Source organism: Hypanus sabinus, chromosome 10 (genome assembly GCF_030144855.1).
Source record: "Hypanus sabinus isolate sHypSab1 chromosome 10, sHypSab1.hap1, whole genome shotgun sequence".
NCBI lineage: Eukaryota > Metazoa > Chordata > Chondrichthyes > Myliobatiformes > Dasyatidae > Hypanus > Hypanus sabinus.
Window position 1 is genome coordinate 135,795,763 of NC_082715.1, and position 258,485 is coordinate 136,054,247.

At 44.2% G+C, this 258,485-nt stretch overlaps 2 protein-coding genes and 1 long non-coding RNA gene across 5 annotated transcripts; all 3 read left to right on the forward strand.

The window, feature by feature from the left end:
* The first annotated feature begins 51,779 nt into the window (after window positions 1–51,779).
* Window positions 51,780–53,243, forward strand: LOC132400356 (uncharacterized). The gene is made up of 3 exons (XR_009514235.1): window positions 51,780–51,978; window positions 52,357–52,614; window positions 53,014–53,243. It is a non-coding gene; the product is annotated as an uncharacterized LOC132400356 (long non-coding RNA).
* A 13,282-nt stretch (window positions 53,244–66,525) lies between these two features.
* LOC132401361 (probable G-protein coupled receptor 139) lies at window positions 66,526–68,410 on the forward strand. Its single transcript, XM_059983491.1, has 2 exons — window positions 66,526–66,967; window positions 68,028–68,410. Exons 1-2 carry the CDS (start codon window positions 66,898–66,900, stop codon window positions 68,408–68,410), a joined length of 453 nt encoding a protein of 150 aa, XP_059839474.1. The 5' UTR covers window positions 66,526–66,897.
* Window positions 68,411–113,823: 45,413 nt separating this feature from the next.
* On the forward strand, window positions 113,824–242,891 carry btbd9 (BTB (POZ) domain containing 9). 3 transcript variants are annotated; one of them, XM_059983070.1, is made up of 11 exons: window positions 113,824–113,933; window positions 119,152–119,363; window positions 136,986–137,349; window positions 145,646–145,910; window positions 148,929–149,148; window positions 165,643–165,762; window positions 212,107–212,216; window positions 223,755–223,944; window positions 227,279–227,386; window positions 234,599–234,677; window positions 235,572–242,891. In XM_059983070.1, exons 2-11 carry the CDS (start codon window positions 119,179–119,181, stop codon window positions 235,659–235,661), a joined length of 1,731 nt encoding a protein of 576 aa, XP_059839053.1. In that variant the 5' UTR covers window positions 113,824–113,933; window positions 119,152–119,178; the 3' UTR covers window positions 235,662–242,891. The 3 variants fall into 3 exon arrangements, with proteins under 3 accessions (XP_059839053.1, XP_059839054.1, XP_059839055.1); XM_059983071.1 differs by lacking the exon at window positions 113,824–113,933 and adding an exon at window positions 113,973–114,074; XM_059983072.1 differs by lacking the exon at window positions 113,824–113,933 and adding an exon at window positions 123,484–123,583 and having other exon boundaries at window positions 119,254–119,363.
* The last annotated feature ends 15,594 nt before the right edge of the window (window positions 242,892–258,485 follow it).

Below are 258,485 nucleotides of genomic sequence, written 5' to 3' on the forward strand. Positions count from 1 at the left end.
AGATTTAGATTTTCTGCTCGTTTACCTAGATGACATACTTGTCGCCAGTGCATCCAAATCCGAACACTGTCTCATCTCCGCACACTCTTCCAGTGCTCCAGCGATTACTAACACTACAAAATGTCCGTTTGGTTTGTCAGCCATTGACTTTCTCGTACATCGCATCTCCATAGAAGGTGCGAAACCTCTCCCAACAAAAGTAGCTGCTATTGTGGATTTCCCACCGCTCCGCACCATTAAGAAGTACAGGAATGAAACTCAATATCTTTGGGCCTCTCTGAAAATGCGGCTCATTTGTCCCTCGCCAACAGCCACCGCACTCAGCGCTGCGAAAACCCCTTTTACAGGCTCCGTATGTCCAGGGTACAATCGACTTTGATCCTGCCAAATCCGTGCGGTTGAGGTGTGCTGGTTTGCGTGGATGCTGTGTGATTTCTTGCCCCCAGTAATCGACCGTCGCATTTAAGCTCACTACCAGTCTCAGTTGTTTTTTCTTTCATATTATCTGAGAACTGCCATTCATCCAATAACTGAGACGTCTGCTCATTCTAAGCCGCATATTCTTCTTCACCATCACAATCTTCGCGCATTCTTCTTCTTGACTCCAGAGAACACTCTCAGCCTGCAATAACTTTGGCTCTCCACAGGTACACCTTTGCATTTATCAACCAGTGACGTAATACCGAAAACGAGCTCAAAATGTAATTCAACCGCCGAAGGACTCAGTAGACCTATCAGATCAGACAACTCCTTCCCCTCACTCCGCAGAAATAAGACCAGCTTTTCTTTAAAGTCTCCGCCTTTAGCTACGGGAAACTTGATTTTTAATTCCGAACCCTCGGCGACACTCCCCTCTTCTCTGAAAGTATGGATGACCCATGGCCCCGCCCTCCCAGAACCCCAATGGCAACAGGCAGATCCACTGCCGTGACTTAATCCCTGGACGGAACTAAAACCACCTCTTTGCCTGCCGCTTAGTCAAACTGCCGTTCCTCGACCGTAGCTTTCCTTAAAACTTTAACACTGCTTAAAACCCTAATCAACAATTCATCTGGGTTGTAGATATCCAGGCCGCACAGAATGTAATCTCTTTCGATCACACCAACGCTCATTCTATGCGGCGTCCATTACCATGTATCTTAATCACTTTCCCGGACAGTAGTTTAACCGAGGCTTAAACACAACCCCACTTAATCAATTCTCAGGGCAATCACAAAACGTTCATCGATCTCAATCGGGGACGATGCCCCCATGATGAAGCCCCTTTTGACTGGGGGGTCTCTGAAAATGCGACTCATTAGCCCCGCGCTAACAGCCTCCGTAATCAGCGGTGAGAAAATCACCTTTCACAGCCTCCTTACGGGTGAAAAGGAGTTTGGACTCGCCCAAACCGTGAGCTGGGATGTCTCGCCCACCCAAATACCAGTTTGTGCGGATATCAATTCTCAGTCTTCCTTGTCCACAAACCCATCTAGAACGCGATGGCCAAAATATGAGAAGCTTGGTCTGCATGGCAGCAACGCCGCCTGGCCTACATAACCGAGTTCTCAACGGATATGCAACATATCAAGGGAAAAAGTAATGCCGTGGCCGATTGCCTCTTACGGCCAGCTGTTTTCGCCGCACACACAGGGCTAACGATGCTGGCGTGCAAGCGAACCAGGTTTATTCAACAGTAATCACGAGCCTGCGGTTGGCTGACTTTTAGTTCAGGGAAGCTGCGGATTCTCTCCTGAGCGACGTCTCAACCGGTCGCCCTCACGCCATCGTGCCCGAAAACTGGAGGTGGGTTGATTTCGAGTCTATCCGCGGCTTCCGGCATCCGGGCCGGACGGCCTTACAGAAATGGTTTGCACTAAACTTTGTTTGGCGAGGCCTCAGAAATGAGTGTGTTCTTGGACAGCAGCTTGTGTGGAGGACCAGCGGGGATAAAAAAAAATACCGTTATATACAGGCGCCATTGGCACCTTTTAAGGTCTATAATTGACGGTTTGTTCACGTGATCATGTCAATTTAGACCTTTTTGGGGGGTTTTTCATGCCACCCCCCCCCCACTCCCGTGGTGTCACGCAGCAGGAGTAGTTCGGGCCCCAATTTAGTTCAGACCTCTGGGATACGATGGCTTAGAACCGCGGCATTAGGCTGCATCACAGAATGTCATGTCACCAGCAGTCCAATGGCCTATGCGAGTGCTTTGACCATTCGTTAAAGGCTGCACTGAAGGCTTCTCTGGCTGATGAGTGTTGACATGGCGATCTTCCATGGTCCTGCTGGGGCAACGAACTGCTCCAAAAGCGGACCTGCAGTCATCAGCGACCGGGTTGGTATACGGGCAGCCACTATGAGTGCCAGCCGATATCATGCCTGACGCCTGACCGCTCTATCGGCCTCTCACCATGTTCCGCCCTCCTCAGTAAATTCAATTCCTTGTCATCTGTTCTTACCTCCCATCATAGCGTAGTGGCGGCAGCGCCGGACAGAGCCAGTGCGAAGCGAAGGCTCCAGAGTTCGAATCCAGCCGACTGCCTTTCCATCTATGCTAGGTTGAGGATTGAACAAGAAAGCCTGCTAAAAAAAAAAAAGCGCCGTCAGTGACGGCTTCCCGATGACTCCACTCGGATTTAAAGGCTTTCTTCTTCTTCCTCTTGTGGCGTGGGTGCGGGGTGCGGGGTGCGGGGTGCGGGGTGCGGGGTGCGGGGGGCGGGGGGGGGGCGGCTCAACATAAGCTCAACATAATTGGGAGAAATCTACATAATTCGCAGCATTGAGTTCAGGTCTCATTGAAATGCTGGTCTGGTTACTTAAGAATTTTTAACACTTAAGCACTTTTTTACTTAGGGTTTGGAGTTCATTATAATGTGTTACAGGTTACATTAAGCATAAAACACCTCACTTTGTTTTATTTACGAAACCCTACAAGGTTTCTTTGTCTATTCCTATTAGCCTGAATTGCTCCTGCATGTATACGATTGTTCTGCCGCGTGGGTAACTTCACATGTATAGGATATTTCCTGAGATACCCTGTTTACACAAATGATCAAGAAGCCTCTTCGAGATGCAGATCCCAGCTACACACCTTTAATGCTGTGAAACTAATTTCCTGGAGTATATCAAACTCCCAGTTTGTTAAGACATCAGTTCTCGATACGCTCACTTAACTTCCTCCATCTGGTCTGTAAGCTTCATTGAGCTAGACAACCGGACATCCACCTCTGTTTTGAAAGAAGCCGAATTAAATAACCTATTGTCTTAGACTGAACCTCTTTAGCAGCAACAGATCCGCTGCTGTGATCAACATTTTACTTTCTATAGACGTTGTGCCTGTTTGCAAAGCTTTCCAGCGAAATGCTGATTTTTGTTTTCCATTTACATTTAGAACTGAACACTGGCTCCCGTCTATGTCAGAAGCTCAACAAAGAATATTCTTCGGAAGTTTAACTCACAACTGTTTCATCGTTACAAGAGGCAGCTGCTCTGCTCAGAAAGACAGGATTGGGGTAAAGAAGAGCCCTCCCTTCCGGGATCCGGAGGAAACAATTCATAACACAAATGTAGGCAGGAGGGATATTAGTGTAGAGGGATGAGTGGACATGGGATCTCAGCATAAAGCAAAGAGTGGAGGGAGAGGCAGATAAATATATATTTCGTGGTAGGATCCCGTTGAAGATTGCAGAGGTTGTGGAAAATTATGTGTTAGATGCAGAATCACATTGGGTGTTATGTAAGGACAAAATGAACTCTATCCCTGTTAATGCGCCGATGGCAGATCTCTAGGAAATGGAGGAGATGGGAGTGAAGGCAGCATTAGTAGTGGATTATGGAAAACACCGTTCTTTGAAGAAGGAGGACATCTCTGATATTCTGGAATAAAAGACCTCATTCTCAGAACAAATGCCGTGAGGAGGAGGGAACTGAGAAAAGGGAATGACATTTTTACAGGGACGGGGTGGGAAGAAATACAGCGAAAATTGAAACAGGAATCGATAGGTTTATAAACGATATCAGAGATAGAAAACATACAAAACATAGAAAACCTACAGCACAATACAGGCCTTTCGGACAACAAAGTTGGGCCGAGCATGTCCCTACCTTAGAAATTATTAGGCTTACCCATAAAGCTCTAGTTTTCTAAGCTCCATGTACCTGTCCAAAAGTCTCTTAATAGACCCTATCGTATCCGCCTCCGCCACTATTGCCGGCAGCTCATTCCACTCACTCACCACTCTCTGAGTAAAAAACTTAACCCTGACATCTCCTCTGTACGTACTCCCCAGCACCTTAAACCTGTGTCTTCTTGTGGCAGCCCTTACAGCCCTGGGAAAAAGCCTCTAACTATCCACACGTTCAATGCCTCTCGTCATCTTATACACCTCTATCAGGTCACCTCTCATCCAAGAAAAGGCCGAGTTCACTCAAACCATTTTCATAAGGCATGCTCCCCAATCCAGGCAACATCCTTGTAAATATCTTCTCCACCCTTTCTATGGCTTCCATATCCTTCCTGTAGTGAGGCGACCAGAACTGAGCACAGTACTCCAAGTGTGGTCTGAGCAAGGTCCTATATAGCTGCAACATTACCTCTCGGCTCTTAAATTCAATCCCACGATTGATGAAGGCCAATAAACTGTGTGCCTTCGCAATCACAGAGTCAACCTGCGCAGCTGCTTTGAGTGTCCTATGGACTCAGACCCCAAGAGCCCTCTGATCCTCTTCACTGCCAAGAGTCTTACCATTAATACTATATTCTGCCATTGCATTTGATCTACCAAAATGAACCACCTCACACTTATCTAGGTTCAACTCCATCCGCCATTTCTCAGCCCAGTTCTGCAACCTATCAATGTCCCCCTGTAACCTCTGACGACAAATGGAACGACAAAGGGAAGGGAGTTGTCAGAAATGAACTGAGTGAATTTAAAGACATGGTGGAGGGTTGGGACAAAGTTAATGAAAATGCCGAAGTCAGCATGGGTGCATGACACAGCACTAATACTGCACTTCTCCTAGTTTAATAAATTATTTCCTATAACAAAGAGATCAAGACTGTACATATTACACCGTGCGAGACTGTGCTCATGTCTTGTATTACTGCAACCTGAATTCCCAATTCCTGAACTCAGTGCTCTCACTGATAACCTCCTTCTTCATGAAAATGAGATACTCACCATTGGTGAATGAAACAGCAGTAATACTGCACTTCTTGTTTAAAAACTTACTTCTATAGCAAGCTGATCAACACTGTACGCATTATACCATGCGTGGTTCTGCTTAATTCTTGTATTACTGCAACCTGAATTCCCAATTCCTGAACTCAGAGCTCTCACTGACAACCTCCTTCTTGGACTCTGGAAAGGCTGGGTCACCCAATCCACTGGCAGTGCAGACAGATCCCCGATTGCCCCAGCACCCTTTTTGCGAGGGGTTCCAACCTGGCCATGGAAGGTGCAAGGTTACACATGTCTGTATAAAACTGTATAACACCCAGTTCGGTCACAGTGTTTGGGGTGGAGCAGGAATGGAGGATACTAATTGATCCCTCGACAGATCTGCACACACTGCAGACAATGAGTGAAGTCAAATACTTCATTTGATATCGACAAGGAGATAACGTTGCGGCAGCATCTCCCTAAATGCTGATAATTTCTTTCATGAAAAATCCTTAAAATAGATCGCATTGCATCATAAACCTTGGAATAAAATGACTGCTCAGATAACTGTAACTAATGCTCTTTATTACATTACAAGTTAATAGTCTCCCCCGTGGGCACTTTCTAACATAAACGGTGTCTTCTCTGAACACGGATTGATATTTGTCTAGTCAGAGGCAGCGGGTCTACCACCAGGTATTTCTCAGAGAGAAGGGATACCCTGTAATCTTCCAGATCGAGCGCATTTACTACCCAATTCTTGCGGCCATTGGGGTTACTGGTAAGGCGCTGCACGGGATCGATCGTGAAATCAGAGCTTTGTCTTGATGCTCCGCTCGTTTAATGATTCTTGTTCAGTGTTACCGCGACAGTCAGCGAGATCATTGCCCAATAACGTTCACCTCAAACATTCTAACCTTGTTTGCAATGTAAGTAAATTTGCTAAATTTCTTTCAATTTCACTTGCCACTGTGTCATCGCAGCTCCGCGGGAATTTTGAGATTCAATGAGCCGTTTATTTGTGTAAGAGGGCACAGTACAGAAACAGGTCATTCACAAGGTGTGTGCAAACAGTATGCCTCCACTATACCACTGCTAACCATTAGGTTGGTTCTGTTGGCGCGTGGCCTAGTGGATAAGGCATCGGTCTAGTGATCTGAAGGTCATAGGTTCGAGCCTGAGCTGAGGCTGCATGTTGTGTCCTTGAGCAAGGCACATAACAACACATTGCTGTGCGACGACACCTTGGATCCTAGTGCCCTTCCCTTGGACAACATCGGTGGCGTGGAGAGGGGAAGGCTTGCAGCTTGGGGAACTACCAGCCTCCCATACAACCCAGCATGAATTGTGCACAGTTCAGTGGGGCAACTGTTCTTGGAAAAATCAGATGTGACATGTGGAATGTGCACAATACCTGACTGGGAAAGCAGAGAATAATAGACCATTCGGCACATTTAGCCCAAGATGATCAGCGAATAAACACGTGATTAGAATCACTGAAAGATAACACTGGACTTTATTCTGAGAAATCGTCATTTGATTTCTGTCACTGCGAGTCCAACAGTCGTCTGGAAAGATACTACCGCACTTATGCTTAAGTTTTGTTTGACCCGTTGACATGAAATCTCAGACTCTGCAGTCAACGCTGAGCAACCTCTCGGTCATTTGCCCGCAGGCTGCACGTTCCGCGGTCTGACCATCGATTGAACATTGTACTGCGATGCTTGGCTTTGGAGGTTGCCATGTCCAGTACTGCTCGGCTGTTGCTTCTCAGATCCGCAGCTCATACGTCCAATGTCCACACGGAATTGTCGCAACTTCAGTCCGGAAGTGCATATGAACTGATTTCTTTTTGTACGATTGTAGTTTTCATATCTGGTATGTAATCGGGTTTCTAATCATTTTGTCAGTTGAGAAACTAACTGCTTCTGTCCAATTCCTCCTCTTGCAGTGAATTTCTTGGCGATTGTGATCCTGAATCGGGGGAAGTGTAGTCTCTCCAAATGCATCACTCGTTACCTGATTGGAATGTCTGCGGCGGATCTAATACTGGTCATTATCAATGTAATATTGAATCGAATTAATAACATACATTTCCCAGTTACTTTCCTGTTAATCACTCCTGTGTGTTCAGTTAAAGTTGTTTTGTCTCTGGCAGCTTTGGACTGTTCTGTCTGGTTTACAGTCGCTTTCACCTTTGACCGATATGTGGCAATTTGTTGTCAGAAGCTGAAAACAAGGTATTGTTCCGAGAAAACAGCGGCTGTGGTTTTAGTATCAGTGAGCGCCGTCGCCTGTTTACGATCCATCACCTGGTACTTTGCGGTTGTACCTGGGGTGATTATTGACAATGTCCCGTGGTTTTGTGTTCAAATCCCGTATTGTTACAGTTCACTCTTCTGGGTTGTGTACAAGTGGATTGACAGTTTATTAACACCACTGATTCCAATTGGATTGGTCTTGGTGTTTAATGTTCTGACTGTCAGGAACATTGTTACAGCCAATCGTCTCCGCAAGGGACTCCGCACCAACAGTAAGGGGGAGAACCGCGCTGACCCAGAGACGGAGAACAGGAGGAAATCCATCGTTTTACTCTTTGCTTTGTCTGCCAAGTTTATACTGATGTGGATTACGTATGTTGTACATTCATTAAACTGGCCGGTTGTGAACTTTAATTATACGGACTAAACCCTTAGTAATCCGGATTTCATTTTCCAGGAATTCGGATTCATGCTGAGGCTTCTCGGTTCCTGTACCAACACGTGTATTTATGCTGTAACGCAGAGTAAATTCAGAGAGGAGTTGAAAAATGGGATTCAATATCCATTCATTCAACTTGGTAAATTATTGAAACAATAACGTAAAACAAGCCTTGAACCAGAAGCTGAGATTATCATTTTTATTTTCTATTACTGGCAGCTCCATCTGCACCACTGCTGTCTGGTTTTTTGGTGACTCTCCATTTACCCAGTTACTAGCTACCTGAAGCATGTCTTCTCAAGTACCCCTTCTTTTTCACCCCTTGATTCTTTATAATCCTTAAGAATACTGTTTGATTTTAGCTTCCTAAAGTTTACATACTCTGCAGTTTCTTCCGGATTTTACTTCCAAGATTCCCTTACCTTGCTATCTTTGTCCTCCCTTCTCACAAGACCATATCTGTCTATCACACTGTGCGGATGGTATTTAAACACATTCCACATGTCACATCTGATTTATCCAAGAACAGCTGCCCCAATGAACTGTACATAATTCCTGTTTTATCCTCCCGTAATTTACACTGCTCTGATTTAATGGTCCCCAACAATGTATGTACTTATCCTTATCTATAGCTGTCTTAAAACTTAAAGAGCTTTGGTCGCCATTCCTTAAATGTTCTCACCAAAAGCTAAGTTATCCAGCCTGGTTCAGTACCCACAAAAGGACAATATGGCCTCCTCCTCTTTTTACACCCTCAACATGCATACAGTTTTGATAAACTCTCCTGAGTGCACCCAAGAACCTTTGTACAATCTGAACGCCCTGCGCTAAGGAGATCACACTCTATATTGGGGAAGATGAAGTCCCCATTGCATTAACCATGTCACTTTTGTGCGTTTTCCTGAAACTGCCTAGATATCTATTCTCGAATGAATCAGGAGTTCCCAGGAAGGCGAGTCCTTTGGTATAATTTTCTCAAAGTGATTATTCTTATTTTTCTTATTTCTAACTTCCACCCAGATAGACTCGGTGATGAGTCTTCAATTTTGACCCCTTGATGAAGCTGTGTTATTGTATCTGATTAATTGTGCTACTCACCCCTCCTTTACCTCCCACTCTATCTTTTCCTTCAAATTTAAACATCCAATCCTGTTTGTCTCACAACCAAGTATCTGCAATAGCCACAACATCTTATTTCCATGTCCTGATGCATGCCCTAAGTTCATCGCCCAAACCTTCATGCTACTACACACAAAAAGCACACAGGATAGACAAACAATCGTTGTGCAGAAGGCTATCAACGATGCAAATACAAAAAGAAAAAAAGAAAGAAAGAAATAAGCAATAAACATTCAGATTAAGAGATGAAGAGATGTGTTTAATCTTAATCAAATGTTTGTTTGATGATGAACTTCAATAAAAAAATAAATTACAAAAAAAAGTGTGTCCATGGGTTGTGGAAATGGACATTCATTTGGAATGTTCCAGTGGCTTTGGCTCATCAGGCTTACGCGAGATCTGAATTCGTTGAGGTCGACTGTCTTGTAAGTTACTCCTTCACTTTCTTCAACCTCATCTGTTAGGGTATAGTAGACTGGTGAGAATGGCTCCAGGGGCAGTGTATTGTACTCTGTGTGGGATGCGAGAAGTCTGGGAGACCTCCAGTCTCCCAGATGAACATATCTATGCCAGATGCACCAAGCTGCAGCTCCTGAGAAAACGCATTAACAAACTGGAGCTGCAACTCGATAACCTTCTACTCACATGGGAGAATGAGGAAGTGATTATCAGGAGCTACAAGGAGGTAATCATCCCTGTGCTGCAGGACGAAGATAACTGTGACTGTCGGGAGATAGAGGGAAAATGCACAGCCAGGGCAGAGTACATCTGCGACGGTTCCCCTCAGTAATAAGTATACAACTTTATATACTATTGAAGAGGACGAGCTACCACGGGGGAACCACAGTGTCAGGTTCTCTGACACTGAGTCTGGTGCTGTTGCTCAGAAGAGCAGATAGGTGAAAATTACTACAGTGTTGATAGGAGATTCCTTACTCCGAAGAGGTGTGACGAGGTTCTGTGAGCGCGATGGAGACATCGGATGGTATGTTGATTTCCTGGTGCCAGGATCATCAATGTCTCAGTTCATGCATATGGCGTCCTCAAGGGCGAGGGTGAGCAGCCAAACCTCTTACTGTATATTAGCACCAATGGCATAGGTAGACAAGGGCAGAAGGTCCCGAGGAGAGATGTTAGGGAACAAGTTCGAAAGCTGAAAAACGTGTCCTGCAGGATAATAATCTCTGGATTGCTGCCTTTTCCACCTGCCAGTAAGGGTTGGAATTATTTTGCAGGTCAATTCGTTGCGGTGAGTCAAGAGTTCAGAATTATGGATTAATGGGATCTCTTCTGGGGTAGATATGACCTGTACAATAGGAACGGGTTATACCTGAACCCGAGTGGGTCTAATATCCTCGTGGGCAGGTTGTCTAGAGTTGTTCCGGTAGGTTTAAACTAATTTGGCAGGGAGGTGGGAATCGGGGTGATAGTGCTGAACATGAGGGATTTGGTTTACTACCAGAGAAGATGTGTAGTGATACTTCTCGCAAGAAGAGGTTGATGATAGGGCAAACTTCCCGTCAACACGATGAGTTACAGTTTAAAACCTGGACAAAATCGAAAACGGTAAACAAACGACTGAAGGAGTTGTAATCCAACATGCACAATATACGGAATGAGGTAGATGAACTTGTAGCACAGTTACGGATTGGCATGTATGATGTAAGCATCACTGAAATGAGGCTGAAAGAAGATTATAGCTGGGAGCTTATTATCCAGCGATACACATTGTATCAAAAGGACAGGCTAGAAGAAAGAGAGGCTGACGTTGTTAGATGGTTAAAAATTATGTCAAATGAGGTGACATAGGGTCGTAAGGTGTTGAGACATTCTGGATAAAGCTAAGGAACTGCAAGAGTAAAATGACACTTTTGGGTGCTACATACAGATCCTCAAACACTAGTAAGGATGGGGTCTACAAATTATAACGGGAGATGGAAAATCCAGGTCAAAAGTGCAATGTTACAATATCCCTGTTGGATTTCAATATACAGGTAGATTGGAGGAAATGAGTTTGCTATTTGTCCCCAAGCGGGGGAATTTCTAGAAAGCCTATGAGATGGCTTTATAGAACAGCTCGTTGTTGAGCCTCGTTGGGCATCAGCACAGTGGATTGGGGGTTGTGCAATGCGCCAGAATTGATTAGACAGCTTAAGGTAAAGGAACCCTTTGAGGGCAAGTATAATAAAATGATTGAATTCATCCTGAATTCTGAGGGGGGGGGGGAAGCTAAAGTCGATTGTATCAATATTACAATGGAATTAAGGGAATTACAGAGGCATGGGAGAGGAGTTGACCGGAATTAATTCGAAAAGAACACTGGTAGGGATGACAGCAAGGCAACAATGCCTGGAATTTCTAGAAACAATAAGGCACAGGATATAAACGGTAAACAGAGCTGTGGCAATGATGCGCCCCTGTTTGACCCCAGTCTCAACCTTAAAAGGTGCTGTTTCAGAGCCAATGTTGCTGATGACTATTGCACTCGTTTCATTTTGTAAGAGCTGCGCGACCTTGAGATATTTCTCGGAGTACCCGATTTTAGACAGTAGCTGCCGAAGGGCGGGATGACTTCCAAAGTAAAATCATTTTTTAAGGTGCATGAAGGCAATATTAAATGGAGATTTTGTACCCGGGCCTTCTCTTGGAAATGACATGCTTTCAGATTTCCTCTGGCTGGACGGAAGCCACATTGGGACTCAGGCAGAAGATCCTCTACCACAGGAGACAGCTGGTCTCATAAACTTCAGTTGAGTACCTTTCCTGTTGTAGAGAGCAGGGAGATGCCACTATAATTTCAGCAGTCACCTTTGTCAACCTTTTTGATATTGAGATAAGCATGGCGCCCCTGAGAACAGCTGGAATCCTCCTAATCCCAGATCTTTGCAAGCTGGTCATGATTTAAAACTTCGCTGCCACCGCCCCTGATAATTTCTGCAGGAATTCCATCAGGCCCGGTGATCTTGTTTTTCCTTAATTCTTGCAAGCCATCTTCAGTTCTGCTTATTCATGTTATTCATGGGTCTTTGTGGGAACTGATTGTTGACTTCAATGGTGTTATGATTAAATAGCTCCTGAAAGTGTTCCTTCCGTCGAGAATTGATGACATCATTATACTTTAGCAGCCTTTCTCCATCTTTGGAGAGGAGGGCGTTTGGGTCACGATGGGTTGGGCCATACAGTGCCTTAGTGGCAATAAATAACCCCCTGAATCTACCAGAGTCAGCAAGCTGCTGTATTTCTACGACCCTCTCAGTCCACCACGGATTCTTTATTTACCTTACTCTACGTTGGACTAAGGCCTTAGATACCCATCGCGGGCTTTGTGTTTGCTGGTTTAAATCCAATGATATTCTTACAAATATCAGTGGTGGGGTCTTCAGAGTGGTCCTGTGTGCTTCAAAATCCTCCGGATCTTTCAGAAAGGACAGTCTGGAGATATTGCACCTTTGCTATGTCTCTCGATGTTCAACCTGGGATACCTCAGCTTCTTTTGCACTTTAGTCTTTAGCATGATTTTGATGGTCGATTTTGAGCGAATAAGCCGATGGTCTGTCCAGCCATCATCAGCTCTGATCATGGTTCTTGTATTCTTTACGGCTGTATAATGATCTATACATAATCTATAAGATGACAAGTCTTTGAACGGGGATGCATCCACGAAGTTATCACCTTATTTCATTGGCGGAACAGAGCGTCGGTGAAGGTCATGCAGAGTAAGAGCACTCAGTTGGAGTTTATATTGCCAATACCTTCCTCCCCAATTGTACCTTTCCAGTCGCCGCTGTCCCTGCTAACTCTACCATTGAAGTGTCCAAGAAGAATGACCTTATCTTCCTTGGGAATATCTGATAGTATGTCGTCTAGGTCGGCGTAGAAGGTCCCCTTAGCATTGTCTGGTGAGTCTAGGTTTGGAGCGTAGGTACTCACAGTTATAACCATTTGGTTATTACTGAGCTTAAGGCGCTTAGTCATGAGGCTTTATTTGACGCCAACTGGCAATCCGAAGCGGTGACTGCTGACGCTCTTCTTTCATGCGAATTCCCGTCTGTGGATTCTGGATTCATCTGCTGATTTCCCCTTCCAGAAAAAAGGTGTGCCCACCTTTCTGCCACTTCAGTTGTTCTTCTTCGGCCAGTCGTGTTTCAGAGAGGGCGGCACGGTCAATTTGTTATCTTCTCAGCTCTCTTCGGATGATGTCAGTGCGACTTACAGGATGATCGCTGGTTTGGCTGTCCATTAGTGGCTGCAGATTCCAAGCTCGCAAATTCACATGCTTTTGTTTCAGACCTCAGTGTAGTGATCTTACTGGACGCGGTATTCCAGGCGAGTGCTTTGTTTCTGACTACAACAATAGTCCTCGCTGTGTCCAACTTTTTGACGGCCCGCCGTTGAGTACGCACAAGGGCTGATTAGGACGGCATGGCAAACGACTAGTTACTGCCCCAGGCTTGTCGAACAGTAGTCACGGGACTGCAGTTGGCTTACATTAAGTTCGGGGAAGCTCGGGTTTCTCTGCTGTGCGATGTGTAACCGGTCGACCTCGCTCCATCGTGCCCGCAAACTGGGGACGAACTGTTTTGGACTCTATTCATGGCATCTCGCAGAAACTGGCTGCACTAATCTTTGTTTGGCGTGGCGTTAGAAATCGCACATGGGATTGGACAGCAGCTTGTGTGGAATGCCAGCAGGAAAACAATTGGCCGTCATGTTCGGGCGCAATTGGCGCCTTTTAGGGACATTATTGCTCTTCTTCGCCCCAAACCACGACCATCAGAATGTCAGCACACCTCTGAACTAGTGAGAAGCACACCTATGATTCGTCGCCCCATGGATGGCAGACCCTAAGCTGCTCGAGCTCCAGATAAGCACTCAAAGGCAGCGTTACTGAATTCTGAAGGGCGGGGAGGGCTTTGCAGTGTAACCTAATTTGGAGAAATGTACATAATTCACAAGCATCAATACTGAGTTGAGGTTTCGCTTTAAGAGACAGGCCTGACGTAATGTGGGGATTACAGAAACAATAGAGTGCTCTTTTTTATTTAGGTTCTAGAGTTCAATAAAATGTATTATGGGCAGCATTAAACATAAAACTTCTCACTTCCTTTTAATTGTGAAAACCTATAATTTCTCATCCATGTTAATTGTCCTCAGCTTGCTTGGCTGTCATTGCCCTCTAACTGAGCCGTTAGTTCCTCTCCCCAACAAGGTACTTCCATCTAACAATAATATTTAACCACAGTTCATTTGCTGTCAGTGACGTCCGGTTAAATCCAAACAACATTCTTTAAATATTTATAAAACTCACAGATAATTTCTATCCTATAAAAGATCCCTAAAGCGCAAAGTATTTCCAAAACGCAGGTACAATTCCTAAGCTAAAACAAAGCTTAATAAAGATGTAGACAAACAAAATGTCTACTGCGGCAATCGAAGCCAGAGCAATCGATTCTAGCCGCCACATCTTTTTATCAGTCTTCTTCGTGCTCTTTTTCCATTCCTAATAGCCTGAATTGCTCTTATATATATATATATATATACAATTGTACTGCCGCTTGAGTAACTACACACGTGCGGGATATTTCCTTAGATACCCTTTTTACGCAAAAGGTCTAAGCGCTTCTTCGTGACACAAATGACAGCTATTCAGCGTAATGTTCTGAAACTAACTTCCTGGAGTACATAAAACTCGCAGTTTATTAATGCATCGATTCTTAATTTGCTCACTAGCTTGTAAGCTTCCTTAAACTGAACACGTTAGCTAGTGTTGTCTGTTTTAAAACAAGCCAAATTAAATAACTCTTTGTATTAAAATGCACCTCTTGGAGCAGGACTAAGCCAGGTATAGTGATTAGCATCTTGCTTCCTACAGACGATGCGTCCGTTGGCAAAGCTTCCCGACTTTTTGCTGTTTATTGCTTTCTATTGACATTGAGAAGTGAAGGCTTGTTTCCGTTTGTGACAAAAGCTCAACAAAGAGCATTGGCTGGAAGTTTGCCTTAAAATTGTTTGGTCTTTACAATTGGAAGCTGCTCTGCTTAGAAAGTCAAAACTGGCAAAAAGGAGACCCCTCCCCTAGTCCAGGAAGGGGCTATTCATTACACAGATGTGGGCTGGGAGGCAATTAATGTGGAGAGATGAATAGACATGAGATTCACGGACAGAATGACTCCAGCAGAAAGCAAGAGTGAGAGGGTGGGTTAAGGATATTTTTCGTCGTAGATTCCCGTTGATGATAGTAGAGGTTGTGGATAATCATGCACTGGATGCGAAGGATCCTGAGGTGTTACGTAAGGTCAAAAGGAACTCTATCCCTGTTAATGTGCTGATGGCATATCTCCAGGAAATGGAGGAGATGCGGATGAAGGCAACATCAGTGGTGCACAACGGTTCTTTGAATAAAGGTGATATCACTCATATTTTGGAAAGAAAGACTTCATCCTGAGAACAGATGCATTGGAGAGGAAGGAGGTGAGAAAAGGGAATAGCATTTCTCGAAGAACGTGGCAGGAAGTATAGTGAAGATAGCCATAAGAACCGGTAGGTTTAAAGAAGATATGTGGACAGTTTGTGCTCAGAGATGACGAAAAAGAGAACGAGAAAGGGAAGAGAGATGTCAGAAATGGACAAACTGATCTTAAGGACAGGGTGGTGGCTGGGGGCAAAGCTAATGAAAATGACGAAATCAGCATACGTGCATGAAGCAGCATCAATTGATGCTTCTCCAAGTGTAATAACCTATTTCCTATAACAAGATGATTAAAACTGTGCACATTACGCCTTGCGTGACAGTGATAATATCAAATATAACTGCCAATTAAGTTTTTAATTCCTGAACTCAGCACTCTCATTTAGCACCTCCTTCCTGGACTCTGGAAAGGCTGGGATACCCAATCCACTGAGCAATGCAGGCAGATCCCCTGTTGAACAATCAACTACAGTAAGCTAACATCAGAGGTAGCAGCATTGGCCCAATCCCCTGTTTGCGACGGGTTCCAACTTGGCAATGGAAGGGTGCCAGGTGCACAGATCGGTATAAAACTGTATGAGAACACAAGCAGTGCGGTAAGAGTGGTAGATGATATTTATGTTGTTTTGGAGTGGAAGCGGAGCAGAGGATAAAGCGTTAATTTTGAAAACGAATTGTTGCCCCCAGAGTTGCACACACTGCGGGCAATGAGTGAGGTCAAATATCTTCATTTGATAACGTGAAGGGATAATGGTCCCCTGAATGCTGAGATTTCAAAATTATAAGTGATAACGTCTTTCATGATTAATCCTTAAAATAGATCCCATTGCATCATAAAAACTGGAATAAAATAATTGGTTGCCTTTCTGTTGAGTTAACCGTGACTAATTCACTTCATTACAGTCCAAGGTAATAGTATCCCCAGCGACAGTTTCCAATATAACTGTGGCCTCTCTGAACACGGGTTGATATTTCGCCAGTCTGAAACAGCGAGTCCAGCACACCAGGCGTTCCTCAAAGAGAATGGGATACCCAGTAATCTTCCAGATCGTGCGCATTTACTATCCCGTTCTTGCGGCCATTGGAGTTGTTGGTAAGGGGACGATGCTTTGTGTTGATGCTCGGCTCGTTTTGTAAAGGTATAGGTTCAGTCTAACCACTTCAGAGGACGATAATTGACAAACCAGCTCCTAACTTTCTAAAGATTTTGTTTGCAATGTAAGTAAATTTTGGGAACTTCTTTCTCTTTCGTCTTTGCTGACCTCTGGATCTCGCAGCGACCTGCATGCCTCCACTGAACCGCTGAGTCATTAGCTATGTGACCAGAATGCAATGAAAGGAGAAATGGGGGAGATTGTATTGTGTCCCACTGCACGACACCGAAAACGGGCGCTGTTATCAGAACGCAGGTTATCTGATTGGGAAAGACGATCGTTGTTCGAATACATAAAATATCCCAACGAATAATACAGCACAGAAACAGACAATTCGGCCCATTCAGGCTAATGGCTCCCACCGAACAAAGCCATGACTGGAATTAATGGAAGATGACCATAGACATTGCTCTGAGAATTCGCCGTTTGATTTCTGTTGCTCCGAGTCCAACAAAGTTCTGCTACCTTCACTGCTTCTTTCAAATGTCCTTCAGCATCGAGCTGAATCCATTCATCGGCTGGAGGGGGAAGGTTGGTGGGAATCAGGAGAAGTCTTTCCTCATCTGTTTGACCTGTTGACATCAGCTGTCAGACTCTGCAGTCAACACTGAGCAATCTCAGGTCCAGTCCTTCCCAACTGTATTTGCCCGCACGCTGCCATATTCCGAGATCTGTCCATCGGTGGAACATAGTACTATGATGCTTGGCTTTGGGAGTTCCCATGTCCAGTACTGCTCGGCTGTTGCTTGCCAGCTCTGCGCTCACACTTCCAATGTTCGCGCGGAATTGTCGCAACTTCAGTCTGGGAAACAACGATGAACTGATTTCTGCCTGTACAATTTTAGTTTTCATATCTGGTATGTGATCGTGTACCTCATGTTTCTGTCAGTTCAGAAACTAACTGGTTCTGTCTAATTCCTCTTCTTGCAGTAAATTTCGTGGCGATTGTGATCCTGAATCGGGGGAAGTGTGGTCTCTCCAAATGCATCACCCGTTACCTGATTGGAATGTCTACAGCAGATCTAATACTGGTCATTATCAATGTAATATTGAATCGAATTAATAATCTACATTTCCCAATTACTTTCCTATTCATTACTCCTGTGTGTTCAGTTAAAGTTGTTTTGTGTCTGGCAGCTTTGGACTGTTCTGTCTGGTTTACTGTCGCTTTCACCTTTGACCGATATGTGGCAATTTGTTGTCAGAAGCTCAAAACAAGGTATTGTTCCGAGAAAACAGCCACTGTGGTTTTAGTAACAGTGAGCGCCGTCGCATGTTTACGGTCCATCACCTGGTACTTTATTTATGTACCCGGGGTGATTATTGACAATGTCCCGTGGTTTTGTGTTGAAACCCCGTATTATTACAGCTCGCTTTTCTGGGCTGTGTACGAGTGGATTGACAGTTTATTAACACCACTGATTCCAGTTGCATTAATCTTGGTGTTTAATGTTCTGACTGTCAGGAACATTATTACAGCCAATCGTCTCCGTAAGGGACTCCGGACTAACAGTAAAGGAGAGAACCGTGCTGACCCAGAGACGGAGAACAGGAGGAAATCCATCGTTTTACTCTTTGCTTTGTCTGCCAATTTTATACTGATGTGGATAACATATGTTGTGCATTCCTTAAACTGGTCGGTTGTAAACTTTAATTATATGGACAGAAACCTTAGTACTCCGGATTTCATTTTCCAGGAATTTGGATTCATGCTGAGGCTTCTCGGTTCCTGCACCAACACGTGTATTTATGCTGTAACGCAGAGTAAATTCAGAGAGGAGTTGAAAAATGGGGTTAAATATCCATTCATTCAAATTGTTAAGTTATTGAAACATTAATATAAAACTGACCTTGTACCAAATGCTGAGATGACCATTTCATTCTTTTTTACTGACATACTCATCTTCACCACCGACGTTTGTTCTTTTGATAAATCTCCACCTGCCCAGTTACACTGGACAGCAATTAGTTTTCTAAGTGTAGCTTCCTCAGAACATTTTATGGCTATGATAGACTGCTTGAAGCTGAACAGAAATATAATCTCAGACTTCTTGAATCACGTAAGAATTTGGAGAAACAAGTATTTGTATTTTTATTTAATATAATCCATTTAATTGCTTAACGGTGTTTACACATTGCAATAGTTCAATTATGCTAAAATGTTGTATTGATGATTTTCATTTGTACTCAGTGCCTGAGGCTTCTCGCTTCAGTGTCCAACAATAGGACAGCCATCATTGATGCATTCCAATTGCTTGATACAACTGCGCCATGGCTGCAGTGTCCTGGTGAAACCCTTCACCATGCGGCATCACTGACAGCGCCTAGATTTGAGGGAAGAAGTCCAAATGGAAATGCAGAAAATGAATCTTTAGTAACATGTTTCACTTTATTGTTTTGTATTTGCGCCATGTTGTTAACCAGTTTGGTGCTCTGCAGTGGTCAAGGTATTTTCCACTGCATTCTTCATTGTTTCCGATTCCACTGAAAGTTTCTCGAATTGCTTGACATTGATGACCTGTTTGAGTTGTGGGGCACAAAAATGCCTTCCTTGGTCATGGCATAAGCTGCTGTGGGAAACATCGGTTTCAAATATTGAAATCCTTCACGGAAATTTTTGTGGTTGACGAAGTAAATTCCATCGCTGTGGTCTTGAACCCAGTAATTATCATATTGCCTTTGACAAACCCAAGTCTCTGACCAGCTCATTTAACTCAGGTTGAATTATCGGATGAGTTACATTCGACATAAAGGATTTTAAATCTGTATCAGAATAAGTGTCGTTTTCCATTCCTGGATCGTACATCATGGTATCTTCGCCTGCCTCCTCTAGACCCTGCCTCTGGCGTTTTGCTATTGGAAGACTATTGTCATACAGCACAGGTCTCATGGCTGAAGGGAGATTGAGGTATTTAATTAATTTTTGTTTTTAGCAGAGAAACCAGACACACTGGTTGGACAGAAGTAATAGTCTACCACATGACCCTTCTGTTCTCGCCAATCCTTGGGAGAGCGAGACATATTGACCTCTGTGCCGTGCGTATGTTATGCAACAATTGTGAAGAACTCGGGTTTGGCTTTGTTGCCAATATGCACCAAATCTTAATAACAGGAGATCTGATCTGTCTTTCAGAATTAAGTGTATACTCAACACAGATATGACTAAAAGTATCGCGCTGCAGAAACATTGGCATGACATTTTGTTATCATAAGTACTCCTGAAATACAATTGCCTCCTTAAACAACTTTAAACATCCAGACCTATTTGTCTCACAACCAGTTCTCTATAAGAGCCACAACATCATATTTCCATGTGCTGATCAATGCTATAGGATCATCGTTCAAATCCTCATGCTCTTTCATAAAAATAAGCACATGCAATCCATCAATCTTTCACTAGGTATTAACTTGTTCCTGCCTGTCCTTCTTTACACATGTATTCAAAATGGCATTAATTTATGCTATACCCTTCAAAGATCAAAGTTCAAAGTACAAACGTTTGTATTTTTAACAAAGTTCGAAAATGTCACCACATACAACCCTGAGACTCATCTTCTTCTGAGCATTCACAGTAAATACAAAGAAACACAACAGAATCAATGCAAACCTGCACACAAGAGGGACAATTATTCTGCTAATGACAACAAAATTTACAGGCGCAAAAATAAACAATAAATTTATTAATACATAAATAAACAAATATATAAATAAGCAAGCAAGTAGGCAATGCCTATTGAGAGAATGAGATGAAGAATCCCTTGAAAGAGTGTCCATTGGTTGTGAGAATAATTCAGTGATGGAGTGAATGAATTTGTGAAAATTATCCCCTCTGCTTCAAGAGTCTGATGGCTGCGGGGTAATGCCTGGTGATACACCTGGTGGTGTGAGTGCCGAGCCGCCTGTACCTCCTTGCTGATGGCAGCATCGAAATGGAACATGTTTGATGATGAATGCTTTTTTCCTGCAACAGCACTCTGTTCAGACGTGCTGAATGGTGGGGAGGCCTGGGCTGTACCCAACAATATGGACAAGTGAGCAATATCCAGATATAAAAAGAAAACATAACAAAATAAAATGTTAATATTAATAAATAAATCAGCCAAAGATCTCGACAATATGAGAAAAGAGCCTTGAAAGCAAGTCCAAAGCTTTTTGGAACAATTATGTAATTAGTTGAATGAAGTTGCGTGACGTTATCCACTCTGGTTCAAGAGACTGATGGCTGAGAGGAAATAGTTGTTCCTGAACCTGGTGTTGTAGCTTCCGAGGCTCCTGTACCTTTCTCCACTTTCTATCCTGGTGCTTTGGTTCCCAGTCAATTTTGTATCAATTTCCTGTCAACGATGTTGAGGCTGAGAGAGCTGAGAGCTACCGTTGCTATACCAATTGTTTGTCCTGGCCAATTCACGTAGACATGATGACTAAGAAATATCACAAATACCATTTTTTCAGGAGGCTAAATAAATCTGTTATGTTCCAATCGACACCTGCCAACTTTAATCATTGCACCATAGAAAGCATCTTATCTGAATGCATAACGGTTTGGTATGCCAACTGCTCTGCCTGTGTGTGGAAGAAACAGCAGAATATTATGGACACACCTTAGCATATCACAGAATCTAGCCTCCCCTTTATGCACTCTGTTCAAACTTCTCATAGCCTCAGTAAATTAGCCAAGATGTTCAAAACCCCCGACTACCCTCGATGTTCTCTCTTCTCCACTCTCCCATTGTGCAGAAGATACAAAAATTTAATGCCTGTACCACTAGACACAAAGACAGCTTCATCCCACTGCAATAAGAATATTAACTAGTGTCCTGGAACACTGAGATGGACTCCTGAAGTTACATTCTACCTCATTGTGACCTTGCACTTTATCATTTACAGCACTGTACTTTTATTAGCTGTTCGGATTTATTTATTTATTTAGGAATACCGGGAGGAACAGTCCCTTCTGCCCAATGAGTCATGTCGCCTAGAAACCTACCTATTTAACCCCAGCCTAATAACAATACAATTTACAATGACCAATTAACCTACAATGTGGTATGTCTTTGGATTCTGTTGGAACCCGGAGCACTCCAGACTAAACCCACGAACTGATGTGAAGAATATACAGGCTTTCTTACAGAGGACTGTGGAATTAAACTCGGAAACCCGGAACGTTCCAAACTTCATCTGCATCACACCAACTGCTATGTTACTGTGGCGCCTCTATTATTTTACCTTGTACTACCTCAAGGCACCGAGTAATGGTCTGATCTGTATCAACAGTATGCAAGACAAGCCTGTCACCGTATCTCAGTACCTGTGACGATCATTATCCCACATCCACGTTGGATTATACCGTTTACCCTCGTGCCACTATAGATCCCGCCCCGAACCTATTTCATTTAAATCTGTTCTAGTAACACGCACAAATCTACCCATTAGAATCCTGGTCCGATTCCAGTTCAGGAGCAATCCTGTCCCTCTTGTACACATCACCCGTCAGCCAGTAGCAATCCCAATGGTCCAAAAGTCTGAATCCTGCCTCCTGTACTAACTCTTCAGAAGCACATTTATCTGCCGTAATCCTCTTATTCTTACAGTCACTAGCACTTGAAACTGATATCACTACGCGTGAGGACTTCGCTTTTTAACCTATTCCCTATTACCCCACATTAGCTCTGCAGGACCTCATCCCTTTCTCTACCTATGTTATTTGTGTGAAGGTGCACAAGGGTTTACGGTCGCTCACCCTCACCCTTCAGAATGTTCCACATCTGGACTGAAACAGGTTCAACCCCGGCACCATGAAGGCAGCATGTTGTCTGGAATTAATTGCGTAACCTCAGAGTCACAAAGCACAACAGCACCTAAAAAAAGATCTGTGTCCTTTCTAGTTCATGGCAACATTGTTTTCAGCATAGTTCCATCATCTGTACCTGCACCCCGACCATAGCTCTCCTTAGACTTCGCATTCATAACTATCTTTCACCTTTAACTTATGGTGTCTAGTTCTGATCTCACCTAAAATTGGGGGGTGTGGAATCTCGTTATTTACATTATTTACTTCAGGGCAGACGCCACCAAATGTTAAGATTACTGTATTGGCTGTAAATATATTTTAATTATTAAAAATCTATATAATTAGACGTAGAGTCCTAGAGCAGTGCATCACAGAAATAGCCCTATCAGCCTATCTAGTCTGTGCGGAAATGTTATTCTGCCTAGTCTCATTGCCTGCTTCTGGGTTCAACCATCCACACCACAGCCAGCTATGAACTTATCCAGTTTTTTTCTTAGATGTTCAAATCAAACCCACATCCACCACATTTACAGACAGCCCTCACCCTTCGAAGTGGAGAGGTTCCCTTTTAATTTTTCACCTTTCACCCTTAACCATGACCCTTAGTTCTTCTCTTACCCATCCTGGATGAAAAAGACCTGCTCACATTTACCCTGTCTGTAGCTCATATACCCTTTGCCATCACAGAATCTCCTAGTTTCCCAGCTAACTGTTGGATGTCTATAAAGCTATAAATATAGACGAATTAGGTATCACAGCTGAATAACTTTACTTCTCAACCTCATTCTCCTGCCTTCTCCCTGCTACCTTTGATACACTTACTAAGCAGGAACGTATCAATCTCCGCTTTAATACAGCCAATGACTTGACCTCCACAGCTACCTGTGGCAATGAATTCCACACATTCAGCACTTATGGTTCGGCAACTTGCTCATCTCTGTTCTATAGTGACATCCTCGTGTTCTGAGGCTCTACCCTCACACGCTAGCGTTCTACTGACAGAAACATCCTCGTCATATCCATTCTCTCTAGGCCAATCAATATCCAGTAGTTATCAGTGAGATCCCCCTTCATTACTCTAAACTCCATTCAGCACAAGCCCATAGCCATCCGTTACATACCTCGTGGGTATTTTGTGACTGTCTTATGAGCATGAAGTAATTGAATATCTTGTGAGCATGATGCAATTGTCTTGTGATGGTGGGGTGATGTAATTTTCCCGCCGGTGCGAGGTCATGTGATGGCCTGTTCCAACAGGTATAAAACGGGAAAGCCCTACTGTGATGCAGGAGCTGTGTGTTGGTTGGTTCGTCAGTTACTTCGTTAGTTTTTAGCTTTGCTGCGTATTCGTCTCATGACACAGTTTCAGTTTAAAGTGGAGTTTTACTTTTTATTGTAAGGTAAAATCGGTGTACCGGCAGTTTCGACAACCGCTGTCAGTTTTGTTTGGCGTTACCTTGATTTATCTTTACACTCCAGTACTGGAGACTGAAGAAATAAGTGGGGAAAGTTGGTGTCGTTCGGCGGTTTTATAAAGGATCAATCTTATTGAATCTTCTTTCAAGAATAGTGGCCTGCATCTGAGGTAACCTCTGCAAAGGCAGGAAGGTTTGGTGCAGTGTCTATCCTCCAGAATAAAAAGGTCATTTCCTTTAAACTGTTTTATTTCTTACATCATGAATCCTTCGAACAAGTCATATTTCCTCTGGGATCAACAGTAACGTCACGTCGTCGAGGAATTCTTTACTTCAGGAAAGTCTCTCCTAATTGACTGCATAAATCACTTGGACTTTCGAATGTACCCCTTTAAGACTGTGTTTGCATTTGCCACTTTAAGACTGTGTTCAAATTTACCACTTTAAGAACTGTTCCAGAGTTTCCGTATGGCAGTTAACTTCCGGTTAAGTTAGTTGTTTGAATGCTTTTCGCTATCGTTGAGTAGAGTTTAATAAATGTTTATGGTTGTTTATATAACTTGAATCAATTATATATTCATTGCTGCTGGACTCCTGACACGTCATACTCTCCTCATGCATTAACCCATTTATTCCAGGCATCAATTTTGCAAACCTACTCTGGGTCCACTCCAGTACCAGCACATCCTTACTTCGATAAATGGTCCGAGTTCCTCACAATATTCCAAATGTGTGTGAACTAATTACTTACGATGTTTCAGTAACACATCGTGTTTATATATTCTACTCTTCTCAAAATTGTATTCGACTTCAACACCAATGACTCAAACTGTAATTTATCCATGCTAGTGCTTGTTTCTGACACCAATAGTCCTGTCTGCATCCACCCTTTTGAAGTGTTTGCGGAGATTTAGCATGAGAGGAAATGCTCCAGCAATTTTCCACAGATGTTCCACACAGAGCATTCTGACTCGTTGCATCACCATCTGCCATTGAGACATCAATGCTCAGGATTGAAAAAGACTGCAGAGCATTGTAAACGCAGCCATCTCCATCGGTGAAACAACCCTTTGAGCTATTGAAGATATCCTCAACAGCTGGTGGCTCAAGAAATTGGCAAGTAACATTAAGGACCACCACCATCTGAGACATGACCGCTTCTCATTTCCACCATCAAGGAGGAGGTATAGGAACGTGAAGGTCGACACTCAATAAATTATAAACAGCGTCTGCCCCTCTACTATAGTATTCTGAATGATCCATGACCCATGAACACAGCTTCATGTTTCTGAGCGATCATACCACCAAGCCCCCACCCCCCCCCCCCCCCACACACACACACACAGCGGCATGCAGAATCGTCTATTTGTTTTTTAGGGGAATAGCCACAGAGAGTGATTAATATCTGAAACATGTTACCAAACAAGATGGTAGAATTCTGTCCGTGGTTAAAATGTCAATGGTCTTTCATCTTGCTATATCGGTCATGAGCTTATACATCCCTCAGCCTTGTATTCTGTAAGGAATAAAGACACGACTTCATCAAGCTCTTCCTGTTACTCAGTCCCTCAAGACCTGACAACATCTTCGTCAACCTTCTCTGCTGATAAAGAATGTTTTCCCTGTAACACAGGGACCTAATCTGTACGGAATAATCCAAATGTAGCTTCAGAAAAAGGTAACTTGTATTTCTGAGTAGCCTAAATATCAGCCATCCCAACTTCAATTCTCACTGCCCTGACTGATAAAAGCCAGCGTGCAAAAATCCTTCTTCGCCTCCATGTCTGCCTGGGATGCCACTTTCGGGAGCAATGCCCTCTGCTCCTCAGCATTCCCCACTGCAAAATTCCTACTACAATCATCCATCTTCTCAAAATGAAGCACCTCAAACTTATCTGGGTTGAAGGGTATTTGTCAATCCTCTAAGCCACTGGCGCAGCTAATCAAGATCCTCCTTGAGGTCCTTATTTACTATCTACGAAACCAACTATTTTAACATCATCCACAAACGTACTAAGCACGTCTTGCACATTTACATTAAATTGATTACATGAAGAATGGGCAACAATATTCCCAGCACTGATTCGACGTTGTCACAGAGACAACAGGCAAATGACATGCCGACAGCATCCGAGGTCAGGATTGAACTGAACCGCTCGAGCTGTGTCACAGTGCTTCCATTAGAATTACCGCTATGCTGTTCAGTATTAAACAATGGGGTTATATTGTCTACCTACCATTCTGTTATTTTGTTTATACAATTCAGGAATATAACCCAGTTACTCTGGGAAAACTGATTGAGGATTACTGATTGTCACCACCACAGATTCGGCAACGCAGCAGTTTCGGTAACTGCGCTCCTGAATATGCACGTGTCTGCTAATTATTATTTCATTATGGCTGTATTTAACTCCTTTCTTTTCATTATAGTGCTTGTCCAGACTTGAGCAAGGTACAGCAACGTTACGCTACCTAATTGCATTAGGCCTTGCTTAAGAAAGTGGACGATCAAGCCGACTGACGCTAAAGACTAGAGATACTCGTTTTATATTTAAGTATTCCTTTCAGCTGTGGTACTGGTATCTAGTTTTCCAATCGTCAGTTTTAGCTGGAGAACCTGTTTGGCTCTCGTTTGTCGTTTTCCTTTCCCTAAATTCCTGTTCACATTCAAGTCTGTGAACTATCTACACGCTTCGATGAGTCTCTCTCCGCACTTGGGCCATATCCGAACGAACTGACAGGAAGTCTCGACCACACAGCGATGGAAATGCAGAAAGAGCAGCTGACCTTGTCCCAGAGATTCATTGGTCAGGTGGGGGGGAGGGACAAGCTGCCGACAACTGACCTTTCCTAGTTGAAGTTACTGAAGTAATGAGGCAGATAATCTCGTACAGACAAGCCCAGCCTCATCTGGAGGAACAGGTATCATCCCTTGTCGCAACTGTTCAACAGATCGCAAACAATCGGAGTCCACTCTTATGGCCGCCGTCCATGAACTCACTGTGGACGTCAGCCGTCGGCCATTAGTGTTCTCGCCAAAGCGATTCAGCAGCTCTGGCTGCGTCCATCTCACTCCCGGCATCCCGCAGGACCTTCTTTCTTGCTGCCCCGACGGTTCAGCCACGAATGCTTCCACTCCCAAGTCTTCCGTAGGACCAGCACAGACTTCCAAGTCCGTACAAGAACCGAATATTCCACCATAAGGCAGATACTCTGGTAATCCCAATGGCTGCAAGAACTTTATTGCCCAATGTGAGATGCAGCTTCATGCCCAGCCCAGTTGCTTTAGTGATGATGCGCGGAAACTGGCTGGAATGGTCAATCTCCTAAATGGATCTACACTCCAAATACACTGCAGATGTTGTGGTCAAATCAATACGTACAAACAAGCTGGATGAACTCAGCAGGTCGGGGAGTCCTGACTAAGGATCTCGACCCGAAACGTTGACTGCACGTTTCAACGGATGCTTCCCGACCAACCCACTCCCTCACTTCCTCACCAATCCACGGAGGAGTCAATTGGATTCAGCAGGAACAAGAGCGGCGGAGGAGAAGAGGTTCCTCCCCCTATTATGTTGATCCAGGACATTTCTGGGCGGCAAGTCTCAAGTGTCTAGTAAAAGAGGATACCCACTGCGGAAAATCCTAACTGGTCAGTACTCTCAGCAGTCAACTTCAGCTAATTGTGCAATGCTTACAACTTCCTCGTCGTAGGTGTCACTGGCCCATGCACCTGAGGCGTTTATCGACTCCGATGCAGCCAGGAATCTCTTCGGCATCTCTAGTTCAAAGATGGCGAGTTACGACTCAGGAATTAAGAGAAAATCAACGTCAAAGACCAGGACGGTCGACCTTTGGGCAACGGCCAGATCTACCTTTCCATCCAAACCTTCCAACTTGTGCACGAAGGCTACCATAGAGAACAACTCTCCTTTTATCTGGATGATTCGCCTGAAATGCCACTGGTGCTTGGTCTCCACTTGTTATCCCGACATAAACCACGAATCGATTGTTCTCTTAAAAAACTCCAAGACGAGAGCCTCTCTACTTGTCTGGGTCCAGCTCAAGCTCTGTTACATGAATTCCCTCCTGTCAGTTCAGGATGTGGACCTATCAGGAATTCCAGTTGAATATGTGGGTCTTCTTGAGGTCTTTAGCAGAAGGAAGGCTCCTCCCTGCCTCCACATCGGCATACGACTGTGCCATAGATCTCCTACCTGGCACTGGTCATTTATGGGTCCGCCTCTTTTCTCTTTCTCGTCCTAAAATGGTGGTCATGGAAGAATAGATCAAGAAGACACTGGCCATAGGGCTTTTAGAAACATGGAAACTTAGAAAATCTACAGCACAACACAGGCACTTTGGTCAAAAATGTGTGCCAATCCTGTCCCTACCTTAGAAATTACTATGGTTACCCATAGCCCTCCATTTTTCTAGCTCCATGTATCTATCCAAAAGTCTCTTAAAGGACTATCGTATCAGCCTCCACCACCGTTGCTAGCAGCCCATTCCACGCACTCACCACTCCCTGCGTAAAAAAAAACTTACCCCTGAAATCTCCCTGAAACGTCCGAGCACTTTAATACTGTGTCCTCTTATGGCAGCCGTTTCAGCCCTGGGAAAAGGCCGCTGATTATCCATATGATCTTTGCCTCCCATCATCTTGTCACCTCTATCAGGTTACCTCTCATCCTGGGTCACTTCAATGAGAAAAGGCCGAGTTCACTCAGCCTGTCCTCATAAGGCATGCTCCCCAATCCAGGCAACATCCTTGTAAATCTCATCACAGAGTTAAGGAAGGATATTGACCTTCAGTACAGGGACAGGATGATGCCCACCGACTCTTGAACCTGCGCCAAGGCAGGGCCAACGCAGACAGGTTCTGCACGCTTGCAGAAGAGATGGGATGGAATGAGAGATCTCTCGTCACTGCGTTCTAGCGTGGACTGAACGCAAGATGTGGCGCGAAATCGCTGTCCATAGCCAGCAGGATAGTCTGCATTACGTGATTACTCTGAATATTCGGGTTCACGACTGGATAACTGAGTGGTTCAGGGAAAGAATGCCTCGAGCTTCCTTAGCCCTGTCTCTGACAACCCAGCACCCAATTCACGGAGGAGCCAATGCAACTCAGCAGGAACGAGAGCGGCGCAGGAGAACAAGTTCCTGCCTCTGTTATGTTGATCCAGGACATTTCTGAGCGGCAAGTCTGAACGGTCTAGTAAAAGAGGATACCCGCCAACGGAGAGGGGTGTCCTAACTAGTCAGTTCTCTCTGCAATCAACTTCACCTAACTGTGCATTGCCTGCTGCTTCCTTGCTGTGGGTGTCACTCGCCCATGAACCCGAGGCGTTTATCAACTCCGGTGCAGCGGTAATCTAAAGGGCATCTTTAGTTCAAAGTTTGCAAGTTACCATTCAGAAATTAAGAGAAAATCAACGTGAAGGCCCAGGATGGTCGACCTCTGGGCACCAGGCCAGATCTACCGTTCTATCCAACCCCTCCAACTTGTGCTGGAAGGCAACCGTAGTGAACACCTCACCTTTTATATGGATGACTCACCTGAACTGCTACTGGTGCTTGGTCTGCGCTTGTTATCCCGACATAAACCACGGGTCGATTGTTGTCTTAAAGAACTCCAAGACTAGAGCCTCTCTACTTGTCTGGGTCCAGCTCAAGCTCCGTTCCATGAATTCCCTCCCGTCGGATAAGGATGTGGACCTATCTGGCATTCCAGCTAAATATGCGGGTCTTCTTAAGGTCTTTAGCAGAAGGAAGGCCAGCTCCCTGCCTCCACACCGGCATACGACTGTGCCATAGATCTCCTACCTGGCACTAGTCATCCATGGGTCCTCCTCTTTTCTCTCTCTCATCCTAAAATGGTGGTCATGGAAGAATAGATCAAGACGGCACTGCCCATGGCGCTTTTAGAAACATAGAAACTTACAGCATAACACAGGCTCTTTGGCCAAAAATGTGTGCCGAACATGTACCTACCTTAGAAATTAATAGGGTTACCCATAGCCCTCTATTTTTCTAAGCTCCATGTATCTATCCAAATGTCTCTTAAAAGACTATCGTATCAGCCTCCACCACCGTTCCCGGCAGCCCATTCCACGCACTCACCCCTCTCTGTGTAAAAAAAAACCTTACCCCTGAAATCTCCTCTGTACCTGCCCCCAAGCACCTTAAAACGTTACCCTCTTGTGGCAGCCGTTTCAGCCCTGGGAAAAGGCCTCTGACTATCCACATGATCAATGCCTCCCATCACCTTGTCACCTCTATCAGGTCACCTCTCATCCTCCATCGCTCCAAGGAGAAAAGGACGCGTTCACTCAACCTGTTTTCATAAGGCATGCTCCATAATCCAGGCAACATCCTTATACATCTTCACTGCACTCTTGCTATGGTTTCCACACCCTTCCTGTAGTGAGGCGACCAGATGTGAGCACAGTACTCCAAGTGGGGTCTGACCAGCGTCCTATATAGCTGCAACATTACCTCTCGGCTCCTAAATTCAATTCCACTAGTGATGAAGGCCAATACACCGTAGGCCTTCTTAACCACAGAGTCAACCTGCGCAGCTGCTTTGAGCGTCCTATGAATTTGGACCTTAAGATCCCTCTGATCCTCCACACTGCCAAGAGTCTAACCATTAATGGGTACGAATGCAAACAGCAAAGAGTTGAATTGTATCACAGAGGCAAAAATCAGAAGAGCGAAGAATGCAGGAATGAAGGTCCTGTATTTAAATGCACATAGCATACAAAATAAGGTGGACAAACTCGTGGCACAATTAGGGAATGCTGGGTATGATGTTGCTGGCAACACTGAGATTTTGATGATAGAAGGCCACAGTTGGGAGCTTAACATGAAAGGATATATCTTTTATCAAAAGGACAGGCAGGAAGCTATAGGCAGTGCTGTTGTTAAGAGATGCAATTATATCTTTAGAAATTGGTGGCATGGTTCAGAGAATGTTCAATCTTAGTGGGTGAAGAAATTGTAAAGGTAAAAAGGATATACATTATGGGAATCAAATATAGGCATCCAATTAGCAGCCTGTATGTGGAGTTGAGATTGCAAAGGCAGCTGGAAATGGCATGTAATAAGGGTAATTACACATTTGTAATAAGGACTTCAATATGCAAGGGGATTAGGAAAATTAGATTGGTGCAGGATCGCAAAAGAGGGAATTTGTTCAATGTCTCCGAGAGGGTCTTTTAGAGCAGCTTGTGCTTCAACCTGCTTGGAGAAAGATTAGGTAGGGTGTTGTGTAATAACCCAGATCGAACGCAAAGAATCCTTAGGAAGCAGAAATCATAATGTGATTAAATACATACTGCAATTTTGGAGAGAGAGAATCATGAGTCACATATATCAGTATCTCAATGGAATAAAGGGAATTACAGAGGCATGAGAGAGGAGCTTACCTAGGTGAATTAGAGGAGGGTACTGACGGGGATAACGGCAGAGCAGAGGTGGCTGAAGTTTCTGGGAATAGTTCACAAGGCGCAGGAAAGATATGTCCCACAGAGGAAGAAGTACTCGGATGGCATGGGATAAGAACTGAGACTGATAAGGGAAGTTAAGGACTTCAGAAAAGCCAAGGAAAGGACATACAAGGTGGCAATGGTGAGTGGAAAGTTGGATGACTGGGAAGCTTGGCGAGGTAGTACTGGGGGACAAAGAAATAGCATATGAAATAAATGCGTACTTTGCATCTGGCTTCGCTATGAAAGACACTAGCAGTGCGCCAGAGGTCTGTAAGTGTCAGGGAGCAGGAGTATTGCTAATACAAACGAAAAAGTGCTAGGCATACTCAAAGTGCTTAAGGTCAAAGGTCTGAGCCAGATGGACTACATCCCAGAGTCTTGAGAGAGATTGCTGAAGAGATAACGAATGCATTGGTCATGATCTTTCAAGAATCACTTGATTCTGGCATGGTCCTGAAGAACTGGAAGATTGAAAATTTCACTCTTCTCTGGAAGAAGGGGGACAAGGCAAAAGTAAGGAAATTATAGGCCAGTTAGCCTAAATTCAGTAGTGCGAAAGTGCTGGAATCGATGATTAAGGATGAGGTTTCGAGGTACTTGGAGACTAATGATAAAATAAGGAAAAGTCAGCATGGTTTCAGTAAAGGGAAACCTTCCCTGACAAATCTGTTAGAATTCTTCGAGGAAGTAACAAGCAGTATGGACAAAGGAGAGCAACGCATGGAATTTTAGAATTTTAGGAGACATTTGAAAAGGTGCCACACATAAGGGTGCTTAACAAGATAAAGTACTATGGCGTTACAGGAAAAATATTGGAAAGCGAAATGGCTAACGGCAAGAGACAGTGAGTGGGAATAAATAGGACGTTTTCTGGGAAGCTGTCAGTGTCTAGTGGTGTTCCTCAGGGGTCAGAAGAGGTTCTGCTCCTTTTCACATCGTTTTTCAATTATTGAGAATAAAGGAATTGATGACTTTGTGGTACAATTTGAGGATAATACGATATGGGTGGAGAGGTATGTAGTGCAGAGGAAGCAATGCGATCGCAGCAGGACTTGGATAAATTGGAAGAATGGGCAAAAAAAGTGACAGATGGAATAGTGCTGGGAAAAGTATAATCATGCATTTTGGTAAAAGAAACAATAGTCTGGACTATTATCTGACTGGAGAGAATATTCAAATATCAAAGTTGCAGAGGGACTTGGAAGTCCTCGTACATGACCCCCAGGGGGCTAATTGACAGGTTGAGTCTGTCGTGAAGAAGGCAAATGCAATGTTGGCATTTATTCCAAGGTGAATAGAATATAAAATCGAAGAGATAATTCTGTGCCTTCATAATACACTAGGCAGGCCGCACTTATTGTCAACAGTTTTGGGCAGATTAGTCAGGACATCAAAGGATACGGCGAAAAAGCAGGTGTATGGAGGCTGGAGTGGGATCTGTGATCAGCCATGGTGGAATGGCAGGAGCAGACTCGATGGGCTGAATGGCCTAATTCTGCTCCTGGGCCTATGGTCCCGTGGTCCAATGTATATAACCTGGCTCGTATGAGAGAAGGCGATGAGTGGAAGACAACTTTCAATACTTCTAATGACTGCTTTGATTACCTTGTAATGCCCTTAGGTCCAGCCAAAGCCCTCCACTATTTTCCAGGCCTTAGTTAACTATGTGTTTAGGAGCATGTTCATACAGTTTGTTTTGCGTATTTAGACGATATTCTTTGCAACTGGAATACATTCAGCATGTCCGGAGGGTTCTCAGATGGCTTCTTGAAATTAACCAGTACGCCAAGCCCGAGAAATGTGAGTTCCATAGAGACCTTGTGTCATTTTGGGGCTGTGTACTTACTCCGTCCAGTAAAATAGACCCTCCTAAAGTTCAGGCAGTTAGTAGCCCAAATCATCTGCAGTCAAACAGGTGCGGCACTTTATGTGGCTTGCGAACTTTTATCGCCAGTTCATCCAGAATGTCGGCTCTATCCCGGCTCCCATAAATGAACTCACCAAGAAAACATCCGCTAGATTCCATTGAACAGACGATGCCGACCAAGCATTTTCGGAGTTAAAGCGAGGTTTCACCACTGCTCCACTGCAGCAACATCCAGATCCACCGCAGCCATTCATAGTCGAGGTCGATGTAGGCCTTGGATCTCTCCCCTCTCAGCGCTCGTTTGCGGGCAGCCGGCTGCACCTTTGCGCCTTTCTTTCTCATCGCTTGACTCCGACCGGGAGTAACTACGATGTGGAAGAGAATCCACCGGGCTTGACGAGAGTTGGGAGAGTTCCTCTCCATTGCATCGGTTCCCAGGAGGAGGCCGTTCTTTCCAAAATATCAGGGATAACCCCTTCCTCAAAGAACAGTGTTTCCCGTCCTGCACCATTGATGTTGCCTTCACTCGCATCTCCTCCATTTTATGGAGATCTGCCATTAGCGGATTAATAGGGATAGAGTTCCCTTTGTCCTGACATAACACCATTGAGACTCTGCATCCAACGCATCATTCTCTAGAACCTCTGCCATCTTCAACGGGATCCTACCACGAAATATGTATTTATCTGCCTCTCCCTCCACTCTTTGCTTTCTGCGGAAGTAAGATGTTGATCACTGCACCTGACCTGTTGCTGTATAAAACAATGGGTTTATATCCATTATTTCAATTTGATTTGCTTCAAATCAGATAACGCTGACTAAGTTGTTCAGTTTACGGAAGCTTACAGCTTACAGAAGCTTTCAGTGAGTGAATGGACCAGTGAAGGAGTGGAGCTTTGAGGCTTTGGCTCGAAGTTGGATTGTTCAATCAAGTCAATGAAGATTTGAATAGCTCATACTCAGCAGAAAGCAGCTGAGTTGGCAATCGAGGTCAGGTGACCAAGAAGTTTGATTGGGCAATCTGAAAATTGAAAAACTCAAACAAATAAAAAAGGGGTAGCTCATGCAGAACGGCCAGGGAAGGAGGGGAGCTTTGACTCGAGAGCTTTTGGCAAGAAGAGGCGGAGGACGTGCCTGCTCCCAGAGAGGTAAGGCCGGGTGCATTTCTTTAATTAATTTCATTAACTCAGGAGTCTGTAATGGAGACAGTAGATAGGGCACTCCAGTGTTCCGATTGTAGGATGTGGGAAGTCAGCGACAGCACAATTGTCTATGATGACTACACCTGCAAAAGGTGCATCCAGCTGCAGCTCCTGTCAAACCGAGTTAAGGAACTGGAGCTGGATCTGGATGAACTTCGGATCATTAGGGAGGCAGAGGCAGTAATAGATTGGAGTTTCAGGGAGACTGTCACCCCTAAAAGTCAGGCGACAGTTAACTGGGAACTGTCAGGAGAGAGAAGGGGAATAGACAGAAAGAGCAGAGCACCCCTGTGGCCATTCCCATCAACAATTTATTCTGTTTTGGATACTGTTGGTGGGGATGACCTACCTGGGGCAAGTTGCATTGGTCGAGTCTCTGGCGCCGAGACAGGACCCTCGGCTCAGAAAGGAAGGAGGGAAAAGAGGAGAGCAGCAGTGATATTTAGATAAGAGCTTCTGTGGGAGAGATCAAGAATCCTGGATGGTCTGTTGCCTCCCTGGTTCCAGGGTCCGAGATATTTGCGATATCTCAGATCGAGTTCTCGGTATACTCGGGATAGAGTGAGCAGCCAGATGTCGTGGGCCACGTGGGGACCAATGACATAGATAGGAGTACAGGTGAGATTCGGAAGATGGAATATAGGGAGCTAGGAAAGAAATTAAAAAACAGCACCTCAAGGGTGGTAATCTTGGGATTGCTGCGTGTGCCACGAGACAGAGAGGTTAGGAACAGAAAGTTATGGCAGATGATTGCGTGGCTGAAAGTTGGTGCAGGGGGCAGGGGTTCAGATTTCTGGATCATTGGGATCTCTTCCGGGGAAGGTCTGATCTGTACAAAAAGGACGGGCTGCACCTGAACTAGGAAGGGACCAATATCCCGGCGGGCAGGTTTGTTAGAGCTGCTGGGGAGGGTTTAAACTAGTTTGGAAGGGGGTGGGAAACAGACTGTGAGCGCAGAGATTAGGGTAGAAGGACAAGGGCACGGTGCTATGTGTTCTGAGTTGGTGAGGAAGAACAGGCAGGGGACAAAACACACATGTAGCCAGTTAGAGAGTTTGAAATGTGTCTATTTCAACGCTAGGAGTATTGGGTATAAAGGGGATGAACTTAGAGCATGGATCAGTACGTGGAACTACTATGTTGTGGCCGTTACTGAAACTTGGCTGGAGGAAGGGCAGGATTGGCTGAAGCAGATACAGGGGTTTAGATGTTTTAAAAGTAATAGGATGGGAGATAGAAAAGGGAGGTGGGGAATCGCCTTACTGGTAAGGGATAGTATCACCGCTATAGAAAGGGAGGACGCTGCAGAGGGAGTGTCCACTGAGTCGGTGTGGGTGGAAGTCAGAAATAGGAAGGGATCACTCACTGTGCTGGGAGTGGTCTATAGGCCCCCAAATAGCCCTAGGGACACCGAGGAGTTGATAAGCAGGCAGATTTTAGAATGGTGCAGGAAATACAGGGTTGTAGTTACGGGTGATTTCAACTTCCCTCATGTTGACTGGCACCTCCTGACTGCAAGGGGCATAGATGGGGCTGAATTTGTCAGCTGTCTTCAAGCAGGGTTCCTGACACAGTATGTGGATCGACAGACGAGAGCAGAGGCCATACTGCATCTAGTTCTGGGTAATGAACCTGGTGGCAGACCTCGGTGAGGGAGCATTTTGGTGAGAGTAACCACAACTCCCTTAGCTTCAGCATAGCTATGGAAAAGGGTAAAACATACAAAATGGGAAAGTGCTTAACTGCGGAATGGCTAACTATGAAGGGAAGAGGCAGGAACTAAAAGTTCCAGATCCAATAGTTAGATAGATACTCCAAATATGTTAGATACAAGAAGCAGGAAGCAGAAGGGGGTCATAACAAATACACAGTAGCCAGGAAGAAGCTTAAGAAAGGACTTAGGAGAGCTCGAAGGAGGCATGAGAAGGATTTGGCACGTAGGATTAAGGAGAGCCCAAGGCGTTCTATGTGTATAGAACAGGATGACAAGAATGAAGATGGGGCCGCTAAGGGACAAAGAAGGAGACATGTGCCTGAAGGCGGACGAGGTTGGGGAGGTCCTAAATGAGTCCTTTGCTTCAGTATTCACAAGTGAAAAAGATCTTGATCAAGGTAAGGTCGAAGTAGAACAGGCCTGTGTGCTGGATAATGTGAAGATTAAGGAAGAAGAAGTGTTGGATCTTCTTAAAAACATCAAGATTGATAAGTCGCCAGGGCTGGATGCGATATACCCCAGTTTACAGTGGGAAGTGAGAGATTTGATCGCTGGAGCAGTAGCTATGATCTTTGAATCATCTTTGGCTGCAGGGGAGGTGCCAGAGGATTGGAGAATGACAGATGTAGTTCCCTTGTTTAAAAAAGGTAATAGGGAGAATATTGGGAACTATAGACTAACTGCGTTGTCTAACGTTGATGGCCTGCAAACTATTGGAAATGAGCTTAAGGGTAAGATCAACGAGCATTTGGAGAAGTACAGTCTACTCAAGGATTGTCAACATTTCTTTGTGAAGGGAAGGTCATGCCTCACAAGCCTAATTGAGTTTTTAAAGAGGTAACAAAACAAATTGATGAGGGTAGGGCGGTAGATGAGGTCTACATGGATTTCAGCAAGGCATTTGACAAGATCCCCCCGAGAGACTCATCCAGAAAATCAAGAAGCTTGGGATCAGTGGAACCTTGGCTGTTTGGATAAAAAATTGCCTGACAGGAAGAAAGCAGAAGATAATAGTGGAAGGAAAGTATTCTGCCTGGAGGTCGGTGAACAGTTGAGTACCGTAAGGATCTGTCCTGGGACCCCTGCTCTTGGTGATTTTTATAAATGACCTGGATGAAGAGACGGGATCCAAAGTGGCACTAGGACAAATGGTATAATCCAAAGTGGATCTGGAATAATGATTGTCACAGGTACTGAGATACAGTGAAAATCATAAGGGGAGAGATGGGAGTGGACCCAAATGCAACACACAGACACTGAAGTAACAGGAACAGGTATAGTCGTGAGAAGGAAGCAAGGAAAGTGGGGAAGAAAGGACACTGGACATGACACAGGCCCTGGACAAGACAAGGATTCCGGGCCTGGGCTAGGACGTGACTAGGATAGGGGACCAGGACATGGAACTGGGAACTGAGAGCCTGGGCTTGGATTGCAAGCCAGAGACTGGATAAGGAACCGGAATCTGGGTCTTGACTTGGGCTCGGAGTCCAGAACCAGGCGAGGACATGACGAGGTTACGGGCCGAGGACGAGAGACTCCTGGATGGATACCCCAGCACAGGACGAGGGAATTCCAGCACCGGGCTGGGCGAGGCACATGGACATGACGAGGACACAGAGTCTAAAAAGAGACAGGGACATGAAACACCGAGCCAGAACCCCTGCTTGGATACAGGACGTAGGGCCGGGACTCATTACACAGAAAACCAAACACGACGGGACCGTTCCCAACACTAGGTAGCGGCAAAACGGCCGGACCTACCTCGTGAAGCTGTGGACATGGAGAGGCAGTTCCCAACACTAGGTAGCCGCAAAACTGCCTCAACAGAAGCTGGGGAAGCCCAGAAAACCTGGAATAAGGTACATGGACTGGTCCGCGAACCGGAATGAGGATTTTATGGACCGGACCATGACAGTGAAAGGCTTGTCTTGCATTCTGTTGATTCAGATCAGATCATTAATAGGTGCATTGTGGTAGTACAATGCAAAATAATAGGGGCACCACAGTAACTTAGCAGTTAGTATGACCCAAATACAGTTTGGAACGTTCCAGGGTTCTGAATTTAATTCCACCGTCCCCTATAAGAACGCCTGTATATTCTTCGCATCAGTGCATGAGTTTCATTTGGTGTGTTCCGGTTCCACCCGCAATCCTAAGCATACCGCATAGTAGGTTAATTGGTCATTGTAAATTGTCTTGTGATTAGGCTAGGGTTAAATAGGTAGATTTCTGGGCGACATGACTCATTGGGTAGAAGGGACTGTACCTCCCCGTATCTATCCATAAATAAATAAATCCAAACAGCTACTAAAAGGTACAGTGCTGTAAATGATAAAGTGCAAGGTCATAATGAGGTAGAATGTGAAGTCGAGTCCATCGCAGTGTACCAGGACACTATTTCATAGTCGTATTGCAGTGGGCTGAAGCTGTCTTTGAGTCTAGTGGTACAAGCTTTAAATTTTTGTGTCTTCTGCACAATGGAAGAATGGCGAAGAGAGAACATCGAGGATAGTCGGGGGTTTTGAACTTGTTGGCTACCTTACTGAGGCAATGAGAAGTTTGGACTGAGCGCACAGTGGGGAGGCCAGATTCTGTGATGTGCTGAGGAATGTCCGAAGCACTGCAGTTTCTTCCACGCACAGGCAGAGCAGTTGGCAAACCATTATGATTTGAGATGCTTTCTATGGTGCAGTGATTAAAATTGGCACGTGTTGATGGAAACATGGCAGGTTTATTTAGCCTCTGGCAGAAATGGTAATGATGATCGTTCTTGGACAAGATATCTGCGTGGATTGGCCAGGACAATCAATTGGTATAGCAATCTCAGCTCTCACAGCCTCAAAACGGTTGACAGGAAGTTGATACAAAATTGACTGGATATCAAAGCACCAGGATAGAAAGTGGAGAAAGGTACAGGAACCTCAGAAACTGCAACACCAGGTTTAGGAACAATTATTACCCCAAGCTATCAGGCTCTTGAACCACAGTGGATATCGTCATGCAACTTCATTCACCAAATTACAGAACTGTTCCAAAAACCAATGGTCTCACTTTCAAGGGCTCTTCTCTCATATTTTCCATATGTATGGCTTATTTATTTATTAATATTATCATTTTATTTTGTTGTTTGTTTCTTTTTATATTTGGACATTGATCACTTGTCCGTCTTGTTGTGTACAGCCCCCCCCCCCCCACCTCTGAGCACGTCTATACAGAGAGCTATAGCAGAAAAGCAGCATCTATTATCAAACACCGCCACCCAATCAGCTCATGTTCCCCTTTCGCTCTTGCCACCTGGAAGAATGTTCAGCCACCTCCGGACACACACGCACACCACCAAGTTCATGGACAGTCCTTACCCCTCAGCCATCAGGCTCTTGCCCAGAGGGGATAACTATCTCGAATTCATCCGCTCCATCACTGAATTATTCCCAACGGACAAGGTTTCAATGACTCTTCATCTCATATTTTCAATAGGGATTGCTTACTTGCTTCTTTATTTATTTTTTTATTTATCTATTAATATATTTATTTGTTTATTTTTGTGCTTGAACGGTTTGTTGTCTTTAGCAGAACGATTTTCCAACTCATGTGCAGGTTTGCATTCATTCTATAATGTTTCTTTCTATTTACTGTGAAAGCTCACAGGAAGATGAATCTCAGGGTTGTATGTGGTGACATAGACGTACTTTGTTATAAAGTTACGTTGAATTTTGGACTTTGAAGGGTATAGCATAAGTTAATGCCATGCAGAACACATGTAAAGAAGTTACTAGCTAGTGAAAGAATGATGGATTGCATGTATTCGCTTTAATGGAGAATCAGGATTTGAGAGCTAACCCTATAGCATGGATCAGCACATGGAAATATGATGTTGTGGCTATTACAGAGAATTAATTGTGAGACAAATAGGTCTGGATGTTTAAATTTGTATAAGGAAATCATTGTATTTCGGGGGAAATTGTGATAACAAATTGTCGTGACAATGTTGCTGCAGCGCGATACTTTCAGTTATATCTGTGGTGAGTATACACTTAATTCTGAAAGACAGAGCAAGACTCCTCTTATTAAGAATGTCTATGAGCTCAAATCTGGCGTATATTGGCAACAAAGACAAAGCCTAGCTCCTCTCAATTGATGCTTAACATATGCTTGGCACAGAGGTCAATATGTCTCGCTCTGCTAATGATTGGCGAGAGCAGAAGGATCATGTGGTAGACTATTACATCTGTCTGACCAGTGTGTCTGGTTTCGCTGTTAAAAAAAGAAATTAATTGAATAACAACAAACACAAAATGCTGGTGGAACACAGCAGACCAGGCAGCATCTATAGGGAGAAGCGCTGTCGACGTTTCGGGCCGAGACCCTATGTCAGGATTCAACTAATTAAATACTCCAATTTCTCTTCAGCCATGAGACCTGTGCTGTCCGACAATAGGCTTCCAATACCAAAGATGCCAGAGACAGGGTCTAGAGGATGCAGGCGAAGATCCCATAATGTATAGGCCAGGAATGGGAAACGACGCTGATAATGATATAGATTATGAATCCTTTATGTCGAATGAACTTCATCCGAAAACTCAACCTGAAATCAGTGAGCTGGTCAGAGACTAGGGTTTGTCAAAGGCAAAATGGAAATTACTGCGTTCAAGACCACAAGGATGGAAACTGCTTCGTCAACCACAAGCATTTCCATGAAGGATTTCAATATTTGAGACGGAGGTTTCCCAGAGTAACCGATGCCATGACTAGAGAAAACATTTTTGTGGGTCCACAACTGAAACAGGTCATCAATGACAGGCAATTCTAGAAAGTTCTAGGTTGACCAGAGACAAACAAGAATGCAGTGTAAAAAATTCTTGGCCGCGACAGGGCTCCAACCTAGTTGACAATATGCCACAAGCATACAAAACAATGAAGTGCAACATGTTACTGAAGAATCATTTTCTGCATTTCCATTTGTACTTCTTCCCTCAAATCTTGGCGCTGACAGTGATGCTGCATGGTGAAAGGTTTCACCAGGACATTGCAGCCATGGAGAAGTGGTATCAGCCAACTGGAATCCATCAATGCTGGCTGACTATTGCTGGACATTTAAGTGAAAGCCTAAGACACTGAATACAAATAAAAATCATCAACAAAGCATTTTAACGTAATTAAATTATGGCTGCCAACACTGCTATGCAATTGAATGCGCTATTTTCAATAAAAATTAAAATTCCTTGTTTCTCCACATTTTTACATGACACAAGAAGTCTGAAATTATATTTGTGTTCAGCTTCAAGCTGTCTATCATGGCCAAAAAATATTCTGAGGAAGTTCCACTTAGAAAATTCATTACTGTCCAGTGTAACTGGGCAAGTGGAGATTTCGCAAACACCAGATGTCAGCGGTGAGGATGAATATGTCAGTGATAGTGAATGAAATGGTCATCTCAACTTTTTGTTCAAGGTCGGTTTTATTTTATTGTTTCAATAACTTAACAATTTGAATGAATGGATATGTAACCCCATTTTTCAACTCCTCTCTGAATTTACTCTGCGTTACAGCATAAATACACGTGTTGGTACAGGAACCGAGAAGCCTCAGCATGAATCCGAATTCCTGGAAAATGAAATCCGGAGTACTAAGGTTTCTGTCCATATAATTAAAGTTTACAACCGACCAGTTTAATGAATGTACAACATACGTAAGCCACATCAGTATAAAATTGGCAGACAAAGCGAAGAGTAAAACAATGGATTTCTTCCTGTTCTCCATCTCTGGGTCAACGCGGTTACTGTTGGTGCGGAGTCCCTTGCGGAGACGATTGGCTGTAACAATGTTTCTGACCGTCAGGGCATTAAACACCAAGATTAATGCAAATGGAAGCAGTGGCGTTAATATACTGTCAATCCACTCGTACACAGCCCAGAAAAGCGAGCTGTAATAATACGGGGTTTCAACACAAAACCACGGGACATTGTTAATAATCACCCCAGGTACATAAATAAAGTACCAGGTGATGGATCGTAAACAGGCGACGGTGCTCACTGTTACTAAAACCACAGCCGCTGTTTTCTCGGAGCAGTACCTTGTTTTCAGCCTTCGACAACAAATTGCCACATATCGGTCAAAGGTGAAAGCGACTGTAAACCAGACCGAACAGTCCAAAGCTGCCATTGACAAAACAACTTTAACGGAACACACAGGAGTAATGAACAGGAAAGTAACTGGGAAATGTATGTTATTAATTCGATTCAATATTACATTGATAATGACCAGTATTAGATCCGCCGCTGACATTCCAATCAGGTAACGAGTGATACATTTGGAGAGACCACATTTCCCCCGATTCAGGATCACAATCGCCACAAAATTCACTGCAAGAAGAGGAATTAGACAGAAGCAGTTAGTTTCTCGATGACAGAAGTGTCAGATACCCGATCACATACCAGATATGAAAACTACAATCGTACATACAAAAAACTTTCCATCTATCTAGACTGAAGTTGTGACAATTCAGCGTTGACAGTGGATGTGTGAACTGCGAATCTTGCAAGGAACAGTCGAGCAGTACTGGACATGGGAACTCCGAAATCCAAGCACCGCAGTACGATGTTCCATTGGTGGACAGACCGCGGAATGTGGCACCGTGCGGGCAAATACAGTTGGAAAGGACTGTCCCTGAATTTGCTCAGAGTTGTTTGAGAATTCTGAGATTACATGTCAACAGATCAAACAGACAAAGAAAAGCTTCTCCTGATTCACACCGACCTATCTCATTCAACCAATGAATGGATTCTCCTCGATGCTGAAGGACATTTGAAAGAAGCAGTGAAGGTAGCAACGACACAGAACTTTGTTGGACCCGCAGTGACAGAAATCAAACGGCGAGTTCTCAGAGCAATGTCTTTGTCATCTTCCAATGATTCCAGCCATGGCTTTGTTCGGTGAGCACCGTTGACCTGAATGGGCCTAACGGTCTGCTTCCGTGCTGTATTATTCTCTGCGGTTTCTCATGTATTCAAACAACGAATACATTCGAACATTCGAATACATTTCTCAATCAGGTAACCCGCGTTTCTGTTAATAGTGACCGGTTTCTGTATCGTGCAGTGGGATACAATACAATCTCCCCCATCTCACCTTTCGCGGCATTCGGGCACCCAGCTACTGAATCAGCGGTATAGTGGAGGCACCCTGGTCGACGCACTTGTTGTGGACTGAATGGTCTGTTTCTGTGCAGTGCTGTTTTACACAAATAAATGGCTCATTGGATCTCTGAACTCCTCCGGAGCTGCGATGCCCCAGCGGCCAGCGATAGCAAAAGAAATCCAGTAAATTTACTTGCATTGCAAACAAAATATTTAGAAAGTTGGGAGAGGTACTTCACAGGGCAGTAATCCCGCTGACTGATGCGGTAACACCGGACATATGCCTTTTCAAATCGAGCGGAGCATCAACACAAAGCGTTGATTCCGCGATCGTCCCCTTACCAGTAACTCCAATGGACGCAAGAACTGGGTAGTAAATGCGCTCGATCTGGAAGATGACTGGGTATCCCATTGTCTGTGAGAAATGCCTGATGTGGTGGACTCGCTGCTTCCGACACGCCAAATATCAATCCGTGTTCGGAGAAGCCGCGGTTATATTGGAAACTGCCCCGGGGAGATTATTGCTCTTGTAATGCAATGAAGTGGATTAGTCACAGTTATATGAACAGGGAGACAAACAATCATTTTATCCCTACGTTTATGATGCAATGGGATTTATTTTAAGGATTTATCATGAAAGCCGTTCTTACTTACAGTTCTGAAATCTCAGCATTTAGGGAGATGCCGTTGAACCATTACCCTTTCACGTAATCAAATGAAGATATTTGTCCTCACTCGTTGCCTGCAGTGTGTGCTGATCTGTCGGGGCGTCAATTAGTTTTCAAAATTAACGCCTTCTCCTGCACTCCTACTCCACCTCAAACAAGGTAAATATCATCTACCACTCTGACCTGAGTGAGAAACTCTGGGGTTTCTCTCCTGTGCGGTGCCTGAACTGACCGTCCTCGTCCCATTGTGCCCGCAAACTGGAGTCAGCCTGTTTTCACTTCCATGCATGGTGTCTCGCATCCGGGCCGGAAGGCCTCACAGAAACTGGGTGCACTAAAGTTTGTTTGGCACAGCCTCAGGAAGGACGAGCGTAATTGGACTGCAGTTTGAGTGGAGTGCCAGCCCGAAAAGAAATAACCGTCGTTTTCAAGCGCTATCAACACCTATTAAGGTCCATGGGCATCAGGCGGCCAGAGCTCATCTCTCCGGCATTGACAACGGCTACAGACGTGGTTCGGGCGTTCGTCGGCATCCTAGGTTGCTCGGTTTGGCACCGGTTCCGATATTTCCTCTGTCCGTAGTCGCCAATTCATATCAGACCTCTGGGCTGTGATGGCCTAGAACCTCAGATTAGGCTACATCACCCACAGTCCAATGGCCTAGTGAGTGGTTTCACCAATCCTTACAGGCTGCTATGAAAGCTTCCCTGGACGATTAGTTTTGACATGATCATGATTTCATACCTGACGCCACGACCGCCCTGTCGGCCTCTCAACAGTGTCCTAAGAAATTCAATTCCCTTTCATCTATTCCTACCTCCCGTCATGGCATAGAGCACACGTGGGTTCCTGTTGACCTACATTCTGCGTCATTTCTTTTCGTCGGGAATGACTAACACCAATATTCCTTACGATGGTCGGTCCCGCGTTTTGGAACAGGGAGAAAAGACTTTTATCATAGATAAGAAATGTAAACCTGAACGTATTTCAGTGCACTGCCTTAAATGGGACATCACAAAACGACCATCAGCGTGTGAACGCACCCCTGGGCAAGCCAGAAGCACCCGTGATTCCTCGCCCCATTGAACATGGACCCAAGCACCAGACAGGTTCGCAATGGCACTTTTAGGGAATTCTAGGGGGCGGGGGCTCTGCGGGGTAACGGGATTCGGAGAAATGTAATAATTCACACCCACCAACATTGAGTTGTTGTTTCGTTTTAAGAGGCTAGTCTGACGTGGTCCCGATTACGTAAGAATATCAAGCGCACATTTGAGCTTAGAGTTAGGAGACCAATTGAATATGTTACCGGTTTCGTTAAACATAAAATGCCTCAATTCGTTTTGATTGCAAAAACCTACAAGTTCACATTCATGTTGATTTTCCACAGCATGCTTAACTGTCATTACCCACTATTTGAGCGGTTAGACCCTCTCCCTAACAAGGTGAAGATACCCCCAATGCAGTTGAGCCACAGTTCATTTGGTGTCATTGACATACGTTGAACTCCAAACATTCTTAAAACATATTTAAAACTCACAGTGTATTTCTCTCTTATAAAACATTTCTAAAATACAAAGTATTTCCAAATCACAGGTACAATTCCTAAGCTAAAAAAAGACTTAACCAAGATGCAGACGAGTAAAATGCCTACAGCAGAAATCGAAGCCGGAGGAATGGATTCCAGCCATCACATCTTTCTATCAGTATTCTTAATTCTCCACTTCCATTCTATATAGCCTGAATTGCCCCTACAAATATACGATTTTTTTCTGCCACTTGGGTAACTTCACAGATGCCCTTTTTGCACAAATGATCTAAAAGCTTCTTCGAGATACAGTTCCAAACTATGCACCATCAATGCTGTGAAACTAACTTTCTGGAGTACATAAAACTCCCAATTTATTAATACATCGGTTCTTGATGTGCTGACTGAATGTCTCCAACTGCACTGTAAGCTTCCATAAACTAAACAATTTCACCAACGTTATCTGTTTTGAAATAAGCCAAATTGAAACAATGGGTATAAGCCCATTGTTTTATATAGCAGCAGACCAGGTGCAGTGATCAACACCTTCCTTTCTATAGATGATGTGTCTGGTTAAAAGCTTTCCAACTTAATGCTGAATACCGTTTTCCATTTACATTCAGATTTCAACACTGGCTCCCGTTCGTGACAGAAGCTGAACAAAACATATTAATTGAAATTTTAACCTACAACTGCTTTATCTTTACAGGTTGCAACTGCTGTGGTCAGAAAAGCAAACTGGGCAAAAGGAACAGGCCCCCAGGTCCAGGATGTGGGCAGAAGGGTCATTAGTGTGGATGAATGAATTGACATGGGATTCGCGGAGATAATGATCCCAGGAGAAAGCAAAGAGTAGAGGGGGATAAAAATATTTTTCGTGGAAGCGTGTGTGTGTGTGTGTGTGTGTGTGTGTGTGTGTGTGTGTGTGTGTGTGTGTGTGTGTGTGTGTGTATGTGTGTGTGTGTGTGTGTGTTGCTTTCTATGTCGACCCGGCCTGTAGAGAACTCTGGAGCCCACTGGATAGTAGTAATGTATCAGAGCAAAACCAACAAGTTGAGTGAATCTATTCACGTGCCTGTTGCTTCCACAAAAGGTGCGAAAAGCTCGTTGCCACCCGTGAATTCCACCTATAGCTCCTTCAATGGTGTCCTTTCTTCCACCAGGAGGTCTGGGGAAGGATGATTGGGGACAACTGCAGTCCGAGAACGAATGCCTCCATTTTCGGCTCCTCTGCAGGCTGTGCTTGAATGCGGCACGACCAGGACCGGACTCAGGCACAGAATGAAAACTAACAGGAAACATTTGCACCAAAACATTGCCAAATAGAAGAACGTGAAACTGATGGCTAAATTTTGTCGGTCACCTGTGAGTGGGAAAAATATACAGCAACAAACATGGGGAAGATGGCAGAGTAACACAAAATCGAAGGTGCTTATAGTGTGTACTTTAATTACCCCCACTTAAACTGATCAGTTACGTATCATGGCAGCGAGGGTTAAAAGTTTCCTAAATACATCCAGGGCAATTTTATAGATCAGAGAACACACGCCTGGAGGAACTCAGCAGTTCAGGCAACGTCTGTAAGGGGAAATGGACAGTCGATGTTTTCAGGTCGGGACTCTTCATCGGGGCTGAACTTGCAGTGCAGGGATATGCAGGTGAGGGGAAGGGGTGGAACTGGCCGGCGGATGCTTTCAAATCTGTATCCGGTCCGATGTTCTGTCCCGTTATCATCCCAGTCTCTGACACAAAGAATAAAATATTCATCAAATTCAATCTGAGGAGCAGTCGGGGTATTATCCCATAATTCTGATATGTTATCAACATTTTCATAATATCGTCCTGTATATGCCTGCGCAAATGCTGGAAACCAGGTTGTCGACCATTTTGTATCATTAAGTGACATACGGTAGCCCACATCGAGAGCACTGTGAGTTGATCTGCTGCTAAATAAAACTTCTTTCTAAAATAATACTTCTATACAACGTGACAACATTGGTTGAGTTTGTTAACCGTGGTATTCTAAATTCAAAGCACGTCCTTGAGCCCTGTCAGATATAAATATTCATGAGGACAAAAGGACGAGCAGCCCGTTTGATCTTGATCTTCTCAGTCTCTATCCGCCATTTTCGTTTACTTCTAAACGTTCGCCTTTTCCCAGCGACCCCTCGTGCACGCGATAGTGAAAAAATAGGAAACTTGGTCTCCATGACAGCAACGCCAACTGGTCTACATGTCTGAGTTCACGGCGGATATACAATATATCAATGAGAAAAATAATGTCATGGCCTATTGTCTCTCACAGCCTGCAGTTGACGCCGTATACACAGGAGTTGACTATCCGACATATTCCTGACCCGGGCCGACAGAAAACAGTCACAGGCCTGCGGTTGGTTGACAATAAGTTCGGAGAAGCTGGGGTGTCTCTCCTGTGCTGTGCCTGAACTGGCCGTCCTTGTCCCATTGTGTTCGCAAACTGGAGTCAGCCTGTTTTCACCTCCATGCATGGTCTGTCGCATCCGGGCCGGAAGGCCTCGCAGAAACTGGATGAACTAAAGTTTGTTTGGCACAGACTCGGGAAGGAGGGGCGTAATTGGACTGCAGTTTTTGTGGAGTGCCAGCCCGAAAAGAAATAACAGTCGTGTTCATGCGCCATCGGCTCTTTTTAGAGTCTAACAGCAACGGTTTGGCCATACCATTGTGGACTTTGTTGGTGTTCGTACCTAAACCCCACCCACCCCATCCCCAGATGCGGTTTCACGCACCTTCTTACTATGCTGGGCCATACCATCTCGTGGCCAGACGTCTTCTCTCTAGCATCGACAAGGGCGCAGAGGTGGTTCGGGCCTTCTTCGGCATCCTAGACTACTCGGTTTGGCACCCAATCTGAAATTTCCTCTGTCCGTGGTCACCAATTCATAACAGACCTCTGGGCTGTGATAGCCTAGAACCTCCGCATTAGGCTGCATCACACCATGTCGTTCCACCCACAGTCCCATGGCCTACTGAGTGGTTTTACCACTCCTTACGGTCTGCTATGAGTTCCCTGGCCGATGAGTTTTGGCATGATCATCTCCCAAGGGTCCTGCTGCGGATCAGAACTGCTCCAACAGCGAACGTGCAGTCATCCGCGGCCAGGTTGGTATATGGGAAGCCCCTATATGTGCCAGGTGATTTCATTCCTGACAACACGACCGCCCTGTCGGCTTCTCAACAGTGTTCCACCCGCCTCAGAAATTCAATTCCTTTTCACCTATTCCTACCTCCCATCTTGGCATAGAGCACACTTGGGTTCCTGTTGATATACATTCCACCTCATTTGTTTTCGTCCAGCATGACACACACCAACATTCCCTAACGATGGCTGGCCTCGTGTTTTAGAACAGGGAGAAAAAACTTTTAACGCAGATCGCCTTAAACCGGCCCGTCAAGATCTGATTTTCCCCTTAAGTTCACATCCATGTTAATTTTCTACAGAATGGTTAAATCTCATTACCCACAATTTGAGCGGTTAGTCCTTCTCCCTAACAAGGAGAAGATACCTCCAGCTATACAATGTTGTTTGGCCGCAGTTCATTTGTTGTCATTGACACACGTTGAACTCCAAACAACTTTCTTAAAACACATTTAAAGCTCACAGTGTATTTCTCTCTTATAAGACATTTCTAAAATACAAAGTATTTCCAAGACACAAGTACAATTCCTAAACTAAAAAAAAACTTACCAAGATGCTGACGAACAAAATGTCTACAGCGGAAATCGAAGCCAGAGGAATGGATTCCAGCCATAACATCTTTCTATCAGTCTACTTGCTGTTCTTTGTCCATTCCTAATAGCCTGAATTTGTCCTACGTATATATGATTTTTCTGCCACTTGGGTAACTTCACCCATGCGGGTTATTTCCTCAGATACCCTTTTTACACAAATGATTTAAAAGCCTCTTCGAGACACAGATCCGAAATATGCACTATCAATGCAGTGAAACTAACTTCCTGGAGTACATAAAACTCCCAATTTATTAATACATCGGCTCTTGATATGCTGACTGAATGTCTCCATCTGGACAGTAACCTTCCGTAACCTGAACAACTTCGCCAGAGTTATCTGTTTAGAAACAAGTCAAATTGAAACAATGCCCATTGTTTTATACAGCAACAGGCCAGGTGCAGTAATCAACATCTTGTTTCCTATGGATTATGTGTCTGCTTAAAAGCTTTCCAACTTAATGCTGAATACTGCTTTCCATTTACGTTTAGAATTCAACACTGGCTCCCGTTTGTGACAGAAGCTCAACAAAGAATACGAGTTGAAAGTTTAACCTACAGCTGATTTATCTTTACAAGTGAAAACTACTGTGGTTAGAAGACCAAACTTTGGTATGGTTTGGTATAGTTGAGGATAGTATTCCGACTCTGAAGCCAATTAATTTGCAGGTATTGGCCTTTATGTCTCTTATGGCCAGGAGGGCGATCTCGCTCAAGTGGAAGGAGGCTGCCCCGCCCACTCATGTTCAATGGCTATCTAACATTATGCTGTGCCTTGATCTAGAGAAGATTCACTGTTCGATTTCTGATTTTAAACCTTATTTTCTAATGTCATGACGACCCTTGCTGAGTTATTTTCATAATCTTTGAACTGTTATTAAAGTATGGATCTGAACAATTATTATTATAATTTTATATGGTAAGGTATTTTTCTCTTTGTTTCACCAACCAGCTCATTATGGTTGTGGGGGTAATTTTTTGAATAAAATACAATTATTCTATATTATTTCATTTCACAATTCAATCTTTTTTGTTACATGATTGATTTAGAATATGGGATACTGTGATAATATTACTGTGATTTAAATGTATCGTAATTCGTATTACTTGTATTCCCATGGATTTTTTATTTGTGTTCATGCAATTTACATAATATTAATAAAAATATTGAAAAGAAAACCAAATTTGGCAAAACAAAAGAGGCCCCCACGTCCAGGAATGGGCTATTCCTTATACAGATGTGGACAGGAAAGCCATTAGTGTAGATGGATGAATGGACATCGGATTCACGGAGACAATGATCACAGCAGAAAGCAAAGAGTGGAGGGAGAGGCAGATAAATATATATTTCATGGCAGAGGTTGTAGAAAATGATGCGTTGGATGCAGAGTCTCAAGGGTGTTATATAAGGACAAAGGAATTCTATCCCTGTTAATGCGCTGATGGCAGATTTCCAGAAAATGGAGGAGATGCGAGTGAAGGCAACTTCAGTGATGCAGAATGGGAAACACCGTTCTTTGGGGAAGGGGGTATCACTGATATTTTGGAAAGAACGACCTCCTCCTGGGAACAGATGCGGTGGAGAGGAAGGAACTGAGAAAAGGGAATGGCATTTTACAGGGACTGGGCCAGAAGAAATATCGCCAGTGTAGCTATAGAAATCGGCAGGTTTATAAAAGATATCAGAGATGACGACAAAGAGATTGCGAAAGGGAAGAGAGATGTCAGAAATGGACTAAATGAATTTAAGGGCAAGGTGGAGGCTGGAGGCAAAGCTGATGAAAATGAGATACTCCGCATTGGTGAATGAAACAGCATTAATACTGCACTTCTTGTTTAATAACTTACTTCTATAACACTGTACGCATTATACCATGCGTGGTTCTGCTTAAATCTTATATTACTGCAACCTAAGTTCCCGATTCCTGACCTCGGCGCTCTCACTGAACACCTCCTTCTTGGACTCCGGAAAGGGTGGGTTTCCCAATCCACTGGCAGTGCAGACAGATCCCCCGTTGAACAACCAACTACAGCATGCTAATATCAGCAGTAGCAGCATTGCCCCCACACTCTGACGGTGATGGGTTCCAGCATGGCAATGGGGGGATAATGGTTACACACGTCGGGATAAATCTGCAGGAGGCCACAAACAGTGCGGTCAGAGTGGTAGATGATATTTACCTTGTTTGGGGTGGAATAGAAGTGGACGATAAGGCGTTAATTTTGAAAACTAATTGACGCCACGACGGATGAGTACACACTGCGGGCAAGGAGTGAGGTCAAGTATCTTCATTTGATAACGTGACAGTGTAATGGTTCAACGGCATCTCCCTAAATGCTGAGATATCAAAACTATGAGCAATATTTTCTTTCATGATAAATCCCAAAAATAGATTCCGTTGCATCATAAACGTTCGAGTAAATGATTGGTTGTCTCCCTGTTCATTTAACTGTGACTAATCCACATTATTGCGTTACCAGGGCAATAGGTTCCCGGGGACAGTTTCCAATATAAGCAGAGGCTTCTCTGAACACTGATTGATATTTGGCCAGTCAGAAGTAGCGAGTCCACCATACCAGGCATTTCTCACAATGGGATACCCAGTCATCTTCCAGATCGAGCGCATTTACTACCCAGTTCTTGCGGTCATTAGAGTTACTGGTAAGGGGACGGTCGCGGAATCAATGTTTTGTGTTGATGCTCCACTCGTTTTGAAAAAGTATGTGCTCAGTGTTACTGCTTCAGTCGGCGGGATTACTGCACGATGAAGTCCGGCTCCCGACTTTCCAAACATTTTGTTTGCAATGTAAGTAAATTTGCTGAATTTCTTTTGCTTTCGCTGACCCGCTGCGGCATCGCATCTCCGGAGGAGTTCGCAATTCCAGTGAGCCATTTATTTCAGTAAAAAAAAAACAAAGCACAGAAACAGGCCATTCGGTCTGTGGAAACCTGGCTATCTCCACCTTACCGCTGATTCAGTAGTTGGGTGCCCGAATGCTGTGAAAGGTGAGATGGGGGAGAACCGGGCGTTATTAACAGAAAGGAGGGTTACCTGATTAGTAAAGCCGATCGTTGTTCTGATACATAAAGTGTGATTTATTTATACTGCATTTAATGCAATCCTATTTTGATTTATAATAAGTATCCTTATGAATTCTGTATTTGTGTATTTGGAATTTCATAGCAATATTGGAACAATGAAATAAAAGAATCGGAAAGATTAATACAGCGCGGAAACAGACCATTCGCCCATTCAGGCCAATGGTGATCACAGAACAAACCCGTGACTACAATCACTGGAAGTTGACCCCAGACGTTGCTCTGAGAAATCGCCGTGTAATTTCTGTTACTGCGGGTCCAACAATCTTCTAGGTCGTTGCTGCCTTTACTGCTTCTTTCAAGAGTCCTTCGGCATCGAGGAGAAGACATTCATCGTCTGGAGGTCGGTGGGAAACAGGAGAGCCTTTTCCTCGTCTGTTTGATCTGATAACATGGAATCTCGGAATCCGCAATCAAAGCTGAGCAAACTTGGGGACAGCCCATCCCAATGGTATTTGCCCGCACGCTGCCACATTACGAGGTTTGTCCATCGGTGGAACATTGTACTGCGGTTCTTGGCTTTGGGAGTTCCTGTGCCCAATACTGCTCGGCTGTTGCTTGTCAGATCCGCAGTTCACACTTCCGATGTCCACGCGGAATTGCGCAACTTCAGTCTGGGAGAGACCAATGAAATAATTTCTGTTTGTATCACTGTAGCTTTCATACCTGGCATGTGATCGGGTATCTGATGCTTCTGTCCGTCTGGAAATTAACTGCTTCTGTCTAATTCCTCCTCTTGCAGTGAATTTCGTGGCGATTGTGATCCTGAATCGGGGGAAGTGTGGTCTCTCCAAATGCATCACCCGTTACCTGATTGGAATGTCTGCGGCGGATCTAGTACTAGTCATTATCAATGTAATATTGAATCGAATTAATAACATACATTTCCCAGTTAATCTCCATATTCATCACTCCTGTGTGTGCAGTTAAAGCTGTTTTGTCTCTGGCAGCTTTGAACTGTTCGGTCTGGTTCACAGTCTCTTTCACCTTTGACCGATATGTGGCAATTTGTTGTCAGAAGCTGAAAACAAGGTATTGTTCCGAGAAAACAGCGGCTGTGGTTTTAGTATCAGTGAGCGCCGTCGCCTGCTTGCGATCCATCACTTGGTAATTTCTTTATGTACCCGCGGTGATTATTAACAGCGTCCCATGGTTTTGTGTTCACACCCCGTATTATGACACCTCGCTGTTCTGGGCTGTATACGAGTGGATTGACAGTTTATTAACGCCACTGATTCCAGTTGCATTAATCTTGGTGTTTAATGCCCTGGCGGTCAGGAACATTATTACAGCCAATCGTCTCCGCAAGGGACTCCGCACCAACAGTAAGGGAGAGAACCGCGCCGACCCAGAGACGGAGAACAGGAGGAAATCCATCGTTTTACTCTTTGCTTTGTCTGCCAATTTTATACTGATGTGGATTACGTATGTTGTGCATTCATTAAACTGGCCGGTTGTGAACTTTAATTATACAGACAAAACCCTTAGTAATCCGGATTTCATATTCCAGGAATTTGGATTCATGCTAAGGCTTCTCGGTTCCTGCACCAACACGTGTATTTATGCTGTAACGCAGAGTAAATACAGAGAGGAGTTGAAAAATGGGGTTAAATATCCATTCGTTCAATTTTGTAAATGAGTGAAACAATAATATAAAACCGACCTTGAACAAAAAGCTGAGATGACCATTTCATTCACTATCACTGACATATTCATCCTCTTCACTGACGTCAGATGTTTGCGGAATCTCCACCTGCTCAATACACTGGACAGTAATTCATTTTCTAAGTGTAACCTCCTCAAAATATGTAATGGCCAAGATGAACGCAAATATACTTTCCGACTTCTTGTATCATGAAGAAATTTGGAGAAACAAGAACTTTTAATTTTATTGAACATAATGCATTTAATTGCATAACAGTTGACGTTTAGAAATAGTACAATTATGCTAAAATGTTTTGTTGATGATTTTCGTTTGTAATCAGTGTCTGAGGCTTCTCACCTTGGTGTCCAACAATAGTCAGCCAGCATTGATGGATTCCAGTTGCCTGATGCCAATTCCCCATTACCGCAATATCCCGGTCAAACCTTTCACCACGCGCCATCACTGTCAGCGCCAAGACCTGAGGGAAGAAATCCAAATGGGAATGCAGAAAATAAATCTTTTGTAACATGTAGCACTTCATTTTTTTATGCTTGTGGCATATTGTCAAACAGCTGCACACAGGTTGGTGCTCTGTTGTGGCCTAGAATTTTTTCCCCTGCATTCGTGTTTGTGTCCGGTCAACCTAGAAGTTTCTCGAATCGCCTGCCGTTGATGATCTGTTTGAGGTGGACTCACAGAAATGCCTACCTTAGTCATGGCGTCAGTTACTCTGGGAAATGTACGTCTCAAATATTAAAAACTTTCATGGAAATTCTTGTGCTTCACGAAGCAGATTCCATCGTTGTTCTGTTGAAAACAGTAATTCCCATTTTGTCTTGGACAAACCCAAGTCTCTGACCAGCTCAATGAAATCACGTTGAGTATTCGGATCAGTTTCATTCAACATAACGGATTCAGGATCTATATCGGTATCAGTGTCGTTTTCCATTCTCGTCATGGACATCGTGGCCTGCCTCCGCTAAACCCTGTCTCTGGCAGCTTTGGTATTAAAAGACTATTATCAAACAGCACAGGTCTCATGGCTGAAGCGAGAGTGGGGTATTCAATTAATTTCTTGTTTTAGCAGAGAAACCAGACACACTGGTCAGACAGAAGTAATAGTCTGCCAAATGATCCTTCTGCTTGCACCATATATTTGGAAGAGCAAGACATGTTGACCTCTGAGCCAAGCATATGCTGCACAACGGCTACGAGGAACTAGGCTTTTTCTTGGTTTCCAAGGTACACCAAATTTGAGTTCATGGACTTCTTAATAAGAGGAGTCTTGCTCTATCTTTCAGCATTAAGCGTATGCTAACCACAGATAAAAATGATAGTGTCCCGCTGCAGCAACGTTGTCACGACATTTTGTTATCATAAATACTCCTGAAATACAATTACTTCTTTATACAACTTTAAACATCCAGACTTATTTGTCTCACAACCAGTTATCTGTGATAGCCACAACATCATATTTCCATGTGCTGATGCATGCTATAGGTTCATCGCTCAAATCTTCATGCTCTTTCATTAAAAAAACACATGTAATCCATCATTCTTTCACTAGATATTGGAAGACTATTGTCATACAGCACATGTCTCATGTCGGAAGGGAGATTCGGTTATTCAATTAATTTCTTGTTTTCAGCAGAGAAACCAGACACACTGGTCACGCTGATATCATAGGCTGCTACATAACCCTTCTGCTCTCGCCATATCATTGGAAGAGCGAGACATATTGACCTCTGGGGCAAGCGTATATTTCACAACAACTGTGAGGAAATAGGCTTGGTTGCCAATATACACCAAATCTGAGTTCACAGACTTTCTAAATAAGAGAAATCTTCCTCTGTCTTTTTGAGAATTAAGCGTATACTCAGCACTTATATATTTGAAAGAACCGCACTGCAGCAACATTGTCACGACATTCTGTTATCACAAATACCACTGAAGTACAATTATTTGCTTATACAACTTTAAACATCTAAACCTGTTTCTCTCATAGCCAATTCTCTGTAATAGCCACAACATCATATTTCCATGTGCTGATCTATGCTATAGGTTCATCGCTCAAATCCCCATGCTCTTTCATTGAAAATGAACACGTGCAATCCATCATTCCTTCACTAGATATTAACTTGTTCCTGCCTGTCCTTCTTTACACATGTATTCTGCATTGCATTAACTTACGCTATACCTTTCAAGGTTGAAAATTCAATATAATTTCATAACAAAGTATGTATGTGTCACCACATACGACCCTGAGATTCATCTTCTTGTGAGCATTCACAGTAAATACAAAGAAACACAATAGAATCAATGCACACAAGACAGACTATCGTTCTGCAAAAGACAACAAACCGTTCAAGCACAAAAATAAACAAATAAATAAACTAATAGATAAAGAAACAAATTAATTAATAAATAAGCAAGCATGTAAGCAATTCCTATTGAGAATGTGAGATGAAGATTCCTTGGAACAATGTCCATTGGTTGTGGGTATAATTCAGTAACGGAGTGAAAGAATTTGAGGAAGTTTTCCCCTCTGGTTCAAGAGCCTGATGGCTGAGAGTTAAGGTCTGTTCATGAACCTGGTGGTGTGTGTGTCCTGAGGCGCCTGTACCTTCTGCCCGATGGCAGCAGCGAAAGGGGAACAGGAAGTGAATGGTGATGGCGTTTGATGATGGTTGTTGCTTTCCTGAAACAGCTCTCTGTATAGACGTGCTCAATGGTGGAGAGGCCCGGGCTGTACACAACAAGACGGACAAATGATCAATGTCCAAATATAAAAAGAAAAAAACAAAAAAAGTAAAATGATAACATTAATAAGTAAGCCATACACATCAAAAATATGAGAGAAGAGCACTTGAAAGTGAGTCCATAGGTTTTTGGAACAGTTCTGTAATTTGGTGAATGAAGTTGCGTGAAATTATCCACTCTGGTTCAAGAACCTGATGGCTGGGGGGGGGGGGGTAATAATTGTTCCTGAATCTTGTGTTGTAGGCTCTCAAATGCCTGTACCTTTCTCCACTTTCTATCCTGATGCTTTGACATCCAGTCAAATTTGGAACAACTTCCTGTCAACGGTGTTGAGGCTGAGAGAGCTGAAAGCTACCGTTGCGATACCAATTGCTTGTCCTGACCAATCCACGCATATGTGATGACCAAGAAATATCACCAATACCATTTCTGCCAGAGGCTAAATAAATCAAGCATGTTCCCATCAACACCTGCAAATTATAATCACTGCACCACAGAAAGCATCTCATCTCAATGCATAATGGTTTGGTATGCCAACTGCTCTGCCTGTGTGTGCAAGAAACTGCAGTGGTTGTGGACATAACTCAATACATCACAGAGTCTGGCATCCCCTCTGTGCACTCTGTACAAACTTCTCATTGCCTCAGTAAGTAGCCAACGGGTTAAAAATCCCCGACTCCCCTCTTCTCCACTCTTCCATTGTGCAGAAGATACAAATATTTAACGCTTGTATCAGTAGACACAAAGGCAGCTTCGTCCCACTGCAATAAGACTATTCCTGGTATACTGCGATGGACTCTTGATTTCACATTCTACCTCATTATGACCTTGCAACTTATCATTTACAACACTGTATCTTTTAGTAGCTGTTTAGATCTCTTTATTTATTTATTTAGAGATACATCCCTGTTCGCATTCAGGTGTGTCTCTCATAGGCACCTGGCCCATATCCGAACGAACTGACAGGAAGTCTCGACCACACAGCGATGGACCCAGCTGAAAGAGTAGCTGACTTTGTCCCTGAGATTCATTAGTCAGGTAAGGGGGACAAGCTACCGGCGATTGGACCTCTTCTTCGGTGAAATTACTGAGCAATGAGGCAGATAAGCTCGTACGGACAAGCCTAGCTTCATCTGTAGGAAACAAGAGGAGTCCACTCTTATGGCCGCCGTCCAAGAACTCACTGTGGACAGCTCGCGTCAGCTGACGGCCATTTGTGTTCTCGCCAAATGCCCCCACACCAGAGCCCGGTACAGAATAGACTTCCTCTTTCGGACTACTACAGAATCCCACGTCCGTACAACACCAGAACATTCCACCATAAGGCAGATACTCCGGTGATCCCAATGATTGCAAGAATTTTAGCACCTACGTGCTGACATTTTGTCGCAGAGTTAAGGAAGAATTTTGACCTTCAGTACAGGGACAGGATGATGCCCACCGACTCTTGAACCTGCGCCAAGTCAGGGATGGCGAGGGCCAATGCAGTCAAGTTCTGCAAGCTTGCAGTAGAGATGGGATGGAATTTTAGCACGGACTAATTTTAGTCCGTCACAATCGACAGGACCTTCTGGTTGCCACTCATTTCAACTCTGCCTCTGATTCCCATCTAGATATGTCCATACATGGCCTTCTCTACTGCCATGATGAGGCCAAACTCAGGTTGGAGGAGCAACACCTCATCTACCGTCTGGGTAGCTTACAGCCTGATGGTATGAACATTGAATTCTCGAATTTCCGGTAATTCCCTCCCCCGCCACTTCCCGTATCCCAGGTTCCTCTCTGCCTCTCTCCCCTTTCAACTTTCTGTTTCTTTATCTCTACAGTTCTTTCATGCTTATCCCCTCCCCCTCCCCCCTTTATATTTCCTCTGATTGATTTTCCACCTGGCGCCTCTAGGCCCTACTCCCTCCCCTATCTCTATTACTGAGGTTCGGCCCTCTCTTCCCCACCCCCCCATTCATGGGTCTCGGCCCGAAACGTTGGCTACACTTTTCTCACGGATGCTGCCTGACCTGCTGAGTTCTTCCAGCGTTGTGTACGTATTCTTTGATCCACAGCATCTGCAGTTGTATTTTTGTGCAAGAATTTTATTGTCCAATGTGAGCAGAAACTCCATGGCCAGCCTGTTCGCTTTGGTGATGATGCGCGGAAAATGGCGTACCTGGTCAATCTCCGAGAAGGACCTACACTCAAAATCCACTGCAGATGCTGTGGTCAAATGAACACGTACAAACAAGCTGGATGAACTCAGCAGGTCGGGGAGGTCCTGACGAAGGGACTCGGCCCGAAACGTTGACTGCTTGTTTGAACGGATGCTGCCCGACCAGTTGAGTTTATCCAGCTTGTTGTTCAACGCTTTACGGGAGCAAGGATATCCCATACGTCAGTCGTTCTGACATTTTGTCGCAGAGTTAAGGAAGAATTTTGACCTTCAGTACAGGGACAGGATGATGCCCACGGACTCTTGAACCTGCGCCAAGGCAGGGATGGCGAGGGCCAATGCAATCAAGTTCTGCAAGCTTGCAGTAGAGATGGGATGGAATCAGAGATCTCTTTCTAGCGTGGACTGGACGCAGGGTCCGGCACGAGATCGCTGTCCTAGGCCAGCCGGATAGTCTGCATGACCTTATTTATCTGGCTATTCCACTTGACGACTGGGTAACTAAGTGGTTCAGGGAAAGAATGTCTCCAGCTTCCTCCGCTCTGTCTCATGGCCGTCTTCCCTCACCCTCTCTCTTGCCACCCAGCACCCAATCCACAGTGGATTGTTCTCTTAAAGAACTCCAAGACTGAAGCCTCTCTACTTGTCTGGGCCCAGCTCAACCTCCGTTCCATGAATTCCCTCCCGTCAGATAAGGATGTGGACCTATCTAGGATTCCAGCTAAATATGCGGGTCTTCTTGAGGTCTGTAGTAAAACGAAGGCCACCTCCCTGCCCCCACACCGGCAGACGACTGTGCCATTATCTCCTCCCTGGCACCAGTCCTCTCTGGGTCCGGCACTTCTCTCTCTTTCGTCCTGAAACGGTGGTCATGGAAGAATAGATCAAGAAAGAATTGGCCGAAGCGCTTCTCCGTCCGTCAACATCGCTGGCAGGAGCAGGCTTGTTTTCTCTGATCAAGAGAGAGCAAGCTCCGTCTCTTTAGAGATTATTGGCGCCTGAACAACATCATGGTGAAGAAGCGCTATCCTCTTCCCCTGCCGCCGTCTGCATTCGACCATCTCCTGGGGTAACCATATTTTCCAAAATTGATTTGCACAGGGATTCAGATTGCTGGATATTTGCGACCTCTTCTGGGGTAGGTGGGACCTGTACAAAGGGGACTGGTTGCATTTGAATCGGGGGAGGGGGGCAATATTCTTGTGGGCAGAATTAGTGGAATTGTTAGGAGTATATTTAACCAATATGGCAGGCGGGTAGGAACCAGGATGATAGAGCTGAGGAGCAGCCAGCATGTTTACAAGTAGATGATGGTATAACATGAATATAAGGAAGCACAAGACAATGATTGGGTACAAATGCAGACAGCAAAGAGTTGAATTGTTTCACAGAGTCAAAATTCAGAAGGACGAAGAATGCATGACTGAAAGCGATGTATTTAAATGCACATAGCATTCGCAATCAGGTGGAGAAACACATGGCATAATTAGAGAATGGTGGGTATGAACTTGCGGCATCTCTGAGTTTCCGATGAAAGAGGGCCATAGTTGGCAGATTAACATCAAAGGATATATCATTTATCAAAAGGACAGGCAGGAAGCCACAGGCAGTGGTGTGACTTGTTGTTAAAAGACATAATTACATCTTGCAGAAGTGGTGACATTGGTAAAGAACGTTGAATCTTAGTTGGTGGAGTTAAGAAGTTGTAGAAGCAGAAAAATACATTATGGGAATTATATATAGGCATCCAATTAGTAGACAGTGTGTGGGGTTGAGATTGCAAAGGGAGTTGGATAGGGCACGTAATGAGGGTAATGACACAATTTTCATGGGGACTTCAAAATGCAAGGGGATTAGGAAAATCAGGTTGCTACCGGATTGCAAGTGAGGGAATTTGTTCAAAGCATCCGGAGATGGCTTTTTAGAGCTGCTTGTTCTTCGGCCTACTAGGGAATAGGTTATCTTAGAGTTGGTGTTGTGTAATAACCGAGATGTAACGTAATGGAATCTTTAGGATGCAGAAATCATAAAGTGATTAAATACTTAATACAATTTGAGAGACAGAAGCATGAGCCACACTCATTAGTATCAAAATAGAATAAAGGGAATTGGAGGTATGAGAGAGGAACTTGCTCAGGTGAATTGGAGGAGGAAACTGGCGGCGATGACGGCAGAGCAGAAGTGGCTGAAGTTTCTGGGAATAGTTCACAAGGCGCAGGAAAGGTATGTCCGACAGAGGAATAAGTACTCAAATGGCAGGGGTAGGCAACCGAGCCTAATAAGGGAAGTTAAGGCCTGTCTAAAAGCCAAGGAAAGGATATACAAGGTAGCAATGGTGAGTGGAAAGTTGGATGATTGGGAAGCTTGGTGAGGCCGTACTGGGGGACAAAGAAATGGCAAATGAAATTAATGGGTACTTTGCATCTGGCTTCCCAGTGAGAGACACCAGCAGTGTGCCAGAGGTCCATGAGTGTCAGGGAGCAGGAGTGCTATTGCTAATACAAAGGAAAAAAGTGCTAGGCATAGTCAGAGGTCTTAAGGTGGAAAAGTCATCTGGGCCAGATGGTATTCTGAGAGAGATTGCTAAAGAAATAACAGATACATTGGTCATACTCTTTCCAGAATCACTTGATTCTGGCATGGTCCTGAAGGACTGGGAGATTGCAAATTTCACTCCACTATCGAAGAAGGGGGCAAAGCAACGGGTAGGAAATTCTAAGCCAGTTAGCCTAACTTCACTAGTGTGAAAGTACTGGAGTCGATTATGACGGATAAGGTTTCGAGGTACTTGGAGACCAGTGATCAAATCAGGAAAAGTCAGCACGTGTTCTATAAAAGGAAATTTTGCGTGGCAAATCCGTTAGAGTTCTTCGAGGGGAAATGGACAGTCTATGTTTCAGGTCGAAACTTTTCATAGGGTCTGAATTTGCAGTGCAGGGATATGCAGGTAAAGGGAAGGGGTGGAACTGGCTGGCCGATGCTTTCAAATCTGCATCCAGCCCGATGTTCTATCCCGTCATCATTCCAGTCTCTGACACGAAGAATAAAATATTCATCAAATTCAATCTGAGGAGCAGTCGGGGTATTATCCCATATTTCTGATATGTTATCAACATTTTCATAATATCGTCCTGTAAATGCCTGCGCAACTGCTGGAAACCAGGTTGTCGACTATTTTGTAGAATTAAGTGACGTACGGTAGCCCACATCGAGAGCTCTGTGAGATGAACTGCTGCTAAATAAAACTTCTTCCTAAAATAATATTTCTATGCATCGCGACAACATCGGGCGCCAGCTGAGAGAGTATTGAATTTCCTGACCGTGATGTTCTAAATTCAAAGTACGTCCTTAAGCCCTGTCAGAAATAAATATCCATGAGGACAAAAGGACGAGCAGCCCGTTTGATCTTGATCTTCTCAGTCTCTATCCGCCATTTTCGTTTACTTCTAAACGTTCGCCTTTTCCCAGCGACCCCTCGTGCACGCGATAGTGATAAAATAAGGAGCTTGGTCTCCATGACAGCAACGCCACATGTCTGAGTTCATGGCGGGTATACAATATATCAATGGGAAAAATAATGTCGCGGCCGATTGTCTCTCACGGCCTGCAGTTGACGCCGTACACACAGGAGTTGAATATCAGACCTATTCCTGACCCGGGCCGACAGAAAACAGTCACAGGCCTGCGGTTGGCTGACATTAAGTTCGGAGGAGCTGGGGTTTCTCTCCTGTGCTGTGCCTGAACTGGCCGTCCTCGCCCCATCGTGCCCGCAAAACTGGAGTCCGCCTGTTTTCACCTCCATGCAAGGTGTCTCGCATCCGGGCCGGAAGGCCTCACTGAAACTGGATGCACTAAAGTTTGTTTGGCACAGACTCGGGAAGTAGGGGCGTAATTGGACTGCAGTTTCTGTGGAGTGCCAGCCCGAAATAAAATAACCGTCGTATTCATGCGCCATCTGCACCTTTTAGGGTACATGAGCAACGGTTTGACCATGTCATTGTGGACCTTGTTGGCCTTCTTACCTACCCCCACCCGGCGCGGTTTCACACACCTTCTACCATCAGTTGGCCAGAGGTCATCTCTCCGGCATCGACAACGGCCCGCAGACGTGGCTCGGGCGTTCGTCGGCATCCTAGGCTGCTCGGTTTGGCACCCGACCCGATATTTCCTCTGTCCGTGGTCGCCAATTCATATCAGACCTCTGGGCTGTGATGGCCCAGAACCTCAGATTAGGCTACATCACTCCATGTCGTATCACCCACAGTCCAATGGCCTAGTGAGTGATTTCACCACTCCTTACAGGCTGCTATGAAAGCTTCCCTGGCCGATGAGTTTTGGCATGATCATCTCCCAAAGGTCCTGCTGGAGCTCAGAACTGCTCCAACAGCGAACCTGCAGTCATCCGCGGCCGGGTTGGTATATGGGGAGACACTATGAGTGCCAGGTGATTTCATTCCTGAAAACACGACCGCCCTGTCGGCTTCTCAACAGTGTTCCACCCTCCTCAGAAATTCAATTCCTTTTCACCTATTCCTAAATCCCACCATGGCAAAGAGCACACTTGGGTTCCTGTTGACGTACCTTCTGCGTCATTTGTTTTCGTCCGGCATGACACACACCAACTTTCCCTTACGATGACTGGTCCCGCGTTTTGGAACAGGGAGAAAACACTTTTAACATAGATAAGAGGAGTAACCCCAACGTATTTCAGTGGATCGCCTTACCCGGCCCGACAAGATGTGATGTATTCCGCTGCCATGCCACTGTCGTCACAAAATGACCGTCAGCGTGTGAACGCATCCCTGGACAAGCCAGAAGCACCCGTGATTCCTCGCCCCATTGAACACGGCCCCGAGCCGCCCGAGCTCCAGACAGTGTTAGAGAATTCTGGGGGCGGGGGGGGGGGGGCTCTCTGCAGGGCTGAAATGTTTGGGAGAAATGTGTATAATTCACAACCACCAACATTGAATTAACGTTTCGCTTTAAGAGGGTGGTCTGAGGTGATGAGAAAGTACGTAAGAATATCAAGCGCACTTTTGTGTTTAGATTTTGGAGTTCAATTTAACATGTTACCGGTTTCATTGAACATAAAACGCCGCGCTTCGTTTTATTTGCGAAAATCTACGAGTCCACATCCATGTTAATTTTCCACAGCATGTTTAGTTGTCATTACCCAGTATTTGAGCGGTTAGTCCTTCGTTCTAAAAAGGAGAAGATACCTCCAGCTATACAATGTTGTTTGGCCACAGTTCATTTGTTGTCATTGACATACGTTGAACTCCAAACATTCTTAAAACATATTTAAACTTATTTAAAGCTCACAGTTTTTTTCTCTCTTATAAAACATTTCTAAAATACAAGGTATTTCCTAAACACAGGTATAATTCCTAAACTAAAAAAAACTTACCCAAGATGCTGACGAACAAAATGTCTACAGCGGAAATCGAAGCCGGAGGAATGGATTCCAGCCATAACATCTTTCTATCAGTCTACTTGCTGTTCTTTGTCCATTCCTAATAGACTGAATTGCCCCCACATGTATACAATTTTTCTGCCACCTGGGTAACTTCACACGTGCGGGTTATTTCCTCAGATACCCTTTTTACACAAATGATTTAAAAGCCTCTTCGAGACACAGATCCGAACTATGCTCCATCAATGCAGTGAAACTAACTTCCTGGAGTACATAAAACTCCCAATTTATTAATACATCGGCTCTTGATATGCTGACTGAATGTCTCCATCTGGACAGTAACCTTCCGTAACCTGAACAACTTCGCCAGAGTTATCTGTTTAGAAACAAGCCAAATTGAAACAATGCTCATAGTGTTATGCAGCAACAGGCCAGGTGCAGTGATCAACATCTTGCTTTCTATAGACGATGTGCCTGCTTAAAAGCTTTCCAACTTAATGCTGAATACTGCTTTCCATTTACATTTAGAATTCAACACTGGCTCCCGTTTGTGACAGAAGCTCAACAAAGAATACGAGTTGAAAGTTTAACCTACAGCTGATTTATCTTTACAAGTGAAAACTACTGTGGTTAGAAGACCAAACTTTGGTATGGTTTGGTATAGTTGAGGATAGTATTCCGAATCTGAAGCCAATTAATTTGCAGGTATTGGCCTTTATGTCTCTTATGGCCAGGAGGGTGATCTTGCTCAAGTGGAAGGAGGCTGCCCCGCCCACTCATGTTCAATGGCTATCTGACATTATGCTGTGCCTTGATCTAGAGAAGATTCACTGTTCGATTTCTGATTTTAAACCTGATTTTCTAATGTTATGCGGACACTTGCTGAGTTATTTTCATAATCTTTGAACTGTTATTAAAGTATGGATCTGAACCATTATTATTATAATATTATATGGTAAGGTATTTTTTTCTCTTTGTTTCACTAACCAGCTCATTTTGGTTGTGGGGGTAAATTTTCAATAAAGTACAATTATTCTATTTTATTTTATTTCATAATTCAATCTTTTTTGTTACATGATTGATTTGGAACATGGGATACTCCGATCATATTACTGTGATTTAAATGTATCGTAATTCTTTTTACTTGTATTCCCATGGATTTTTTATTTGTATTCATGCAATTTACATAATATTAATAAAAATATTGAAAAGAAAACCACACGGCAAAACAAAAGAGGCCCTTAGGTCCAGGAATGGGCTATTCATTATACAGATGTGGACAGGAAAGCCATTAGTGTAGATGGATGAATGGACATCGGATTCACGGAGACAATGATCACAGCAGAATGGAAAGAGTGGAGGGAGATGCAGATAAATATATATTTCGTGGGTGGATCCTGTTGAAGATGGCAGAGGTTGCAGTGAATGATGCGTTGGATGCAGAGTCTCATGGGTGTTATGTAAGGACAAAGGAATTATATCCCTGTTAATCCGCTAATGGCAGATCACCCGAAAATGGAGGAGATGCGAGTGACGGCAACATCAATGAAGTCAGGACGGGAAACACCGTTCTTTGAGGAAGGGGGTTATCACTGATATTTTGGAAAGAACGACCTCATCCTGGGAACAGATGCGGTGGAGAGGAAGGAACTGAGAAAGGGAATGGCATTTTACAGGGACTGGGCCAGAAAAAATATCGCCAGTGTAGCTATAGAAATCGGCAGGTTTATAAAAGATATCAGAGATGACGACAAAGTGATTGCGAAAGGGAAGAGAGATGTCAGAAGTGGACTAAATGAATTTAAAGGCAAAGCCGGGGAAAATGACGAACTCAGCATAGGTGCATGAAACAGCACTAATACTGCACTTGTTGTTTAATAACTTACTTCTATAACAAGCCGATCAACACTGTACGCATTATACCATGTGTGGTTCTGCTTAAATCTTATATTACTGCAACCGAAGTTCCCGATTCCTGACCTCGGCGCTCTCACTGAACACCTCCTTCTGGGACTCCGGAAAGGCTGGGTTTCCCAATCCACTGGCAGTGCAGACAGATCCCCCGTTGAACAACCAACTACAGCATGCTAACATCGGCAGTAGCAGCATTGCCCCCATACTCTGTCGGTGATGGGTTCCAGCATGGCAATGGACGGATAAAAGTTAACACAAGTCAGTATAAAACTGCAGGAGGCCACAAGCAATGCGGTCAGAGGGTAGATGATATTTACCTTATTTGGGGTGGAATACGAGTGCAGGACAAGGCGTTAATTTTGAAATCTAATTGACTCCCCGACAGATCAGCACACACTGCAGGCAATGAGTGAGGCCACTATCTTCATTTGATAACGTGACAGGGTAATGGTTCAGCGGCATCTGCCTAAATGCTGAGATTTCAAAACTATGAGCAATCATTTCTTTCATGATAAATCCTTAAAATAGATCCCACTGCATCATAAACGTTGGAATAAATGATTGGTTGTCTCCCTGTCCATATAACTGTGACTAATCTACATTTTGCATTACAAGAGCAATAGTCTCCCCGGGGCAGTTTCCAATATAAACAGAGGCTTCTCTGAACATGGATTGATATTTGGCCTGTCAGAAGTAGCGAGTCCACCACACCAGAAGTTTCTTAGAGCGAATGGGATACCCAGTCATCTTCCAGATCGAGCGCATTTACTACCCAGTTCTTGCGGCCATTGGAGTTACTGGTAAGGGGACGGTCGCGGAATCAATGCTTTGTGTTGATGCTCCACTCGTTTTGAAAAAGTAAATGCTCAGTGTTACTGCTTCAGTCGGCGGGATTACTGCCGAGTGAGGTCCTGTTCCCGATTTTCTAAACATCCTGTTTGCAATGTAAGTAAATTTCCTGAATGTTTTTTTGCTTTCGCTGACCGCTGGAGCATCGCAGCTCCGGAGGAGTTCGGAGATCCAATGAGCTATTTATTTGTGTAAAACAGCACTGCACAGAAACTATACCGCTGATTCAGTAGCTGGGTGACCGAATGCAGTGAAAGGTGAGATGGGGGAGATTGTATTGTGTGCCACTGCACGATACAGAAACCGGGCGTTATTAACAGAAACGCGGGTTACCTGACTGGGAAAGCCGATCGCTGTTCTGATACATGAAGAAGCGCAGAGCATTATACAGCACGGAAACAGACCATTCGGCTCATTCAGGCCAATGGTGATGACCGAACAAAGCCATGGCTAGAATCACTGGAAGTTGACCCCAGACGTTGCTCTGAGAACTCGCCGTTTAATTTCTGTTACTGCGGGTCCAACAATCTTCTAGGTCGTTGCTGCCTTTACTGCTTCTGTCAAGTGTCCTTCAGCATCTAGGAGAATCCATTCATCGGCTGGAGTAGGAAGGTCGGTGGGAATCAGGAGAAGCTTTTCCTTGTCTGTTTGACCTGTTGACATCAGATGTCTGAGTCTGCGGTCAACGCTGAGCAACCTCAGGTCCAGTCCTTCCCAACTGTATTTGCCCGCACGCTGCCATATTCCGCGGTCTGTCCATCGGTGGAACATTGTACTGCGGTGCTTGGCTTTGGAAGTTCCCATTTCCAGTACAGCTCGGCTGTTGCTCGTCAGGTCCGCGGCTCACAGTTCCAGTGTTCACGCGGAATTGTCACAACTTCAGCCTGAGATTGGACGATGAACAGATTTCTGTTTGTACGACAGTAGTTTTCATATCTGTATTGTGATCGGGTATCTGATGCTTCTGTCAGTCCAGAAACTAACTGCTTCTGTCCAATTCCCCTCTTGCAGTGAATTTCGTGGCGGTTGTGATCCTGAATCGAGGGAAGTGTGGTCTCTCCAAATGTATCACCCGTTACCTAATTGGAATGTCTGCGGCGGATCTAATACTGGTCATTATCAATATAATATTGAATCGAATTAATAACATACATTTCCCAGTTACTTTCCTGTTCATCACTCCTGTGTGTTCAGTTAAAGTTGTTTTGTCTCTGGCAGCTTTGGACTGTTCGGTCTGGTTTACAGTCGCTTTCACCTTTGACCGATATGTGGCAATTTGTTGTCAGAAGCTGAAAACAAGGTATTGTTCCGAGAAAACAGCCACTGTGGTTTTAGTAACAGTGAGCGCCGTCGCCTGTTTACGATCCATCGCCTGGTACTTGTACCCAGTGTGATTATTGACAATGTCCTGTGGTTTTGTGTTCAAACCCCGTATTATGAAACCTCGCTTTTCCGGGCTGTATACGAGTGGATTGACAGTTTATTAACACCAATCCTTCCATTTGCATTGATCTTGGTGTTTAATGCCCTGACGGTCAGAAACATTATTACAGCCAATCGTCTCCGCAAGGGACTCCGCACTAACAGTAAGGGAGAGAACCGCGCTTACCGGAGAACAGAAGGAAATCCATCGTTTTACTCTTTGCTTTGTCTGCCAATTTTATACTGATGTGGATTACGTATGTTGTACATTCTTTAAACTGGCCGGTTGTGAACTTTAATTATACGGACAGGACCCTTAGTAATCCGGATTTCATTTTCCAGGAATTTGGATTCATGCTGAGGCTTCTCGGTTCCTGCACAAACACGTGTATTTATGCTGTAACGCAGAGTAAATTCAGAGAGGAGTTGAAAAATGGGGTTAAATATCCATTCGTTCAAATTGTTAAATTATTGAAACAATAAAATAAAACCGACCTTGAATCAAAAACTGAGACGACCATTTCATTCACTATCACTGACGTATTCATCCTCACCACTGACGTCTGGTGTTTGCTAAATCTCCACCTGGTCAATACACTGGACAACAAATATTCTTTTTGAAATTTTTGCTTTCCCAGTGTAATTTATGGCCAAGATAGACCATTTGAAGTTGAACACAAATATGATGTAACCCTCAGGCTCGAACAGCACGTGTTCGTCTTCTGGCCCCACCAAACTGAGAAATCTCGTTTAGTAGATGCTGCATGATGTGTTGTCTAGTTACAAATCCATGCCGCAAAATATCTGACAGTACACCATGCGCAATTAACTGATTGAACTTTATAAATCTTAATCTGAATATAGGGTTAGTATAGAAAATAAAAGGAAAAAGGCCTAGTTTAAGAGAAAAGTCAGAAGTGCACATTGGAGCTCACAAATACGGCCAATCATCAACCATCGACCTCTTCCGAGTGTGGCTGACCTTCGGACCCTCGCTCCTGGTCCACTCCATCTTGTGGTCTACCAGCTCTCTCCACATGTGTCTTCCTTCTACTCCTCTCGCTGACCAAAGGCTGCGAAAATCCCTCTTCCAGACTCACAAGAAACAACAACATTTCTCTCATTGGATAGGCCCCCCGACATTCCAAGCCCTGTTAACTCTAGTCATAACCCAAACATTGCTGCTTCAGAGAAACCATTATATTAGCTGTGAAACCTTACAGCGTGTTATGACCATTTCAGATTACTTGTATCAGAAAGGAATTTGGAGAAACAAGAATATATATATTATTGAATATAATGTGTTTAATTGCATAACGTTGCTGACACTGTGCAATAATTCATTGATGCTAAAATGTTTCGTTGATCAACAATAATCCGCCAGCATTGATGGAATCCAGTTGGCCGATACCACTTCTCCATGGCTGCAATGTCCTGGGGAACCTTTCACCATGCAGCATCACTGACAGCGCCAAGATTTGAGGGAAAAAGTCCAAATGGGAATGCAGAAAATGAATCTTTAGTTATACGTTGCACTTCATTTTTTTGTATGCTTGTTACATATTGTCAACCAGCTTCAGAGAGTTTGGTGCTCTGTAGTTGCCAAGAAGATTTTCCACTGCATCCTTGAATGACTTCCAGGCAATTTTCTCTGATCCCACTAGAAGTTCTTTAAATTGCCTGTCATTGATGACCTGTTTGATTTGGGGACCAACAAAAAACCCTTTCTTAATCTTGGCATCAGTTACTCTGGGAAACATCTGTCTCAAACATTGAAATCCTTCACGGAATCTTTTATGGCTGGTGAGGCGGATTCCAAACCCAGGTCTCTGACCAGGTCATTTAACTCAGATTGAGTTATCAGATGAGTCTCAATGGACACAAAGGACTCAAAATCTGTAGCAGTATCAATGTCACTTTCCATTCCTGGCTCATACATTATGGCATCTTCATTTGCCTCCTCTAGACCCTGCCTCTGGCGGCTTTGGTATTGAAAGACCATTGTCGTGCAGCGCAGGTCACAGGGCTGAAGGGAGATTGGGGTATTCAATTAATTTCTTGTGTTTAGCGGAGAAACCAGTGCTCAGACAGAAGTAGAGATTGCTACATTATCCTTCTGCTCTTGCCATATCACTGAGAGAGCTAAATATATTGACTTGCAAGTACCTCTGAGCCAAGCTCTAAGGTTGACAGCATATGTTGCACAACAAATATGAGGAGCTAGGCTTTGTCTTGTTTGCCAATATATACCCAAATTAGAGCTCATAGGCTTTCTTAATTAGAGGAATCCTGCTCAATCTTTAAGATTTAAGCATATACTCACCATAAGTATAACAGAACATCTCGAGGCTGTAGCAACATGGGCAAGATATCTTGTTACCACAAATATTCCTGAAAATACAATTACTCAATGATAATATGCTACACATGTAGATCCTGGACATCAACACAATCGCAAACCGATATTCATGTAGACACAATACATAGAACAGGAGTGTGTGTGTGTGTGTGTGTGTGTGTGTGTGTGTGTGTGTGTGTGTGTGTGTGTGTGTGTGTGTGTGTGTGTGTGTGTGTGTGTGTGTGTGTGTGTGTGTGTGTGTGCGCGTGTGAGTGTGAGTGTGTGTGTGTGCGTGTGAGTGTGTGTGCGTGTGAGTGTGTGTGTGAGTGCGTGTGTGTGAGTGTGTGTGTGAGTGTGTGTGTGTGTTTGTGTGTGTGTGAGTGTGTGTGTGTGCGTGTGAGTGTGTGTGTGTCTGTGTGTCTGTGTGTGTGCGTGTGTGTGTGCGTGTGAGTGTGTGTGTGTGTGTGTGTGAGTGTGTGTGTGTGTGTGTCTGTGTGTGTGTGTGTGTGTGTGCGTGTGTGTGCGTGTGAGTGTGAGAGTGTGTGTGTGAGTGTGTGTGCGCGTGTGTGTGCGTGTGAGTGTGTGTGTGTGAGTGTGTGTGTGTGTGAGTGTGTGTGTGTGTGCGTGCGTGTGAGTGTGTGTGTGTGTGTGTGTGTGTGTGTGTGTGTGTGTGTGTGTGTGAGAGAGAGAGAGAGAGAGAGAGAGAGAGAGAGAGAGATGCTTTTATATCTTTTCTAAAACCTGTCCTACTATGCAGCATCCACACTGCCTAAGCATGGCCAGGCATGCCTGGACAAGGCAGAAATCTTTTCTGTTTACACTATGGATAACATTTTTATTGATTTGAATTTTGAATTGAAGTAACATATATAGGTGACTTCAAAAGAATGGAGTGTGACGGGGAAGCTTCATGCTGATTTTCATGATCAGCAGCCCAAAATACATCAGATGCACTGAAAACTGTACAGGAAGCAAAATCCTTGTTGTCCACTGTTATTAGCTGTCAGAATCATGTTTTCTCAAGCATCCCTCCTGCTTTTTACCCCTAGATTCTTTACAATGCTGTATGATTTTAGCTTCCTAAAGTTTACATACGCTTCATTTTATTCTGGGTTCTACATCCAAGATTCCCTTACATTGTTCTCCCTTCTTACTGGGCCATATCAGTCCTGCACTATGAACAATGGTTCTTTCAACACCCTCCGAATGTTACATTTGATTTGTCCAAAAACATCTGTCCCAATTAACTCTGCATAGTTCCTACCTTATAGTCTCATAATTTTCAGTGATCTAATTTAATAGCCTGTACTTATCTTTATCTATTGCCATCTTAAAACTTTTGGAGTTATGATCACCATTCCCTAAATGTTCCCCACCAATGGCTCAATTACCCAGCCTGGCTCAATACCCACACAAGTCCAGTATGGCCCATCTTCTTTTTAAAATTCTCCTGGGTGCACCCAACAAACTTTATCCATTCAATATGCCTTGCACGAAGGAGATCACAATTTATATTGGGGGAGATGAAGTCACCCATGCCATTAACGATGTTACTTTGGTGCTTTTTCCCAAAACTGCCCGAATATCTGTAATTCAATATCCCAGTGGTTATGGGGGTGTGGAGGTGGGGGTCTACATTATAATTCTCTCAAAGTGATTTCACCTTCCGTTTCCTGATTTCTACCCAGACAGACATGATGAGACCTATATTATGACCCATTAGTGAAGTTGTGATATTGTATCTGATTAAATGTGATACTCGCTCCCTCCTTTACCTCCCAATCCATCTTTTCTTTGAACTTTAAACAACCAGTCTTATTTGTCTCATAACCAAGTTTATGTAGCAGCCACAGCATCATATTTTCATGTGCTGATCTATGCTATAAATTTGCTGCTCATATCCTCATGCTCCTTCATGAAAATGACCACATGCAATCCTCTGTTTAAATGCAAAATAAAATAAATAAATGGATAAATAGGTAGTTAGATTGATATAGTGAAAAATAAATAAGCAATAACTATTGAGAATATGAGATGAAGTGTCCTTGAAACAGGGTCTATTGGTGGTGGGAATAGTTCAATGATGGAGTGAATGAATTTGATGAAGTTACCCCCTCTGGTTCAAGAGTCTAATGGCCAAGGAGTAATACCTGTTCATGAACCAGGTAGTGTGTGCCCTGAGGTGCCTGTACCTTCTTCCTGATGGCAGCAGCGAAAGGGGAACGAGCTGAATGGTGGTGGTGTTTGATGATGAATGCTGCTTTCCTGAAACAGCTCCCTGTGTAGATCTTCTCAATGGTGGGGACGCCTGGGCTGTGTACGACAAGATGGACAAGTGATCAATGTCCAAATAAAAAATAAAAAACAAATAAAATGAAAATATTAATAAATAAGTAAGCCAAAAATATCTAAAACATGAGACAAAGAGCCCCTGAAAGTGAGTCCATAGGATTTTGGAAAAGTTCTGTGATTTGGGGAGTGAAGTTGCATGACGATATCCACTCTGATTCAAGAGCCTGATGGTTGAGGCAGAATAATTGTTCCTGAACCTGATGTTGTAAGTTCTGGGGCTCCCATATCCTTTTCCACTTTTTGTCCTGGTTCTCTGATTCCCAGGTAGTTCTGTATCAACTTCCAGTCAACGGTGTCGAGGCTGAGAGAGTTGAGAGCTACCGTTGCTAGAAATTAATAACACCAATAGCTTGTCCTGGCCAATCCACAGATGTGATGACCAAGAAATATCACCTCAATTCCTATCTCAATGCATAATGGTTTGGTAGGCCGACTGCTCTCCATGTGAGTGCAAGAAACTGCAGAGTGTTGAGGGCATACCTCAGCGCATCACAGAATCTAGCATCCCCTCTGTGCACTCTGTCCATGCTCATTGCTGCCTCAATAAATTAGCCAAGATGTTCAGAAACCCTGACTACCCTCAATGCTCTCTCTTCTCCACTCTTACATTGTGCAGAAGATGGAAAAGCCAGAAGTTTGTACCACCATATTCAAGGACAGCTTCCACCTCGTTGCAATAAGACTATTAAGTAGTCCCGTGATACACCAAGATGGACTCTTGACTTCACAATCTGCCTAGATATGATCTTGCATTTTATCATTTGCTACACTGTACTTTTTCTATAGCTGTTACACATTATTCTGATTCCAGGTATTAATTTATTTATTAATTTAGAGATACAGAGAGAGACAGGTCCTTCCTGGCCAATGAGTCACGCCCCTCACAAACCTACTAATTTATTCCTAGCCCCAATCGCAGGACAATTGACAATGGCCGATTAACCAACCATCCAGTATGTCTTTTGACTGTGGGTGGAACCCAGAGCACGCCAAAGGAAACCCACCCACTGATGGGAAGAACGTACAGACTTTCCTGCAGAGGATGGTGGAATTCCAGAACTCTGGAATGTCCCCAGCTTTATTTTCATCACTCAAATGGCGATGTTGATGTGATGCCCCTATTGTTTTATCTTGTACTTCCTTATTGCACTGTGTAATGATTTGATCCATATCAACAGTATGCAAGACTAGAGTATATCACCTAGTGAATGAAAAAGTTCCTCCTCAGATCCCCCTTAAATATTTCACTGTTCATCATAAACTTATGGCCTCTAGTTCTAATCTCACCCAAACTGGGGGTGGGGGTGGGAGCAGTGGTGGAATCTGGTTATTTGCCTCATTTACTACAAGGCAGCTGCCACCAAATGTTGGGATTAATATATTAGCTATAAATACATTTGGTTATTCAAAATTCTTTATAATTAGTCACAAAGTCATAGAGCACAGCAGCACAGTAATAGATCTTTCAGCTTATCTAGTCCATTCTGAAATGTTATTCTGCCTAGTCTCATTGGCCACACCTGGACCCAACCATCCACACCACATCCAGCTATATACTTTCCAATTTTTGTCTTAGATTTTGCAAAGAAACCCATATCGACCACTTCTACAGGCTGCTCTCACCACCCTCTGGTTAGACAAATTCCATTCAAAATTGTTCTAAAGGGACATCCTTGTACTCTGAGGCTGTGCTTTTAGATGCTAGATATTTCAACTGACAGAAACATCCTCGTCATATCCATTCTCTCCAGGCTAATCAATATCAAACAGTTATCAATGAGATCCCCCTTCATTCTTCTAAACTCCATTAAGTACAAACCTAGAGCCACTGTACTGTCTTCATAAATCAAGACTTTTATTCCTGGCGTCATTTTTGCAAACCTCCTCTACCTCTGATGCCACTTTCAGGCACCCATGTACTCGCAGGTCCCTCTGCTCTGCATCGCTCCCTGCGATTCACCAGGAAAGTCCTACTACAATCATTCATCTTCTCAAAATGCAACATCAGCTTTCTCTGGATTGAAAACCGTTTGTCAATCCTCGTCCCACTGACCCAGCTAATCAAGATTTCCTTCAGGACCTTCTCTACTATCTACAATACCAGCTGTTTTAACATATTCCACAGATTTACTAACCACACCTTGTGCACTCACATCCAAATTTATTATGTAATGAATGGACAACAGAAGTCCCAGCACTGACCACTGTGGGACAGCGCTTATCATGGGCTTTCAGTTTGAAAAACAAATTTCTACCATCAGCCTCTGCCTCCTGCCACTGAGCAAATTATGAATTCAATTCCCTGCCTCTCCTGGATCCCACACTGTCACACAGAGAACAGGCAAACAGCATCCAAGGTCAGGATTGAACTGGACCACTGGAACTGTGACACAGTCCCTCTATTACCACTATGTTGTTCAATTTTATAACAATGGGGTTATATTTTCCACCCTCCATTCTGTCACATTATTTATAGAATTCCAGAAAGCAACCCAGTTACTCCGGGAACACGGATTAAGGATTTCTGATGTTGTCACCTACACTAAACTCTTTGCCCACCCCAGCTCCAGAGCTAAGAAAACCTAACAGCAACAGCTCTGCCCAATGCACAGAGAGAGAACAGAGTTGTCCCTCCCTTCAAACTTACCCTCAACCTTTAAATCATCTGCCTCTGCTCTATATGTGCCCATTGCTAAGGTATTTAATCGATATATATACTGTCTATAAATCAAACAGCAGCAATAAAAGGCCTTCCTTTCAAAAAATAAACGACCCAGCCTGCAGAGAACACAGGCGCCCACTGGGCGGCAATATTGTGCCAGAGCAGAGCCGAGCCAACCAGCAGAATGAATCCATTAACGTACCTGCCTGCCACTGACACAGAAAGTGCCAGAAGCCCGTTGCCATCCCTGAGATCCACCTACAGCTCCTTCATCGATGTCCTTCCTTCCACCAGGAGGCCAGGGGCAGGGTGTCTGCTGACAACTGCACAATGTTTGCCTCCATTCTCAGCTCCTCTGCAGGCTGCGGCATAACACCGTATTCCGGCACGGATTGACAATAAGCAGGAAGCATTTACACCACAACAGTAGCAGGACGTGAGACTGAGGGTTCAATTTCGTAAGTCATCTGTGAGAGGAAAAATATACAGGAGCAAACATACGGGGAGATGGCAGAGTAGTGCAGAACTCGAAGGTGCTTCAATTATCCCCACTTAAACCGCTATCAGTTAAGTATCATGGCAGTGAGGGCGAAAAGTTCCTAAATACCTCCAGGATAACTTTCCAGAGCAGAGACAACACTGCTGGATGAACTCAGCAGGTCAGGCAGCATCTGTGAGGGGAAAAGGACAGTCGATGTTTCAGGTCAGAACGCCTTATCGGGGCTGAATTAGCAGTGCAGAAATATGGAAGGGGTGGAGCTGAACGGTGATGGAGGGGGCAGTTTGGTTCTGGTCAGCGAGAGCGGAGACGTTGCTGGATCTGGGTCTGGGTGACATGCGCTATTCTAGTTAGTGACCATTTGACCAGCGGGAGTGTCGTCAAAAGTGAAAAAGTGAGAGATCGAGGTCAAAGTGATTCATTTAGGAGGAAGGGTAGGGCAGCAAGTGGAGGGAAGATGGGATGTCTAGGGACCCTGAAAGTTTGCTCCACTTTTGAAAGGACCTAGTGGCTCTGGAGAGAATTCAGAAAGAAGTCACAGGATGTTGCCTGGTGAGAGTCTATTAGCTATAAGGAGTTAGAAAGAGTGTATTAGCCTTGCAGAGAGGTTGAACAGATTACACATACAAAGCGCAGGAGCGACTCAACTGGCCAGGCAGCTTCTATGGGCATTTTGGCCATGGAAGAAAGGAAAGGGGGTGGGGAACCAGAGTGAGATGATGGGCAGGTAAGGAGATAAGGTGAGAGAGGGAGAGGGGAATAGGGAATAGTAAACTGGGGGCGTGGGGCATTACCAGAACCTCAATAGATCAATGTCATCAGATTGGACGCTACCCAGAAGGATTACAAGGTGTTGCTCCTCCATCCTGAGTGTGGCCTCATCATAGCAGTAGAGGAGTCCATGGACTGACATATCAAAATGGAAATGGGAAGTGGAATTAAAATGGGTGGCCATCAGGAGGGATATCCTGCTTTTTCTGGTGGAAGGAGCATAGATGCTCGGTGAAGGGAGGAGGCGTTGAGGTAGGTGCAGCACTTGGCTGGCTTGCAAGGCTATGTGCTAGGAGGGAGACCAGTGGGGGAGGGAGAAATGGACAAGGGAGTCATGTAGGGAGTGATCCCTGTGAAAATCAGAAAGGGGGGGGGATGAGAAGGATCCTATAAGAGATGACAGAAGTTACAGAGAATTACATGCTGGACACAAAGGCTGGATAGGTGACAGGTGAGGTCAAGGCATGAGGCTTTTCATTCCAGAACTAAGGAGATGTCCTCCTTCTTCAAAGAAAAGGGCTTCCCTTCATCCACTATCCATGCTGCCCTCACCCGCATTGCTTCCATTTCACGCACATCTGCCCTCACCTCATCCTCCCGCCACCCCACTAGGGATAGGGTTCCTCTTGTCCTCACCTACCACCCTACCAGCCTCCATGTCCAGAACATAATTCTCTGCAACTTCCATCATGGGATGTGATGTTGAGGCACTATAAGCGACTCGTGAGACCACACTTGGAGGATTGTGTGCAGTTTTGGGCTCCTTATTTTAGAAAGGGCATACTGACATTGGAGGGGGTTCAGAGAAGATTCACGAAAATGATTCCAGAAATGAAAGGGTTACCATAAGAGGAACATCTGGCAGCTCTTGGGCTGTATTCCCTGGAGTTCAGGAGAATGAGGGGAGATCTCAGGGAAACATTCTGAATGCTAAAAGGCCTGAACAGGTTAGATATGGCTAAGTTATTTCCTATGGTAGGGGATTCTAGGACAAGAGGACATGACCTCAGGATTGAAGTATGTCCATTTAGAACTGAGATGTGGAGAAATTACTTTGGTCAGAGGATGGTAAATCTGTGGAATCTGTTGCCATGGAGGCAAAGTCATTGGGTGTATTTAAGGCAGAGATAGATAGGTTCTTGATTAACCAGGGCATCAAAGGGTATGGGGTGAAAGCAGGGGAGTGGGGATGACAGGAAGAGTTGGATCAGCCCATGATTGAATGATGGAGCAGACTCAATGGGCTGAATGGCCTACTTCTGCTCCTATATCTTATGGTCTTACGGTCTTATCATCTCCAACAGAATCCCACCACCAAACAGATCTTTCCCTCTTCCCCATTTCCTTACTCTGACCTCTCATCTATTTTCTCCAGTTCTGCTTAAGGGTCTTGGCCTGAAATGTTGACTGTTTACTCTTTTCCATGGATGCTTCTTGGCCTGCTGAGTTCCTCCAGCATTTTGTGTGTGTTGCTTGGATTTCCAACATCTGCAGGTTTTTGTTTGTGGTTGAACAGATTTCTTTTAGCTTCCTCAAATCAGACATATTCTTTCCAGTATAGTGGTGCAAAGTGCAATGATATAATTTACTTTGGATCCAATGTAGCATAAAAAAAATAAGATAAATAACACAATAATAAAAAAACACAATAAGTATAAATACTTCAGATATAACCCTTATATAGATTGATTGTGTCTCCCTAAAGTGATACGAGGCAGACTGTCTGTACACAAGGAAGTGATAATGTGGTGGTAGTTGGTAGTGTTGAGAATTGGTTAGTGGGTGGAGGTGTTGATCAGTCTTGGGGAAACTAACTGGTTTTGAGTCCTTTAGCCTCCAGGGTGGGTGGGATCCTTCATGATATCGCTGGCCCTTTTCTGGCACCTTACTATACATAGGTAGGCCTCTGTTAGTCTCGACAGACCATGGATTTGTGCCTTGGAAAGTTTATGGAACTTTATGGTTTTTTTATGGAAGACCAGCAGTTGCCCAAGTCTCCCCTCTCCACGCCACCAATTTTGTCCAAGGGAAGGGCATTAAGACCCATACAGCTTGGCACCAATTGCATCACAGAGCAATGTATGGTTAAGTGCCTTGCTCAACACACACTCAGCCTCAGCCAAGGCTCGAACTAGTGACCTTCAGATCACTAGACGAACGCCTTAATCACTTGGCCACACACCAACACCTTGCTATGCATACTGTATAGTAGATCGGCTACAGGCAGTGATGCTTTGGGCAGTTTTGACAACCCCTTGTAGAGCCTTCCTCTCTGCTGCAGTGTAGTTTCCGTACCGTGCCGTGGTGCAGCTGGTTAAGATGCTCTGTACTGTGCATCTGCAAAATGAAGTGAGTATAACTGTGCAAAGCCCAGCTCTCTCCAGCCTCCCCAGAAAGAGGAGGCATTGGACAGCGTTCCAGACCGTGTAGAATGTGTTCTGGGACCATGAAAGGTTATGTGAGATGTGCACTCCCAAGACCTAACTAATCCATTCCAACCAAGACTTCTGGCTCACTAATCACATCTGCCTGCATTGGCCCATGTCCCTGAAAACACAATCTGTTGAATGCCTTTTATACGGTGGAATTTTACCCACCTCTACCACTTCCTCTGACCGCTCATTTCAGAGAGTGAGTGCTTTCCTCGCAGCGTCAGAACAGCAAATATTAAAGGGCATTGCTTTAAGATAGGGCGAGAAAGGTTTAAGTATGATGTGCGGGGCAAGAATATTTACACAGAGTGTGGTAGGTGACTGGAACATGCTGCGGGGGGAAGGGAAGGAAGCAGATACAATGATGGAGTTTAATAAGCAGAAACATGAACTTGCAGAGATCGTAGACAGAGTTTGAATTGGCATCATGGTCAGACGTATCATTATAGGTTGAAGGCCTGTTCTGTTACTGTTCTGTTCTACTGGGACAATAGAGGACACTCTCCTCAGACCACCAGCCACTTTGGAATCCCATTTCATCGTGCTCTTCCCTCTTTACACTGGCCATCTCATCTCTCCCCTTCCCACCTTTACACTGACTAACTCACCTCCCCCCATCCTTTACACTGACTAACTCACCTCCCCCCATCCTTTCACTGACTAACTCACCCCCCCAACTTTATACTGATCATCTTCCCCCTCCCCATCTTCATACTGACAATCTCACCTCTCACAACTTTATACTGCCCATCTCATCCCCACATCTTCACACTGACCATCTGAACCCCCTGTCTGTCTGTATACTAACCACCTCAACCTTCTGCCATTTTTATACAAACCATCTCACCTCCCGTATCTTCATACTGACTATCAAAAACTCTTCATATGACTAGCCATTCAATCTGGGAATAATTTTGGTGATAAAGTAGACCATTGTCAGCATGGTTTCCTCAAGTGAAAACACTTCCTGACAAATCTGTTGGAATTCTTTGAAGAAATAACAAGCAGGATACACAAAGGAGAATCGGTTAATTTGGTGTACTTGGATTTTCAAGAGGCCTTTGAAAAAGTGCCATGCATGAGGCTGCTTAACAAACTACGAGCCCGTGGTATTACAGGAAATATCCTGGTGTGGATAAAGCAGTGGCTGACTGGCAGGAGGCAATAAGTGGGAATAAAGGGAGCCTTTTCGGGTTGGCTGCTGGTGACTAGCGGCACACCACAGGAGACTGTGTTGGGGCTTTTTACGTTACATATCAGTAATTTGGATGGTGGAATTAATCGCGTTTTAAATGTTTGCAAATGACATGAAGATAGGTGGAGAGGCAGATGGTTTTCAGGAAGGAGAGGTGCTACAGGAGGACTTAGACAGATTAGGACAATGGGCAAAGAAATGGCAGATGTCAGTGTCTGGAAGTTATTCATGCACTTTGGCAGAAGAAATAATAGGGTTGACTACTTTCTAAATGGAGAGAAAATACAAAAACTGAGGTGCAAAGGGACTTGGGAGTCCTTGTGCAGGATTCCCTAAAGGTAAATTTGCAAGCTGAGTCTGTGGGGAGGAAGGCAAATGCAACGTTAGCATTCATTTCAAGAGGACTAGAGTATAGAAGCAAGAATGTAATGTCGAGACTTTATAAAGCACCGTTGAGACTTACTTGCAGTATTGTGAGCAGGTTTGAGCCCCTTATCTTGGAAAGGATGTGCTGAAACTGGAGAGTGTTTATGAGAATGATTCCAGGATTGAATGGCTTATCAGATGAAAAGCATTTGATGGCTCTGGGCCTGTATTCACTAGAATACAGAAGAATGAGAGGTGACTTCATTGAAAGCTATCGAATAGTGAAAGGCCTTGACGGAGTGGATCTGGAGAGGATGTTTCCTATGATTGGAGTGTCGAAGACCAGAGGACACAGCCTCAGAATAGAGGGGTGTCCTTTCACAAAGGAGGTGAGGAGAAACTTCCTTCGCCAGAGGATGGTGAATCTGTGGAACTCTTTTCTACAGGCTGCTGTGGATTCCAAGGCTTTATGTATATTTAAGGCAGAGGTGAATAGATTCCTGATTGGTTAGGGCATGAAGGGATACCGGGAAAGGCAGGAAATTGGAGCTGAGAGGAAAAATGGATCAGCCATGATGAAATAATGGAGCAGACGTGATGGGCCAAATGGCTTAATTCCACTCTTATATCGTATGGTCTATACTGACCATCTCACCTTCCCCCTCCCCGTCTTTACATTGACCATCTCACCCCCCACCCCCATCCTTATAATAACCTTTCTATCCATCCTCTTCTTTAGAGTCACAGGACACTACAGCAGAGAAAAAGGGAATATCTAGTATTGCCCAAACCATTAACCTGCCTTGTTCCAACAACTTGAACCCAGACCACAGCCCTCCATACCCCTCCCATCAATGCAGTTCTCCATATTTGTTTTAGATGTTATTGTCGACCCCTTATCTACCACTTGTGCTCGCAGCTGTTCCACTCTCTCACCATCCTCTGGGTGAAGACATTCCTCCTCAAATTCCCCTTAAACATCTCACCTTCCACCCTCATGTAGTCTCACCCAACCTCAGTGGAAAATGCATGTTTACATTTCAAGGCTCCTTATAACTTTATATACCTCTACCAAATCTCCACGACGTTCTATGCTCAAGTAAATAAAGTCCTCATCTATTCAAATTTTCCTATAACTCAGGTTCTCTAGTCCTAGCAACATCCTTGTAGATTTTCTCTGCACTCTTTTATCCTTGCTTATATCTTTCCTGTGGGTAGGTGACAAAAACTACATGCCATATTTAAAGTTAGGCCTCATCAACGTCTTGTGGAACTTCAACATAACATCCCAACTCCAGTCGTCAATCAATTGAGTTATGAAGGTGAATGTGCCAAAAGCTTTCGATACAACCCTATGTACCTTTGAAGCCACTTTAAAGGAATTATGGATCTGTATTCACAGATCCCTCTATTCTCCTGCATTCCTCAATACCCTGCCACTTACTGTGTCAGACCTACTCTGGTTAGTCCTCCCATAATGCACCACATCCTGCTTGTCTACTTTAGGTTCCACCTGCGATTTTCCAGCTTTCTCAGATCCTGCTACAAACTTTGATAGTCTTCCTCACTGTCCACAACACCCCCAATCTTGGAGTCATTCATAAAGTTGCCGATCCCATTTACCACATTATTAGCCATATGATTAATATAGATGACTAACGCCATAAATCAGCGATCTGCTTTGTTATGTCTCCCCTCTCGCTGTGAAATGGAGACACCTCTTTCCCCCTTATTCGGGAGAGAGAGACCCTGTGGTACTGTATGACAAATATCCAGTGAACAAGTAGCCTTTGGGAGTTGCAAGGCTGTGTCTTTATCTATGTTTGCTGCACGCTTGAGTGCTCATGGGGGGGCCAATGCTTTTTTGCTGGTGAGGGAGTGGTTAGTTGCTTTCTGCTTCTTATGCATTGGAGGGTGAACGGGGGGGGGGGCGGGGGGAGGCTTTGAGTTCCTAACATTTAACTGTCATTCATTCTTTGGGGCACTTCTCTGTTTTTGTGGACGTTTGCAAAGAAAAAGAATTTCAAGATGCGTATTGCAAGCCTTTCTCTGACATTAAAAGTACCTATTGAAACCTGTTGAAACAAACAACAATGGACTGAGCACCCATAGCAGTGGTACACCACTCTTCGCATCCTCCAGTCAGAGAGGCAACCATCTAGTATCATCCTCTGGCTTCTCCCACAATGCCAGTGTCCAATCCAATTTACCACTTCATCTTGAATGCCAAGCAACTGAACCTTCTTGACTGACCTCCTATGTGGGACCTTGTCAAAGGCCTTGCTAAGGTCCCTGTAGATAAAATCCACTGCCTTGCCTTCATCAACTTCCTGGTTACTTCCTTGGAAAGCTCTGTAGATTGGTTAGACATAACTTACCATGCACAAAGCCATGTTGACTATCCCTAATCAGTCCCTGTCCATCCAAATATATATCCAGTCCCTTGGAATACCTCCCATTAACTTTCCACATTCTGATGTCAGGCTCAGCAGACAATAATTCCCTGGCTTATTCTTAGAGGCCTTTTTAAACAAAGGAACAACATTAGCTATCCTCCAATCCTCCGGCACCTCATCTGTGGCTAAGGATGCTTTGAATATCGCGGCTAGGGCCCCTGCAGTTTCTGCCCTAGCCTCCCACAGGATCTGAGGGAACATATTGTCAGGCTCTGAGGATTTATTAATTTGCCTCAAGACAGAAAACAACTCCTCCTTTGTAAACTATATATGGTCCATGACCATGCTACTGCATTGCCTCACATCCATAGACTCTGTGTTGGACTCCAGAGTAAACACAGGTGCAAAAAATCCATTTTAGATTTCCCTCGTCTCTTTCAGCTCCACACGTAGATGACCATTCTAATTTTCCAGAGGACCAATTTTGTCCCTTGCAATCCTTTTGCTATAACATACCTCTAGAAGCCTTTAGGATTCTCTTTCGCCTTGTCTGCTGGCATAACCTCATGCCTTTGTTTAGCTCTCCTGGGTTCCTTCTTAAGTGTTTCTTAAAATTCTCAAGTAACTCATTTGTACCTACCTGCCTATACCTGCTACCCTCCTCCTTTTTCTTAACCAGGGCCTCAATATCTCTTGATAACTAAGGTTCCCTAAATATGTTATCCTTACCTTTTATTCTGATAGGAACAGACATATACTGTACTTTAAAAAATTCACTTTTGGAAGACTCTCACTTACCAATGCCAGAAAACCATACCATCAACATTGGCCTTTCTCCAACTTAGAATCCCAACATGGGATCCTTTTTCATAACTATCTTGAAACAAATGGCATTGTGATCACTAGTTGAAAAGTTGACACAAGATTCTGTCACCTGGCCTGTCTCATTCTCAACCAGGCGATCTAGTATCACACTCTCTTGTTGGGACATCTATGTATTGATTAAGGAAACTTTCTTGAATACAGTTGAGAAACGTTTTCTCATTAACAGGACATCAGACCTCCACCCCCATCTTTATACTGATTATCTCACCTGCTCCCCCATCTTTATACCAGCTATCTCACCCCCGCATCTTTTTACTGACCATCTCACTTTGCCCCTTCTTTTTAGTGACCATCTCACCAACCTCCATTGTGGTAGTGACCATCTGAGCTCCTCCATCTTTAAACTGACCATCATAACTCCCTTGTTAATTGTACCAACCACCTCACACTCCCCAATCTTTATACTGACAATCTCACCTCTCCCATCTTTATAATGATCATCTCACCTCCCTCCACCTCGATAATGACCATATCAACCCCCGCCCCCCACATCTTTTTACACATCGTCTCACCCACCCTCCATCTATTTACAGACCATCACACCATACCAAATTTTATATTGATCAGCTCACCTCCGGACATCTTTATACTCCCCACCTTGTTGGCCATGATGGATTTAAAATATGGAAGTAAACATTGGACTCGAATGGGTCAAGGACAGTAGAAGCAGACAGATCTATTGTCTTTTTTCCTGTCATGTGCTTGGAGATGGAGGCTGCCATTTTGTGGAACTGTTTTACATCCTCCATTTTGTGTATTAGTTGCTTTGGCTTGATCAATGTTTTAAAGAAAATGCAATGATGCTTAAGGTAATTTGATGGACTAGGAAGACTTTGACTTGGACTTGATGAATAAGAGGTTATTTGTGAGATGGTTGGATATAACATGGAGGTTTTTGCCTTTTGGAGTGAGTATCTGCTTTGCATGAATCAAGGTCATTGCTGATTGAGAACAAAGCCATGAATTACCGAGCATCACTTACTGGGAAGCAGGCATTGATGGATGCTGGCCTGAATCGAAGCCAATGAAAAAGCATTAAAGGTCAGGCTCATAACCAACAACCAATGACACTGGAATCCAATATTTGAATTGGTAAGGAATGAAAATAAAAGACATTTTAAGCAACCTATCAGTGATAACTCTCTCAAGAGACCCACCATCACAGGGGCTGGAAGATGAAAGTATCGACCATCTGGCCAACAGAGATTCCCTGTTCTGGTGTTATAAATTGGACAAGCTGTCTAAGTAAGCATTGGTACAAAGGGAACAGCAGAATTCGTGTTCTAAGTTGTTGGCCTGGTGTCAACATAGTTCGGGTGTTGTTCGTTCAGAGACAATAAGGTGTGAGCTTTAATTGATATGAGTTACATAGTGGATTTCCTAACCTAGTTCTGTTGATGAACAGTCAACAATCTCACACACCCCCCATCTTTATACAGACTAATTCACCCCCTCCATCTGCGTACTAATCATCTAACCTCTCCCCGTCTTTATAAGGGCCATCTCACCTGCCTCCACCCTTCAGTATATTGACCAGCACATCTCTCCCCCATCTTTATACTGACTAGTTTATCCCCTCCCCCTGCATCTTTATACTGACCATCTCACCTGGCCCATCTTCATACTGACCATCTCAATGCCCCCATCTTTATACTGACCATCTCACCTCCCCATATTTACACTGGCAGCCTTACCTAGCATTTTTATGCTGACCATCTTACATCCCCCATCTTTATAGCAACTATCTCAACCTCTATTTTTGTACTGACCATTTACTATCCCCCATCTTTATAGCAACTATCTCAACCTCTATTTTTGTACTGACCATTTACTATCCCCATCTTTTACTAACCAATTCATCTCATCCACATCTTTGTCCTGACCATCTCTCCTCACACTAATCTTCATACTGAGGATCTCACCTACCCCTCCATTTTTCTTCCAACCACTTTGCCTCCTCCCAAATTTATACTAACCATCTCAGCACCCCCCATCTTTATACTGACCATCTCAGCACCCCCCATCTTTATACTGGCCATCTCAGATCCCCCGCCATTTTTAAGCTGATCATATTATACCAACAATCTTTACAGCAACCATCTCACCTCCGCCATCTTTTTACAGGCCATCTCAACCTCCCTCATCGTTACACTGATCACCTCACCACCCCATCTTTATACTGACAATCTCACTTCACTGCATCTTTATTCTGACCATGTCATCTCACCCCATCTTTATCCTGACAACTTTCATCCCCCCATCATTTTACCGAACTTCTCACTTCATCTTTATACTCATTATCTCATCACACCCATCTTCATATTACCATGGCACCACTCCCATTTTTATACTGACTATCTCACCGCCCCACCATCTTTTTCCAAAACTTTCACCTCCCCACAGCTTTGTAATGGCCATCTCAACTCCAACCATCTTTACATTGGCCATCAGAGCCCAGCAACTCATCTTTATACTAACCATTGCATATTCCCCCCCACCTTCTTTATACTGACTAACTCACCTCCCCCATCTTTACAATGGCAAGCTATCCCCCAACCCATCTTCATATTGCACTAACCATCTCACTTCCCCCTTGTCTTTAAACTGATCATGTTACCACTCCACACTTTATACTGAACATCTCACCCCCATCTTCAGACTGACCAGCTCCCCTCCCCCCAATTTTATACTGACTATCTCACCAACTCCACCTTTTGCACGGACCTTCTCACTCATCTCTCCCCATCTTTACACCAGCCATCTCACCTCCCCTCATCTTTCTACTGAACATCTCAACTACCCCCATCTGTATACTAACCATCCCACATTCCCCACTTTACCTTAAACATCTCAACTTCCCCAATTTTATACTGACCATCTCACCTCCTCCCCCAACTTTACACTGACCATCTCACACTTCCCATTTTCATACTGACTATTTCATCTAACCCACCCCATCTTTATTCTAACCATTTCACCCTCCCATTTTTATACTGACCGTTTCACCTACCCCATTTTTATACTGATCATCTCAGCCCTTCTCCATTTTTATACTGACAATCTCACTTCACTCCATCTATATTCTAACCATCACATCTCCCCCCATTTTTATATTGACCATGTTACCCCAACATTTTTATACTGACCACCTCTCATTCTTCCAACTTTTTTCAGAACTTCTCACCTTGCCCCATCTTTACGACACTGACCATGTCATCTCCACATCTTTATACTGACCATCTTAAACCCGCCCCCCATCGTTGCACTAACCAACTCATACTCCCTACTTTAGACTGAATATCTCTCCTTCCACAACTTTGAAGTGACCATCTCACTCCCACATCTTTTTACTGACCAACTTTCAACCCCTCAGTCATTTTACCCAACTTCTCCATTGTTATACTGACATCTCACCACACTCAACTTCATATTGACCATGACACCACCTCCACTTTTATACAATCTCACCCCCCCCAATCTTCATACTGACCAGCTCACCACCTCCACCTTTGTACTGACCTTCTCATCCACCTCCCCCTACCTTCACACCGACTATCTCACCTCCCCTCATCTTTCTACTGATCATCTCATCTACCCCCATCTTTATACTGATCATTACACATTCCCCCATCTTCATACTGACCATCTCACCTCTCCCACTTTATAGTGAACATTTATATTCTGACCATTTCTCCTCTCCCCACCTTTATAAGGACCATCTCACCCACCCCATTTTCATACTGACAATTTCACCTCCCACACCCCTCCCCACATCTTTATACTGGCCATCTCACCTCCCCCTTGCTTATAATAATCTCACCTTCCCCATCATTATACCGACCGTCTCATCTGCAACTATATTTACATTGGTCATCAGACCTCAGCCACTGATCTTTATACTGACCATCTCACCTCCCCCCATGTTTATACCGACAATCTCCCCTCCTCTCAAATTATACTGACCATCTCTCCTCTCCACATCTTTATAGAAACATAGAAAACCAACAGCACAATGCAGGCCCTTCAGCCCACAATGCTGTGCTAAACATGAACTTGCATTTGAAATTACCTAGTGTTACCCATAGTCCTCTATTTTTCTAAGCTCCATAGACCTATCGAAGAGTCTCTTAAAAGATCCTGCACCACTGTCACCAGCCGCCCATTCCATGCACTCATCACTCTCTGCGTAAAAAACATACCGCTGACATCTCCTCTGTACCTATTTCCAAGCGCCTTAAAACAATGTCCACTCATGTTAACAATTTCAGCCCTGGGAAAAGGACTCTGACTATCCACACGATCAATGCCTCTCATCATCTTATACACCTCTATCAGGTCATCACTCATCCTCCATTGCTCCAAGGAGAAAAGGCCGAGTTCACTCAACATATTCTCAAAAGACATGCTCCCCAATCCAGGCAACATCCTTGTAAATCTCCTCTGCACCCTTTCTATGGCTTCCACATCCTTCCTGTAGTGAGGCAACCAGAACTGAACACAGTATTCCAAGTGGTGTCTGACCAGGGTCCTATATGGCTGCAACATTACCTCTTGGCTCTTGAATTCAATCCTATGGTTGATGAAGGCCAATACACCGTATGCCTTTTTAACCACACATTTAACCTGCGCAGCAGCTTTGAGTGTACTGTGCACTCGGACCCCAAGATCCCTCTGATCTTCCACACTGCCAAGAGTCTTACTATTAATACTATAATTGACCTACCAAAATGAACCACCTCACGCTTATTTGGGTTGAACTCCATCTGCCACTTCTCAGCCCAGTTTTGCATCCTATCAATGTGCTGCTATAACCTCTGACAGCCCGCCACACTATCCACAACAACCTCAACATTTGTGTCATCAGCAAATTTACTACCCCATTCCTCCACTTCCACATCTAGGTGATTTATAAAAATGATGAAGGATGAAGAGAAGTGGTCCCAGAACAGATCCCTGAGGCACACCACTGGTCACCGACCTTCATGCAGAATATGACCTGACTACAACCAAGCCAATTCTGGATCCACAAAGCAAGGTTCCCTTGGATCCCATGCCTCCTTACTTTCTCAATAAGCCTTGCATGGGCTACCTTATGAATTGCCTTGCTGAAATCCATATACACTTCATCTACTGCTCGACCTACATCAATGTGTTTTGTCATATCCTCAAAAAATTCAATCAGGCTCATAAGGCACAACCTACCTTTGACAAAGTCATGCTGACTATTCCTAATCATATTATGCCTCTCCAAATATTCATAAATCCTGCCTCAGGATCTTCTCCATCAGTTTACCATCAACTGAAGTAAGAATCACTGGTCTATAATTTCCTGCACTATCTCTACTCCCTTCCTTGAAATAAGGGAACAGCATTTGCAACCCTCCAATCCTTGGACTATCCATCTCACCTCCCCTCCCCCATCTTTAAACTGACCATGTTACCACTCCCCACTTTAGACTGAACATCTCTCCCCCTGTCATTATACTGTCCATCTCACCCCATCCACTGATCTTTATACTGACCATCTCACATTCTCCATTCTTTATACAGACCATCTCACCTCCCCCAATCATTACATTGACCATGTTATCCCCACATCTTTATACAGACCAACTCACATTACCCCCATCTTTTTACTGAATTTCTCACCTCCTCCCATCTTTAAACTGACCATCTCACCTCCCCTGCATCTTTATACTGAACATCTCAATCCATTGTTGTACTAATCAATTCATATTCCCCATCTTATACTGAATATCTCAACTTCCACAACTTTATACTGGCCATCTCACCTTCCACCAACTCCATCTTCATGCTAACGATCTCACCTCACCCCTCCTTTCTACTGACCATCTCACCCTCACATCTTTATACTGACCAACTCTCATCCCCCATCTTTTTACTGAACTTCTCACCTCCCCATCTTTATATTGACCATCTCACTACATCCATCTTCATATTTGCCATGACTCCACTCCTTTTTATACTGAAAATCTCATCTTTCCCCATTTTAACTGACCACCTCATCTCCCCCTCATCTTTATACTGACCATCTCAACCACACACATCTCACTTCCCCACTTTATCCTGAACATCTCCCTTCCCAACTTTATCTAGCACTCTCAGCTCCTCCCAACTTTATACTGACAACCTCACCTCCACCCATCTTTGCAATATCCATCACACCCCAGCCACTGATCTTTATAGTGACCATCTCACATTTCCCCTTCTTTCTACTGACCATCTCACCTTCCCACATCTTTATAATGGCCGTCTCACCACAACCCATCTTTATATTGACCACAATGCCACCTGCACATTTATACAGACAATCTCACCCTCTCCTTACTTTTATATTGACAATTACACCCTCCCCATCTTCATACTGACCATCTCACCACCTCCACCTTTGTACTAACCTTCTCACCCACCTCCCCCCACCTTTATACTGATCAACTCACCTCCTCACCTTTCTGCTGATCATCTCAACTACCCCCATCTTTATACTGAACATCTCACCACCTCCACCTTTGTACTGACCTTCTCACTCACCTCCCCACATCTTTATACTGATCATCTCACCTTCCCTCATGTTTTTCCGATCATTTCAACTACCTCCATCTTTATACTGAACATCTTACCTTCCCTTGCCTTTTTGCCGATCATCTCAACTACTCTCTTCTTTATACTGACCATCCCATTTTTGTAATTTATTTTTTTATTTGTTCATCATCAAACAAACATTTCCATAAGGTGTATTTCAGACATTGCACATATATATCATATAATCATATATATCACAAATCTCCACAAAGTATTTATCTGAGGTATACACTTATAGAAAAGAGTGGAAAGAAAAAGCAAGCAAAAGGAAAAAAACTATGTACAAGTAGAGAATGGTCTTTTTTTACAACATATTCATTGATTTGTGAGAATAAAATCAGGCCTATGAGGCATTTTGCAGGTAAACCATTTTTCCCAGTATGAATCAAATTGTTCCAGCTTATGATTAACAGATGCTGTTATCTTCTCCATTTTGTAAATGTCCATTGTAATTTTCATCCATGTATTGAAAGTTGGGCTCTCCTGTGATAACCATTTCCTAGTAAGAGTCTTTTTACCAGCCACCGACAGTATATTAATTAAATTTTTATCTCTTTTCAACCATTCTTGAGGTACATTTCCAAAATATATGGTCTTACTCTCTAAAGGTATTTCATATTTAAAGATTTCTTTGATAACAGGGCAGTCCCAAAAATATGATAATGATTTGCATTTTGACAGGTTACTATCATAATGTGATTTCTGAGAGGGTGTAATAAAATATCTTATCAAGTTTTCCATCCAAGCTCCCTCCATTTCTGTGAACTGGTACACTTCCATTGATATCTCCATACTATTGTCCATTCTTCCTCAGATATAATTATCCCTCCTTCCTTCTCCCATTTTGTTTTAATGTATGAAGTTGAATGTGTTTTAAGATTTGACAAACCCTTATACACGCTTGAAATTATTCTACTACAGTTATCTGAATTAAATGCTTTTCTAAATAGCTCTATCAAACATGTACTTGCCTTGGTTACATTTTTAAGCATCTTATTAACATATTGTCGCATCTGTAAATACCAATAAAAATTTTGTCTTTCTATTAAGTGTTTCTCTTTAAGCATTTCAAAACTGAACAGTGTTCCTTCTTTCATTATGTGGCAAAGAACTGTTATTCCGTTAGCTGTCCAGTCATTAAGTTTAGCATCCAATTTATTTGGTGTAAAATCCGAGTCATATGCACACCATTTAAGAATTGCAATATCTCCCTCTAGATTTTTTCTTTTCTAGTAGTTTTCCATATTTTAAGAGTCAATTTCACCTGTGGGTTATCAATAGTATTTATGTACCTTTGCAGGTTGTTATCAGCCAAAATTGCTTTTATGGGGATGGGAGATACCCACTCCTCAATGTTTTTCCATTGAGCATCATATGATGGGTTGTACCAACATACCACAGCTCTCAACAATGCTGCAAAAGAATAATCTCTAAGAGAAGGTAGGCCCTATCTCCCCCCCCCACCCTCTTTTCCTATGCTAATTACAAAGTTTTGAGATGAACACTAGGCCTCTTACCCTGCAAAATATACCTTGATAACATCTTGTTCCATTCATTGAATTGACTTTGATTAATCTCTATTGGTTGGGTCTGAAAGAGATATAACAGTCTGGGCAGTATACTCATTTTAATAGACTCAATCCTTGAACTGAGACTGAAAAAAGGAATCAGGTTCCATCTTGCCATATCTCCCTTAATCCATATCTCCCTTAATTTTTTTAAAAAGGTTTATAATTACATTCTGATAATTTTGCCAAATCTTTTGGCATAATGATGCCCAAATATTTGAAAGACTCTGTGTGCCATGCCCAGGGATATCTACTTTCAATTTCTCTTGGTGGGCTATAGTAATATGAAAGTAATTGGGTTTTATCTATTTTGATCTTGTATCCTGATAAATGACCATATTGTTCAAAGGATTGCATCAATTTAGGTAAAGAGTATGTTGGTTGCTCTAGATAGATCAAAATGCCATCCACGTAATAAACCAATTTATGCTCTGTCCCTTTAATAGTAATTCCCCTGATATTTTCATTTTGTCTGATGTATTGAGCTAATAGTTCCAGATATAATGCAAAGAATAGTGGTGACCATGCACAAGCTTGTCTCGTGCCCCTTTCTAGGGTAAGACTATTTGATAAATATCCATTAATTTTAATCCCAGCAGTAGGGTTGTCATATAGTGTCTGTTTAGTTTTAATAATTGTGTCTTGAAAACCAAATTTATGTAAAACTCTGTAAAGAAAATTCCAATTAACTGAATCAAATGCCTTTTCAGCATTCACACATCACTATTGCTTCGATTTTATTTTTTTGTATGTGATCCATAAAGCAAAGTGTCCTTCATATATTGTCTTGTGTTTGGCATTGTATAAAACCTGTCAGATCGTTACATATCAGTATGGGTAGAAACTCCTGTAATCGTTTGGCCATGATGGAGGTACATAATCTATAATCTACATTAAGAATGGATATTGGTCTAAATGACCTGCATTCCATTTTATCCTTGCCTTCTTTTGGTATAGCTGAGATTATTGCTTCCTTCCAACTGGGTGGCATTTGTGCCTTTTTTTAGAGCACACTTCAGTGTGGGGAGTAAAACAGGAATTAACTCATTTTTAATTTATTTGTACCACTCTGCCATATACCCATCTGATCCTGGTGACTTGCTGAATTTAAGCCTACTAATTGCAACTTTTAATTCAATTTTGGTTATGTCAGCAGTCATCATTCTATTTTGTTCTTTGCTTAAAGTGGGTAACTCTATAGAATTCAAGAAGGTGTCAATTTGGGTTATGCTTCCCCCTGGAACTTTGGAATAACAAAGTTTTGTAAAACACTTCAAAAGCTTCTTGAATTTCACTTAGCTTATTTTTTTTTATCGTTCTTGGGTCCCTAATTCTATGAATTGTATTTCCTACTATATACTTTTTTCAGTTTCTACGCCAGTATTTTCATAGACATAGATCCACTTTCATGATGTCTCTGTTTCAGAAACATTAAATTTTTCCTGATTTCTTGCATAGCCAAACTATTAATTTCATTCCTAATTCTTTTAATTTCCCCTAATGTATCCTGCGCCAAATTCAATTTGTGTTTTTCTCTAGTTCCTTCAGCCTATTTTATAATCCCTCTAATGCTTTATTCCTTATTTTTTTCTTATATGAAGATATCGCTATAATTTTCCCTCTTAAGACAGCCTTCAGAGTATCCCATAAAATGGGAGGTGAAATCTCTCCATTATCATTAAATTCTAAGTAGAGACCAATTTCTTTTTTAATTTGTTCCTTAAAGTACGAATCATTGAGTAGACTTGAATTTAGTTTCCAAATAGTATTCTTTGGTTGTAGGTCAAAATCAATAGATAAGTATATAGGTGCACGGTCACTTACATCTATTGTCCCAATTCCACAGGTGTATATTTTGTCTTTGTCTTTTCCAAATGTCAAGAAATAGTCTATTCTTGTACATACAGAATGGGGAGCATAATAATTAGTGTAATCCCTTCTGTCAGGGAAAAGGTCACTCCATATATCAATTAAACCAACATCCACAAAAAGTGTATTAACTTTCTTATGTAAAGATTTTGTTTCATAGGTTTTTCTATGGGAAGAGTCTAAGTTTGGTTGTAATTGTAAATTTAAGCCTCTCCCACATATCAGGAGACCTTCTGTTTCCGCTACCAAAATATCAGAAATTTTCTGAAAGAAACCAATATCACTTCCTGGGGGTGCATATATATTCAATCGTGTAACTGAATTTCCATCTATATTCCCCCTTACCAGAAGATATCTGCCCTCTTTATCTCCCATTTCAAATACTTTTTCAAAATTTAGCTTACTTGAGATAAAAATATCAACTTTTCTCCTATGTCCTGATTTATATGAGGAGGAAAACAAATTAGTGAAGCCCATTCTCTTTAGTTTTCTATGCTCATTATCACTTAAATGAGTTTGCTGTAAATATACTACATAGGCTTGTTCTTTTTTCATTTTGGATAAAATTCTATTACGTTTGATTGGATTTAATAGCCCATTGATATTAAAAGAAATGAATTTCACTTTGTCCTTAGCCATCTGTATTTATCTGTCAATGTATCATTGAAATTAGCAGAATAAAACTTAATCGATCTACTCCCTGAACAAATAAGAACCAAGAAACACAAATAATAACAAAAATGGCAATGAACATGTGATTGAAAGGCTGAGGTCTCTAGTAGATGACCCTGTGTTGAGCTAGAGGAAATGTCTAGCTATGGGGGAATAACCCCTCCTACTTGTGAATTCTTATATATATATATTACACACACACACACACACACACACACACACACATATATATATATATATATATTACATACATACACATATATGCACACATATATATATTCTCATTTTGGTGGGGAAAAAGGAGTTAGTGAGAGAATATAGAATAACAACTAAGTAATATAAAATATACATTATAATAAGTATTTCTCGAGATAGGTATATCATCATCTACTTTTTCTTCTGTTTAGCTTCTCAACATTTTTAAAGTTAGCCAAACCTTATGGCTCTTCTGGAGGGGGTGAGGACTGTCTTTGGAAAACTCCCGGTCTCTTCCTGATATACTTCTCTCGGCCTCCTCCCATCTCATGCCTTCTCGATTCTCGCAATATTTCCCAAGCAGAGCGGGATAATTCCTCTGCCAGGCTTTCCCTCAGTTTGATCACGCTGACGGGCAACCCTCTGGATTTCATGTCTGTAGTCACCTCTTCCACTGTTTGATACAACCGCGTCCCATTGTCATAAAACATTCACAGTTTAGCAGGATACGGAGTTTGAAATCTAATCCTTTCTTGCTTTAGTACTCGCTTTACTTCAGAGTATTCTTTACATTTCTGCAGGATCTTGGGGGGGGGGTAATCTTGGTTGAAATATATTAATTTATTGTCTAAAAACACCCTCTTCTTACCCCAGGCCCTTCGTAGAATCTCTGCCTCGGTACTGTACCGAAGGAATTTAATTATTATTGAGCATGGCTTATCCCGGGTAGGCTTTGGTACAAGCGCGTAATGGGCTCTCTCCATTTCCAGCTCCATAGTCGAGAGAAGCTCCAGGGCGTCCAGTAGCAACTTTCCGACAAACTCCGTCATAGACAAGCCCTCTGCTCTTTCGGGAACATTGTATATTCTGATATTTTTCCGCTGTGATCTTCCCTCCACGTCAAGCAGTTTACCTTCTTGGTGATTTAATATTTTTATCGTCTTACTCAGTATTCATTCCACATTTTGAACACGATCTTCCACCTTTTCAATTCGAGTCTCTGCCACTGCTATTTTTTGATTGACTTTGGCAAGCTCTGACTTAATATCATGTAGCTGCTGCTTTATTTCTTTCTGGAACTCCTTTACCTCTTCATATATTTTATATATAAATATATATAATATATTTTTATATATAAATATATCATATTTGCCGCTTCGGCTGAGCGAGGCTCACCGTCCGCCTCGCTAGCAGCAGTCGGGTCGGAGAGCCGCTCGCTGCACTCCTCCCGGCCGCAGGCTCCGCAGTGTCACTTTTTTTATTTCCATTCTTTTTCCCCTTTCTTGCCCCCCTTTTCAGTTCAAATGTTTTACGAAAAACACTATATTTGATCGGTTAACGGGGCTTAATACGCGTTTTTCCGGAGGAGCCAGTGACTTAAGCTGCCATTCTCGATGATGATGTCACCGGAAACTCTATACTGACAATCTCACTTCATCACATCTTTCTACTGACCAGCTCTCATCCCCTATCTTTTTACTGAACTTCTTACCTCCCCCATATTTATACTGACCAACTCACCCTCCACATTTCTGTACTGACTATTTCACCCCACCACCATCTTTATAATGGCTATCTTATCCCCAAGCCATCTTTATACTGGACTATCCATCTCACCTCCCCTCCCCCATCTTTAAACTGACCATGTTACAACTCCTCACTTTGTACTGAACATCTCCCCCCACCATCTTTATACTGTCCATCTCACCCCATCCACTGATCTTTATATTGTCCATCTCACCCCATCCACTGATCTTTATACCAAACATCTCACCCCATCCACTGATCTTTATATTGTCCATCTCACCCCATCCGCTGATCTTTATATTGTCCATCTCACCCCATCCACTGATCTTTATACTGTCCATCTCACCCCATCCACTGATCTTTATATTGTCCATCTCACCCCATCCACTGATCTTTATATCAACCATCTCACCCCATCCACTGATCTTTATACTGACCATCTCACATTCCCTCTTTTTTATTCTGACCATCTCCCCTCCCCCAATTTTACACTGACCATCTCCCCCTCCCCATTTTCATACTGACTATTTTACCTCCCCCATCTTTATATAGCCATCTCACCTCCCCTCATCTTTATATGGCCATTTCACCTCCTCCCAACTTTATACTGACCATCCCACCTCCACCCATGTTTATTCTGACCATTTCACCTCCGCCTCCTTTTGAAATGACCTTCTCACCTCCCCCATCTTTATACTAACCATCTCCTCTCCCTTCTTCTTTGTACTGACAATCTCACCCCACCACATCTTTATACTGACAATATCATTATACTGATCATACCTCCCCCCCAAAAAAAATCTTCATACTGAAAATCTCACCGTCACATCTTTACACTGACCTACTCTTATCCCCCCCATCATTTTACTGAACTTCTCCCCTCCCCATCTTTATACTGACCAACTCTCATCTCCTCATCTTCTTACTGAACCTCTCATCTCCCCCATCTTTATACTGACAATCTTAACTTCCTCCACCTTCATACTGCTGACCTCACCTATCCCCATCTTTGTAATGACCATCCCACCTCCCCCACTTTATACAGAACACCTCACTATCCCAACTTTATACTGGCCAGATTATTCCCCCCCCCCATCTTGATATTGACTATCTCAACTCCCCTATCTTTATTCTGACCATCTTACCCTTCCCATGACTATACTGACCATCCAACATTCCCCTTTCTTAGTACTGACCTCTTCACTGCCCCCCCCATCTTTATACCAATCATCTTACCTCCCCTCATCTTTGTACTGACCATCTCACCTCACCACATCTTTATAGACACCACTTCACCTCTCCCACCTTCATACAGACCAACTTACTATACAGCCTCTATCTTTTTGCTGGCCACCTCACCTCCCTCGAGTTTATGGTGAATCTTTCATTTCACCTAACTTTATAATAGCGATTTCACCTCCCCCCACTTTATACTGAACATTTCACTGCACCCAACTTTATACTGATGATCTCACCCCCTTTACATTCTAAACTGACCATCCCACCATCCCCCAGCTGACACTGAACTTCTCACCTCTCCCACCTTTACATTGACCATCCCCATATTAATGATGCCACCACCTCCATTTTTAAATTGACAACCTTATCCTCCCTCCATTTCACCCTCCACTATCTTCATACAGACCAGCTCACCTCCGCCCAACTTTGTACTGACCATCTCACTACATCCGCCTCTGTACAGACCTTCTCACTCGCCTCCCCCATCTTTATACCAACCATCTCAATCCCACTCATCTTCTACTGGCAATCTCACCCTTCCCCCATCTCACCTCTCCACTCTCTGTGTTGATGTAGGATTTTGGGCGAGAACATTGACAACTTCTTTCCTCTCACAGATGCCACTTGAGCAGCTGAATTGCCCCAGTCAACTTTTTGCTGTACAATTCAGTGTCCTGGGTATATACAGTATACTCACCATCCTTTGTGAAAAACTTACCTTTCACATCCTCTTTAAATCTTTTCCCTCTCACCTTAAAAATGTTGTCTAGTTTCTTCCCTGGAAATACACACTGTGCCCCTTCACCTTTTCTCTATCCGTCATGATTTTATAAACCCTTACATTCATCTCTCAGCCTCTTTCACTCCAATTAAGATAGTTGCACCCTGTCCAATCTCTACTTATAACTTAAGTTCTCCCGTCCTTGCCAACACACTCTTATTCTTAATTGTATCCTTATTCTAAGCAGCCATTAGAACTGCAGACAACGCTCCACATCTAGTTTAGTTGCAAAATGGCAACCCGTTTCCTGTACTCAATGCCCAGCCAACAGAAGAGTGTGCCAAACACTTTCTTCATAATCCTGCCTAACTGTGTCACCATTTTAGGGAACCCTGTACGAAGTGCCTCTGTTCTACATCACTATCTGGAGCCCTACCATTTACTAACTAAGAGCTGTGCTGGTTCAACTTTTGAAAATGCATCACTTCACCTTTGTTAGCCATTCCTTGCTCCACTTTCCCATTTACTCCAGATACTGTTGTAAACTTAGATGACCTTCTAAGGCAATAGTTTTGGTCTTGTCCGTGGACTAACTAATTCTGCCATGTGTAAATCATCAATAAAGATAACAAACAACTGTTCCCTGAGACATACCACTTGTCACAGACCACCAAGCTGAAAAACAATCCACCACGCCCTCTGACTCCCACAAAGTGAATATTGTATCCAATTGACCAGTTCACCCTGGATCCCATGTGATCAAACCATCAGGACCAGCCTACAAAGTGTCCCATTCAAAGGCCTTGCTCTAGTCCAGGTAAATGATGTCTACCCCACTGACCTCACTAATCCTCCTGGTCCCCACTTTAAGAAAATTCAATCAAATTTGTGAGACTCAATTTCCACATGCACAAAGCCATGCTGACTCTCCCCAAACAGGCCTTGTCTTTCCAAATGTGGGAAGATCTTGTCTCTCAGAATCCCCACCTTCAAAACCTTTCCAATTCTCAACTGTACCCGGCAGGTGCTTGCACATATATTTCATCCTACGCATAGAAGATTGCATATTCCTGAAGCTCCTCATAAATCTCTTCTCTCTTCTCTCTCAAGTTGCCATGGACAGTCTAAAGCCCAGATGCAAAAGTAGGAGTTCCATGCATGGGGCCCGCAACCCATCCCATAAAAACCCAGAGCTACAGAAATGTCAACAGAAGCTTCAAAGACCTCAACTCTGGGAGGAAGCAGTAGATTGGGAGAGTGGGCAAAGAAGGCAGATGGAATATAGTGCAGGGAAGTGTATGATCATGTACTTTGGTAGAAAAACTAAAGGCAACAGAGAGAAATTTCAAAAATCAGAGGTGCAAAGGGACTTGAGAGTCATGTGGGGTTTCGCAAAGGTCAACTTACAGGTTGAGTTGTGGTAAGGAAGGCAAATGTAATGTTACCATTCATTTTGAGAAGACTTGAATATTCAGATTCAGATTCAGTTTATTGTCATTTAGAAACCACAAATGCAATGCAGTTAAAAAATGAGACAACGTTCCCCCGGAATATCACAAGAGCATATGACAAGACAAACTACACCAGAAAATCCACGTAACGTTTGACAATCCCCAATCCAGAGTCCAGAGAGGCTGTTGCATATTAATATCGCGCTACCGTCTAGCGCGTTCCCCGGAAAGGAGCTCCAAATCCACTAGACAAAAACAAGTCCAAAAACTAAAGCTATAAGACCTTCACAAAACCACATAATTAGGACATATAGTTACAACAGTGCAAACAATAGCATAATTGATAAAAGAAAACAACTATGGGCACAGTAAAAATAGTCCAAGATGTTAAAGGACTGTGAGTTCAAAAGAAATCACCACAGTTTCCACAAGTCCCCAGGGTCCCGACAGACTCGCCCTCCCATGCCGGTGGCAGAAGGGAGTACCCCCGCTATGGACTTCCAAGGCGCTGCCCGACTCAGCCTCGCAGACGCAGCACACAATGGAAGCCCCGTTGAAACCAGCCTCGCAGGTGCAGCATGCACCGAAAGCGACCTGAGTCTATTGAACCTCCGAGCCGAAGACTGTCCCCTCCGGCACAGCTTCCCCAAGCTCCATCCTCTGCCGAGCATATAAGATGGCCCCGCCAATGGCCATCGGCAACGTGAGCCCGAGGGCTGGGGGCCTGTTCTTCCCAGCAGAGTCCCGGACCTCATAGCAGCAGCAGCAACGAAGAAGGTCTTCCTGGAATTTCCCAATGTTTCTCCATGCTTCCGCATCCATTTTCAATCGATTATGATTGTGCACGGCACCCCACTTCACAAATAACGGATAATCAGTTCTGGAGTGGCCGCTGCAAGCTGCATCACGCCGCCATCTTGGATCACATATAAGCGCAAGGATGTAATACTGAGGCTTTATAAGTAATTGGTCAAACCACACTTGAAGCATTGTAAGCACTTTTGGTCCCTTATCTAAGAAAATATATGTAGGCATTGGAGGGGAGGTGCATGAGGGTATACATATGAGGAATATTTGATGGCTCTTGGCCTGTATTCACTGGAGTTCAGAAGAATAAGGCGGGATCTTATTGAAACCTGTTGACTATTGAATAGTTCAGATAGAATGGATGGAGGGAGATTGTTTCCTACAGAGGGCGAGTCTAGACCAGAGAGGTGAAGAGGAATTTCTTTGGACAGACAATAATGAATCTATAGACTTCATTGCTACATGTGGCTATGGAGACTATGTCATTGAGTATATTTATAGTGGAGGTCGATGGGCTTTTGATCAGTTTCAAGTCTAATTATCATTCAACCATACATGAATATGTCCATGAATACAGCCAAATGAAAGAGCGTTACTCCAGAGCCAAGGTGCAAAACACAGTAGGAAGTCATACACAACACAAAGTACATACAACACATATAACAGAGCAGCCAAATACAGTCACACAAAAAAAATACCGTCCAAGTTCCTGAGTCCATGAATGTTGCAGCATGCTCTAAACAAACACAATATAGCTTCTCTTTCTGCTCAATGAACACTCAGGCATTACTGACTGCAGCAAGGATACTGCACCACCCTGCCTCAGGCACACCGATGGAGAACCCAACTCCAATATCCCCTGTTGGGCAGCTGCAACAAGCAACACCATGGCTTGAGACCAAATCCATACAGTTCCCCATCATTCATCTGAATGTGAACAAAACAAATGAGATAGTTGTTGACTTCAGGAGGGCACAGAGCAACCACTCTCCATTGAACATTGATGGCTCCTTGGAGGAGATCGTTAAGAGCACCAAATTTTTTGGTCATCACCTGGCAGAGAATCTCACCTAGTCCCTCAACACCAGCTCCATAGCAAAGAAAGCTCAGCAGCATATCTACTTTCTGAGAAGGCTGAGAAAAGTCCATCTCCACCCCCCCCATCCTCATCACATTCTACAGAGGTTGTATTGAGAGCAGCCTGAGCAGCTGCATCACTGTCTGGTTCAGAAATTGCACCATCTTGGATCACAAGACCATGCAGCGAATAGTGAGGTCAGCTGAGAAGATCATTGGGGTCTCCCGCCATTACAGACATTTACACTACACACTGCATCCGCAAAGCAAACAGAAATATGAAGGACCCCACGCATCCCTCATACAAACTCTTCTCCCTCCTGCCATCTGAGAAAAGGCACTGAAGCATTCGGGCTGTCACGACCAGACTATGAAACAGTTTCTTCCCCTAAGCTATCACACTCCTCAATACCCAGAGTCTGGACTGACACCAACTGACTGCCCTCTACTATGCCTATTGTCTTGTTTATTATTTATTGTAATACCTGCACTGTTTTGTGCACTTTATGCAGTCCTGGGTAGGTCTGTAGTCTAGTGTAGTTGTTTTGTTGTGTTGTTTTTACATAGTTCAGTGTAATTTTTGTACTGTTTCACGTAACACCATGGTCCTGAAAAACGTTGTCTTGTTTTTACTGTGTACTGTACCAGCAGCTCTGGTTGAAATGACAATAAAAAGCGACTTGACTAAACCAATGAATTGGACTTGCAGCATTCCACACCACCAATGTCCAACAAGGTCTCGCGATCACAAGAAAAGCAACAAAGACTATCACAACTGCACACCTCCTTCGCACACTGATGTATCTCAGTCACAGACAGCATCACGGTTCACACAGAGCTCAACTCCTTCAGTTTCTCTGCTGATGAGCAACTCACTGATGTGGTAGATCTGCAGAACTTTAAGATCTTAATGTCCATCAGGGTATTGAGATTGTAAAAAGTACATTTAAAAAAGACAATAACACCTTTGGTTGACCTTGTAGAAGCTGCAGTGTGTGAGTGTGCTGTCAGTTTACCTGTAGTCAGGGCGTCAAAGGTTATGGGGAGAAGGGAGGAAAATTAGGTTGAGAGTGATAAATCAGCCATGGTGGAATGGTGGAGTAGACTTGATGGGCTGATGGCCTAATTCTGCTCCTAAATCTTGTGGTCTGATGGTCTAAGTGTGACATCACCAGCCTCCGCAGAACATGTCTCCACCTTTTACACCCAGTATGCTGATTTTATGAAAGCATATGTTCCATGACCAGAGGACATTAAGATATTGGAGCAGAATTAGGCCATTTTGCCCAAAGAGTCTGCTCCACCATTTCATCACGGATGATCCAATTTTCCTCTCAGCCCCAATCTCCTGCCTTCTCCTCAGATCCCTTCATGCCCTGACCAGTCAAAAATCTATCAATCTCTGCCTTAAATAGACATAAAGACTTGGCCTCCACAGCTGCCTGTGGCAAAGAATTTCACAGACTCACCACTCTCTGGCTGAAGAAATTCCTCCTCATCACCATTCTAAAAGGACACCCCTCAATTCTGAGGCTGTATCCTCTAGTCTTAGATACTCCCACATAGGAAATATCCTCTCCACATCCACTCTATCAAGGCCTTACACCATTTGATAGGTTTTAATGAGGTCACCCCTCATTTTTCTGAATTCTAGTGAATATAGGCTCAGAGCCCTCAAATGCTCTTCATATGATAAGCCATTCAATCCTGGAATCAGTTTTGTGAACTTCCTTTAAACACCCTCCAGTTTCAGCCCATCCTTTTGAAGATAAGGGCCCAAAATTGCTCACAATGCTCCAAATGAAGCCTCACTAGTGCCTTATAAAGTCTCAAAATTACATCATTGCTTTTATATTCTAGTCCGCTAGAAATGAATGTTAACATCACATTTGCCTTCCTCACTACAGCCTCAACCTGCAAATTCCTTTAGGAATCCTACACAAGGACTCCCAAGTCACTTTGTACCTCTGTTTTTTGTACTTTCTCTCCATTTAGAAAATAGTCAACCCATTCATTTCTTCTTCCGAAGTGCATGACCATACAATTCCCAACATTGTATTCCATCTATCAATTTTTGGCCCCTTCTCCTAATCTGTCTAAGTCCTTCTGTAGTCTCTCTTCCACCTCAAAACTACCTGCTCCTCGACCTACCTTCATATTGTCTGCAAACTTTGCAACAAACTCATCAACTTCATCCAAATAATTGGCATGTAACGAAAAAGAATAGGTCTCAATGCAGACCCTGTCACCGCAGCCAATCAGAATAAGCCTCCTTTATTCCCACTTTTGTAGATTCTTTGCTGTTATACCATGTCTCATAGTTTGTTAAGCAGTATCATGTGTGGCACGTTGTCAAAGGCCTTCTGAAAATCTATGTACATATCAACTGATTTTCCTTTGTCTATCCTGCTTATTATTTCTTCAAAGAATTCCAACAGATATTTCCTTTGATGAAACCATGCTGACTACGGTCTATTTTATCATGTGCCTCCAAGTACCTTGAGACCTCATCCTTAATGATCAACTCCAACATTCTCCCAAATACTGAAATCAGACTAACACTATATCTCTTCAGCTACCTCTTCCAGAATCCTCGTGTGTACACTGTCTGGTCCAGTTGACTTATCTACCTGCAAACCTTTCAGTTTCCCACGAACCTTCTCCCTAGTTATGGTAACTTCACACACTTCATGAACCCTGGCACCTGGATTTCCACCAGAGTGCTAGTTGTGTTCTTTATATTCATACGTACCGTGGGTTACTAATAAAGAACCATGTTCTGGAAGAAAATGAATTTTTATTTAACAACAACCACAACGTGTTTACAATGCCATGTTTCTCGATCTTTCTATCATTCCTGTGGATGCTCAGAACTCTCTCAGAACATGATTACGTTCTTACATGTCATGTCACCACACCTTCCTTTCCTTAAAAAGAAAAACAATTAGCAACATTGACCAGAGCAAATGCATAATTTAACATGTCTCTATCTCTGGGGGTTTATGAACATGAGTTAACACAGTTCTTGTGTTTTGTTGTTATTTCCATGTTTTGTTTGGTCTGCATCAGTTAACTGAAACTCTGAAGTTGGCTCTTTCTTGAGGTCTTTGCGAATTCTTCTTAACGCTGCTCCTTCTTCTGTTTGGACTATGTATGATCTGAGTGGTGCTTCTTCAAGTACTGTAGCTTTCTGTGTCCATGTGTTCATTTTGTCTTGTATCCTCACGTCATCTCCTTGGTGCAGTTCAGGTAATGGATGAGAACATCTGTCAAGATATATTTTCTGCTTTGCTTTGTGTTCATCTTTCCATCTTTTCACTTGTTCACCTTCCTCTGTTCTCAGAAGGCTCTCATCTATTGGCAGATTGGATCTCAAATGGCGTCCCATCAAGAGCTGAGCAGGTGAAAATCCACATTCAAGTGGAGTACTGCAATACACTAAAAAAGCTTTGTAAAAATCACCTCCACTACCTTTTCCTTTGTGCATCATTTTCTTGATAATTCCTACTGACTTCTCAACTAATCCATTGGACTGAGGGGAAAATGGACTAGATGTTGTATGAACAAAGCCCCATTCATGAGCAAAATGTCTCATTGAATTGTGGACCATTGTCTGTGAAAACTTCATCAGGTACCACGTCTGGAAAAAAATGATTTCATGCATGTAATTACAGTCTGTTGTTGTTTTGCTCAAACCACACACTTCAGGATACAATGAATAGTAGTCTGTTATTAATAGATCATCTTTGTTGTCAGTTACAAAAAGATCAACGCCTACCTTCTGATAAGGTCTCTGAAGACTAGGCAGTGGCTTCTTAGGGTTGCTAGGTTGGTATTTAAGGCATACTTGACAAGAAGACACCAATTCTGCAATCTCCTGATTCATCCTGGGCCAAAACATCACTTTCCATGCCCTTCTCTTACATTTTTCAATACCTAGGTGGCTTTCATGAATTTCCCAAGTATTTCTTTTCGGAGACTTTTAGGAATCACAATTCTGCCACCTTTGTACAATATCACATCCACAACAGAAAGTTCTGATCTATGGTTTCAGTATTCTTCTACTTCTGAGGTACAGTCATGCCTAATATCTGGCCATCCATCCATCACTACTTGTATTACCTGACTGAGAATTTGTTCTTCTCTATCTCAAGACGCAGCAGTTCCACCTTTTTGGGAGCAACAGGTACAGTCTCTATGATTATATCAACAAATGCCTGAACATCAATAGCGTCCCTGTGATTGTCTTTTGTTGTTGGATCCACAGCTCTGGAAAGTGTGTCAGCCATGTACATGAATTTTCCAGGTGTGTATGACACATTCAATACATATCTTTGCAATTTGATTATCATTCGCTGAATTTGCAAAGGACAGTCACTTAAAGGTTTGTGAAACAATGCACTCAGCCTATGATCAGTTTCAACATCAATAGATTGCCCTGACATAAATTGATGAAATCTCTCACAAGCGAACATAATGCTGAGCAATTCTTTTTCAATTTGGGCATACCTTGTTTCTGGATCAGATAATGAATGAAATGCGTATCTCACTGGTAGCCATTCCTTATTATGTTTCTGGAGTAATACTGCCCCCAAGCCTGCTTGAGATGCATCACATGAGATTTTGATGGGATGCTCAGCATCACAGAATTTCAATACAGGTTCTTTAGTGAACACTTTCTTGAGATTTTGCCATGCCTTCTGTTTTCATGACTCCAGCTCCATCCGCTTTTCTTTTCTGTTAGCTGCCTCAATGGAGCAAGCTGTTCCGAAAGATTGGGTATGAATTTTCCTATGTAGTTGACTATTCCCATGAACCTTTGAACGTCCTTTTTACATTGCGGTCTTGCTCTTCTCAATAGCAGAAACCTTCAATGGATCAGGACACATACCCTCATTGCTGATGATATCACCCACAAAGTTAAGTTCAGTCACTCCTAGCTGACATTTGTTTTTATTCACCTTCAGGTTTGCCTTGCGTGTTGCCTCAAAGACTTGTCTGAGTCTGGCATCATGCTCTTGTTTAGATGATCCCCAAACAATAATATCATCCATGGAAGTATCCATGCCCTCAATGTGTTCATACAGCATTTGAATGGTTTTATGGTACACTTCAGGAGCTGATGCAATTCCAAACTGAAGCTGAAGAAAACAGCACCTGGCAGTTCATCTAGTTTAAGTTGCCAGAATCCAGAGGATGCATCTAGTTTAATAAGGTACTTTGCATTAGCAAACAGTGACATAATTTCTTCACAAGTAGGCAATTTGAAATGCTCTCTTTTAATGGCTCGATTCAAGTCTCTTGGCTCTAAGCAAATCCTCAGTTTTCCATTTTTCTTATCAACAATGACAAGTGAATTGACTCATTCAGTCGATTCATCAATTTTTATGACTCCGAGGCATTCCATTCTGTCAAGCTCTGTTTTCAGTTGATGACGTAATGCAAAAGGCACTTTTCTACATGGATGTACTACGGGTGGCACTGTGTTGTCAATTTTAACCGTGTGCTCTCCTGGAAGACAAACAAGCCCTTTGAACAAGTCCTCATACTCTTTCATCAAGTCATTGTATTCTGACTCTGTGCCACTGTCCAGGACTAATACTCGTTTCACCAAATCCAGTCTCTCAAAGGCAGGTAAACCCAGTACTGACTGTACATTCCTTGGCACCACCACAAATGAAAGCGTGTGCACAATATTTTTGTGTGATACTTTTGCCACACTTGTTCCTTTAACTGGAATGTCTGCACCTGAATACCCAGTCACTTTTATATTTGTCTGATGTAACTTTAATGCATTAAACTTAGATTCTGCAAGAACATTTACTTCTGCTCCAGTATCAAGTGCTGATGCTGCCACCCACAGTGATCACACAGTTTTTTTCTCTCAGATGACATCTTGCTCTCTGTCTGTTTAGTTGTCATTTTATTATTTTTTCTAATACGTTTGCCTTTCCTCACAGCGTCTACATTGCGGTTCTCAATGGAAAGTTCTTTAGCCTGTGAGGTCACGGTTTCCAAAGCTTTGCAGAGCATCAAAGCTTTTTCCAAGCTTGTTCTCTTAATAGTCTTTCTCTCAGACTATTATCCTTTAGAATAATTCTTCCTCCATGGAATGTATACCCTGTGCCTTCTGAATTGCTTCCAAAAATCCCTGTCATCGCTGCTCTGCCATCATCCATGCCAGTGTTCTTTTCCAATCAATTCTGGTCAACTCCTCACTCATGCCTCTGTTGTAATCCTTCTCAAAATTTGTGATAAACTTAGTCATGTTATGATCACTTACCCTGAAGGGTTCTTTTGCCTTCAGCTCTCTAATCAATTCTGCTTCATTGCACAACACCCAATCTAGAATAGCTGATCCTCTAGTGGGCTCTACCATGAGCTGCTTGAAAAAGCCATCATGTAGGCATTCTACAAACTCCCTCTCTTGGAATCCAGCAACAATCTGATTTTCCCAATCTACCTGCATATTGAAGGTGTCAGGGTTCATGAATTGTACGAAGTTACCATAACTAGGGAGAAGGTTCTTGGGAAACCGAAAAGTCTGCAGGTAGGTAAGTCACCTGGACCAGATAGTGTACACACGAGGATTCTGGAAGAGGTAGCTGAAGAGATATAAGCCAGTTAGTACGATTTCAGTGTTTGGGAAAATGTTGGAGTTTGTTATTAAGAATGAGGTTTCAGGGTACTTGGAGGCACATGATAAAATAACTATTGTAACATTGCCCTTCGGGCATGCATTTTCTATCTCCCATTGTAACTTGTAGACCACATCCTTACTATTGTTTGGGGGAATGTATACAACTCCCATCAGGGTCTTTTTACCCTTGCAGTTAGCTCTATCTGCAATGATTCAACACCTTCCGATATTATGTTACCTCTTTCTAATGATTTGATTTCATTTTTCATTTTATACCAACAAAGCAACTCCACCCCCTCTGTCTACCTGCCTGTCCTTTGGATACAATGTGTATCCTTGGACATTAAGCTCCCAGCTATGAACTTCTTTCAGCCGTGATGTAGTGATGCCTACAACATTGTACCTGCCCATCTCCAACTGTGTTGCAGTTTCTTCTAACTTGCTCCGTGTATTGCGAGCAATGAAATAAACCACCTTCAGTCCTCTATTTACCCTTTTTGATTTTGTCAGCCTTTTTCTTTGCAAGCTCATCCTGTTGACTGCAATTTTGGTCCATCTCCTCACTACACTGTGTTTGTAAACCAGCTACCTCATCTTCAGCACTATTATCCACCTTTCCTACAATACTTCTTGCATTGAAATATATGCAGCTCAGGACACTAGTCGCAACGTGCTCAACCTTTTGATTCCTAACTTAGTCTGAGGTCTTACCAACATCTGTCTCCATAACCTCTCCACTAACTGTTCTGGCACTCTAATTCCCATTGCCCTGCAAATCTAGTTTAAACCCCACCGTACAGCATCAACAAACCTTCCCACTATGACATTAGTCCCACTCCAGTTCAGTTGCAACTGTAAGGAGCTCAATGATTCAAAAATCCTATACCCTCCCTCCTGCATCAATTACTTAGCCACATATTAAATGGTATAATCTTCCTAGTTCAGCCCTCATTAGCATGTGGCATGGGTAGCAATCCTGAGATCACAACCCTTGAGTTACTGCCCTTTAACTTAGCACCTAATTCCCTGAACTTCCTATGCAGAACCTCGTCATTCGTCCTACCTGTGTCATTCGTCCTACCCGTGTCATTGGTACCTACATGGACCATGAGCTTTAGCTGTTCATCCTCGCTTTTAAGAATGCTGACAATTCAATCTGACATATCCCGGACCCTGGCACCCGGCAGACAACATACCATCTAGGAATCTCCTTCTCGCCCACAGAACCTCCTCTCTGTTCCTCTAGCTAACAAATCTCCTATCACCACAGCGTATCTCTCCCTCCCCCTTCCCTTTTGAGGCAGACTCAGTGCCAAAGACCTAACCACTGTGACTTTCCTCTGTTCAGTCATTTTCCCCCACCCCACTGACAGTATCCAAAGTGATATAGCTGGTATTGAGGGGGATGGCCACAGGGGTAGTCTGCACTGCCTCCTTAACCCTTTTCTGGACTATCACCCAGATTCCTGTTTCCAGCACCTCTCTATATATCCTACCTATCACCCCCCTCAGCATCCCAAATTACTTGGACTTATCAAGTTCCAGCTCCAACTCACTAATGTGGATTGTTTTCAGCTGCAGCTGAATGCACTTCTTGCATTATCAAGGACAGAGAAAGTCTCCCTGCCTTCCCACATCCCGCAAGAGGACCATTCCACTATCATACCTGGCATCTCTATTATCCTAGCTGAGCAGATATAAAGAAGGGAAAACAACTTAATGTAGAGCTTTTCTTAGTGCCAAAAAGCGTAGCGTGAGTTGCCTCAATGACAGTTGTCCAGTAGCACTTACATGAAATGCTTTGAGAGGCTGGCTAGAATCAACTCCTGTCTCAGCGAGACCCTGTATTCACTGCAATTTACCTATTGCCATTATAGGTCTATGGCAGACACAATCTCAATGGTTCTTCACTCGGCCTTAGATCTTACAGTCCTGATCAGTAAGTTACAGAACCTGGGCATCTGCACCTCCCTCTGCAACTGGATTCTTGACTTTCTAATCAGAAGATCACAATCTTTGTAAATTGGTAATAATATCTCCTCTTCACTGATGATCATCACTGGTGCGTTTCGAGGTCTGTGCTTAGCCCATTGCTCTACACCCTCTATACCCATGATTGTGTGGCGAAGTATAGCTCAAATACCATCTATAAATTTGCTGATGACACAACCACTGTTGGTAGAGTCTCAGATGGAGATCAGAGGGTGTACAGAAGTGAAATGTACCAAAGAGCTGATTGTGGATTTCAGGAAGGGTAGGACAAGGGAGCACAAACCAATTCTTGGGGAGGGATCAGAAGTTGAGAGAGTGATCAGTTTCAAGCTTCTGGTGTCAAGATCTCTGAGGAGCAAACCTGGTCCCAACATATCGATGCAGCTATAAAGAAGGCAAGACAGTAGCTATATTTCATTCAGAGTTTGGAGAATCAGAATCAGATTTAATATCACTGGCATATGTTGTGAAATTTGTTAACTATCATGATTTGGTTTAGTTTATCAGCTAAAACACTCGAAAACCTCTCCCGATGTACCGTGGAAAACACTCAACACGAAATCACTGTCTGGTACGGTGGCGTGGAGGTGGGGGGGGGGGGGGCTACTGCACTACCGCGCAGTACCAAGAGAAGCTACAGGGAGTTGTAAAATTAGTCGGCTCCATCTTGGGTACTAGCCTGCGTAGTATCCAAGACATCTTCAAGGAGCGGTGCCTCAGAAAAGTGGCATCCATTATTAAGGACCGCCACCTCCCAGGGCATGCCCCCTTCTCATTGCTACCGTCAGGAAGGAGGAATAGAAGCCTGAAGGGACGACACACTTAGTGATTCGGGAATAGCTCCTTCCCCTCTGCCATCCGATTTCTAAATGGACATTGAACGCTACCTCACTTTTGTTTATATATCATTTCTGTTTTGCACTGTTTTAATCTAACGATTTAATATACATATATATACTTACAAATCTTCCCACTACGATAGTCCCGCTCCAGTTCAGTTGCAACTGGAAAGAGTATACTTTACTTTTATTTTCTTCTTTCTGTATGTAAAGAGGGTTTCTTCTTTTTGTTAACGAGCAGGAATGCAAATTTACTGATAACGGGAATGGTATTCCTTTGTAAACCAAATGGAGATTAATGTTCTTTCTTCTGAGTCGGTAAGCTTTTGTTGACGGGCTTTTGGGCAGATCGGCGCGAGGGGGTCGAGAGAGAGGACGCAATGCTGTAAGTGGGGCGAGGATCGGACCCCAAGCGGGGGTCCGAGGCCGGGAGGTTCTCCAAGGAGGGGGGATGAAGCTAGATGTGCTTGGTTGACCACTCCGAGAGTCCTGAGCTGTTTGGAGAGTCGAGGAGTTCGGAGGGTCCTGAGCTGCGAGTCGAGGAGTTCGGAGGGTCCTGAGTTGCAAGTCGAGGAGTTCGGAGGGGATCGAATGGTGGCCAGAAGACTTCAGAAATTGAGCTCCAACGGTTGTGCACGAAGTGGTTTGGACTTTGATAAGTTTGGCGCCTTTTCTTTATTTTTTTCTTCATATATACTGTATCGTTATTAATCATTTAGTTATAGTAACCTTTATAAATTGTACTCATTTAATCGCATATGGTGTACTGTCTGTTTTTGGGCGAGGCGGGGACATCACACAGCATCCACACCAGCTGATTACCCAGTTTGGCGGGGCCGAAGGCTGCTCCCCCTAGACGAAACGAGCTGAGCCAGCCTGAGGCGACCCAGGGGGTTACATGTATTATCATGCATTGCATTGCTGCTGTTAACACATTTCAGGCACACGCCGATGATAGTAAACCTGATTCTGATTCTTTGTTTTCTCTGACTGAAGCCTCGCTTCGCGGAAGACTCGCAGGGCAAAAACATCAAGATCACCACTCTGATTGTGTCCACTCCCGTGGCGGCTGCTGCGCTCGCCCCAGCCTTCCTTTAATTTGCTCTTAGCTGATCAATCACTAAACGCCGAATGGTCGCTGGACAAAGTTCCTCGCTGTCGCGACCCGCTGCTGCTTTTTGTACAGGGGCCTCCAAAATTTCTGATGTCCGGATTGGTCGCTGATAATGATTTAAATCAACGACCATGATGGCTTGCTCCACTTTAATACTGTACTGATACATCTGATTTTAGCCAAAAAGCGTCTTCACCCGTAACTCCAATTTCAGAGAAGCATGGCCCGTCTCTGTTCTACAACACTGCCGGCGGCCCCGCCATTCACTGAGAACGTTTAACCTGGATTTAACTTTCCAAACCAACGCTTCATACTTAGTCAAATTAAAGTCAATTTGCCATTCCTCGTTGGCTGATCAAGATTGCCCTGTAATTGTTGATAGCCCTCTTCACTGTCCACTATACCACCTACCTTAGAGTCATCCACAAAATTGCTAACCATGCCTTGTACATTCTCATAGATATGGATGACAAAATAGTCTCCTCACCAATTTTTATTGCTTCACCTCAGAAAGCATCCTAATCAGTGTATCGCGGCTTAGCTTACGAATTGAAAGATATGTGAGGCAAGTGTGGGAGCAGAGAGAGGTGATGCCTCGAACGTGCTGCCAGGACTAGAAGTGAAGGCAGACACAATGGACGTGTTAGAGACAGACACGCTCCCAGAGTATCCTTTCTCAGTTAACTCCCCTGATAGAGGAAAAGTCCGGAAGAGCAGCGAACAGTGAGGCTGCACAAATGTTTTGAGCAGCGATCAGAGCCTGTTAGGGAGGTGGACCGAGCAGAGGTCAGGGAGGGGTGCAGAGCTGAGTTCGGAGAGGGACAAAGCCGGCGTCGGGGGTGGGTAGAACGTAGACAGAGCATTTAGACGTAATATTAGCACTTGTCAGGGATCGAGGAGGAGAAGAGTCGGGGACGGGGAGCAGAGCCGAGGTTGTAATGGTGGGAGGTCGGAGTGGTAGGTTCAGAGTGGGGCTAGGGGTCAGAGCCGGGTCCGGGGGTGCAGTGAGGGTCGAGGGAGGGAGCAGATACGGGATCGAGAGGGGCAGAGCAAGAGTCGGCGAAGAACGGCTGGGACGGTCGTCAAGGGTGATGATCACAGCCGAGGTCAAAGGATTAGGGGCGGGGTTTAGTGCAGGAACTTTCCTATCATACACAGTGCGCATGCGTCTCCTTCAATGACGAAACATGGTCATTTACGTCAACACCCACCGGCAGCAGTTACTGCGCAGGTGCAGCGCCGGGATCTGCGCGGTGACGTCAACGTTCGCGACTGAAAGAAGCCGGTAAAAACTAAAATGGGGATAAACGGAGAGAAGGAAGGTTGTGGGGAGGGGACGGTGGGTGCCAGTGGAGGCGTGAAAAATACGGGGAGGCCGTGGGGAGAAAGCGTGTGAGAGAAAAAGACGTGAGAAGTTGAGGGGGAGGTAGGTGTGGAGAAGGAGAGGTGAAGGAGGTGTCAGGAAAGGGTTTGGGAGCTGGGTGGGGAAGCAAGAGAAGGATGTGAGTCAGGGGGAGGTGATGGAAGGCAAATGGAGTAAGAGGAGGATGAGATATAGTGGAGTGATGAGGAGGCTAAGGGGGGTGGAGTGACGGGAAGGCTGAGGGGTTTGGAGTGACGGGGAGGCTGAGGGGGGAGTGGAGTGACGGGGAGGCTGAGGGGGGGAGTGGGGTGACGGGGAGGCTGGGGGGGGAAGTAGAATGATGGGGAGGTTGAAGGGGGCTATGGAGTGCTATGGTTCAGGTGCGGGTCAATAGAACTAGACGGGATAACAATTCGGTATGGACTAGGGCTTTTTCCCATCGGGTAAGATGAGACTACAACTAGCGGTCATAGGGTTAGGGTGAAAGGTGAAATATTTTAGGGGAATCCGAGGGTAGTGCCAATTTACTGATTCAATTGTAACATCTAAGAGAAAGTTGAATAAGTACTTGGAAAGGAGGGATGTGGTTGGGTAGAGGCAGGCCTAGGCAGAAGATTTGGCATGAGTTAGATGGGCTGTAGTGCCTGTTTCTATGCTATAATATTCTATGACTACAGCCTCACCAATATTTTAAGAGGCTGCATTCTATGCTTCTTACTGTTATTTTCGGTGCCTTGGCTCACGAAGGCCAGTATTTCATGTGGCACCTTCTTCCAATTATCAACCTGTACTGCCATCTTTTGCAATCTATGGACTGGTACACCAAGGTCCCCCTGTTTCTCCATTCCCTAGTGCCTTTGATGGGCACTCCACCCTTATCAGTACTTGGGCCTCTGCTGTTTGTGATGTATATAAATGACCTGAATGAAAATGTAGAATGCTGTGTTAATAAGTTTGCAGATGATACAAAGATTGGTGATGATGTGGATTGTGTAGGCAACAGGCAAGGTAAACAGCAATGTATTTTGTGTGTCACTGATCCCATGGAGACATTGGATTGCATAAGGGAGAGTGATTTTTTTTAAAAGAGCACAGGGGCAGCTGGCATATTTTGCACATTTCCTGAGGAGACATTGCATTTAATTAGGCACTTGACAAGATCCAATAAAAGAAAATTAGGTTTAAGAAGTTAGCAGCAGCCATTGTGTTTGATTGTTGAAGGTTTGGCTCATCAAAGCTTTGAAAGGAGAGGCTTAGGCATTAGCTTTTTTTTCTTGTTTATTCTCTTTCTTTCTGAATGCACACTTAGTGCAGTGGGAATGCCAGACAGGATACTTGAATGCTTCTCCAATGGGATGTGGGAAGACTGGCGTCCTTGACAACTACATCTGCAAGAAGTGCATCCAGCTGCAGCTTCTAACAGACCATGTTGAGGAGTTGGAACTGAGTGAATTCTGGATCATTCAGGAGGCTGAGGGGTACAGAACTTGGTAACTGTCAGGGATAAATGGGATAGAGAGCTAGTGCAGCGTACCCCTGTGGCCATTCCCTTCAGCAACCCTAGCGGAGGGAAGCCACAGCGGTCAGGTCTTTGGTATTGAGTTGGGCTTTCTGGCTTAGAAGGGAAGTGAGAAGAAGAGACAAGTTACAGTGATAAGGATTCGTTGGTTAAGGGAACAGAAAGGAGGATCTGTGGACGAAAATTATATTCCTCCATGTTTTGTTACCTCTTGGATACCAGAGTTTGGGACATTTCAGATTGTGTGCACGGCATTCTGAAGTGGGAGGATGAGCAGCCAGAGGTCGTAGTCCAGGTCAGTACCAATGGCATGGGTAGGAGGGGTGACAGGGCCCGACAATGTAAGGTCAGGGAGTTAGGTGCTAAGTTAAAGGACAGCACCTACAAGATTATGATATCAGGAATGTCACCCATGTCACGTGCTAGTGAGGCCAGAAACAGGAAGCTCATACAGTTTAACATGGCTAAGGAGTTGGTGCAGGAGGGAGTGCTTCAGACTTTTAGATCTTTGGGCACTCTTGCAGGATAGGTGGGAGTTGTATAGAAGATAAACTTAAGTTGTTTTCTCTGAAGTGGCAGAATCTGAGAGGAGATCTGATAGAGGTTTATAAGATTATGGAAAGCAAAGATAGAGTAGTCAGGGAGTATGTTTCCCAGCATTGAAATATCTAATACCAAATACACATTTAAGATGATAGCAGGTAAGTTCAAAGGAGATGTGAGGGGCAAGGTTTATACACAATGAGAGATGGTGTCTGGAATGTGCTGCCTGGGGTGGGGGTAGAGGCAGCTACATTAGCGACTTTTAAGAGATGTTTAGATAGGTACATGAATGTGTGGAAAATGGAGAGATATAGACATTGTGTAGGCAGAAAAAATCAGTTTAGGTGGCCATTTGATTAATAATTCAATTCATTTGGCACAACGTTGTGGGAAGCAGAACCTGTTCCTGTGCTTACTGTTCTATGTTCTATCATAAACTTAGAACATTGGCAAAAGGAGTTTAATCCTGTCAATTATTTCTTAGCTATTTCCAACCAATCAATATTTTCTGTAAGCAAAGACTAATCGCAACAACAACCCTCTGCCATTATCCTCTTAGTCTGAATTTCAGCCTCCTTTGAACTCGGCACACTTTGGTTACCATGGGTTCTAACCTTTTTGGAAGAATTTCACATGATAGACCTTGTCATAGTCCCTGTAGGTTATGTCAACTTCTATCCTTATCAATACATTTTGTTAACCATTTTAAAGATTCACGCCAACTGGTCAGACATGAACTCTTCCTGGGAAAGAAGTGCTGATTTTCACTGATATTTTTCAAGCTTTTAGAACCACTGATTAATCCTGACCTCCAGAATGTTTTCCAATATTCTCCCGGTCACTGATATTAGATTGACTGACCATAGCTACCTGGCTGACCACTGTTGAATAATTGAACTATGTTTGTTGTCCTCTAGTCATCTGGTACATTAGCTATGGCCAGTGAAGATTGCTCTGCAAGCAATTTCCTCCCTCTGTCCTATGGCAGCCTGAGATACATCTCAGGCACTCAGTTCAAAGTAATTTTGTTATCACAATACATATATGTCACCATATACTACCCTAAAATTCATTTTCGAATGTACACACATTGTAAATCCAAGAAAAGCAAACAAATCAATGAAAGACTACAACCAAGAGTATGAACAAACAGCCAATGTGCAAAAGACAACAAACCATGCAAATACAAAAGAGAGAACAATATTAATAATAATACATCCATATTAACATATTCTTTTGGCATAATAGCTTGGTTGGAAACTGATCTGGAAAATTTATAAAGATGGCAAATTTTAGAAAACACTACGCACACTCAAACACATTGAGGTTAACCGTATCTGGGATATTTGGAGGAAGAGGAATAACAGACAAAAAAAAATTCACAACTGTCAAATAAAACTGCAAAGAATGTATTTTCATCAATGAAAACAGGATTTAGCACTCCACATGAGCATATGTAATTCTGATACGAAGTACACACTACTTAAATTAAAACACAGCCCAGAAAATTGATGAAATTATCAGTACAGAAGAGAAAGTTAACCAATGGAAGACATCCCCATGATCTGAGCAGATTCGATGTTGACAAGGAAGTGTCGATCGTCTGCCTCGGAGTTGGAGACCTCTTCCCAAAAACAGGAGTTCCTTGTGGAAGTACAGGACCAGATGTTTAACACCAAAAAAATTTATCAAAAATGCATAATAAAATACCAACAAATTCAAGACGATAAATGCAGAAAATGCTAAGAGAAACCAGAAACAATCCAACACAGGACAGGAACCTGCAGCGGTTCAACTCAATCCGATTACTTACACAGGCACAATCAAATGGCAAACATCATTCACCAAAACCTTGCTTTAAAATACACTCTTAAAAGGACCCATACCTTACTATAAATATAAGCTTGATCCAGTTTTAGAGTCAGATTCCTACAAATTATTTTATGACCAATCCATATGACAGATAAGACAGTCAATAACTGTCTAGATATGATATTACAGGATAAACCAGCAAGAACAGTTTAATAGCTGTAGACATTCCAAATGCACATAACATACAGAAACCAAAAGTTTAGAAAAGGAAATTGAAAGACTGTGGAACATGAACAGGGTAATATTGTCCCAATAGTAATATCTACAACTGGTGTTATCCCAAAGTCACTACACAATAGCATTAAACAATAAGGCCTTCCCAAAAATTGAGAAAGAAGTATGTTTGGCAACCCCTGCACCTCAGCTTGAGCTGAGAGAAAAAAAAAATGAATAAATAACTAAATATCAAGAACATGAGATGAAGAGTCCAGAGGCTATGGGAACAGCTCAATGATGGGGCAGTTGAAGTGAAGTGGCACTGGGGTTTCCAGGTGATCTTGTGCAATATATCCATTCTTGGAAGGTTTGATAGTCTGTGGTGTCTGTACCAGTACTCAGCGTCTCACTGCAAGCAAAAAGTTGGTCGTTTGGATCAGAGATGTTGACAAATCTGAGGGAAAGTTGAGGGGATTGAGGTGAGGGGGATCCGGTACAGTGTAGGAATTGCAGCCTAGTACTGATTGATTGGTGAGGCAGAGCTCAGGGACCCAGTCTCTTATTGCCCCCTTTTTCCTGTGCTCAGAGATGGGAGAGTGAAGTTTTGGATTTCTCTTCCTGCTACTGGAGACTCAAATACAGAGTAGATTTCAACATGGATCAATGGATTTTGTGTGAATACAGGTATATGGGAAGAATAAAGGAAGATAGCACTGAAGGGTATGGGGACAGAAAATCTACTCTGCATCCATTTCTTATTGTTAGGGACAGTAGAAGTGGGAGGGTTCAGACAGAAGGAGGGAACTGACAAAGAATGGCATGCAGAAGGGTAGAGAGCAGGAGATAAGACACAGTGGGAGAGGAGGCATGTGCTGGATACTGAGGATAGTAGAAGACTGAGTAGATGCTGAGATGGAAACGTTTGTGGGCATGTGTGATAGAACTAGAAAAGAAATGGCAGGGTGGGAAGGTACAGTTTCATAGGGAGCCAGGTGTCAGGCTGCACATCTCCTTTTGTGAGCGTTATGTATTATTGTGGTTTCTCTTCAGCACATTTCGTGGGTCAGTGCGGACAGCATGAGCAACAGCCACCAGCTGCAGCCTTACACCTCAGTTGGAGAGATTAATCACGTGCATATCCTGTCAGAACACGTGGGGGCCCTGATTCACGGCGAGGAATACAGCGATGTGACCTTCCTAGTGGAGAAGAAACGCTTTGCTGCTCATCGCGTGATCTTGGCTGCTCGCTGCCAGTATTTCAGGTGATTGTATATCGCAGTGTCACACAGACTGTCTTTCCGATATGCAGTAAGAACATAGTTGGATTTTTTGGTGACCTTCCCCTTCCACCTCTGGCATGTGGGGTATTTGATAACTTTTCTGAGGGTGTCGGTCTTCTCGGTCACTAACATTTCCATGGAGCCTCGCTGCTGTGACACATTTGAAGTTATTCATTGAGCAGTGAGTAACTTCTTTCAGCAAGACCTGATGGGCAGTAACTCAATGAAGAGGTGGATGATGTCAGGGTTTGAAGGCTCTTGGTGAATACTTGTTGGCAGAGAACTGGTATTTTTGGAAAGAAAGCAACACTGGAGGCATTTTGACACCACGGGTGGTGCATCTTACTCATAGATGGACTGTCTTTCTCAGTGGAGTGTTGCTGTGCTGAGCTTAAGGAATTATCTCCTTAAGTGTCTGCCAGTGATGACATAATCTCTGAAACATAGAAACATAGAAAACCTACAGCCCAATACAGTTGTGCCGAACATGTCCCTACCTTAGCAATTACTAGACTTACCTATAGCCTTCTATTTTACTAAGCTCCATGTACCCATCTAAAAGCCTCCTAAAAGACCCTATCATATCTGCCTCCACCACCGTTTGCCGGCAGCCCATTCCACGCACTCACCACTCACTGAGTAAAAAACTTACCCCTGACATCTCCTCTGACCTACTTCCCAGCACCTTAAACCTGTGTCCTCTTGTGGCAACCATTTCAGCCCTGTCAAAAAGCCTCTGACTATCCAAACGATTGATGCCTCTCATCATCTTATACACCTCTATCGGGTCACGTCTCATCCTCTGTCGCTCCAAGGAGAAAAGGCTGAGTTCACTCAACCTATTCTCATAAGGTATGCTCCCCAATCTAGGCAACATCCTTGTAAATCTTCTCTGCACCATTTCTATGGCTTCCACATCCTTTCTGTAGTGATGTGATCAGAAGTGAGCACAGTACTCCAAGTGGGGCTGACCAGGGTCCTAAATAGCTGCAACATTACCTCTTGGCTCCTAAATTTAATTCCACGATTGATGAAGGCCAATACACCGTACGCCTTTTTAACCACAGAGTCAACCTGTGCAGCTGCTTTGAGCGTCCTATGGACTTGGACCCCAAGATCCCTATGATCTTCTACACTGCCAAGAGTCTTACCATTAAGACTATATTCTGTCATCATATTTGACCTACCAAAATGAACCACTTCACACTTATCTGGGTTGAAATCCATTTGCCATTTCTCAGCCCAGTTTTGCATCCTATCAATGTCCTGCTGTAACCTCTGACAGCCCTCCACACTGTCCACAACATGTTCAACCTTTGTGTCATCAGCAAACTTACTAACCAATCCCTGCACTTCGTCATCCAGGTCATTTATAAAAATCACAAAGAGTAAGGGTCCCAGAACAGATCACTGAGAAACCCCACTGGTGACTGACTTCCATGCAGAATATGACCAGTCTATGACTACCCTTTGCCTTCTGTGGGCAAGCCAGATCTGGATCCACAAAGCAAGGTCCCTTGGACCCCATGCCTCTTTACTTTCTCAATAAGCCTTGCATGGGGTACCTTATCAAATGCATTGCTGAAATCCATATACACTACATCCACTGCTCTTCCTTCGTCAATGTGTTTAGTCACATCCTCAAAAAATTCACTCAAGCTCGAAAGGCACAACCTGCCCATGACAAAGCCATGCTGACTACTTGTAATCATATTATATCTCTCCAAATGTTCATAAATCCTTCCTTTCAGGATCTTCTCCATCAACTTACCAACCACTGAGGTAAGACTCACTGGTCTATAATTTCCTGGGCTATCTCTACTCCCTTTCTTGAATAACGGAACAACATCTGCAACCCTCCAATCCTCTGGAACCTCTCCCGTCCCCATTGATGATACAAAGATCATCGGCAGAGGCTTAGTAATCTCTTCCCTCGCCTCCCACTGTAGTCTGCGGTACATCTCATCCGGTCCCAGTGACTTATACAACTTGATGCTTTCCAAAAGCTCCAACACATCTTCTTTCTTAATGTCTACATGCTCAAGCATTTCAGTCTGCTGTAAGTCATCTCTACAATCACGAAGTTCCTTTTCCATAATGAATACTGAAGTGAAGTATTTATTAAGTGCCTCTACTATTCCCTCCAGTTTCATACACACTTTCCCACTTCCACACTTGATTGGTCCTATTCTTTCACGTCTTATCCTCTTGCTCTTCACATACTTGTACAATGCCTTTGGGTTTTCCTTAATTTTGCCCACCAAGGCCTTCTCGTGGCCCCTTGTGGCTCTCCTAATTTCCTTCTTAAGCTCCTTCCTATTAGCCTTATAATCTTCTAGATCTCTAACATTATCTAGCTCTCTGAACCTTTTGTAAGCTTTTCTTCTTGACTAGATTTATTATAGCCTTTGTACACCACGGTTCCTGTACCCTACCATAACTTCCCTGTCTCACTGGAACTTACCTAAACAGAATTCCACACAAATATCCCTGAATATTTGCCACATTTCTTCCATATTTTTCCCTGAGAACATCCATTTCCAATTTAAGCCTGCAATTTCCTGCCTGATAGCCTCATATCCCCTTACTCCAATTAAAAGCTTTTTTAACTTGTCTGTTCCTACCTCTCTCCAATGCTATTGTTAAGGAGACAGAATTATGACCACTGTCGCCAAAATGCTCTCCCACTGAGTGATCTGACACCTGACCAGGTTCATTTCCAAATACCAAATCAAATACAGCCTCTCCTCTTGTACGCTTATCTACATATATTGTGTCAAGAAACCGTCTTGAACACACCTAACAAATTCCACCCCATCTAAACCCCTTGCTCTAGGGAGATGCCAATTGATATTTGGGAAATTAAAATCTCCCATCACGACAACTCTGTTATTATTACACCTTTCCAGGATTTGTTTCCCACCTGCTCCTCAATATCCCTGTTACTATTGGATGGCCTATAAAAAAACACCCAGTAAAGTTATTGACTCTTTCCTGTTCATAACCTCAGAGACTCAGTAGACAATCCCTCCATGGCATCTGCCTTTTCTGCAGCCGTGACACTATCTCCGATCAACAGTGCCATGCCCCCACCACTTTTACCTCCCTGCCTGTCCTTTCTGAAACATCTAAAACCCGGCAAGGGTTTCACAGTCCACTGATGGGGCTACAGATAAAGGGTGTTTGCAATCAGGTCGAGACATGCCTGAATGGGATTATTGTAGGTGTGGTAAATGGAACCACATTAGGTGTGCTGGTAAAAATGATTAGTGTAGGCATGTTGGTGAATGAAAAAAAATGGGAATAGTGTAAGTGTACTGATGAACACTGGTAAATGTGATTTGTGTAGCTATGCTGGTACGTGTGGTTAATTAAGGTGTACTGATGAATGGGATTAGTGTAGATGTTCTGGTAAATGGGATTAGAGCTGATGTGCTGGTGAATACTGGTAAGTGGGATTAGTGTAGTTATGCTGGTTAATGAGATATTAGTGTGCTGGTGAATGTGATTCGTGTAGGTATGCTGGTAAATGGGATTAGTGTAAGCATGCTGGTGAGCACTGGTGAATATGATTAGTGTAGGTGTGCTGGTAAACAGCAGTAAATGTGATTAGTGTTGGTGAGTGGCATTAGTGTTTGTGTGGTGTTAAATGGGATTTCTGTAGGTGATCTGGTGATTGCTGGTAAATAGGATTAGTGTGGGTGTACTGGTGAATACAGTTAGTGGAAGTGTACTGGTAAGTGCCGGTAACTGGGATTAGTGTAGAGACGTTGGTTAATGGAATTAATGTCGGTGTGCTGGTGAACATGGGTAAAAGTGGTTTGTATCGGTGTGCTGGTGAATGCTGATAGGTGTGAACACAGGTAAATGTGATTAGTGTAGGTATACTGGTGAACTCTTTGAATGAGATTAGTGTAGATGTGCTGGTGAATACAGGTACAGTGGTATGCAAAAGTTTGGGCACCCCTGGTCAAAATTTCTGTTACTGTGGATAGCTAAGCGAGTAAAAGATGACCTGATTTCCAAAAGGCATAAAGTTAAAGATGACACATTTCTTTAATATTTTAAGCAAGATTACTTTTTTTATTTCCATCTTTTACAGTTTAAAAATAACAAAAAAAGGAAAAGGGCCCGAAGCAAAAGTTTGGGCACCCTGCATGATCATCACTTAGTAACACCCCCTTTGGCAAGTATCACAGCTTGTAAGTGCTTTTTGTAGCCAGCTAAGAGTCAATTCTTATTTGGGGGATTTTCACCCATTCTTCCTTGCAAAAATCTTCTAGTTCTGTGAGATTCTTGAGCCATCTTGCATGCACTGCTCTTTTAAGGTCTATCCACAGATTTTCAATGATGTTTATGACTGGGGACTGAGGGCCATGGCAAAACCTTCAGCTTGCATCTCTTGAGGTAGTCCATTGTGGATTTTGAGGTGTGCTTAGGATTATTATCGTGTTGCAGAAGCCATCCTCTTTTCATCTTCAGCTTTTTTTACAGATGGTGTGATGTTTGCTTCCAGAATTTGCTGGTATTTAATTGAATTCATTCTTCCCTCTACCAGTGAAATGTTCCCTGTGCCAGTGGCTGCAACAGAAGCCCAAAGCATGATCTATCCACCCCGTGCTTAACAGTTGAAGAGGTGTTCTTTTCATGAAGTTTTGCACCCTTTTTTCTCCAAACATACCTTTGCTCATTGCGGCCAAAAAAGTTCTATTTTGACTTCATCAATCCACAGGACTTGTTTCCAATGCATCAGACTTATTTAGGTGTTCCTTTGCAAACTTCTGATGCTGAATTTTGTGGTGAGGATGCAGGAAAGGTTTTCTTCTGATGACTCTTCCATGAAGGTCCTATTTGTGCAGGTGTCGCTGCACAGTAGAACAGTGCACTACCACTCCAGAGTGTGCTAAATCTTCCTGAAGGTCTTTTGCAGTCAAACGAGGGTTTTGATTTACCTTTCCAGCAATCCTGTGAGCAGTTCCCTCAGAAAGTTTTCTTGGTCTTCTAGACCTCAACTTGACCTCCACCATTCCTGTTAACTGCCATTTCTTAATTACATAACGAACTGAGGAAATGGCTCCCTGAAAATGCTTTGCTATCTTTTTATAGCCTTCTCCTGCTTTGTGGGCATCATTTATTTTAATTTTCAGAATGCTAGGCAGCTGCTTAGAGGAGCCCATGGCTGTTGATTGTTGGGACAAGGTTTGAGGAGTCAGGGTATTTATAAAGCTTTGAAATTTGCAGCACCTGGCCTTTCCTAACAAAGACTGTGAACAAGCCATAGCCCTAACAAGTAAATTAAGGTTTGAGACCTTGGTAAAAGTTATCTGAGAGCTCAAATCTCTTGGGGTGCCCAAACTTTTGCTTGGTGTTCCTTTCCTTTTTTTCACTCTAAAATTGTACAAAACAAAAATAATACACTAATCTTTCTTAAAATGTTGAAAAGAATGTTTCAGCTTCAACTTTATGATGTTTGGAGATCAGTTCATCTTCTACTCACTTAACTATTCACAGTAACAGAAATTTTGACCAGGGGTGCCCAAACTTTTGCATGTCACTGTAAATGTGATAGGTGTAGGTTTGTGGATGAATGGAATTAGTGTAGGTGTGCTGGTGAATGCTTGTGGTGTGGTGAATGAGGTAAAAGTGATTAGTGTAGGAGTGTTGGTGAATGTCATTAGTGGAGAGTAACCTGACTTTGTTAAGGGCAGATCCTGTCAGACTATTTTGATTGAATTCTTTAAAGTGGTAACAAAATGTATTAAAGAGGGCAAGATAATATAATTTACATAGAGTTTAGTCAAGGTTTTGACAAGGCTTCTCATGAGAGATTGGTTTGAAAGGGAAGGGCTCATGGAATCCAGGGCAAGTTGATAAACTGGATCCAAAACAGGCTTGGAATAGTATATCTAGGGTGATGCCAGAGGGTTGTTTTTACAATCAGATACCTGTGTCTAGTGGTGTACCACAAGGATTGGTGCTGGGACCCTTTCAATCTGTAATTTACATGAATAACTTGGATGTGGGAGGCATGGTCAGTAAATGGTGGATACCCGAAGTGGTGTTTGGTAGTATAGAAAGTAGTCTTAGGCCACAGAGATCATTGTTTTGGCGAAATAGGCTGAATTTAATGGAGTTATTTCCAGCCAAATGTAAGATGTTGGTTTGCAGGAGATCTAACATGGCTGTAGTAATGTAGATATACACAAAGAATGTTAGGGTCTTAGGAGATACTAAGAAAAATTAACCTTGTAGTAAAATTTCTTAGATATTTGAAAGTGGCAATGCAGATATAGAACATAGGAACGTATATGGGATATTGTCCTTAATTAACTGGGCCATTTAGGACCGAAATAGGGAGATGATGCTCCAACTTTATAAAATTTTAGCTAGACTTCAGTTGGAGTACAGTGTTGCAATTCTGTTCACCGAGGAAGGATATGGTAGCACTGGAGAGTGTGTAAAGGAGATTAACTAGGATGTTGCCTGGGATGAAGTAGTTCAATTATGAGGAGGAACTGGAAAAACATGTTTTTCCCCTGGGAGCAGAAGAAGTTAGGTGGAGACATGCTGAAGTGTATAAAACTGAGAGGTTTTGATGGGCAGACTGCAGGAAATTTTCATACATATCGGAGGAAGGTCAAACTAGAGGTCATAGTTTTAAGGGGGAAGAGATTTAGAGTGGATTTGAGGAGGAGATTCTTCAACCTAAGGGTAGCAAGTACTTGGAATGTAGAAGTATGGACTCTGGAGAGAGTGGTTGAAGCTGAGTTGCCGATAACATTTAATAAGTTGTGTGGATGAGCACTTTAATCTTTTGGGCAAAGAATGCAATGGGCCAGGTATGGGTGATGCGGTTAATATTGGAAGGGTATCCAACAGTTACCATAGGCAAGTTGGGCCGATTGCCCTGTTTCCATACAGCATGGATTTCTGAGAATATTTCTGAGGTGTGCTGGTGAACGCTGGTAGGTGTGGTGAACGCAGGTAAAAGTGATTTGTGTAGGTGTGCTGGTGATTGGGATTAATGTAGCTGTGCTGGAGTGCACTGGTAAATGGAGTCAGGGTAGGTGTGCTGGTGAACGAGTATAAATGTGGTTTGTGTAGGTGCGGTGAATAGGTAAATGTGGTTAGTGTAGGTAAGATGGTGAACTCTTGCGAATGAGATTAGTGTAGGTGTGCTGGAGAACATAGGTAAATTTGATAGGTGTAGGTTTGTTGGTGGATGGGATTAGTGTAGTGAATGCTGGTAAGTTTGATTACTGTTTATGTGCTGCTAATGGGATTAGTGTTTGTGTGATGATGAATACTGATTAATGGGATGTGTACGTTTGTGCTGGTAGGTGTGGTAAATATGGGTAAATGTGGTTAATGTATGTGTTTGTGAATGTGATTAGTGGCGGTGTGCTGGTGAATGGTGGTAGATGTGGTGAACACAGGTAAATGTGATTAGTGTGGGTGTGCTCATGAATGGGATTAGTGTAGTGTGTTGGTGAATGCTGGTAGGTGTGAACTTGGGTAAGTGTGATTAATGTAGGTATGCTGGTGAACACTGGTGAATGGAAGTTGTGTAGGTGTGCTGGTAAATGTGATTCATGTAGGTGTGCTGGTGAATATTGTTAAATGTGATTAGTATAGATGTGATGGTGAATGCTGGTAAATGTATTTAATATTTGTGTGTTGTTGGTGGGATTAGTCTAAATGCGCTGGTGATGGTCAGTGGGAAGTGTTATCTTTGTTTCTGGTTTATGTGACCTATTGAATGGTCAGTGGGATGTTTCTGGGTTGTGTGACCTTTTGAACATTTCGTTATCTTCCCTCTGCATTGTCCAATCTGCAGTCATTTAGTGACTGATGATAATTGCAATATCTTTTTTACTAACCTCATTACTTATTGATGGACACTGCTAGAGTGCAGGTAAAAGACTGACGTGTTCCAATTACTCATTAACTTTGTTTCTTTTCTCCATCCAAACTGATTCTATATTTGAGCTTTAGACATTGTTCCTCACCTCTGCAGTGACCTTAGCAGAACTGCCCCACCTCCTTTTCCTCTGAAATGTCAAACACTGCTTCCATCATCCTGTAACCATTTCTCTGCAATGGCTGTCATATTATACCCATTTATTTCTGTTTGTGCTGTCAACTCATTTATCTTAGTTTGAATGCAAAATGGAAGTATGAGATCAGAGTGTCAGTTCAAATGAAAAAGGATGAAAAAAACCATCTCGGTGTGTGTAAATAATGAACATTTGGTAAGTGGAATGTGGAGCCAGTGAGGGATAACAAAGGTGATTTCTGCATAGGGGCAGAGGACATGGTCAGAATGCTGAATGAACACTCGCTCAGCTTTTACCAAGGAAGATCAGGAGAAGGGGATGAGGTGGAGATAATGGATGAGGAGTTTATTACCAGGAGGTACTAGAGAGGCTGGCTGTGATTAAACACGTCACTGGTCTGATACACTGGGAGCTGGGTTGGAGATTGCAGATGAGTTTGCTGTAATCTTTAAATCCTGGCAGTGTAGGTGTCAGAAGGCTGGAAAATATGTGCAAGACAGACTGCCAACTACATACCGTACAGGTTAACCCCAAGTTGGGAGGGTTCCAGAAGTGCCTGTCAGGAGGAAAGTAATGGGCTCCTGGAACAAGATTAGTTAAGTCCATTCTGGCACATTATTGTTAAAGTCACATGAATGGCTCACCTTTATAAAAGGTATTTAATGGAGCCTCCAGTGATTACAATTGAGTCATTCTGCCTTGTGTGATATAGATTTACCACTCCCACTAATTTCCCTACCATTTTTGCTTAACTGATGGCCTATAATACTCAGCATGGCTTTGTGCTATGTGATTGATTTCATTATACTTTTTGAAGAGGTGACTAAGTGTGTTGGTGAGGGTAATGTGTTTGATATGATTTCTGTGATTTTCAGTAAGGCCTTTGAGCAGGTCCCATGTGGATGACTGGTTGAAAAAGTGAGAGTCAATGGGTCCCAGAGCAATTTGACAAATTGGATGCAGAATTAGTTTGATGATTGAAGACAGGGTGATGAAAGAGAACTGTTTCTGTAAATGAAATCCTCTGGCCAGTGAGGCACTATGGACATCATTGCCATGGCCTGTACTGATTCTTATTTTATTAATATTTCAGGTCATTAACATTTCCGATATGATCATCAAATATGATTAATAAATTTGCAAATAGCATGAAATCGGTGAAGTGGTTGATAGTGAGGAGAGTAGTCTAGCTGTATATTCATGTTCTTGAGATGGATACATGGAAGAGCAATTGAAGGGCGAATTTAATCTTGAACTCTTGCATTTTATAAGGGTTATTAAGGTTAGCAAGTACATCTAGGACTCTTGGAAGTACTGACCAATAGAAGGACCTTGATGTTCATGTCCAAGGATTCCTCAAGGGAGAAGCTTTGCTAGGTGAAGTGGTCCAGAAGCATGAATTAAACTTCATTAGCAAGGGCACATAATACAAGAATAATAAGGTTGTCATAGAGACATGCAGCCAGAAACTGTCTGTAGAGATTTTCATGTTCTCCCTATGACCGCGTGGGTTTCCTCCCACAGTCCATAGATGTCCAGGTTAGTAGGTTCATTGGTCATTGTAATTGGGTGGCATGATACCGCAGTGGTTAACACAAAGTTTTACAGTACCAGCAACTCGGGTTCAATTGCCGCTGCTGACATGTAAGGAGTTTGTATGTTCTCCCTGTGACTGCATAGGTTTCCTCTGGGTGCTCTGGTTTTCTCCTCCATTCTAAAGGCATACCAATTGGTCTTTGAAATTTATCCTGTGGTTAGGCTAGGGTAAATCAGGGATTTCTGGTCAGTGTGGCTTAAAGGGCCTATTCTGTGCCGCATCTCAATAAATACAAGTAAATAAATTTACCTGCTCTGTTGCCTATCATGCCTGATTCAAGTACTCACCCAGATATTTGTTAAATGTCATGAGAGTCGCTGTCTCCACCAACCCCTCAAGCAGTGTCTTTTAGGTTTCAACCACACTCATGATGGAAAAAAGCATTTCTTCATTTAAATCTTTCCCTCCATTGAAACCTATTAATGATTTGGATGACCATAAGGTTGGTGGTATGGTTGACAGTAAAGAGAGATGACAACAGATTTGAGGTCAGTATGGTCATGGCTGATCTTCCCCAGGCCTCAATTCTTTCTCTGTAGCCTTCAATTACTTAAACTTTCAAACACTTATCTACTTCAATCTTAACGATACCAAATGATCATGCCTTCACCAGCCTCGGGGGCAGGGAATTCCAGAGATTCCCCACCCTCGAAGAGAAGAAATTTCTACCTATCATAGAATCAGAATTAGTTTTAATTTCACTGATGTATGTCATGAAATTTGTTGTTTTGTGGCAGCAGTGCATTGCAATACATATTAACAAAACAAATAAATTACTATAAGAAGTATAATTCATAAAAAATCAAATTAAATAGGTTATCCAAAAAGAGAGGGAATAAACACTGAGGTACTGTTCATAGGTTCATTGTCCACGATGGCAGAGGGGTTGAAGCTGTTCCTGAAATGTTGAGTATGTGTCTTCAGGCTCCTGTACCACCTCCTTGATGGTAGTAATGAGAAGAGGCGATTTTCCTGGTGTCAGGATCCTTAATGGTGGATGATGCCTTTCTTGAGGCATTGCTTTTTGAAGGTTTCCTCTATTCTGGGGAAGCAAGTGCTCATGATAAAGCTGGCAGAGTTTACAATTCTCTGCAGCCATTTCCAATCCTGTGCAGTGACCCCCTCCATACCAGACGGTGATGCAACCAGTTAGAATGATCTCCATGGAAATCTGTGGATTTGCGAGTGTCTTTGCTGACATACCACTTCTTACTCCTGATTAAATTTGGCTGCTGTCATGCCTTCTTTGTAATTGTATCAATATGTTGGCTGAGGGTAGATCCTCAGAGGCATTGACACCCAGGAACTTGATGCTGCTCACCCTTTCCATTTCTGGTTATTCGATGAGAACTGGTGTGTGTTCCCTTGACGTCTCCTTCCTAAAGTCTACAATCAATTTCTTGGTCTTGTTGATGTTGAGTGCAAGGTTCCTGGTTCGACACCACTCAACCAGCTGATCGATCTTGCTCTTGTACACCTTCTCATCACCATCTGAGATTCTGCCAACAATAGTTGTATTGTTGATGAACAATAAACCCAAAGGAAACTGATGAACCCAAAGGAATTGCAGAGACCAACACAGTTTGATACCAACAGCACCACAGGAGCTACCAGTCAACATTGAACTCAATGTAGGACTCCGGTGTCTTCCCTCGAAGTTTACTCCTGAAGCCTTTCCCATGAGTGGATATAGCCGCAAGGCAGCGGAGGTTTGAGATCAGTTTTCCTTCTCTGAGACAAGCTGTGAACCACGGCTAACAAGCCCCATCCGCCCGAAGCGACTGGTTTTAAGGAGCCAGTAACCTGTCTTTGCCCCTTCTGCTGTCGGTAGAAGCAGTTCCAATGGGCTTAGTAGCTAAGCCACACGTGAAGGCCAGGAGCTGGACTTGGTTGTCAGAGACTATTTGAGACATGCCCCATTGGGAGCATTTAATAGTTACTATTCTGAATTAGGGGAATTGAAAAAAAAATTCAATCAATTAATCCACCATTTCTGCAGTCTTTTCCTTTAAAGCCCTTGGCAGCACATGATTGCGTCCTGAGAATTTGTCCACCTTTTTCCTGTGAGTTTTTCTGATAATTTATCCCTTATGATTTGAATTTTTCCAAGTGCCTCCCTGTTATCTGCAATTTGTCCGTTACGGAGATCTGCAGTTTCCTCCACTGTGAAGTCTGGTTCAAAAAAAATCATTTTTACCATGCCTCTTGTTTCCTGTGATTAATTCACCAGCCTCATTAGAGATCACTCATTTGCCTTAGCTGCCTTCCCCCTATTAGTATATCCAGAGTAATTCAAGTCGTGTTTATTGTCATATGTGCAAGTACATGCTTGCACAGGTGCAATGAAATACTTATTTGCAGCAACATCACATGCATATAACATTTGAAACACAACATTCACACAAGAAGTATAAATTAACCATTGATTACAGTCAATTGTAGTGAACAGTGGTCCTGAGGTGGTGATTAAAGTTGTGCAGGTGGGTTCAAGAATTGAATGGTTGAAAGGAAGTAGCTGTTACTGAATCTGGTGCTGTGAGGCTTTGGTCTTCTGTTCTTCCTTTCTGGTGGTGGCTATGAGGAGATGGCATGACCCAAATTATTATTGTTTTAATATCATATGCAAGGTTTCTCTCAAAATCTTTCTGCTCCTCCTTATGAAATGTTTAGTCTTTTGCTGCTGGATCCTAAAAAACGATTTAGTCCTCAGTGAGCTACCACCAACCCTCATGCCCTACTTTACAATTCAATAATTAGAATTCAGCTTGATTAATTGTGCCTCTTTCTCATCAAATCACTCTTTCTAATTGGGATTACTTTCCTTCTAGGTGGTACATAGACCAGAGAACAGCACAATACAGTACAACCAGAATGTTGTGCCCAATGTTTAACCTACTCTAAGATCAATCTACCTTTTCCCTCTTACATAGCCTTCTATTTTTCTCTTATCCATTCGCCTATCTAAGAATCTCTTAAATCCTCCTAATGTGCCCACCTCTACCACCAATTCCAGCAGCACGTTCCACGTACTTAGCACTCTGCCTGTGACATCCTGCAATACTTCCCTACAATCTCATTAAAATTATACCCTCTCTCATTAGCTGATAGTGCCATATATAATCTATATCTATGCTTCTTATTATATTGTACACCTCTATCAAGTCCCCTCTCATCCTTCTTCCTTCCTTCCAAAGCCTTAGCTTACTGAATCTCTCATCAGAAAACATGCCCTCTAGTCCAGGCAGAATCCTGGTAAATCTCCTTCACATCCTCTTGAAAACTTCCACATTCTTCCCAAGGTGAGGTGACCAGAGATGAACACAATATTCCAAGTGTGGTCTATCTCGAATTTTATAATGGTGCAACATTACTTCGAAGCTCTTGAACTCAGTCTCCTGACTAATGAAGGCCAACCTGCCGTATACATTCTTAACCACTCTATCAACTTGTGTGGCAACTTTGAGGGATCTATAGATGTGGAGTGCAAGATTCAACTGTTCCTCCACACTGTTGAGTATCCTTTCATTAACCCTGTATTATGTCTTTCTATTTGAGCTTCCAAAGTATATCACTTCACATTTTTCTGGATTGAACTCCATTTGCCCCTTCTCTGCCCAGCTCTGTACCCTATCAGTGTCCTGTTATAATGCATGACAACCAACCAGGGGCTCCCAAACTTTTTTTATGTCATGAACTCCTACCATCAACCAAGGAATCCATGGACCCCAGTTTTGAACACCCTATTCTACACATATCCACCAAACTGTGTGTCATCTGCAAATGTACTAACCTACCCTTCCACTTCCTCATCCAAATCATTGCTAAAAATCACAGAGAAGAGATGCCTGGTAATACTTGCTGGTCTGTAATTCCCAGGATTATCTCTATTACCTGCCTTAAACAAATGAATAACATTTGTCACTTTCCAATCTTCTGATACTACTCCTATGGCCAATGAGGATGCAAAGATCATCGCCAAAGGAGCAGCAATATTTTCCCTCACTTCCCATTGTAACCTGGATTATATCCTGTCCAGCCCCAAAGACCTATTTATCCTAATGTTTTTCAAAATCTCCAATACATTCTCTTTGTTAATGTTGACATGTTCCAGCATATTATCCCGTCCTAGGACTTCCCTTACCTTCTACAACTCCAGGCACATGGTTCCCCTTTTATCTCACTTTCAGTCTAGTCATCTTCCTGTTCTTCATGTATGTGTAGAATGGAGTTTTCCTTAATCCTGTTCATCGAGATATTCTCGTGACTCCTTCCAGCTCAAAAATCACTAGATTTTGGAATGGTTCCAGAGGACTGGATAATTGCAAATGTCACTCCAGTCTTCAAGAAGGGTGGGAGGCAAAAGAAAGGAAATTTTAGCCCAGCCAGCCTGACCTAAATGGTTGGGAAGATGTAGACGATTGTTAAGGATGTGGTTTAAGTGTACTTGACAGCACATGATTAAATAAGCCGGTCAGCATCGTTTCCTTGAGTGGATATCTTGCCTTACAGAGCTGATGGAATTCTTTGAGGAGATAACAAAATGGGTCATTGTTGCGACCACTTCCTTTTATGTTGTATATTCATGATTTGGATGACAGAATTGATGACTTTGTGGCCAAGTTTGTGGACAACACAAAAATAGGTGGAGGGGCAGGTAGTGTTGAGGAAGTGAGGAGGCTGCAGAAAGACTAAGTCAGATTTGGAGTATAGACAAAAGTGTCAGATGGAATACAGTGTTGGGAAGTCTATGGGCATGCACATTGGTTTAAGGAATAAAAGCATAAATTATTTTCTAAATAGGAGAAAATTTAAAAATCTGAGGTGTAAAGTGACTTGGGAGTCCTTGTGCAGAATTCCCTAAAGATTAAGTTTCGGGTTGAATTGGTGGTGAGGAAGGCAAATTCAGTGTTAGCATTCATTTTTTAAGGACTAGAATATAAAAACAAGGATGTAATGCTGAGGCTTTATAAGGCATTGGAGAGGCATTCCTTGGAGTATTGTGAGCAGTTTGGATCTCTTATCAAAGAAAGGATGAGCTGACATTGAAAAGGGTTCAAAGGAGGTTCATGAAAATGATTCTGGGATTGAAAGGCTTATCATATGAGGAGCATTTGGTGGCTCTGAGCCTGCACTTGCTGGAATTTAGAAAATTAACGTGAGATCTCATTGAATGTTGAAAGGACTCGATAGAGTGGATGTGGAAAGGATGTCTCCTATAATGGAGGAGTCTAGGACCAGAAGGCACAACATCAGAGTAGAGGGACATTCATTTAGAATGAAGATGAGAAAGAATTTCTTTAACCAAAGGGCTGTGAATCTGTATTTTTTTGCCACAGGAGTCTGTGGAGGCCAAGTCATGAGTGTATTCAAAGAGCTGGTTGATAGATTCTTGATAAGTCAGGACATGAAAGGTTGCATCTCAATTGAATTGAATTGACTATATTTCTTACATCCTTCACATACATGAGGAGTGGCAAGTCTTTATGTTACATCTCTGTCTGAATGTGCAATGTGCAAATTATTTGTAATTTATAACAAATAGAATGTACAGTAAGATATACAACAGAACAGTCAATATAGCTTAGAAATACAATTGTGTCAGTTTGAACTAATCAGTCAGATGGCCTGGTGGAAGAAGCTGTCCCGGAGCCTGCTGGTTCTGGCTGCAATGCTGCGGTACTGTTTCCTGGATGGTAGCAGCTGGAACAGTATGTGCTTGGGGTAACTTGGGTCCCCAATGATCTTTCAAGCCCTTTTTACGGACCTGTTGCTATAAATGTCCTGAATAGTGGGAAGTTCATATCCACAGATGTGCTGGACTGTCCGTACCATTCTGCAGAGTCCTGCAATTGAGAGAAGTACTGTTCCAATACCAGGCAGTCAGGATGCTCTCAGTTGTGCCCCTGTAGAAAGTCCTTAGCATTTGGGGATTTACGCCAAACTTCTTCAACCGTCTGAGGCGCTGTTGTGCTGCTTTCAACACAGCCATTATGTACAGACCGAGAGGTCCTCAGTGATGTGTATACTAAGAAACTTAAAGCTGTTCACCCTCTCAACCCCAGATGCATTGATATCAAATAGGGGTGGGCCGGTCTCCATTCCTTCTGTCCACAACCAGCTCCTTTGTTTTTGTGACAATGAAGGAGAGATTGTTTTCTTGACACCACAGGAAGAAGGCAGGAGAATGGAGCTAGGAGGGAAATGGATCAGCCATGATCAAATGGCTGAGCAGACTCAATGGGCCAAATGGTCTAATTCTGCTCCAATTCTGATCTTATGGTCTGATCCTTGCTTCCTAAACCATATGCAAGCTTCTTTCTTTCTCTTGACTGCATGCACCACATCTCCTGGCAAGAATAGTTCCTTCATCCTACTATCCTTCTTCTGTCTCAGTGGATCAGATCTATTCAGTAGCCCATGTAGTTGATCCCGAAACAACTTCCACTTTTCTGTTGTGCATTTCCCTAAGTATATACGTTCTCAATTTACACTCCCATGGTCCTGCCTAATATCATAATTTTCCCTTCCCCAATTAAATATTTTCCCATACCGCCTGCTGCTATCCAATGTTCAAAGTAAATTTATTATCAAAGTACATATATGTCACCATATACTACCCTGATTCATTTGCTTGTAGTCATTCACAGTAAGTTCAAAGCTTCACAATAGAATCAATGAAAAACTGCACAGAATAAAGATGGACAAACAACCAATATGCAAAACACATCAAACTGTGCAAGTGCAAAAAATGGAAAAACAAAGAACAAAATAATAAGAAGAAATAAATAAGCAATAACTATCAAGAACGTGAGTTGTATAGTCCTTGAAAGTGAGTTACAGGTTGTGGAAGCAGTTCAATATGAGGTGAGTGAAGTTATCTCCCCCAATTCAAAAGCCTGATGATTGAAGGGTAAAAACTGTTCTGAACCTGGTGTTGTGGGTCCTGAGGTTCCTATACCATCTTCCTGATAGCAACAGTGAGAAGAGGTCATGGCCCTGTCCAATGCTATGGTAAAGGTCACTGTTTCTGAGATGTTGATTCATCAAGCAATCTGTCACCTGACCTCCTTCATTGCCTCATGCCATATCCAGTATGGCCTTTTCTTCAGTTACCCTGACCACCAATTGTGTCAGCTATCTTTCCAGGACATTAGTAATGAATTCTGTTACATCTGAATCTTTTGCATTAGGGAGGTGCCAATCAATATTAAAGAACTTGAAGTCTCCTATGACAGCATTGCTGATATTTTTGCCCCTTTCTAAAAAATATGCTTCTCCATTTGTTCTCCAATGTCTCTGTTGCTATTGGGGGGGGGGGTCTATAGAATACTCCCAATAGAGTGGTTGCTTCCTTCTTCTCCCATCGTTTCCAGTCTTGATGAAGGGTCTCAGCCTGATACGTCAACTGTTTATTCATTTCTATAGACGCTGCTTGATCTGCTGAGCTCCCCCAGCATTTTGTTGGCTGATATTATGAAAATGAGACCTCATTTGCACAAAGGGAGGGTATGCTGGTCTTGGACTGAGAGCCATACAACTTCTATAACAAAGTTGGTCTACGCTGCCAGTACTCTCATTGAAAGTCAGAAGGTTCTGAGGGGGATTAATGAGAAGGGAGAGGAAGGGGGCTGTTAACATGGTTTGGTGAGTTTGGAAGCAGGGCCAACTTGGGACCAACACGGATCAGTCATTGAAGGGAGAAATTCCATATTTGGTGGGTGGTAAATGTTTGGAACGTTTTCCCTCAGGTGTACATCTTCGGGACTAAGGTATCCTGGAGGGAAAGAAGATCAGGCAGGAATGTGAGGTGTGTCACTGAATATCACAGCAGACAAGGGAGGTGATATGGTTAACTCCTGCATCTGTATTAAAGCTGCAATATATAACTGCAAATTGTTACAATTATTTAAGCATATTTCTTTCAAACATCTCCTCTCTGTCTCTTTCCAGGGCCTTATTGTATGGTGGAATGCGGGAGTCACATTCTCAGGCGGAAATCCCATTGCCAGATACACCAGCAGAAGCATTTACAAAGCTACTGAAATACATCTACACTGGCCAGGTCACCCTGACCAATGAGAAAGAGGAAGTATTATTGGACTTTCTGGGTCTTGCCCATAAGTATGGGTTTCCTGAGCTAGAAGCTGCTACCTCTGAGTATCTCTGCACTACTCTAAGCATTGGTAATGTCTGCATGGTTTACGATGTGGCTAACCTTTATTTACTCAGCAAGCTTTCCAATACTTGCTGCTTATACATGGACAGAAATGCAAGGGCAATCCTTGGCAGTGAAGGCTTCCTGTCCCTTTCGAAGGTGAGATTTGTACTATGTTGTTACGTCACACTGTGGCAGTCTTAGTCTTACAGTCTTAGAAACATAAAAACAAGCCCTTCAGCCCATCTCTGTGCCGAGCCATTGATCAGCCTATCTGTCATCTGTCATTCCATCTGTCATTTTTCAGCCCATTTTTCCAACTTGTTCAGCTCCTGCCTCAAGCTTTGATAGTTTTCCATACTGTCCATTACTCCCCCCCCCCCCACGAAGCTTGTTGTCATCCGCAAATTTGCTGATCCAGTTTACTTAATAATCATCTAGATCGTTGAGGTATAGATGGCAAACAACAGACCCTGCACCGGTCCCTGTGGCACACCACTACTCACAGGCATCCAGTTGGAGAAGCAACCATCTACAACAACACTCTGCCTTCTTCTACGAAGCCAATGTCCAGTCCAAATGACTACCTCATTTTGAATGCTGAGTGACTGAACCTTTTTGACCAACCTCTCACGTGGGATCTTGTTAAAAGTTGTACTAAAGTCTATGTAGACAACATCCTTGCCTTGCCTTCATCAACTTTCCTGACTACTTCATTGAAAAGCTGTATAAGATTGGTTAGATATGACTTACCGTACACAAAGCCATGTTGACTATCTCTAAACAGTCCCTGTCTATCTAAATACTTAGATATCTGGTCCCTTAGAATACCTTCCAGTAACTTTCCCACTACTGATGTCAGGCTTACCCAGCCTATAAGTTCTTGGATATTCTTTCTTAAACAACAGAGTAACATTAACTACCCTCCAGTCCTCTGGCACTGCCTGTGGCTGAGGATGTTTTAAATATCTCTGCTAGGGTCCTGCAGTTTCAGCACTAGCCTCCCACAGAGTCCGAGGGAACACCTTGTGAGGCCCGCCCTAATTTGCCTCAACAGCAAATACGTCTTCCTCTGTAATCTGTATAGGGTCCATGACCTCATTGCCACAGGGATCAGTGCTGAGAGTGTGGTGGTCAGCAAGAAAGACCATCAAAGTCTGCAGTGGGATCTGGCCCAGCTGGAAAAATGGGTTGAAAAATGGAAGATGAAATTTAATGCACATGTTAGACATGTTATGGTTTGGAAGAACCAACCAGGATAGGTCTTGTATAGTGAGTGGCAGGGTACTGAGAGATGTGGTAGAACAGTGGAATCTGGTAATACAGATCCATCATTCATTGAAAGTAGTGTCACAGGTAGGTAAGATAAAAAAAAGTTCACATTTTGGCCTTCATAAATCAATGTATTGAGTACAAGAGTTGGGATGTTATGATGAAATTGTTTAAGATGTTGGTGAGGCCTTATTTGGAGTATTGTGTGCAGTTTTGGTCACCTGCCTACAAGAAAGAATTAAAAGAATGCAGAGAAAATTTGCAAGGATGTTTCTAGGACTTGAGGACCTGAGTTATAGGGAAGGTTGAGTAGGTTAGGACTTTATTCCCTAGATTTGATGGAGGTATACAACATTATGAGGAGTACAAATAGGGTAAATGAGGTTGGATGAGAACAACAATTAGAGGTCATGGGTTGAGGGTGAAAGGAGAAATATTTAGGGGAAACTACTTCACTCAGAATTTGGTGAGAGTGTAGAACGAGCTGCCAGCACAAATGGTGGATGTGGGGTCAATTTCTATATTTAAGAGAAAATTGGATAGGTAACACGGATGGTAGGGGTATGGAGGGCTATGGCCTGTGCAGGTTAAGGGGATTAGGCTGATTAATGGTTTGGCACAGATTGGATGGACCAAAGGGCCTATTTATGTGCTGTAGTGTTTTATGACTCTATGTGGGCTAAAAAACACATTTTCGGATTGGAAAAATTCTCTCTATTTCTTTACACCAACTCTTGTAGTAAAGGATAGTGTGCTGACTTTGTGCTGCACCTGCCTGCTAACTTTTGTGTGATTTATGCACAAGACTGACTCACTCATCTGTAATCTTTCCTTATTTAGATCATTATCTGCCTTTTAATTCCTGTCCCTGAAGTGCATGACCTCATACGTTCCCACATTAAACTATGTGTGCCAAGTTTTCACTCACTCATTCTACCTACCTATATCCAATTATCCTTATCACAGTGTGCTCCTGCACCTACTTAAATATCATCAACACACTCACATACCGTCTACCCCTTTCTACCAGTTGTCGATACAATTAGTAAACAATGAAGGCCCAGAAACTGATCCTTTAGCCATTCCACTCATTACACCATTCCAGCCAGAAAAAGATTAATCTATTTTGACTCTGTGTGTGATAAACAGTCTTCATGCAAGTGTATTTGTCCTAGTTTAGTGAGCTCTTATCTTGTTCACCTGCCTTTCTAACACTTTCTCAAAAGCCTTCTAAACATTTGAGTACCTGCATCTACAGACTCTCAAAAGCCTTCTAAACATTTGAGTACAGATTCTACAGATCTACAGATTCTACAGAATCTGCATCTACAGATTCTACCCATCAGCTCCTCTTGATACATCCTTCAAGAACTGCCCCAATTCTAACTGAATTTTATGAGATGTAACACAGAAAATTGGTGAAGGCCAGAGCGGTAGACATGACTTACGGCAACTTCACTGAGGCATTTGACAAGTTCCCACACAGTAAATTGGTGCAGAATGTTAAGGCGCAAGGGATCCAAAATGGAATTTTTGATCGGGGGCAGAGAGTAGTTGAGGTGGGTTGCTTTTTTTTGTGGGAAGTCTCTTGCAAATGGTGTTCTTCAGCAATCAGTGATGGAACCTTTGTTGTTTGCATATTTGGATTGGGATATAGGCAGTCTAACTTTGTAGACAATGCAGTAATTTGTGGAGTTTAGATAGTCAAAGGAACATATCTGGAAAGGTCAGCTGAGTGGTGGCAGATGGATTTTAATCCAGACAAATCTGAGGTAATGCAGTTTAGGAAGCCAACTTTTGGTAGGGTGGGAAAAGAATCCTTAGGAGCATTGATGCATCTTAGGGGCAAGTCCATAGCTCATTGAAAGCAAAGACACTGTTGGATAGCTGTGGAGGCCAGGTTGTTGGGTGTATTTAAGGCAGAGATTAACAGGTTCTTGACTGGACATGGCATCAAAGGTTACAGGAGAAGGCTGGGGAGTGGGGAGGAGAAAGGCTCAGTCATGACTGAATGCCAGAGTAGATTAGATGGGCCAAATAGCCTAATTCTGCTCCTACATCTTAGGATCTTGAGGTAATGAAGAAGGCATCTGATATGCTTAAACCTTTGCTTAAAGTAATTAAGCTGATGTGCTTAAGGTATCTGACATGTCCTGATGAAGAGTCTTAGCCTGAAACGTCGACCATTTACTCTGTTTCACAAGTGCTGCCCGACCTACTGAGTTCCTCTGGCAATTTATGTGTGTTGCTGCAGATTTTCTCATGTTTGATCTGATATGATTGCCTTGATAGGCTAAGGTATTGAGTGTAAGAGTTGTGCCTAGTGTTGCAGATTTACAAAATGCTAGTTAGACTGTGCCAGTTTTAGAACAGAACAGTACACTACAGTTCCGGTTGCTGTGCAGAAGAAAGATGTGGTAGCACTTCGAGGATGTACTAGAGAGAAAGTGCACAAGAGGTTGACCAGGATGCTGCCTGGAATGGAAGTCTGCAGTTGTAATTAGACAGGCTACATTTATTTTCACTGGAATGTAGGAAGCTGGTGGGTGATCTTCTTCCAAAGGCAGGGAAGTTTGAAGGAAAGGTGAAAGGTTTAAGGTTAGAGGGGAGAGCTCAAAGTAGTTTACACAGAGGGTGATGGTTATCTGGAACAAGCTACCATTAGAGATGGGAGAGACAGAAACAATTACAGTGTTTAAAAGAAATCTTAAAGTGAAAACTTACTTCCCATTACAGTGATATCTAAATCCAGAGAACATAGGTTTAAAGTGAGGAGAGATAAATATTTAAATATCAGCTTTATTTGCCACATGTACATCAAAATATACAGTGAAATGCATCAAATCAAATCAGCAAAAACTGTTCTGGGCAGTCCTCAAGTGTCACCATGCTTCTGGCACCAGCATATAACATCCCCAAGAGGTTCTACAATAGTACAGCAAAGAAACAAGCCTTTTAGCCAAACTTGGCATTGCCAGCCAAAGGACCCATCTACGCTAATCCCATTGATCTGCATTTGACACTAACTATTCATGCCTTTCATGTTCATATCCTTTTTCAGATGTGTTTTCTATCAGTCATACAGTACAGAAACAAACCCTTTGGCCCAATCAGTCTATGTCAGCTAAGATAACCCTTCCTATTGATATACCTGTCAAAGAATCCTTTAAATGTTACTGCACCTAACTCAACCACTTCCTCTGTCAGTTTATTCCAACAACTGACAGCTCTCTGGCTGAAATAGTAGCCCCTCAGTTTTCTAATAATTAGCTCAACCCTGCCCCCTTCCCATCTTAAACTTTTACTTCTTGATTCCCCCACAAAAAGACTATATACTCACCCTATCGCTGCCCCACATGGTTTTATACACCCCTTAGTCTCTGACACTCCAATGGATGTGCTCACCCAACAATAAGCCTATATATTCACCTCACCTCTGCTCACATGATTTTATACACCCTCAGTCTCCGACAGTCCAGTGAATGAACTCCAAATCTGCTCATCCTCTCTTAATACCTCAGTCCCTTGACTCCAGGCAGTATCCTCATAAATCTCCTCTGCACATTCTCCAGTTTAATAGCATATTTCCTCTAGCAGGGTGACCAAAGCTGAACAAAAAATCATGCGTTGCTTGGATTTCCAGCAGCTGCAGGCTTTCTCATGTTGTAAAAAATTCCTAATGCCCCTCACCAACGTCTTGTATATCTGCAATTTAGCATTTCATCTTCTGTACTCAGTGACCTAGCTGATAAAGAGCAGTGCCAAACTCCTTCACCACCCTGTCTACATGCAACATTACTTTCAGGGAACTGTGTATTTGTACTCCAAGGTCCTTAAGTTCTTAAGCATTCTCTAGTCCTGACCCTCCCTCACGATGTTTCTGTGATGGCTGCAGTTTCTAATGAAGTCATCCATGTTTTGAGTTCATCTGCCATACCTGTCAGGTTTCTTGCATTGTACTAAATGCAGTTTAATCCAGCAGCCTTTTCTCGCTCCCTGACAAGCTGCTGGGCTGTCTTGTTTACTGACTTTGCTGTCATTGAATTCTCTCTCAGCTTCCTGCCTCACTTCTGCTTGGGTCCCACCCCCTTGCCAATCTGGTTTAAACTTGTAAATAGAAATGATTCTGCAGATGCTGGAAATCCAGAACAACCCTGAGGAACTCAGCCAGACAGGCAGCATCAATAGAGAGGAATAAACAGTCTTTATTTGGTCCCAGACCCTTCATCAAGACTGGAAAGGAAGAGGGAAGATGTCAGAATAAGAAGATGGGGAAGGGGGAGAAGTGCAAGCTGACAGGTGCTAGGTGAAGACAGATGAGGGGGAAGGTGAGTGGGTAGGAGAGAGAGGTGAAGTAAGAAGCTGGGAGTGGATTGGTGGAAGAAGTAAAGGGCTGAAGATGAAGGAATCTAACAGGAGTAGACCATAGAAGAAAGGGAAGGATGGGTGGAACAGAGGGAGATGATGGGAAGGTGAGGAGAAGAGAAGAGGGTGAGAGGCCCTATCATGAGTTTAACATGCACAAAATGCTGGAAGAGCCCAGCAAGCTAAGCATCATCAGTGGAGTGGAGGATGTCTTTGTGCCTGGTGTATGTGCTTTGACTTTTGTATTTTCTGCCCAATGGGAGGGAAAGAAGAGAGAATGTTTGGGGTGGGTGGAATCTTGCTGGCTGTTTAACTTGTTTGCTGTTTTACAGCAAGAATTGTATTCACCCAGGAGTAGAGTGAGAGCAGTGTGGGACATGCTTATGTTGAGATCAAGATGTGTGTGATGGGTGTCTACAAGAACATCAAGGTGGACAAGTTCTCAGGGATTGATGGGATATATACCAGGTAATTGCGAGAGGCAGGAGAGGAGACTGAGGCTTTGACACAAACCTTTATTTCCTCTCTAGCACCAAGCAAGGCCCCAGAAGATGGCATATTGGCCATTGTTTTTCCTGTGTTCAGAAAGAGCAGTAGGGATAATACAGGAAATTATAAGCTAGTGAGCCTGACATAAATGGTAGGGAAAACACTGGAGAGGAATGAGGATTTGGGTTTACTCACATTTAGAAAAGCATGGGCTTATTAGGAGCTGTCAGTGTGGCTTTGTGAGAGGCAGGTTATGTCTTGCAAACTTGATTAAGCTTTTTGAGGAGATGATGAAGATAATTAACGTGAGAGGCTAATGGATATCATCAATATTGATGTAGATAGTATCCATTGCTTTCAACAAAACTTTCAGCAAGGTCCCTTATAATGAAGATTAAATTGTATAAGATTCATGATGACTTGATAGGTTAGATTCTAACCTGGTTTGGATTTGAGGACAAGAAGTTAGTGATGTGTAGGTCAGAATCAGAATCAGGTTTATTATCACAAGCGTGCAAACTGGAGGTCTCCGTCCAGTGGTGTTCCACTGGGATTAGTGCTGGGGCCTAGTGTTTGTGTTAATGATTTTGAAAATGAAAGAGTGTTAATCAGTGAGTTAGCAGATGACACAACAGATGGAGCTGTAGATAGGGAAGAATATTGGTAAAAGATACCCTAGTATATCTAGCATTTGCAGAAGTAGGTGGAGAAATGGGAGATGGTATTTAATCTAATCTGTGAGGTGTTGTACTTTGGGAGGCCCATTGTAAGGGGAGTGAATACAGGAAATGTCAGGATCCTTCAGAGAACTGATGTAGAGAAGGATCTAGGGGTGCAAGTCCATAGCTTCCTGAAAGTTAACATGATGATAAAGTGGCAAAAACGTATATGCCATACTTGCCTTCATTGGTCAGGGGACTGTGTGTAAAAGTCAGGGAAGTCATTTTGCTGCAGTATATAGTTTGGTTAGGCCATGGAGGTACGAGAGTCTATAGATGTTGTTTGCAGCTGCCTGAAGTGATGAAGGATGATATGCTGTTTGTGGAAGTAGGGTTCCCCTGGTCCTTAACGTTCACCCTATGAGCCCCCACGTCTAGCACATCTTCCTTCATTGTTTTTAGCAGCTGCAATGAGATGCCACCCCTTTCCACCTTTTACGTCTGTGCCACCCTGCTGCCCCTGTCGATTCTTCTCTCCTACCTGTCCCACACCCTTCCCATGGCATTCCACCCACATCATACCCAACATGCTTTATTCCTGCCAGATTTACAAAATCACTCTGCATTCTATGTAGACAAATACAGTACTGTGCAAAAGTCTCAGGTACCCTAGCGCGTGCGTGCTCTCTCTCTCTCTCTCTCTCTCTCTCTCTCTCTCTCTCTCTCTCTCTCTCTCTCTCGCTCTCACTCTCTCTCTCTCTCACTCTCTCTCTCTCACTCTCTCTCTCTCACTCTCTCTCTCTCTCTCTCTCCCCCTCCTCCTCCCCTCCCCCCTCCCCCTCTCCCCCTCCCTCTCCCCCTCCCTCTCCCTCTCTCTCTTTTAAGAGTTTTGCATAGTGCTATATGTGTACACTGTATACTGTACTATCCTGAGATTTTTTTTCTTGTGGGCATTCATAGAAAATACAAAGCAACATGATAGAATCAACGAGAAGCTTTGCATAGCAAGGGCAGACAAAGAACCAATATGCAAAAAAAATATTGGTATGCAAATATGCAAATACAAAGAGACAAAAAACAAAGTAATACTAAATAAGTAAGCAACAGATATCAGGAACATAAGTTGGAGCTGTCTGATTCTGGTAATATGTGTTTTCAAGCTTTTGTATCTTCTGTTTGATGGAAGAGGAGAGAATGGGTGGGTGGGGGCTTTGATCATGCATTACACCAATAATAGTGCATAATACTACCACAAACACCCTTCTTGTTTCTCATTTCTGCTCATATGACCATATTTGAGGAACCTACTAGGGTATCCATCAGTGCTGAAGTAATGTCATCTTTGATTAACACTGCAATACCTCCTCTCATTCTTTTTCTCCCTCTGTCTTGCCTGAAAGTTCTATCTCGTGAGATACTTAGTTTTCAGTCCTGCCCCGTTGTTGAACCATGTCTCAGTGATGGCAACAATATCATTTAACCCATGGTAAATAAAGTTTAATGGGTGAGATGACTGAGGTAGTTTGGACTCTGGGCTTTTGGTGAGCTATAGCTGTATTAAAGTTGAAGGTGAACGGATGTATGGGAGAGGAATCCCCCTTTGAGTGCTGGGACGTGAAGTCATATGGTGGTTCCGTCTTTGGTCTAAGTCTTCCATCTCATCCACACAGACAGCTCTACTCAAACTGGTGTCCCGGGATTCATTTGCTGCTCCAGAGAAAGATATTTTCTTGGCTCTGATGAACTGGTGTAAACATAACCCAGAGGAGATGCATGAAGAAATCATGAAGATGGTCCGGCTGCCACTGATGAGTTTAACGGAGCTGCTGAATGTTGTGCGGCCCTCGGCACTCCTCTCCGCTGACACCATCTTAGACGCCATCAAAATTCGCTCAGAGAGTCGCGATATGGAGCTGAACTACCGGGGCATCCTCAGTGAGTACCAAGTACAGCTAATGCACTTTAATGCTCAGTGTCAGGGTACCGCTGGGCATCCATGTGAGTACAGACAGTGTGGACACATAACAGTCAGTATCAGGGTCTCAAAGTATCCACGGTGACAGACAGTGTGGACATGGCCTCTGCTCTGTAACGGTCAGTATCAGGGTGCTGGGGCATCCATGGTGAATACTGGCAGTATGGACACAGTTATTGCTCTAAAATGGACCCTGTTGGGACACAGCTGGGAACCCCTGTAAGTACCAGCAGTGTGGGCACAGTTTTTGATTGCACAATAACAGTTAATGGTAGGACATAGAGGGGAATCCTCAGAGGGTATCACCGGGGTCAGGCCAATGGAGTAACAGGAGTAAGCATGCTCAGGTTGGGTTACACTGACAGACTAACACCGGGGGTCACAGTCAGTGAGAATCAGTGAGGGTCACACTCACGGACTAACACCAGGGGTCAAGGTCAGGGAGAATCAGTTGTCACACTCACAGAGTAACACTGATGGTCTCAAGTCAGTAATAAACAGGGTGGAACACACTCACAAAGTAACATTGGTGGTCAACACCAGTTGAACAACATGGCATCTTACCTCTAGCTGAAGCCATGAATTTACCAGCCAGACCCACTGCTTTAGCGGAAAACTGCTAAAATGAAATACTACAGCATAGCAGTAGGAATCTTAAGCAGGTCATTACAAGAGTAACATTGATGCTCACGGTCATGGAGAATCAGTGAGGGTCACACTCACGGAATAACACTGTTGGTCACATTCAGGACCAATCAGTGCAGGTCACACTCTCAGAGTAACACCAGTGGCCACGGTCAGTGAGAACCGGTGAGGGTCATACTCATGGAATAACACTGTTAGTCACAGTCAGTGAGAATCAGTGCAGGTCACACTCACAGTGTAACACTGGTGGTCACAGTCAGGGACAATCAGTGCAGGTCACACTCACGAAATAACACTGGTGATCACAGTCAGGGAGAATTGATGAGGGTCACACTCTCGGAGTAACAATCGATGAAGGTCACACTCTTGGAGTAACACCAATGGTTACAGTCAGGGAGAATCAATCCCAGGCACAGTTCTGAATTAACACTGGTGGTCACGGTCAGGGAGAAGCAGTAAGGGTCACACTCATGGAGTAAACCAGACAACACACTCCTGTTGTAACAATAGAGTTCATAGTTGCGGAATAACACTGAAGTGTCACACGAAGATTAATATTACAGTACACATTCAGCATATTACAGAGTGGGACTCATTGTGTGTGATGGTGGGACACTCTTTGTGTTGGTAACATGCAGTACTTGCTTACTGTGGGTGACATACTCAGTGAGCGCTCTGGTTTGCTCCTGTAAGTAAGTGGGTAGCTGAGACATTTGCTTGGAAGCTATGCCTTGTTTAATTGTAGGTTGTCCGTTGCAGTGGACACCCACATGTAGTCATAAATAACTAAAGCACAGAAATAGGCCCTCCGACCAGTCCAGTCTATGCCAAACCAGTTAAACTGCCTTGTCCCGTCGACCTGCACCGGGATGATAGTCCTCCATAGCCCTCATATCCATTTACCTATCCAAATCTGACTTGAGCAGTGAAATTGAAATCGTACCAACCACTTATACTGGCAGCTCATTCCACACTCTCACTACTCTCGAGTGTAGTTTTCCCTCATGTTCCCCTTCAGCATTTCACCTTTTACCCTTAACCAATGACCACCCAACCTCAGTGGAAAAAGTCTACTTGCATCTACCCTATATATACCCCTCATAAGTTTTTATTCCTCTGTCTAATCACCCCTCATTCTTCTATGTCCCACGGAATGAAGTTCTAACTTATTCAATCTTTATAATTTACATCCTCAAGTCCCAGCAACATGTATGTAAATTTTCTCAGTACTCATTCAATCTTACTTATATCTTTCCTGTACCAAAACTGCACACAATATTCCATATTTGGAGTCACCAACATCTTAAACAACTTAAACATAACATGTCAATTCCTGTACTTACTACTTTGATCTATGAAGCCTGATATGCCAAAAGCTTTCTTAATGACCCTCTCTACCTGAGAGTCCACTTTCAATCCATTATGGTCCTGCATTCCAGATCCCTTTACTCAGTGCCCTGCCGCTGACTGTGTAAGACCTACCCTGGTAGGTCCTTGCAAAGTGCAGCACCTATCATTTATCTGCATTAAATTCCATCTTCCACTTTTCAGCCCATTTTTCCTACTGGCCCAGATCCTGCTGCAAGCTTTGATAGTCTTCCTCTCTGTCCATTACACCCTGAATCTTGGTGTCATCTGTAAACTTGCTGATCCAGTTAACCAAGTTTTCACCCAAATTGTAGATGTAGATGACAAATAACAACAGATCTTGCCCCGATCTCTGCGGCTCAACTAGTCACAGGCCTCCAGTCAGAGAGGCAACCATCTACTACCACTCTCTGGCTTCTCCTACAAAACCAATGTCTAATCCAATTTACTACCTTACCTTGAATGCCAAGCAACCGATCCTGGTGGTCTGTAATATAATCCCATGAACATGGTCATACCTTTATTATCCCTCAGTTCTACCCATAACATCTCAGTAGATGAGCTCTGCAATCTGTCCTTACTGGGCACTGCTATGACATTTTCCCTGACTAGTAGTATTATCCCTCCCCTTTAATCCCTCCTGCTCTATCATGTCTGAGATAATGGAATCCCAGTACAATCAGCTGCCAGTCCTGCTGCTTCTGCAACCAAGTCTCACTGATGGCTACAGTATCATAATTCCATGTGTTGATCATACCCTGAACTAATCTGCCTTTTTCTACAGTTCTTATTGCATTGAAATATATGCAACTCAGCACATTAGTCCAGGGATTGTCTGATAGAGCACAAGTATTTTATCATTGTCAGTAATAATTTAATCCTCCACTCTGTGTCTCGCTTTGAGTTGGCACTCAGTTGCCAGTTCATGAGCTCTTAATGACGTGCTCCGTCATTGTGTTCCCCAGTCCCAGATGAGAACATTGCCTCAATGAAGCATGGGGCGCAGGTCATCGGGGGAGAACTAAAGGCCGCCCTGCTCGATGGTGACACGCAGAACTACGACCTCGATCATGGCTTCTCTCGACATCCAATTGATGAGGACTGCCGGTCGGCCATTGAGGTTAAATTGGGCCAAGCATCAATCCTCAACCAGATCCGCATGTTGCTGTGGGACCGTGACAGCAGGTGGGTCCTTGGAAAACCTGATCCTCCCGTGGTGCAATCACAGAACAAATAATCACTAGAAAAGCCCTCTGTCAATACAAGCTAATGTGAGCCAGCACATGCCAACATGTGCCATGTGGGAATGTCAGCATCTGCTTACCTACAATGCCCAAAGGAAATTAAGTGGTAGTTGGCCAGGAATGGAGATAAATCTATTGCAAAGAATCCTCGTGCCACCCTATCATGGATAGGGTTTCTCTTGTCCTCACTTACCACCCTACCAGCCTCCGCATCCAGCTCCTAATTCTCCGCAGTTTCTGCCACTTCCAACAGGATCCCACCACCAAGGACATCTTTCCCTCCCCCCTACATTGTGCTTTCCTCAGGGATCATTTCCTACGTGACTCCCTTGTCCATTTGTCCCTCCCCACTGATCTTCCTCCTGACACTTATCCGTGCAAGTGGAACAAGTGCTATACCTAACCCTACACCTCCTCCCCACTACCATTCAGAGCTACAAACAGTCCTTCCAGGTGAGGTGACATTTCACCTGTGAGTCTGTTGGAGTCATTTACTGTGTCCAGTGCTCCTGGTGTAGCCTCTTGTATATTGGTGAGACCCACCGTTGATTGGGAGACTGCTTTGCCGAGCACTTACGCTCCATCCACTGGTAAAAGCAGTATCGCCTAGCGGCAACCCATTTTAATTCCACTTCCCATTCCTATATGTCTATTCATGGCCTCCTCTACTGTCACGATGAGGCCTCCCTCAGGCTGGAGGAGCAACACCATATTTTCCGACTGGGTTGCCTCCAACATGAGGGCATGAACATTAAATTCTCAAACTTCCGGTAATGCCCCCTTCTCTAATCCTCATTCCCATTTCCCTCTCTCATTTTATCTCCATGCCTGCCCATCACCTCCCTATAGTTCTTCTGCCCCCTTTTCTTTCTTCCATGGCCTTCTGTCTTCCCCCTTCCCCCTTAGATTTCCCCTTCTCCAACCCTGTATCTCTTTCACCAATCAACTTCCCAGTTCTTTACTTCACCCATCCCTTTCTCAGTTTCTCCTATCACCTTGTGTTTCTCCCTCCCTTCTCCCCATCTTTTAACTCTACTTCTCATCTTTTTTTTCTTCAGCCCTGCTGAAGGGTATCGGCCTGAAATGTCGACTATACTCTTTTCCGTAGATACTGCCTGGCCTGCTAAGTTCCCTCAGCATTTTGTGTGTGTTGCTTGCATATACACAGCTTTGTTCTTGCTCAAGGCCAACTTAAACTGGAGGGCCATAAGAAGGTTGGAAGTAGAACTAGGATTGACCATTCAACTCATCTAGCTTGTTCTTCCATTTAACAGGACCTTGTCTCATTAGTTCCACCCTATCCCCATATTCCCGGATTCCTCTCATATCCCTCTATAAAGCATCAGCGGAGAAAATGTACAGAGATCTTTCTGACTTACCTATCCATAGGTTAAGCCCCAGAAGACTGGAGACTAGTCATTGTTCCTTCATTTAAAAAGCACAATAGGAGTAATCCAGAAAATTATAGGCTGGTAAAAATGAGATCAAAGGTAGGGAAGTTAATGGGGAGGATTCTTAGGAATAAGATATGCTGGCATTTGGAGAAACATGGGCTTATTAGGAATAGTCAGCTTAGCTTTGTGTGGGGAAGGTCACATGTTACTAACTTGAATGTTTTGAAGAGGTTACAGCAGTGGATGTTGTATACATAGTCTTCCAGAAATTACTATATATAAATATATATATTCCATGTTGTCCAGTCTCCTCCATTTACAGCATGAAATAAATATATATGTATAGTAATGTACCGTCTCCATAATGACTTGATCTTCTCGATCAGTCTATCATGAACGACCTTGCCAGTGGCAATAGAATCAGGGATCTGTCACACCAGACAAGACCCAAGATGCAGACTGTGCAAGGAATCCACTGAAACAATCGTGCTCATGGTATCAGGGATCGCATACACTGATGGGCATAACCAAGTTTCAGGCATTGTGTATAAGAATATCTGCATTGAGTATGAATTGGACACTTACAAGTCCAAATGGGAAATACCCAAGAAGGTAGTGGAGAATGACAGAGCTAAGATCTTGTGGGACTTCCAAATATAGACTGATATGCAGATACTGGCCAACCAACCAGCCTTAGAAATATTGGACAAGGAACAGAAGAAAACAATAGTAATCCCGAATGACAGTAACATCAGGAAGAAGGAATATGAGAAGGTGAAGAAATACCAGGAGCATATTGAAAGGATGTAGAAGATTAAAGCCAGAGGAATCCTGGTGCTGATAGGAGCACTTGGAGCTGTGACACCTGGACTTGGAGAGTGGCTCCAGCAAACCCCAGGACCAACATCTGAGATCTCGGTCCAGAAGAGCACACTACTAGGAACATCAAGGATACTGCCCTAAATCCTCAAGCTCATATAAAAAGTATTCACCCCTCTTGGAAGTTTTCATGTTTTATTGTTTTGCAAACATTGAATCACAGTGGATTTAATATGGCCTTTTTGACACTGATCAAAAGAAAACAACTCGGATCTCTACAAAGTGATCTAAGTTAATTACAAATATAAAGCACAAAACAATTGATTGCATAAGTATTTATCCTTCTTTAACATGACACACCAAATCATCACTAGTGCAGCCACGAGGAAATCTGTAGATGCTGGAAATTCAAACAACAGCATACACAAAATGCTGGTGGAACACTGCAGGCCAGGCAGCATCTATAAGGAGAAGCACTGTCGACGTTTCGGGCCGAGATAGGAGATCATTTCGCATTTCCCCCTCCCCCCACTACTTTCAAATCTCTTACCATCTTTCCTTTCAGTTAGTCCTGACGAAGGGTCTCGGCCCAAAAAATCGACAGTGCTTCTCCTCATAGATGCTGCCTGGCCTGCTGTGTTCCACTAGTGCAGCCAATTGGATTTAGAAGTCACATAAAAGGTTAAATGGAGGCTATTTTCAAAAACTGTGTGACCGTGCAAGAAGGGGACTAGTGAGGAAGGCCACCAAGAGATCTGTGACAACCTAGGAGGAGTTGCAAGCTTCAGTGGCTGAGGTGGGAGAGATTGCACATACAACAACTGTTCTCTGGGTGCTTCACCAGTCACAGCTTTATGGAGAGTGGCAAAGAGAAAGCCACTGCTGAAAAAAACTCACATGAAATCTCATCTAGAGTTTGCCAGAAGGCATGTGGGAGACGCTGAAGTTAGCTGGAAGAAGGTTCTATGGTCTGATGAAACTAGAATCGAGCTCTTTGGCCATCAGACTTGTATGTTATGTTACACATCATCCCACCTTGAAGCATGGTGGTGGCCGCATCATGTTGTGGGGGTGTAGCAGGCTCTGGAAAGCTTGTAAAGGTAGAACATAAAATGAATGCAGCAAAATATGAGAAGTTCTAGAGGAAAACCTGATGCAATCTGCAAGGGAACTGTGACTTGGGAGAAGATTTGTTTTCTAGATTTCATAAGGTACATTTAATGTCAGAGAAATGTATACAATATGCATCCTGAAATTTTTCTTCACAAACACCCAAGAAAACAGAGGAGTGCCCCAAGGAAGGAATGACAGTTAAATGTTAGAACACCAAAGCCCCCCCCACCTCCCCCCTCCCACGCACAAACAGCAGCAAGGCAACGTTTGCCCCCTCTGCCACCAGCAAGAAATCATCAGCACCCTCCATCAAGCACTCAGGCATGCAGCAGAGCATCAGTAAAGACACCGACTTGCAGTACCCCAAAAACTACTCATTCACCCAGTAATTTGACATACCACAGGCTTGCTCTCTCCCTAATAAGGGAAAAAGAGGTTTCCCTGTTTCACAGCGAGGGGAGATTCATAACGAATAACTCACGGATTTACGATGTTAAAAGTCTGTTGCGTCGCTTTTTTCAAGCTCTGTACCTAGAGAGTCGGGACCAGAAAGGTGCAGAGCTCTGGACACACAACTTACAGCAGCTAACCCGCTGCTCCCGATGAGATGATATTCTAGTAAAACAAAGACCCCAAGTGTAAAGCCAAAGTTAGACAGAAGTTAAAAACAACAAAGTTAATGTCCTGGAGTAACCAAGTCAGAGTCCATCCTCAATCCAATTTAAGAAATGGCTGGACTTGAAAAGGGCTATTCACTCATAATATACATACAATCTGACAGAGATTGGGCAGTTTTTTTAAAGAAGAATGTGAGAGAAATTGCAGTGTCCAGATGTGCAAAGCTGATAAGAGACCGATCCACACACAAGGCTGTAATTGTGCCAAATGTGCATCTACTAAATACTGATTTGAAGGGTGTGAATAATTATGTAATCAATTATTTTGTGTTTTATATTTGCAATTAATTTAGATACCTTTGTAGCTGTCTGTTTTCATTTTGACACAAAAGTGTTTTTATGTTAAATCCAGTGTGATTCAATTTTGTATTGAATATATATACTGAATATCCTATATATATATAGAATTGACTTTATTACTTACACCCTTCATATATGTGAGGAGTAAAAATCTTTACGTTATGTCTGCATCTAACTGTGCAATGTAATTTATAGTAATTTATGTAAATATTATGTAGAACAGGGTAGTTGATATAACAGAAATTCAATTGTATCAGCATGAATTAAGCAGTCTGATGGCCTGGTGGCAGAAGGTGTCCCAGAGGCTGTTGGTCCTGCCTTTTATGCTGCGGTGCCGTTTCCCAGATGGTAGCAGCTGGAACAGTTTGTGGTTGGGGTAACTCAGGTCTCCAATGATCTTTCAGGCCTTTTTTATGCTCCTATTGCTGGAAATGTCCCGACTAGTGGGAAGTTCATATCCACAGATGCGCAGGGCTGTCTGCACCACTCTGCAGAGTCCTGCGATTGAGGGAAGTAAATTTCCTATACCAGGCAGTGATGCAGACAGTCAGGATGCTCTCAGTTGTGCCTCTATAGAAAGTATTCTTAGGATTTGGGGGCCCATACCAAACTTTTTCAACTGTCTGAGGTGACAAAGGTGCTGTTGTACCTTTTTTACCACACAGCTGGTATGTACAGACCACGTTAGATCCTTGGTGATGAACTTAAAGCTGTTCGCCCTCTCAACCCCAGATCCATTGATGTCAATAGGGGTTAGCCTGTCTCCATTCCTCCTGTAGTCCACAGCCAGCTCCTTTGTTTTTGCAGCATTGAGGGAGAGGTTGTTATCTTGATACCACTGTGTCAGGGTGATGACTTCTCTGTAGGCTGCCTCATTATTATTTGAGATTAGGCCAATCAGTGTAGTGTTGTCAGCAAACTTACTTAGCAGATTGGAGCTGTGGGTGGCAACATAGTCATGGGTAAACAGAGAGTAAAGGAGGGGGCTGTGTGGGTGGTAGCATGCTGCAGATGTAGTGCTTGACCAGCCTCTCAAACCATTTGCTTATTATTGAGGAGAGTGTGACAAGATGTCAGTCGTTCAGACATGTTACCTTGGTCTTTTTAGGTACAGGGACAATGGTGGGTGATTTGAAGCAGGAGGGCACTCAACACTGGGAGACGAAGCGATTAAAAATGTCAGTAAACACACCTGCCGGTTGTGTCGCGCACATCCTGAGTACCCACCCTGGGATGCCATCTGGTCCCGCAGCCTTGTGACTGTCCACTTGTTGGAAATACCTACGTACTTCAGCGTCAGAAATGGCCAAGGTGCAGGTCGCATCAGCTGTAGGTTTCCTCAGGGGTTCAATATTGGCGACATCGAATCGAGCATAAAAAAGATTTAGCTCATATGGGAGAGAGGCAGCAATGTTGGAAACTCCACTGCATTTATCTTTGAAGTATGCAGAGTTGTACAGACCTTGCCATAAGCTGCGTGTCTTGTTGGTGGAGAGTTCAGTGTGGGTCTTGTCCCTGTATTGTTGTTTTGCTGCCTTGATGACTTTGCGCAGATCGAAGCTGCATTTTTTGAGTTCCTGCTGATTACCGGCAATGTAAGCTCTACATATGTGTGTATGTAAGTATATGTATTTAAGAAATGTGGTGTAAGTGACATTGACAGTGGAATGACTGTTGCTGCCAGACTTTCATGCACAACTGTCTCTGGATTCTGTAGACAATGGTGAGAAAAACACAAAATATCCGGCTGTGTGGGTGAAAATGCCAGGTTAATGAGAGAAGTCGAAGGAGAATGACCAGACTGATTTAAGCTAACAGGAAAACAACAGTAACTCAAATAACCATGCATTACAACAGTGGCCTGCAGAAGATCATCTCTGAATGCACAACACGTCAAACCTTGAAATAGATGGGCTATAGCAGCAGAAGACCGCCCCTGTAGCTAATAAAGTGGCCACTGTGTGTGTGGATAAAAATGTAGGTGCCCCGATGAGTAAATATGCAGACAACATAATTATTGTGAACAATGTATTCGGTTAGTTGGAAAAGCTCTTTGGTATTAGTCTTTTAGGACCTCTGAACAACAGAACCATACTGATTACCTTGGCTTAATGCTTGCCTTTCCAACTGTAGATTAATCCCATCCCTCAGAGTTGTTTTCCAAAGATTCAGACGCACTGCTTCTAATTAATTGACTTATCCCTGCTGCCCTTCTTGAATAAGGGTACTGCAGTTACAAAGCTGATGTAGATCATCAGAGTTCCTTGGGATTTGCCAGTGATTAGGCTCATTAACTTCCCTGCTAATTCTTTCCTAATAGTGATTTGTTTTGTTCATCATTTACACTGGACCTTTGGCTGATGCTCTCATTTTTTTCATATTTGCTTAGTTTACTCCTAAATTCTCTTTTCCCTTTATTTAGCAATATTTTAATCTTCTGTTGCTGAATTCCAAAACATTTACTTGCACATGGATTCCTGCCATCCCAGGAATCAATCTGGTGAACCTTCTCTGTACTCCCTCTATGGCAAGAATGTCTTTCCTCAGATTAGGGGACCAAAACTGCACACAATATTCTAGGTGCGGTCTCACCAGGGCCTTGTACAACTGCAGTAGAACCTGCCTGCTCCTGTACTCAAATCCTTTTGCTATGAATGCCAACATACCATTTGCCTTTTTCACCGCCTGCTGTACCTGCATGCCCACCTTCAATGACTGGTGTACAATGACACCCAGGTCTTGTTGCATCTCCCCTTTTCCTAATCGGCCATCGTTCAGATAATAATCTGTTTTCCTGTTCTTGCAACCAAAGTGGATAACCTCACATTTATCCACATTAAATTGCATCTGCCATGAATTTGCCCACTCACCTAACCTATCCAAGTCACCCTGCATCCTCTTAGCATCCTCCTCACAGCTAACACCGCCGCCCAGCTTCGTGTCATCAGCAAACTTGGAGATGCTGCATTTAATTCCCTCGTCTCAATCATTAATATATATTGTAAACAACTGGGGTCCCAGCACTGAGCCTTGCGGTACCCCACTAGTCACTGCCTGCCATTCTGAAAAGGTCCCTTTACTCCCATTCTTTGCTTCCTGACTGCCAACCAATTCTCTATCCACATCAATACCTTACCCCCAATACCGTGTGCTTTAAGTTTGCGCACTAATCTCCTGTGTGGGACCTTGTCAAAAACCTTTTGAAAATAAATATACCACATCCACTGGCTCTCCCCTATCCACTCTACTAGTTACATCTTCAAAAAAATTCTATAAGATTCGTCAGACATGATTTTCCTTTCACAAATCCATGCTGACTTTGTCCGATGATTTCACCTCTTTCCAAATGTGCTGTTATCACATCTTTGATAACCGACTCTAGCATTTTCCCCACCACCGATGTCAGACTAACCGGTCTATTATTCCCCGGTTTCTCTCCCTCCTTTTTTAAAACATGGGGTTACATTAGCCACCCTCCAATCCTCAGGAACTAATCCAGAATCTAAGGAGTTTTGAAAAATTATCACTAATGCATCCACTATTTCTTGGGCTACTTCCTTAAGCACTCTGGGATGCAGACCATCTGGCCCTGGGGATTTATCTGCCTTTAATCCCTTCAATTTACCTAACACCACTTCCCTACTAACATGTATTTCCCTCAGTTCCTCCATCTCACTAGACCATCGGTCCCTTACTATTTCCTGAAGATTATTTATGTCCTCTTTAGTGAAGACAGAACCAAAGTAGTTATTCAATTGGTCTGCCATGTCTTTGTTCCCTATGATCAATTCACCTGTTTCTGACTGTAAAGGACCTACACTTGACTTGACCAATCTTTTTCTTTTCACGTATCTCTGAAAGCTTTTACAGTCAGTTTTTATGTTCCCTGCCAGCTTTCTCTCATAATCTTTTTTCCCTTTCCTAATTAAGCCTCCTCTGCTGGTCTCTGAATTTCTCTCAGTCCCAGTGATATGCTGCTTTTTTTTGCTAATTTATATGTTTCTTCTTTGGACTTGATACTATCCCTAATTTCCCTTGTCAGCCATGGGTGCACTACCTTCCCTGGTTTATTCTTTTGCCAAACTGAGATGAACAATTGTTGTAGTTCATACATGCAATCTTTAAATGCTTGCCGTTGCATATCCTCCGTCAACTCTTTAATTATCATTTGCCAGTCTATCTTAGCTAATTCACGTCTCATACCTTCAAAGCTACCCTTCTTTAAGTTCAGAACCTTTGTTTCTGAATTAACTATGTCACTCTCCATCTTAGTGAAGAATTCCACCATATTATGGCCACTCTTACCCAAGGGGCCTTGCACAACAAGATTGCTAACTAACCCTTCCTCATTGCTCAATACCCAATCTAGAATGGCCTGCTCTCTAGTTGGTTCCTCGACATGTTGGTTCAGAAAACCATCCCGCATACATTCTAAGAAATCCTCTTCCTCAGCACCCTTACCAATTTGGTTCACCCATCTATATGTAGATTGAAGTCACCCATTATAACTACTGTTCCTTTATTGCACGCATTTCTAATTTCCTGTTTAATGCCATCCCCAACCTCACTACTACTGTTAGGTGGCCTGTACACAACTCCCACCAGCGTTTTCTGCCCCTTAGTGTTATGCACTGTACCCACATCGATTCCTCTCCTATGTGATGGGAGAAGGGGGAAGCAAAAATGTCCAGTGTGGTTGGGGTCTTTGAGTTTGCGGGCTGCTTTACTGAGGCAGCGAGAAGTATAGGAGAATCCATAGAGGATTTCCTTGATGTGCTGAACTGGGTCCACAACTCTGGAGATTTTCTCGTGGTCATGAGCAGAACAGTTGCCATACTTAGATGTGATGTATCCAGGTAGGATTCCTTTTATGATGTATTGATGAAAATTGGTAAGAGTCGAAGGGAACATGCTGAATTTCTTTAGCTTCCTGAGGAAGTAGAGGTATTGGTGAGCTTTCTTAGCCATAGCACTTACATGGTTTGATCACAAGTTACTGGAACTTAGGAACTTGAAAGATTCAATTCCATTGGTGTAGACAGGTGCATGTGCACCACCTCACTCCCTGAAGTGAATAACCAGCTCTCTGGTTTTACTGACATTGAAGTCAAGGTTATTGTCATGTGACCATGTCACGAGGCTATCTCCTTCCTGTATTGCAACCCATCATTATTTGAGATATGGCCCACACTGTGGTATCATCTGCAAAGTCGTAGATGGATTTAGAAAAGAATCTGGCCACGCAGTCATAAGTATACTCAGTAGATCAGAGGGTAAGGATTCAACCTTGTTGAGCACCATTGTTCGGAGTAATCATTGTGGAGCTATTGTTGTCTATCCTTACTGTCTGTTGGCTGTTGGTCAAGAAGTCGAGGATCCATTTTCAGTGGGAGAGGATGACTTTCAGGGTTCACAGTTATGTGATGAGTGCTTAGAATTATAGTATTGAAAATGGAGCTGTAATCAATAAGCAATATTTATTTATTATTAGAGAGGTTGGACAAAGTGGGATTGCGTTCTCTGGAGAATCAGAGGTTTACAGCCAGTCAGAAATGGGATAAATAGGATAGGCAGAATCTTTTACCCAGGATAGAAATGCATTTAAGGTGAGGGAAAAATGTTTAAAGGAGTTATGCATGGGATGTTTTGTTTACAAAGAGTGATAGGTGCTTGGTACAGGCTTCCAGGAGGTGCTGTGTTTGAGAGACTTTTAATAGGTAAATGAATATGCATTGAATGTGGGTCATGTACAGCAGGTGGGATTATTTGCACATTGTGATCAGCACAGACATGGTGGAGCAAAGGGCTTGTAGTGTTTTAAATTCCATTCCTAATCCTCCTTGGTGGAGTCATAAGTAGATAATGAAGAGATGACAGATAAAGCCATAAGGCATCATAGGAGCAGAATTAGGCCAATCAGCCCATCAAGTCTGCTCCGCCAATCCATCGTGGCTGATCCTGGATCCTACTTCATGCCATACACCTGCCTTCTCGCCATATCCTTTGAAGCCCAAACTGATCAGGAAACTGTCAACTTTCACCTTAAGTATATCCACAGAAGTCTCGGCCCGAAACGTCGACATCGCTTCTCCCTATAGATGCTGCCTAGCCTGCTGTGTTCTACCAGCATTTTGTGTGTGTTGTTGTTTGAATTTCCAGCATCTGCAGATTTCCTCGTGTTTGCACTGTACTCCAAATGTGGCCTGAGTGGTGTCTTATAAAGGCTCAGCATTATCTCCTTACTTTTATATTCTATTCTCCTTGAAATAAATGCCAACATTGCATGTGCCTTCTTTACCACAGACTCAACTTGTCAATTGACCTTCTGGGACTCTTGCACGAGGGCTCCCAAGTCCCTCAGCACATCTGATGTATGAACATTCATCTCCTTTAGATAATAGTCTGCACTTTTGTTCGTTTTACCAAAATGCATTATCATACATTTCCAATCACTGTATTCCATCTGCCACTGTTTTGCTCATTCTTCCGATTTGTCTCAGTCTTGCTGCAATTGCATTGCTTCCTCAGCACTACCTACCTCTCCACCTATCTTTGTATCATCTGCAAACTTTGCCACAAAGCCATCAATTTAATTATTCAAATCATTGACAAACAGTGTGAAAAGTAGTGGCCACAGAACTGACCCCTGAGGAACACCACTAGTCACTAGCAGCCAACCAGAAATGGCCCCTTTTATTCACAGTCACTACCTCCTGTTTGTCCCCCATTCCACTATCCATGCCAGTGTCTTTACTGTAGCACCACAGAAATTTGTCTTGTTACCCCCAGCCTCGTGTGGCACCTTATCAAATGCCTTCTGAAAATCCAAGACACCCTCTCCCTCTCCATAGTCTCCTGCTTGTTACTTCCTTGAAGAACTCTAACAGATTTGTCAGGCAAAGTTTCCCTTTACAGAAACCATGCTGACTTTTCCTTATTTTATCACTAGTCTCCAAGTACCTCAAACCTTATCCTTAATAATGGTCTTAAACACTTTCCAAGCCACTGCAGTTAGGTTAACTGGCCTATAATATCTTTTCTTTTGTCTTTCTCCCTTCTTAAAGAGTGGAGTGATATTTGCAATCTTCCAGTCCTCTGGGACGCTGCCAGAATCATGTGATTATTGGAAGATCATGACATTAAATCTGTTATCTCTTCAGCAACCTCTCTCAGGACTCTGGGATGTACTCCACTTGGTCCAGGTGACTTATCCACCTTAAGACCTTTGAGTTTGCCTAGCACTTTTTGCTTTGTAATAGCAATGGCTCTCACTCCTGCTCCCTGACAGTCATGGACTTCTGGCACACTGCTTGTGTCTATCTCAGTGAAGAATGATGCAAAGTACCCATTAAGTTCATGTGCCATTTCTTTGTCCCCCACTACTACCTCACCAGCATCATTTTCCAGTGGTCTAATATCAACTCTCAACTCCCTTTTACTCTTTATATAACTGAAAAAGCTTTCAGTATCCTGCTTTATGTTATTGACTAGCTTTTCTCCGATAGCTTTTTTTAGTTGTCTTTTGTTTAATTCTAAAAGCTTCCCAATTATCCAACTTCCCACTCACTTTTGATACTTTAATGCCCTTTCCTTGGCTTTTATGCAGGCCTTAACTTCCTTTGTAAGCCATTTGAAAACTGCTTCTTCTAGAGAACATATCTATCCTGCGCCTTGTGAACTATTCCCCAAAACTTCAGTCATCCCTGCTCCGCTGTCATCCCAGCCAGTATCCTCCTCCAATCCACCTGGGCAAGTTGCTCTCTCATTCCTCTGTAATTCCCTTTATTCCATTGCAATACTGATACATGTGATTTTCTCCCTCTCAAAGGTTCTGGTCACAGTACAGCAAAGGTGTGGTAAATCATTGGTTAGATTTTACTTGGAGCGTTACGTGCAGTTCTGGTCTCACTACAGCAAGATGTGGTAGGAACAGGGTGTATAAAAGAGATACACCATAATATTGCCTGGAATGGAGAGACTGAGTCCAAAGGAGAGATTGGAACGAGTCCTGCTGAAGGGTCTCAGCCCAAAACGTCAACTGTACTTTTTTCCTTAGATGTTGCCTGGCCTGCTGAGTTCCTCCAGCATTTTCAATGTTTCACTTGTATTTCCAGTGCCTGCACATTTTCTCTTGTTTGTGAGAGATTGGATCGGCTGAATTTATTAAAGAAGTTACCTGGAACGGAGAGATTGAGTTCGAAGGAGGAATTGGATCAGCTTGGTTTATAAAAGATGTTACCCGGAATGGAGAGATCGAGTTCAAAGGAGAGATTAGATTGGCTGGATTCATTCACCCTGGAGCATAAAGGAGTGACCTTTATAAAATTCTGAAAGGCATGAATAAGATAGTTGCAATCATTTTATTTTTGCCAGGGCAAGGTTGTATAGTATTAGAGGGCACAGGTTTAAAGTAGGAGGGGAGAAGTGTAAAGGAGATATGAAGAGTTCAATTGTCAGGCTGAGGGTCGTGAATATGTGAAATAGCTGCCAGAGGAGATATTGGAACTGGTTTATTGTTGTGACCTGTACTGAGATACAGTGAAAAACTTATGTTTGTGTACCATCCAAGCAGATCATTCCATACATTAATACATCAAGGTAGTAAAACAAAATCAGAATTCAGGATATACGGAAGTTTGTCAGCCGGTGGTATAGTGGCATCAGCACTGGAGCTCATGGCAAATAGTCCCGAGTTCGAATGCAGCTGGCTCTTTGCACACGTTCCATCTATTGAGCAAACAACTCTGCCTCATATTAAAAAAAAGTCAAGTGCTATGGAAACAGCAAAAATGCTGCCCATTAAGGAACAACGAAACAACTCTTTTATGGAAAGTACAGTGTAGTTCGACAAATAAAGTGCAAGGGCCACAGCGAGATAATCAGGAGTTCAGATTTTAGCAGATGAGAGGTCCATTCAGGTTTGAGTCCATGTCAAATTTATTGTCCTATCTCAAACTTACATCTACAGAAAATTTGCTGCAGCATTACAGAATGTGAAAACAGCAAGATAAAAGCTGTCCTTAAGCCTGGTGGAGTATGTCCTCAAGCTTTTGTATGAGAGTGGAGACAGATACAACTACAAGTGGTTTTGAGCAGGGACTTAGATAGAAAAGGTGCAGAGGGATATGGTCCTAATGTAGATAGGTATAACAGTCAGCGTGGATGAGTTGGGCAGTTTCTGAGCTCAATATTTCTGTGATTCCATCATTCTTATCACTGTTGTTATTTCTGGCAGCATTATAATCCACTGTCTTAGAGTTAATTCTGTCTTTAATTTTTCCTGTAATCCATGGATGAGTTGAACAGTACAAATCTATAAATGATTGCACCACGCTTACTGTTGTTTTTGTGCCATAAAGAAATATGTATTATTGCAGATCCTGCATTATTTCTTTAAGACCTAGCCACTGCCTATCCATTGGCATATCATTTAATGTAACTTCCCAGCCAATGTATGCTTCATAGTTTCCTTTGTATAGATTGAAAGCACTGGTTGAATATTATATAATTCTGTCGTACTAAGGATGCTTTTTCCCCAAGGGCCCCTCTACAACAAGATTATGAATTAACTTGTTTGCATTGCATAGAACTCAATCTCAAATAATCAGCTGGCTCAATATACTGATCTGGAAGTCCATTCCAGCAATTCATCAAAATTGTTGGGACGAAACTGTCTGTTCCAGTCTCTAGTCATTACTACATTCCTCTTGTTTATACGGTGCTGTCTATCACAGCTACTAGTGGGAGGCCTCTACACAACCTGAGGAAGCATAATCAGGGTAATAAGTTAACAAGCATTTCTGAACAACCTGCATTGTGTAGAGCACAGGGGGAGGCCAATCAGTGCTGCAGACTCATTCCATTCACAGTCTGGGTATCTCACCCATTTTGCACAGTAATCACCTATTTACAATTCAGACCAGTTGCACCTTAGGAGAGGAGATTCACCAGGCTGCTGCCTAGCATGGAACATTTCACTTATGAAAACAGAGTGAAGAAGCTGCATTTTGTTTTTATTTTTGAGTGGAGAGTGAGGAGTAACTAATGGAGGTTACAAATTAATAGAGCATAGAACTGCACAGCAACAGACCCTTTGGTCCAGGACGTCTGCACTGACTATGAGGCCATATTAAACTACGCCTGCCTGTCCATGATCAACAGTCCTCTAATTTCCTGCGTTATTTGTGTGTCTGTTCAACAGCCTCTGAAGTACCACAATCTTATCTTCTTCCACCATTGCTCTTGATAATCCTTCCAGGCACCCACCACACTGTGTAAATAAATGAACAATCTTGCCCCACACAGCTCCTTTAAACTTTGATACTAAACCCTTGTTCTCCAGTACTTAGCATTTCTAACCAAGGAAAAATATTCTGAATATCTAAGCCTTTTCACAACTTTACAAACTTCTGTCAGATCTCTCTTTAGATTTTGTTACTCTAGAGAAAACAAGTTGTCTATGTAGCTCATACCTCCTAATCTAAGCAGCATTCTGGTAAACCTCATCAGTAGCCTTTCCAAATCTGCCACATCTTTCCTGTAATGGAGGCAACTAGAAATGCACATGATACTCTAAGTATGTCCTAAACAGATTTTTATACAGATGTAACGTGAATTTCTGGCTCTTATACTCAATAGCTTGACCAAGGAAACCTGCCATATGCCTTCTTTACAAGCTAATCTACCTGTGTAGTTATTTTTTTGTAAGCTGTAGACATAGACACCAATTTGCTCTGATTAAACGCCATTTGCCTTTTCTCCACCCATATCTCTAACCGATCCATATTCTGCTGCATCCTGTGATAGACACAAGAGATTTTACAGATGCTGGAAATCCAGAGCAATACACACAAAATGCTTGAGGAACTCAGCAGGACAGGCAGCATCTATGGCAATGAATAAACAGTTGATGTTTGGGCTGAGACCTTTCATCAGGACAGAAGAGTCCAACAGCATTTTGCGACATCTTCCCTTCTCTGCCACACTCCCAAAAGCCCCGAACCAAACTACTGACCATCACAAATCTCCCACTTCCCTGCTCTCTAGAACTTCTTCTGATTCCACCATCCTGATTGGCTGACACAACATTCCTAAGTTGAACAGCAGGGCTTCTTATCTTTAGCTGAAACCAAAACATTCTACCAGCAGGATACACTGCTTTTGCAGAAAACTGCTAAAATGAAAAAAAATCTACAGCAGAACAGTAGAATTCGTAATCAGGGCATTACAATTGTACAGTTGGGTATTCCCGTGCAAGTCTGTGCCCTGTGGTATTCTCGTCAGCTGTGTGTCAATGTGTGGTGGGATATTCCCGTGGGTAGTGTATGTCGGGGGATTCTCATGGGCGATGTGTGTCATTGTGTGGCTGTGTATTCCCATGACCTGTGTGTATGGGTGTGTGGCTGGGAATTCCAGTGGGTAGTATGTGCCGGTGTGTGGCTAGGGATTCCTGTGGGCTGTGTGTCAGTGTGAAGCTGTGTATCCCTGTGTGTGGCGGATGTTGATGTGGTCAGAGATTTCAATGAGCTGTGTGTCAGAGTGAGAGTGGGTATTCCCATGGGTGGCGAGTGTTGATGTGTGGCCAGGGATTCCTGTAGACAGTGTGTCAGTGTATGGATCTGTGTATTCTCATGACCTGTTTGTGTCAGTATTTGGCCGGGAATTCCTGTTGGTGGTGTGTGTCAGCGTGAGGTGATGTATTCCTATGGACTGTGTGTTGGTGTGTGACCAGGTATTCCCTTTGGTTGTGTGGTGAGGTAATCCCATGGATTGTGTCTTCGTTTGTTTCCGGGTATTCCTGTGGGCCTTGCGTCAGTTGGCAGCCAGTGCTTCCTTGGGTGGTGTGTTGCTGGGGACTTCAATCAAGAAGGTGCAGTGAGACGGTTTGGATGCAGGTGGAGGATGGAATGTTGTTTGGCATGGGGCTAATGGAGTATGGATTGATGAATGCTGTGGAGACAGTGTGGTTGAGGAGCTGTAGAAGGAACAGACAGCACTTTGTCTGGACTAAGGGCTTTCCTATACACAGTGAGACAATGGTGTGTGGAACCGTTGCTCTACCAATGTGGAATTTAGAGCTTTCTGTGCAGCCTTGACATCGCAGTGTGTATAATGAATCTCTTTCTGCTCTAGATCATATTCGTACTACATCGAAGTGTCAATGGATGAGCTTGATTGGATTCGTATAATTGATCATTCTAAGTACCTGTGTCGCTCCTGGCAGAACCTGTTCTTCAGCCCTCAGGTGTGTCGGTAAGTACACGCGGGGCAAGAGCGGTGATGATCTCGGGGTAGGTTAACTGAAGACTTTCAGTGTGCAGCCCCTTCCAGAGGCTTGTCAGTCTGACGGACTCTACGGGGTTGGAATTGCTGCATCCAGGAGACGGCTTCCTGTCAATGATGAAGTGCAATTCCCCCTTCTCACCCCAAGGGCGGCAGTAGGAGCTGAGGGGACACAGCAAGTGCATGGCAGTTGTCAACACTGTGATGTCTGCTGCAGAAGTTATCTGCAGTCCCAACATGAATTTGGTGAACTGTGCAGGCAATGGTATAGTAGAGAGCTGCAGACACAAGAGATTGGATGATGGCGATGTGGGGGAACACAGACATGGTGCGCCAGGATTGCCGCTTTACTGCGGTAGCAATTGCCGATTACAGTTCGATTCCCACTGCTGTCTGTAAGGAGTTTGTACGTTCTCCCCGTGACTGCATGGGTTTCTTTCAGTTGCTTCGGTTTCCTCCCACATTTCAAATATCGGTTATGATTAGTGAGTTGTGAGCCTGCTGTGTTCCCACTGGATTCATGTCAATACTTGCTAGCTGCCCAGCACAATTCTTGCTGATTTGATTTGACTCTGTCGATGCATTTCACTGTGTTTTGATGTACAGTACACATGAGAAATTATGCTGATCATTAAACTAAAACAACAAACAATTGGAGGAATTGAGGAGCAGGTATGAAAGTGGTGAATTGTTGGAGTTAGAGCCACTTGGACGGTGGTGAATCTTTGTATTTACTCAGCCAAGGATTGTAAGAATTCACTGGCATCCAGACACAGATACATGAATCTCTGGGTGTCTCGGAGTGGGAAAGCAGCAGGGAGGTCATGGAATGATGAAGATGGAATGGCCTACTCGTTTAGCAACATATAAGGAGGCCACTTGGCCCATTGGATCCATGCGGCTTCTGAAGACCCATCCCGTTGCCCTTGAAGCTTATTTTCTCTCACACCTGCCCCCCAAAAGCCAGTCAGTTCTTTTTGCCATTACCGTGCGAGCAGTCATTTAGAGAATGTGGGAGGAAAGCAGAACGCAGGAAGAACTCACACAGCCACAGGGAGAATAGGCAGACAACAGAATTCAGGATCAGCCTCAATCCCTGCACTGTGAGGCAACGGCACAACCCAGTGCACCATGCTGTTGCTCTTAATGCTGAAGCAAGATGAACCAGAAAGGAAGCCAAATCTGGCAAGTGTTGATCATCAGAGGGGAAGCTGGCATGGCAATGAGCACAGTTAAAAGCTGGCTATTGGATCCAAAACTGGCAGGAGGCAGAGGATGGTGCTCGAAGAACCATTTCTGTTTGTGACAAATGGGATTGGAGCTGGCACCCTTGTTATTAGTAAATAGATACTATTAATGACTTGAATGTGAAAATAGGAACCTTGATAACTAAGTTTACAGATGACATGCAATTTGGTGATTATGTGGATAATGAAGAAGGTTGTTGAAGGCTACAGAAAAGTACAGATTAGATGGAAAATTGGGCAGAGCATTTAATCCCAACAAGTGTACAGGATTTTCTGGCTATCTGGAGAAGACAAGTATCAGAGTTGTATTGTACATGTCGACTTTGACAATAAAATGAACCTTTGAACATTTGATTTTACAGTTAAAGATAGTCATGGGTTTGTGCAACACAGAAATAGACCCTTTGGCCCATCACATCAATGCCAACTGTGATATTTATCTATACTAATCCCATTTCTTGCACCATATCTCTCTTTACTATCCAAGTGCTTTTTAAATATTGCAATGTTATCTGCCACCACCATGTTCTCCAGCAGCTTCATTTGGAAAATCACCACCCTCTGTCGTATCTGTTTCTACCACCACCCTTGGCAGCACACACAAGAACCTACCACTCTCTGTGTAAAACAAAAATCTTCTCCACACATCCCTTTTGAACTTTCTCCCCCTCATCTTCAATGCATGGTCTCTGGTATTTCACATTCATACTCTAGGAAAAAAATGCCAGCAGTCTACCTTATCTATGCCTTTCATAATCCTATAAACTTTCATTGACCTCCACTGCTCTAGAGGAAGCTCCTCAAGTCCTAGAAACATCCCTGTAAATTTTCTTTGCACTCTTTCAATCTTATTTACCTCTGTTCTGTAGGTTGGTGACCAAAACTGCACACAATACTCTAAATTAGGTCTCAACAACTTTGTATACGAATTCAACATAACATCCCAACTCCTGTACTCAATACATTGATTTGTGAAGGCCAGTGTGCCAAAAGCTTTCTTAATGACCCTATCTACCTGTGACACCACTTTTAAGGAATTATAGACCTGTATTACCAGATACCTCTGTTCTACTGTGCTTCTCAGTGCCCTACCACTCATTGTGTAATGCCTCGCTTGGTTTGTCCTCCCAAAGGGCAACACCTCACATTTGTTTACATTAAATTCTATCTTTCTTTTTTCAGCCCATATTTCCAGCAGGTCCAAATCCTGCTGCAAGCTTCGATAGTCTTCCTCGCTGTCCACTAGATCTCCAAACCTTGGTGTCAAATGCAAATCTGCTGATCAGTTTACCTTATTATCATCTAGATTACCACATTATTATTCAGATCATTGAGATAGATGTCAAATAACAAAGAACCCAGATCCTTTCTGAAACAACAAAACAACAATAGCTATACTCCAATCCTCCAACACCTCACCTATGGTTAATGATATTTTAAATATCTCTGGTAGGGCCCGTGCAATTTTTGCACTAAATTCCCACAGGGTCTGAGGGAACACCTTTTCAGGTCCTGGGGAATTTATCCACCCTAATTTGCCTCAAGACAGCCAACACCTCCTCCTCTATAATCTATATAAGATCATATGACCTTGCAGCGGCTTTGCCACAATTCTGTAGACACCTCCCATTTACCAAGATTTTTTTTATTAAACTAAATATACTTTATTCAAAAATAAATTATCTACAATAAACCATTCAATGACTTTCAATCTTTTACAACTGTTTCCATTGCTGTCTTTACATTTTCACTTTTCGCCACCCACGTGGCACTCTGTTATTCCATATTTACATACACTTGTTTAGGGATATACACCCCGCTCCACTTACCAAGTATACCTTTGCCTCTAGTTGGGACTTCTGCATACTGATTAAGGAAAATTTCCTGAACATATTTGACAAACTCTTTCCCATCAAGCCCCTAATTAGTATGGGAGACCCAGTCAATATGTGGAAAGTTATAATCACCTATCACAAATTTGTGTTTCTTACAACAGTTTGCGATCTGTCTACAAATTTGCTCCTCTAAATCCTGCGGACTGTTAGGTGGTCCATAATATATTCTCAACCATGTCATACCTTTCTTATTTCTCAGTTCTACCCATAAAGCCTTTGTAGATAGCTCTCCAATCTGTCCTGACTGAGCACAGCTGTGACACTTTTCCTGACTGATAATGCCTCCCTTCCCCTTTAATTCTTCCCACTCTATTACACCTGAAACAATGGAATCCCCGAACATTGAGCTGCTATTCCTGTGCCACCTGCAACCAAAGCTTGCATTGAAATATATGCTGCTCAGACCAGTAGCCCCACTATACTCAACCCGTTAATTCCTGATTTTGTATGGTTCATCAACGTATTTCGCCACAGCCATTTCACTATCTGTCCTGGCAGTCTGGTTCCCAAATCTATGCAACTCTAGTTTAAACCCCAACCCACAGTAGCACTGCACTAGCAAACCTTTCCACTAGGATATTAATTTACCTGCAGTTCAGATGCAAACAGTCCCTTCTGCACAAGTCCCACCTTCTCTAGAAGAGACCCCAATGATCCAAAACTTTGAAACCCTTCCTCCTGGACCAACTCCTTAGCCACATGTTAAACTGTATGATCTTCTTAATTTTGGCTTCACGGGTAGCAATCCTGAGATCACAATCTTGGAGGTCCTGTCCTTTAATGTACCACAAAACTCTCTAAATTCACTTTTGAGGACCTTTTCACCCATCCTACCAATATCATTGGTGCATCGTGGACCATGACCTCTGGCTGATCACTCTCCCACTTAAGAATGCTCTGTACTCAATCCGAGATCTCCTTGACCCTGGCACCTGGGAAGCAACAAACTATTTGAGAATCTTGTTCATATCAATAGAACCTCCTTTCTGTTCGCCTAACCAATAAATCTCCTCTCATTACAACTCTCCTCTTCACCCCACTTCCTTTTTGAGCCACAGAGCCAGAATCGGTACCAGAGACTGACTGCTGTGGCTTTTCTTTGCTAGCTCCTCTCCCTCCAACAGTATCCAAAACAGTATACCTTTTGTTAAGTGGAATGGGTTGTCTATCCCTTTTCCCTTCCTGATGGTCACCCAGTTACCTGTGTCCAGCCCCTTGGGTGTAACTTCCTCCCTGTATGTCCCTTCTATCTTCTTGCAGGTGTAGTTGTTAAAGACACTGGAAGTCTCCCTGTCTTTCCGTGTCCCATTCCATTATCCTGTCTGGTATCCCCACAGATCTAAGTGTGCAATAAGAAAGAATAAATAAATATTTTTTTAAATCATCTACCTCTCTTCGATGAGCCAAAGCCTCAACTGCCCACTCCAACACTGGTCCACTCACACAATGGCCGCTCCCACAATGGCTGCCCTGCTTAAAGCTAACTTTTTTTTACTAGCCCATGCCAAGTGCCTAATTATGCACAATTCCTCAGGAGCTGTTTTACATATATGTGCCTGCTGCCCCCACTCGCTCCTTTTGAATTCACTCTCCTTCTGCGCAATCTGATGACTCCCCAGGACTGTGGCACATAATGAGGTGCGACATAACTTCCTGATTCTCATACTCGATGTTGGGCAAGCGTGCCATTTGCTTTAGCACCCTGTCCACTTGTGTTGTCACTTTCAGACGGCTTGGATCCCAAGATCTCTCTGTTCATCAATGCTTCAAGGGTTCCTGGCATCTATTGAGTATTTTCCTTTTTCATTTGACCTCCCACTGGTCTGGATTGAACTCCCATCTGCCATTTCTCTACTTATATTTCTGATTGACACAAATGTCAAATTTATTAGCTGAGACATTGAGTTCAGTGGTTCCTTTTAATGTCAGGGATTCATTATACAACCTGAAATCCTTACTCTTCACAGACATCCACGAAACAGAGAAGAGAAAAAACCCTAAGAATGAATGACAGAAAAATGTTAAAACCCTAAAGCCTTCCACTCCCTCCCAAGCACAAACCACAACAAAACATCAACCTATCCCCCTTTTGTTCCAGCAAAAAGCATCAGCCCAACCCCCCCCCCCAACTCTAACCACCCACCAAGCAATAGCAAGTCCCAGAGACCATGTCCATCCCAACACCAGTTTCTCCACAGGCCTTCTCTCACACTGGCAAGGGAGAGAGCAATATCACTCCTGCCACAGCAGGGGGTAAAGGTTTGTTTTTCTGATGTTACAGACTGTATAAATATATATATATCAAGGCTCCATGCAGATGGAGCTTAGCATGCCGAGATTAAAGGGCATGTGCCCTCAAGGGGTTGGACAAACTTGAGTTGTTTACTCTGAAGTGGAAGAATCTGAGGTGAGATCTGATAGAGGTTTATAAGATTATGGGAGGCATAGACAAATTAGACCGAGAATGTCTTTTTCCCAGAGTTGAAATGTCTGATTCCAAAGGATATGCATTTAAGATGAGATGAGGTAATTTCAAATGTGATATGAGAGGAAGGATTTTTACACAGTGAGTGGAATGCACTGCCTGGCATGATGGCAGAGTCAGTTACATTCGGGACTTTCAAGAGATGGTAAGATAGGAACACGCATGTGAGGAAAATGGAGGAATATGAACATTGTGTAAGCAGAAGAGATTTGTTGAGGTGGCCAATTGATTGTTAATTTACAGTAATTTGGCAGAGTATTGTGGGCCCAAGGGCCTGTTCCTAGTTTTATGTGATCTATATCCTACTGTATCCTTTCACATCTTTACTCACTATACACATTCTGCCAATTTTTGAATCTGCAAACTTGCTCATTAGATATTTTCATCCAAGTAATTGATATATATCATGAACAAGAGCCCTCACACTGATCCCTGTGGCACCGACCTCCAGCCGGAATAACAGCCCTCCACCACTACCCGCTGTTTTCTGCGGACAATCTGTATTTGAATTCAATCTACCAAACTGGTTGACAGGCAGCCAATCCACAACTGTTCACTCATTCCACCACTGCCACAGCAGCAGTTCGCACCATCTACCAGATGCTCTACAGTAGCTTCTAAAGGGCCTTATCCCTGCTATATGACTCTGCTTCCATGACTCACCATGGATCCCATGTGACCAGCATAGGGGACCTTGTCAAATGCCCATATTGACAATATCCACTGCCCTATCCTGAATCACCTCAGAAATCTCAGACATAACCTCCCCCACACAAAGTCATGCTGACTATCCCTAATCAGGTCATGTTTTTCCAAACATGAGTTGAGAAGATTCATCTCAGCTAAGCTCATGGGGACTGCTATGGAGGGGTTAAGGTTTGGGGAGTGGCTGGAGTACTGAGGGATAACAGAGATTGATGAGGTGTGGCTGGGATGATGGCCAGAATCGTCGTCTACACAAGTGTGTAAGCAAAGTTGAGGGTAGAGGAGACGTTGGGTGTGTGTAGAGGCTTTGTGGGAATGATGGGAATGGGAGTGGGGTTTTGAAATGTACTGTTGTGTCTACGGTGGGCGGGGAAGAGGAAGCAGTGTGTGTGGCAGGAGGAGATGGTCAGCAAGAATCAGCGACCCTTAGGTAAAGAATGTGTGCACACTCATCCCCCTCGGATTCTTGGCTGCAGGAAGCTTCAGCATTGTTTAACGTTGGTTTGAGGGAAGCATTTATTAAACGTGGAATTTAAAGCTGCCTTATAGCTGTCTGCTTGTCTCCTGGGACACTGCTCTTGTTTTGCAGAGTGTGGTTCAGTGAAAAGACACGGAAATTGCACGAATAAATTTCGGTTTTGCCCACTATACATTGTTAAATTCGCTCTATGGCTTTATTAGCAGATCTTTTCTGCCAAGCAGTTCAATTAATTGTCTGTGACACGCTGCAGGGTTTGTGAACTGCGCGCCTACACAATTTGCTACAGCACTTCTTCACCCTTGAGAACTCATTATACACATAGCTGTCACTGCTGCCAACACAACTGCAATCAGCCCATTACCTGTAAGTGTAATAGAGTGACAGAGCTCACCTCTCCCTGGTTTTCCCTCTCCCCTGCTCTCCCTCTCCCCCTACACGCTGTGATCCAGCCCTACAGTGTCCAATCCCACGTCCCTAAATGGTCATAAAACACAGAGCTATCATTGCTGCCAACACAGCTTCAGTTAGCCCATTACCTGTTAATCCGAGAGAGCGACAAAGCTCAGCCTCAGTACACCAAACTGTCACTGGAATCACTACTCATCTGCTCCCACTCTGCCCCCTGGTATCCCCTATACAGTCCAATCGCACCACCCTACCTGGTCATTAAACACAGAGCTCACAACAACACCACTCACCGGCTCTCTTCTACCACCCACACAGATTGACCCCCCACTGACACAGATTGACCCCCCCCCGACACAGACTGACCTCCCCCCCACACACACACGGATTGACTCCTCCTACATGGAATGACATTATCCTGCATGGAATGACCCCCACACAGATTGCCTCCCCCCCATACGAATTGCCTCCCCAAACGGATTGACCTCCCCTCTCCCCATACGAATTAACCCCTCCTACATAGAATGGCATTACTCCACATGGAATGACACCCCCCACACAGATTGACCTTCTCTGCTCCCCACAGGGTTTGATCATTCCTACATGGAATGAACCTCCACACCACACAGATTAATCCCCCACACGAAGTGACCTCCCCACATGGATTGACCTTCCCCCCACACGAATTGATCCCTTCTACACAGAATGACCACCCCACACACACAATGACCCCTTCCTACATGGATTGACCTCCCCCTTCCACACACGAATTGACCCCTCCTACATGGAATGACCCCTCCTACATGGAATGACCCCCCCCAACATGGAATGACCCCCCCCACATGGAATGACCCCCCACATGGATTGACCCCCCCACACGGATTAAACCCCACCACACGGATTGACCCCTACACAAATTAAACCCCCCCACATGGATTGACCCCCTCCCCCACATGGAATGACCCCACCCCCACACAGATTTACCCACACCCCGAGTGGATTGACCCCCCCCACATGGATTGAGCCCCCCCACACAGATTGACCCCCTCCTCCACATGGAATGACCCCACCCCCACACAGATTTACCCACACCCCGCATGGATTGACCCCCCCACATGGATTGAGCCCCCCCACACAGATTGACCCCCTCCTCCACATGGAATGACCCCACCCCCACACAGATTTACCCCCACTCCACGCAGATTTGCCCCCTCCCCACGGAATGACATTCCCCTACACACGGATTGACCTCCCCACACACAGAACGAACCCCCCCACATGGATTGCCACTCCCACACAGAATGACCCCCACACACAAACACGGATTGACCCACCCCCACAAGGATTGACCTACCCTCCCCCACATGGTTTGACCATTCCGACATGGAATGACCCCTCCCCCCACACACGGATTTACCCCTCTCACCAAAAGGATTTACACCCTCCCACAGATTGACCCACCCCTGCATGGATTGACCTCCTACCCCCCCCCCACATGGAATGAACCCCCCCACACACGGAATGAACCCTCCCCACACAGATTCCCCCCTCACATGGATTGATCCCCTCACACAGATTGACCTCGCCGCCCCCATGTGGATTGACCCCTCCTACACGGAATGACCCCGCCCACATGGAATGAACCCCCACCCACACAAAGTGACCTCCTCCTCACACAGATTGAACCCCATCCCCCACACAGATTGACCCCTCCTACACAGAATGGCATTACCCCACACAGATTGATCCCCCCACACAGATTGACCCCACCCCATAAGGATTGATCCCCCGCATGGATTTTCCCCTCCCAAACACAGATTTACCCCTCTCCTCACCTGGATTTACACCCCCCCCACACACAGATTTACACCTCCAAATGAATTGACCCTCTACACCGAATGAAACCCCTCCCACACCGATTGACCCACCCACGCGGAATGACCCCCCCACACACAGATTGTTGCTCCCCCAGACAGATGATGACCCCCCACCACATGGATTTACCCCTTCCCCATACAGTGTGATTTCTTCCCTCCCCCACCGACATGGTGTGATTCCGCCACCTCCACACGCCGTGATCCCAGGGTACCAGACTCTAGCTTGCCCTCACTATGCATACCACCAAACATTGTACATTCAGATTCTACCCACTCCACTGTTTCCCCTCCCCTGTGGAAACAGGCCATTCAGCATATGTCCATGCTGACCACCGAGCCCCAATTTCCTCTGTGCAGCCTATATTGTTCCAATCCCATGCTCTCCAAGTCCAAGTGCTTCATGGCTGATATTATCTTCAATGCCTCAAGCCCTTCCTTGGTGGTTGATTCCATTTACTCACTCCCATTTGTATAAAAACGTTGCCTTTATGGAACCTTCTCTTTCCTTCTGACCCTAAAGTTTAGAGTCTAAACCTATGGACCCTAATTTTGGAATCCCTTTTATAAAACGTAGAATAGAGAAATTTACAGCACATTACAGGCCCTTCAGCCCACTATGTTGTCCGACCATATAACCTATTCTAAAGACTCCCCAGAATTTGCCTAGAGCATAGCCCTCTACTTTTTTCAGCTCTATGTACCTATCTAAGAGGCTCTTAAATGACCCTATTGTATCCACTTCCACTGGCAGTACATTCCACGCACCCACCACTCTCTGTGTGGAAAAACATACCCCTGACATCTCCCTACTACCTATTTCCAAGAACACAGTACTCCAAGTGGGGTCTGACCAAGGTCTTATATAGCTGTAACACTACCTCATAGCTCTTGAACTCAATCCTATTGTTGATGAATGCCAACACATCATACGCCTTCTTAACAACACTGTCAATCTGTGCAGTAGCTTTGAGTGTCCTGTCGAAACAGACCCCAAGATCTCTCATCTTCCACACTGCCAAGAGTCTTATCATTTGCATTATATTCCCTCAGGATAAGACTGTTACATCCACCTCATCTTTGCCGGTCATAATTTTATACACTTCTATAGGGGCACTCCTCATTCTCCTGTGAATAAGGACCTAGCCTGGCCAATGTCTCCCTTTAACTCAGGCCCTCTACTCCTCACAACATCCTTATAAATCTTTAACCACTCTTTGTAGTTTACCCACATCTTTCCTGTAACAGATGACCTAAATTGTGCACAGTAATCCAAGTGCAGCCTCTTATCAACAATTTGTACAGCTACAACATAATGACCCTGCTCCAGTGCTCGATAAAACACCTTTGGTAGCACCTGTGACACTTCTTTAAACAAACAATACACTTCTATTTCCATGATCATAGTCCATACAGCATAGAACCTAGAGCACAGAGCATAGAACATAGATAGACCTTACAGCATAGAACACAGAACACAGAGCCTAGACCTTACAGCATAGACCACAGAACACAGAGCCTAGACCTTACAGCATAGACCACAGAGCCTAGACCTTACAACATAGACCACAGAACACAGAGCCTAGATCTTACAGCATAGACCATAGAACATAGAGAAGAAAACATAGAGCATAGAGACTATAGAGCATACACCACATAGACAATAGAGCACAGAGCATTGACCACAGAACATAGAGCAGACAGCATAGACCATAGACCACAGAGCATAGAACAATAGAACATAATGCTAATGCCTTCCCAATGCCCTGCCATTTGTAGTACGTCTGACTTTGCTTTGACTTTCCAAACTGCGTCACCTCACTTAAACTGTATTGAAATCCGTCTGCCACTCCTACGCCCACTTTCCTAACTGATCAAGATCTCCTTGCAACCTGTGACAACCTTCTTCTCAATCAACTCACACCTCTTAATTTTGTATCATCGGCAAACTTACTGATTAATTTTGTGCATTTGCATTGAAGTCATTTATATAAATCATGAATAACATTTCTATGTCCCACTTACTCTCAGGCAGTATCTCAATCACCTTCTTCACCACTTTATCTGCCTGTGCTGTCACCTTCAGGGATCTTTGAACTTGGTTAACAAGGTGCCTCTGTTCCTCAAGACTCACAAAATGCTCTAATAGATTAGTCCTCCCAAAGTTCATCATATCGATCAACGTTAAATTCTGTCTGCCATTGCTCTGCCAGTATTGCCAGCTGATCAATATCATTCTGTAACCTAAGCCCGTTCTCACTGTCAACGTCACCAACAATTTTTGTGTCATCTGCAAGTTTACTGATTATCCCTCCTACATTCATTTCCACATCATTAACCTATGCAATGACAGTATGGGTCCCAGTACAGATCCCTGTAGCACACTACTGGTCACAGATTTCAGTGGCAAAGATAACTCTCCACTGCAACCTCCTGTCTCCTATTACACAGTTAATTTTGGATCCAAATTCCCATGGATGCCATGGGCTGTTACCTTTTGGACCAGTCTCTCATGTGGGACATTGTCAAAGATCTCGCTGAGGTCCACAAAGACTACATCAACTGCATTGCTGTCATCAATACTTTTTATACCACTGAAAAATTCAATCAAGTTGTTTGGACAGGATCTCCACCTCACAAAGCCAGCCTGACTATCGTTGATTAATCTCTGCCTATCCACAACTAAATTAATGCTGTCCCTCAGGACTTATTCCACTAACTTCCCCACCGCAGACGTTAAACTCTCTGGTCTGTATTTATCTGGCTGATCTCTGCTCTCCTCCTTGAATAAATGTGCCATGTTTGTTGTCCTCGAGTCATTTGTCACTTCGCCTGCGGTCAGCAAATATGTAAGAATTCGTGTCAAGACCCCAGCAATCACTTCGCCGGCTTCCCACAGGAGTCGGGGAATCACAGCCTGGGATCTGGGGATTTATCCACCTTGAAACCTGCAAAGACAGTCAAATATCTCCATTTTAATGATAACTCGTTCACTACCATCCCTGAATCTCCAGATACTTTTAATGTCCTATTCCTTAATGGATGGAGATGTGGAGTTTTCATTTAAACCATGCACAGGTCCTCTGACTCCATTTACAACTTCTAATCATCTCTACTCCTCCCCTGGTTATCCTCTTGCCTTAATCTATTCATAAAAAGCTTTAGCATTCTCCTTAATCCTGCCCGCCAGTGTATTTTATGCCCCCTCCTTTCCCTCCTCATTGCTCCTTTAAGTACTGCATCTACATGGACCATTTTACACCTGAAAGGCCACCCCTGTATTTACTCCTCTGTACCCACCAAATGCCTTTTGTAGCCCGTGTTAATTGAAACTCTCTGGACTCTGATGGGAACATGATGGCACTGAAGTCTCATAATTTCACTTTTGTATCCTATCCACTGCTCCCTGTGTTCCAACCTGTAAATAGCTGAAGAGATTTTGCTTTAGTGAGTCTCCAATCTAATGATGAACCTTCCCCTAATATTCATTTTGACCATCCATTGCATCTGAAAGTCTCTATGCAAGCCTTTCTCCCCTTACGTTGGCTACATTCCATTAGGTTTAGTCTAGTTTTGACCTCAAGACAGATTGTCTGTGTACTGGCTCGATTCTATGCTGGACACAATGAAACTATTCTACCGCTTGGTAAGGGGGTACCAATTAATATTGAGAAAGTTGGAGCCCCATGTGACTTATTACCCATCTGTCTCTGCGATTTGTCTGCATATCCTGTACCTCCAGCTACTCTGGATATCAGCAGGCCCTTGAAGCAAAGCAATTCACCCATTTTCTAACTGCGTTCACCCAAATGGCCCTGTCCCTCATGCAGTGCTGGACACCCATTCCTTTGTGTAAAGCGAACCCATCTTAATGACCCGCCAGCGAGTGTAATCACACAGGGCACCCATCCAACAACTCAGTATGCCCTCAACGCTGTTTCGTTCTGACAATCAATTCCACAGCTTATGGCAATTGCCAGCACACTACAATCCCGAGACTCTCAAGCCACCCGAGGCACAGCACCCACCCGTGGCAACCATCCCCCATGATTCCCTTTTAGCTCAATTCTCCACACCAATCATTGTTCAACCTCTGACCATAAATTTGTGCTCACGGTTCACCCTCTCACAATAACACTGATCACTGTCATTTCTTTTTCTTCTTCTTCTTCTTCTTCTTCTTCTTCTTCGGTTGTCCATTGAAATCTGATGACGTCCACTCCTTTAACGGTGAGATCTTTGATGACTGTACAGTCCTATCCTGGACCCACAAGTTCTATTGCAGGTGGGACATGTATATGTGGTAGTGGTGGTAGTGATGGCAACCATGGCTGCATTTCTCCTGGCTCTCTTCTGCTGTTTTCTGGTTGTTCTTTCCATGTCTGGAATATGAACCCCGTCCCTACACAGCTGTCGCCAAGTGTTACGGTCAGCAGCAACATCCTCCAGGTCCTCGGGGCTGATCTTGCACTTCCTTAAAGCATTCTTCATCTGATCCTTATAGCGCTCCTTGGGCCCTGCAGCTGAGCATCAACCATGATGTAGCTGGCCATATAACACTCTGCGGGGTAGCTGACATGGGGGCATCCATATCATGTGCCCCAGCCACTGCAGCTGACGCTGGGTGATCATGGCCTCAATACTTCTGCAGTTAGTCTTTACAAGTATTCCTGTGCAAGGCACCCACTCACGCCAGGTAATTCCCAGAATGCGCTGAAGGCAGCTTATTTGGAAGCGCTCCAAGGACTTGATGTGACGGCTGTAGGTTACCCAAGTTTCACAGCTATAAAAGAGGGTGGTAACACAGACCACTTGGTATACGGCGACCTTTGTGAAGGGATGAAGGCTCCTATACTGAAAGACTCTACGCCAATTACTTTCCCCACCACACACTGATCATTGCTCACCCTCTTCTCATCATACAATATTCACTGTTGATCCCTCAACCCAACAAGCAGTGAACAATGTTTACCCCTGTCCCCATCGCACACTTATATCGGTTCTCCCTCTCCCCAGCGCACATTGATCCTGTTCACCCTCTCCCCATCACATACTGATCATTATTCACCCCTCTCCCATCACACACTGATCAATGTTCAAACCTCTCCCCATCACACACATCACCGTTCACCCCTTTCCCATCACACTGATCACTCCTCATCCCTCTCCCCATCACACACTAATCACTATTAATCCCTCTCCCCATCACACACTGATCACTGTTCAACCCTCTCCCCATTACACTGATCACTGTTCACCCCTCTCCCCATCACACTGATCACTGTTCACCCCCTCCCCATCACACAGTGATCACTGTTCACCCCTCTCCCCATCACACACTAATCACTGTTCAACCCTCTACCCATCATACACTAATCACTGTTCAACCCTCTCCCCATCACACACTGATCACTGTTTACCTCCCTCCATCACACTCTGATCACTGTTCACCCCTCTGCCCATCACACACTAATCACTGTTCAACCCTCTCCCCATCACACACTGATCACTGTTTACCCCCCTCCATCACACACTGATCACTGTTCACCCCTCTGCCCATCACACACTAATCACTGTTCAACCTTTGCCCCATCACACACTGATCACTGTTCACCCCTCTCCCCATCACACAGTGATCACTGTTCACCCCTCTGCCCATCACACACTGATCACTGTTCTCCCCTCTCCCCATCACACATTGATCACTGTTCTCCCCTCTCCCCAGCACACACTGATCACTGTTCAACCCTCTCCCCATCATACACTGATCGCTGTTCAACCCCTCTCCCCGTCACACACTGATCACAGTTCACCCCTCTCCCCATCACACTGATCACTGTTCAACCCTCTCCCCATCACACTGATCACTGTTCAACCCTCTCCCCATCACACACTGCTGACTGTTTTGCCTTCTCCCCATCAAACACTGATCACTATTCACTCCTTTCCTCATCACTTACAAATCCTTGTTTATCCCTCTCCCTATCACTGTGACACTCCTGTGTCCTATCAATGCTCTGTACAATTGCTGATGTCCTTCTATGTTGAGTCAATGGACAGTGTGAGTTCCCGTATACGGTATGAGACAATACCTCACTCCTGTGTCTGTCTTTTCCTCATCTACCTGTGATCCTGGTGGCTTGCTGGTTCACACTCTGTAAATGATGTTCACAGCCATTAAGATGGAGGGGCTGCCAATTCAGGCAGGCAGCCAAATATTAATGTACAAGGTTTTGAATTCTCCATTTCTGCCTTTGTGTGAAGGATCATTTACTGTCCCTGGTGCCTTATGCACATAGACTGTGCTATCGGCTGCCTTCAGGCTACCCCATGAGAATAAAAATTGTTTTGTCATTTTTTATTTGAAACCCAGAAGGCCATCTGCTGATCTTCTGATTATTCAGCTGCTGGGCAAAGTTGAACAAGGGGCGCATTTCAGCTCAATTCCACACACTGAGTTACCATCACCAGTGCCTCTATTTTTTTCTTTCTGTGCCCTTTTGAAGTTTCATTTGATATTTATCTGCTATTTTCTTTTGAGGAACCAGTGCACCATACAGTTTCTAAATTGCAGATGGAGGCCCTTCTCCCACTCAGTTAGCAGCAGTTTGTAGTAACCCATCACTCACATCCCCTCGTACTTCACGGCTCTTCACATTTTCCCCCAGGGTCTGTGTTCAAATGCCTTTCAAAGCCCTTATTCTATAATAGGCTATGAATTTCAGATCATATCCATAGTCTGATGTTCGTCACAACCCCAAAATTAAAAGCTATGGCCCCTTATCTATGAGCTAACTAGGATTGGAAATTGATTTTCTCTGTGCACTTCATCATCAATTCTCCTTTACACCAGAGTTTCACGACCATTAACGAGGGGGCCCGTGGACCCCAGGTTTGGAACCCCTCCTCAATTCCCTCATGGCTCCTGGGGAAATAAACCCCATTTTCTGCTGTGTGACCTTCTGGATAAAACCCTCTGTTGCTGGAATGATTCCAGTAAATCTTTCCTGTCTCCTCTGTGAGACCTTCACACCATCCTCATGTGCTGAACATAATGTTCCATTGTTGTGTACAAATTCAGCATCTCCCTGCTTGTCTTCTCTCTGCTTCTATTTATACCTATTACTAATCCCTCTCTCACCCTCCCCTTCCACCAGATAGGAGAGAGGAGCAAGTCTCTGGGTAGCAGAGTCTAGGTTGAGAGCAATAAAGTACGGTGCAAAAGTCTTGGGCACCCTAGATTTTTTATAAGGTATCAGTTGGTATGGCCTCCACAGAGCTCTGATTTCAGCATCACTGTGGCTGTCTGACGTTACCTGGAGAGTCAGAAGCAAACAAGACAGCCAAAGTCTGTAAAAGAACTGTGTGAAGTTCTCCAAGATGCGTGGAATAAACTTACCAGCCAATTTCCTTCTAAAAGTTCTCTTAGTGTACCTCAGAGAATTTATGTAGTTTTAAAGGAAAAATGTGGTCACACCAGATATTGATTTGATTTGGAATTTTACTGTTTACTGCTCTTTATAGTATTTTTTGATATTTAGAAACTTTTCATTTCATTATTTTTGAAAGCATCTTCACTTCACAGACTTTTTTCCCACATGTGCCCAAGACTTTTGCACGGTATGTATGTCTGTAGCCAGAGAGAGTGAACCAGGATGTTGTGTTACCTTCCTGGTGCCAAATTCAAAGGTGTAACAGTACTGTTACAGGTTGTATGAGGAGGGAGAATAAATAATTAGAGATCATGGAGCAATCAGTACTAAGGAGGAAAAGTAACCTGACTTTGGAGGGTAGGTAGTAGATGAAACAGCATGGACCTTCAAGGTTCCCATTTTTGGATGACTTCCAGTGCCACCTGCTGGTGAGTGTGGGAATAGGGGCAGAGTGAGATGGTGCAGGTGGGGGTTGTTTCTGGGGAAGGTGACATCTGTTCAAGCAGGAGGGGCTGAGCCTGAACTGGAACAGACCCAACATGGATTTGGGCAGATATGCTGGTGTTAATGCCTTAGGTGTTCATGCAGGAAGGATGATGAGTACATTTGCAAAAGTACATTTGTGTGTTGTGGATAGTGAAGATGATAGTGTCAGGCTGTGAAAGGTGATGACTTGGGCTGAGCAATTGCAGATAGAATTTAATCTTGATAAGTGCAAACTGCTATATTTTGAGGGCATACACAGTAAATAATAGGGTTGTTAGGTTGTGGTAGAAGGCTGGGACCTTGAAATGTGACTTCTAAAATCCTTGAAACTGGAACATAGGAAGACAGAGTAATAAAGAAGGTATATGAGATGCCACCTTTCATTAACCAGGTCATAGAATATAAAACAAATAGCATCCTAGAATCATAGAACACAGAAAGAGAACCTTCAGCCCACCTTCCCCGTGCTGGCCATTTGTACTCATCTACACTTGTCCCATTTATCCACTGTTGGTCTATCACCTTAATGATTCAAGTGCTTGTCTAGATGCTTCTTAAATGTTGTTAGATTCTCTGCTTCCACCACTTTCTCAGGCAGCGTTCCAGATTCCAAATACTCTGTGAGAAAAATCCTCCTCATCCTCTGTAAACCACTTTCTCTTTCCTATACTTTGTCTTTTCTTTTTAGCATCCCCACCCTGGGGGAAGGAGAATGTCCTTATAAAACATTGGTGAAGTCACACCTGAAATACTGTGTACCGTTTTGGATATCTTACTATGATCGCTCTGAAGGGTGCAGAGGAGATTCATCAGGATGTTTCGTGGGATCGAATGCTTCAGTTATAAGAAGAGACTGGATTGGCTGTGATCGTTTTCCTTGGACTGGAGGATGCTGTGGGGGTGGGGGAGGAAGAAGAGGGTGCCTCAATGAAAGATTACCATGGTCGCCGTCATCATTATGTGTCGCGTTGTCTGATGTGGGCAATCATGATATTGAGCACATTGTTCTTGGAAAATTTTTCCACAGAAGTGGTTTGCTATTACCTTCTCATGGGCAGTGTCTTTACAAGATGGGTGACCCCAGCTATTGTAATTACTCTTCAGAGATGTCTGCTTGGCAGCAGTGATTGCATAACCAGGATTTGGGATATGCACCACCTGCTTCCATGTCTTCACGGCAGTGGGGGGAGGGGTGGTCCAAGCATGTGCTGCACCTTGCCCAAGGGTGAGCAGCAGGCTATAGCGGAGGAAAGGAGTCCCTTGCACCTCCTTTGATAGTGACATAACTCCACCCTGCCACCCAAAACCACAGTATGAGGGGTATAAGTAAACTTCCCCATAGCAGGGATCTGTAACCAGTGAGTGTATGCTTAAGGTATAGAACAGGAGGTTTAAATGAGTAAAAAGTTCTTCCACACAGAGGGTGGTTAGAATCTGGAACTCACAGCCTGAGATGATGGTAGACAAGGAGACTCTCAATATTTCAGCAGTGTCTAGATGAGAACTTGAATCATTGAGGCAGAGAGGGCTACAGACCAAGTCCTGGAGGATGTTTGAGGAACTGAGTGATCTACCCAGGCTCCAACTTTGCATGTGTGTGGCACTTCAGCCATACAAATATTAACTGCGACAGAATTATCAAAAGGAGAAAAGAGTGTAACAGGATGAAATGGAATAGTGCAAGGGCAGGCCGTGGGAGTATTGAAAAGATTGTAATTCATACAAATTTTCAGTTGTTATGGGGAAGGACACACCACCATTTACCACACTGTAAGCTGCAATGGAAAGTTAGATTGCATGCGAGTTCAGGTTCAGAATCAGAATTAGGTTTAATATCACTGGCAAATGTTGTGAAATTCGTTGTATCCCGGCAGCAGCGCATTCCAATAATAATTTTAAAAACTATAAATTAAAATAAGAAATGTATATATGTTACATTAAATGAGTAGTGCAAAAAGTTAGCCAAAAAAAAGAAAAAAATTGTGAGATAGTGTTCACGCATACATTGTCCATTCCAAAATTTGATGGTGGAGGGGAAGAAGCTGTTCCTAAATTGTTGTGTGTGTGTCTTCAGGCTCCTGTACCTCCCCGTTAATGGTAGCACTGAGAAGTAGGCATATCCTGAGTGATGGGTCTTTAATTATGGTTTCTGCCTTTTTGTAACATTGGCTTTTGAAGGTGTCCTCAAGTGTTGGGGAGGTTAGTGCCTATGATAGAGCTGGCTGATTTTTCAGCTTTCTCCAGTCCTGTGCAGTTGTCCCTCCATTCTAGATGGTGATGCAACCAGTTAGAATGCTCTCCATGCTATATTTGTAGAAATTTGTGAGAGTGTTTGATGACATACTGTCTCTAAATGTAATATAGCCGCTGTCCTGCCTTCTTTGTAATTGCATCAGTATGTTAGGCCCAGGATAGATCTTCAGAGATGTTGACACCCAGGAACTTGAAAATGTTTGGCCTTTCCACTTCTGATCATTCGATGAGGACAAGTGTGTACCCTTGACTTTCCCTTCCTGAAGTCCACAATCAATTCCTTGGCCTCACAGATGTTGACTGCAAGGTTGTTGTTGCAACATCACTCAACTAGCTGATCTATCTCACTCCCGTACGCCACATCATCAACATTCGAAATTCTGCCAACAGAATTGCAAACATCTCAACATCAAATGTCTAAAGCCAAGCTTCTAATATTCACCCCCATCCTAAATGAATGGTGATCTCTCAAGTATAAACTGCATCCCATTACTGTCTGTGGAGAGATGAACAGAGATCGAACGTATAAGAATGAATGATCATTATTTTAGCCGCACCTGGCAGCCTTTCCAGGCACTCACTGACTGCTCTCTATGCCTTCAAATTTGCTTCAGACATTCACCCTCTCATCTTTAATGTATGACATTTTCACCTGATTACCTGCTGTGTCTATACCTCGAATTTTATAAAATTGTTGCAGTGAGTTCCATAACCTCACCCCCTTGTCTGTCTGTGACTTTAACACCCCCACCTCCCTCCCTGACAGTGAGTTCCACACCTACACCACCCTCTGTCAGTGACTTCAACACCCCCACTTCCCTCCCTGTCAGTGAGCTCCACACCCACACCTCCCTCACTGATAGTGAGTTCCACACCTATAACCCCCTCTCTGTCAGTTCCACCTCTCCAGCCGCCTCTCCCACAGAGTTCCATAACCTCACCCCTTTGTCTGTCAGTGACTTCAACACTCCCACTTCCCTCCCTGTCAGTGAGTTCCACACCTACAATCCCCTCTCTGATAGTGAGTCCCACACCTCTGCCCCCATATCAGTGAGTTCCACACCCTCACCTCCCCTCCAACAGTGAGTTCCACACATCCAGCGCCCCCTCAGTGAGTCCCACCCCCCCCACGCCCCAACAGTGCGTTATGGCCCCCCCCCCCCGTCAGTGTGCCACACAGTCCAACCCCCATCGGTGAGTTCCATAGCCCCAACCCCCTCCAACAGTGAGTACCACAACTCCCACTTCCCCCCCCCAGCAAAGAGTTTTACACCTCTACAGTGTCCCACCTCCCACCCCATCTCTGTCAGATAGTTGGACATCTCCACCCTCCCTCCACAGTGAGATCCACACTCCCACCCCCCTCTCCGTCAGTGAGTTCCACACCCCAATCTCTGACAGTAAGTTCCAAGCCCCAACCCTCACTCCACCCCTTCCAACTGTGAATTCCACAACTCTCACACCCCCAGTGAAATCCACACCCCCATCCCCTCTCCGTCACTGAGTCCCTCACCCCACCCCCTCTCTGAGAGGGAATACCACAAACCCCACCCCCTCCCTGATGGTGTGTTCCACCCCACCCCCTCCTCTGTCAGTGTGTTCCACCCCACCCCCTCTTCAAGAGTGAGTTCCACCCTACCCCTTCTGTCAGTGTTCCACACCCCTCCGTGAGAATGTTCCACAAAACCTACCCCCTTTGAACAGCGAATTCCACAACTCATCAGTGAGTTCCACTCACCCACCCCTCCTGTCAGTGAGTTCCACACTCATACCGCCTTCTCTGTCAGTTAGTTCCACACCCGCAACCTCCTCGTCAGTGTTGCTCACCAAATAACCCCTCTCTGTACGTGACCCTCACCCCCACTCCGACAGTACTAAAACCCGCACCCTCTCTTCGTCAGTGAGTTCCACTCACTGACCCGCCCTTTCTGACTGTGAGTTCCTCACTCCCACCCCCCCAAGTCAGAGTCCCACACTCCTACAGCCCTCTTTTACAGTGAGTTCCACACCCTCAACCCATCTCCGCACTGAGTTCCTCACCCCCACCCCCTCTGTCAGTGAGTTCCACACCCCCACCCCTCTGTCAGTGAGTTCCACACCCCCACCCCCTCTATCAGTGAGTTCCACACCCCCACCCCTCTGTCAGTGAGTTCCACACCCCCACCCCCTCTATCAGTGAGTTTCACACCCCCACCCCTCTGTCAGTGAGTTCCTCACCCCCACCCCCTCTATCAGTGAGTTTCACACCCCCACCCCTCTGTCAGTGAGTTCCTCACCCCCACCCCCTCTATCAGTGAGTTTCACACCCCCACCCCCTCTATCAGTGAGTTTCACACCCCCACCCCTCTGTCAGTGAGTTCCACACCCCCACCCCTCTATCAGTGAGTTCCACACCCCCACCCCTCTGTCAGTGAGTTCCACACCCCCACCCCCTCTATCAGTGAGTTTCACACCCCCACCCCGTCAGTGAGTTCCACACCCCCACCCCCTCTATCAGTGAGTTTCACACCCCCACCCCTCTGTCAGTGAGTTCCACACCCCCACCCCTCTGTCAGTGAGTTCCTCACCCCCACCCCTGTCAGTGAGTTCCACACCCCCACCCCTCTGTCAGTGAGTTTCACACCCCCACCCCTCTGTCAGTGAGTTCCTCACCCCCACCCCTGTCAGTGAGTTCCACACCCCCACCCCTCTGTCAGTGAGTTCCACTCCCCCCACCCCCTCTATCAGTGAGTTTCACACCCCCACCCCTCTGTCAGTGAGTTCCTCACCCCCACCCTCTGTCAGTGAGTTCCTCACCCCCACCCCCTCTATCAGTGAGTTTCACACCCCCACCCCCTCTATCAGTGAGTTCCACACCCCCACCCCTCTGTCAGTGAGTTCCACACCCCCACCCCCTCTATCAGTGAGTTTCACACCCCCACCCCCTCTATCAGTGAGTTTCACACCCCCACCCCTCTGTCAGTGAGTTCCACACCCCCACCCTCTGTCAGTGAGTTCCACACCCCCACCCCTCTGTCAGTGAGTTCCACTCCCCCCACCCCCTCTATCAGTGAGTTTCACACCCCCACCCCTCTGTCAGTGAGTTCCTCACCCCCACCCTCTGTCAGTGAGTTCCTCACCCCCACCCCCTCTATCAGTGAGTTTCACACCCCCACCCCCTCTATCAGTGAGTTCCACACCCCCACCCCTCTGTCAGTGAGTTCCACACCCCCACCCCCTCTATCAGTGAGTTTCACACCCCCACCCCCTCTATCAGTGAGTTTCACACCCCCACCCCTCTGTCAGTGAGTTCCTCACCCCCACCCCCTCTATCAGTGAGTTCCACACCCCCACCCCTCTGTCAGTGAGTTCCACACCCCCACCCCGTCAGTGAGTTCCACACCCCCACCCCTCTGTCAGTGAGTTCCACACCCCCACCCCCGTCAGTGAGTTCCACACCCCCACCCCTCTGTCAGTGAGTTCCACACCCCCACCCCTCTATCAGTGAGTTCCACACCCCCACCCCTCTGTCAGTGAGTTCCTTACCCCCACCCCCTCTGTCAGTGAGTTCCACACCCACCCCCTCTGTCAGTGAGTTCCACACCCCCACCCCGTCAGTGAGTTCCACACCCCCACCCCTCTGTCAGTGAGTTCCACACCCCCACCCCTCTATCAGTGAGTTCCACACCCCCACCCCTCTATCAGTGAGTTTCACACCCCCACCCCCTCTATCAGTGAGTTCCACACCCCCACCCCTCTGTCAGTGAGTTCCTCACCCCCACCCCTGTCAGTGAGTTCCTTACCCCCACCCCTCCCAAGACAGTGAGTCCCACTCTCGTACAGCCCTCTTTTACAGTGAGTTCCACACCCTCAACCCCTCTCCGCAGTGAGTACCACACCCCCTCTGTCAGTGAGTTCCACACCCCCACCCCTCTGTCAGTGAGTTCCACACCCTCAACCCCTCTGTCAGTGAGTTCCACACCCTCAACCCCTCTGTCAGTGAGTTCCTCACCCCCACCCCTCTGTCAGTGAGTTCCACACCCTCAACCCCTCTCCGCAGTGAGTACCACACCCCCTCTGTCAGTGAGTTCCACACCCCCACCCCTCTGTCAGTGAGTTTCACACCCCCACCCCCTCTATCAGTGAGTTCCTCACCCCCACCCCCTCTGTCAGTGAGTTTCACACCCCCACCCCTCTATCAGTGAGTTCCACACCCCCACCCCCTCTGTCAGTGAGTTTCACACCCCCACGCCCTCTATCAGTGAGTTCCACACCCTCAACCCCCTCTGTCAGTGAGTTTCACACCCCCACGCCCTCTATCAGTGAGTTCCACACCCTCAACCCCCTCTGTCAGTGAGTTTCACACCCCCACGCCCTCTATCAGTGAGTTCCACACCCTCAACCCCCTCTGTCAGTGAGTTCCACATCCCCACCCCTCTGTCAGTGAGTTCCACACCCCCACCCGTGTCAGTGAGTTCCTCACCCCCACCCCCTCTGTCAGTGAGTTCCACACCCCCACCCCTCTGTCAGTGAGTTCCACACCCCCACCCCCTCTGTCAGTGAGTTCCACACCCCCCACCCCTCTGTCAGTGAGTTCCACTCCCCCCACCCCCTCTGTCAGTGAGTTCCTCACCCCCACCCCTGTCAGTGAGTTCCACACCCCCACCCCTCTGTCAGTGAGTTCCTCACCCCCACCCCTGTCAGTGAGTTCCTTACCCCCACCCCTCCCAAGACAGTGAGTCCCACTCTCGTACAGCCCTCTTTTACAGTGAGTTCCACACCCTCAACCCCTCTCCGCAGTGAGTACCACACCCCCTCTGTCAGTGAGTTCCACGCCCTCAACCCCTCTGTCAGTGAGTTCCACACCCCCCACCCCCTCTGTCAGTGAGTTCCACACCCCCACCCCCTCTGTCAGTGAGTTCCTCACCCCCACCCTCCTCTGTCAGTGAGTTCCACACCCCCACCCCTCTGTCAGTGAGTTTCACACCCCCACCCCCTCTATCAGTGAGTTTCACACCCCCCACCCCTCTGTCAGTGAGTTTCACACCCCCACCCCTCCCAAGTCAGTGAGTCCCACCCCCACCCCTTCTATCAGTGAGTTCCACACCCCCACCCCGTCAGTGAGTTCCACACCCCCACCCCTGTCAGTGAGTTCCTCACCCCCACCCCTCCCAAGTCAGTGAGTTCCACACCCCCACCCCGTCAGTGAGTTCCACACCCCCCACCCCTCTGTCAGTGAGTTTCACACCCCCATCCCCGTCAGTGAGTTCCACACCCCCCACCCTTCTGTCAGTGAGTTCCACACCCCCACCCCTCTGTGTGAGTTTCACACCCCCACCCCTCTGTGTGAGTTTCACACCCCCACCCCTCCCAAGTCAGTGAGTCCCACACCCACCCCTTCTATCAGTGAGTTCCACACCCCCACCCCCTCTGTCAGTGAGTTCCACACCCCCACCCCTCTGTCAGTGAGTTCCACACCCCCACCCCTCTGTCAGTGAGTTTCACACCCTCAACCCCTCTTTTACAGTGAGTTCCACACCCTCAACCCCTCTGCCAGTGAGTTCCACACCCCCACCCCTCCCAAGTCAGTGAGTCCCACGCCCACCCCCTCTGTCAGTGAGTTCCACACCCCCACCCCGTCAGTGAGTTCCACACCCCCACCCCTCTGTCAGTGAGTTCCACACCCCCACCCCGTCAGTGAGTTCCACACCCCCACCCCGTCAGTGAGTTCCACACCCCCACCCCTCTGTCAGTGAGTTCCACACCCCCACCCCTCTGTCAGAGTTCCACACCCCCACCCCGTCAGTGAGTTCCTCACCCCCACCCCCTCTGTCAGTGAGTTCCACACCCCCACCCCCGTCAGTGAGTTCCACACCCCCACCCCTCCCAAGTCAGTGAGTCCCACGCCCACCCCCTCTGTCAGTGAGTTCCACACCCCCACCCCGTCAGTGAGTTCCACACCCCCACCCCTCCCAAGTCAGTGAGTCCCACGCCCACCCCCTCTGTCAGTGAGTTCCACACCCCCACCCCGTCAGTGAGTTCCACACCCCCACCCCGTCAGTGAGTTCCTCACCCCCACCCCCTCTGTCAGTGAGTTTCACACCCCCACCCCTCTGTCAGTGAGTTCCACACCCCCACCCCTCCCAAGTCAGTGAGTCCCACACCCCCACCCCTCTGTCAGTGAGTTCCACACCCCCACCCCTCTGTCAGTGAGTTCCACACCCCCACCCCGTCAGTGAGTTCCACACCCCCACCCCCTCTGTCAGTGAGTTCCACACCCCCACCCCGTCAGTGAGTTCCTCACCCCCACCCCTCTGTCAGTGAGTTCCACACCCCCACCCCTCTGTCAGTGAGTTTCACACCCCCACCCCCTCTGTCAGTGAGTTCCACACCCCCAACCCTCCCAAGTCAGTGAGTTCCACACCCCCACCCCTCTGTCAGTGAGTTCCACACCCCCACCCCTCTGTCAGTGAGTTTCACACCCCCACCCCCTCTGTCAGTGAGTTCCACACCCCCAACCCTCCCAAGTCAGTGAGTTCCACACCCCCACCCCTATGTCAGTGAGTTTCACACCCCCACCCCCTCTGTCAGTGAGTTTCACACCCCCACCCCTCTGTCAGTGAGTTCCACACCCCCACCCCTCTGTCAGTGAGTTCCACACCCCCACCCCTCTGTCAGTGAGTTTCACACCCCATCCCCTCTTTTACAGTGAGTTCCACACCCCCACCCCTCTGTCAGTGAGTTTCACACCCCATCCCCTCTTTTACAGTGTATTCCACACCCCCCACCCCTCTGTCAGTGAGTTCCACACCCCCACCCGTGTCAGTGAGTTCCACACCCTCAACCCCTCTGTCAGTGAGTTCCTCACCCCACCCCCTCTGTCAGTGAGTTCCACACCCTCAACCCCTCTGTCAGTGAGTTCCTCACCCCACCCCTCTCAAGTCAGTGAGTCCCACACCCACCCCTCTGTCAGTGAGTTCCACACCCCCAGCCCTCCCAAGTCAGTGAGTACCACCCCCTCTGTCAGTGAATTTCACACCCCCACTCCTCTGTCAGTGAGTTCCTCACCCCCACCCCTCCCAAGTTAGTGAGTCCCACACTCCTACAGCCCTCTTTTACAGTGAGTTCCACACCCTCAGTCCCTCTCCGCAGTGTACCACACCCCCTCAGTGAGTCCCTCACCCCACCCTCTCTCCGTCAGCACGTTCCACCACCACACTCCCCTCTCTGAGTGGGAATACCACAAACCCCACCCTTTCCCTGATGGTGTGTTCCACCCCACCCTCTCCTCTGTCAGTGAGTTCCACCCCACCCTCCTCTGTCTGTGAGTTCCACAAACCCACCTCCCCACTAACAGTAAGTTCCAACCCCCTCTCTCTCACAGGAAGTTCCACACCACAACCGCCCACCACCTCATCATCAGTGAGTTCCACACCACCCCTTTCTGTTACTGGGATCCACACCCCACTCCCCTCAAGTCAGTTGTTCACAATCCCACCCCCCATCAGTGATTTCCACATCCCTCCCTCTGTCAGCGATTTCTACACCCCCTCCCTCTTCTCCATCAGTGTTCCACACTGCACCCTCTCTCTGTCAGCAAGTTCCGTCCCCAACCCCTTTCTGTCAATGTGTTCTACATCCCCACCCCCCCAAAGTTGAGTTCCACGCCCCTACTCCCACCCCGTCAGTGAGTACCACACCATTTCCGCCCCCCCCAACCTTTAAGACAGTGAGCTGCACACTCCCTCCCACTTTGGGAACAGCATGGAGTCCCAGAACACTACAGTACAGAAGATGGCCTTTTGGTCCATTTCGACTATTCCAGGCTATTATTCTGCCAAGTCCCATGGACACGCACCTGGACCATAGAGCTCCATACCCTTCCCATCGACATACCTATTGTATCAAACGGATAGGTGGGAAGGTAAAGACGGTAGCATGTCTCTGTTGGTAAAATCTGAAATGAAGTCCTTAGAAAGAAGTGACATAGTGTCAGAAGATATCGAATCATTGTGGATAAACCTAACAAACTGCAAGGGTAAAAAGACACCGTTGGGAGTTATGTGCAGACCCCCAAACAGTGGTAAGGCTGTTGCTTATAAATTACAACAGGAGATAGAAAGTGCATGCCAAAAGGGCAATGTTACAATTGTCGTAGGGAAGTTCCAACATACGTGTAGATTGGTGTTGGATTCCATAAGGAGGAATTCCGAGAGACCTTACGAAATGGCTTTTTAGAGGAGTTTGTGGTTGAGCCTACTAGTGGATCAGCTATTCTGTATTGGGTGATGTGTAATGAACCAAATTAGCAAGCTTAAGGTAAAAGCACCCTTTGGGGCAACTGATCATAATATAATTGAATTGACCCTGATATTTGAGAGGGGAAAGTTAAATTCCAATGTAAGTATTACAGTGGAGTAAAGGGAATTGCAGAGGCATGAGAGGAGTTGACCAGAATGGGCTAGAAAAGAACACTGGCAGGCATAACAGCAGAGCACAGGATACAGACACACACACACACACACACACATATATATATATATATATATATATATATATATATATATCTATCCCATGAGGAATTAAAAAGGCAAGGTGACACAACCATGGCTAACAAGGGAAGTCAAAGCCAACATGAAAGCCAAAGAGAGGACATGTAATAAGAGCAAAAATTAGAGGGAAGTTAGAGGATTGGGAAGCTTTTAAATACCAACAGAGGACAACTGAAAAATTCGCTCAGAAGGTAAAGATGGAATACGAAAGTAAGCTGGCCAGTAATATTAAAGAAGATACCGAAAGTTTCTTCAGCTACATGAAGTGTAAAGGAGAGGCCAGAGTGGATACCGGACCACCGGAAAGCAATGCTGGAGAGGTAGTTAGGGGGGAAAGGAAATAGCGGGCAAATTGACTAAATATTTTGTAGTATTCACTGTGCAAGACGCTATCAGTATGGTGGAAGTTCATGAAGTGTGTGAAGTTACTAGAGAGAAGGTTCTTGGGAAACTGAAAGGTCTGAAGACTTAAGTCACGTGGATCAGATGGACTACACCCCAGGGTGGTGGTGGCTGAAGAGATTCTGGAGGCATTAGTAATGATCTTTCAAGTATCACTAGATTCTGGTATGGTTCTGGAAGATTTGAAAATTACAGCTGTCACTCCACTCTTCAAGAAGAGAGAAGGGCAGGAAAAAAAGAAATTAGGCCACTTGATCTGATTTCAGTGGTTAGGAAGATGTTGGAGTCAATTGCTAAGGATGTGGTTTCAGGGTACGTGGAGGCACCTAACCCTAAAGTAGACCGTGGTCACCATAGTTTCCTCAAGAACAAATCTTGTCTGATAAATGTTTTGGAATGCTTTGAAGAGATAACAAGCAGGATAGACAAAGAATTAGTTCATTTGTCTACTTGGATTTTCAGAAGGTCTGACAAGGTGCCACACATGAGGCTGCTTAACAAACCCATGGTATTACAGGAAAAACTCTCACATGGATAAAGCGGTGGCTGATTGGCAGGGGGCAAAGAGAGGGAAAAAAGAGAGCCTTTTCTGGTTGGCTGCCAATGACTAGTGGCGTTCCACAGAAGTTGGTGTTGGGACTGATTCCTTTTATGTTATATGTTAATGACTTGGATGACAGAATTGAAGGCTTTGTTGCAAAGTTTTCAGACACTATGAAGATAGGTGATGGAGCAGATAATTCTGAGGAAATAGGGAGGCTACAGAAGGACTTAGATTAGGAGAATGGGGAAAGAATTGGTAGATGGAATACATTGTGGGAAGTGTATGGTCATGCACTTTGGTAGAAGAAATGAAAGGGTTGGACTATTTTCTAAATCAAGAGAAAACTCAAAAAAACAGAAGTGTAAAGGGATTTTGGAGTCCTTGTACAGGATTCCCTAAAGGTTAATTTGCGGTTTGAATCTGGTGAGGAAGGCAAATGCAATGTTAGCATTCATTTCAAGAGGACTAGAGTATGTGAGACTTTATAAAGCACTGGTGAGTCCTCACTTGGAGTATTGTGTGCAGTTTCGGACCCTTATCTTAGAAAGGATGTGCTGAAACTGGAGACGGTTCAAAGGAGGTTCACGGAAATGATTCCAGGATTAAACATAATATGTTGTCATATGAAGAGCGGTTGATGGCTCTGGACCTGCATTCACTGGAATTTAGAAGAACGAGGCATGACCTAATTGAAACTTATCGAATGGTGAAAGGCCTTGATAGAGTGGATGTGGAAAGGATGTTTCTTGTGGTGGGTGTGTCTAAGCCTCAAAATAAAAGGTCGTCCTTTTAGAATGGAGATGATGAATTTCTTTAGCCAGAGAGTGGTGAATCTGTGGAATTCATTGCCACAGGCATCTGAGGAGGCTAAGACTTTATGTATTTGTAAGGCAGAGGCTGATAGATTCTTGGTTGGTCAGGGCATGAAGAGATATGGGGGTGGGGGTGAGGCAAGAGATTGGGGCTGAGAGGAAAAATTGGATTAGCCATAATGAAATGGCAGAGCAGACTCGATGGTCTAATTTTGCTCCTATATTTTAAGGTCTTCTGGTCTTAAACTTCTCTTAAAGGAGCATCCATCACTTCCTCTGGTGGCTCGTTCCACACTCACACCACCCTCTGAGGAAAGAAATTCCCCCTCATGTTCCTCTTAAACATTTTTCCTTTCACCCTTAACCTCAAATTCCTGTCTCATCCAACTCAGTGAGAAAAGCCCGCTTGTATTTCCCGTATCTATTCCCCCTCATACTTTTATTCCTCTATCAAATCTCTGCTACTTCTCCTACACTCCGGGAAATAAAGCCCTAACCTATCAACCTTTCCCTGTTACTCAGGTTCTCAAGTGTCAACAACATCCTTGTTGGAAATGTTTCCAGAGAAATAGCAGATGGAGTGTTATCTGGACTAGTGTGAGGTGGTGCACTTTGGGCAGTTACCTTCAAAGGGAAATATGCCATATATGTCAAGACCCTTGGTATCATTGAAGTACAAAGGGATGTTTAGGTGCAAGTGAATCATTCAGTGAAAGTGGAAACACTAACAGGGAGGTACAGAAAGGTGTATTCTGTGTGCAAGTATGTGTGTATATGTGTTGTTTGTATGTGGGCATGCATGCATATATGGAGGATTTGCAGCTGAAATATTACCCGAGTGTATGGGTAATTGGGTATATTGTTGTACATTTTTAGAGGAATAATCTGCTTGCTTGTACTGTGGTTTATTTTGGATGCTGCCATCCTTTGCAGTGCGGGGATGATTTAATTCATTGTAATTGCAGTGTGTTGCTCCCCAGACTCTGTGTTTTTGCTCTATTAAAGAATCAGTGAAAGGAGATGGATGGCTTATGCTGTGGGTGAGCTGGATGCCTGGGAATTGAGAGTTAATGAGAGAGTGTACGTCCACAGTGGATGACTCCCTGTCTCATTTCTCTTTAATGAGGGAATGTATTGGTTTGGGGCAATCGATGCAAAGCTATTAGATCACATATGCTGTCTTCGGCTGATGCAATTAAATGCAGCCAAGTGTGTAAAACAAAATCTCAGGTTCCACTTAATGCTGGAATTGGATCTGGCCTCGTGCGGCCATTCCAACCACGTAGTGAGGTGAGCAATGAGTTTATTCAGGACCACATCAATACCAAATATGATATGCAGAGGTCTCAGGGAAGAGGAACACTGACCTTCCCTGTTGTCAGACTTGCTTTGGTCTGCAGGCAGCTTCAGTTTGTGAGCATTAGGTACACATAATCTGCAGGTTCAGAAGCAAGCATGAAAAACCAGGAATTCTGGATACAGTCTCTGGGAATGTGCAATAGATGAGAAATTGCAGATTTTATCAATCTGAAATATAAATGGATACGTACGCGACGCTGGAAGAACTCAGCAGATCAGGCAGCATCTGTGAGAAAAGAGTAGCCATTGTTTCGGGCCGAGACCCTTCATCAGGAATGGGGGGGGGAAGAGAGGGCCAAAGCCCAGTAATGGAGATAGGGGAGGGGGAAGGGCTAGAGGCACCAGGTGGAGAACCAATCAGAGGAAGGATAAAGGGTGGAGGGGATAAGCATGAAAAAACTGTGGAGATAAAGGAGGGGAGAGGGGCAGAGAGGGACCTAGGATGGGGGGAGGGGGAGGGAATTACTGGAAATTGGAGAATTCAATGTTCGTACCACCAGGCTGGAGGCTACCCAGATGGTAGATGAGGTGTTGCTCCTCCAACCTGAGTTTGGCCTCATCTTGGCAGTAGAGGAGGCCATGTATGGACATATCTAGATGGGAATGAGAGGCAGAGTTGAAGTGGGTGGCAACCGGGAGGTCCTGTCTATTGTGACGGACAGAGCATTGGTGCTCGACAAAGCGGTCCCCCAATCTGCATCAGGTCTCGCTGATGTAGAGGAGGCTGCGCCAGGAGCACCGGATGCAATAGACAACTCCAGCAGACTCGCAGGTGACGTGTTGCCTCACCTGGAAGGACTGTCTGGGGCCCGGAATGGTGGTAAGGGGGGAGATGTGGGGACAGGTGTAGCATTTGCGCTTACAGGGATAAGTGCCAGGTGGGAGTTCTGTGGGGAGGGTCGTGTGGACCAGGTAGTCTCAGAGGGAATGATCCCTGCGAAAAGCTGAGAGGGGTAGGGAGGGAAAGATGAGCTGGGTGGTGGGGTCCTGTTGAAGGTGGCGGAAGTTGCGGAGGATAATGTGTTGGATCCGGAGGCTGGTGGGGTGGTAGGTGAGGATAAGGGGAACCCTGTCCCTGTTGTGGTGACGGGAGGATGGGTTAAGGGCTGAAGTGCGGGTGGTGGAGGAGATGCGGGTGAGGGCATCTTTGATGACGCCAGAAGGGAAACCACGATCCTGAAAGAAAGAGGACATTTGAGAAGTCCTGGAAGGGAAAGCCTCATCCTGGGAGCAGATGTGGCGGAGATGGAGGAACTGGGAATAGGGAATGGCATTTTTGCATTGGGCAGGGTGGGAAGAGGTATAGTCAAGATAGTTATGGCAGTCAGTGGGTTTGTAGAAGATGTCAATGGATAGTCTGTCTCCGGAGATGGAGACCGAGAGATCAAGAAAGGGGAGAGAAGTGTCCGAGATGGACCAAGTGAATTTAAGGGCTGGGTGAAAGTTAGAAGCAAAGTTGATGAAATTGACGAGCTCAGCATGGGTGCAGGAAGCAGCACCAATGTAGTCGTCGATGTAGCGGAGGAAAAGTTGGGGAGTGGTGCCAGTATAGATTTGGAGCATAGACTGATCCACATAACCCACAAAGAGGCAGGTGTAGCTGGGGCCCATGCAAGTGCCCATGGCTACACCATTGATCTAGAGAAAGTGGGAAGAACCAAAGGAGAAGTTATTGAGAGTTAGAACAAGCTCCGCCAACCGGAGAAGTGTGGTGGTGCTGGGGAACTGGCAGGGTCTGTTATCCAAAAAGTAGCGGAAGGCTTTGAGGCCTTCTTGATGGGGGATGGAGGTGTATAAGGATTGAACATCCATGGTAAAAATGAAGCGGTCGGTGCTGGGGAATTGGAAGTTATTGAAGAGGTGAAGGGCATGGGGTGTATCCTGGATGTAGATGGGGAGAGTCTGAACTATGGGGGATAAAATGGAGTCCAGGTAGATAGACACGAGTTCGGTGGGGCAGGAGTAGGCTGAAACTGTGGGTCTGCCGGGACAGTCAGGCTTGTGGATCTTGGGGAGGAGGTAAAACTGAGCTGTGCGGGGTTGTGGGAATTTTTGTGTTTTTGTGTTAAAATGTAAGTAGTCTTGCTGGAGAGACTCAGCAAGTTTGGTAGAGCAAACCAGAGTTTACAGTCTGTCAGTCACCCACCTGGAACACTGGCTTACATTCTCTCTCCACATACGCTGCCTGACCTTCGGAATCTGGGAGGTCAGCTCTCTGCCTCCACCAGGGGAGACTCTTAGATAGGGTGATAGAAATGCTCTGGATAGGAGAGAAGGGTTAGATTGATCTTAAAGTAGCTTAAAAGATCATGGCCCATCATGATGGGCTGAAGAGGCAGTACTGTGCTATATTGTTCTATGGTCTCGCTCTCGTGAGAAAAATCAAGTGACGCCCAGCTCTTTGTAGCCATTCTCACTGATCCATTTGTTCCTTTCCAACCCCTCTCTCAGTTTGTAAGAATGCAACCAGGCCCCCTGACCACTGATGGTAGCCACTGTTACCCCAACTGGTTTCCTGTAAAGCCAGAAACTTCATCAAGCTTCCCATTAAATCCAAGCCTTCTATCAACTCCTCACAAATCCATCAACCCTCTCCCCCCACCAGCATCAACATCTCCCCTCACCCTTCCATCAACATCACCCCTCACCTTTCATTAAGATCTCCCCTCGCCACTCCCCTTCCATCAACACTTCCTTCACCTCTCCCCTTCCATTATCATCTTCCCTCAGCCCTCCCCTTCCATCAACATCTCCCCTCACCCCTCCCCTTCCATTAACATCTCCCATCGCCTTTCCATCAACATCTACACCCACCTCCTTTCCCCCATCAATATCTTCCCTCATCCATCAACATCGCCTCTCACCCCTCCCCTTCCTCTTCCATAAACATCTCCCCTCACCCATTCCCTTCCATAAACATGTCTACTCTCCTCTTCCCCTTTCATGAACATCTTCCCTCATCCCTCATCCCTCTCCCTTGAATCAGCATCTCCCCTCACCCCTCCCCCTTTCATAAACATGTCCACTCTCCTCTTCCCCTTTCATGAACATCTTCCCTCATCCCTCATCCCTCTCCCTTGAATCAGCATCTCCCCTCACCCCTCCCCCTTTCATAAACATGTCCACTCTCCTCTTCCCCTTTCATAAACATGTCCACTCTCCTCTTCCCCTTTCATAAACATCTTCCCTCACCCCTCCGATGAGCACTCTGCAGAGAGGGCTCATTTAGGATGGGACTGAGAACCAAGAAGATTTGAGGACGTGAATGGACAGCCTTACAGAATCAAATCATCCCTGCTTTCATATTTAATTCCCCTCTCAAATCACAGTAATATTCTGTAGCTTTCCCGAGTACTTGCAGTGGCTGCATACCAGCTCTCTGAGTCGTGCACTCACACACCCTGATCTCTCTGCATCTTAGTATTCTGCAGTCTCCCTCCATTTAGATAATATGAATAAAGTCAAAATTGTGTTTATTGTCTTCTGCACAAGTTCATGTGTGCACAGCACAATGAAAACCTAACTTGCAGCAACATTGCAGGCATATATCAAATTTTACAACATATGCCAATGATATTAATATAAATAATATAAACAGCATTCACAAGAAAAACAAAAACTGTGCACAATTTATAGAACCATAGCACAGACACAGGCCTATCTGCCCATCTAGGTCATGCTGAACTATTGTTTTTCTTGGCCCCTTCGACCCACACCTAGACCATCCATATACTTCATTTTAATATTGAAACCAAACTCGCATCTACCACTTCCACCAGCAGTTCAAGCCACACTTGCACCACCCTCTGAGGGAAGGCATTCCCCTTGACATACTCTTTAAACATTTCACCTTTTACCATTAACCCATGACCTCAATTTATACAAGAAGGATCGCAATTCAATCAAAACTAGGTCCATTTTAGTACAAAGAAATCAAAGTACTCATAGGTTTCAACCAAAAACATACAACTCCTTCCCTTCTACAGATATTGTTCAACCTGCTAATTTGTTGCTCCAGATTTCAGCATCTGCACTCAGTTGCGTCTCTGCCTCCCTGACTGTTTACTTTTCCTGATGAGACAAACACTCATTTCTTTCCACATCATACTGCTTTTGCCCAAGCACAAGATCAGCCAAGATCAGTTGCCCAGTAGCACAGGCTCAGACAGTCACATGTGTTTCACTTAACCTACCTATGCACCAGATCAGTGGAGATCAGTTGCCCAGTAGCAGGGGCTCAGACAGTCATGTGCTTTTCCCCTTACTCGTACACAAGATCAGCTGAGATCAGTATCCTGGTATCAAAGGCTCGGGCAGTCACGTTTTCCCCCCTTAACCTACCCATACACAAGCCAAGATCAGTTGCCCAGTAGCACGGGCTCAGTCAGTCATGTGCTTTTCCCCTTAACCTGCTCACACACAAGATCAGTCAAGTTGCCTGGTATCGAAGGCTCAGGCAGTCACATGCATTTCCCCTTAACCTATCCATGCCCCAGATCAGCCGAGATCAGTTGCCCAGTAGCACAGGCTCAGGCAGTCACGTGCCTTCGATACCTTCCTTAAAGGTCACAGAGGACAGTGGGATGGCGAGTTAAAGTAGCACACAAAACGCTGGTCGAAGTCGGCAGGTCAGGCAGCATATATTGAAGTGAATAAGCAGCCAGTATCTCGGACTGAGACCTTTCTTCAGGAATCCTGATCAGGCCATAACATCAACAGTTTATTATGATGGAAGTGGATAGACCACTTGAGAAGGGGAATGTGCTATCAGGGTGCTGGTGGGGGTAGATACAATTATGAAGTTTAAATGGCTTGTAGATAGATACGTGAATATGCAGGACATAAAGTGACTTGAGTTTTGTGCAGGAAGAAGAGATTAGTTTAATTTCACATTCTGTTCGGCACAGATACTATGAGCCGAAGGGTTTGTTCCTTTGCTGTACCGTTCTATCTTTTGTGATTGCTTCAGAAAGGATAGTGGCAGCCATTCAGTCACTAATGTTCCAGGTGATAAGGTGAGGTTGGGGAGCTAGAGTGTGACTGAAACACAGACTGCCCCACTAGATACTCGAGAACCACCACTGTAGATCAGAATCAGGGTTTAATATCACTGACAAACATCATGAAATTTGTTGTTTTGTGGCAGCAGGTCATTGTAATACATAATAAAAAAAACTATAAATTACAAGAAGAAATATATTTCCAAAAACTGAAAAAATAGTACAAAAATAGAACCAAAAAAAAGAAAAAAATTGTGAAATAGTGTACACAGGTTCATTGTCCATTTAAATTTCTGGTGGCAGAGGGGGAAAAGCTGTTGCTAAAGCACTGTGGTAAACTTATCGTCTTCAGGGTGCCCTAACAGGCATTAATTCCAGGGACAGTTCGGGGTGGATAATGAATGGCCATGTCCCAAGGGCAGTTAAAAGGTTGCTGTGGTTCTACTCTTTGGATATTGGGCAAATGTTGAGAGAGAAGCTTGGGATCAAGAATTTTACAGGTTGGAAGGTACATTGGGAAAATTCTCAGATAAGGTGCACTGATTCAGCGCCTGGGAAATAATGAAGAGGAGATACACTGATTCAATGTCTGGAAAACAAAGATTGATTTTGAGGTCACAATCCAGAGGGACTGATGAGAAGATGTTGCCTGAGGCAAGTTCAACCACATCGTCAGCATGAATCTTGTGGATGTTTTTATGGTTAGTCCCCAGTTACTTGGGTGCTGCAAGTTTAAAGGGAGGGTGGGTTAGGGTGTGGATTGAGACAGGTTGTTCTGGCAAAGGTGTGAATAATATATGTGATGCCTTCAAATGTGACATTTTGAGAGTAAACAGTTTGTATCTTCCTATTAGAATAAAAGACAAGGATAGCAGATTTAGGGAACCTTGGTTTTCGAGAGGTTTTGAGGCCCAGATAAGAAATAAAAATGAGGCGCGTAACAGGTATAGGCAGGTAGGGACAAATGAGATACTTGAGTATAGGAAATGCAAGAGAACACTTCTGAAAGAAATCAGGAGAGCTAAAAGAAGGTATGAGGTTCTTCTAGCAGGCAAGGTGAAGGGATTCTACAGGTAGGCTAAGAGCAAAAGGATTGCAAGGGACAAAATTGATTCTCTGGATAATTGGAATAGTAATCTATGCATGGAGCCAAAAGGGATGGGGGAGATCATAGATGGACTTTTTGCATCTGTATTTACTCAGGAGACAGACACAGAGTCTGTACAAGTGAGGCAAAGCATCAGCAAGGTCGTGGGCCCTGTACAAATTACAGAGCAGGAGCTGTTTGCTGTCTTGAAGCAAATGAGGGTGGATAAATCCCCAGGATCTGTCAAGGTTTTCCCTCAGACCCTGTGGAGTCAAGTGCAGAAATTGCAGGGGCCCTAGCAGAGATATTCAGATCATCGTCAGTGACAGGTGAAGTATCAGGGGGTTGAGCAGTAGCTAATAGTATTCTGCTGTTTAAGATTAAACCAAGAGATTATAGGTCAGTTATCCTGACATCGGTAGTGGGGAAAGTTATTGGAAGATATACTAAGTGATTTATGAGTATCTGGATAGACAGGGACCAATTAGGGATAGTCAGCATGGTTTTGTGCATGGTAGGTCATGTCTAACCATAATTTTTTGAAGAACTTACCAGGAAAGTTGATGAAGGCAAGTCAATGGGTGTTGACAAGGCAATTGACAAGGTCCGACATGGGAGGTTGGTCAAGAAGTTTCAGTCAATGAGAATGTGGATAACTGGATCAACATATTGCACCAAGATTGGGGATGTAGTGGAGAGCAAGCAAGACTAACAAAGCTTGTAGCAGGATCTGGAGCAGCTGGAAAATTGGGCTGAAAGATGGCAGAAGGAATTTAATGCAGACAAGTGTGAGGTGTTGCACTTTGGGAGGGCTAACCATGGCAGGTTTTACATGCTGAACGGTAGGGCATTGAGTGCGGTAGAACAGAGCAATCTGGGAATTCAATAATTCCTTGCAAGTGACATTACAGGTAGATAGAGTTGTAAAGAAAGCTTTGGCACATTGCCTTTCATTGATCAAAGTATTGAGTACAGGAGTTAAGATGTTATGTTGAAGTTGTATTAAGATGTTAGTGAGACCTAATTTGGAGTCTTGTGTGCAGTTTTGGTGTGCAGGAAAGATAATTAAGATTGAAAGAGTACAGAGAAAATTTACATGGATGTTACCCGAACTGGAAGACCTGAGTTATAAGGAAAGATTGAATAGGTTTGAACTTTATTTCCTTGAACGTAGAAAATTGAGGGGAGATTTGATGGAGGTATACAAAATTATGACGGGTATAGATAGGGTAAATGCACGCAGGCATTTTCCACTGAGGTTGGGCGGAACTACACTTAGAGGTCATGGATAGAGAAGCAGAATTAGACCATTGAGTCTGCTCTGTCGTTTCCCTCTAAGCCCCAATCTCCTACGTTTTTCCCGTATTCCTTTATGCCCTGACTAATCAAGTATCTATCAGCCTCTGCCTTAAATATACCCAGTGAATTGGCCTCCACAGTTGCAAGTGGCAATGAATTCCACAGCTTCACCACTTTGACTAAAGCAATTCCTCTCCTCATCTCCATTCTAAATGGATGTCTCTCTATTCTGATGCTGTGTCACCTGGCCTTAAACTCTCCTACCATAGGAAACATCCTCTCCACATTGAATCTCACTGAAACCTATCGACTGTTAAAAGGGCTGTCTCTCTCAAGGCCTTTCAACAATCGATAGGTTTTAGTGAGATTCCCTTCCTTGTTCTTTTGAATTCTAGTGAGTGCAGACCCAGGGCCATCAAACACTCTTCATGTGATAAGCCTTCAATCCCAGAATCATTTTCATGAACCTCCTTTGAAGCACCTCCAATGTCAGCACATCCTTTCTTAGATAAGAGACCCAAAACTGCTCACAATACTCCGTGAGGCCTCACCACTGCCTTATAAATTCTCAACATCCTTGCTTTTGTCTCCTGGTCCTCTCAAAATGAATGCAAACATTGAATCTTCCTTCCTTATCACCAAAGGGTTAAGGATGAAAGGTGAAATGTTGCAAGGGAACATGAGGGGAAACTTCTTCACTCAGACGATGGTGAGGGTATGGAATGAGCAGCCTGAGCAAGTGGTGGATGTGTTTGGATAGGTACAGTACATGGATGGGAGGGATATGAAGGGCTATGGTCCAGTTAGAGGTTAATGGAACTAGGCAGTTTAAATGATTCAGCACAGACTAGATGGGCTGAAGGGCCTGTTTTTGTTCTGTGTTTTTCTATGACTATATTATTAAAATAGGGTTAGAACTATTGTGCTTCATCGTCTTGATGAGAAGGTAAGGCGTTGATCTTACACTGTTCATCTTAATGGGTTAAATGTTTATCAGAGAAGTTCTCAGCTGGAAGCTTACATCCTTATTAATAAGGAGCAAACAGAATGGGAGGCAGAGCAGGATCTGTCTCTGCTGGAAATGTAGCAGATAAAAGCTAGATGCACTCAGCAGATCAGGCAGCATCAGCAAGGAGAGAAACAAGAATCGACATTTCAGGTTAAGGACCCTTCATCAGAACTCCAAAGTCAACAGTTAATCAACTAAGTGTCTGAATAGGGAGTAATTACTGCAGGCAGGGAGCTGAGATATCACTGTACGTTGTCTATAGCTAATATAGGTTGGGAACTGCAAACAGTGTGAAACTGCTTGTGTGGAAACTAAAGTTCAGGTCAACATTTAGGGAGGAGGTGTTGCTTCCTCACTCATGAAGTAGGAACTGTTTATCCTGTGTTGTAGTGCTGGGTGCATTGGTGTGTATCACAGTCTGGGGACAAATTGATAGGGCTGTATAAAGTGATGAGGGTCAGGGCAAACTGGACAGTGGCAAACTGTACCATTGATGAAGAGGTTGAGGACCAAGGTCACAGGTAAATAATAAAAGTGAAGACAAGCAGCAGATGAAAAAAGTCATTCCGTAGCAACCCTAAAGGAGGAGTTAGGCATATGAACAGGTAAGGATGGGGAGATATATGCTTGAAATTGGCATGGTGGTCAGCACAGATACAATAAGCTGAAGGGCCTCCTATGCTCTTCTATGTGTGTTTGGTTTGTGGAACACACTGCCTACTGGTGTGACAGAGGCAGGTTCCACTGTGGTCTTCAACAGGGAAATGGATACATACTGAATGGAGAAAGTTTGCAAGGTTGTGAAGGAGGTGCAGGGTGAAATTAGAGAGTTAATCAGGAGCCTGTGCTGTGGTTCTATATTTTATAGCAAGCCACCTTGTGTCTGGAATGCAGTTTGTAGGAGCAGATGGGAAGTGAGTCTAGTCTACGGTTCTATATTCTATATGTAAACACAGGAAGAAAAATCCAGAGCTAGAGTCTCTAATGCAGTCCTACATTGAGTTCAATGCACACTGGCAACTCCTGCAATGCTGCTGGTGCCAAATTGTATTAGTCTCTGCCGTACCTTTGGGTTCATCAGATTGCTGGAGAGGGGGGAGCGTGCTACATGGACAACAGCTTGCTCTCCATATCATACTGCCCAGGCTTGCATATCTAGACAGCTAGGATGCAACATCCATGGTTGCTCCTGACCCACAGAGACCTCATCGTCAGAAGCAGATGGGAAGTAAGATGTCTATTGTTCTATATTCTAGACTGGTCTCCTCTAGCAGTGTTAGACTCTCAGTAGAGAAGGGCAGAGTTGAGACTGGTTTCCTCTGGCAGTGGGTTGACTCAGTAGAGAAGGGAACATTCTTGACTGGTCTCCTCTGGCAATGGGTTGACTCTCAGAAGAGGAGACTGTCTAGACTGATGTCCTCTGGCAGTGGGTCAACTTTCAGCGGAAAAGGGGATAGTCTAGAGCCATTACCTCTTGCAGTGGGTAAACTGTCAATTGAGAGGAGAACAGTCTACACTGGTCACCTCTGGCATCAGGTCAATTTTCAGAAGAAATAATTGTAGAAAAATGTAATAAGCTCCTTGAGAAATTACAGGAGCAGTGGCAGTGATTACTAATCACTCTTGACTAATGATTGAATGCTTTGATGAAGTAATGAGGAAGGATGATTAATGAGAAAATGTTGCAAATGCCATCTACGTGGATTTTCACAGAAGGCAGATCCCACATGAGGCAGGTAAACAAATGGTAAGACTCATGGCATTATGGCGCCAGTGGCAGTAGGAACTCGAACAGAGCCCGAGGAATATCAAAAAATAGGGAAAGAAACTAAACAAGACATTAGGAGGGCCAAAAGGAGCCATGATATCTCCTTGGCAAGTAAGTTTAAGACTAATCCCAAGGTATTGATGCAGATATCAGGATCAAGAGGGTATGTTACTGAAGTAGGTTTAAGACGAATCCCAAGATATTTATGGACATGAGAATCAAGAGGATAACTAGAGAGAAGGTAGGCTTACTCAAACACAAAAGAGGGAATCTAGGCCTGAAGCTGGAAGTTCTTAATGAGTACTTTGCATTGAAAGGACATGAATAAGATTAATGAGGCATGTCTTTGTTAGGAAGAGGGAGGTGTTGGATATCTTGAAAAACATTGAAGTGGATAAGTTCATGGGGCTTAATGGGAATTTCTCAAAGGAGGAGATTGCTGGGATCCTGACAGAGTCCTCGCATCCATTTTTGCTTCAGGTGAGGTACCAGAAGACTGCAGAATAGTACTGCTGTTCCTCTGTTTAAGAATGTCATCAGTGACAAACCAGGAAATCATAGGCTGGTGAGCCTTCCATTTGTTGTAGGGAAATTATTGGAGAAGATTTTTAGGGTTAGGGTATGACAGATTTGGAAAAGCATGCACTTATTTCAGATTAATAGTATGGTTATATGCAGAGCAGGTCATGTCTTTCAAACTTGATTGAGGAGATGACAACAGTGATTGATGAGGGTATGGCAGTGAATGTCATAAATATGAACTTCAGTCAAACATTTAACAAGGTCCCTCATAGAGACTGATCCTGAAGATTGAGTCACATATTGAGTTTGTCAGTGGGTTATAGAGATTAGAGAGTAATGGTAGAGGTGAAACAAACTTGGATTGTTTTCTCTGGAGCTTCGGAAGCTGTGGAATGACCTGATAGAGTCTGGTTATCCAGGTGGAGATGTGAAACACTAGAGAGCATGGCCTTAAGGTAAGAAGGGGAGAGTTTAAAGGAGATATTCAGAGCAAATCTTTTTTACACAGAGAATGGTAGGTGTGTAGATTAGTCTGCAAGGCGAAGAATAAAAACGGCTATGACAGTAACACTTATCAGTATTTAGATTAAGGGACTGGGTCCACGTGCTAGCACAAGGGGTTGGTGGTGTCATCATTGGTAGTGCAAAAATGTTCCATGAAATTGGTGAGTGGGGATGAAGGTAGCAGAGTGAAGGACAGCTTCCCTTACACTACGACATGAGTTTCAAATTTTGGGGCTTGGCTGTGGTTGAGATTTATCGTTTTTGAGTAACAGAGGTAGAACATAGACCAGTACAACATGGCAGCAGGCTCTTTGGCCTGCAATGTTGTGCCAAATGAATATAACATCTAATTATACTAACCTCTTCTGCCTACAAAATGTCTCTGTCCTTCCATTCTCTGGACATTTATGTGCCTGTCATGTGCGGGTGAGTTGCTTTAGTCAACTTCTGCAGTTGCACAGGTGAAGATGCCACCGCAGTGCTGTCAGGAAGGGAGTGCCACGATTCACACCCCCTGGCAGTGAAAGAATAGTGATATATTCCCAGGTGTACAACTCTGAGGGAACCTGTAGCTGGAGATGTTCCCTGCACTGCTGCTTGACCTTGACAGAGGAGATGCATTATAGATACCACTATGCACCAGTGACGGAGGTATCAGGTACCGCATGGTGTAGAGCTTGTGTGTTGGTGAAGAATTCCACCAGATGGTGGAGAGCATACTCATGCACCAACCCCCAACTTCAAAACCTCTTTCAACAAGAAGCATGAGGGAAGAGGGTCCAGGGGAACACCACCATCTGCAGGTTCCTCTCCAAATTAGGTACCAAGCCAACTTGGAGAAGTCATCTGAAACTCCCTTTTGTGATCCCTCATTGTCTGCGACACCTCCCCTGATCCCTCATCGTCTGCGACTCTCTCCGCTGATCCCTCATCGTCTGCGACTCCCTCCCCTGATCCCTCATCATCTGGGACACCCTCACCTGATCCCTCATCGTCTGCAACTCCCTCCACTGATCCCTCATCGTCTGGGTCTCCCTCTCCTGATCCCTCCCCTGATCCCTCATCATCTGCAACTCCCTCCCTAGATCCCTCATCGTCTGGGTCTCCCTTCCCTGATCTCTTATCATCTAGCACCCTCTCCTGCTCCCTCATTGTCTGGGACACCCTCCTGTAGTCCTTCATCATATGGGACTCTGACTGGGATTACATCCCGTGATCTGTATCATCTAGGACTCTGTCTCATGATCCCTCATCGTCTGGGACTTTCTCCCCGATCACTCATCGGCTGGGGCTTTCTCCCCGATCCCTCATCGTCTGGGACTCCCTCCCCTGATCCCTCCTCGTCTGGGTCTCCCTCCCCTGAACACTCATCACCTACGACTCTCTCCCCTGATCCACCATCGTCTGGAACTCCCTCCCCTGAACACTCATTGTCTGGGACTCCCTCCCCTGAACACTCATCGTCTGGAACTCCCTCCCCTGATCCCTCATCGTCTGGAACTCCCTCCCCTGAACACTCATCACCTACGACTCTCTCCCCTGATCTCTCATCGTCTGGAACTCCCTCCCCTGAACACTCATCGTCTGGGACCTCTCCCCTAATCCATCATTGTCTGGGACTCCCTCCCCTGATCCCTCATCATCTGCAACTCCCTTCCCAGATCCCTCATCGTCTGGGTATCCCTTCCCTGATCTCTTATCATCTAGCACTCCCTCTCCTGCTCCCTCATTGTCTGGGACACCCTTCTGTGGTCCTTCATCATATGGGACTCTGACTCGTGATCCCTCATCACCTGGGACTACATCCCGTGATCTGTATCATCTAGGACTCTGTCTCATGATCCCTCATCGCTTCAGACTCCATCTAGTGGTCCCTCATCATCTAGGTCTCCCTCACCTGATCCCTCATCGTCTGGGACTTTCTCCCCGATCCCTCATCGTCTGGGTCTCCCTCCCCTGAACACTCATCACCTACGACTCTCTCCCCTGATCCACCATCGTCTGGAACTCCCTCCCCTGAACACTCATCGTCTGGAACTCCCTCCCCTGATTCCTCATCGGCTGGGACTCCCTCCCCTGAACACTCATTGTCTGGAACTCCCTCCCCTGATTCCTCATCGTCTGGGACTCCCTCCCCTGAACACTCATCGTCTGGACCTCCCTCCCCTGATTCCTCATCGTCTGGAACTCCTTCCCCTGAACACTCATCACCTACGACTCTCTCCCCGATCCCTCATCGTCTGGAACCCTCCCCTGAACACTCATCGTCTGGAACTCCCTCCCCTGATTCCTCATTGTCTGGAACTCCCTCCCCTGAACACTCATCACCTACGACTCTGTCCCCTGATCCCTCATCGTCTGGGACTCCCTCCCCTGAACACTCATCGTCTGGAACTCCCTCCCCTGATTCCTCATCGTCTGGGACTCCCTCCCCTGAACACTCATCGTCTGGACTTCCCTCCCCTGATTCCTCATCGTCTGGAACTCCCTCCCCTGAACACTCATCACCTACGACTCTCTCCCCGATCCCTCATCGTCTGGAACTCCCTCCCCTGAACACTCATTGTCTGGGACTCCCTCCCCTGAACACTCATCATCTGGGACTCCCTCCCCTGATCCCTCATTGTCTGGGACTCCCTCCCCTGAACACTCATCGTCTAGCACTCCCACTCCTGATCCCTCATCATCTAGGACTCCCTGCACAGCAGCACTGTGAAGTGACATTTAAACTTGCATTTTAAACGAACAACAGGACAGGAGCTGAGGGATTCAATTAGTTGCTCTTACTTTCCAGCACCCAAGTGATGAGCTGGTTCTCAGCCTCAGTGGCTGTGCTCTGGTTTCTGTCATTTTGGTCACCTTGAGGTTCTCTTTTTTCAAATGATTGATTTTGCTGTTTGGTTTGTCAATTGGCTGCTAATCCTCATGCTCACAGGCACCGCTGGATATTTAGACATTAAGGGGATGGGAGGATAATGGCTGCATGGCTCAGGCACAGCCTCCCTTCACTATCATCCATGTGTCTATCTGAGTTCCTTAGGGGCATTTCAGAAAATCTTAGCTGGGCACATGGGTGATAGAAAACTGGAGGACTATGTAGGAGGGAAGGATTAGATTGATCTTAGAGTACTTTGAGACAGAGACAAGGAGGAAATTCTTTACCACAGGCTGGTGAATCTGTGAATTCATTGCCACAGAAGGCTGCGGAGACCAAGTCATTGAGTATATCTAATGCAGAGGTTGATAGGTTCTTGATTAGTAGAGAGCATCAAAGATTATGGGGAGAGAGCCAGAGGATGGGGTTGAGAGGGATAATAAGTAGGCCATGAGGGAATGGCCTAATTCTGCTCCTATGTCTTATAGTTTTATGGTCTAAAAGGTTGGTACCACATTGTGGGTCAAAGGGCCTGTACTGTGCTGGAGTATGAAATGTTCTATGACAGTATCACAGAGTGATAGAACAAGGTAAGGGGCTGAAAAGTCTTCAGAGCTTCTCTTTCTCACCTCTGCCCTTCCACATTTGTGAATGACGCTGAAAGCACTCAGCAGGTCAGCCAGCATCTGTGGGAAGAGAAACTGAGGGAATCCCAGACATGACATGGAGACAGAAGAACCTTGCCAAGCTGCAGCGGGAGTTGTGGGGAAGGGGTGGGAATGACCATGGGGGTAAGCTGTAACCAGGGTCATGCAGCCAGTGAGTGAACGGGAGCATCGGGAGAGTGAGGACATCAATAGAAGAATGTCGGAATTGTGAAGTGCCGAGTAGGGAATCGTGTTCAGCAGGTCAGGCTCTCTGTCCTGCAGTGCCAGCAGAAGGATGTAGGAGTTGTGAAATGCAGAGCAGGAGGGTGTGTCCGGCAGATCAGGTTCTGTATGTCCTGCAGTCCCAGCAGAAGAACATGGAAAGCAAAACAGACTATCGTGACAGAGGAATCATGTTGCAGAATTCAAGGTGCCCAGATAGAACATGAGACACTGTCCCTTGAGCTCTCTTTATGGCCATTATAACCGTCTGAAAGGCAGAGAAGGAGAGAGAATTCAAGTGGCTGCAACAGGAAGTTCATGGCAACCCCTGCAGTCTGATTTAGAGTTCCGATTTCTAAATGCAATTTTCATTTTCCAGTATTAATTCTCTCAGAGCAGGCTGTCCTCAGGGGGTCTGCAAGAATCTCAGACCAATGTTTTTCCTGATGCTGAGCTGATTTCTTTGCAGATATATTCGCATTGTTGGGACGCACAACACAGTGAACAAGGTTTTCCATTTGGTCTCCTTTGAATGCATGTACAGCAGCAAGCCCTTCTTACTGGACTCAGGTTTGCTGGGTAAGATGCTTTTTACTCAATTGTGCTTCTCTTCATTAGGTTCACTGCTACACCTGAACCAAGCTATTCACAACCTTAAGGTCCAAAGTGACCCCAAGATAGCTTCATTCCATACTAAGGCTGGTTTCTACCACTGCCCACATCCATCTGCACTTCTGCATTAAGGAATGCCAAAAATCTCCATGGTCCTAAAAACCCCAGTTTTGGTCACCACACTCCAGAGAGTGCAGAGGAGATTCACCAGGATGTTTCCTGGAAAAGGGCTGGGGTTGGACTATGGTTATAAGGAGAGATTGGATAGGCTGGTCAAAAACAAGAAAAAATTTGCAGATGTTGGGAATCCAAGCAATACACACAAAATACTGAGGAACTCAGCAGGCCAAGCAGCATCCATGGAAAAGAGTAAACAGTTGACGTTTTGGGCCAAGACCCTTCATTAGGATAGACTGGCTTTATTCTCACTAGAATGTAGGAGGCTGATGGTGACCTTATAGAGGTCTTTAAATTATGAGATAGTATAGAAAGTGTTCCCCCCCCCCCCAGCATAGGGCAGTCTTGAACTTAAAGGGCATATGTTTAGAGCGAGAGGTGAGAAATGAAAGGATGATGGTTACCTGGAACAAGCTGCACATGCAAAGTTTAAAAGGCATTTGGACAGGTATTTGGATGAGAAGGGCAAAGAGGGATACAAACCCATCGCAGGAAAACTGGATTTGTGCATTTGGTCATCCTGGTCGGCACAGACACGGTGGGCCGAAAGGACCCGTTCCTGTGCTGGAGGATTGTCCAACTCTCATTCACCAAGCCCCAGACTCATGGTTGCACTAGGCCTCATTTGAAACATTCTCACCCCTGTTTCTTTGCTTGAGTCCTCTCTCATTGATGAAAAAGTTGAGGCAAACCTCAAAGTGAGCAAGTCCAGAAGTCAGCACAGACAGGGACAGGACAGGAAGTGATAGTCTGAACTGTGTTTATTTTAATGCAAGGAGTCTGAAAGGTAAGGCATGGATCAGAATCAGATTTATTATCATTGACGTATCTCTAAAAATGTTGTTTTACTGCAGTACAAGACACAAAATTACTGTAAGTTACAAAATAAATGAATAGTGTAAAAAACGAATAATGGGGTTCACGGATGTTTGTGGGTTCATGGACCATTCATAAATCTGATGGCAGAGGGAAGGAAGCTGATTCTAAAAAAAGCTCCCTGATGGTAGCTATTGTAGAAAATGGTTCAGGGAGGGACAGGACTGACAGCTCAATGTTCTGGGCTACAGTTGCTACAGGGGTGATAGAGGTGGAGTTAAGAGACAGAAAGTAGTTGTGTTTCTGCTTAAGAGGTGCATCACGACTATAGTTCGGGAGGATATTTCTGGGGCGAGAATCCAGTGAGACTAAATAGTTGGAACTTAGAAACAAAAGGAAATTATCACATTTTTGCGATTGCACTAATGACTCTAGTATGAGGCCCTCCATTGATCGAGGTCGGCCATGCTAGTTGTCTACGTGATACACAAGCCAAGGCAGTACAATATGGAGAGCAAGCTGTTGCCCATGCAGCAGGCTCCCTCCCTCCACACAGCTGATGAATCCAAAGGAATGGCAGAAACTGATTTGGTTTGGCACTGGCAGTGTTTCAGGAGTTGCCAATCAGCATTGAACTCAACATGGGACTGCCTTGGAGATTCCAGCTCCAGATTTTTCATAGGGTTTACTCCTGAAACCTTCCCCATATAGCCACATGTCAGTGGAGGTTTGAGTTCAGAATTTCTTTCTCTTAGATGAACTGTCAGACAGGCCCAAAGTGAGTGGTTTTAAGATGCTAATAGCACACCTCTGCCCCTTCTGCTGCCAGTAGAAACTGTTCTGCTGGGTATAGTAGCTAAGCATGTGTTAAGACCAGGAGCTGGAATTGGTTATCAAAGGGTATTTGAGATGCATGCTATTGGGAGCATTTAATAGGTAGTGGGAGCGCATCCCCGCTACCTTCCTCGACTATGAAACCTTAAGGAACCAGCATTCAGTAAGAAATGGGGAACAAATATTTAGAGAGATCACAGAGAGCTTCAAAAACAATAGTAGGTGATATTTAACTTTCCTCATATTGAGGAGGAATGCCACAATGCCGGGGGATTCAGTGGGTGGCAATCTGTTGAGTGCGTCCAGATTTTCTGCAGCAATATGTAGATGGCTCTTCTAAAGAGAGGGCAACACTGAAACTCCTGTTGGGAAATGATTGAAGTGTCAATGGGGGAGTACTTTGGTACTGCTGACAGTAATTCCATTAGTTTTTAAATAGTTCTGGAAAAAGACAGGATTGGTCCACAAGTTGAAGTGAAAGAGAGGAGATGATGAAGTGATTTAATAGGGCATGAAGTCAGGTGCTGCTGACCAGCTAATAACATGCAGTCAGCCTGAATACAGAAGGTGAAAGAGAAGTGAGAGAGAGAGAGAGAGAATATGAATGCATACAGGCAAATAGGAAAATCAATCACAGCAGAGGAACCAGCTCTTTGATCCATTGTGTTAGTATTGGCCAACAATCACCCTTTCTTTCCATCACTTGATGGTCCAAGAGCAAAAACAGATGTTTCTTATTTACTATGAGAGTCTCTGACACCACCATCTTCTCAGACAGTGCATTCGAGATTCCACCCTCCCCCTAAACCCATGCCCTCTTGTTTTAGACACAGCTGCTATGGGGAAAGGTCTCTTACTGAAGGTATACAAAGGTATACACTAATTATGTTCCTCATTATTTTACACAACTCTATTAGGTATCCCCTGAGCTTCCTCAGCTCCAAGGAAAACAAACCCCAGGCTCTCTAGTCTCTCCTCATAACTAAAGGCCTCCATGTCAGGGAACATCCTGGTGAATCTCCCTTGCACTCTCTCCAGTGCAGTTCCAACATTCCTGCAGTGTAAGTTAGCAGAATTGCACACAATACTATCATCATGTGCAGTATCATACACAGTATCATCATCATTATTATATGCCGTATCACACACTGTTCCAAAGGTTGCACCATAATATCTTAGCTATTAATATTTCTGTGCCCCAGCAAAGAAGACATGTTTCACACTTGCTGTCTTCGGTAGCTTATCCACCTGGAAAGATAGGATTTATTTAAGATAACAAATTCACCAAGTCTAGATGGGAAACATCAGAAGTTTCGGAAGAAAGCGAGGATGAAAATCACAGAAGCCTTGGCCATAATCGCCCAATTCTCATTGGAAATTGGAATGGTGCCAGAGGGATTGGAGGTTAGAAACGGATCAAACACAGACCCACTGTGAGGAAAGTGCTTGGAATAGTGACCCAGGACAAAACAAAATGTTAATTGGACATGTGGATTATAAAAGGAGCATTAGCTCAAAGGTTTTAGAAGTAACTCCAGTTTAACTGACAGCATTGGGAAACTTACAAAGTGGCACAACTAGAATAATGCAGTCAGTGTCTTTGGGAAGACTTTGTAGAATGTGCTACATTGCTGGCTCGTCAGCAAAATGGAATCCTTCAGCATAGGAGGAACAGCGGCAGTGTGTGTTTGAAACTGGATACACTTACAATGAATAGCAGCTCCACAGGCTGCAGAAAGGTGTGTAATTGACTTGCCCCAGCGGCAGTATGGGGTCTGAATCTGGAGGCGGTTGTGCCTTAGGCTGCAGAAAGGTTTGCAATAGACTTCCTTCAACATCAGCCGTACAATCACTGCTGTCACTAAAGAGTATTGAAAGTCTAGCTGTGAGGTAGGATTTACAGGTGATATAAAACTTGAATGGGTGTAAACAATGAGAAAGCTGGTAATGGACATGATGTGGGAGTGGAAGGCACGTGGCAGGTGTAATTTAACACAGAGAAGTGCAAAGTGATGCATGTTTGTGGGGAGAACAGGAGAGACAATGTGATGAGAAAGGTGCAATGTTTAAGGAGTTGCAGGAACACACAGACCTGGGGGTGTTGGTGCCTGGATCATTGAAGGTTCTGGCAGACTGAAGCCACAAAAGCAATATGTAGATCTTGTCTAACCAGCAGAGAGACCAAAACCACAAAGCTACTGTTCAATGGCAAACACTGCTTCATTGTGGCCAGTCTGGGCATGCAATCAAAATGGTAAAAAGGTCTTAGAGAGTACAGAAAAATTTACAATTCCATTCATAGGGAGAACAGAGAAGTTGGTGGCAGTGATCAGAATTATGAAGGACTCCAAAAAATATGTAATGACAAGCTGTTTCTATTGAGAGGGTCAGGAGCCCAGGCATCAGTGATAGCAAAGGTCGTCAACTGCATTCAGAGTTCTGGAGGAGCTAGCTGCCGAGGTGTGGCTGTAATCTTAACTTGGGTAGTCAGAACTGCCCAGCACATCACTGACACCAAGGACCTATGTGCAAAAAGGTGCTGGAAATGGCCCAGCAATATCATGAAGGACTCCACCCACCCTGTTCGTGAACTGTTTGTCCTATTCCCATCAGGAAGGAGGCTATGTTGCATCCATGCCAGGACCACCAGACTCAAAAAGTTACTTTCCCCCAAGTAGTAAGGCTGATTAACACCCCACACACTAACCCAACCCACTACTTTATCATTTCCTGTCAGTCACCTTATGTACAAACAGTCCTGTATTTGGCATCGCTTTATGGACATACAGTACAAGCCATCTTTGTACTGTATATAAGCTATCTTATGTATTTTTATTTATTGTATTTTTTATTATTGGGTTCTTTATCTTATTACATCTTTTCTGTGTTACATCGGATATGGAGAAATAATTATTTCATTCTTTACACATGTGCAAAGGAAATAACATTAAGCAATCTTGAATTTTGAAAGTGGCCAGTACAGTTGCAAGGAGCAGTGGATCACTTGGTTTCTATCCGGTTACACTAGTAGAAGGAATCCAGGGACGTGAGGGACTGTGCGTGCTGGAATCTGTAGTGATAGGAGGATTGAATTGAGCGAGGGGAGTAAGAGGAAAGGTAAACCAAGAGAAAGGCACTCATGTAAGTGGGTGAGGATAACATCTACTTAATAGGCGGAGAAAGGATAGAAAAGGTGAACAAAGTCAACAATTTTATTAACATACAAATGCGAAAATCGGCAGATGCTGGAAATCCTAAGCAACACACACAAAATGCTGGAGGAACTCAGTGGGCCAGGCAGCATCTCTGGAAAAAAGTACGGTCGACATTTTGGGCTGAAACCCTTTGGCAAGACTGGAGAAAAAAAGCTGAGGAGTAGATTTGAAAGGTGGCGGTGGGGAGGGGGGGAGAGGAAATCACCAGGCAGTAGGTGAAACTTGGAGGGGGAGCGATGAAGCAAAGAGCTAGGAAGTTGATTGATGAAAGAGACAGAAGGCCATGGAAGAAAGAAAAAAGGGTGGGGTGAATCACCAGAGGGAGGCAATGGGAAGGCAAGGAGATAACATGAGAGAGGGACAAGGGGGTGGGAACAGGTGAAGGGGGGGGGGGGGAGGAGAGGCATTACTGGAAGTTTGAGAAATCAATGTTCATGTCATCAGGTTGGAGGCTACCCAAACAGAATATAAGATGTTGTTCCTCCAACCTAAGTGTGGCCTTATCCCGACAATGGAGGAGACCATGGATGGACATATCGGAATGGGAAGTGGAATTAAAATGGGTGGCCACTGGGAGATCCTGCTTGTTCTGGCAGACGGAGCGTATATGCTTGACAAAGTGGTCTCCCAATCCATATCAGGTCTCAGCGATATGCAAGAAACCACACCAACTTCCACCTTGCCCTCAGATTCATCAATTCACCGAGACCAATTTTAAATTGTCTCTCCCTTTGCTAGGTCTCTCTGTCTCCACCTCAGGAGACAAGCTATCCACCAATATCAATTATAAAAACACCCACTCCCACCCTGTTCAGAGTAAAGACACTATCCCCTTCTCTCAGTTTCTCTTATTTCCATTGCATCTGCTCAGGATGGGCCTTTCTTTTCCAGAAGATCTGAAATATCCTGCTCTTCTAGAACTACAACAGAGATCGAGCTCTCTGGGTCCTCACCTTTCACCCCTTCTGTCTCTACATCCAACATGTCATCGTTCACCACTTCCACCAGCTACAATGTGATCTTACCACCAGCCACCTCTTCCCCCAACCCCACCCTTCTTTTGGCTTTCCTCAGGGACCACCCTCTCTCTTCACCTTCCCTTCTCCATCCCCAGACACTTTCGCCTGTAACCATATGTGGTGTAACAACTTTGCCTACTCCTCCTCCCTCATCACTATCCAGTGTCTGAAACAACTCTTCCAGGTGAGGGAGATATTCACAAGGGAATCCTCCAACCTGATTGACTGCATTTGATATTTGTGATGTGGCCTCCTTTACATATGTCTGACCAAGTACTTACGAGGCAACCATTTTGCAAAGCACCTTCCCCAGCTCCCAGTTACAAGCTTTTTCAGCTCCTTTTCCCATTCCCACACTGACAAGCCTGTCCTCAGCCTCCTCTACTAACTCTAACTCTCAGTCACAAGCTATTTCAACTCCCCCCCCCCCTCCATTCCCACACCGACCCATCTGTCCTCGGCCTCCTCCACTGCCAGAGTGAGGACAGACACAAGCAAGTAGAACAACACTGATTGAATGGGTCTTTTTCAAGTGGGGATGGGACAGTGGATTAGCAGTTACAGCCATTCAGTGGCCAGTATCAGCACTTCCTCTGTGTGGTGTATGCACACTCCCCCTGAGCTTACCCCAGATGCTTCAGTTTTCTCCCACATCGCAAAGTTTTGCAAATTAGTATGTTAATTGACTGCAATAAATTATCTCCACGTGTAATCTGGGGGAGTCAATGGGAATGTGTGAGAATAAAATGGGATTAATGTCAGATCAGTGCAAATGGGTGGCCTGGATTCAAAGGGTGTGTAACTGTTGTTCTGTGGTTCAAGATTCTCCTACAATAGGAAATATCCTCTCCACTTCCACCCTGTCAAACTGCCAAGTCCCACCCCTGCCCCTACATCTCTTCCCTCACTAACATTTAGGGCCCCAAACAGTCCTTCCAGGAGATCAGCACTTCACCTGTGAGTCTGTGGGGTCATCTGCTATATCCGGTGCTCCCACTGTAGCCTTCTGAATATCGACGAGACCCAACATAGTTTAGGAGTACCTCTGCTCCGTCCGCCAGAAAAAGTGTGATGTCCCGGTTGCCACCCATTTCAATTCCACTTCCCAGTCCCATTCCGATATGTCAGTCTATGACTTGCTCTACTGCTACCATACTCAGGCTGGAGGAGCAACACCTTGTATTCTGTCTGGGTAGCCTCCAACCTGATGGCGTAAACACCCATTTCTCAAACTTCCAGTCATGGCCCACCACCCCCCCCACCTTCACTGTTGCCCATTCCCATTTTCTTCTTTGACCTTATCTCACTTGTTCATCACCTTCCTTGGGTGCTCCCCCCATCTTCCCTTTCTTCCATGGTCTTCTACCCTCCTATCAGATTCCCCCTTCTCCAGCCCTTTATCTCGATCATCAATCGACTTCCTAGCTCTTTACTTCACCCCTCCCACTCTCCCGATTATCTATCGCCTACTGCCATTACTTCTTCCTCCCCTCCCACGACCTTCTCATCTTTTTTTTACAGTTCTAATGAAGAGTCTCAGTCCAAAACATTGAATGTTTACTCTTTTCCAAAGATGCTGCCTGGCCTGCTGAGTTCCTCAAGCATTTTATATGTATACTTCGGGGTCTTGTGTGTTTTAATCAAGCATACTGTCTCTCATCTGAAGTGCAGCTGATACAAACCTAGGTACTCCGTCCTTCATAAGACAACCTGCCATTCTAGGCATCAGTTTGGTAAATCTTAGTCATGGAGCTGTACAATGTAGAAACCGGTCCTTCGACTCATCTAGTCCGTGCTGACCTGGTTTTTTACCTGCACCTGGACAGTAGTGTTCTATTCCCTTCTCATCCATGTACTTAACTAAACTTCTCTTAAAAGTTACAAATGAACCCATATACCACTTCTGCTGGCAGCTCATTCTGCACTCACACCACTCGCAAATCACCATTGTAATACAAATATGGCCTCATTAATGTCCCATTTACGTGGTACAGAGTGCTCCAGATGTGGTTTGACCAAAACCCCATATGCACAATACATGACTTCCAGCTCTGTTTACAGGCCTCCCAGTATAGACCCACTGAGGATCCCAGGTACCTGCATTCGATCAACTATTTTTCCTGCCACTTTTTGCACATTCTAGATGCCACTGCAGCCCTGGGCCTGTCTCTCCTCTGCCAGCCATTGACCTCTCCAACATTTCATCCTCCATCAGATCAACACCTTCAACCACCTGTTCTTCACCTTTCTCATGTCCAGGAAGGATCCTGCCATCTCTGTCCCCGGTTCCAATGACCTCAGATGCCTTCAGACTACGAGTTATGTGATCTCTTGTTCTGACTCAAGTCCGGATCTCAGCCACCACCACCACCTTGAGGTTGATACCTTTATTGCTGCCACTGAGCCCCCAGGCTCCCATTTCCCCACAACCACTCCAACCCTGAATTTTCGAGGCTCCCCCTTCACCTCTTGGGTCCTCAGAAACTCCACCTTCCTCCCACCCTACTTTCCCTGGACACCTCAATCTTCCCCATCCCTCTGACACCACCAACTGTGCTTCCCCCCCCACCCCCAACTGATCCCAGTTTTAACCCCTGCCATGTCTTCACCAGCCTTCAACCTTCCCATCTCTGAGACAGAACATTGTCCTCAGCAAGGGCCTTACCTTTGACCCCCTTTGTCCTCGTTGATGTTTTCTTCCGTTACCTCCATCTCTGACCCCACTAAAAAACATCATAAAATTGTCTCTGACACCATCACGAACCTCATCCATCTCCCATTTGCTGCCACCAAACTCAGTTCCTTTACCCTGCACTACTCATTTCTACCTCCTACCCAAGATCCAAAAACCTGATTGTCTGGGTAGGCTCATTGTTTCTGCCTGCTCCTGCCCCACTGAACTCATGTCCTCATACCTGGACTCCATTCTATCACCCTTGGTTCATTCCCTTCTCGCCAACATCTGTGACACTTCAAATGCTCTCAATCTCCTCAACAACTTTCAATTCCCTCGCCCTGACCACCTCATTTTCAGCAAGAATGTCCCTATACACATCTGTCCCCCATCAAGAAAGCCTCAAACCATTCCACTTCTTTCTCAACATAAGATTCATACAGTTCCCCTCCAGTATCAACCTTCTCTGTCTGGCAGAACTGGTCCTCACCTTCACCAGTTTCTCTTTTGGCTCTTCCCACTTTCTCCAAACTCAAGGGGCAGCCATTGCCACCCGCATAGGCCCAGATATGCCTGTCTTCTCATTGGCTACATAGAAAAATTCATGTTCCAAGCCTCCGCTGGTAGCTCCCCAACTCTTCCTGAACTACATTGATGACTGCATTGGTGCTGCTTCATGCAGCCATGCTGAGCTCGTCAATGTCATTAACTTTACCTCCAACTTCTACCCTGCGTTAAATCCATTTGGTCCTTTTCTAACATCTCTCTCCTCTTTCTCTATGTCTCTGTCCCCATCTCTGTCTTTAAGCCATTTACTGACATCTTTTATAAACCTACCGATTCCCATGGTTATCTTCTCACCCTGTCTCCTGTAAAAGTACTATTCCATTTTCTCAGTTTCTTTATCTCTGCCGCATCTGTTCCCGGAATGTGGCTTTCATTTCCTGGACACCAGAGATGTCCTCCTCCTTCAAAAACAGTTTTCCTTACTTCACCATTGATTCTGCCCTCACCTGCATCTCCTCCATTTTCCGGACATCTGTGCTCACCCCGTTTTCAAACCACCTTAACCAGGATAAAGTTCCTCTTGCCCTCACCTGCCACCCCATGAGCCTCTGCACCCAACACATCATTCTCCACAATTTCTGCCATCTCCAAAGGGATCCCTCCGCCAAACCCATCTTTCTGCAGAGATTGCACCTCTGTGATTCCCTTGTCCATTTGTCCCTCCCCACTAATCTCCCATTTGGCACATATCCCTGCAAGTGACAGAAATGCTACATCTGCCCATTTACTTCCTCCCTCACCTCCATTCAGAGTCCCAAACAGTCCTTCAAGGTGAGGCAACACTTCACCTATGAATCTGCTGGGTTTATCTATATCCAGTGCTCCCGATGTGGCCTCCTCTACGTTGCTAAGACCTGATGTAAGTTGGGTGACTGCTTTGTCAAGTACCTCCACTCCTTCCTCCAAAAGCAGGACTTCCGCAGTGGCCAACTCATTTAATTCCTATCCCCATTCCTGAAACAACGCATCAGTCCATGTCCTCCTCTTTTGCCACAATGAAGCCACTCTCAGAGTGGAGGAGCAACACCTCAAATTCCATCTGGGTAGCATCTGATCTGATGGCATTGAACATTGATTTCTCCTTCCAGAAATATTTTGTCCCTACCCCCTTACCTTTTCTTCTATTCCTTGCTCTGGCCTCTTACCTCTTCTCTTTATTTGCCTATCACCTTACACTGGTGCCACTCCTTCTTCCCTTTCTCCCATGGTCCACTCTCCTCTCCTATCAGATTCCTTCTTCTCTAGACTTTTACCTTTCCCTACCACCTGGCTTCACCTATCTCCTTCTATCTATCCTCCTTCCCCCTCCCCCTCCCATCTTTTTATTCTGACATCTTCCCCCCTGCCTTTCCATTCCTGAAGAAGGGTCTCAGCCTGAAAGGTCAACTGTTTATTCATTTTCATGGATGCTAACTGACCTGCCGAGTTCCTCCAGCATTTTGTATGTGTTGCTATGCAAAAACATTGTTCATTTTTGAATTACTTTCACTTGAATGTTTGCCTTTTGTAAGTCATGCACGAGACCACCCAGCTCCCTCTCGTCACACAAATCCGCAGCTTTTACATTGTGCGCTTTGCTTTTATTTCTACTGCTAGCGTGAACATTTCAGTGTTTTTCCTATGAATCACTCTGGTTGCTGCCTGAGCTGCTGAGAACTGCAGCGTGCTCTCTTTTCAGTCCGTTTCTCTGGAGATGATCACTCACTGACACCTCGGAACAACAGTGCTATGCCCCCGATCAGCCTTCACTGAACATGCTCTGGGTCCTGTGAGATGTGAGTGTAGACTCCTCACCTATCGGTACGACTTTGATTGGAACTCTCCATCTTCAGTTCATTTCCTTCGGCACTGTACCCGTTCTGTTTAATTTATTCATTGCAGGATGTGCAGGCACTAACTCAGCATTTATAGTTCAACGGAAATTATTCTCACCTCTCTTCTAGTTCTCCCTGGAGCCCAGGCTACTCACTTCAGCCCTGTGGCTGCAGTGTAATAGGTTCTGCTCTTTCTTTAGAATGGTGTACAGAGTCGGAAGGGAAGTCACATCCCCTCCAGTTGTGATATTGTTCTGTCAACCATGCTAACATGTTCTGTTTACAGCATTTGTCTTCACCTCTTGCAGAGTTTTACATGTATGCAGCCCTCTGTCATTTCTCATTCACCCAGGCGTGTGTTTAAAATATTTAACACAATGATGTCTTAGTTCCCACAGAGAACGTGGCAACTGTCAGCGCCAGTGCCACAGTGATAGAAGGAGTGAGTCGTAGTCGGAACGCTCTGTTAAACGGGGATACCAGGAACTATGACTGGGATTCTGGATACACTTGTCATCAGCTGGGAAGCGGAGCCATTGTGATCCAGCTTGCACAGCCCTTCATGATCGATTCCATGAGGTAATGGTGTCTGGTATATAAAGACCATGGAAGATGTGATCTGTGTGTATGTGGTGCACGTGTGTCTGTGTGACATGTATCAAAAGTCACAGTTGAGTTTATTGACAGATACACAAGTACATGTGTAATGAAAAACTTACATGCAGCAGGAACATAACATCAGATAAGCAGCATACCCTCTCCTCCCTGTCACCTACCCCAATCCATCCCCTTCCTCCAATCCCTCCCTTGCTCCCTCTGCTCCTCCCCAGCTATCTACCCATCCCCCTCTTTCTCCCCTCCACTCTCTCCCTGACCCTCTCATGAACATATCCACACTCATTATCCCTGGTTAAGCCGGACCTCCATAAACAAAGCATGTCTTCCCACTGTAGGAATTATCCTCTGTTACCTTTCACATCATGCTTACAAAAATGTCTTCAGTTCCACACACAGCCCTCTCTTCGGTGCCTATGCATGAAGGACTTTGTCAAAGACCTTGCTGAAGTCAATATAGACAATACCCATCACCTTTCCTTCATCAACCTTCTTGATAACCTCCTTGAAAAACTCTTAAAATTAGTTAGGTATGATCTGCCCCACACAAAGCCATGTTGACTATCAGGCCCTGTCTATCCAAATACTTAGGTATACAGTCCCTTAGAAGAATTTACCCTGTACTGATGACAGGTTCACCAGCCTATAATTTCCCAGCTTACTCTTAGAGGCTTTCTTAAATGACGTCAGCTATCCTCCAGTCCTCCGAAACCTCACGTGCCTAAGGGTGCTTTAAATACCTCATCTAGTGAACCTGTTCTGCACTCTGTCCACAGTCTGTACATCCTTTCTGTTACAGCTGACCAGAATTGAACGCTGTATAGCAAGTTTAGCCAAACCTAAATGTTATGATGCTCATGAATAAAGAGCAGCTCATTGTCTGGTCACCACCTGCCATCCTCTCCAGTGCATTCACATCTTTCTAATCACAGAATTCCAGCTCTGGCCTGACCATAAATAAATATTGGATTTGGTAGCTTCAGGTGTGATGGGGAAAGATGTAAGAGAGCAGCTGGCATGCAATATTGATTTTGGATACATTACTACAGTAATGAGGGAGGAGGTTGTAGAAATCTCTTCAAATGAGTCTACAAGGGTAGAGATTAGACACTGAAAAATAGTGATCACTTTCCTCAGTGTGTTCTACCAGCATCCCAAGCCCTTTGACCCACAATGTCTGTGCATTGGAGGGTCCAGGAGGACGGACGTGTACTTAAAGTGAGAGGAGGGAAGTTTAAAGGAGCTGAGGAACATTTTTTTCCCATACAAAGTAGTGGGTGCCTAGAAAGGGCCACCAGACGTAGTGATGGAAGTGGCGGGTGCCTAGAATGGGCTACCAAAGCTAATGATGGAAGTGTTGGCAAATTGCAGAGAGATGTAAGAGTAACAGGATTATAGTGACAGCCGATTTGAACTTCCCCATGTTAACTTGGATCACCTCAAGATTAAAGAGTTAGAGGAGATGGAATGTGTCCAGGAGAGTTTTTGAAGCCAGTCTGACAAGAGAAGAAGTACTGAACCTAATCTTAGAGTCAAGTTCTGGTAAATGGGATAAATATCAACAGGTAATTGAAGATCAGCATGGAGATGCTGGGCCGAAGAGCCTGTTTCTGGGTTGTCTCCATGATTCTAATTGCAATGGCAGATGTAACTTAATTCTTGTATAGTTCTAAAGTAGTACAGCACAGAAACAGGCCTTCAGTTCATGCCAACCAAGATGCTTTCCTAAATTAGTCCCCATTTACCTACATTTAGCCCATAACCTTCTTAAACATGTGTCTGTGTACCTGACCAAATGTCTTTTAAACATTGTAATTGTGCCTATCTTCTTCTGGCAGCTCATTCCATATACCCATCATCCTTTTATGCATAAGGTTTTTTTAAATCTTTAGCCTGACGACTTAAACCTGTGCCCTCTATTTTAAAATCTGCTATCATGAGGTAAAAAGCTGTGATCACCTGCTTTATCTGTGCCCCTCATAAGCTTATAAAACTCGATAGTAGAGGCCCTTCAACTCAACTGGTCCATATCAGCCAAGATGTTGCATCCAAGCTAGATCTACTTGCCAGTGTTTGTTTCATAAACTTGCAAACGTTTCCAACCCATATAGCTGTCCAACAATCTTTTAAAAGTTGTTAATGTACCTACCTCAACCACTTCCTCTGGAAGCTCATTCCACACAAATATCAATTTTTATGTAAAAAATGTTGCCGTTCAAAATCCTACTAAATCTCTCCCTTCTAACCTTGAACCTATGCCTTCTTGTTCTTGATTCCTATTCCCAAGGCCTGAAAAAAAAAATTGAATGTACATCCATCATAATTTTATACACCTCTAGAAGGTCACCCCGCAGTCTTCTGTGCTCCAAGGAATAAAGCCCTAGCCTCTCCAAGCTCTCCCTATAACTCAAGTGCTGGCAACATCTTTTGGACACTGGATAGTTACATGGATTGGAAAGATTTTGAAGATTTAGGCCAAATGCTGATAAATGGATGGGGTATCTTGGTCAGCATGGATCAATTAAATATATAACTCTATGACTGTAAACCTTTAATGCATCTCTTCCTGTGGTAGGATGACCAAAACTAAACACATTTCTCCATGCAGTTCCCACACAACAGCACCATGAACTGCGAACTTCTGTATCTAATGTCCTGACGGATGAAAAGGAGCATGCTATCGAACTATGAATCCACCTTCAGGGAACTTGTACTCCAAAGTCCCTCTATTCTATAACACTCCCTGAGACTGTGCCATTAACTGTGAAAGTCCTACTTTGACTTGATTTTCAAAAATGCAAACTATGTATTTGTGTAAAACTCCATTTGCCATTTCTCTACTGGTCAAGATCCCCCTGTAATTTTTGGATAGCCCCCTTCATTGTCTACTGTACTACCTATTTTAATGTAATCCACATGTTTACCTGTGTATGTTCTTATCCAGAGATGAGAAACAACAGTGGGCCCAGCATGGGCTTTTGAAGCACACAACTAGCCTCCATCACACCCCTCCAATCTAAAAAAAACAACCCACGACCACCTTCTGACTCCTCTCATCAAACCAATTCTGTATCTAATTGGCTAGCTCACTCCAGATCCCATCTGATTGAACCTTCTTGACCAGCCTATCATGTGGGACCTTGTCTCCTCAACCACTTGTTCTGCACAACTTTCCATCTGACCATATCTTGCTGTAGCCTTGGGCGACCTAATGCAACCGATGTTCATGTCATCTGCAAATGTATTGATCATACCTCCATCCTTGATCCAGGATGTGACGTCTGTCTCTCCCCTTCAGGTTGCTCCTGTGGGACTGTGATGACCGCAGCTACAGCTTCTACATCGAGGTTTCTAACAATCAGCAGCATTGGGACAGGGTTGCCGATCACACACAAGTCACTTGCAAGTACGCACCTCTTGCCAGTTTTCCAGCAGCTAATGTTTTCTGATGAATTTCTGTCCTTTGGTGTTATGGCATTCAGTTTAGCAATGGTAATGGTTATAGTCACAGATTCTGAAGCACAGAGAAATCTGCGATTTCAGTTCACCATTAGAAGTGTGTTCACGATTAGCTCTTGCAGATACTGCAAATCTGAAACATAACAGTGGAACTGCTTGTTGGGGTAGGCAGCATCTGAGAATGATCTATACACGTATGAGGGAATACATGTACAGTGCACTAATATTGGCCAGGTGTATTCAGTGAACAGCAGTGACCTCAGGCATGTTGATGTACGAGGAATGTAGAGGAATGAGTTCAACGTTCCCGGGAAATGTTGACACAGGGTAGTGAAGAAGAGGTAATGCAGATTCACTCACCTTCGTAGGGGGCAAGGGTTATTGGGAGATCACATTACAATTGTACAACACTTTGGTGAGACCACACTTGCAACATGCATTTCTGGTCATCACAGTGTAGATAAGGAGGTGGTAGCACTAGAGAGAGTGTAGAGGAGATTGATCAGGATGTTGTCTCAACTGGAGGTCTGTAGTTATATGGAGAGATTGGATAGGCTGGCTTTATTCTCACTGGAATATAGAGGCTAAAGGTGGCCCTGTAGAGATTTATATAAGTATGATAGGCTTAGACACATAGGTAGTAGTAGTCTTTTTCCTAAGTTAGAGGAGGCTAAACCTACGGATCATAGATTTACAGTGAGATGGGAAAGATTTAACAGGAATCTGAGTTTTCCACACAGAGAGTGTTTGGTGTACGGAACAAGCTGCCAGGAGTGTGGTAAATACAGGTACAATCATGATGTTTAAGAAACATTTGGACAGGTATGTGGATCAGAGGGATATTGGGCAAATGAAGGAAAATGTGATTAGCAGGAATTGGCTCTCAGTTGGCATGGACAACTTGGACCGAATTACTATGACATTTCAGAGTGATATAACCTCCCTGCTATTTACTGTATACATCTTGCCAGTATACATGGACGAGTTGGGCTGAGCGACTATAACATTTCAGATTGATATCCTCCCTGCTGTTTACTGTATACATATGCCAGTATTAGAAAGCCCAAACTGCACTGCCAACCTATCTGCTGCAACTCAGCGTATCATGCAGCATCTGTGCAGTGGGAGTGGCAGGATTTGTCAGTGCTTCAGGACCTGATTTGGGTTGTGATTTTACTTGAAACATCAACAATTCTTTCCCCACCCCACCCCCACCACCACCACAAATGCTGCTCGACCTGCTGAGTTCCTTAGCAGACTCTTTGTTGCTCCAATTCTCTTGTGTCTGCATTACCTCAGAAGTGTTTGGATTAACTCCCATCTTAGTTATTCTCAGATGCTACCTAACTCGGAGCACATTTCTACATGTTCAATTTCCGATTTGCAATCTCTGTGGAATTCTGTTTGTTGCTCCACTCTGTGTGAGGTCACGGACCAACAGTGTGGGGCTGAGATGGTGACTAAAGGATTGAAGGAGCAAGAATCTCAAAGCCAGCTCTGTGGATTGAATGCTGACGCTCCGCCCCTGTGGATTGAGTGCCAGTGCTGCCCTCCAGCACACACCCAGTCTGCTTTCCATTTCTGGAGAGCAGCCTGTGCTGTGACCAATCAATACAGGAGCTCGCTGGCACAGTTTGTAGGGACACACTCTGACTGTCCCTGTTGCTTTAGTTCAATCCCAGTCTCAACTGTATGTGTGGAGTTTGCACGTTCTCCCAGTGACCGTGTGGGTTTCCTCCAGGAACTCCGGATTCCTCCCATGTCCGAAACACGTGGGTTGGAAGTTTACTTAGCTGCTGCACATGTCACATTGTATATGATACTGGAAGCTGGGATGAATGGATGAGAGTGTGCAAAGCGTGAAGTGCAAGTGTTTGTAAGCTTACTGTAAGAATGTGGGTGTTTGTGATAGGTAGGGAGATAGTGGGCAAATGTCCTGTGTATGACTACTTCAATGGAAAGGCTTAGTCTGAAGTTCCCCTGCGAGATAATGAACAAAATGTTCAGCTCAGTCACCTTCAAAGGGGGCAGGAGATAGAAAATGTATGTAAAAGGAGCAATGTTGTGATATTCTTGGGGGATATCAATATGCAGGTACATAGGTAAAATCAGGTTGGTGCTGGATCTCGAGAAATAAAGTTTGTAGAGTGCCTACAAGATGGCTTTTTCGAGCAGCTTTTGGTTGAACACAATAGGAGAAAGGCAATCTGGATCAGGTGTTGTGTTATGAACCAGATTTGACTTGGGAGCTCAAGGTAAAGGAAGCCTGAAGAGTCAGTGATCATAATACGATAAAATTTACCTTGCAATTTGAGAGGGAGAAGATACAATCAGATGTATCAGTATTACAGTGGAGTAAAGGGAATTACAGAGGCAGGAGAGAGGAGCTGGCTAAAGTTGATTGGAAGGGGACATGAGCAAGGACAATGGCAGAGCAGCAATGGGAATTACTGGGAGAAATTTGGAAAGCTCAGGATGGACCTATCCTAAAGAAGAAGTAGAATTCTAAAGGGAGGATGAGGCAATCGTGGCTTACGAGAGATGTCAATGACAAAAAATGTCAAAAGCAAAAGAGAGGGCATATAATATAGCCAAAATTAATGGGAAGTTAGAGGATTGGGCAGCTTTTAAAATCCAATAGAAAGCAACTAAAAAGTCAGTAATATAAAAGAGGATATCAGAAGTTTTTTCAGATGCTGTATATAAAGATTAAAGGAGAGGTGTGAGTGAATATCGGTCTACTGGAAAATGATACTGCAAAGGTAAATAGCAGATAACCTTATCAAGTATTTTGTATCAGTCTTCACTGTGAAAGACACAAGCACTATAGCAGAAATTTGAGAGTGTCAAGGGACAGAAGTGAGCGTATTTGCTATTAATAAGGAGGAGATGCATGAAAAGCTGAAAGGTAGGGAGATGGGTAAGTCACTTGGACCAGATGGACTACATCCCAGTGTTATGAAAGCTAGCTGAAGAGATTCTGGAGGCATTAGTCATAACTTTGTCAAGAATCACTTGATTCTGAGGGACTGGAAAATGGCAAATATCACTCCACTCTTTAAGAAAGGAAAGGAAATTATGGGCCAGGTAGCTTGACTTCAGTGGTTGGGAAAACATTGTAGTCCATTATTAAGGATGTGGTTTCTTTAAGGGAAAATCTTGCCTGACAAATCTGTTGACATTATTTGAGGAAATAGGCTGCCAGGAGCAAATGAGGTACTTGAGTATAAGAAATGCAAAAGGACACTTAGGAGGGAAATCAAGGGGACTAAATGAAGGCATGGGGTTGTTCTAGCAGACAAGGTGAAGGAGAATCTTAAGGGCTTCTACATATATTAAAAGCAAAAGATCCTCTGGAAGATCAGACTGGTAATCTATGCATGGTGCTAAAAGAGATGGGGATGTTCCTAAATGGAGTTACTGCATGCATATTTACTCGGGAGACAGACACACAGTCTATCGATGTGAGGCAATGCAGCAGCGAGGTCACGGACCCTATACAAGTTACAGAAGAGGAGTTGTTTGCTGTATTGAGGCAAATTAGGGTGGATAAATATCCAGAGCTTGACAAGGTATTCCCTCGGACCTTGTAGGAGGCTAGTGCAGAAATTGCAGGAGCCCTAGCAGAGATATTTAAAACATCCTTAGCCATGGTTGAGGTGCTGGAGGATTGGAGAGTAACTAATGTGGTTCTGTTGTTTAAGAATGGCTCCAAGAATAAGGCAGGAAATTATAGGCCAGTAAACCTGACATCAGTAGTGGGAAAGTTACTGGGAGGTATTCTAAGAGACTGGATATGTAAGTATTTAGACAGACAGGGACTGATTAGTCAAATTGGCTTTGTGCATGGTAAGCTGTGTCTAACCAATCTTATAGAATTTTGTGAGGAAGTTAACCAGGAAGTTTATGAAGGCAAAGCAGTGAATGTTGTCTACATGGACTTCAGCAAGGCAGTTGACAAGGTCCCACATGGGAGGTTGGTCAAGAATGTTCAGTTGCTCGGCATTCAAGATGAGGTAGTAAATTGGATTTGACATTGGCTTTGTGGGAGAAACCAGAGAGTGGTAGCAGATGGTTGCTTCTGACTGGAGACCTGTGACTAGCGGAGTGCCACAGGGATCAGTGCTGTGTCCATTGTTCTTTGTCATCTATATCAATGACCTGGATGATAATGTTGCTAACAGGATCAGCAAATCTGTGGAGGACACCAAGATGGGCGTTTGTGGATAGCGAGGAAAATTATCAAAGCTGGAAAAATGGGCTGAAAAGTGGAAGATGGAATTTATTGCAGACAAGTGTGAGGTGTTGAATTTCGGTAGGACCATAAGGATAGATCTTACACCATGAGTAGTAGGACACTGAGAAGTGTGGTAGAACAGAGGAATCTGGAAATACAGATCCCTAATTCCTTGAAAGTTATGTCACAGGTAGATAGCGGCATAAAAAAATTTTTGGCTCATTGGCTTCATAAATCAATGTATTGAGTACAGGAGCTGGGATACTATGATGAAATGATATAAGATGGTGGTGAAGCCTAATATGGAGTATTATGTGAAGTTTTGGTCACCTACCTACAGGAAACATGTAAATAAGGTTGAAAGAGTGCAGAGAAAATTTACAAGGATTTTGCTGGGATTTGAGGAGCTGAGTTACAAGGAAAGGTTGGGTAGTTAGGATTTTATTTCCTAGAATGTAGAAAATTGCAACAAGATTTGATAGAGGGAACCAAAATGATGAGGAGTATAAATAGAGTAAATGCAGGCAAGGTTTTTCCACTGAGGTTGAGTGAGACTACAACTAGAAGTCATCGGTTAATGAAGGAGAATTGTTTAGTGGAAACATGAAGGAAAACTTCTTAATTCAGGGTGGTAAAAGTGGAAAGAGCTTCCAGTGGATGTGGGGTCGATTTCGACATTTAAGAGAAATTTAAATAGGTACATGGATGTGAGGGGTTTGGAGGGCTGTCGTGCAGGTGAAAGGGACTAACAGATTGGTAGTTTAGCACAGACTAGATGAGCTGAAGGATCTGTTTCTGTGCTGGACTGTTTTCTTACTCTATGACTGTAAATAATAAGCAAGATAGACAAAGGAGAGTCAGTGGATGTTGTCAGAAGGTCTTTGACAAGGTGCCACATGTGAGGCTGCTTAACAAGATAAGAGCCCAGGGTATTACAGAAAAGTTACTAGCATGGATAGAAAATTGGTTGACTGACAGGAGGCAAAGAGTTGGAATAAAGGGAGCCTGCCAATGAGTAGTGGTGTTTCACAGGGTTCAGTTTTGGGACTGCTTCTTTTCACATTGTATATCAGTGAGCTGGATGATAGAATTGATGGCTTTGTGGCCAAGTTTGCAGAAAATATGAAGATAGCTGGCGGGGCAGATAGTGCTGAGGAAGCAGTGGGTCTGCAGAGGGACAGACCGATTAGGAGAATGGGCAAACGTGGCAGGTGGAATGCAGCGTTGGGAAGCTGTATGGTCATGCAGTTTGGCAGAAGGAACAAAAGCGTAGACTGTTTTCTAAACAGGCAGGAAATTCAAAAATCAGAGGTGCAGAGAATTCCCTAAAGGTTAATATGCAGGTTGAGTCAGTGATGAAGAAGGCAAAGGCAATGTTAGCATTCATTTTGAGACGATTGGAATATAAGACTAAGGATGTAAAACTGAGCTTTTATATGGTATTTGTCAGACCACTCTTGGGAGTACTGTGATCATTTTTGGTCCTTCATCCGAGAAAAGATGTGCTGGAATTGCTGAGGGTCCAGCAGAGGTTCATGCGAATGATTCCAGGAATTAAAGGGTTGAGGTATGAGGGGAGTTTGATAGCTCTGAGCCTGTACTTAGAAGAATGAAGAGGGATCTCATTAAACAACTCTGACTGTGGATGTGGAAGGGTTTCCTATAGTGGGAAATAGTCTAGGACCAGAAAGCATAGCATTGGAATAGAAGGTGTCCCTTGAGAACAGAATTTTTTTAGCCAGAGGATGGCAAGTCTTTGGAAGCCAAGTAATTGGGTAGATTTAAAGCATTGGTTGATAGGTTCTTGATTAGTAAGAGTGTCAAAGGTTACGTGGTTAAGGCCAGAGAAGGGGGACGTGGTATGTAATGTACCATGGAAAACTTTCTAACTGGTTGCTTCACCTTCTGATGTGAATGGACCACTGCACAGGTTTGGAAAAAGCTGAAGGAGGTTGTACACTCAGCCAGCTCCAGCATGGGCATCAGCCTCCCCAGCATCGAGGACATCTTCAAAAGGTGATGTCTCAAAAAGGCAGCATCCATCATTACCCAGGACATGCCTCTTCTTGGTGCTACTATTAAGGTGGAGGTACAGGAGCCTGGAGGCACACACTCAACATTTTAGGAACAGCTTTTCCCCCTCCATCAGCTGATTTCAGAATGGACTATGAACCCAAGTACACCTCCATATTGTTTTTCTTTTTTGGTCTCTTTTTGCACTACTAATTTAATTTAGCTTTTTGATATATATTTTCTTATTCTAGTGTATAGATTTTGTTATTATTATGTATGTATTGCAATGTACTGCTGCCGCAAAACAACAAATTTCACAACGTATGCTCGTGATATTAAACCTGATTCTTATTCTGAGTTTGAAACGAGTAATAAATCAACCATGATGGTATGGCATAGCCAGCTGGATGTGTCAAATGGTGAAATTCTGCTTCTGTGTCTTATAGTCTTATGGTTGTATCATGTTTCAACTGTATAACACTTTGATTAAGCCACACTTGAAACATACAGTTCTGGTCACCACAGTATATGGGACCAGACTGTAATGCTTGATCACCACTCGAACCACAAAACCAAGCTCCTCGTGGTCTTGGTGACCACCTGCAAGATGAGGCTCCTCTCACAGAGGTGGTCACCCAGACCATAAGGAGCCCCACAGAAATCCCAAATGCTGCAACACATAGGACATAGATTACTGCCACAGAACCCTTACCCTTACACAGTACCCTTACACGTTCTCAGCATGTCACTCCACCCTCCCCCCCCCCCAACCCTATGTGGAATCTGCTGAGCTTTCCTGCATCACATCCACCAGCTGACACTGAAATCCACTAACATCAGCTGAAAAGGTCACAGTCACCACTCATTGTGGCTATCACTGTAAAATTCACGAACTTCATCTTTCTACAGGTCCTGGCAGACAATTACCATCAAGCGACAGCCAGTGGTTTTCATCAGGATCGTGGGCACAAACAACACAGCCAATGAGGTGCGGGCTTTAATGTAGGATGTGGTTGTACTAAGTATGAACTGTTTATGTGCTAACAGCCCACAGCCTCGGCTCAGTTAGCACCCATCCTCCTATCAGTAATACTCAGTTTGCTTTCTGATGCCTTTGCCTTACCCTTCTCGCCCTCCCTGAGCATTACGTGTCCATGTCCGTGGGATGCTTATCCTTGCATTTAGTTTCTGTTAAGCTGATGTGAGGACATTAACATCTTCAAACAGCATGTGTGTGCTGTCCGTGTGGGTTATGTGCAGCGCCCACATTGTCCAGCAGCTGGGTGGTGGGTAGGAGACTTCCTCTGCCCTCGGTTGGCCTGGGTAAGGAGGTCAGAGCTATTTGTGGTTCGAGAGAAACTTTCCCCAAACTTAGCTGGCCCTGGATAAGAGTTCAGAGCTTTGGTGAAAAGGAGAATTTCTCCACCCTCGCTCTGCCTGGGCTAGATGTCAGACAGAACAGTGGTGCGAGGGAAGCATTCCCTGCCATTGTCCAGTCCAGGGTAGGAAGTGGTGGGACAGAGACTTTCCCCACCTTTGGCTGTCCTGGGGTAAAACAGCACTAAATGTGGTGGGAGAGAAAGTTTTGCCGTTTTTGGCCAGTCCAGGATGGGAAGCCTGGTCTCGCTGTTGTAGGTGGGGGAGGGGTGGAATTTCCCCACCCTGGGCTGGGCCAGGATGGAAATTTTGGTCTTGATGTGATGGGATAGAGACTTCTCCCACCTTCACACAGTCTGGGGTGGTAAGTCCAGTCTCACTCTGATGGGATAGAGACTTTTCCCACCCTCATTGGCCTAGGCTGGGAAGTCTGGTCTTGCTGTGGTGGGAGGAAGACTCCAGCTCGGTGTAGGAAGTCAGGACTAACTGTGCACTCCTGTTGCAGGTGTTCCACTGCGTACACTTCGAGTGCCCAGCACAGAACCATCAGCAGATTGAGGATTCGGTGGGAGGCAGGACATCGGCGGGCAAGTGAGCTCCATGCATTAAACCAGAGTCCAGAGGACAGCAGCTGCTGAGCTCAGCAGTGCTTGCTGACTCCTCCCTGTTGCTGCTGATCATCATCATACACAGCCCCCTCCAGAGGAAGACCGTCACTCCCACCATCAACCAAGCTGGGTATCGAGGGACTGAAGGCCTTGCCTCTCACACACTCACCATGTGGCCAGTGTCAGCCCTTGTGTCATCTGTCACCACAGAATCCCATCTAAAACCTGCACTGCTAGATCCTCTGGCTGGGGCAGCTGGGGGCAGAGAGCCTCTTCACGGGAATAATCCTACACGGCACAGAGATGCCAGCACAGCTCTGGGCAGTGGCCATGTGAGGAAAAGGTTCTCGGGTGTTTAGCTGGACAAGGAGACGGTCTGTGTTATGGAAGGGTTGTAGACTGATTACACCAGACCTCCAGCCATTTATAACTTGTTCCATCACTGTTCCCCTAGTCTTCCAGAGGCTGGCATCATCTTGTTTCACCACTTTTGATCACTCATTGCCACATTTCAGTTGGTCGAGATAAGAAAAGTTATTTGGCTTTCTGATCGATGCTGGAGTGAGGAGTTGGATTCAGTGAAAATTCCTTTTCCATTAGCTCCTCTAACCTAAAATGAATGTGTCATCTTCATATTGTAAGGCATGGAATTGTTTTGTTGTGGGCTCCTTGCATGAGAGGCTGTAACTTAGCATGTAAACTATTTATCTTCTGTAACAAATCATGAAAATCTTTCCATTCAACTTGTCTTTGTTGTGTCTTTCTGAAATTGGAGTCGAGAACTGCCTTTGTTTTCTACAGTCAGGGCCAAGGGAGTTAATTGCACAATGTGCCATACTGTCTCTGTCTGCTGGTTTTATCACAAAATTCACCCATTACTTCCCTCAGATCCCAAGGGAAGCATAAGCTGATCTCAGCCTAGACCTCTGACCTGCCTGCTCCCTGTCTATCAGCCAATGGTCAGCTATAGACTATTAGAAATATGTAAGTTGAAGCTGAAGAGATCTTGGAAAGCTCCGATAGGGATCTAGTAGAGAGATGGGGGAGTTGACGGCAATTGGGATCTTGTAGCGAGAGATGGGGGAGTTGAGAACAATGGGAATCTAGTGCATGAAGACAGTCATAGAAAAGTACAGCACAGAAACAGGCCCTTCAAACTACTTAGTCCATGCCAAACCATTTAAACTGCCTATTCCCATTAACCTGCACCAAGAACATACTCCTACCATCCATGTACCAATACAAACTTCTCTTGAGCATTGAAATTGAGTTTGCATGCACCACCTGCACTAGCAGCTCATTCCACACCTCACAACCCTCCGAGTGAAGAAGAATCCCCTCATGTTCCCTTAACTTATTACCTTTTACCCTTAATCCATGACATCTAGTTGTAGTCCCACCCAACCTCAGTAGAAAAAGCTTGCTTGCATTCATCCTATCTATTTCCTTCATAATTTTGTATATTTCTATCAAATCTACCCTCAATCTTATGCATTCCAAGGGATTGTCCTAACCTATTAAATATTTATTTATTAGTCTTTCAACCTTATTTACATCTTTCCTGTAGGTAGGTGACCAAAACTGCACACAATACTCCAACTTAGGCCTCACAAATGTCTTGTACAACTTCAACATATCATCCTACCTCCTGTACTCAGTACTTTGATTTATGAAGGCCAACATGCCAAAAGCTCTTTTTACAAGCTTATCTACCTGTTCCAGAACTTTCATTGAATTATGGACCCGTGTTCCCAGATCCAATTGTTCTACCACACTCAGTGCCCTGCTGTTCACTAAGACCTATCCTTTTGGTCCTACAGAAGTTCAACACCTCACACTTCACTGCATTAAATTCCATCTGCCATTTCTCCAGCTGCTCCAAATCCCGCTGCAAGCTCTGATAGTCTTTCTTGCTGTCCACGACACCTCTAATCTTCCTGTCATTTACAAATTTGCTAACCCAGTTAACCACGTTATCATCCAGATCATTGATATAGATGATAAACAACAACGGACCTAGCACTACTGCCTGTGGCACTCCACTAATTTCAAGCCTCCATTCAAAGAGGCAGTCATCTACTAACACACTCCAGCTTCTCCCACATAATCAATGTCTAATCCAATTTACTACCTCATCTCGAATGCCAAACAACTGAACCTCATTGACCTACCTCCCATGGGGGACTTTATCAAATGTCTTGCCAGAGTCTGTGTTGACCGCATCTTCTGCCTTCAACAACTTCCCTGATAACTTCCTCAAAAAACTATAAGATTAGTTAGACACAACCTATGGCACACAAAGCCATGTTGACAATCCCCAAACAGTCTCTGTCTATCCAAATGCTCGTATATCTGATCCCCGAGAATACCTTCCAATAACTTTCCCGACTACTGACTTCAGGCTAACAGGCCTACTATTTCCTGGTATAATTTTTAGAGCCTTTCTTAAGCAATGGAGTAACATTAGCTATCCTTAATCTTCTGGTGCCTCACCTGTTGCTAAGGATAGTTTAAGTATCTCTGCTAGGGCCCCTGCAAATTCTGCATTTGACTCCCATAGGGTCCAAGGGAACACCTTGTCAGGCCCTGGGTATTTGCCCACCCTAATTTGCCTTAAGACAGCAAACACCTCCTCCTCTGTAATCTGTATAGGATTCATGACCTCATTTCTCTACACTCTTGTGTCCATCTCCCATATAAATACAGATGCAAAGAAAGCATTTAAGATCTCCCCCCCATCTCTTTTGGCTCCACACAGATTACCATTCTGCTCTTCCAGAGGACCAATTTTGTCCCTAGCAATTCTTCTGCCCTTAAAATAGCTGTAGAATCCCTTGGGATTCTCCTTCACCTTGTCTGCTAGAGCAACTTCATGCCTTCTTTTAGCCTTCCTGATTTCCTTCTTAAGTGCTCTCTTGCATTTCTTGTACTCCATAAGCACCTCATTTATTCCTACTTGCCTGTACCTGCTATGCACCTCCTTTTTTCTCTTAACTGGGGCTTCAATATCTCTTGAGAATCAAGGTTCCTTATACTTGTTATCTTTACCTTTCATCCTTATAGGCACATACAAGCCTTGTACTCTCAAAATGTCTTTTTTGAAGGCCACCCACTTTCCAAATACACCTTTGCCAGAAGACAACCTGTGCCAATCCACATCTGCCAGATCATTTCTGACATCATCAAAATTGGCTTTTCTCCAATTTAGAATCTCAAACCATGGACCAAACCAATGTATCTCTTTGCATATTTACTTTGAAACTAATAGCATTGCGGTCACTGAATACAAAGTGTTACCCTACACAAGCTTCTGTTACCTGCCCTGTCTCATTCCCGATTAGCAGATCCAGTATCGCAGGCTCTTTCATTGGGAATTCTACGTATTGATGAAGGAAACTTTCCTGAACACATTTGACAAACTCTCTTCCATCTGGTCCTTTTATATTATGGGAATCCCATTCAATATGTGGAAATTTAGAATCACCTACTATCACAACCTTATTGATCTCTCTCCAGATTTGTTCCTCTACATCCCACGAACTGTTGAGTGGTTTATAATATAGCCCCATTAAAGTTATCATTCTTTTCTTATTCTTCACTTCCACCCATAAAGCCTCATTAGATGAATATTCCAGTCTGTCCTGACTGAGGACTGCCGTGATATTTTCCTTGACTTGTGACATCACCCCTCCCCCTTTAATCCCCCCCACTATATTGTGTCTAAAACAATAGTATTCCAAAATATAGAGCTGACAGTCCTGCTCCTCCTGCAACCAATTCTTACTAATACCATGATTCCATGTGTTGATCCCTGCCCTGAGATCATCTGCCTTTCCTAAAGTACTTTTTGCATTGAAATATACACAGCTCAGAACAATAGTCATACCATGCTCAAATTTTTGATTCCTGACTTTGAGGTCTTAACAACGTATCTCCACAACTCTCCACTATCTCTTCTGGCACTCTGGTTAGGGTGATAGGGATCTAGTACAGAGAGATCAAGTTAAGGGTTGAGGTATCTAGTAGAAAGAAATGGAGGAGTTGAGGGCAATGGAAGTCTGCTATAGAGAGATGGGGAAGTTGAGGGTGATGGGGATCTAGTACAGGAAGATTGGGAAATGAGGGCATTGGGGATCCAGTTAAAGGAGGTGGGGGAGTTGAGGGTGATTGGGATCCCGTATGAGATGGGAGAGTTGAGGACAATTGGGACTCAGTAGAGAGGAATGGAAGCATTAAGGGTGATGGGGATCTGGTACAAAGAGATCAGAGAGTTCCAGTCACCCTATTACAGAAAGGATATGGAGCTTGTGGAAAGATGCAGAAGATGTTCACCAAGATGCTGCCAAGATTAGAAGGTGTGAGCTAGAAAGAGAGATTGGACAAACTTGTGTTGTTTTCTCTGGAGCATGGGGTGCAGAGCGCAGATCTGATTAAACTTTATAGGATATTGAGAGGCAGGCTGTTGCTGATGTTCACTCCAGGAATTTGAAGCTCTCAACTTCAGCACCATTAATGTAGACAGGAGCATACACTCTGCCTACCTTTCTGAAGGCAATGGCCAAGTCTTTTATTGACATTGAGGGAAAGGTTTTTGCCATAACTCCATGTTATCATGTTCTCTATCACCTTCTTGTACTCAGACTCAGCCCACTACAGTGGTGTCATCTGCAAACCTGAGATGGAGTTAGAGCAGGACACGGTCTTCGTGAGTGTACACAGAGTAGAATACAGGGCCAAGGACACAAACCTATGGAGCACCTGTGCTCACAATAAACATGGTGGAAGTGTTGCTTCCTGTCATTACTGATGGTGGTCTGCTGCTCGCACAGCTGAGAATCCAGTTACAGAGGGAAGTGTTGATTGCCATGTTTAAGAGTTTGACGATGCATTCACTTGAAATTATAGTATTGAAGATGGAGCTGTCATTAATAAACTGTAGTCTGCTGTAGGTGCTCCAGAGATGAGAGTACCTTCCATGGAGGTAGTGTCCACCATAGACCAGTTGAGGTGGTAGACGAATTGCAGTGAGTTGAGTTTGTCAGGAAGGCTGGAGGTATGGTATGCCTAACCAGCCTCTCAAATCAATTAATTAACTGAAGTTCAAGGTTAAAAGGAGAAAGATGGGAAAAGAAGTTGAAAAACAACATTGAATGGCAAGTCAGACTCAATAATTCTGCTCCCATACTTACGATCTTACAGAATGTGGAATCAGATACATTCACTATGTTCAAGAGATATTTAGACAGGAAAAGACGGGGTATGGAGGACTACGGTCATAAAGTGGACAAATGGAGTTCGTGCTGAGGGAGAAATGTTGCTGGGCTGAATGGCGTGATAACACATAACAGGTCAATAGAGGTTTCAGTATTTGGGGAATCAGTGAATCTAGGGTTAGTGAGGGATGGTGATATTGAGGTGGACAGGTAGCAACGTGATCCACCATCCCATCTCCCAGTCCCTACTTCCTCATCTCTCAATCTCACCCTCCCATCTCAAAATCTCCCCTCCCATTTCTGTCCCACCATCCAATCCCCCAGTTCCACCATCTCATCTCCCAGTCCCACTGTCCAATTTCCTAGTCCTCATGTACAACCTCCCAGTCCCCCTATCCCATCTCTCAGTCCCACCATTTCATCTCGCATTACCAGGTTCTACAGTCCCATCTCCTAGCCCCACGATTCAACCTTCCAAACACCACGTCTCACCTGCCAGTCCCTAAGACCCCACCTCTCAGTCCCTCCCTCCTATCTCTGTCACACCCTCCAATCCCCCAGTTCCACCAACCCATCTCCCAGCCCCACTGTCCGACCTCCTAGTCTTCACGTCCCATCTCACAGTCCCCAAGTCCTATATCCCAGTCAGATCCTCCCATCTCCAAGTCCCACCAGTCCATTTTCCAGTCCCCACATCCCATTTCTCAGTCCCCTACATCCTATATCCTAGTCCCAGCCTCTCATTCCACAGTCCCCACTTCCCACCTCTCAGTCTCTATGTCCATTTCCCAGTTCACACATCCCATCTTCTGGTACCACCATCCAACTTCCAGTCCTCAAGTCTATTCTTCCAGTCCCCATGTCCAACGTCCCATCTCGCAGTCCCAGCCTCTCATCTCCTAGAATCCATGTCCCATCAACCAGTCCCACATCCTGTCTTCCTATCCCCACACACTCCCAATCCCTATTCCACAAATCCTGACTCCCATCTCCCACCATCCATCTCTCACTACCGCCTTCTCCTCTTCAGTACTTAGGTCCCACATCCAAGTCCCACATCCACGTCTCATCTTCTTGACCCACACTCCCGTTTCCCACTCTCATTGTCTAACCTCCAGTCCTCTCATCCCATCTCCTAGTCCCCACCATCATATCTCCCAACATTTCATCTCCTGTCTCCAGGTCCCACCATCCCATCTCACAGTCCCACCATTCTGTCTCCCAGTACCACCCTCCCATCTCTCAGTCCCACCATCCCATTTCCTAGTCCCCATCCCATTTTTAGTCCACATATCTCATCTCTCAGTCCCCACATCCAATATCCCAGTCACATCCTCCTATCTCCCAATCCCTCCCTCCCATCTGGTCTCTCATCTGACAGTCATCCTCTCTTCCCCAGTCCCAGCCTCTTATCTCCTAGTCCCCAAGTTTCATTTCCCAGTCCACACATCCCATCTCCCAGTCCTACCATCTGACCTCCAGTCCTCAAGTACCATCTCCCAGGCCCAATGTCCTATCTCGCAGTCCCAGCCTCTCATCTCCCAGTACCCATATCCCATCTATCAGTCACAACATCCCATCTCCCAGTCCCCACTTCCTGCCTCCCAATCCCCATGTCATCTCCCAGTCTCACACTCCTGTCTCCCTGTTCCACTGTCCCATCTCCCAATCCCACCCTCTCATCTCTATCCCCAAATCCTATCTCCTCATCCCACTGTCCTAATCTCCCAGACTCACCCTCATATCTCCCAGTCCACACCATCCCATCTCTGTCCCTCCCTCATATCTTCCAGTCCACACGTCCCATCTCCCAGTCCCCATATCCCTCCTCCCATTTCTCACATCCCATCTCTCAGCCCCACTATCCCAGTCACCATCATCCCATCTCTATCATCTTCTCATCTCCCAGTCCCCACGTCTAGTTTCCTTGTCCTCCACTCCCATTTCCCAGTCCTACTGCCCAACATCCACTCCTTTTGCCCATCTCCCAGTCCCACCCTCCCATCTTCTAATCCTACCCTCTCATTTCCCAGACCTCATGTCCAATCTCCCAGTCCCACCCTCATATCTCCCATTCCTACTGTCCCACCTCCCTGTCCCACTCTCCTATCTCCCAATTCCATCCACTGTCCCATCTCCCAATCCCTCCCTCTTATCTCCCACTGCAAATGTCTTATCTCCCAGTCCCACCTTATACAGTGCTGATAAAAGGTATTCACCCTACCCACCCAACCCCCCCTCCCAGAAGTTTTCATGTTTTATTTTTTCACAATATTGAAGCACAGTGGATTTAATTTGGCTTTTTTTTACACTCATCAACAGAAAAAGACTCTTTCGTGTCACAGTGAAAACAGATCTCCACAAAGTGATCTAAATTAATTACAAATATAAAACACAAAATACTGTAATTGGTGGCATAAGTATTCACCCCTACCCCCCTCCAACCTTTTAAATGACACACTAGATCATCACTGGTGCAGCCAATTGGTTTTACAAGTCACATAATTAATTAAATGGAGATCTGTTTTTGGAGACCTGTGTGCTGTTAAGGTGTTTCATAGAAACATAAAAAACAAACAGCACGATACAGACCCTTCGGCCCACAAAGCTGTGCCGAACAAGTCCCTACCTTAGAAATACCTAGGCTTTACCCATAGCCCTCTAAACTTCACCCCTGACATCTCTGTACCTACTTCCAAGCACGTTAAAACTGTGCCCTCTTGCACTAGCTATTTCAGTCCTGGGAAAATGCCTCTGACTATCCACACGATCAGTGCCTCTCATTATCTTGTACACCTTTATCAAGTCACCTCTGTTCCTCCAGTTGCTCCTAGGAGAAAAGGCCGAGTTCACTCAACCTATTCTCCCCAATCCAAGCAACATCCTTGTAAATCTCCTCTGCACCCTTTTTATGGTTTCCACGTCCTTCCTGTAGTGAGGCGACCAGAACTGAGCACAGTACTCCAAGTGGGGTCTGACCAGGGTCCTATATAGCTGCAACGTTACCTCTCGGCTCTTAAACTCAATCCCACGATTGATGAAGACCAATACACCATGTACCTTCTTAATCACAGATTCAACCAGCATAGCAGCATTGAGTGTCCTACGGCCTCGGACCCCAAGATCCTTCTGATCCTTCACACTGCCAAGAGTCTTACCATTAATACTATATTCTTCCATCATATTTGACCAACAAAATGAATCAGCTCACACTTATCTGGGTTGAACTCCATCTGCCACTTCTCGGCCCAGTTTTGCATCCTATCAATGTCCTGTTGTAACCTCTGACAGCCCTCCACACTATCTGCAACACACCCGATCTTTGTTTCATCAGCAAATTTACTAACCCATTCCTTCACTTCCTCATCCAGGTCATTTATAAAAATCACAAAGAGTAGGGGTCCCAGAACAGATCCCTGAGGCACACCACTGGTCACCAGCCTCCATGCAGAATATGACCTGTCTACAACCACTCTTTGCCTTCTGTGGGCAAGCCAGTTCTGGAACCACAAAGCAATGTCCTCTTGGATCCCATGCCTCCTTACTTTCTCAATAAGGTACCTCATAAGGGTGCCTCAATAAGGTTTCTCATAGGGTACCTTATCAGATGCCTTGCTAAAAGCCGTATACACTACATCTCCAGCTCTACCTTCATCAATGTGCTTAGTCACCTCCTCAAAAAATTCAATCAGGCTCGACCTGCCTTCGACAAAGCCATGCTGACTATTACTAATCATATTATGCCTCTCCAAATGTTCATAAATCCTGCCTCTCAGGATCTTCTCCATCAACTTACCAACCACTGAAGTAAGACTCACTGGCCTATAATTTCCTGGGATATCCCTACTCCCTTTCTTGAATAAGGGAACAACATCTACAACCCTCCAATCCTCTGGAACCTCACCCATCCTCATTGATGATGCAAAGATCATTGCCAGAGGCACAGCAATCTCCTCCCTCACTTCCCACAGTAGCCTGGGGTACATCCCATCTGGTCCCGGTGACCTATCCAACTTGATGCTTTCCAAAAGCTCCAGCACATCCTCTTTCTTAATATCTACATTCTCAAGCTTTTCCATCCACTGCAAGTCATCCCTACAATCGCCAAGTTCCTTTTCCGTAGTGAATACTGAAGCAAAGTATTCATTAAGTACCTCCGCTATTTCCTCCAATGCCATACACACTTTTCCACTGTCACACCTGATTAGTCCTATTCTCTGATGTCTTCTTGCTCTTCACATACTTGTAGAATGTCTTGGGGTTTTCCTTAATCCTGTCCACCGAGGCCTTCTCATGTCCCCTTCTGGCTCTCCTAATTTAATTCTTAAGCTCCTTCCTGTTAGCCTTATAATCTTCTGGATTCATATCATGACCTAGTTTTTTGAACCTTTTGTAAGCTCTTCTTTTCTCTTGACTAGATTTACAACAGCCTTAGTGCAGTACGGATCTTGTACCCTACCATCATTTCCATGTCTCATTGGAACGTACCTACTCAGAACCCCACGCAAGTATCCCCTGAACATTTGCCACATTCTTCAATATGTTTCCCTGAGATCATCTGTTTCCAATTTATGCTTCTAATTTAATGCCTGATAGCCTCATAGTTCCCTTTACTCCAATTAAACATTTCCCTAACTTGTCTGTTCCTATCCCTCTCCAATGCTATGGTAAAGGAGATAGAATTGTGATCACTATCTCCAAAATGCTCTCCCACTGAGAGACCTGACACCTGACCAAGTTCATTTCCCAATACCAGATCAAGTACAGCCTCTCCTCTTGTAGGGTTATCTACATATTGTGTCAAGAAACCTTCCTGAACACACCTAACAAACTCCATCCCATCTAAACCCCTCACTCTAGGGAGATGCCAGTCAATATTTGGGAAATTAAAATCTCCCACCACAACAACTCTGTTATTATTACTCCTTTCCAGAATCTGTCCACCTATCTGCTCCTCAATGTCCCTGGTCTATTAAAAAAAACACCCAATAGAGTTATTGACACCTTCCTATTCCTAACTTCCACCCACAGAGACTCTGTAAACAACCCCTCCATGACTTCCTGCTTTTCAAATGATTGTAGTCAAAATACACCTGTGTCTGGAAGGTCCAACTGCTGGTGAGTCAGTGTCCTGACAAAAACTACACCATGGAGACAAAAGAACAGTCCAAGCAACTCTGAGAAAAGGTTATTGAAAAGCACAAGTTAGGAGATCGATACAAGAACATTTCCAAGTCAAGAATATCTCTTAGAGTACAGTTAAGTTAATCATCAAGAAATGGAAAAAATATGGCATAGCCATATTGCCTAATATAGCCATATAGCCAAATTTGCCTAGAGTGGGCTGTCCTCAAAAACTGAGTGACAGTGCAAGAACAGGACAAGTGAGAAAGGCCACTAAGAGACCTATGACAACTCTGGAGGGGTTACAGGTTTCAGTGGCTGAGATGGGGAGAGAGATTGCACATACAACTGCTATCCAGGTGCTTCAGCAGTTGCAGCTTTATGGGAGGATGGCAAAGAGAAAACCACTATTGGGAAAAAAAATTCAGCTGAAATCTTGGCTAGAGTCTGCCAGAAGGCATGTGGGAGACTCTGAAGTCAGCTAGAAGGGTCTAGGTTCTGATGAAACCAAAACTGAATTTTTGGCCATCAGACTAAACACTATGTTTGGTGTAAGCCAAACACTGCACATCATCAAAAACACACCATCCTTACCCTGAAATGTGGTGGTGACTACATCATACTATGGGGATGCTTCACTGCAGCAGGCACTGGAAGGCTTGTGAAGGTAGAGGATAAAATGAATGTAGCAAAATACAGAGGATTCCTGGAAGGGAACCCGATGCAGTCTACAAGAGAACTGTGGCTTAGGGGAAGATTTGTTTTCCAGCAAAGCAATGTCCCCAAGCATTAAGCCAAAGCTACATGGGAATGTCTTTAAAAAAACAAAGTCAATGTCCAGATCTTAATCCAATTGAGAATTTATGGCTGGACTTGAAAAGGGCTGTTCCTTCACAATCCCCGTACAATCTGAGAGAGCTTGAGCAGTTTTGTAAAGAAGAATTGGAAATTTTGCAATGTCCAGATGTGCAAAGTGGATAGAGACCGATCCACACACACACTCAAGGCTGTAATTGCTGTCAAAAGGGCATTTACTAAATACTGACTTGAAGAGGGTGAATACTTGTGCAATCAATTATTTTGTTTTATATTTTAAATTAATTTACATCACTTTGGAGAGATCTGTTTTCACTTTGACATGAAAGAGTCTTTTTCTGTTGATCAGTGTAAAAAAAAAAGCCAAATACTTATGATTCAATGTTGTAAAACAATAAAACATGAAAACTTGTAAGGGGGTGAATACTTTTTATAGGTATCTTTCAGTCCACACACCCATCTCCCAGATCCACGATCCAACCTCCCGCTGCTCTCTGTTGGCCTGAAACATGTGTGAGGAAACACTTGCTCTTCACTCTTCATCCTCTTTGCCAGAAAAGAACATCAAGCATTTGTTTTCTTTTGTTATGACTGCTCCCTCCAACTCTGTTTCCCTGGTCAGACACTGAGTGTAAGAGCCAGGCTGACTTGTTGCTGTCATACACATCTTTGTTTGGCTGCACTTGGAGTATTGTGTGCAATTATGGAATTGGATGCAGTTATAGGAAGGACTGTGGAGAGAGTGCAGAAGAGCTGAGCTATAAGGAGCGCCTGGACAAACAGGTTGTTTTCACTGGAGTGCTGGACAAAGACACGATAGGTGTTTATAAGATCATATGTTGTTTAGATAGCATAGAGAACCAGTATCTTCCAAGGATCAACTTTATTCATCATATACATTTACACTTTTAGGAATTTGCTGTGGTGGCTTGGTCAGAGCATGACATGCAATGTAAAACAACATTCAATATTTAACAAATATTAACTATATAAAAATAAACATATATTTTAAAATATGTGTATGTAATTACACAGGCATGAGAGAGCACTGGCCAGAATTGATTGGCAGGGAGCACTAGCAGGGATGATTGCAGAGCAACAATGGCTGGAGTTTCTGGGAGCAATTTGAAAGACACAGGATGGATACATCCCAAAGAAGAAGAATTATTCTGAAGGCATGATGATGCAACCTGGCTGACAAGGGAGTCAAAGTCAAATGCCAAAAGAGAGGGCATATAATGGAGGAAAAAATTAGAGGGAAGTTAGATGTTTGGGAAGCTTTTAAAAACCTACAGAAGGCAACTAAAAATGTCATGAGGAAGGAAAAGATGGAATACAAAAGTAAACTAGCCAATAATATTAAAGAGGATACCAAAGTTTCTTCAGATATATAAAGTGTAAAAGAGGCGAGAGTAGGTATCAGACTGATGTAAAATGATGCTAGAGAGGCAGTAATGGGGGGTGGAGGAAACAGCAGATGAACTGAATAAGTATTTTGCATCAATCTTCTCTGTGGAAGACAGTAGCAGGATGCTGGAAGTTCGAGAGTGTCGGGGGCAGAAGTGAGAGAAGTTACCATTACTATGGAGAAGGTTCTTCTGAAACTGAAACATCTGAGCATGGATAGGTCAGCTGATTCAAATGGTATACACCCCAGAGTTCCGAAAGAGGTGGCTGAAGAGATTGTGGGGGCATTTGTAATGATTTTCAAGCACTAATGGATTCTGGCATGGTACTGGAGGACTGGGAAATTGCAAATATCACTCCACTCTTGAAGAAGGGACAGAGGCAGAATAAAGGAAATTTTAGACCAGTTAATCCGACCTCAGTGGTTGGGAAGATGTCAGAGTTGATTGTTAAGGATGTGGTTTCAGGGTACTTGGAGGCACATGGTCATATGGACCAAAGTCAGCATCGTTTCTTTAAGGGAAAATCTTGCCTGACATGTATGTTACAAGCAGGATAGACAAAGGAGAAGCAGTTGATTTTGTGTACTTGGACTGTCAGAAGACCTTTGACAAGGTGCCGCAGAAGAGACTGCTTAACAAGTTAAGAGCCCGTGGTATTACAGAAAAGACAGCTGCATGGATAGAGCATTGGCTGATAGGCAAAACAAATTTTGGGAATAAAGGGAGGCTTTTCTGATTGGCTAGTGTTGACTTGTAGTGTTCCATGGGGCCTGTGTTGGAACTGCTTTTTACGTTATATGTCAATGATCTGGATGATGGAGTTGATGGCTTTATAGCGAAATTTGCAGATGATATAAGATAGGTGAATTGGGTAGGTAGTATTGAGGAAACAGAGAGGCTCCAGAAGGACTTACACAGATTAGGGAAATAGGCAAAGTAGTGGCAGATGGAATGCAGTGTCTGGCCATGAATTTTTATTTTTTTTTAATGAGTTTTTACATACAACAAAACAAAAAAACCAATACAAATAGGTTTATACAGTGTGAAACAAACATATCAAAATACAATTCATACCAATTAAGCAAAGCACCCATAGTAGAATTGTGTAAAGTTAGTTACCACCCCACCCTCCCACTACCCAACTCCAAGCCAACCTTACAATATATAAAAAAGTTCATCAGAACTATATCTCCACAGAGCTATATTTATAAAATGAGGGTATATTGCCTACTACTACCTAAACTATAATATGTTTACACATCAAAAAAAACATAAATCTTAACCGTAAGAAGCTGGATGTAAGGGATTTAAATGCAAAAGAAAGAGAAGAGAGGGATGCACCCTAAATCTAAATGGGCATTATGAAAATATTCAAGAAAAGGTCCCCACATCTTTTGGAACTTTATATCTGAATTAAGAAGTGAATAATAAATCTTCAAGGTCTAAGCAGGACATGTTATTTCTAAGCCATTAGGCATGGGTGGGTGGGGCAGCATCTCTCCACCTAAGAAGGACTGGACGTCTGGCCAAAAGAGAGGCGAAAGACAATGTACGATGCTTAGTCGGAGTTAAATGGATGTCAGTTTCTCCTGAAGTACTGAAAAGAGCAATCAGAGGGTTAGGTTCCAAATAGCAATTAAGTATGTGAGATGTAATGTTAAAATTGTACAAGGGGGGGTAAGGCCAAATTTAGAATATTGTGTGCAGTTCTGGTCACCGAATTATAGGAAAGATATCAATAAATTAGAGAGAGTGCAGAGACGATTTACTAGGATGTTACCTGGGTTTCAGCAGTTAAGTTACAGAGAAAGGTTGAACAAGTTAGGTCTCTATTCATTGCAGCGTAGAAGGTTGAGGGGGGATTTGATCGAGGTATTTAAAATTTTGAGAGGGATAGATAGAGTTGACGTGAATAGGCTGTTTCCATTGAGAGTAGGGGAGATTCAAACGAGAGGACATGATTTGAGAGTTACGGGGCAGAAGTTTAAGGGAAACACGAGGGGGTATTTCTTTACTCAGAGAGTGATAGCTGTGTGGAATGAGCTTCCTGTAGAAGTAGTAGAGGCCAGTTCAGTTGTGTCATTTAAGGTAAAATTGGATAGGTATATGGACAGGAAAGGAGTGGAGGGTTATGGGCTGAGTGCGGGTAGGTGGGACTAGGTGAGATTAAGAGTTTGGCACGGACTAGGAGGACCGAGATGGCCTGTTTCCGTGCTGTGATTGTTATATGGTTATATGGTTATAAAGTTTTAAAAAACTGTTCACGATACTCCAGGTGAGGCCTCACCAGTGCCTTATAAAGGCTCAACATTACGTCCTTGCTTTTATATTCAAGTCTTCCTGAAATGAAAGCTAACTTTGCATTTGCCATCCTCACCACGGACTCAACCAGCAAATTAACCTCTAGGGAATCCTGCACAAGGACTCCCACGTTCCTTTGCACCTCAGGTTTCTGAATTTTCTCACCACTTGGAAAATTGTACTTTTATTTCTTAATAAAAGTGGCAGTTTAACTTTATCTCACATACTTAATTGCCATTTTTATTAAGAAATAAAAGTACAATTTTCCAAGTGGAGAGAAAATTCAAAAATCTCAAGTGCAAAGGAACGTGGGAGTCCTTGTGCAGGATTCCCTGGAGGTTAATTTGCTGGTTGAGTCCGTGGTGAGGATGGCAAATGCAAAGTTAGCTTTCATTTCAGGAAGACTCGAATATAAAAGCAAGGACGTAATGTTGATCCTTTATAAGGCACTGGTGAGGCCTCACTTGGAGTATCGTGAACAGTTGTGGGCCCCTTATCTTCGAAAGAATGTGCTGACATTGGGAGATGGGTCAAAGAAGGTTCACAAATATGATTCTAGGATTGAAAGGCTTATTATATGAGTAGCATTTGATGGCTCTGGGCCTGTACTCAGTGGAATTCAGAGGCATGAGACGGGATCTCATTGAATGTTTAGAGTGGATGTGGAGATGATGTTTCCTGTAGTGTCGAAGTGTTAAGAACAGAGGGCACAGCCTCAGAATAAAGGGACATCCACTTAAATAGAGATGAGGAATTTCTTTAGGCTTAAATTGGTGAATCTGTGGAATTAATTGCTACAGATAGCAGTAGAGGCCAAGTCACTTGGCCAAGATATGGGGAGAAGGCAGGAGATTGGGGCTGGGAGGAAAATGGATCCATGATGAAATGGCGGAGCAGACTTAGTAGGCCAAATGGCCTAATTCTGCTCCTATATGTTATTGATAAACACACACACACACATTGTTATATATGCATTAGTTCTTTATTAAATTTTTGGGCAGACACATGAACAGACAGGAAATGGGGCGAGTGGCAGCTTGTGCATGTAGGTGAGATTAGTTTAGCACCGTGGTTGTCACGGACGTGTGGGCAGAACGGGCTGTTACCGTCCTGTGCAGTCCGACCTTCTACCTCCCGCTGCCCCAGCCGGGCCGATTTCCTCTCTGCTGCCAGGTTCTTCGTCTCTGATTTTGAGGTCGGGATGTGCAAAGCTTCGTACAGTTGGTACTCAGGAGGGGCAGAGGAGAACGATGAGGATCGGTGTGGATGTGTTTTTTCTCTGTGTCCAGGTTAAAACTTGCCGCTGAGCTTCTGAAAGCATTGATGTCGGCTCATCTCAAAGTGTTTCCTGAGCTGTGATTAATCCTGTGGAGGAATCGGTGCTTTCAGGAAGAGGGGACCCAGGGGATTTGTTCAAAGCTTTGCTGCTAGCTCATTAGTCTGATGCTGAATCCTGACACGCTGTCTCTATTATACCCAAGGATCTCTTTAAATTGGGACTTGTAAATTGTTTGTGCCTTCAGGCCAGGCGGAGATGGAGCTTTCATTAATTTATAATCAGCTGCCAATTAAGCCACCGGCCACACATCCTGGGATCAGACTGTGCAAGAACCTGGGGCTGTCATTCAAACCCTCAGCAACAATCACAAATCCCATTAAACTGCGTAGTTCTGCCGCCGTGGACACATTTCCTAGCTGGTAATTGACAGCAAACCTTAATTCATCGCCCGTTTTGTGAGATGACAGTTCGCGGGATCATCAGAGTCATCAGCGCTTCTTCTGGATTGACTGTTAACCTTTCCAAGTGCCAGAGACCAGAGCAATTAGGCGGTGTAGCTCAGTCTGCCAATGTCAGGGCATGGGAATGCAACGAGAGCCTTCACAGGAGAGAGAAATCCCGGACTCCTGCGCGCGTGTTGAAAATGGCCAATCTCAGCGCAAGCTCGGAGAATGTGCCGGGGAGGTGCTCTATTCCCACCCCAGCAGAAGATGCTGAGGGGTACTTCAGAAACCAAGCACTTTGAGGGTAGCTCGCTCTGTGTTCTCAGCCTTTCCTCCAGCCCCTGACTCTCAGTGCTGTTGTTCTCAATCCTTCTCTAATTCTGGGACCGCCCTGAGCTCTCCTCTCCCTTCTCCTTTTGCCAGACTATTGGGAGTGGATCTTCCCGTCTGTTGCTGGTTTCTCTAACATATTGGTTACATTCCTGGCGTAGTGAATGGGAGGCTGTAATGAGTAACTCCTGCAGTTTGAGTCAAGACTAATCTGGGACTTGAAGCTGCCACCAGCTGCTGCCAGTCCGGGAATATTTGGTCAAACACCTGGCATTCCACTTCCTTCCCGCTTACAGCAATGCAGTATCTTCATTCTCCTCCCAGAACCCATCACAAACCCAATCCTTTTGAGTTAAACCGTAAGACATACTGTAGGAGCAGATTTAGGCCATTTGGTCCATCGAGTCCGTTCCAACATTCAATCATGGCTGATTTATTTTCTCCCTCAAATCCATTCTCCCAATAACCTCTGATGAACTAACCCATCAACCTCTGCGTCAGCCATACCCAATGACTTGGCCTCGACAGCCATCTGCGGCAATATATTCCACAGATTCACCACCCTCTGGCTAAAAAAATTCCCCCTCAGTTCTGTTGTAAATGGATATCCTTCTATTCTGAGGTGCTGCCCTCTGTTATAGACTCTTTCCAGTATTGGAAACATCATCTCCACATCTACTCTAACCAGGCTTTTCAATATTCCATTGATTTCAGAGTCAGAATCAGGTTAATTGTCACTGACGTAGGTCCAGAGACATTAAACACTCCTCAGACATTAACACTTTCATCCTGCTTGGAAAAATTCCTTTGGACCCTCTCCAATGCCGACACATCCTTTCTGGAGGAAACTCCAAATGTGGACTGATCAATGTCTTATAAAGCCTCAGTATGATATGCCTCAGCATCCCTGCTTTTATATTCCAGGCCTCATGAAATGAATTTTAACATGGCATTTGCCTTCTGAACAACTGAACAAAACAAGTTAACCTTTAGGTCCCTTTGCACCTCCGATTTCTGAATTCTATCCCCATTTTGAAAATCGTCTGTTCCTTTATTCCTACTATCAAAGTGCCTGGCCATACATTTCCTGACAATATACTCCATCCGCAAAAACAAACTGCTCAAGGAACTTGCAATTCCAGTGCCTACAGGCTAGGGTTATGCCAGTGATGACAGAAAATCTCTGTGTTCTCTGGATTTGTCACCATCATGGAGCAGGGAACTTTGACCCAACTATCAATGCTCTCCTAGGTGCCTACCAGACTGTCCTGTTTGCATGTATTTGGCTCATCACCCTCTACCCATTCTCCCTATCCACATCCCTAATGATTTCATAAACCTCTTAAGGTCACCCTTCAACCTCCTAAACTACAGGGAAAACAATCCTAGCTGAACCAGCCTTTTCTTAAAACTCAAGTCATCCATTCCCGGCAATATTGTGTAAATATTTTCTGCAGCCTCTCTGGATTAATCACTTCCTTTCTATAGTGTGGCAATCACAGCTACACACAATGTTCCAGGTGCGTTCTCAGCTGTGACGTGATGTTTCAACTCCTTAACTCAGCACCATGACTGAAGTGCCAAGCATGCTAATCATTTTTTTCACAACTCTGTCTACCTGTGTCACCACTTTTTAGGGACTATATACTTGTATCCCTTGATTTCTCTGTTCAGCAACCCTCCCTAGGGGTCCTGAAACCTACTCTGTACATCCAAGTCTAGTTTGTCTTGGTGAAGTGCATCTTTTACTCCTTTCTAAGTACCATCTGCCATCCACCCTGGACATTCTCATTTCTCCCTTCTCCCATCAGGCAGAAGATACAAATGTCTGAAAATATGTCCCACCAGGATAAAGGACAGCTTATACCCTGCTGTTTTAAGACTATTGTATTGTTCCCTAGTACCATAAAATGAGCTTTTGATCTCTCAATCTAGATCTTGCACCTTATTGATTATCTGCACAGCACTTTCTCTGTAACTGTAACACTTTATTCTGCATCCTGTTATTATTTTACCTTGCACTACCTCAATGTACTATGGACAATATGAACAGTAATCTGTATGAACAGGATGCAAGACAAGCTTTCCACTGCTCCTTGGTACATGTGACAATAACAGACCAGTTGTGATATCTCATGACCTCCTTTTGCCACCAGCACTAAAAGGACCTTCTGCAGAATGACTGCAGTCACTCAAAGAAGCAGGTCACGTCACCCTCACTGGCTTCTTCTCTCAGTTACTGTGTAGTATATCTAACATAAAAATTAATGTCAGCTCACAGTCTCCTACTCGCTAGGAAATAAATTCCCAACATCTCCCTCTAACTTAAGCCCTCAAATCCTGGCGACATTCTTGTAAATCTTTCCAGTTTAATAACACTTTTCCCATATTAGGGCAACCAAAACTGAACACGTTACTCCATATGGTCTCACCAGTGTTCTATACAACTGGAACATGACCTCCCAACATTGACACTCAATGCCCTGACAGATGAAGTGCATTCTTTGCCACCCTGTCTACCTGTGACTCCACTTTCAATAAACCATGTACTTGTACTCCAAGGTCTCTCTGTTTAACAACACTCCCCAGGGCCCTACCACTGACTATAAGTGTCCTACCTGGATTTGACTTCCCAAAATGCATCGCTTCACATTTATTCGAATTAATCTCCATTTGCCATTCCTCGTGCCAGCTGATCAAGATCTCCCTGTAGTTTCTGACCATCTAGTTCGCTGTCCACTATATCACCTATTTTAGTCTCATCTGCAAACTTCCATTCTTATCCAAATCATTGACATAGATGACAAACACCAGCGGTCCCATCACTTAACTCCAAGACACATCACTAGCCTGGGGCCTCCAGTCTGAGAAGCAACCTCTCACCATCACTCTCTTTTTCCTAACATCTAGCCAATTTTCCCTGGATTCTGCACAATCTGGCCTGATAGAGCAGCCTACCACGTGGAACCTTAAAAAAGACCTTACTGAAGTCCACATAAATGACGACTACCATCAACTTTCTGTCATATCACTAAAAAATACAAATAAGTTTATCAGACATGATCTCCTGCACATAAAACCATCCTGACTACCCTTAATCAAGCCCTATCTTTCCAGATGTACACACATCTTACCCCTCAGAATTCTGTTCAGTAACTTACCAACCACAGATGTTATACTTACTGGTCTACTGGTAATCAAGAATTCCTTTGCTGCCTTTATTTAATAAAGGCACAATATTTGCTGCCTTCCAGTCTTCCAGCACCTGTATATCTCAGCCAGGGCTCCTGCAATCTCTTTTCTATCCTGTAATGGTGTTCTTTGATACACCTGGTTAGGCCAAGAAGATGTGTGTACTTTCATAAAAATTGAAATATTCACAAGAACATCAGTACCTGAGGTTTTTCCTCATCATCGTCCTAAGTCTATTCCCCAAAATCTTGAGACCAGGTTGCCTAGTTCTATTCTCACCCACCAATGGAAACAACTTTCCTGCCTCTATCTTATATACTTAGTAATCTTATATATTTCTGCAAGATCCCTCACATTCATCTGAATTTCAGTGAGTATAGTCCTTGGTGACTTCTCATGGGCTGACGCTCCTTATCGCCAGAATTATTAGCTTGGTGAACCTTCTCTGCACTGCTTCCAGAGGCAGTGTACCTTTCCTCAAGTAAGGAGACCAGAATTGCATACAGTGCTCCAGGTGCAGCCTCACCATTAACCTATATAGTTGCACCATAACCTCTCTGCTTTTAAATTCAATCCTTCTAGCATTAAAGGTCATCATTCTATTTCCCTTCTTGACAAGCTGTTGCACCTGCAAAACAACCTTTTGTGATTTATGCACAAGCACTCCCAATTCCCTCTGCACAACAGCACGATGCAATTTTTCATCCTTTAATCTGATCTTTTATTTTTTCCTCCAGAATGGATGACCTCACAGTTACAATGATGTACTCCATCTGCCAGTCCATTGCCCATTCACTTAACCTATCTCTATCCCCCTCCAGCCTCTAAGCGTCTTTTGCACAAATAGCTTTTCCACTTACACTCTGTCCCCCACTTCCAAATCGTTAATATATATCATGAATGGTTGTAGTCCCAGCAGTGACCTTGGTGGCATTCCATTCATCACTGCCTGCCAAACAGAGAAATGCCAATTTATCCCAACTCTATGCCTTCTGTTGGTTAACCAATCATTTACTCATGGTAACACATGCGGGCATAATTTTAAGATGAATGGAGGACAGTATATGGGGGACATCAGAGCAACACACACAAAATGCTGGTGGAACGCAGCAGGCCAGGCAGCATCTATAGGAAGAAGTACTGTCGACATTACAGGCTGAGACTCTTTGTCAGGACATCAGAGGTAGGTTTTTCTTACAGAGCTTGTGGAATGCCCTGCCAGGGGTGGTGGTATTGTGAGCAGTTTTGGGTCCATTATCTAAGCAAGGATGTACTGGCATTGGAGATGGTCCAGAGGAGGTTCATGAAAATGATACTCGGAGTGGAAGGGTTAATGCATGAGGAGTGTTTTATGGCTGCAAGCCTGTACTCATTGGAGTTTAAAAATTGAGAGGGGGATCTCATTGAAACTATCAAACATTGAAAGGATTAGATAGATTGGGCATGGAGAGGATATTTCTAATAATGGGGTAGTCTAGGACCAGAGGGCACCACCTCAGAATAGAAGGATATCCATTTAGAACAGAGGTGAGGAATTTCTTTAGCCAGAGGGTGGCAAATCTGTGGAATTCATGGCCACAGATGGCTTGGAGGCCAAGTCATAGGGTATATCATAGGGAGGTTGATAGATTCTTGATTGGTCAGGGCATCAAAGGTTAAGGGAGAAGGCAGGAGTATAGGCTTGAGAGGGCATGATAGATGGCTGAGCAGACTTGATGGGCCAAATGGCCTTATTCTGCTCCTATGTCTTATGGTCTGAAGTGTATTTGTTATGTGCTGTACTGTATGACATCGGTGATCATGGTCATTCCACGACCATGACTGTTACCAGATTTTTATCCAGAAGTGGGTAGCCATTTCCTTCTTCTGGCCCGTGTCTTTACAAGATGGTGACCTCAGCCATTATTAATACTGTTCAGTAATTGCCTGTCTTGTGTCAGTGGTCGCATAACTAGGATTTGTGATATGCACCACCTGCTCATATGACCATCCGCCACCTGGCTTCACATGGTCCTGATCAGGCGGCTAAGCAGGTGCTACACCTTGCCCAGGCCTGTGGAAGAAAAGAATGCCTTTCACCTCCTTTGGTAGAGACGTATCTTCACCCTGTAATATTGATACATCTGACTTTTTCCCTCTCAAATTGCTGGGTGAATTCAATCATATTATGATCACTACCTATTAAGGGTCTCTCTACCTTTAGCTCCCTAAACAAATCCAGTTCATTACCCAACAGCCAGTCCAGGATAGCTGATCCACTCGTAGGCTCAACCACAAGCCACTCTAATGAGCCATCTCGAGGGGATTGTAAAGCTCCCCCTCTTGGAAACCAGCACCAACCTAATATTCCCAATCCACCTGAACAATGAAATCTCCGATCACTATCGTAACATTGAGCATTAGACATGCCGTTTCTATCTCCCTCTGTAATTTGTAGCCCACATCCTGGCTGCTGTTTGAAGGCCTGAATACAACTCCCAACACGGTCTTTTTAACCTTTCAGTTTCTCAACTCTACCCACAAGGATTCTGCATCTTCTGATTCTATGTCCCTTCTTTCTAAGGATTTGATTTAAATTTTTTACCAACAGATTCATGCCAGCCGCTCTGCCCGATGAAGGGTCTCAGCCCGAAACGTCGACAGCGCTTCTCCCTATAGATGCTGCCTGGCCTGTTGTGTTCCACCAGCATTTTGTGTGTGCTAT

What these genes read in the sequence shown, in the direction of transcription:
- LOC132401361 (XM_059983491.1), top strand. Translation starts at nt 66,898, where the DNA reads ATGGGATACCCAGTCATCTTCCAGATCGAGCGCATTTACTACCCAGTT. An exon ending in TGCGGCCATTGGAGTTACTG is followed by an intron (nt 66,968 to 68,027) that starts GTAAGGGGACGG and finishes CCCCTCTTGCAG; the next exon opens with TGAATTTCGTGGCGGTTGTG.
- btbd9 (XM_059983070.1), top strand. Translation starts at nt 119,179, where the DNA reads ATGAGCAACAGCCACCAGCTGCAGCCTTACACCTCAGTTGGAGAGATT. An exon ending in CTGTGGGACCGTGACAGCAG is followed by an intron (nt 149,149 to 165,642) that starts GTGGGTCCTTGG and finishes TTTCTGCTCTAG; the next exon opens with ATCATATTCGTACTACATCG. An exon ending in TTCAGCCCTCAGGTGTGTCG is followed by an intron (nt 165,763 to 212,106) that starts GTAAGTACACGC and finishes ATTTCTTTGCAG; the next exon opens with ATATATTCGCATTGTTGGGA.